Raw genomic sequence first — 288358 nt, forward strand, 5'->3', positions numbered from 1 at the left:
TCGCTCCTGTGACAATGTGAAACTTTCAAAGACAAAAAAAAAAAAAAAAAAAAAACAGGCACAACCATAAAATAACAGTCATGTTTTTTTCCAAGGGGAGAATGAAACCATTTTATTTAGGGGAATGTTAAAACAAAGCCATATACAATTTGTAACAAATACAATTGTTTGTTCCCTAGTCCTGAATAGTTACAGTATATACAAATTCCGTAAGGCACTGGTTCCCCGAAAGAACACAAATGAGTCTTCTTTTGATACAGACAACAAAACCCCTATATATTGCCAACTTTTCTCCAAAAAATACAGCATTGTGGGTTTTTTTTTTTCCCCGTTTTGTTTTACAAGAAGAATCGTAACTGCTAAATGAAAACACTTCTGGTGCCATTTCTTTCATTTCCACGGCTACGTGACTGAGTTTTCTTAGGAGATATAACTACTAAACATGTTCAGGTTCACAAATCTATACTTCTCTCAGTGCCTTTCCACCCATAAACAAACAAAACCAGAACAGACCAACAACATAAGACTCCTAAGATGCGTGGCTCTAGGAACATGGATTTCGGTCATTGTCAAGTACTTGCTCGCTCTACGTGATTACACGCCAATGGAAATCTGTCAAAGAATTCCTCGTAAATAAAATCTCAGCCTGTTTTCTAAGGAGCTTTCTGTTTGGGGAATTCAAAAATTGTCACTAGTGACTTTTGAGCAGTGCTTTCCAGGAGGTCAAAGGCCTGTCTCGTCATACGTAACGTTCATAGCGCTTTGCTTGAAATTTACCAGTCTACACACTTTTATAAATAAATATTATGTTTCATTTAGTACTTTATCGTCCATAATATTTTACTCTCTAATCCACATAATGGAGTTGACCCAGACTCCAAACCGAACATAATATTTATATATACATTTATATTTATATAATATATACACACATAAACTATAAACCTGAACATCTCAGCATACAAAACTTATCTAACAACTAATAACTTAGGATTCCTTTGCAGGGGAGGGGTTAGAAAACATAGTCAAAGTCTTAGTCTTTGAAATAGTCCCAAAAGTAAGCTATCAACTACATTTCCAGGTTCTCATTTCTTTGAGTAAAAGACAAAACATAAAAATCAAACAAAATTCACCTCTGAGCTTCTAGAAATTTTAAAATGATAAGGGGTTATTGGGAAATTACTAGGTAGTCTTTAAGAACAATTTAGTATTATCTAAGTAAAGTGGATTTTGGTAAAATATAGAGAAAAAATCTATTCCTAGTTAAATTCTTGTCTCACTGAGAAACTATAATAGCTAAATGGGTCTTATTAAGTATCGCAGAAATACTTTTAAAATATTCATGGCGAATAAGTCAGGTCAGGGATTAGAAAGCAAGCTACTGCTTTTTTTCCAAAGCAACCAAATAATACAGAAGAAATTTGAATACTATTTTAATTTCCTCTCATTCTTCATTGGAACCAACATCTCCTTAGAAATCTACTTTACTTTTCAATCGTCACCTCCGCATCAAATATTCTGATTCGAAGTTCAAGTATTTACCAAAAAGAAAACACAATTTTAGCTAAGAGGTAAACCCAACCTCACTTAAATTTAGGAAAAACTCAAGAAACACAAACGTGTCTCCATTTAACTGGCATAACTGTTTACTTATGTGTTTGCAGAGGATCTGTTCATAGGCACTGAAGTTTCTCTCCAAGGCTCAGATGATTAAAGTTCTAACCACGTATTACTTCTACGCTATCACAAACAATAGAGTTTGACACAAGAGACAGGAACATTGACATTGCTACTGAGGTTATTTTAACATCAATAAAAGCAGCATTCCCATTACAATTATATTTAGAACCAACTGTCTTACTCTTGAAGAAAAAAACAAAAAGGTTTCAAATTCCAGGATTAAGAACTTCTTCCTTATGGCTTATGTGTCTAGGAAGCATTGGGGAGTAAATGCAAAATAGAGAATGCTGTGTGTCTCCTTAATAATTCTCCCGAACTGTAAGCACAGCTCACACGCACTCATTGCTTTGGGATGTCTTCTGGATGAACAAGGCACCAGCTGCAAGCCTACTCCAGAAGTGAGGAAAGTATTTTCCCATTTTTCAGGCAGCTGTCAAATTTTCAAACATCCTCCATCCTTCAGTCACCCAGTGGTGAAAATGTGCTATAAAACACTGCCCCCTGGAGTATTTTGGAAAGAATGTCTTTTTTTTTTTTTTTTTAGGTCATGGGGAAAGAACTTCCAAATTGTTAACTAACCACGGTAGAATTTTCGAAGCAGCAAAAGAAAACCACAATAAGGAAATGTACACGAATCACAGTGAGAGGCAAGCGTGAGATTTTAAACTTCAATGTATGTCTATTGCTGAGGAATTCCAGCCCTGCCACTGATTTTATCCGTGTTGTTCCAAAGTTAAAACCCTGTAAAACTAAGTGGGTAAAGAGATGTTTTGCACAAGTGCTACAGAAAAGAAAAATTAATAAATAAAACAGTGAACTGAACATCATGAGAATAAAACGAGTCGGCATTCATTCGGTGAGAATTAATCACTGAACATGTACATCCTCTACCCCTATGTATTTTGGAATAATAAACACCCCAGCCACAATAGTTTGTGGCCTCCACTAACTCTCCTCTGCTCTCCCCTATGTAGGTTACATTTATCTATTTTTAAAATAAAGTTTAGTTTAATTAACTTGACGGATGCTTCCTCTCTATCTTTTACCTCTGACACACACAAAAAAAAGAGTAACAAAAAGAAACTATCCTTATCTATGTAAAACAAGGTATATGTACTTTTTTCCCTTGTGCTTCTGAGATTGGCTCCTTTGCATACATAAGAAACAAACCTCTTCCCCTCCCCTTCCGCTCTCCTGTGCTTGTCCACACGTTCCTCTTAGAACGTGAGAGCAAATTTTCTCTATTTTAAAGCACTTTGTAGTCAACGCAACTCGTGGCAATTTTACTGAAGATTGATCCTTCGATTTGAGAGGTCAAAAGCATGCACAGGTCAATTCTCTGCACATGAAAACATCTTTGTGTCTAATGAAAAGGAAGGAATTTTGCCATAAAAAGAAACGTCTAACGTCATCAGAAACACGAAGTGGTTTCTGAGGAACACCCATCGACACTTCGATGAGAGTCACATAAAACCTTCATTTGTTCCATGTTGTCTGAAGCTGCAAAAGGCCACCCGCAGGAGCTCCAAAATGTGGTCCCAGACAGGTGGCATTGTGCCCAGGTGCATTCACATTGCTGGGCTGGCCAGAGTGGTCTGAGGAAGCCGAGGCGTGGGGTGGGGCTGGGGGGCGGTGTCACTAATGAGTTCCAGTCCAACTTCACAGACTGACTTTTGGTTTGCAGAGTGCAACCATGTTTTTACCAAATGGAAAAACACGTATTTCAATTGACCTTCCAGCAGAGCTTCTGGAAGAACTTTTGTGGTTATTATTTAAACTACAATAGTATAAACTTTAAAACCTCCACATTATTTGTTTTATTTTGGCAAAATTAAAGCATCTTTAAAAAAAAAAAAAAAAAAAAAAAGGCAATCCCAAAATACAGGGCTTTCTTAGAAAGCAACATGCACCCTCATCTTGAACAAGTTACCCAAGCGGTTTCTCGCTCCTACGGACAGACACGCATCAGTCTGTGCCTCTGGGAGCGTCTCGGTCTCCGTCCAGGTCGCTCCCTGAGAGGCGAGGGCTGAACCCACTGGGAAGCAGGACCATGTTCAAGGTCAAGGCCTGTACCGCGGATGCTCCTTTCGCTCTGCCCACGCACGGAAGAGTATCTCCTGGCGGTGTGCGGAGACGCGCGCTGGTTCTCTCCCATCAGAGCTTAATGTCCTGCGACTCTGACATCTTGGCCAGTGTCTTCTTCACGCGCAGGGCCGTGAGCCTGGACGCGGGGCTGTGGGCCCAGCACTCCGTCATGAGCTTCCCCATCTGCCTGAGACACTGCGGGTGAGCAAGGGACAGACAGTTGGAGCAACGTCAGAGACACGTAGCATCTTGCACTCAACACGATTTGGCTTTTTAATTTTGGATTCACGGACTTGGAATATCATTTTTTCAAGGTACCCTTAAAACGATGTGGAAATACAAACTGCGTTAAATTTTTTTCATGCAAAATTGGATATCACTAAAGACAGATTGTTACGTCCTCCTCGTCATAGGAGCAAGCAGCTGATCACAGAAGGGTGGCTTTGAAGTCAGTATTAAGCAAATACAAAAATACCCAGGGATTCTGTACTCCACTCCACACTCTGATTGTTTACAACACTTGATAACGTTAAATCTTTGATCTAATTCCATACGACTTGAACAAACATGATCATTCCTAAATCACAGCTGTCTGCTACCATTATAGCATCGCACGGTACCATTTTGGATTAATGCCATATGTACAATATCACTAACACTTTCTGTGTTCTCCCGTGGTGTGTCAATTATTGGTCTTCCTATTGCAAAGCACAGTTTCACTTCGTTAGAAATCCTCAGTGAAGGGACTCCAAGTTACACCGATGCCCAGAACCGCTTTCAAAATACTAAAAAGCTTTCTGCACAGCTTGCTGGAAAAACCTATGTATTATTTAGCATTTCAGTAACTAGACACAAAACCCATGAACCAAAGGTTACTTTTAAATGAATTTTGTACCAAAGAAATAGTTTATCAATAGTATTCTTCCATTTCTTTGTAGTGGCTTTGGTACATGTTTGATAAGAGCCTTTTTTTTTTCCCCCTAGGGGTGCTTCAAACTCATCTAGAATGTTCCAGCCTGCCAGAGAACTCCAGGACCTGGGGAGTTTGAGGGCTGGGAGGGTGGAAGGGGGGACGTGGAGCGGGAGGAGGTGGAGTCCGGAAAGGGAAGTCCTGACCACTCGTTCCCGCCTTTCCAGACGCCTTTCCAGACCTGCGTGTGTTTCACCTCCAGGTCCCAAGAGCCGAGCTGACGGGGCATCTGCTCAGACCACGTCTCACTGTCCTTGTTAACAAAGGACACAGGCGTCTCCACTAGGTCCCTTCCGTGTCCCTTCTGTGCACGGAAAACTCACTTCAGACGCTTAACTTTTGCTCCCGTCAAAACGGGGGACTGCTCTGCGTGGGGTTTGTCACGGAGACAGATCACGATGCTTTAAAAACACCCACAGAGAACTGAGAACCTTTATGAAAATGTCGAGACGTCATAGATCAATGACATAATGTTAATCTGTGTCACAGGCTAAATATTGACCCATCCGATATAGTCTGAAAGTGGCAAAATAGAATCGGAAAAAAGGAAACATCTAATACACTGATCTTCATCTAAATTACTGCAATGAGGAACCATCAGCACAATGAATTCCTATCATGAAGATCCAGAATTTCGGCAACAGGAGAAAAGTCTGGATAGCAGGTAGTCACAGCCGTACGGTTACGTCCAGCCTTACCTCATCGCTGCTCCACCGGTTGGGGAACGAGGGACGTAACTTCTTGATGCTCACGATCTCCCGCATGTCCTCGTACGAGGGGTCGCTGGGCACCAGGTCATGATAGGGAAGCTGATACTCTTCCATGATCCCTAAAAGTATGTTTTTCTTCTTATTATTATTAATTAATAATTTGTTAATTATTATTAATTCTTATTATTTTCCGTGAAGTAAAAATAAAAGTCTCACCAACAAACTGTTCTCAAAGGAAAGTGCTATCGATCTTACAGACAGGTTCAGGAAACAGAAAAAATAACTCTTGAAGAAAATGGACCCCCCGAAGCACTTAATCTAATTTAGAAAAAGATAAACACAAAGCTCCAAGGAAAATAGTATCATAGTATCACAGGCCTTTTTTTTCTCATTTCCAAAAGCTAAGTAAAACGAGCATCTCAAATTTATTCCCCATTTTTATAGAGGCCAAATTAATAAACCAATCTATATTAAATTTCAATGCAAATTTGGAAGATATATTCTGAACTCATAGTGAATAATATGTGACTGTTTCTATTACTGTGGCATGAGATTAGGAATATCATAATAAAATCTGGAAACTGGAACAAAATGTCAGATTTACATTGTTTCTGCTTAATCATAAGAATTAGGTCTGGGTGTGGTGGCTCACACCTATAATCTCCTAGCACTTTGGGAGGCCGAGGCAGGAAGATTGCTTAAGGCCAGGAATTTGAGAGCAGCCTGAGCAAGAGTGAGACCCCCTGTGTCTCTGCAAAAAATATAAAAAATTAGCCAGGCTTAATGGTAGTGCATGCCTGTAGTCACAGCTACTCTGAAGACCGAGGCAGGAGGATCGTTTGAGCCCAGGAATTTGCAGTTGCAGTGAGCTATGATGATGCCACTGCACTCTAGCCCTGGTGACAGAGCGAGACTCTGTCTCCAAAAAAAAAAAAAAAAAGTGTTTTCACACATTAAAAATCTGGAAGCTTATATATACCCCAACACATGAATCATAATTTCTTTTACATTCAATGATTGTTTGATGTTTATTTTCTCCTTTAAATCTTCTGTATTTATCCAAATTTTTGACAAGGAAGACATTACTATTAGAAAAACCACATATTGTTGAAACCAGGGTTAAGAAATACAGACCTATGCCATCTTCATGAAAATGGCACTTGCCACACTAAATTCTATTTCATCTTTCCTAGGACCTCGTTTCTACCTTTTTCCTCTTGTCCTTTAACAACGCAGCTACTGTGTTTCTTTCGAACCTTCTCTGATAAAACTCCGCGGGCACTGACAAGCAGCCTGCCCTCAGAGGACGCCGCTCTGAACAATCGTTGGGGAGCACCCGTACTCCCCACCCTAAATCGCCACTTACAGACGTGTCACTGCTTTTCACCTGCACAAGGCGACACCATCGGGGTGGCAGATTACACACTACGTCGTTAAATCCACTGGGCTTTGCTCTGGCAACACCCGGGGTCCGTGTTATGTGTTTCTGTGCAAACTCAGACCCATATGACCCATTCCACCTCCCCCTGCTGTGACCACAGAGTTTAATTATATGTATTATCTACGTGAATGTTTCCTCCCGTTGTGTTTTCTGTCTACGAGATCATAAAATCACAGGGCTCACAAAGGAGAGACACACGGCTTCGTCTCAGTTCTTCCTCCCTGCTTAATTCTCAAGTCCTGGAAACACCTTGAGCACCAGGACCGTCTCTATTGAGTCCATCTTGTATTTTCCTCTGTGCTGACGCTGTCACTGTTACCCAGATGCACCGGCACGGGGGCAGGTGCACGGGCTACGACAGTCGCAGGCAGAGCCAGTCGCGTATCATTATGAATTGGTCAGATTCTGGCTTTGAACTTTACTCCTTTCTCCTTATCATGCAATCAAGTTTTCAAAACATCCCGTGTTAGCTGGCATTTAATTCTGTGTTTGCAACCTCAGAACTTTCTATCTCCCTTTTCCTTCCAAAGAGGGAAAGATCTAGACCTGGATGAATCTCCTTCACCCAAAAGTGCCTCCACTAGGAAGACCAGCCCCCCAAAATGGCGAACATCTTCACAGAGGAAAGTGCTAGAGAACAGAATTTTGTGTGCTTTGCTTCCTTGGAAAAAGAAAGGAGATCATGTGCGGAGAGCCTGTTACGTAACAAGCATGGAGGTGGGTATTTTATAAAATTCATCTTACTAAATTCTCACGAACACGTTTATGAGACAGCGTCATTCTCCACACTATTCAGATGAGGAAACTGGTCCCAGTGGCCTTTGTAACTCACCCAGGGCCAGTCAGGGGGTGGACTGGGACCCCAGCATCTCTGAGGGACAAGGGGACGCTTCGGCACCTCTAGAGTCCCCATGTGCAAAGTCAGCCCCAGCAAAGCAATTACTACTCTGCTGTTGACAGAAAGCTATCTTATCTTTAAGCTGAAAGTCATTTCTCCTGCATTAGACCCACAGGCCTTCTAATACGGGCTACTTGTAGCCCTATGTACTTTAAATGTTCAGAAAAACATAATTAGAAAAGTAATCTTATACCCTATTATACCTTCAACTTCTTTAGACCTATCTTAATTAAGTGAAAGCACATTATTCAAAAATCTACTCTTTATGAAGCACGAAATCAAGGCACAGACAATTCATTTACATTGTGGTTTCTTCTTCATACTTATGATGGGAGAGTCACCCACTCTCTGGTTACAGAACATTTTCTGCATTTCCTTTCCTTTTGCACAAGAGAGTTGTCTCACTTCAGAGTAACATGTTCTAGCTCAAATTGCTTATAATAGGCCGAGAATTCCCCAGGTGATTAGAAGGCGTGTATCACCCAACATGATCTTTCTACCCAAGTGTGAGCGCTTGGTGATTAATCGTGTCTTCTTTATATTTAAACATGACTCTAAATATGCTATGGCTTTACCGACCAAAATGAAAATTATTAGTAATAGTAGCTGACATGTATTGAGTGTTATTTATGTGCTGGGTAATTCTGATTCTCTTTACGTTCATTAAAACCACACAACTATCTGTGGCATGTACAATAATCTGCTTCATTCTTAGGAGGAGAACACTGACACAGAGGTCAGCAACTTCACTGCGGTGTCACAGATAATAAGTAGCAGGAACAAGAACGAACATTGTACTAGTTAAGCTGCACTTTCAGAATGTGGGACAAGCTCCTGCTCTCAGGAAGATGAGTTCAAACTGGCCGATACGAGAAACAACAGCAGCATCACGTTTTTTAAATTAGCACAACTATATGCAGAGTAAGATATCAGCGTACTTTATACAGAAAAACTTAAGACACAGCTCCTTACCCAAAAGGTATTAGAATTTACTGGAAGATGGATTATGCTGTAATCGAAATAGTCCATACAATAATATTTCTGAATGTTTAAAGATGCCTTCTTATTTATTGTAACCAGTCTTACTAGGGAATCCTTATGTTTCTAGAAGAATTATCACGAACAGTAACAATATGGTGATGCTTTAATTTCCTTTGGATAAAAAGGTATGTTTTCCAATTGCTTTTGAGGAAGTTTTATAGAAGTAAAGAGATAGGGGAGTCACATTTATGTCCTACAGACATCTCGACAGAGGATTGCCACCTCTGCAGAGGAATGCCACCTCTCCAGCAGGGCACTTGAGTTGGGGTGAGCACAGCAGGTAGGTGAGACGAAGCTGGAAGAGGCAGAAAACTGATGGAGCAGCTGCCGGAGAAAAAGCCCAAGAGTGAAATGAGACAACACACAGGACAGAAGAGGGTGATCGTTGAAAAGGCCGGGGAATCTGGCAGTGTGTCCAGAAGAGACTGATCAGCAGTAGGTGGAGAAGAGAGGCAGTCAGATTATTCTATGGTGTCAAATATCCTTTCTTGGGAGGACTGTAACTGCATCAGCAGAAATAAAGGGGAAAAATAAAAGAAAACCTGATTCTGTAGACAATATGATAACTTTGATTTTGATCAAAGAGGAAGGATTCGTAGTAGCTCCAATGGACTTTCAAAGATGTCACTGTTTCTTACCTCCTGACACACATCTCCTGGCGACCTCCCAGAGGATGAGTCCGAAGCTGTACATGTCGGCCATGATGTAGGACTGAAAGTGATTTCTGTTCAAGCTCTCGTCCAGCACTTCCGGGGGCATGTAGCGTTTGGTGCCAACTCGGGTGTTGGGGGGTATGTCGACTTCATTTGTATCACTACGGACAAAGTCAAGCAAAGCACTGTTAGCAGTGAAGAGGACCAACAAGGGACAAATCAAGGTGATTCTTAAACAAAGGTTTAGTGTAAGGTAGAAAAGGAAAACCTTTCAGGAAGGAAAAAAAAAAAAACATTTCCTTGAAATATATTTCTTTCCAAAAGCTATATTCAATGTTCATAGGTAAAAACCCAATGAAGGGCAGTTGGGCGTGGTGGCGCATGCCTCTAATCCCAGCTACTTGGGAGGCTGAGGCAGGAGGATCGCTGGAGCCCAGGAGTTTGAGGCCAGCCTGGGCAAGCTGGCAAGATCCTGTCTCTTAAAAAAAAATATTAAACAAACAAACAAAAAAAAAACAATGAAGATGAGATTCAATCAGAATGAGGCTGTAACATGTAAAACTGCATTACTACTAGATGAAATTTAAATTCTAAACAATTGCTAAATATCTATTAAAATGTCTAAAAAATACCTTCCTTCTCTTCATATTTTTATGGTTTTGCTCTTAAAATGGGCACGCACGCGTGCCAGTTCGGTTTGTTTGAGCAGCATGTTTTAAGCCAGGCGTTGTGAAGCTTTCAGATCTCCAAACAAGCAGAAAAGGGGGTTGGGGGAAAGAGGGGACCAACAAAGACATGCAAGAGTTTTTCTTCGACAGGGAAGGACACATCACAAAGCTATCCACTGTCACCACTGTTGCATGAACAAAAATGGCATTTAGCTTTTTTTTTTTTTTTTTAGAAAAAAAGGAGGAAAGGAATAATGGAATATAATATCTTTAGCTTTTTGAAAATTTCAAACATGGCCCATTTGCTGTGACTTCCTGTAGCCTGGGAGGAAATTAATGACGAGGCGACAGCGACCTGCAGACTGGCACGTGGGAGCCACCGCCGAGGTGCGGTGAGCTGGGCCAGAGTGCCGAGCTCATAAAGTGATTAAATGAGATAAAACATGTAAAATCCCTGCCAGCACAGTACTGGGCACATGTGAGACACTTAGTAAGTACTGTATCTCATCAGAGAGTAAAGGAACTAAGAAAAGCAACAAATCCCGGGTTTGACAACAGAAAAGGCACAGAAGCTCATTATGAAACTGAAGTTTGTGGAAAATCTCGGCTAAATCTTCCTATCTCCTGATTCCCAAAAAAAGTTGCTTTTTTTTTTTTTTTTCCATTACACTCCACTGACTCTCGAGCATTTGTGTGTTATTTCTTCTCAACGTGGAAGATAGATTTGTAATCTCAAATGCCACATTAATCACACTGTGGCATAGATAATCAATGCTAAACTTACCCAAACTCTAGTCGTTTTTGAAAAAAAGGCTCTGGGTTTGAGCTTTTTGCCTCAATCTCCTCGAAAACATAAAACATGTTGTGTCATTTGGGAAAATTTCAAGAGTGGAAGATATCTCTCTGTATATCTCAAAATGGTTTACATTTACTAAAACATAAAGCTTCATTTTAGAACCTTTTAAAGTGTACTTCAACCTAAAACCCTTAGTCTTTTTCAACAGACATGTCATCGGTATAGTCCTTGGGTCCCTCATGGCTTTCTAGCAACAACCAGCCTGTTTTCCTAAATAAAAGTTAAAGTATTGGAAAAAAAAAATGTTAAATTTCTTTAGAAATGGAAAAAAGTAAACAGCTGGTATTCCTTAGCATCTGCAAACCTAGGTCCTAATGTTCTGTGCTCTTTTCTAAAACTGGGAAAACAGGTTAACATGTTAATTCTCAGTGCTTACTAGAATGATATAACAGAAGAATGTCGTTTTGTTTGTACATCTCAACAGTGAATGGCAAGGGAGGAAAGCACGCTGAGAAGAGGCTGAATGGTAAACAGGACAAATACCAGATTTAAAACATGCTGCAAAAGCTCTGCCCCAGCCATGGGGTCATCTCTCTCCTACTCTATCTGCTGACAGCTGGCACGTGAGCATGCAGTAGGCATGCCATTAATGTGTTGCCTAATTCATAATCTTTAATCATTAGAGGAAGACAGTGGCTGCTTCAGGCGAGGAATCCTGGGTTCTGTGCAGAGCAGACAGACATGAGGGTTTGCAGAAGAAGGCTACGGGCCTACACTACATTCCAAAACGTGCATTAGGAAAGGAAAGCGGGAATGGTATTAGGCCCCACTGGAGTGCATTCAGAAAGGCCAAAAATATACTCTGGCCACAGATGATAAAGATTTCAGACAATTCCACTACATTCTTACTCCTAGCTCCTTTATTTGGCTTTGGGAGGTCAGTTAGGCACACTGGAATGTGCGCTGTGGAGACATCTATCAGGGAGTTGAAAGGCCATTGTTACCTAATGACAGCACCAAGATTTGCAACGGCTGGACTGAACGCTCTTTCCCTCCAACACCGCAGAAACGTACAGGCAAGGATTGGGAATGTCCATCAAACGCCAGAAACCAGTTCCTTACAGAGGCCACACACGCTCAGCACCAGCACCTCTCCTCCCCTTCCTCTCCCACCAGAGGTGATTTTCCTAGTAGTATCTGGCTTCCAATTTAAGATTATAAACTCCTTTAAGCCCCGAATATGTGTCATAGTCATTTGGTTATGTCCCTAAAGAGGAGAGCCCCGATCCAGTTCCACTCACAGTGTGTCGTGCACGTGGTAGGCAAAGAATAGACTTTCAATGAAAGCAGGAAAAGGCCAGTTTATGGTAAACTCTCTTACGGACAATTTAAAGAGAAATTTAAAAGCCTCTGTTACATATAGGCCATAAAAATGAGAGTTTACCGATATCTAGAAGGATATACAGAATTTTGTTAAGCAACTTAATTTTGTAAAAGAGCACTGGGGAGGGGAGGGGAGGGGAGTGGTCGGGTGGGGAGGAGGGGGAGGGGAGGGGAGTGGTCGGGTGGGGAGGGGAGGGGAGGGGAGTGGTCGGGTGGGGAGGAGGGGGGAGGGGAGGGGAGGGGAGTGGTCGGGTGGGGAGGGGAGGGGAGGGGAGTGGTCGGGTGGGGAGGAGGGGGGAGGGGAGGGGAGGGGAGTGGTCGGGTGGGGAGGAGGGGGGAGGGGAGGGGAGGGGAGTGGTCGGGTGGGGAGGGGAGGGGAGGGGAGTGGTCGGGTGGGGAGGAGGGGGGAGGGGAGGGGAGGGGAGTGGTCGGGTGGGGAGGAGGGGGAGGGGAGGGGAGTGGTCGGGTGGGGAGGAGGGGGGAGGGGAGGAGGGGGGAGGGGAGGGGAGGGGAGTGGTCGGGTGGGGAGGAGGGGGAGGGGAGGGGAGGGGAGTGGTCGGGTGGGGAGGAGGGGGGAGGGGAGGAGGGGGGAGGGGAGGGGAGGGGAGTGGTCGGGTGGGGAGGAGGGGGAGGGGAGGGGAGGGGAGTGGTCGGGTGGGGAGGAGGGGGGAGGGGAGGGGAGTGGTCGGGTGGGGAGGAGGGGGGAGGGGAGGGGAGGGGAGTGGTCGGGTGGGGAGGAGGGGGGAGGGGAGGGGAGGGGAGTGGTCGGGTGGGGAGGAGGGGGGGGGAGGGGAGGGGAGGGGAGTGGTCGGGTGGGGAGGAGGGGGGAGGGGAGGGGACCGGACCCACTGCTTGATTTAGCCAAGGGCACATTCCCCACTGTCCCATAAACTGGAGTAAGAGTTTCATGAAAGCCACGGGCGGAGCCCACATGGCCACGAGAGGCCCGGGACCAGGGGCGGTAGCTCGAGCAAGGTGTCCCCACCTCACTGAGCCTCCCACACGTGGGTGGTCCTCGGGCTGGGTGGGGCTGAGGCCTCACACACAGGAAGGACAGGGGCAGAGAGGGAGAAGGGAGATAAAAAAGCAACAAAGACGGGAGAAGCCAACATTGCCCGTCTTTAATAATCTAAAAAGCTCTTTAAAAAAAATAAGAACGGTCCTTTAGGGAACGCATGACAGGAGGCAGAGTGGCAGGAAGACGTATGAGGCCGTTGGTTTGCTTGGGGCTTGCAAGTGACGTCTGCAATCAACCGCACGCTGTCTATACTGGACAACGTTAAATCACCTCCTAGAAAGACGATTTTACCCCCCAAAGCAGGGAAGACTCTCAAGAGCCCACAGAAGCAGCAGCCGTGCGCATCTTGCACTCGCTGTAGCGTCCTGCAGGCAGCTGTGCAAATGATTTGCGGACTGGAACTCTGCCTGGTCACATGGGCAGCGAGGAGAGATTTTCCCAGCAATTTTCATCAGGATTCCTTGTTGCTATGACCAAATCCTGAGAAATCTCAGAGTTTCACAGAAACAGAACTTTGGGACTAAAATGTCTTTAACAGAAGGTGGACACGGCTACAGAAACCCCGCCTGGGAGTGTGGACGCTGCCACGAATGGGCTCAGTTCTGTGACTTCCAGGAGTCATTTAGCCACATCGCTTTAGAGACAAACAAACCAGGAAGTATAGGGACCAACAGCAGGGCTGAGAATGGTGACATCAGAAAGACTCAGGACACTCCGCACCCTCTGGGCGAGGCCACCCCGTCTCTTTTGCACTTAGACAACTTAACGATCATTCGTTGGGAGATGTATACAACAGCCTAGTTTTCACTGCTGTACTTTTAAAATTTAATACCTGAGGGCCCTAAGCCAAGATGGATTTTCCCCATAAGGAAATATTTTATTCTGGCACTAAGTGTCACGGGGGTCACCTGATTCTCCAGGGGGAAAGTGCAAAGCTTTCTAAGTCCCTGCACGTCACCTGGCTTCAATCTCTGCTGAGCAGGAAATGCATCAGCACTTACCTCATTCTCAAGACAGTGCATGAAGAAACCAGCACGGGACAAAAAAATCCTACGAGCAGGAACTCTCTAAGGCACAGTCTGCTCCCTCTCTGTGGCTCTTGATTTCCCCGGGAGCCTCCCAGAAATGACTTAAAGGCCTAAGAGACCACTCACCGCTGCACAGAGACCAGGGTCAAGATTAAGTTCTCACAGGAAGCCCACATATCAAGTCTGAGCCTCCAGCGCTGGCTGAGCTGTGACTGCACGTGTAATGACACTGTGAGTGTCTGCTCACATGCACACACACACACACACACACACACACAATATGAAACAGTCAGGAAAAGAGAAGAAACCAAAGAAATATATACAGCAAGGTTGAAAAGTTTGTCTCAAACACTCAGAAGAGCAAACTCTGAAACACAGGAAATAAAAAGCATGAAAAAGACTTCTGAAATTATCAAAAGCAACCTTCAATTAATGGAAGAGGACACTGGGGCCCAGGAGGGTAAATGTCCCCCATGCGTGGCCCTCAGCCACATGAGTCTGCACAGACAGCATCTGAAATAGCAGCTTCATCTTTTTCCACTCCTGATGAACTAGTCAATACCTGCCACATAAACCTCTGAATTAGCCTTAAAGTAGCACCTCTACTCCCTAGGATGTGCATGAAATTTGAGGGGTCAGTCTGTTCCCCTTACATTAAGCAGAACTAAGTTTCATAAATATAACACATACTCACTTTCCTTGTTTAAGGTCTACAAAGAAGATCAGCTCTCGGTTACCTTGCTGTTGCCCACATTTATTGATTCAAAACCATGTCAGAATACCTATGATGGGCAACTCACTATGTCATGGGAAATGAGAAATAAATTCATTAATCGGGCATGGATCCTGTTCATAGGACCCCCAATGACTAGCAGGAAAGATAAGGCAGGTAGCAAAATAATTACAAAATCAGGCAGACAAGGGCCAGGAAATTACAACAGGACCACAGACGATAGTGTCATTATTCTCAGCTGGGGAAGAATACAGTGGCTTAGAGGCAACTCTGAGATGGGATTAAGATATACGGAGAGATAGAGACACTCCAAGCCAGGGACTGTGCGATCAAAAGCAAAGCAACAGCAAGCGGGTGGTCTAGAAGGAGAAAACGCAAGTAGTTCAGTTTTACAAAAGAAAGCGTACAAATTGGATAGTTTGTAGAATATAAAACTAGAAGGGTAGACTTAGTCCAGAATGTGTGGGATTTCAGGAGCCAGAGGTGCTTCATTTCATCCTGTAGTCCACATGGAATCATTTATCCATTATACAAAAATTTTAAGCCACACCTAAGTAACGGGTACTAGGGATGCAAACTTGAACGACACATGTGATCGACTTCCGAGGGTCTTACTCTCTGCTGGGAGTGACAGATAAGTAGTCAATGACCACAGTCCAACAGTGTGAGAAATGTCATGGTAAAGTGTACAGAGTCACATTGGAGGATACAAGAATAGGGAATCATAACAGAAGATTTCTAGAAGGAAGAATCTGTGAAGATCAGTAGGAGTTATCTAGATGGAGAAGGGGATATGGGTATTCAGGTAATGACAAAAGCATGTTAAAAACACCTGACGGTGTAAGAAGTATAAAGTGTTCAGAATAAATCTAGCAAAAGGCTAGGAGCGTGGAGGGAACAGGGCTAAAGAACAGCCCAGGGTCCGTGGTACCAAGGACTCCAACTATATTTTAACCCAAAGCCACAAGAAATTATGAAATTATTATGATGTATAAAAAAGACACTTGCACTCAAATGTTTATAGCAGCTCAATTCACAATCGCAAAGGTGTGGAAACAACCCAAGTGCCCATCAATCTGTGAGTGGATTAATAAAATGTGGTATTTGTATACCATGGAGTACTACTCAGCCATAAAAAAAAAAATGGCGAACTAATACCTTTTGTAACAACCTGGATGGAACTGGAGACCATCCTCCTAGGTGAAGTATCACAAGAATGGAAAAACAAACACCGCATGGACTCGCTATGAAACTGGAACTAAATGATAAGATTCACTGGGTTGCGAAAGCAGAGTACCCTTTGGAACTCTCTGGAGAAATGTAACTGGGGAGGGAAGGGGAAATTTGAAAAGCATTGGGAATTTTTTTGGTAGCAGAGACTTGAAAGGGGGTGTAGGCCAGAAAAAAAGAATTTAGAAGAGAGAGGATTGAACCACTTTTCCTGGCAGGAAGTCCATGTTTCTACCTTTAATCTACAGCCCAAAGCATTTCCTCTTGCTTTGTTTTTGAAGATCAAGAACTTCAATTCGCCACCCTCTAAATGGTGAAGACCCTCGTGTATTTGGGGTCCATTATTAAATCACACCCCAGCTTTTCCTTCTGGCTGAAAATACCGACCCAGTAGTACTTTCTTGTGAGTTTTACTTTCCAAACTTTTAATCATCTCCACGGCTTTTCCTTTGCATCCGTCTCCACATTCTAGAGTCTTCTTTGAAAACATTTCACATGAGGGTCTGACAATTTAATCAAGGCTATGCCTAAATTGAGTTCCTAAAAAAAGGTAGTTACGTGATGATCCCTCTGCAGCAGTGGTTCACAAACTCATTTTGTTTTGTTTTCAAAACAGAGGGACCGTTACTTCTAATTACATCATCTTTGAGATAAAAGGACCCATTCTGATTAAAGTGGGGGTGAGCGAAATAGAGTCCCAACTACGGGACGTGTCCCCTCCCCACTGGGCTGAAGCCACCGATGTAACCCCAAGAACCCCCGGGGTCTGGAAACCACTGTTTTACAACATGCTTTTGTGTCTGTATAGGTGTTATGTTCACTTCTTAAGCTACATGACAACAGTGCTGAATACTAGCTGTATTCTGTGTATTAGTTTCTAACATTTCTCATAAAACACACAAGTCATCTTTCCTGTGCCATATAAAAAGCACTGCCTTGACCCCTACGCAATCTGTAGATTGTTCCGGAAACTCTTCCCTACTTACAAATTGCATGCAGAATTCTGACCACATATTCCCAGATCAACTACCTCCTTTCCATTTAGCTTCGTGACAGCTGCAAATACACCGTGAACAGATTCTAAGCTACAGGTCGCTGATGAGCACAGAAGCCATAGGACTGATCCAAACGTGCTGTGTTAATAAAACGTGCAGTATATCTTTCCCCTCTCCAAAGAAAAGTCTAAATTAATAAAATTCCTCTTCTGCTAAATTTCCTGGAAGCACTGAGCTATGAAATGTACAATCTATAAGAAGTGATAGAAGAATCATAGAAAGCAGACTCATTCTCTTTGCTACCAACCTGATAAATTTGACGGCCAGGCCCAGGTCAGCTATGCAGCAGGTTCCGTTCTTCTTCACCAGGATGTTCTTGCTCTTCAGATCTCGGTGGGCAATGGCCGGTTTGCCTTGAGTGCTGAAGATTTCGGTGTGGAGGTGACACAGGCCGCTGACAGAGGAGTACGCCAACTTCAGCATTGATTTAGTGTCCAGCGTGGTGGACTTCAGATAGTCATACAGGGAACCGTTTTCGTGGTAGTCTGTGATCAGGTACAGCTGGGTCCACGACCCTGTCCCTTTGATATCCGCAGCAATGAAGCCTAAAAGGAGACAAGACAGAAAGGTTTGGTGGTGTTTTCTGAAGACTATTGGGAACAATTCATATTCTCACAAATCACTCTTTCTCATAGGTATCTTTGGTTTAGCATTTTATTTAATTTTCTGATTATGCCTCTGATTGTATTAAATGACTAATGCCAATGAGAGGCAATCAAAAGTGTAGGGGTAGAGAAAGATTAAGAACATGTAACTGAAAACATGCTCCCTTTCTGGCCAGTAGTTGATGTCTAAATTATTTTATGGTATTATAGCTACATAGAAAACACTGTTTACAAAACAGGGTCGTAAGGCCTACACCCCACACTCTTGCTCTCTTTCTACTTGAAGGATTGAGACAGATCCTTTCTAAATTGAGAAAATAAAAAGTAAACCAATGGTCAACATAAACTCTTGATAGCAATATATCCTGCAGATGAAATTCTTATAACTATGCACAACATTGAAACAAAAATACACTCCTTCAAATCCCTAAGAAACCCTAAGAAATTCTGCTATTACATTTGCATTTCCTGTTTCTTAAGAAAAAAAATATCTGAGAGTATTCCCTTTCCAGCCTCCCATTCATTCGCAGAAGTGCCTTAGTCATTCCTCCTGTGAGGTCTCCCAGTGGAAGCCTATGACGTTCTTGGCCCCCGGCCAGGAAGGAAACTTCGACAGGTTTCATACCGGGTCTAGACAGATGAGTTCACGTGCAGATGTGAGCAGAAAGGCGGAGGGAAGCTGGGAGACCCTGAACGTGGCGATGTAGACTCTTACTCACCCAAAATGTTTTCGTGCCGCATCAGCACCGTCTGGTATATTTCTGTCTCTCGGAACCAGCTGGCTTCCTCCGTGGTGAAGAACACTTTCACCGCCACCTTCTCGCCACGCCACCTTCCCATCCAGACCTCCCCGTAGCGACCTTTTCCAATCTGCTTCACCATCTGAATCTGCTTCGCTATAGTCCTCTGGACCTGTCCAACCCCAAAACACACTGTCAGTGTAGTCACAACATGACAGCTTTGTTTCATTTCTTTTTTCCTACAGAGAAGAAACAATCCCTGCATGTAGAATATATTGAGCCTGCACTTTTCTTTATACAGTTATTTGTATTTATTTATGAATTTGTGCTGTGCTCTTTTAAACATATTTGAGATCAATTGCAGATGCTAAATGTTCAAAATACTGCTTCCAAATTGCTAAATATTTTATTCTACCAATTATAACTTTCATACAGAAAAAACCTGAATAGGGTCACGGGAATTGGCAGAATGCTTTCACTTTCGCCACTAAAATGAGATACTAGATGCTTGCAGGGGATTCTTGCCGCCATGAACCTAATCATGTATAAAACACAATAAAACAAAACGGAAACACGTAGTCAGGCACACAAGCAAATAAAAGAAATCTCCAAGCAGGGAGGGAGGAAGAGAGGAAGGAAAGGAGTTGAGACCAAAGCAAAGGACAGTAAGTATTAAGCATCTACAAAAAGCCAGGTTGCTGTCTGAGCAAAGAAAAACACCAACGTTGGGATCCAGAGTCTTTGACCCCTTTAAAATGAGAGGAACTGAGCCCAGGGCTTCAGCATGCAGAGGGGACCATCAGATGGTAGTAAATGTGCGCTAGGTTGGTAGCACACGTTGGCTCCCAAATACAACCCCTCTCTGGATGAAATCATGTGCAGAATACTTTTCATTCTATGACTATGGTGGGCTCACAGTACTCTGAAGGAATTTTTGCCACCATATGACTTGATCATGGATAACATATTTAATGTAAGAAATACACTGTAATGCACTGTCGGCCTCACAAGAAAATAAAGAAAATCTCTAAGAGGTGGGGGTTGGGGGATGGGAGAAAAGGGAACAAAGAAATCAGAGGGAGAAAAGGGGAAGAGTGAGAGAAGATCCCACAGAATAAATTCCTTAAAACAAAAAGACACAGCCAATATAAATGAGAGGCAACAGGAACAACCTAAATAGACTTAACCACTTCAGATACATATTGGAATTTTGGATGTAGACTGTCAAGTAACTACACAGGAAACGTGTAAAGAAACGGAAGATGGAATGGAAAATCAGCAAGAAAAGACTACTGAAAATTACACTTCTGAAGCGGAACAGTTAATTGTTACAATCAAAAATGCAAAATGGAAAGGCCAAACAGTAGATGAGAGAGAAAAGGTAATGAGTTGACAAGAGAAAGTAGCACATTAGGCAGGAAGGTTTTTTTTTTTTTACCAAGCTATAAAAGAACTCTGAAGACACAAAGAGTTTGGTAGAGACAAAGAAAATATGAGTTAAGTGGCATCAAGGTAAAATGTCTGCTTATACATGATCTTCATCCCATCTGCACTTAAAATATTCTTAATATTTTAATATAACCATTGAATTCTGATAGCAATAGTCATAAGACTGAAAGGGCTAAGTATCTATTACAATTTACATACTTTAGAACATATACATAAAGAATCTAGCAGAGAACTCTCATAAGATCTGATCAGAAAACTGGAACGTACTTTTTGTAGAGATATGCTTTACATCAAGTAAAAACTTGAAAGTGTTTCTTTCTGTACTCCTAAGGCCCCTGCAATGACACTGGGCCAAGCCAGACAATCCAGAATGATCTCCCAATCTCATGGCCAGTTGATCAGCAATCTTATTTCCCATTTGCCATGTAACGTAACAGACCCTAGGGATTAGGATATAGACATTTCCAGGGGGCACTTTTCTGCCTGTCACAGATGGCTGTGAACTAGGATGGGTTCTGTTTTTCACAATGGATGACTTTATCAATTACTGAGGCGATGCTATTCAGTGCCAGAATCGTTACAGGCACTAATGTCAGACCGAAAGCTTTTGGGAAAAAGACAGTCATTTTTTTTCCTACGAGGAAAGAGTAAAAGAATTGCTGCTATGCCAGGAAGCCAGTGAAGCCCGATGAAAACAAGCAAGTCCACTCCTTCCTTGAGGAGTCGGGCGTGCTGTGCGAGGTGCCATTCTGCACGCTGCATGCCCATTCCCAAAGGAAGACACAGAAGCGTCAAGAGCACCAAGCAGTTGGGAGCCAAATACACAAGCAGGTAAATTGCTCACTTGAGAGGACGCTGCTCACATTTATTAAAGAAACATTACATTTTCTTTACAGATGTTACAAAGCATTGTTCATGTAAGTCTATGGAATATTTCCTAATATAAACAGTTTTGCATCTGCTGCTTTTCTAATGATGATATATCTCATAATTCAACAACAGGACGGACAGAATTGGCAAGGCTTGACAGAACAGGAACGATTTATTGCAAAGAGCATTACTAGGGAGCAAGATGGCAGAAAAGAAACCTCCAGCGATCATCCCTCCGCACGAACACCAATTTCAACAACTATCCGTGCAAGCAAGCCTTGGTTCTTCACCTTCAGAACAACCAAAAATCAGGTCAGTGATCATACTACCTGGTTTTAACAATATGTAAAAGAAAGAGGCGCTGAGGAGGGCAGAAGAGACAGTCCTGCATTGCCTACGGTGGCACCCCTCCCCCAGCGCCCCCCCAGTGCCTCCACGGCAGGCCAAATGGAGAGAGAGCCTGTGGGCCAGGGGAGGGAGAGTGCAGTGATCGTGAGACCTTGCATTGAAACCCAGGGCCACCCTGGCACGGGGGAACACAGCACAGGGCACTATTCTGCCAGTGCCCAGCGGGGGAGCATTTAGACCAGCTCGGCCAGAGGAAAATCCTCCACCCCAAACTTGAGTCCCGCCTAGCATCACGTGAAAAAAAGCAGGCCGGGAACTGGACTGAATTTGTGAGGCAGTCAGGCAAAAATGGCGGTAGTCCTTGGGCAATTCCTGTGGCTGTGCTGGCTCAGAGCCAGTGGACTTGGGGTACGTGAGACATCAGTGGTGGAGGCCAAGTCAATGGCTGTGTCACCTGCCCCCAACTTCAGGGAGTTCAGCTCAGGGACAGTCTTCTTCCACTTGGGGAAAGGCAAGTGAAAAATCCACAGGACTTTGTTTTGCAACTTGAGTAGCATCTCAGCCACAGTCAAATGAAGTATCAAGCAGACTCCTGAAGGCCCCGAGTCCAGGCCTTAGTTCCTGGATGGCATTTCCGGACCCACCCTGGGCCAGAAAGAGACAGGCTGCCCTGAAGGGAAGGACTCAGTCCTGGCAGGACTCCCCACCTGCTGACTGAAGAGCCCCTGGACTTTGGATAAACATCAGAGGTAGCCAGGCTGCAGTCACCACGGGCTTTGGGTGACACTGGGCTGGTGTCAGGTGTGACCTGGTGCTGGTGGCCATGAGGGAGTGCCCAGGCCACTCCTCTCCCAACCCCATCAGCCCAGCAGGGAGTGAGAGACTCTGCCTGGTAACCCAGGGAATTCTCCTGTGTCCTACCCAAGTCCACCCAGGCGGCACCACCAGGAGTCTCCAAGAGACAGAATTACTAGGCCCTGGGCATCCTCAGTGCTAATACGGCTGCAGTGACCAAGACTCAGATCACAACACTCAATTCCCTTTGACTATCTGGAAAGCCTTCTCAAGAAGGATGGGTTCAAACAAGTTTCAGACTGCAAAGATCAAAATTAATATAATACGTAACTCTTCAATGCCCAGACCTCAACGCATATCCACAAGCATCAAGAACATACAGGAATATATGATCTCACCTAACAAACTAAATAAGGTACCAGTGACCAATTGTGGAATGATGGAGTTGTGTGACCTTTCAGACAAAGAAGTCCAAATATTAATAGCTGTCCTGAAGAAGCTCAATGAACTTCAAGACAACACAGAGAAGGGATTCAGAAGGCTATCAGAGAAATTGAATAAAGAAATCAAAATTCAAAAAATATCAAGCAGAAATTCTGGAGCTGAAGAATTCAACTGACAAACTGAAAAATGCATCAGAGTTTCTTAATGACAGAATTGACCAAACAAAAGAAAGAATTAATGAGCTTAGACAGGCTACTTGAAAATTCAGTCACAAGATAAAAAAGAGTAACTAGAAAATAGCCTCAAAAGGGCAAATCTAAGAGTTATTGGCCTTAAAAAGGAGGTAAAGAGAGACTGGGGTAGAAAGGTTATTCTAAGAAATAACAACAGAGAACTTTCCTAACCCAGAGAAAGGTATCAATATTTAGGTATAAGAAGGTCACCCAACACCAAGTAGATTTAACCCAAACAAGACTACCTCAAGGAATTTAATAATCAAGCTCCCAAAGAAAAGATAAAGAAAAGGTCCTAAGGGAAGCAAGGAAAAAGAAAAAAATAAGATATAAAAGAGCTCCAATACATCTGGCAGCAGACTTCTCAGTGCAAACCATACATGCCAGGAGAGAGTGGCATGGCATATTCAAAGTGCTGAAGGAAAAAAATCTTAACCCTAGAATATTACATCCTGCAAAAATATCCTTCAAACATGAAGGAGAATGGCCGGGCGCGGTGGCTCACGCCTGTAATCCTAGCACTCTGGGAGGCCGAGGCGGGTGGATCGCTCGAGGTCAGGAGTTCAAGACCAGCCTGAGCAAGAGCGAGACCCCGTCTCTACTAAAAATAGAAAGAAATTATATGGCCAACTAAAAATATATAGAGAAAAAATTAGCCGGGCATGGTGGTGCATGTCTGTAGTCCCAGCCACTCGGGAGGCTGAGGCAGTAGGATTGCTTAAGCCCAGGAGTTTGAGGTTGCTGTGAGCTAGGCTGACGCCACGGCACTCACTCTAGCCTGGGCAACAGAGTGAGACTCTGTCTCAAAAAAAAAAAAAAACATGAAGGAGAAGCCAGGCACAGCGGCTCATGCCTGTAATCCTAGCACTTTGGGAGGCTGAGGCAGGAGGATTGCTTGAGGCTAGGAGTTCAAGACCAGCCTGAGCAAGAGCAAGACCCTGTCTCTGCAAAAATATAGAAAAGTCAGCCAGGTGTGGTGGCACGCCTACTCGGGAGACTGAGGCAGGGAACTGCTTTAAACCAAGAGTTTGAGGTTGGTCTGGGCAAGGACTTCTTGAGTAATACACCCAAGGCCCAGGCAACCAAAGCCAGATTGGACAAATGGGATCACATCAAGCTAAAAAGCTTCTGCACAGCAAAAGAAACAATCAACAAAGTGAAGAGAAAACCCACAGAACGGGAAAAAATATTCGCAAACTACCCATCTGACAAAGAATTAATAACTAGAATACATAAGGAGCTCTACAGGAAAAAGTCAAATGATCTGATTAAAACATGGGCAAAGTTTCTGAACAGACATTTCTCAAAAGAAGACATACAAATGGCTACTAGGTATACGAGAAAATGCTCAACATCATTAGACATCAGAGAAATGCAAATCAGTGCTACAATGAGATTTCTCACCACAGTTAAAATGGCTTTTATCAAAAAGACAGGGAATAAAGAATGCTGGCGAAGATGTTGAAAAAGGGGAACTCTCGTACACTGTGGTGGGAATGTAAATTAGCGTAACCACTGTGGAGAACAGTATGGAGGTTCCTCAAAAATTAAAAATAGAATAGTCATATGCCTCGGCAATCCCACTGCTGGGCATATATCTAAAGGAAGGGAAATCAGTATATAGAAAAGATATCTGCATTCCCATGTTTATTGCAGCATATTCACAACAGCCAAGATTTAAAATCAACCTAAGTGGCCATCAGTGGATGAATGGATACAGAAATTGTGGTACATATACACAGTGGAATATTATATAGCCACAGAAAAGAATGAAATCCTGCCATTTGCAACAATGTGGGTGGAACTGGAGAACATTATGTTAAATGAAATAAGCCAAGCACAGAAAGACAAACCTCACATGTTCTCACTCAGACATGGGAGCTAAATATTAAAAACAATTGATCTCACGGAGACAGAGAATGATAATTACCAGAGGCTGGGAAGGGTAGCAGGGAGAGGAAGATAAAATGGGGATGGCTGATGGGTGCACAAATATAGTTAATTAGAATGAACAATATATGATAGCATAACAAAGTGACTATAATCAACAATAAGTTAGGGTATACTTTAAAATAACTAGAAGAGTGGAAATGTAATGTTCCTAACACAAAGAAATGATAAATGCCTGAGCTTATAGCTATCCCAATTACCCTGAATTGATTAATTCACATTGTATGTCTACATCAAAGCATCACACACACCCTATAAATGTATACAACTATTATATACCCATAATAACTAAAAATTTTTAAAAATGGCTGGTACTCACTAGCCCAGAAAAAAATAAGTGTCATTAAATTGTATTCAGAAATTTAAAACAGCCTTGCATTGTATTTTTTATTACAGCATCTAAGAACCTAAAAATATAACTTGAAAATTTTTAAAGCTGTGATTTATTTTAGTTTTTATTTGATTTGGTAAATGTTTCTGGTCTTTCTATACCTGAAAAACTTTCATTCTATATTACATTCTTAGATATCAATTTTTAAAGGTTTGACTGCATAAATAAAATGTCTGTAAGATATAACCACTGTAACTGTAATTCCCATAAGAGAATTATTTCATGCATACTGTGAACAACTATTTAAGTATTTACAAGGAATTATCACTATTCCAAGATTGTCATCTCATCTAGTGATTAGATATTTGATAGTCTCTAAAGTTTAAGTTCATGTTTAGACACTAGAAAACACGTAGCTGTAAAATAATGCTCTGTACTCTCTGCTATATCCCTGAATTAGCGACACACATACACATCCCCCTATGCACAAATATATGAATTAAAATACTTTGCTTAATAAGGCTAAACTAATAATACATATAAGACTTTTCAGAAAAGATTCCTCACTTAAGAAGCTTCAAAGGTATCGAGTACACAAGACAGCCAAAGTCAGAACCAGACCACAAGGATTAGGAAAATCAATCTTAAGATTGATCAATCTTAAGAAAAATATTTCTCATTAATTCTCATATTTCTCAAAAATATAAAAATATTTCTAAGGAATTAATCTTTTCCATCCCAAATCACAATCTTTCTACATGGTCCACAAAAGAATCCAGCACTTCTCTCATTAAAGCAAGCGCCCTGGATTTGCTATACATTCTCTTCAATATTGACAGCGCTGACCCTCAGAAGAAAATTAAACCTCTCCCAAATGGAAAAGCCGGGACTTCACCCTGAAATATAAAACCCTGCAGCTGAAACCCAGCCTTCTTGCTTTGTAGCAGCACTCAGATCCCAGTTGGTTGCAAGACTTTTGCCTTCAAAAGCCAGGCCAAAGTGCAGTAATGCTATCCTGATGGAAACAGAGGGAAGATGGCCCCATGTTTAACGTTTTCTGATCTGCTCTTTATCAGAATGTCTGAGGGTCTGGATTGTAACCATATACTTCCATTAAAAAACAATCACCTTACCCTCAATAAGTCAAAACATTATCAGGAAGCCCTGCATCTGAGATGTGATGTCCAACCCGACTGCACAGAGCTTTCTCCTTGCCCACCGCCCTATCTGCTTCAGTAAAATGACACCCTGTGCTTATTGACATTTCCTTTCAGCACGCATTTCCTTTAAATCCACGGTATGTTCTTCTCATACCAGCAGAGGGAGGCCTGATCCACTTCCTGAGCTTTGCGACTGCTCGATTAAGTCTCGCAGGGATTCTCCGGGAGGAATGTAGGTTTCATCCTGCTCTAACCCGATGCTGTACCGAGGTCTGGTTTCTTGTCTTTTATACCTAAAGAAGGATAGATGAAGCTAATTTAAGAAATGCAATGACAGGGGTAAAACATTGCAGCTGAACCAGTAATCGCAACAGCATTTATTTTAGTGCATAAATACAACACAAGATTAAATGCTTCCTATTTGCTGCCCTTAGTTATGGTTTCCAAAACACGAATCGTTATTATTTTGCTAACCTCTTTTTTAAAAAAATAAACTACATGTTTAGTATCGACCATCTACGATTTTTCTTCTCAATTGCTTTTGATTGTATATATCCAAGCAGGCTACACTCTGTTAGTGTTTCTAAACAGCTCCAATATCCATTCCCTAAAATCTTTTTTAAAGGTCCCTAATTAACGAAAGCTGCAAATTTTTGGTTTACAAAAACATTATAGCTAACTCTCTTACAAGGTAATGTATAAAGCAAAAACAGATAAATAAAATTAAGCTTTACAACTTTGTTAATAACAACTATGTCTTCAATTCGAAATGAATTTATTTGAACCAACTAACCCATTCATCTACAAAGTATCCCAAATGAGTACTCAATTGTTCAAAAGGCAAATGATATAAATAGAAAGGTCCTTGATATTTGTCAAACTAGGAAACAAGTTTTTAGGTGACAAAGTAATTTGTAACTACCATACTTAACTTTAATAACTGAACATGCTTTAGTAACTCATCTATAAATTACACTTAAAATATTTTAATACTAAGAGGAATTTTTAGCTCAGGAAATAAGGAATTAGTTGAGCCACTCTTAGTTCAACATGCCATTTCCTCTGCTTAGAATCCAATCTAAGTAGCAATGAGTCCCTGCATTCTCCAACTACCCTAGTTTCCTTAGGGATGAAATATTTAGCCGGGTAGTTATGATGTCCAAAGCAGAAATGAGATACGTACCTATTTATAACTTTATCAGGAATAAATATTTATCAGCAGCAACAGATATTTTCAGTTAAATATAAGATCTAACTAGGTCAAAGAAAGCTGTGGTGAAAAGCGTCAACAGGAAAAAGTGGTAGAATATTAATATCAGGAAGATACTATAGACTCAAAATTCTCCATTGACATGCTGGAAACTCACCTGAAGTAACAGAATAAAATGATGAGGACCAAGAGCAAACTACAGACGGTCACAGATATAAGCAAAGCCTTGTGGTGTATAGGTCCATCAACAAAATCTGAAATGAAAAAGAAAGAGAGCTGTAACAGGAAGGTTATTTTCACTTAAAAATTAGGAAGCTACTCTTTCCTTGAAGTCCTTCCTAAGCATCCGTGCAAGATGGGAAAGACCCTTTCAACGTGCCAAGTGATCATAAAAAAAGTACATATATACTCAAAATTAAACAAGTTTGACTAGAATGAATCATCACTCATCTAGGCGCTTAGTTCAAAAGCACACATTTCTTCCTTTCTGGAAAGTATAGGCTTGACACAGGATAAAAGAACACGAACACAGGTAAAGGGATACATGCACCTAAAATAGAAGCAGGTAGTTAATCTTTATTCCAGATCCATCTAATGGGTGCACAGGCTCTTTCATGTGATCATGAATTTGAATAAAAAGTGAATCTATAATTCACTGTACATAAAACACAAAATCATCTTAGGATGAGTATAAAAGGACTACTCAAATGTTGCCAAATATAGAATATATGGGTACGCATCACTTTAAACAAAGATGTCCTTCAAAACTACACAGCTTAATTTTTTATAATGGAATCATATTTTAAAAGAATGCATATGTTCCAGCCAAAGAATGTGTTTTTTATAGAACAAATTATTAAACATTATTTGGTTTTAACTCTAGTTCTTGAGAAACCAGATTTACTTAGAGCATGATTTCTCAAACCTGATAATAAATAAGAATGGCTTACCTTTGTACAAATGCATTTTACTGACTTTAACCCCAGAGATTTTTTTCAAAGTATTTTACTTTTTAATAATCATCCCAGGTGATTTTTATGCAGGTGGTCGCTGGGACATATTTTGAGAAACCTGACTTAAAACCAGGTGCACTTATATAGTAACAGAATTAGCACTGTTCTTATCAAGGGTACCATGTACCTTTGAGAGGGTTATTACTGTTATTTAATTTAGTATTGTAATTTATGCATTCAGTTACTATGGACAAGAGGCTTTCCAACTATCTTGTATACCGCTAAATATATGGCCACCTAAATATTTTAGCAAGAGACCTTATCCCACCCAATGTAACTTTTTTCATTCAAAAGTATGGTATGTTCCAAGAAGAAAAATTGAAAAGAACCCACTAACTAAAACAAGATAATCAAAATCACTACCTCCTCACTACTCAGGAAAAATTACTGCTAACAGTTTAGCATATGCCATTGCAGTATAATTTCAATGAATAAAAAAAGTTCATGAGCAAAATATTTCACAAAAAGGCATTATTGTATTGCCTTACAACTAGATTGTTTTCCTTTATAAATTAAATGTGAACATCTTCCACATAAAAAAAAATTTTGTAACATGACTTTTTAGTTGGTTAACTTTTTAAAAATATTACTTATCCTTTTAATTGACCCATGACAATTTTACGTATTTATAGGGTACACGGTGATGTATCGATATATATGATGTATACTGATCAGATCAGAGTATTAAATAATTAGCATAACCATCATCTCAAACATTTACCATTTCTTTGTGTTGGGAACACTCAAGATCCTCCTTCTAGCTCTTTGAAATTATACATTATGGCAACATGATTTTTAAAAACTAGATTGTATTATATGTAGACACATCCTAATTAGAAAGCCATTCACCTGTTGTCATGGATTTAGGAGATTTCAAAGACTCTGCAATCAGACTTCTTGGCTTTAGTATCTAAAATTCTGTAATGATCACTCTTACACATACATCTCTGCACATCAATGATTATTTCCTTAATAAAGATTTCTAGAAGTAGAATTATTAGTTCAAAGGACATATATTTTAAATGTTTCCGCATATACCATCAAATATCCTTCAAAAAGACTGCAACGGTTTCTATTGTACCATCAATGTGAACATGTATTTTAATTATTTTGAAATCATTTCAGCCTTCAAGAAAAACTGTAAGAAAAAAGAACTCTAGTAAGTCCTTCTCCCAGATTTCTCATTGTTAACATTTTATATTTGTTTTATAATTCGCTTGCTCACTCAGCGCTTCTCTTTCTCTCATTCTCTAATATGTATACATGTATACATTTGCAGTTATATTTTTTAATTATTTGTATATCTGTATTATTTTTGGATCATTCAAAGTTGCAGACGTAATGCCCCTAATCCATTTATAAATTCTTCAGAGTACACTCCAAAAACAAGACATTGTCTTACCAAACAGTAATACAATTCCCAAAATCAGGATATTGACATGAACACATCAATTAAAAATAAATCTTACTTTAACATATTTCAGAGAAAGTTTACATTTATATATTACCATATAATATATATTTAGTATTTTAAACTACAAATTCACAAGTACAAATTTCCTGTCCAAATCTCATGATGGTCAATGTCCTGATTTACTCATCAGTCCAAAATATATATGTTTAACAGCTAGTCATGATCCATACACACTACTTGTGAAATACTAATGAAAGCAGTCTACCTCTGAGAAGACTAAACGAAAGACCACTAAGGACAAGAAGTTTCATATTAATAAATTCAGAAATGTTGCCAATGGTCCAGGAAAAAGGAGTTCAGGAACTTGAACTACTATAGTCCATGTCCAAAAAGGCCATTCAGGTCTGGCCATCCCACCCCGAATGCGCCCGATCTCGTCTGCTCTCAAAAAGCCACTGAGGCTTTAACACAAACAAGTCCTACCTAGTTAGCACGTTCACTGTCTGAAACGCGTTGCTTAGTAAATCTGGAATATAACTTCTAAGCTCTTAAAATTAAGCAGGCTAAAATTTTACACCATAAATTGTCTTAGTAAATTTTTTTTCTCCATGCCACTATGCAGAGTTAGCAATAGATCCAAGATGTCACAAGAGCTCCACCAGTGACAGCATGTTCACAGTGCGGTCACATGTGGATCAGGCACACAACTACCACAGCACATACACATGTAAAGACTGCTGCTGGAAACTTCGCTTAAAATGTATTTCCAATTTTATCCATAACAAAAGCCTGATTTTGCAGAAATCCAAAGAGAACACAAGATACTCAAATAAAACTAACCATATAATCACAACATACTCTAAGTACATGAACACAGAATACTTTTCCATTCGAGTGATGTCGAGCTTCACTACTTTTACTGTCCATGTAAATGCAAGACACAGAGTACACCCTGAGCTGCAAGAACACTATATTTATTACTTATTATATTTCTGATGTATGAGAGCAATGAGCCCAGAAGGATCTAAGGGACTCTTTCCTTGCCATCAAGCATTGCATTTATTTAAGGCTTGCGTTACCTTCCCGTTTTGCTTTCCTTTGCCCCAATAACCCTGTCCCCTGCAGCCTCATCTACCGCCTGCTTGTCTTCCCTGGTGCATAGGTGATCCTTATCAATAACCCTTTCGTTTCTGCTGGTCACGCTGGTCACGTTTTCGTCTGCCATTACCCGTGCTCAGAGCATTAACAATGCAAACGACTCAAGTCGCTGCCAGGGTCTAGCAAAGCGAATGTTTCCAGATTCCCATCAGGGAAAGGGCAGAGTCCCCAGCCCTCTGCAGGGTAGCAGGTTCTACCTGGCTGTCCCTGCAGCTGCTCCGGGAAGCAGAAGCAAGGACTCCCCAGGGAAGCCTGGTCACCCCGAGAGACAAGTACGAGTCGCCAGTGGTGTAACAGAACTGCATTCTGTCACTCCTGTCTCCTCTCTAATGACTAAGTGGTTTGCAGCTGTTAAAACGCCAGGACTGTTCTTACAAGGCTGGAAGGTGGTTCACAATTACAATAAGAAATGGGAGGAAAAAATCATACGCCTAGAAAGGATCTTGGAAATAACCACTGATATTCAGCAAACATAGACAGTACACGTTCAACAAAAATACCATACACGTGTACAGGAGGGAAGCCAAAAAAAAAGGGGGGGGGGGCAGCAGCTCTGTGGTATAAGGGCGGGGCTCTCAGACCACAGTCTGCAGTGACTGTTCCTGAACCCCAAAATGATGGGCCCAAAGGGTGAGGTGGCATCTGCAGAGACCTTGCCTAAGGCACAGCCTGGGATCCTCAGGGCACGAAAGCACAAAGCTGTTTCACTCTGTCCTCTACAGACTTAGTCCGCTGTTTTCGTAAGTGCCCATAGTCTCAACCTCCTCTGATGGTACGCCCTTCACCTTCCTCATCCTAACTGGAATCTGGCTCCATCTCGCTCAGGTGTGAGATTTTTTTTCCATCCAGACATGTTGTATCATACGCCTGTATTCTGCAAATGCCTCTCAAATATTACAAAGCAGACCTCTGTGCTTAACTACGGCCTCTGTTGAGGGTCACCGCTACTTACAGACGGTGCAAACTTAGCAAAGGCAGCAAACCCTTCTGTCCTGCATGTTCCGCATATTTATAGTGGAAATCACAATCCTAAGTACCTCATACGGTTCTTGTGAGGCTAAAATTGATTAATTTACGTAATATTTAACACAGTGCTAGGGTAATGTTAGCCATTTTAATTTTTAAATTTCTATCCACTTGGCCTATTCTGCCTTATCCACTTAGCAAACTCCTGTTCATCCTTAAAAAGTCTTGTTCAGGTATCACTTCTATAAAGCAATTGTGACATCCTCCCATCCCAGACATAGCTAGCGATCCACTCTTTTGTGTCCTTAATACACTTTATAATTTAACTCTACTACCGAGATATTCCTGACCAAATAAAATCTTACTTATTTATATGCTTTTCTCTTACACCCTAGTCTACACTTTTGGGAAGAAGAATTGTCTTCATCCATTTCTGTATCCCTAACACCTAGCATGTTTGTTACCTGGCAAAAAACAAACAAACAAACAAACAAACAAAAAAACCTTCCTGTAAGGTTTTGATGTGAGTTATTATGGACCAATCTTTTACAGCTTTCTAGACTAGTAAAGGAAAAATGTTATAAAGTGTTATGAAAGTCATGAAATTCCATTTTATTTTGTTGGAAAGCGTTTCTCTTCTCAAGAAGTAAAATCATTCATGAGGGATCGTTCTCAATCACTTAAATAAGACTTAGGATTTGAAACCCCACAGCAATTACAAATCATTTATTTTATGGTGACAGCAAGGAGGAGGAAGGAACCATAGGGGCTTTTCGTAACAAAAAGTCTCTTGGGATGCAATATTTTTCTTTGTAAAATGAGCAACTCTTACATGCATAAGTTTTGAAATTAAAACGTTTAGACATCTTTCCCATTTTATCAATATATTATATATGATTTGATTAAAAAGTAGTTACTCTAGCATAAATGAAAGGAAATGCCACATAACAAATAATCTTTCATTCACTCTTTTCTAGGGTCTTTATTATCAAAACAAATGTAGCCAAATGATCATTTTTAAGTGAAAACACAACTTCTGAATAACTTTAGGGGTGAGCAGAAAGCTCCATCTCCCTCCCCCACCCTCCCGCAACACACATACTCCAGCAACTCTAGTTTTTTGATCGGAAATGGGGAGAAGTTAAAGTAATAAAAATCCCAAGAGTGAAGCCACGTACAACTATTTTCCCAAGAACTACTTGCACGTGTCTTTAAATGACAGCTTCATTATGTCATCTTGCCTCAGTCCTCCGCTCCTGCACTGGAAAACGGTGCAGGCACATACATTAGGAAAAGAGCTGATAGTTCTAGCTGTCACTCGCACTGTGCCCAAATCCTCTCCAGCCCAGAGCCTGGCTCCCCTTACCTCTGCTCTTCAGCGGCGGCAGCGTAGGGTGCAGGTCCTTGTTACACTCGTCCCTTTCCGTGCAGCACTCGATTGATCTTCTCTGATGCGGAATCGGAGTGTCCTGCAAGTGAAACCACACATCTCTCAGTGGGTGTCCTCCAAAGTTCAAAGCCACATCATCTGTAACTTAAGACACCATCGCTACTGAGAGAACTTATTTAGATTTCCAGTCACTTGACTCAAGCATCTTGAAAGTGTTATTTTCTATCAGGTAACGTCTTTCAAATCACCATGTGTTATCTTATGGCAATTTTTGCATTTCAAAATCACTACTGCATTTATAATAACCAACGTACACTGTGTGAACTGAGGAAGGCAGCTTGTCTTAATGCGAAGATTAGCTAAACTGGATTTTGAGGAAGACGATCTAATGAGACACTAAGCAAGAAGTTAACAGCAAAAATAAAAAGAGTATTAGATTTCAAATTGAAGGGAGAATTGGCCCAATGGCAATTTTCAATCATTTTCACAATTATAGTCATGCATGCTTAAAGATGGGGAAACATTCTGAGAAATTTGTCATTGGGTGACTTCATCATTGTGCGAACATCACTTGGTATACTAACACAAACCTAAAAGGTACAGCCTACTACCCACAATGGCTATATGGTATAGCCTATTGCAGCGAGGCTACAACCTGGACAGCATGTTACTGTATTAAATACTGGATGCAACTGTAACCCAAGGGTAAGGACTTGTGTATCGAAACACAGAAAAGGTACAGTAAAAACATGGTGTTACAATCTTATGGGACCACCATTTGCTGTCATCCTATGTGTGGTCCTTCAAAAACCTAAATGTCATTGTGTACTAGAAACAGAATGGCCAAGAAAAAATTATTTTAACTTGCTTGAAATTTGTTGGAAACCCAGCCGATGAAGGGCTATAGAGTAGAATCCAGTGATCGTCCTTACCCGACACTGAAAATCTGAGCCTTCTAGTCCGAGGCATCCGGAAGTGACCACAGGCATCCCAGAATCATCTTCTTCTATCATCGTGAAACAATATCCGTCAGTGCTGAAGACCAAACAGGCAGAGTGAGAGGGAGAGAGAGGGAGAGAGAGTGTGTGAGTGTGTGTGTGTGTGTGTGTGTGTCTCTCTCTCTCTCTCTCTCTCTCTGGGGAAAAGGAAATGAACGATGAGTATCATTTGTTTCATTGCAAATAAGGAGAAAGTCAACGATCATTATAGGGTACAATCTGTTAAAAGAATCTTAAAACTTTCTTTTATGAAAATGGATTTAATTATCATAAAAACACTTGGTTACATCTCCTTTGTCCATAACTCATGAGAAAGGAGGATTTAAAATTCTCATATAAGGTATATCATTAATTACTATTAATCACCATATATACCAATTACTGAACACTTTGGCCCTTCACAGAGACCACTTTTCCGGACAAATCCAGACAAGCGCCCCTGTGGGCAGTGTAGCCCTACTCTCAGCCTCCATATGAGGAGACGGAGGCTCAGAGAGCTTGAGTAATATCCCAGACGTCACACAGTGAGTGCGAGGGAGAGCAAGGGTTTGAACCCGCGCAGATGAATGCTTATCTTGGTTCCACTTGGTCTGAGATAGTGAAATACGCTTATTTCCTGCTAAGGCGTGAAATCTAAAGACAGGCAGGCATCGGGATCGGCGCAGTAGAGCTGAGGCGATAAAGATTCTGCCCGTTGGCACCTCTGCTCCTGGGCTGGTCTGTCGCATGAAGAGATTAAGCTCTGGCCTAAGCAGTCCAGGCTCGAGTCGGGGGGTGGGATAAGGGCGGGCCACAGAAAGAAAGAGCTCTGTCAACATAGTGGAAAGGAAAGAAACAAAATTTTCAACTTCCGTATGATTTTCTAGACGAAAAATAACTTTCACTTATTCTGAGTCCTTTCATCCTCGTGACAATAATGAGAAGAAAGTAACATTATTTCTATCGTACAGATAAGGAAATTAAAGTTGTGAGAGTGTGATAAACTTACACAAGGTCCAAAACCAGTTAAAAAATCAGGCCTTAAATCAAGGGCCTCTCACTTCATGCCTACATGCTTTCTGCTACCCCCTCCTGGGACCAAAACAAAAAACAAGAACTGTGATATACATATATATAAAACTATTTGTACACAGACATTACCGTCTTCACAAGTCTGGGTGGTGAATCCCAGTAGACTCCCAGTATGAGTCATAAACCACCACCCACCACTGCATGTCTTAAGAAATAAAGCACTAAACTCTACCTCCAGCCTGTTCTCATACACACACATGCCCAGGGTCCAAGACAGACAGGACGCTGCAGTCCTCAAGGGGAATGGGAAGAAAGCTCCGAGGATGGCACTAGCCGTGGTTTGTGGGTTTGTCTATTCTGCCTCAGGGGCAGCAGAATTCTACCACACACTCCCATACACTGGCCCTTTGCGCTTCACCAACAGCTTTAGAATCGTTTGCTTGGTTTGTAAGCCTCGAGTGGTCCCAAATACCTCAGTTTATAAAAACTAGCGCAACAGACTCCAAATACAGTAATGGATAGCTAGGAAGGGCCAGCGATAAATCCATTAGACCAAGGTCAAATGCATGAATATTGTCCTGGAAGAAAGACTGCCTCTGAAAAGTCTTTCTGTTCTTTGAATTCTTTGGGGCTCTTTAACCAATTTACCGAAATTGTTACAAAAACGTAAAGCACATAAACACTGAAGAAATAAATAAAATAGCTGTTTTTGTTTGTTTAGAGACAGCATCACTCTGTAGCCCAGGCTGGAGTGCAGTGGCAGGATCACAGCTCACTTCAATGGTTCTGTGTGTGCAATTTTGAAGAGCCCGACAGTATTCACTCTATTAATTTCAACAACAAACTGGGGCCCATTTAACATTCTCACTCATGATTAATGAGAGGCACAAAAGGAGAACTATTCCTTATTTAAAAATCCATAAGTGAATTTGCAATCACAGCCTCTTACAACTAAATTAGAAGTTCTAATGAGGACCCACTGTTCACTTAAGTGCAATGGTTTGAAATGAACATCTTCTACTGGGGGGAAAAAAAAAAAAGAATCATAAAGTTCAATGTTTAAATGACCAGGCAACAGTGGGAAAAAACTAGATGGCTTATAATGAAGTTCAGCAAGCAAGGGAAGAAGTATAAACAAACCAGAACAACACACACTTTAAATACTCTGAGACCCCGAGCACCCGTCTGAAAACTCACACAACCTTGCTCAGCAAGAGGTTTAAAAGGCCTGGGTTAGTATCATGTGTGAGGCAGTGGAGGAACATGAGACAGGCAGTGAGACAGGGACCCAGTGGCTATCACAGACCACGTCGAGTAAGACGAGCAAGGGTATTTAAGCCAGACTAGATTTCATAAAGAAAACAATACATAAACAAGGATGAGATAACACTTGCTAGGACAGGAAAATAAGAACACTGGCATAGCGAAAGTCACAGAATAAGAGTTACTCAAGGAGACTGCAGCCTTCAAGGCACACGATGATGGTCTGCAGCCCTACGTATAGAATCTGCAGATGGAATCAGACAGATTATGATGCAAAGTGATACCTGAAATGATATTTAGACAACAGACATTAGCTTGAGAGAGAGATGGCAATGGCTTTACCCTTTACTTTGAATGACAGATATAAAAAAGGCCTATTACTGTACTGAGCTATGATGTGTTTGCATCCTCTGACTTGCACGCCACGAGCAATGGAAATGGCACGGATTTTGGAAGCAGATGTATCTGCAACTGACAGAGATCAAGCCAAGAATGACTTTGGCCTTGGCGTTGGTTGGTAGAGTAATGGACGTTACTGATGAAGAGTTTATAGGCCTCTAAGACGTTGCACATGTTCTCTGAATTATCCTGTGACATTTCAGATTCTCTTTTAAGTATGATACACTCTTGATTCTTGGCCTCCTTCTGGAATATTCTCTCCTGGGAGGTGGAAGTGATAATGAACATGAAACCTACCTATGACACTCAGTCTGGCTAAGATCCAGGTAGCGTAAGTCCTCAGGGCAGATGACTTAGACCAGCCCTTATCTAAGGCAGTCATGAGAAAACACACCCTCATCCTTAAAACTGTTTTACCTAGGAGGGCAAGATTTAGCGCAGTATTACTCAAGATGTGTTCCCCTGCTGGTCAGCAAACTATTAATACAGTTTCCAGAAATGGAAACCTGTATAGATATTTGAGAGGATAAATTTATGTCTGTTGAAACTAAATAACAGGCAATAGAAAAACATGCATGTATTTTGCAAAGATTTTTTAATTCATTTTTCTAACAATTTATTTTTATTATTAATACATTTTAGAAAAATATCAGTGGGCAACTTATTGTCGGGAGAAAAGCCATCTTTCAACAAAGATAGCTTGAAAAGTACTGATTTGGAGGGCAAAGAGTAGAGGGTGGGCTGAAAGGCACGGAGGTAGAAAGTCACGGATTTATTCTAGGTCTTAAGACAAAAGGACAAAAGTAGCCCCTGTGATACACACGTGATTGATCTCAGCTCACAGAAAGACTCAACTGGAATCAATACCTTGTTAGCAAAATACATGTGCATTTTACTCAAGAGCAAACATCTGCTCCTTTGAGAACCAGTGTCAGGACTGGCTGCTGGCCAAGAATTCAGGACTTCGGAGTCTGGGTCATAACTGTGCCGTCTTATCATCCTATCTACCGAAAATTGCTTAACCTTTCAGAAGTTCAGCTTTCTCACCTAGAAAATACAGATAATGCTACATTCTCATAGGAATTTTATAATGACTAAAGACAGGTAAAGGTAAACAGGTTAATATTTATAACAGGTCCTATAAATATTAGTTTTCTGTTGACTTCTACAAGGTAACCCATACATGTTGACTGTAATGGTATAGCCATGTTATTTTGTGGGGTACGACTGTTATTGTTACTGTTTTTGTTTTACTTTTGTTTTCTTTTTCTTTGCTATCATAAATCAAATCAAAGACTGGCAACCATGTAATGCACAACCCATTCCAATCTGGCTTCCACCTAGACTACGTTACATTTCTTTAAACTACAGTTATCCGCGTCGAGAAGTCTGATCTCCGTGTTTCAGTTCTCATCCTACTTGGCCAGGAATAGCATCCGACGTAGCTGCCCTCACTAGCTCCCTCTGCAAACTTGGCTTCAGCGACGCCACACTCACTGCTTAACTGCCAACTCTTAGTCGCCCGGGGACACCCTCCTCCTCCTCCTTTACTCAAGCATTAAATGTCTCAAGGCTCAGACGCACTCCGGTAGACCGGATCGTTATTGATTCCAATTCTTCATGCTTTGCCATAGACATGGCTTCGCCTTGACTGTGAGCTTGACTGCATCCCTGGATGTGGTGAGCACCATGTCAGGGGACGTGACAGAAGCAGAAGCTGTAAGAGGCTGCTCCCTCACACTCACACATGGGAGCAGGAACATGTCCTGGGAGCGGCTGGTCCAAAGGAATGCAGACACGTGCGGCAGCCCTGAACTTGAACAGCAGCCTGACGTCCAGCCCGCCCCTCCCAGCACAGCCCCGCACCGCCACAGCCCTCTCGCCAACTCCTGGATGAACGAACACCTGCCTTTAGTTGGGAGCCACTGTGAGCACGAGGTTCTCTGTTCCCCAGCAAACCCCGACTGCTGATCTCACTCTGCATTCTCACCTCAACCTCTCTGAGCTCCAGACCCACATCCCACCGCCCACTCTCCGGTGTCTCCACTTGCCAGTATCAAAAACCTCAACCTCAGCATGTCCCAATTGGAAGCTGGCTCTTTTCCTTTGTCCTCTTTCATTAAAAGGCTGCCCCGCTATGCAGCCGCCTCTCCATCTAGAAACCTGCAAAGCACCTCTTGTGCCCCTCCCGTACCCAAGCCCCCGCCACACACAACTCTACCTCATAGATGTCTCTCAGATACATTCCACTTGCCCCTGCACGGGCACCATCCTCATTCCAGACCATTTTCCTGCATGTGACCTGTTCTTAATGAACCCACCATTCGATTGCTCTGAGCTAACTCCCTTTGTCATCTTCTAACACAGTGAATACTCCGCAGCAAAGACAATTTTTCAGAGAAACAAATCAGATCGTGTCCATCCCCACGCTGCTCCTGCTGAAGCACCCGCTTCACTGGCTTTTCAACACTGTCAGAAATACGACTGCACTTTACAAACAGCCCACCAGGCCCCAGGAGCGCCCGTCTGCAGGCCCGGCCCCCGCCCCCGCCCCCAGGGCTGCCCCTGCCCCGTGCTCCAGGGAAACCGGTCTCCTGTGGACACATCCAGCTTCTCCTACGCAGTTACCCCTGACTGAACACCTCCTCCCAAACCAAATTAGGACACTTCAGCAACTTCAATATGGAAAACAGGACAAAATATTTGAAACTGGGTTATTCAGGGAAAATCCTGAACATACTATCACCAGGACAATAGCTCAAATGACACACACAGATACACTCTGAATACCACACTGAGGGAAAATAGTAAAATACCCCCCTAAATTTGCGTTCTCCTGCTAATCTTCCTTTCTTCAGAAAACTTTTTAGCTTTCCTAACACTTTTTCTCTCTACTGTAATGAGGACGTGTTTCCCAGGAGAAAAGGTCTGAGCTTTGGCATCATTTCACCATGGCACAAGACTCTGATCCCAACTTCGTTCTGGGGACAAAAGTCTAGTTACTAGACCTCTCTGGATCCCAAACTGCGTACGTCTGATGCGAGTAAGCACACCATACGATGCTGTGTTGCTGTGCTTACTAAGTGAGATATACGTTTATGAATACACCCAGCTTTGTTCCCTGCGTCATTCGGTCAGTATGTATTTCTTGTGCTAAATAGACTACGGTCTTGGGATGCACTGGTAAGCTTATAATAGAGGCTGCTTCATGGGAAACTTAGAATTTAAAACAACTCTCAGGAAGAAAGAAAACCATTCAACTCAGTTTTGTGCACCTTCTGGCTAATGAAACCCCACATGGCTGCCCAGATACCCTTCCTGACTCTAAGCCCAACTCCCTATTCAAGTTCATGACCTCTCCTGAGGCTCACTCTGCTGGCATTTCAACTCATGAGAGCCACATCCGCTGGTTAACTTATCCACTTCTGCCTTGGCGCACCCGGCCCCCTTAAGCTATAGCTCTTCATCCACGGTCGTTCTCACCCTAAGGAGCAACAGTAATCAGCAGCTACAGTGGTCAGCAAAATGCATGTGGGCGCATAAAGACGTGTGAGCAAGAAAAAGGCGGAACGGTCCAGATTCAAATGCTATGAAGCATCTAGGAAAACATGATTGCCTACTAAGGAGTTTATTTTCTAGTATTGTGACAATGTCTGTCCTCGTATCCGGGGAATGCACACAAGCTCCGTCACAGTACTGCTTTCCAGAGGCAGTTTGTGAACATTCCCAACAGCTGAGGTGTTCTTTCCAAAATACTAACACCGTCGGCACGGTGAATGGTTAAGACAAAAAAAATCAACAGCCCCAGCTGTTGAACTAATTGTGGGGACCAGGGCTTTAGAAAGAAAATTATTGGGTTTTTGCTCATTGACAAGGAGCCAGGGAGCTGAGCTCTGTGTTTGTGTGCACGCATCCTGTTTGGAAGAAGGAAGAAGAATCTCAGAACACTATATGGGGATAAGACACAATTCGGTATTTCTTTCAAGACAGGCACAGCTCTAAGAGTTAACAGAGTTAGGCAACCTTCTCCAGAATGTGTTCTTTGAAACACTAGCCTACAATGGAGGAATAAAGTAGGATATTTTGTCAAAGCCAGACTTAAATCGTCTACATCACCCACCTGCAAATATTGTTGACCGAGTCTTCTGGACAATGGTGGTGGCATTTACAGCGTAAGATCTTCGGGCGGGGGGCGGGGGCTGTACTCTCACCAGCCTCTTTCTTGGTGCCCACGTTTAATTTTCCTGAACTTCGCAAAAGCATGTTATCAAGAAAGTTCGCTAAAAAGAAGAAAGAGTGAGAGTTAATCATCTGCGGAATAGCCTGACACAGTCTTCGGTCCTAAAGATAATAGGAGATTAAATAAAAAGTGAAGTATTCATGATACTCAAAGATTTCAACAAGAAAACAGGTCTTTTGATCTTTTTGATAAAAATTACACCTTCTACATAGTATATGTCTCAAAGAGAATAAAGAAAGTCCCATAAGCCATTAAGGATGGTATTTGATATTTGTAAATTGTAACAGCTGTATTTGAGCAGAAGGAACTTGAAGAAACACTGTTATATAGATTATTGCTACTATGTATGGTGATACTAGGGGTAACTATTGTTATCACCATTTTTCAGGTAAGAAAATTGACAAAGTTTAAGTGATCCGTATAGTCAATAAATTACAGAGCCAGCATTTAAACCCAGATTGTTTGAGCCCTAAGATCATCTTTCTACCATATCACGGAGTCCCCTTACTTTAGATATATCATGTATTTTTTTAAGAAATCATTGGACATATTTAATCTAAAAAATTAGGATGACAAAAAGTTAGTTAACACCAAGATTTATTTCAAAAGATACGTCTTCCCCATCAGCTTTTACATGCAAAAATGCCTACCTATTATTGCAATGATATGCCTACCATCTTTGATAGAAGACACCATACTAGATATAATCTCTTAGAAAACAGATTTTCTAGGTTCAAAATTAGGCTTCTCTATTTACCAGTTAGTTGTCCTTGGAAAACTTCGTAAATAATCTTGCTGAGCTTCATTTTCTTATCCTTAAAAATGGAGATAATCATAAGCACCTACACCTCACATCGAGAGCTTGGAGTGTTCATACAACATAGAAGGGGCGTGCATCCACTGCTACCTATCATGTTTCGGGGACCGTGCTAAGAGCGCTTATATATGTCATGTTACTACATATAATGTCACCTTGAGCAGTGTTCAATTTAAAATCTCTCTCATAACCCATCCAGCTTGCCTATAATTAAATCGAATTTCAACAAAAATATGATCTACGATAAAGGCTGTTGGGTTAAAAACTTAAATCGTAGATCAGAAATACAATATATGCAATAGATGTATATAGTATGCATGTTGTTCTTTTTCTAACCACAGATGAATGCCTCTAGGCATTGGTTGTATCAGAGAACGACCAGTTTAGGAAAAAAAAAAAAATCTATGATAATTTTCCTGATGTTCTACATACTAAGCTAATTAGTAAAATTCTTATGAAATAATAGTTGAAGGAAAAAGCAATAAAATATGTTAAATCAACATACTGGAATTTTCCCTCTAGTCATTATTAACTCTTAATATTCCATTGGATTTTTCAAATTTATATTAATACAAGATGTGCATCTAAACTTTCTCGAACAGTTCCTTGCGAATTTAGTCTAGAAAGACATGTTGATCATAGCGGGCATGTGCTTCATTTGAGAGCTTTTTATATGCAAATCATACTCCTCCCACAGTGATTCTGATTCTGTATCTCAGGTGAGCCAAGAAAAGTGCATATTCAACATGATCGCGTGTGATTCTGCAACAAAGGATGTGTAGACTCCACTTAGAGAAACCCTGGACACGATTAAGCAAATAATATTTCTTTAATCTAACGACACAATAAATCTCAATGGGCATGTATTATTTCTATACAGTAGTATGCTCATCTTTAAGTTAAACATAGTTCATGTCAGTGCCTTGTCCTGGAAGCCACTTGTTACAAGTTTGTCACATAAGCGTGTCAGCACTGTCTGCTACCCAGACGCAGTGTGTGCAGGGACGCGGCATACCACCGTCTTATGGTGGCTTCTTTCCTTTTAAATCTGCTTTTCATTCTTTCTACCTTTATGAGAGATATCTCAAGGGACAAAATGATAAAAATTGGGTATTTAAAACTTATTATTTCCTGCTTCCTTTAAACCAGATCCTTTCTTTTTATGTTTTAAAACAAAATAATAAAAATGCATTTATTATGTAGCTGTCTACTTAGCAAATACGTATCAGGTGCCCACCCTGCTCCAGGTAGCTGGGTAGCTGGGGTGAACGGAGCAGACACGGAACTCACCATCTGGTGGGAAGAGATGTTAAATGGAACATTTACACCAAAAGGTCTAAAGTAGAAAAGGAAACATCCTCATGTGATTGGAAATAAGATGCCATTTTCTAAGAAATATTTTAAAAGAAGATGCATGATTTCCTCACGTTGTGAATTTATTTAAAGAGTGGTATAAAATTTAGCTACAAGTTTCTTTGCAATATTGCTTATAATGACCTATGTTTATATTATAATAACACAGGATTAGTTGCATCTTTAAAATGAGATTCCCATGTAGCCGTTTATATATATACATACATACACACACATATATTTTAGAGACAGGGTCTTGCTCTGTCACCCAGGCTGAAGTGCAGTGATGCAATCACAGCTCACTGCAACCTTGAACTCCTGGGCTCAAGCAATCCAACCACCTTGGCCTCCCAGTATCGAGGACCACAGGCATGTGCCACCATGCTCAGCTAATTTTTTAAATTTCTGCAGAGATGAGGTCTTGCTATGTTGCCGAGGCTGGTCTCCTACTATTGGGCTGAAGCATCCTCCTGCCTTGGCCTCCTAAAGTGCTGGGATTACAGGTGTAATCCCACTGCACCCAGTCCCAAGTATAATTTTTTTATGAAAAGGGCACATTACAGGGAATTCCAGTATGAAATCCCACTATAGTAAGAGAAAAAATGAACCTACAATATAAAAGAGAGCAAGAGGGGAGACACTAGGAATAGCAATAAAAGCTTGAAAAACAGAAGGACAAGAAGTAACTGATTTACCAAAGCCAAGAAAGCTGATTCCTAAGCCCAATGTGGGGAGAAGACAAGAAGCGAAACAATTTTACCACTCTCTCCTCAAAAGCCTCCCAAAGTGGTATCTCAAGGTGCTTTTAAAAGTGAGGGTGAAGGGGATACTGAAAACAGAAAGAGGCTGAAAATCTATCTTACAACCACAGTCGTTAGAACTGCAGAGAGCCTTTCCCCGTAAGCTAGCAGTATTTCTCCCCATCCCTGCGGAAGACCAGAAGGGTGAATCTAACCCCCATATCACTGAGATGCCTTCCTTATTGTGCTGTTTTACCATCCAGCCAGGGACTGTAGGATGCCAAGTACAAGGAGAGCAGGAGGAGAACCATCTTCAAGGCACATTCAGTGAACATCACAATGGGTGTTGGCTCCCCCAGTCCTCCCTCCCCACACTGCTACCAGCCACCCAGTAGAGGTTTGTCCAAGTTCTCGCTGTTTGTCAAGAAAAAGAATTTCAGGACGCACCATGTAAGCCAAGCAAGGAAAGCCTCGCGTAAAGCGAAAGTACACTCTCCTGGAGGAGACCTGGCAGCTGTCGTGAGAGGAAGCAGTGTTAGGTCTTTTGCAGGCTTACTGATTGACGGGAGGAATATTCTGGCTTTTATTAGGAATTTGGGTAGTGATTCCTAGAACTAGGTTCTCTCCCATTTTCATACTTTATATAGCTGTTTTGGAACTGTCACGGCAACTTCAAAGGTGGAGAAATTTTAAAACCATGATGTAAATGATGCTGCAAATAGTCAGAGTTCACGCAAGGTGGCAGAGACAGCGAATGAGCCCGTCAAAGCTGGTTCTTGCCTGTGGTTGTCAGCCCCTCTCCTTTGCTTCTGCTTGAGAGTTGTTTATTTTAACACCTGCACCTCATCTTCAGCCCTGCCTCTCAGTCTCCTACTCTAACAACATGGCTTTCAGGACTCAATGCAGCTTGGTGTATGCCTTCTTTACTGGTGGCCAGAGCAAGAACAGAGAGCCTAAAGATAGGGATATTATAAGTTTCTCAATGCAATATGATCCTACAGTGAGGCCCCTGGTGACAAGCTCTAATCCTGTGCTCCATTCTTATATGTGAGCCACTAATTTGGGGTCACTACATATCTGAAGAATAGCTCACCCATCCAAAACAAATATATAGAGAAAATCCACTTGGGAGAAACAGATGATATGAAAGGAAACAGAAACTTACAAAATTATTATTAATACTCTCATCTTACAAAAATTACATCAACGAAACAAGAACACGTTGCTATGAAAAGAATAATAAGGAATTTTTAAAATATGATTGCGTAAGTGAAAATCTCAGCAGGTAAACTGAAAGATATGGATTAGGGAATCTCCTATAACAGCACAAAAAACAGAGATGGAAAAATTAAGTAACTTAGAGCATCAACCCAGGCAATTCAACATCTCAATAATATTAGTTCTAGAAAGAAAGACTTGGGAAAATAGAGGGGAGGAAATCATTGAAATAAATCATGCAAATTTCCCATAACTGAAAATCCTGAGTTTCATAGCATAGCATGAACCCATAGCATGGAAGAAAGAACCCAAGCATGGAAGAAGAGACCCACACTAAGGTATGCCACTGTAAAATTTTATAATGCTAGAGACAAAGGAAGACCTTAACTATTTTTTTTTTTGAGACAATGTCTCTGTTGCCTAGGCTACTACAGTGGTGTCATCATAGTGCACTATAACCCCAAACTCCTGGGAACAAGTGATCCTCCTGCCTCAACCTCCCGAGTAGCTGGGACTACAGGCATGCACCACAACACCTGGTTAATATGTGTGTGTATATATATTTTTTGTTTGTTTGTTTTAGTGATTGCTCAAGCTGGTCTTAAACTTCTGGTCTCAAGCAATCCTCCCTCCTCGGCCTCCCAAAGTGTTAGGATTACAGGTGAGAGCTACCACACCTGGCCAGAAATCTTAAATTTTTATATCTATAGAGGCAAAAGTGAGAGAGAGAAAGATAAAAGATATGAGAAAGTAAGTATGGCATTGATCTTTCCTTCAGCAAAATTGAAAACTAGAATACGATAGAATGATGCCTTCAAAATTCTAAGGGAAAAGTATTCCAAATCTAGAAATCAATATCTGGACAAATTATAAATTAAATGTGAGGGTAGGAAAAAAGCATTTTAATATTTTCAAGGTCTCAAAAATTTACCTCCCATCCAGAAAATTACTGGTGGAGACGCTCCATCCAAATGAAAGTATAAACAAGAAAATGGAAGAAATAGGTTCCTGCTAATAGGAGACCCAACTCAAGAGGCAGGTAAAGCACATGCCCAGGATAACAGCAGATGCAGATAATTAGATGAGACCTATGCATTGGACCAAAGGAGCAGCCAGGCCTCACTGAAGACAGGTAAAAAGACTAGAAGACAGATCTCTATGATGTTGTAATTAATAGAATGACTTACGTATTTCAAATTTAAACTGACTGAGAGGTTAGAAATGAATTTGTAATGGGAATATAAGACATTAGGAAACAAATATTTCAACTCCTATATATATAGGAGACAGAAACACGTACATACGTAGTAAGGGTGGGAGTGGTAAAAAACAAAAAAAAACATAAAAAGCAGTAAGTTCTCACCTTCAATAGTGAAAAGTCAAAGGTAATGCCTAAAATGCAATAATGAAGAGGTAGGAGTACAAGAATTTAGAGATACAGAGGAAAACACCAGAAGAAGCATGAAAAGATGGTGGTGCAGAGGGAGAAATTGGGAGGATGCTTTTTAAAAAAAAATGCGCATAGATCTACGGAGCAGCAAATCAGAACAGATCGTAGCTGGAGCTGTTTAAATGCATTTGCAAATTGCTTGTCGCTTCAACACAGGGAAGGAATTAGTCTCGTATCCTGATGTGAAATAAAGCACATCAGTGAACAGTGAAGAACCAGGACATCGAAAAAGAAAATCTAGCCAAGAAGAAAGAATTCTCAGCTAATCGGCATTATGGGATTCACCCCTGGACCAGTGAATGGCCTGGCAGTTTATACTAAATCCACTTGTGGTTTACCATGTTTTTATGTGTTTGCATGCATGTGTACTTAAATCTACATACTCGTTCTAGATTGTTAGTTAACAACCATCTATTTTGTAGTAATTCTGTAGAACATCCTGTGTTAACTACTTAACCACTTCAATTATTAAAGAAAAATATCTGAGTCTGGGAGCTTCAAGCAACCTATATAGTCAAATCCTGGCTCTCAAACACTGGGCAAATCAGATTAAGAATCATCCTTCACGTAAAAATTGTGAAGAATAAATGTTGATTCTAACCTTTCTAAAAACTTAACATTTTTAACTATCCAAATTACCATGATAATAAAATGTAAGCCTTTTGGAAGCCGATCTAAAACTGGTTCTCATTTTTTAGAGGATCACTAGATTTTTAGGGTGCAAATGAACAAGAGAGTCTTTTTCATGAGATATGTTTGTGTGTGTGTTAATGAATCACAACTAAATTATATTTTTATGATTCTCACACATAAGAGGCAGATTTATGGCCAGGGGTGGTGACTCATGCCTATAAGCGTAGCATTTTGGGAGGCTGAGGCGGGAAGATCGCTTGAGGCCAAGAGTTTGAGACCAGACTGAGCAACATAGCGGGACTCCAACTCCACACACACACACACACACACACACACACTTATAAAAATACAAAAATTACCCAGGTGTGCAGGCGTGCACCTGTCCCAGCTAGAAAGAAAGAAAGACAAAAAAGAAAAGAAATAGACTTATAGATTTTTAAACAAATTAATCAAATTTAATGAAATAAGCTAATGATCAGTAAGTAATATTGCGACTTCCACTCAATTACAAAGGTTAAAAAGTTATTTTTCTTGACTATCCTGAATATCTTTTCTTGAATATGTTGCAGTTACATACAAGTTTTCAGCCACATACAAGTATTCTGTGTAATCTCTTCTTGAAGGGAACAGAAGGAGTTATAAAGAGTTTCTTTAAAGTATTTCTTTGGAAACTGGACAAAGATGAGCGGGAAGCCATGTATATACACTATAAAATAACTTGTTCTTAAACAAGTATTTAATCATTTCTTTCCAAAATATTTCTATTTTTTTGCTATATATTCTTGCACATGATTTTTACATGTGGAAAAATGAAACATGACAAAATAAAATGTTAAAAAAAGAATTCATAATTTTACAAATCAAAGGTGCAACATGGCAACAAATAATTTTATTTTTAATACTGATCCATTACCTCTGAAAGTATGTTTTAAATGTGTTTACCTTTAATTACTTTTTTTCTCAGTAACATTCTTATCACTTCAAAAATACCATAAATAAAACATTTTAAATTTGGGATATGAGATTTTCTATACGTCACAGTGAAAAGAACTTGAGAATCCACTATCACATTTAAATGCGTAGAGAAAAATATTTCTAAATAGAGATAATCCAAGTAATATTAAAACTCAATAAATAACGTGCTTAGAAATGGATATGCATCTTCATAATTCTTTGAAAAGTGACATGTAATTATTTTGTGTCCCACAGGGTCTACCAATAATCTGTCCTCCTTTGTTCTTTCTCTTTTCTTTTTTAAACTCTGAGTAACTCTAAACTTAAAAATTGGACTGTCATCGGTGTTCTTCACCATCTACAGCAGAGGGCAGGCAGGAGCAAGAAGAGAAATTAAAATTCCTATCACACAAGTTTGTACTTTAAGTATCTAGGGTAAAAAGGCTACTGGAAGAAGAATTTTAACGTACTGAGCTGGCCAGCAACGACTTTGGGAATGACCCATCCTACCCCTGTTCATATTGTCATGGTAACAAATAATGCAAATCAATGCTCACTTCCTTTTTCAACCAAAACAGCAAAACAGTGGGTAAACTGGTTTTTGTTTGTTTGTTTTTAAGAGTCTAATTTATACAGGAATCAAACTGGAATCAGAGCTTAAAAACTATATTACTTGTTAAGATCTGTTTTAGTGACATCAGAGAGTGAGTTTAAATAGAAAACTAATTTCTATTTTCCCCACTTAAACTTTGAATCATTTAACTCAATTTACTAAGTTTTTCCATTCAAGAGACATGACCTTCACTTTCATCACCTAAGTAACCCTCTTTCACTATACTAAGGTATTTTCACATAAATCAACCACTATGTTGTTTGCAGCAAAACTTAGTGTATTATATATACGTAAATAACACGGAACCAAATAATAAAAATTTGGAATAGGTGCCTTCTGGAAAGTTACAAAATACAAATACAATTTCTATTCAAAAATACCAGAGCGAAGTCTCAGGTAGGAGAAGAGCAGATTTTCTAATACTACCTGTGATGTCACCTACACAGGAATCTTTGTCCTGCAACAGCAGGGAGAGGAGAGACAGAGAAAGGCAGATGCTGGTGGTAAGTTCCCGGGCGTGCTGTGAAGGGGGTGAAACGTCAGGTGACAAAGCAGGTGACTTGACCGGGATGTGGGGTTTTACAGGCAAACTGTTCAAACCCAGCTCAGCTACTTCCCTACTAAGTGGCCTTAGCAAGTGACGAACTTTCCTTACGGAAGAGGAGAGGGACAGGCTCACTGGCTGGAGTGCAGGGATGACACAGTCCACTTGAAACACCTACCGTAGTTCTCTGCACATAATGACAGTCAGTGATGGTCAAATGTTCTTTTCTCTGCTGAGGAAGCTTCCTATAAACCTTGTCTTTCTATTTTTCTAGTTTTTTGTCTTTTCCTATCTTTTTTTTTTCTCTCTTCCTTTTCCCTACTCCTTCATCTCCTATGTTTCTATTTCTCTTCCTTTCCTCCCTCTCTTTCCTATTCCTTTTTCCCCTTCCTGATTCTCTCTTCCTCTTCACCTCAATTCCCCTTTTCTTTTGTTTCATTTCACTTCCTTCTGCTTTCCCTTCCTTTCTAGATTCATCGTCACGAGCAAAAATTCTATAAAAGTACAGAGCTTTCTGGTTTAAGAAACATACTGAAATTTTGTTCAAGGATGACTAACATATTCTTGTTAATGGATTTATTCACGAATAAACCCATTGTGGTAAATGGATTTACTAATAGCAAATAATCATTAAATCCCTCTACGTAACACAGTTCCCCCAGAATACGTGACAGTGCCCTCCATTAAATGACACTCTTGCTGCTAAGACAGAGCAACCAGACGTGGAACACGGTGAGACACATCAACTACATATGGAAACCAAAAAGCGATATAGGCAAACAATGAAACAGATGCCACGATCCCACATGTAATTGTCAACTGTAAGTCCTGGATGCGAGTGCATTGAGAGGATGGATGGCTCTGGGTGGCAGTCACCAACCAGTATGTTCTACAGAAAGTGTAAGTGTCCAAACCAGGGATTTCACCAGTTTTGTCCATTTCAGCTGCTCATAGTTGATACTCATGAGTAGGTTAAGAGAAATACCTTCTCTCTCTAGAACCGAGGGCTTTTATCACAAAATATCTGCACACGTTTGTATTCGCTGGCAATTGTTTCTCTTTTCATTATATTCACATTCATATTACCACGTCCCTCAGCTTATGTGGAATAATCATGTTTTCAACATTTTACATTATAAAAACCCTGCCAAGAGACCCCCAAAACATTTGGATAGAAAGTAAAAGCTTCAATCATGCAAATGTTTTATGTCATGCCAGATTATGAGCTAAGCAAATCATGAAAAGATTAAATATTATATAAAAGCCAAAAGAGAATACATACATGTATTTTTGTTTTGTATGTAACTGATACAGAGTTATGAACCTGAGTAAGAACAATAATTATGATAGCAATTAAATTTCTTTGGACATCACGATTAGTCTCTTTAAAGTTAAAACAACAGGTAGCTTTTCCCTTAGGTTTTATTATGCTTTTGAATTTAACGAACCTCAACCACAATGTTTACATACATTAAAAACCTTTGAAAATTCTCTAAAATATAAGCTGGTTATAATGTTTTAAATAAAATCATCAACGTAAGAAAAAAATGAACTTGACAAGCAAGCAACCATGATGTTTAAAGATATATAACATTAAACTGAAACCATACTCACAAAACAGTTATAATCACAGCTGATAGGAGGATTAAAAAACTTAAATGTCTCTGTATTTTAAAATATTTCATATGTCAGTTCAGGTCCACATTGTCAGAAAAGAAACTGAACCACGGTCTCTTTGACAATGATGTCGAAGAATCAACTAGAACTTGGCAGATTTCCAAGCCAGGAGCTAAGGTTTTATTCAGTGGAGTTTCTTGGTAGGACTCTGCTTCACAGAACTCTGAAGCTAATCGAAGTGGATGTTCAACTTGCCACCACGCCAAAGCTTTGCAAGGCAGTCCACTCCCAAGATAGCCTAATGTGGAAAATCACTCTCAACAGATTCATTTATGGAAAGAAGAGAAGGGACAATGAAGCCAGACAGATCAGAAACCAAATCATCGTGTTCATGCTATTCTTTTTCCCCACAAACCCTGGGAGGCATTTAGAACCCCTCTGTTTCTAATCCTCACTGTATCCTCTAACAGGATAATTGTTAAACGATACCTTAGTTAAGGTGCCTATTGGCCTAAACACAAATATATTGCTGTTTCAAATGTTCAAATATTTCAGGTATGAAAAATGGAATACAAATATACACATTTTTAAACTAAACTTAGAATACACTATTATTAATCATTATAATCCCAATGAGTTTAAAGGTCTATCTCTAGTGAAACAATATGGAATAAAGTTAAACAACAAAATGAATAAAAATAAAATTTTCATATTAGAAAGCCATTCTAGAATTTTGAGAGAAAAACTACAAACCAACGAAAACTGTTTCAAACATGTACTGTTGTCCACATGGCTTTTATCCTCATTTATTGTACTTCACAGAAAAATTTTCTATGATACCAAAAATGATATGAATTACTAAAATATAGTTGCCTTCCCTTCTCCAAGTGTATACCATGCTAAAACAAGTTATAAATTTCTTGGTCAAAAATAAATGACTTAGTAACTATCTTTTCAAAGCATTCATTTGATCTCATACTTAAAGTCATTAAGTTTATACTTTGAAAATAATTCTACATTTTTTAAAACCCATATTTGCAAGAAAGCAACCTTGACTTTCATAATATATGAAATTTAGAATTGTGTGTCATTGATGTAAAAGAATTCATAACATCAAAAACCATCAACAATTAAATTATACCACAAGGATTTACACAGCCACAACCCTTGATTCTAACCATGGCAGTGATAAAAAATAAAAAATATGTAGGGGCAAACACACTCTAATACACACAACACAAAAATTCAAATAATATACGTAAGAACTTAAGTAGTTTAAAAGTAACCTAAATTACACACTGCCAGGACAGTTTAGCTAAACTGTATTTTCTTGCCATGGGATTTTTTGTATATACAACTTTTGAATCCCTTGAATTATTCTACTAGACCCGTTATGTCAAGGAAGACTAAGTTCTAACGTAGTTTTCTTGTGCCAGCACTGGCTTTACTGATCTTGATTTTTTGGAGGAGAAAAACAGCCTCTGTAAGGTATGAAGCTGCTCCCACTACTCACTTTTGATTTCTGTACGCTTGATATATGGTTGCCAGGGTCCCTGGGATGGGAGACACGGGAGGAGGCACAGAATTGCTAGAGGCTTCCACGAGAAAGCCCAGCACCGTAGGCAGCGCTAATCCTGCACCTGTGCTGTGTTATTCAGCAGTTATGAAGTGCAGTCCAGACTGTGGCTGCCTAATGCAGCTCAGCTGTTTTTCTGTCCGCCCTTTGATTACAAGCTGGCGAGAGAGATTATTCTGGGCAGGCGTTGAGCTATGGGCAGGATCCGTGGCAGAGGACAGCGGGAAGAAGGTAAAAGAGAAAAAGAAACCTCAGAAAGAAAGAAGAGAAACAAAGAAAAGAGAAAGAACAAGTCACGGACCACAGCGTATTATGTAACATTTCCAGATGGTTAGAAGCTGTCTCTGATTATAGGCAAGGCAGGAAAATATCTAAAATTCATCATTTAAATATCTAGCAATCTATTTTTATAATACCCTTCTGACATTCATAATGGTATTTCAACTTGCAATGTAAGTGTATCTTAAAATAAGCACAATTTCACCAACTCATCAGCCACGCAAACATTTAGAAATATTTCTCTAAAGAGATTTGCCTTTAACTAAATGTCAAATTCCTTTTAAAATTTGGAACTTTCAAAATGTTGAGAAAACTGAAGATAACATGAGTGCCATTATGTCTATCTTTTTATTAAACTCACCATCCATATCCTTTGACTTGACTTATTAAAAATGTTGATATAAAATTTATATTTGAGACACAATTATCCTATTCATCATATGTGGTTAAACCAGAAAGAAATATTTATTACGGCCAGCTTAAAATTGCTAAGAAGTCCAAATTGATTTAAGAAATATTTATCATATACAGGCTGTAGGCTAAGCACTTTGGGCTTGAGGCAATGAAGAGGAAATGCCACCGGGGCTTATGAACCTTAAAATCTAACTGGCGGAGGTGGCACAGAAGTCACCAATTCTGTTTTTGTCCTTCTGTCATAAAAGGGCAGCTGACTGATCACTCATACCAAACTTCCACTCTATTTCCTCTTATGCTCTATATAATCACAAAACTATCTGTCCTCTAAGTATCTGTGCCACTTTCAACAACCTAAAACCTTATCCAAAAAATAGAAACCCTTTCCTAATAGCAGATGGTTAAAAAAAAAACACAGATCATTTAGATACACAAAAGAGCTGAAATGAGGAAAAATATATCACTTATAAAATGTAACTATAATTTAAATGTATGTATTAATGAATATGTTAAAGGTGTTAAGTTATTTTTGTTTTTGTTGTTTAAATACTAACTACCTGCTAAGCCAAACATTGCATAAAAAATTTTGTTAGAAAAAATATACATATATATAGAGAGGGTATATGTTAAGATCAATAGGGTGGAAAGAAATTCCTGTATATATAAAAACATTCTCTCCCATAAGAATTTGACAAGTTTTATAGTTTTTCCCCTACGTCGAGACGCTAGAGTTAGAGATGATGCTGCATTTTCAGTGCCAAGTAACATTGTGAGACCAATGGACGGAGGCTGATGCTTGGGAGGTGTGCCAAGAGATATCATATCAGTTATTCTCCCAGCTCTTCCCATTAATCCAGTCTGCTCATCCGAAGTAAAATAAGACAGTTGGACTGGGTCCTGGCTATGTGTAAGACTAGACTACATGGAGTTCTGATAATTTAAGACAAAAGAAAAAAATTTTTTTTCTAAAATTATACATCATTGGCCATTAAAATAGTGCTGAAATTCTGAACCACCATCCACGTTGCTTTGATTTGTAGGAGAAAAAGACTGCCAAAGCACGAGCTTGTTGACTTATGGGCAGAAACACTGAGGAAAGATCTGAACTGAAACTATGTTATTATAATAATTGTGTTATCTTACATCTGGGCATGGCGCACAAAGGAACATTCTGGCCCGGCGGTGCTCATGCCGTCCCTCTTTGGATAAACAAATGGCTTCAGTTTCAAAACATGCTCCAAAAGCACTTTTATTTTCTTATTTTTTGGTTGTGTAACACCTAGTACCTCAGCGGTTCAGAATTCGAAAGCCTCCCTATTTATACCTTTACATTTTCTTTCTCTATATTCTTTTATCCAATGGGTATCTCCTCATTTATGCCCATAATGTTCTCAACCACACATTTTATTCTAAAGTCAAAATGTTTCCTTCCTCTTCTTTTAAATAATTATCAACATGGACACTCACAATAAAACACCACCAAAAAAAAAAAAAAAAAGAACAAAAAAAGTTATATCTAATATACTACATGAAAAATAATTACTCCTCACAAACCCTTCAGATATTTCTTTTTTTAAGCCACACAACATAAGACAGCTGTATCTATATGTGTTATGCTGTTCCACTCTGAAATATTTTGATATGCTGGGGATATGATCTTAAATTTCAATATCAGAGTAAGAAGGTAAGAAATATATACTTGCTCATACTCCATTTAAATGACCAAAATGCTCCCAAATAATCATAATACCAAAAGGTGGGCAAAAGACAATGGCTATCTTAAACAGTCACTTCAGTCAGAAAGTTCTGGACACTCACAAAGAATATATGAAATAAAACACAATATTTTACCCAGAATGTATTATTTAATACTTCAGCTATAAAGAAACTGTTCCTTATATGTACCTAGAGCATGCCCTATCCCCTATGTAAATATCAAGCCAATAATCAGAGGTTGCTAACGCTTGGTTAACTACCATGGTCACCAAGCCTGTTGATCCTCCCTAGGAGAGAAGTCTCACGGTTGTCCCTCTCCCCCCAGACCTCCAAAGAAAGAGCATCATGACCTTTCAGAATGAATCATTTATTTATGATAAATGATTAGATCAAATTGAAGTTATTTATTTTGTTTCTGTCTTTCTTGGGAGACAAAAAATATTTCCTTTCATCATTAAAACCATAGCAGCTATTTGGTAGTAATACAAACATGTCCCGGTGGCTCCCACCATTCACTTATCGTCAAGTCAAATAGCCTGAAAAGTATTAAAATTATGCTAATTATTAAGTAAACAGATAATCTACACTAAAACAAATCCCCCAAATAGTTACTTCCTAAAAGTTCTTCATGCCAGCTCTAAGAAGCCAGCACTTTGGGACAGCTTTTATGCATGCTAAATCCATAATAAGGACGTATTTCTCTTCCCATTTCACACCAACAAGGGGCAAAAAAGGCCTTGTCCTATAGGCGCCACCCAAAGCGATGCACCCACCCCCAACTGTGCCAGGCTCTTGCCTCTACAGAGTTCAGTGTCGCCTCCCTAGCAGGAAAGGACAAGCAGAGAGATCATTAGTTATGACACGGAGACTCTAGCTGATAATGCCGACTCACTTCAGGAGCTACTGAACTGTAAACATTGTGCTGAAAGCCATTTATCTGCATTTTAGAATAAACAGCAGAAACTTCTCAATTAAATAGATTGCAAGGAATAAGCTGCTGATGTCAAACCCAGCAGAGCTTAATTCTGAAAAGAAAAATCTGTGAATTTAACAAAAATCAACGTGGGATGCCAGGGATGCCAAAATATACAGATATTCTTCATTTTATTTTATAATATAAATGTAACATATAAATATATAACATATTTTAAAAGGTCAACTTATTTATCAGAGTTATTGCACAGTAGTTTGAAGTTCAAAGTAAATTAACTGAAACTGGACAGACATTTCTCTTAAGTGCCAACATGCATGGTAATAATGATGCTCAGCCTATGTATGTTATCAAGGAAAGCTTTACCTACCACTATGTAAAAGGTAAAGTTAAATTGGGTCAGTTTTCTTTATCACCATATTCCCATTCACAGCTATTAGGAGAGAGAATTTCTAAATGAGTCCCTGCAAGAAAAAAAAAAACCACTGTAGTGCTATTTTACATTTGACTGTCAATACACATACACACACACACACACACACACACACATACACACACACACTATTTCTGGCATGTTAACATGCTTCAAGGAAAACGCCACATAATTAAATATATCATGGAACCTTGGAGGTTTTAGTCCACAATTGATTAGGATATGAGACAAATAAAGGCTCTGATTGCAAGCACCATAGATAGGTGAAACACTCCATTTAGAACTTACTTTTTCTACTTGTCAGAAAACAAATAAAAATCTGCTCTTTTTCCCCACTTCCAAATGTCAGAAGCTTTTCAAAACAGTCTTGAGGTCAGAGGAGAGAACACACAGGTGTGTGCTGTGTCAACTACTGAAACTAACGGGAGGTGGCCTGGAATCTGATCCCTTGACCGACACATTCTTGTGGGCATTACGACTGCTCCCCGAAGGAATATTACACCAAGGCTAATTTTCAAAAACATCCCAAATCTCATTAGCTCTATTCCTTAGCAGTATTGTGCAAAAGCATCTCTGCCAGGAACATCAAACTCACTGCCACCACTTAGCAAACCTTTAATGTTTTCTCCAATATCACCTCTCCTGTTCTGTCTCACTGACGATACAACAGGTTAGACAGCAATAAAATACTCAGTATCAACACGTATCAGTTTCTGTCATATTATGAAAACTGTGACAACCCACAAAAAAATTAAACGTTAGGTTGTCAGTAACAAATACTTCAGAGTAACTGGTTCACATTAACGGCCATCGCTCTTAAGAAACCCATCACATATGTTGGCTGCTGATGTGCCAAGCCTGGCACAGACAGATGGCAGGAGTACTTCCAAATCTGGAATTACCAGTGTTCATGCAAAAAAAAAAAAAAAACAACCAAAAAAACAAACAAACTGTATATTTTTTCAAAACCTCTATTAAACACAGACAACAACATAAACATGACATGTTCTTAATTAAAAATAAATAGTGACAGGAAGGGAATTCTTGCCAATAAATGATTGGGTTTCCAATCAAGATTAGAAAAATTCTGCCTACCAGTGAAATGACCTAATCACCCTAGATGTTTTTTATTATTATTTCAAAATATTATGGGAGTACAAATGTTGAGGTTACATACATTGCCTTTGCACCACACGAGTCAGAGCTACAAGCGTGCCCATCCCCAGAGAGTACACACCGCACCCACTGGGTGTGAATTTATCCATCCCCTCCTCCCCCCTCCCTCCTGCCTGACACCCGATGAATGTTACTTCCATATGCGCACGTAAGTATTGATCAATTAGCACCAACTGGATAGTGAGTACGTGTGGTTAACTCCAGTGAGAATGGTTTTTACCAAGAAGTCCCAATGCAACCAATGTTGGCGTGGATGCGGAGAGACAGGAACACTCCTACACTGCTGGTGGGACTGCAAACTAGCGCAACCTCTATGGAAAATAATATCGCCATAGGTATCTGATATTTCTTATTCATGATCTCAAACAATCACATCAGTTTATACTTTAAAAATTCATTATCAATCATATTAACATTCATTCAAAAGATTCTGTATTTCTCTAACTCTTTCTTTTTTACACACAGTCCACAAGTAACAAATTATTCCCACAAAACCTGTCTCTTCTTGCCAAATGTTCCTGGTATGTTACAAACCTCAAAAACGTCTCACTACTGCACAAACCCTCCAGATAATGATCAAAAATCTAAAACATGTTTTCTCCTTTTGTCTAAGGCGGTCACACAGTGCCTGGATGCCCCTGCCCCAGACACGGCTAGTGCTCAGAGCAGGACGCGCCGCCGTGAGGCTCTTAACTTCCGCTGCAACGTCAAGGGCGGCTGTTAACTTTGTATGTTTCATATCTACACATACCACGTTTTCGCAGCAAGCCCAGAGGCCCTCATGACTAATGTACCACCACGCATGGGGACAGCATGTGGGGGGTGGGTGTCTCTCGAAAACATGCGCCAACTATGCCTTGTGGATCTGAGATCCACTTCTGCCTCCTCCTCCATCTCATCTCCCAACATTTTCTCAAAAACTTCAATATTCGTCAAGACCCAGATGTCTCCTTTCTTCCTCCCACTCCCGCTGAGAAGTCAGGAAACGCCAGGTGTGAAATGTCCCCGTTTGCCTCCCTCTACTAAACTGGGAACTCCTCCTTGTGAGCTGGCCTTCGTCCCCACCTGCCATCTTGGGGGAGCTACGCTGCCAACTGTCTGGGGGTCTCTGGGGTCTCATCTCTTCCCACACGCCGAGAGCACAGCGATGGCCACAGTCCCTCAAACAGAGGACATTCTGTCTTCAGACATTGCTTCCTAGGCCATGATCAAAGAGCAGTTTTCTCAGCCTACATCAACGCAGCTGAAGAAAGGTTTTAGGAATGTGTTGGGTAGAAAAGGCGAGACAACCCTGAAAGGAAAACCTGAGATGCTTATTCATACCTGCGCCTTTACATCAAAACCTAAAACTTATACACAAAACATGTAACCAGGCACCAGCTCCTACAATGGGCCAAGTCACACGTGTAACAGGATAACGAGCCTTCCGACAGGTGTAGGAATCATTTCTAGCCCTAGCTACACTGCTGACTTGGAAACCTCCAGAGTGTCTTGGTTAGGAAACTAGCACAGTGATGACTGACCAAATAAGACTTACGCAGTCAACAGAAGCTCTCGAGACATATTTGCTGAAGGAACAATCAATCAAATGAGGAGAAAAGACTCAGCCAAACGTACCTGTCTCGATTAGGGATTCAGTGCGAGAAAAATGACCCCCGAGTCAACAGCATCGTGGGGTAGGACCACCCAGGGACGCCTTTCCCACGCCACATTCCCTGCATGGGTGACAAAGAGGGTGACCACGGATGCTCCTAAAGAAAGGAATCGAGCACAGAGAAAAAGTCGTGGCCGCTCTGGCTGCTTCAGAATATTCCAAAACACTCTAACATGTTATTCCTTTAACTACCTCCAACTCTACCCTTACCTAATAAAGAAGCTGGGAAAAGGACATTTAATCCCCATTGCCTAAGATCGTAAGTAGTTATGAACAGGAGGAATAAAATTAAATCCAAACATGCCCAGCCACAAACTAGGAAATCATTTATATGTTCTCACATAGACAGGTAGATAGACAGGTAGATCAAATACATGGGAGACAATGTATAGTAAATACACAGGATTCTGAATATATATAAAGAAATACAAAAAATATATAAGGACATATATAAATGTCTGTATAGAGAGATAGATATAAATTATGAATGTGTGTGTGTGTGTGTATATATAAAATATATGTGAACGTTGATGATTTCACCCACATAATTTCAGGCAGACTTTGAGGCTGGCATCCACATTTATATATTTAGCAATATTACACACACATAAAATTATTTACACTGAAAAGTTGGCATTAATAAGTTTACTGAGAAAGGGATTTGAGTGGACTTAAAGGAGACTATATGATATTAGACAAAGAGACAGGACATACAGCCAACAGTGAATAGCAGTTGTGAATTTCCAAAATAAAACATATTAGAATAGTCTGGAAATGACACGCATTTCCCTTGAGCTTACTGTTTACACAAAATATATTTAAATAAAGGTTGTGTTTTATTCTAATATGGCAATATTAACTTAGTGGATTATGTTTTTAATTCTACTTAGTAACAGTAAAAACAGGTAAAAATTACAAAGAAACACAAAAAGACAAACATCACAGATGGGCGAGCCAAAACCTTAATTCCATCCTCCATAAAGTGTCTTTGGGTTACATGTGAAGACTCAGCACACACCGTATAGCAGTGTGTGTTCCTCTCTAAAAACCACCCAGAATAGCGTGTTATCCTGCGATCTTATTAGCCTGCTCTGAGACCTGGACTGTCTGACTCTATCACATGTACTTTCCCATTGCAAGTGTTTCCAGCTTCTTTGGCTTTTTTATTACAGTGTTATCCACCCCCACACACACTCCCTTTTTATTAATGAATAACTTCAGCTAAACTTCTAACTATTGAGTTTCTAAGGCTTGGAAAAAAAAAAAGTCTGAATAGAAGCGACAAACATCAGCCAGTAGCCATAGAAGGTTCTGGTTATTTACTATGTGGTTATTTACCATAATCTTTTTATCCTCCTTATAATTTGTTTTTTGCCTGTTTTTGTTATCGCAGGCATCTGCGTGGGATGGGTAAGGACAGTTCTTGCCAAAGATTGTTAAGTTCTTTCGGTCTGGTCAAGCAAAAAAAAAAAAAAAAAGACAAGAAGGAGGCTAAAAAAGCACAAGAACAATTATGTTAAAAACACTGCCAAGTTCAAAGCGAGTTAGGGGTCACATTGTTATATTTGTGTGCTCTGAATTATCTTATCGATAAAATTAGATTGTAGCAAGATAAATTCTCTAGCCTCTCTTACACTTCAAGCACATGGTGATTCTCTGCACTTTCTACTTTGCTTCTATGTACTCTTTTTTCCAAAACTATAGCATCGAAAGAGAGTACTAGATATTATATTAATAAAACCTAAGAATCCCAGTTCTGCCATTTATTAGTTACGGGACCTCAGGCAAGATCCTAATTTCCTTTGGCCTCACACACTTCATAGCAACAGTACTTACACTTCTTGGAGTTTGGGAGATTAAATGAGATGTAATCGTTTCTCTATCTCCTACTATATGTTTATAAATTTCATTTAACGTAGTCCTCAAAATACCTATGCCACGTAAGTGTTACTATCCTCATTTTACAGATGGGGAGACGAGGTCTGGGAAGATTATTTATCTGAGGGGAAACAAGTGAGCAACAGACAAAGGTGGGATTCAAGTTCTGGCCTCTGTGACTTTTAAGAGCAGTGATTCCTCTAGACAGCAGTTCTCCAATGTTTGTCCTCAGGACCCTTTTACATGATTAGAAAGTACTGAGGACACCAATTTTTTGTATGGATTATAGTTTTCAAATTTTCCCGTGCTAAAAATTAAAATTGAGCACTTTTAAAATCTGTAGAATTTATTTAAAAATAATCATAAACCCATTATAACATGTTCAAAAAGTAGTGGCACTGTTCTACATTTTTGCAAATCTCTTTAGTGTCTCACTGAATAGAAACTGGACATTTACTTCTGCACTCAAGCTGTATCACAGTAATACACCGTTGTGGTTGACAACATATGGCCTCACAGAGACGCGTAGTTGGAAAGGAAGGTATTTTAATAGCTGTCTCACATAATAGTGGTTATTCTCTGATATACACTAAAATCGGACAAGTGGGAGTCTCTTGAAAGTTATTTACAATGTAGGATCTGAAACCCCATCAGTGAAATTTTCATATTCTGAAAAATGAAAACCTACTGCCTAGCTTGTCCTTTGGATGTTTCACCTGTATGAAACAACAGGTACTGGCCACCTGGGAAAAGAAAAAATCGGTCCACTCAGTTACGCAGATCAGTTATGTGGATTCAAGCTTCCCAAAATCTTAATTTTCGCATGAAAGTTTGAGGTTTATCATTCGCAATACATACTGTCCGTCATTTCCCTTGAGGTGGCGGGCTCGCTTCGTTCATTTTTGAGAATATGTCTGCAAATGCCCAAGTCTGAATAACTCTAGTTTGTCTATCAGTCGTTCTGTCTGGTAAGAACTGATTCTTCATAAAATAAGTCTCAAAACGACCATGAACCTTCCGTGTGCTGAAGAATTTTATTATGTATATGTCATATTTTGTCACACAGAATATGAAAGGGACATTTACTCAGAGGTTGAGCTTTAATAAAATTAATCATCTTTACTGCTTCCTTCAGGATATTCTTAAATGAAGCTTCCTTTGATTTGACGGGTTGGTTGGTTTGGTTGTTTGGTTTACACTGTAAGAGCGTATAATTGCATAGCATCTTATACTTTGCAAGATACATGAATATACGCATGCATGCTAAACAGATCCAAAAGTTATGCACACATATATTCTGTAATATAAAGTATTAAGCAGGTTTTACAACTGACCTACATGTAATCATTTACCTTAGCCCTTCCATTGACATATAATCATGAAAACCAAGTTAAATAACTTCACTGAATTCTAATTTCCTATGTGTTACCAGGAAGAGAATGAAGAGAATAGATAGGTAATATGGAAATTCATTTTAAAATGTATGAAGATGGTCTAACAAATTGTATGTAGGAAGCAGCTTGTCAACAAACCCTTCAGTCTACACAAGGACGGCCACCATGTGCTTGCTGTGCTTCAGGCCAGTTAATAACAACGCCTGAAAGAATCCATTAATGAAAGAAAAGGAAAACTACCATTTACTGAGTACCGACCACAGGTGAAACGCTATTCTAAGAGCTTCCCCGTGTTTTCATACGACTCCTACCCAAGCCTGACAAAACAGACACAAGTATTCCCAGTTTCACAAGTGACTGAGGCTCCTATACAAGGTCTGCAGGCTGAGCTAAGATCCTCACTACTCCACATTGCTGCCATAGCCAACTCACTCAATGACAGTGATAATACTATGTCACCAGCAAAAGGTGTGTGTCAATTTGCTTTCTCTTTTCACCAATAGCAAGCGTAGGTTTCTGTAAGTCTTCTGTGTTCCCTTAGCACAAGATACAAGTGATGGGCTGGAGTCTCTCCTTTCTATTCCCTTTGTCCCTGTCCCCAGCCAGTGCCGCTGTAGTGCCCTCTGATCTCCCGCCCACTGCTATGATCTGCTCTTTGCACTGCTGCCTTCTAAAAATACCAACACACATGCGTGTGCTGGACAATCAAAACGCTCAAGCATGATAAAAGTCTCTTAGGAACACATTCGAGGTTCTTCACCAATGGACTCAACCTTTCTTTCCAGCTTCATCTCCTTCCATAGTCCACTCCCTATCCACACCTTATGCCTAGTAGATGCACCATGTTTTTGATACTTCCAGGCCTCTGCTCATGATACTCTTTCAGCCTGCAAGAGCCTCCCTCTTCTCCACCATCTAGTACAGTTCCCCATCAGAAGTATATGCTTCTTTTCTGATGTTTCCATGGAACTTTATCATGTTATACATTTTACTCTACCTTAAATAATAGTTGCACACTATGTAACTGTTCCCCTCTTCTTGCAAGTAGTACAATTTATTTACATGAGTCACCCAATTGATTATTAATTTGAATAATTACCTGTGTGACCTCAAGAAGTTTACTTAACCTCTGTGAACTTCCATTTCCCTATCTGTATAATGAAGGTAATAAAACTTACTCAGATATGTAAAATGCTTAGAAGGGTACCTAGAATAGCACGGCCCACATAAATGTGAACAATGTATATACTATTAGCTGCAGTCTGTAACCAAAGAATTTTATTATTCGATGTTAATTGGCTCACATAGGCATCCGACTCTAATTTTAGCCTCTGCAAAGTTTTGACAAAAGACATTTACGTTTTTAAGCATAAAAAATGTTTTTAAACAAACTAGATTACTTTATAACTTTGCATGGTAGTTTTCCCTCAGCAAATATATCCATGATCATAATGGACTAGAAAGACAGGCTAACCATAGTCTAAGAACAATCTGGAGTGTCATTCTAATCTAGTCGGAATGCTGAAATAAGCTCATCCTTCCAAGCAAGGCACCAATTCATCCTAAAATTTTACTACATATACAGTGAAATGAGGGTTGTAAATCAAAGTAGGACTCTTGGCAAGAGATAAGCTTATTCACTAAACACCGCCATTTCTGCCCACAACTTAGGAACTTTTTTCACTGCCCTCTGAACATTTTACCACTGACACACAAAAAGTTAAGCCTCGCTTTACAGTTACAGGACATTCGTAGTTCAACACCTGGGTCTTCTCTTCTTTCTCTCTTTGCACTAGACAAACTAACAAGTCTGATCCTTCAGCCCTCAATGTCTACATCTAGAAAGAGAATGGGTGTTGCAGCTATGATAGTGGCTGGACCAAACCAAGCTAGGAGACAGAAGCCTTATGATAACATAAACTAAAAAGCAGACTCACCACTACCAGTGTATCTGAGTGCCTATTTGGAAATGTGGAAATAATTATATTCTCTGAAGTCTTTCTACTACAAAATGAGGACTAGATAGGTAAGAATAGTAAAAGCAAATTGAACAACAATCAAAACTTGGTGTAAACACTCAAGTACACAGTAGCCATTAAATGATAAAAGAATTATATTCTAATCTTCCATTAGGGTCATATTACTAATACCATATCATGGACATGTAACATTTGAAAATAAAGTTTCCCTATGACGCATCTAAAACACTTAAGACTAACTCAACAGATTATCAACTGCTTAAAAAATCCTAACTATAGCAAACATTTTCCAATAGAAATTATTTATTAAAAGCAAAGGTTTACTCAGTTACTGTGAAACATATCAAATACCTTGGATATAGACTCTGAGAAGAGCAGATGGTCAAAACAGTAAAAATTCCAGTGGAAACTATGACTAATTATTATTAAATTTATGAGGCTTGTCTTAAAGATAAGGTTTGAGTTAAATAACAGCTACTCAGCACTTTACAAACATAAATTTAATCTTATGACCTATAGTGTGTAAAGGAGGATGGTAAATTACTTAAGAATAAGTGGAATGTTCTTCAGAGGAACACATTTATCAACAGAACTACAAATTTTTGCTTTCCAGATCAATGCTTGCTTCTGCAAATGTTAAGCCTCATGGAAAAAAATATTTGCATGGACGCTTCATTACTTCTTTGCCCATACTTCTATTTCATGTTTACAATAATAGTGAGCAGGCATGTAACTTTTTTAGGCCATTGTCTGATTTCGGGTCCAGGTATTTTCTTTATTTCCATCACCAAATAACATGTTTTACCTAAAGCAGCAGCAAAAGTGGTATAACTGCTCTAGCTTGAAAGTGCTTTGTTTACTTCAATAATTTTTCATTCATAAAAGACTGTGCTTTTGAAAGGCAATGAATATATACTTAGTCATTCCCGTATTTTTTTGCGCCATCACTGGACCAAGAGAGCAGGTGCAGTCCAAGGTAGCTGGAAGTTGCAGGATGGGGCCTTGGGGGTCTTAGAAAGAAAGAATGGAGCAAAATTGAAATGAAGACAGAAACTAAAATGCTACCTATCAGAAGAGAGGATTCTTTAACTATTCCTTTGCACCACTTTAGCAAGGGGAAAACAAAGACCTTTCCAAACGGCTCCAGCAAGAGCCAACAAATGTGAATTGAAAGGAAAGATTTCTCAAGGCAGAGAAAACTAGCGAGCCAGGCACTATTCTAACTAGTTTTTGTGTATTAGCTCAGTTGCTCCTTCCAACAAGCTTGTGGGTCGCATGGTACTATCAATACAGAAACTGAGGCACTGAGAACTTGCTCACCCACCAAGCCAAAAGTCAGTGCAAAATTAAAGTCACCGTATAATAACCGAATTTGTCTATTCTATTCAACTACTACCTAGGGTCATTTTTAAAAGACAGTTCATTTGCAGAGTGTTTCTGACCTGGCAATTCACAGCAAGGAAAGAGAGATCTAAGTTTCTACTTGCCCCCACATCCTGCTTTGTTCTTAAAAGTGTTTTTATCTCTTTTCTTTTTAAAGTGAATTTTAATGAGCTCTTAATTGTCAAAGGACTTCATAAATATTCATTAGACATTAAGAGAAGTTGTGTTTTCTTTCCCTAGAAGTTGAGAGAGAAAACAGGAAGACTCCAAAGTGGAGAAGGCTTGAAGACAGGCTAAGAGGAATTTTAAACATTTGGTTCGATATTCGATGTTTATCTGAATGGCTCCTATCATTAGAACACTTAACTTCTCAGTGTGGAGATGCTCTTATTTTTGCCTTCGTAAGTTCTCCAGAGTTCTGTTGGTGATATTTTCTCTTTTGTCTCTCCTCCTATTTGGAATGATCCAAAACATTTCACCAACTCTTTAGAATGCCTTCTGCACCGCTGAGCAGCAAAACGGTTATGATGCTGGGAGGAAATCATTTTGGTCTAAATCAACAGGACAAGCCCTGCTATTATGAAAGTGCCACAAATCTGTTTCAGAAAAATAAAAGGTTTTCACACCGGATGTGAGTCTTCAAAGAAAGCATTCACCAAAGTGTTGCATTTAACATCAATCCCACATATCGGTCAGAGGATGATATCACACAAACTTCTCTTGACCGAAGCCACAGCCTTGAATAGTTCCTCAGTTGCCAAAAGTGGGGAGATACCCACAAGGTATCATGGCAATACTGGGATTCCCAAGGTCAGCCTAAGAAATGCAAATGGCCTGGCAAGTCAAATATTAACTCACTAAGAACAAAACTCTCCAAAACCCACCACTTCTGATTCATTGCTAAAAAAGGTATCTGCGAAAGAGGGAAAAACAAGTTTTGCTATTTCCCGATGTACACCAATGATTTTCCCCCTTTAGGTCTTAGAAATTTTGTTTCCCCAGCCAAGAAACATAAACAGACAGGTTTCTATAAAGGGGCCGTCATAAAAGATTCTGAATCGTGGAAGTAGAGACCTTGCCATTATCATGCAACCAAAACAAGGGATGTATCAGACAAATTTGCAGAAAATAAGAGACAAATAAAAAATTGAGAAAAATCAGTACATTTATTTAATAGACTCCTACCTTCTATAATTTTAAATATGAGCCAAACTCAAAGTACTTAAATCATTTCAATTTTTTGAATCTTTAATTAAAAATTAATCACCTAATTTTTGTGGGTTTTTTTTTAACTCTAAAATGTCTAGAATCATCCAAACATGCTTTTCATGTTCTTAACATTGTTTCCCCAGTTGCCTTGTATTTCTCACTTAAATTTGAGGGGGACAGGGTGGGGACAGGGTGGAAAGAAAGGGCATGTCTGTAATGACTATTTAATAAGCTACACTTTCTGGGCACATAATTATATCATATGTATAAGGATTCTCATGCTTTTTCAAATAAAAAATAAAATCAAAATTTTATTTACCTACCATGGCCAGAAAACAAGGAAATATTTTACACTACCTGGATTAAGAAACACATGTCACAAAATAGTAGACTGAAAATATGATGCAATAATAGATTAAAACAGCTTGGGCACAAAATGCTGAAAAAAAAGAATTTTTTTTTTTTTTTTTGCAGTCTCCACTTGATAAAGTAGTGATTTTTTTCCCCACAGACTAAGATTTGATTGGTTCATTACTCTATGATTATGCTACCACCTTCCAGATGGATATGTATACTGACATAAACAAAAAAAAAACGGATAAAAATGGATGAAAATCAAAAGGATATAGTTTTCTTAATGGCTGCTTGATAGTTCAAAGTTCGGAGTAAGAAATTCAATGTGAGTCCCATGTGGTTAGCTTCAATATACATGAAAAATGTCAAGAAGAATACAACCACTGAAGACTTGTATTTTTTCCTTATTTTATAAAACTTTATTCTCGTCTCTAGCAAGACCGACAGCTGTCTTCTACTTCTTTCGAATACCCGCAATGTCTGATCCCCTGCTGAATGCACAGAGGTATGCCCAAAAGGCCTACTGATTGAACAAATGTGAATAGATTTAAAAGAGGTTATTGCGATGGCTCATTTTATGTATCAACTTGATGGGAACACTAGGTGCCCAGATATTTGCTCAAACGTTATTCTGAGTGCTTCCGTGAAGGTGTTTTTGCATGAGATTAACACTGAAATTAGCAGACTGGGTAGAGCAGATTGCCCTCCCTAACGTGGGTGGGCCTCACCCAATCAGTTGAAGGCCTGAGTAAAGCAAAAAGCCTGAAACTCCATCAGGTTAGAGGAACTCCTTCTGCCTGACTGCCTCCAAGCGGGGACATGGGTTTTCCTCCCGTCTTTGGACTCAAACTGAAACCTCCCCTCTTCCCAGGTCTCAAGCCTGCCAGAGCCTTCTGACTCGAACTACACCTTTGGATTTCCTGGGTGTCCAGCTTGCCAAATGCACGTCTTGGGACTTGTTAGCCTCCATAATCCTGTGAGCCAATGCCTTATAATAAATATCTTTATACACACATGCACACACGCACACCCCACTTCTGGCTCTGATTCTCTTGTGAACCCTAACACAGTTATTTTAAGTTGACAAAGTTCCATCAAGGTAACCAGGCTTTTTAAAAACAAGTACAAAAAAGTTCTTCTCGTTAAATCGGAACTATCTTGGGCTCTTGGATTAGGGTTCTCACAATTTCTCCCATCTATGAAAGCAAGGATTGTAATTTCCGTGCCAGCAATACGGTTTAGAGTTCACACATGTGTGGAGAATCTATACCCTATGGATAGTAATTCCAGCAAGGCGGTCCGCAATACTTCGGTGCCCCACGGACTCTCCAATGTAAGCTCAGACAGGGAAATCACCAACATCGTCTCAGCAGACTACAAAGTGTGAGTATGAGATTAAACAGCGAGGCTCAAACTCAAGTAATACGTCAAAGATGTCACGCTAAGCTGTGCTCACCAACTAAGAGATGGTCGCTGTTCAGACAGTGCTGTTGTTTTAGTTTCTATAAATTTCCTTGGGCAGTATCTTTCCCATCTCTACCCTCTACTGGCCCAGAAATTTGTATATAGTAATCTCTTCCAACAGTGTTTTCCCCTTGAGAAATTAAGTTGTTTAATAAATTTCGAGGCTGAAGACCGGTTCAACATGCTTGACTCTCCTCTACTAAATAAGGTAATAAACATCACCAGAGGTATGAAAACTATTGGAAAAAACCTAAGCTTCAACATACAAGAAAAATGTATTGGTGAAAAACACAACAATTAACAATTTTATATTACTAAGTATATATATATATACACACACACACACACACACACACACACACCAAATCTCTTACTTGAAACATTTAGACATCTTTCATTGCATGCATTTTGGGTATTTTATTGAAGAACTTACTCCTTTCTGGTGACTAAAGGAAAAAGTTCTTGACATGCTTTCAATAAAAGAAGAGGACTCTGAAAGCAACGTACAGAGCATGAAGCTAGCCAGGACCAGCTAACGGTAAAGTCTTTGTACTCCAGAGGTACTGAGACACTTCACCTTAAGAGACAAATGACTTTTTCCTGTTTTCAAAATCTACCAACAAAAATGAATCAAGGAGATCATTTTTTAATTTTATCTTTCTCAAGGTTTTCTGTTTTTTGAAATAGTCTGGGAAAGAAACAGTGACAACAATTAAGAACTCCTAAGCTCACACGGGAACACATGTGCACCCTGTGGCTAATAACACGGCTTGTCCTTGTTTGGTTTTTATAAGGCCACCAGCCTACTGCAAGGCACCTTCTCTTACTAGGCATTAGCTCACCCTACACAGTGCCGTCTCCTGAGCTCTCGGCCTACACATTCCACTGACTACTGGATCTCAGCCACTTGATACTAGTAAGTCTCGCTAGTACCCCAAGCTCAACATACTCTGCAGTTGCCCTTCCTCCGTCCTGAAGCCTCTCCACCTTCCCCCTTTCCTTTCTCCATCTGCTCTTCGGTTTTCTCTCTGATGAACAGAACCACCATCCACCCACCTGCCAAGGTCAAAAGCCTCAGAGTCTTCTTAGCTGTCTCGCTCTCCCAGATGCGTTATACCTAATCCATCAACAACGTAACCATTGTAACGTTCTGTGTTTTTTGCAATCCTTCCTCATCTTTCCATGGATGCTGTTATAAGATGCTAAATGAGGCCCCTGTCGTTTCTGACCTGGTTGACAGCGCAGCCTCCTGATCTCTGCTGTCTAACCCTGCCTGCCTTTAACCATCTTTACGCTACTGCAAGAGTTACCTTTTCTAAAATATGCCTTCATGTACTTAACAGTTATTTATTGAGCACTTTCCAGGTACCGGGCTCTCTGTACTAGGCTCTATCCTAGGCCCAAGGTCACAGCAGTGGGAAAAAATAGATATAAATTCCAAGCCCTCTGGAGAAAAAGAGACAGTAAACAAAATAACATGAAGGTATATAAATGATGCTAAGTGCTTTGGAGAGAAATAAAGCCAGCAAGCAGATAGTTCTTATTGGGAGTGGTTGTGATTTTAAAGAGGATGGTTAGAATTTCCTCACTGTAAAAGGCATTGCTGAGAAGGGAGAAATGAAGAGAATGAGCTACAAAGAAAAGCAGAAGTATCCTAGACAGAAGGAGAATCAAGTGAGAGTCTCCAGGTTGGAAGCGTTCCAGGTGTTCCTGAGGACTAACAGGTGCCACTTTGTCCCCGCAAGAGGGACAACAGTAGTAGGAGGTGAGGTCGGAGAAGAAACAGGGAGCAGATCCTAGAGGGCCGTGCTGAGAACTTTCCCTCTAGTTTGCTGTGCTAAGAAGAGACGATAGAGAGCGGAAACAGAGGCAGCCAGCCAGTCGGGAGACCATTGCAGTAACTATGACAAGCACTGACTGTGGGGTGGACACGGGTGGTAGTGACGAGTGACGAGAAGGGTCAGATTCGAGACACACGACACATCCTCACTTAACCTCATCCATGGGTCCTTGGAAACTGGGACTTCAGGCTAAACTACATAAGATGAAGCCAATTTTTTTTCCTCATCAACATTACAAAGAAAGGATGTTGAAGGAAACAATGTTATTTGAGGATCTGTTACATGTGGCTTTGCTTAAAGCAGCAGTTTCCCAGAACCTACTGAAGACGTTACGTGAGGACTTAATACATCTAGAAGGTACTATCATAACCTTGGTTTCCCAGGAAAGCGCAGCCTAAGACAACGGCTTGCGTAGACGCAGTTTATTTGGGAATGGCAGCCCAGGACGTTGGAGTGCATGACTGGGGCTGTTAAACAGGGAAGGAAAAAATGGCAGCGTGAGGATGTGGATCCAGCTCAACCCTACTAGGGGTCCTGTGAAATGAGTCTCAGCACATCCAACCCACGCAACAAACGGAGAAGTGATTATCCCCCAGCCCCTACCCCCCAGGGGTCAGTCTGGCTTCATCAGCAGTCGTCTGTCCCTCACTGCAGGTTGTGCGTGAGGACGGAATGGTTCCTGCCCGAGTCCCACGTGCTACATCGAAGAGCGCACACAGGAGGAGCCCAAGAGATGGGACAGTGTCTAATTCCCCCTTCCCAAAGCTGGTCAGTGCCTGCATGGAGCTGGTCGCTGCAGCTGTGACAGCAGTTGAGTAGATCCAAGAGGGTTTTGAAGGGATGCACACAGGTGCCCAACGCAGACAGTGCTGAAATGATTTTCCAGTGGACCATGTGCACTGGAAAAGACCATCTCTCTTATGCGAGAGATGAAAACAGCTAAGGATGATACCCAAGATTTTGTCTTAATCAACTAAAGGATAGAACTGCCATTAACTGATAGGAGACGGTGGTGAGAAACACCATTGGATCTACGCAACCCAGAGGAAAAAGTCCGTGTTTCCTATCCTGGGTCCACACAAACCTTTATCCGTCTCCTGCTTACAATCTCAAATTAGCTGCTCACAACGCCTCACCTCCAACTCTACAGTTACGCTAAACTCTGCAGTTCTCTGGCTGTACCTGGCTCTCTCAGATCTCTCTCGAACTTACTCATTTCCTCTCTTTGCCCAGATAACTTCTTATCAGCCTTTAGTTCTCAACTTGGCTGCTATCTCCAATGCATACCTATCTATTCCCAATGTATTCTTTGTGTTTGTCTTCCTCCCCTCCAGAACTTGACCTCCACCTAGGAATAGTTGCCTTAAATCCACAGAGCGTATCACCACACTGAAAGACCCGCAGTATTCAATAAAAGTTTGATAAATCAAGGGGAAAAAAATGAATGGTTTCTCAAAGTCATTATGTTTATTTTAAAGATGCAATAACACTGTGCCAAACCAACCTTCCATATGAAATATTTCACTTATTTTTATCTCACCTAGTTCTCTGAGATATGAAACGTAATGTCCAAAGTCATATAAGTATTTAGGAGCGAGGCAAATATTAAAATTCAAGTCTTTTCATTCCCATCAGAAAAGGCTACTGCCTCTTCCCAAATAGCCAATTCTTGGACACGATCTAAGCCTAATATGCTCTAGAGTATTTTATAGGATTAGGTAGATTAACAGTAAAAATGCTCTGTGCATTTTAATACCAACTTTCCATTTAAATGTAAAAGTATGACCATTTGGAATTAAACAAAATTATCCTAACTCTGACCAAAATGACTCTCAAGAAGAGGATAACAGAATCGTATTTTGTACGGTCCTCCCCATTGCAGAATTACAGGTAAAAGATCTTTTTCAACGTGTTGTCTATTATCTAAAAGGTGAAATGACATATTTAGCTAATGTAGTTCGTGCAGGGCAGAGACCAGCAAACTTCTCATAGTGCTTTCTTGGCTTCGATCCATTTTCATTCTGATGGAAAATGTGAGCACATTAGTTTTAGATTCAACATAGATTTCTGTCGGGTAAACTCCTTGGCCGACTAGGTTTTCTGAACCTAGTCCTTTTCACTTGGAACAAATGTGTTATTCCAGAAGATGCCAACACATCATGTGTTACTGATATATAACAAGATTAAGAGGAAAAATGAAAACATTTAAAACGCAAAACATACTTGGGAAAAATTACACAATAAAATAACCTGGAGAATGCCCAAAGCCATTTTCTAAAATTATTTGAGTAATACTTTCAGGATTGAAGAGCACACCTAGGTCCTGTTAAATCTGTAAAATGCTTTAAGTTTAGGGAATAAAACGGCACACAAAGCAAAGCACCTATAATTTATAGCAAATAAAAATCACTTGTTTGAAAGTTTCAAAGTTCTATCCAATCATTCAACAACTCTCTCATTAAAAGAAACTACAAACCAATATACCCTTCAGAAATGTACAAATCAAATCAGATCACACGTATTGTAGTTTTTTACTTACCTAGACTAAATTTCCTTTACTAGAAAAATAAGACAGAAAACCCTACTACCTAAATAAGACACTACTTTAATCATTCCATAGCTCTGCTCACAAATATCCCATGAACTTCTCTTGCCTGTGGGATCAAGTTCAAACTTATTCCCCTGGCACTGAAAAACCAACATAATTTGTCCAAGGCTTCTCAAACTTTAGTGCTTATCAGAATCACCTAGAGGGCCTGTTCAAACCCAGATTCCTGGGCTCATGCACTGAGGATTTTGGTTCAGGAGATTTGGGTCGGGGCCCAAGAATTTGCTTTTCCAAAAGGTTCCTATGTAATGTGGTCGCGGGAACCACAATGTGAAAATCACTGTCTAGTCATAATCCGGCTTCTGCGCCCGATCTGCACTCCCCCACGCAAACCTCTGGCTCTGCATGTTTTCTCACTTCTTTGATTTTGCTTAAAACTATTCCAACTGCTCTTGTGTTTACAGGCTCCAGAGTTAGAAGACAGTTCTCTTGTTCTCTGTAGGGTACCTGTATCTCCAACTGTATCTGAGTGCTGATATTCCAACCTACTCAAGTCAGCTTTGCTATCTCTTGTTATTAGTACTCCAGCGTACAAACTTTAAGGTCCTGAGGTCATTCTCGCTCCCCAGTGATGGCCACGGCCCTGAGTGGGAAACGTATAAAACGATATTCTAGGAAAATATGGTCTTGTTATGACTATGATCTCCTCCTATCTAAGACAAACTTGTCAGTGCAGGCAACTGCCCAACCACCGTCTCTGATGATACGAAAGGGATTTGTGTACAAGTGGAAAAGGAACGGCCCCTCGGATTCAGGAATAAGCCTTCCTGGCTATGGGCATGCTCTTTGTCCACCAAGAGAATCTTTTATTGGTGGGGGGGAGAGTCCAGATAAAGGTTCATAGACAAATTAACAGCCTCCAACAAGGCCAGGCTCAGAATTATGAACAGCAGCTGTCCTCAGAAGATATCATTTCTCGTTAACGAAGCAAGCAGGATTGCAGGTGGGCTAGACTGCTAAGTTTTTAGCAAAGGAAGAAGGATCTGTTTGAACTAGGATGAATGGTTAACTGTTTATCACAAAGAATTTTGCTTATAAACAAAATAATAAAATGACAAATAAAATTGCCTTGCTTTATCACTTGTGAAATTCTGGTTTTAGAGATAAAATATTCTTATAATTGAGAACAGAAAAAGCAAACGATGGTCAATGTAGGAGCCCTAACTGAATATTTTATTTGTAGAGAATATTTTCTGGAACCAAGTCTTCAATTTTTAGGGGAAAAGGAAAAACCCATAATGTTTCTAGCCGGAAGGAAGAGGGAGATGTAAGGTACCTAATTTCATTTCTGGTTGTCTCTTCTGTTATCTAAAATTCTATAAATATACAAAACTGGGTAGAGAATGCCAGATTCTCACAACTCATTTAACTTCTCTGAACCTGTTTCCACATTTATACAATGAAGATACTAAAGCACCTATACCTGTGGTCTACCCTAGCACATTATTTTAATTACTATAACTATAGAACCGTAAGTTTTTATACCTAGAAAGGCAAGTGTACGTACCTTGCCCTGTGCTTAAACATCTACAAATGCAAGTATGCACATATTAAAACATAAAAAGAACGCTAACATTTGTATTCTTGGATTTTTAAATTGTAAAATCACAAATTAAAAATATCAGTTACTGTCTGTTAGATTATTAATATTTACTACAACTACAAGAATGCTACTTTTTTTACCCCTAGATCTTTTTGATTATTGTGTAGATAACAAAGTAATGTTTCACCAAAAGCCACGGGAATAACAAAACAATCCAGACTATAAAATAAAACATTATATTATAGAACTTCAGAGGAGGGGGGTAATTTTGCCTGAGTATTTGTAAAATACAAATAGATGATATGACATCTTCAGCAGATCTTTAAAAAGCCCTTAAATAGCAATATATGAATCAAACCAAAGCCAGAGAACAAAAAAACTTGCATTCTCATTCAGCTTTGCAAAATTGAACTCTGGATTCAGTTACTGAAGAAATAAGCAATGGAAAGTTACAAAGATTAGGATATATGCTATAGCAATTTTACCTGCTAAAGACATTTCATCAATTATTCTAAAACACTCTACAGTAACTGCCCAGAACTATAAAATCCAATGTGTAAATCTAGAGGATGCCAGCACAAGTGATATCTGACAGTGGAAAGGAACAATAACCGTGTAATTTTATCATTAAGAAGTAAATCTGGAGGGGTATCACCGCTCACTCTCAAGGTGTAAAGCCTCAGGTCGCATTTCTTGTTTGCAGTCATAGATACTCAGGATACTTTGCAAGTAACCTCTTTAACACTTTAGAAAAGGAAAAAGAGAGAGACGCTCCATTGTTCAGTATGAGATGCAAAATTCTTTGTTAGAACTCAAATGTGTTCCTCAACATTGTACCCTCCTAACCTTAGATGCGGAGGTACTTTGGCTCAGAACAAACTGTGCATAAGTTGCAATTCTGTGACGGCTAGGTTATGACAGTCTATACATGGTTGTATATAGAGAACTTTCTACAAACTAGAATATATTAGAATATTATAATATACAGCATGTCCCGAAAGTCTCCATACAACGGGAAAATTGCGCAATGAATATTTTGTAAATAAAGCTACATTTAGCTACAATTTCCCATTTTCCCTATATATGGTGATTTTGGGAACAAATAGGAAAATCAAAGTGGAAGCTATTAGGAAAATCAAAGCAGAAGTTATCAACTAAGAGCTTTATTAATACACTGCAATTTAGTCTTGGTGGTGGTAGTGTGTATTTTTGTAACCTGTCTCTTAAATAAAATGTTCCCGAAGGCAAAGACCTAGTTTCAGCTTTCTAAACATTCAGCCTGAATAGCAATCCTAACATCCAATTTAAATGTGATTCCTAAAGAACTAGAACTAAAACTCTGGGATCCCAGGTTCTGTTCTGGCTCTAGCACTGATAGTGAGACTTTAAACAACTTTCTGCCTCAATTTCCTCACTTGTAAAAATGAGAAAACCAAAGTAGATCATTAAAATAAACTAGGTCTTCTTCAAATGAGAGTGTAGGTGCCTTTGCTGTATACTTCTGCGAGGTTTGTTTTAGGTTGTGTAGATGTTTGTTTACATAACGGCACTCTACTCTCTGTTGAAGGGAAGTTTCAGCCCCATCATCCCACACACAAACTACTTCCGTTCGGACTTGAAAGGAAATTCCTTTTCAAGGTTCACAGTACATTAGAGACAGCTGCAATGCTGAGCTTCCTCCAGAAACTTTAAAAAGCTGCAGATGTAGCCCGTGCATGACATGGATTATGGAATGAGACAATCTTAAGCATCTGGATTGCCCCTTCTGTTACCTTCTCTTTATTTTATACATTCTGGGGTGTTGCCTGTGTACACTAAGTGGGGTGTGTGTGTGTGCATGTGAGTGTGTGTGTCTAATTTTTTTTTAAATCAAGTCCTTGAAGGAATGGAGGAGTTCTCTAAAACAACACGAGTGCTAACTTTCAAAGATACAGTAGAAAGTGTATTTCCAGTTAATGACATTTTAACAACAGACAATTGCTACCTGTTAACTTCCCAAGAGGCAAATGACACAACACCCACACATTACCTGGGTATGTTTCCATATTGTCCTGGCATTTAAACGCGTTTGTCTGGAAAACTCAATTCTGGACTCAGAATCCATAAAACAGCAACTAAACTGAGGTGGTAAGAATTCTGGCAGAGAACTTTCCCAGCAGAAGCAGAGAAGACAGTTATGACTTGGTTTCTTTCCAGGATGGTCTCAGAACTGCCCAAAGAGCCGCAAAGACGTAAACAATTTTCACTGGGAATAACATATTTAATATAATCGGGGTGCGCACGGGCTTAGGAGTTTCCAAACAGCCATATGGTGCTTTCCAAGGGGGTTCACAGAGCCTAACTCTAAAAAGATTTCCAGGAGCCTAACAGGTGTCTAATGATTATCTGGAGACAGAAATTATTTAATCAAATATATCTGAGGAAGAGATGGGAAATTTGGGATTCCCATTTCGTTTCCCTCTCCTAGAAATCCTTCAGCTAATACTTGGATTCTTCCAAGTAAATGAAGACTTCTTATCCTTTCTTTCTCATTAGGAACACTATTCGAATAGGGCTAGGACAATTGTTTTATTAAACAATAGGTCATGCTGATGTAGTATTTCATGAAAGAATGTCCACACCGGGTGTGCGGGTAAATTACTTTTGAAACAAGTCTTGACAGTCCCTTTCAAATACACGTTAATAAAAACAGTTTCATTTCTTGGTCAGAAAAGGAGGGCTAGAGGTTCTGTCCCTAGGTAAAGAATAAACCGATTAGCTCGAATCCAGTGTGTACACACTCTCTTGGGAGAGCTTACTAAATTGCAGCCTTCTGAGCTTAGCTCCCAAATGTTTGGTTTAACAGATACGGGACGGGGATATTGGGAGTCGTATCCTAAAAATGACCTGCAGTGATTCTGATGTAGGAAATACACAGAACCGCGCTGCAAAACTGCAGACTCCGTGTTCCTCAAATGGATGCATGTTCATCAGACACCACTCAACAGCCATCGCAGCAAGCCTTTGGCCCAAGCTCATCGAACAACTGCATACAACCCTCAAGTCCCACCACTCAGGCAACAAAGAGGCAGAAAAACACCTGATCCTGAACTCAGGTCTCTTCTGCTACACTGCACAAAGCTGCCACAGAGAAAACACATTGGCCAACTGCTCTATTATTGTTGGCAAGCACCGAAATTTGCTCAAAACCCTTACAAATGAAACCCAGCTGCTTAAGCTCAATACCAGATGTCTTCTACAATGTGTGGCTTTGATAGATTAAATTGAGCATAAGAAAGAGATGAAATATATGAAAATCTAATTTGCAAGATGTTTGTCATTAAGTCTATTTAACAAAAAAAAGACAGAGAATTCTATTTTTCATCGTAAGAGGTTAAGTAGGGTAGATTAATAATATTCATAATAGCTACTAAAATGCTTATGCAATGGATAAACTGTCTGGTGTACAGGCATAAAATCCAGTCCAGAAACAATCTCCAGAAATGCCCCATTGAAAGAAATGTCGTATGTTTGTGAAATCACGTGATTTAGCACCAGGCTCCCTTTTTCTTTAGACCCATCCTCCAATTTGAACATGATTCGCTCAAGCCCTAGGAAATTAAGTAGGAAATATTTAGTGGTATTGTCTGATTTCAATAAACTGCAATAGTCCTATGAAAACATATGTATAAGAAACATATGTGTGTGGATATATATAATATGTCTAAGGAAACGTATGAAATAAAAAGGCAATTTGTTTAGCAACAGAAGAGGGCATCTACCCCTCTTCTGTTACCATGTCAGGATGGAACTCGTTGTTGGTAGGTGGTGTTGACATTGTTATTGTTGTTTTCCAGGTCACTGCACAGTTCTCAATAACCTCAGCTAATTCAGAGGCTGAGTTGAAATTTGGAGAAGCCACTCAAATACACCTTCAAAGGGCTGCTACACATTCCCTCGCTCAAATGACCTAATATTTCATTGATAAATACAGCATATTACTCTTACAACATTAAGCTTTTTTAAAAAAAAAATAGCAACTTAAAAAGACTTGTTTCGTAATAGAATTTGAATACTTATTAATATTTGAGCATATTAACTCTAAGCAAGACATCCAGTTGAGATTGAGCCTCATAAAAAAATACATAATCATTCAAATCATACACATCCAAGCAGCAAGTTTTTATTTTTTTCAGATTTTTTTTAAAAAAAAAAAATACTGATTGGAACTATGATTTCATTTTTTTAGATTTGAAAAAAAATTAGTTTTCTTTTAGAGAGAAAACAAAATAAAGGTAAACACTTTAGCAAAGACATCGTTTGGTATTTCTATAAACATAATAACAGGAAGATAACTTTATGCAGAGTTTGCAAAACAAACAAACCTTGGCTCAGATTTTCTGAGGCTGCACAGTGCTGGTCTTGGCATTTTAAAGAGAGAAGAAGGAAGAGAGCAGACAGACGCCAGCAAGAAGAGGGGAGTGTACACAAGGCCCTCAGAGACAGACAAGATGAAGCTCAAGTCCTCATGGCCCTCTGGGTACCAGGAGGCCCGTGTTTCCTTTAGTTTGTTGTTTTGTTTTTTTTTTTTTTAATGTCTCTATTCATCTTCTTTCTCTACTTAAGATTCTGTTCTTTATGACCAACATACCAATAATAATAATAGCAGCTCACACTTGAAGGTAAACAGAAATGGCCAGAAAAAAATTTAATATGCCTTGTTATGTTAAATCTTCTCACCCTTGGATGATATCTCATCAATGCAGTTACCTTATCACAAACTTCAACAATTGATGAAAAAGTGGTGTAAGTCACTGTTCTTTTATACGTAAAACTCCCGTTAAATTTGTGAAGATGCCAATGGGAATACGGGGACCTTACATACAAGACACTGTAAAAAACTATGAACCAAAGACAATTTTTCGGCATGTGCTCACCAAGTTTTTAAACAGTGAATTAGAAATGTACATTAATTTTCCTCCAGACTCCAGAAGAAATCAGAAGCATAGTTTCCGACGTTACAATCCCAGAATCTGATCAAATGAACAATATATACCCCTGGCCTCAAACTCATGTCCTGTTCAAAGATCAAAAATGCAAAATTTCTGAGATGTTCTTTGTGAAACATATACCTTGCAACTACTATTTTAATAAAGGAATGGAACTAACATATAACAATCTGCTAGAACTAAAAAGTCTAAGTCAATACACTAATTGCTTCATATTATTTCTGCCACCATCTTGAAATCTTGGATTTCTACAGCATCTTTTATTTAAAAAGTAAAAAAATAATCACAAACCACCTTTATTTACTGTTAAAATAATTATTTAGGAACTACAGAAATACATTACCATTATTTTTAGGAGTACACATTTCCTAGATACTGAAGTTCAAGTGAGAAATATTATAGTATTTTTTAGGTAATTTTTAAAAACATACAGCTAATAAATGTCACTTATTAGCCAACAGCAATTCCGTATAAACAAAGGAGCGCTGGAAGTATGCATATCGCTATTATGAGAGACAACAGCAGCTATGTTAAACTCTTGGTGGGTTTGTTTGGAGACAGAGTCTTGCTCTGTCACCCAGGCAGGGGCGCAGTGGAATGATCACAGTGATCCTCCCACCTCAGACTCCTGAGTAAGTGGGATCACACAAGCACACACCACCACACCCAGCTAATGTTTTTATTTTTTGTAGAAATGGGATCTCACCAAGTTGCCCAGGCTGGTCTCCAACTCCAGGCCTCAAGCGATCCTCCTGCCTCAGCCTCCCAAAGTGTTGAGATTGCAAATGGGAGCCACTGAGCCCAGCTGTTAAATGTTTTTGGTTGCCAACCTAACCCAAACCCTCTTCTTGAAAAACTGCTCCTGCCCACAGTACCCATTATCGTCTAGCACTCATCTTGGTATAGGGTGACTACACATTCCAGCTGGTTTACGTTTGATTATTCTAAAGGTCAGCAGCCAATCGAATTCTCTCTCCAAAAAATTAAAAATAGAAGACAGCGGAACAATTACAGGTTAACTCTGGAGAGCAAAGCCAAAAAGGTCTTAGAACACCAGGGATGGCAGTCACCAATTTAGGCCACGCGAGAAATAATGTGTCTGTCCAGGGACACAGACTCCTCTGTGTGCCAAGCCTGTGCTACACACTTGGGAAACAGCAGTGAATAAAATGCACAGAGTGTGCTCCTCTGAGCAACCTCAGCTTCCAGCAGGAGAGTGACATGTATGATGACAAATCATGGCGTATACTACAAAGGAAAATAAAACTTACAACGAGGGGATAGAGAAAGGGAATTTCATTTAATTTTAACTCTCCAGGAAAACTTAACTAAATGGCATTTAAGCAAAGGTATGGATAAGTGGAGTAGAAAGGCAGAGAACTTTCCAGGCTGGGGAAACAGCTAGTGAGAAAAGCCTGAGTGAGAAGAAGTCTGGATCTTGTTGTTGTTGTTGCTGTCACTGTTGTTGTTGTTGGACCATGAAAGGCCCACGTGGCTGATGCTCAGTAAGCAGTCAGATGAGCTGCAGAGCCAACGCCAAACTGTGCAGGTCATGTGAAGACCTGGATTTTATCCTCAATGCAAGGAGCATCCACTAAAGAATTTAAAGAGAAAGCAAAGAAGACAGCAGACGCACGCCAGCAAGGAGGCGGCAGTGTACACGAGGCCCCTCAGAGAGAAACAGAGAAGTCGAAGCTCAAGTCCTCGTGGCCTTCTGGGTCGCGGGAGGCCTGGGTTTCCTTTAGTTTTGTTTAGTTTTGTTATGGTTTTTTTTTTTTGTCTCCGTTTCAACTTCTTTCTCTACTTAAGATTCTGTTCTTTATACCCAAAATATCAATAGTAATAATATGATTTCATATGAATAGTTAACTAATTATCAACGGAATGTGAGATGGTACCAAGCAGAGAAATCAAAATCAGTTAATCCAAAAAGCTACAGCTTCTCCAGAGTTAAAAGAAAAATGGAAGAGCTTTGAGTAAGAATTACATTTTTCTGAGCTCACAGTCACAATCATCCTCACGTATTTTAATACTAACATTCCCAAACCAAAAAACATTGATTAAGATAAAGTATTTCATAGATGAACAAAAGTATAATGATCAGACCAAAAAGAGTCCATTTGGACCTAAAATGTAGTATAAGAAAGCTTGACAGAAAATTTAGCAGATGAAGATAATTTTCCTGTAGTTAGTTGTCAATACTTTCTCCTATTGGAGGATTTGCTCAACTTCCTGTAGGAATTCTAAAAATGAAGATGCATTTAAAAAGTGAGAAAAAAACCACATTCATAGGTTTGTTCCTGCCAGTTCTAAATAAATAAAAGATTTAGAGAATGTTATTTCCGATTCATTTGGCTTACAGGGGGAAAAAGAAACTAAGTCGAGTTACTCTGATGTTTCTATTATTATTCTTCCAAAAGCCTTCACGTATTTGTCATTTAAAGATTAGACTTATATATGCATGGATGTTTGTACCTACATAAGATTTACATATTGTTGCTACCATTTTTAAAAGCACATAACTTTCACAAAAAAAGGTGAAACCAAATAATTTGAGTCTGCACTCAGTAGTCACGTCAATGTCTATTACTCAGTCTACTCTGCGGACTCTGAGTTGAGAACTACAGTTCAGCCATTTTCCTTCCAGGTAAATTACCGCAGAGATCAAGTTTCTCCCATCTGTGATGCCCACCACAACTTGCAGTTCCTGCCGATTAATAGCCGGAGATTAATTGTTGGAAATGCCACATAATAGCTGTAGTCGAAAACATTTTAAACACAGAACCACATTTATGCATTTAACAGCTGGGTCGGTCTAACAGTTCAGATTTTCACTGTATTTTGCCATATGGTAACACGGATCATTTTTCACTTAAAATATTACCAAAAAGATGCCCTATAGCAACATTACCCTGCTAATTCTGAAACTATACGTTCACAGCCGTGTTTGTTATCCTCCTGTTATTAGATTCCCTATTTGCTCTAATTTTAATTAAAATATTTTATAACAGGTTTTTTTTAAAAATTTTAATCAGTGCCAACCAGGTCAAACTTAAATATTACAGTAGGAAACCTACAGAAAACAACCTGGCGGTGGAGAAGAAGGATGTAAAATCTCGGGTATACAAAACTCTGGGGCCACAAAGACTGGGATTTGTTTTTGTTCACTGAGCTTTAGGATGTTCTTGTGTCCAAGAGGAGCTGATCCTCCCTTCCTATCACCTCTTTTTCCTGTAACTGTCTCTTTTTTTTGAGACAGAGTCTTGCTCTGTTGCCCGGGCTAGAGTCAGTGCCGTGGCGTCAACCCAGCTCACAGCAACCTCAAATTCCTGGGCTCAAGCGATCCTCCTGCCTCAGCCTCCCGAGTAGCTGGGACTACAGGCATGCGCCACCATGCCCGGCTAATTTTTTCTATATATATATTTTAGCTGTCCATATAATTTCTTTCTAGTTTTAGTAGAGGTGGGGTCTCGCTCTTGCTCAGGCTGGTCTCGAACTCCTGACCTCGAGCGATCCTCCTGCCTCGGCCTCCCAGAGTGCTAGGATTACAGGCGTGAGCCACCGCGCCCGGCCCCTGTAACTGTCTTAATTGATGTAGTATCACTTCTAAGTTAAATGTGGCTGCCCACTTTTATTTTAATCTGATTGCTATAATAACCTATGACCATGATTTTATGGAAAAAGCAAACCTGTAGAAATTTTCACATGTATATTTATTAAACCAGGAACTAAATTCAAATGTCACCTTTTCAAATGCCGGAACATGAGGCCTTATCCATGTCAGGAAGGGCACACTGTTGTCACCAAGTCCTTTAGTTTTTAGGTCTACTGATCTATCATCTTTCTAATGTTACTAAATTCTTTTAGCAGAACTTAAGAGAAAGGCAGTGAAGAAAATGATGCCTTAATACTGTTCACACACTGCACTGCATTCAGTATTTTAATACTGTTTTCACACTGCACAACATGCATTTAATCGCCTGTGATTCCCTACTATGTTTGGAAAATAAAAGCGCAGGGTCGTGTAAGTAGCTCAATTCTAAAAAATAATCCATTTCAAGTAAAAACGAACACTACAGATTTTCACCATCACAGGTCCTATTTTCACTTTTAGGGAGGCAATCTCACATTCCAGGATCTCTAAATACCTTTCTGAAGCAATCACAATGTGCCAATACAAAAAACATGAAAGTTCGAAAACTCTACCAAGATGTACTCTTCCTTCCTTTTTTCTAAGCCTGTATCTCCTTCAAGTAAAACATTTAAGATACAATGTAGGCAGTGACTGGATTTAGACCGATCAATCACCCTACACATACGGGGTTCTTGCTCCTACCCCAGGTAGGAAAAGTTCTCCTTTCCACTTATGGAGACTTTGTACCATTTGGGATGGAATTGCAATATTGTACATATCCCTTCCATATAAACCGTTTAGTTTTCCGTGTACTTAATGAACAAAATATTTTTATTTGCCTGACACCTTCACACTGTCCGAATGTCTCAAGTTGTCATTTTGAAACACATTTACTTTAAATAAGGATGTAAGGTCTCGGGACATTAATATTGGTTTTGTCATTCCCTTAAGGAGTCACGACCACTTCGTTATCTGTGCTTCACTATCTACCTTTTTTGGCGACCACCATTCTCCCTGAAGTAGATGCAGAATTAACGATTGTAAAGCATGTTACAAATTGCCAGGGAATATTTAACTTTGTAGTCAAAGTTGCACACTCTTGGTTAGACTCATATTCCCTGTCTCTAGTACATTCTGTATACATCAGAGCAAAATTATAAATAATGCAAAGCGTATTTTATAAAAAGTTACAGATAGAGAAATTCCTCAAAAAAAAAGTTCATTAGTGACAAAGCTGGGAAAATCAATGGGGATTCAGCATGTCAATCACACTAAGATGAGCTGGTAGAATCTTTACAGTCTTGTCTCAATGTACATTTCCAGCTTGGTTGCCTTTTATTCTTGCATAAATTAATTTTTATTAATAATGAAACTAGTAACAGTAAACCCTCAGGCAGCATTATATGCCAGATACTATTCACAGTGTTCATGCATATTTACTTATTTAGTAATCAAACCTATGGTAAATATAATTATTATCCCTTTTTGACAGTTGAGAAAATTGAGACACCAAGAAGATAACTCATTTGAGTTTACACACCTAGTAAGTGACACAGTTAAGATTCAAACTCAGGCATTCTGAGTCCAGAATTCATACTCTTAACCACTGTAAGATAAATTAAGTGCGCACACACGTACACAGACACACACATATACACACACACACAAGAGCTCTGGACAAGTTTTTTAAAAGGCTCTCTAAACCTGTATGATCGAAAGACGGTGAAGAATGTCTGCGCTCCAACCTCACTGGAAAGATAAAACATTATTTTACGCAACATTAAGTTAAGATACATTCTAAGCCGAACATTTTATGATTCAAAGAGTCCACCTGTAGCATATGGCCTCTTTGCTTTTTATTAGCGTGACTCAATACTGCATTCAGATATTCACATGCTTCAAGGAAAATGCTAAAATAGAATTAAAAAGTATGCTCCAATAAGGAAGTAGTAGTAGCTGGAATAGAGGAATAAGAATTTTACCTCACATCTATCATGCTTTGAGCTTCCAGGAACATTCTTAAGAAGCAGTTTCCCTGTGGTCTTTCTATTCTCTTCTACAAGGTACCAGATTACAACAGTTTCTGGATAATAAACTAGCCAACCAGGTAGATAAACCACTTATCATTCCTTCCTATCAACACACAAAACTCTCTTGAGTTACACTTATTATACCAATGTATACCAGGAATTAAAAGCATTTTTCCACAGAGCCAAGCCACAAAAATATAATATTGTAATAGTGTCACTGAATATTTGACACTATGAAAACCTTAATTCTCTAAGTGCCAATCAAAGGTACAGTTTCTGATATCTAGTCGCCAAATTAATTCTATAAAATGCATTCGCAAATACATAAAGTGGAACTATAAATGCACTTCAATCTCATACATATTCCCTTTATCATCTGGCTTAATTTTATGAAGCCACGATTTGCTTATTTCTAACTTCACAGCTTCCTCACTGCAATCACTACCAAAGCTAGTTATTTCATATTCATTAAGTTACCTTCATATCCGAAAATAATTTACCTGCTGTGAAAATACTCTTTTATTCAAAAACATAAAATAAACTTTAAATATTGCTAAGGAAAATTTTAGTTAACTTAATACAAGAATAATTCTTCTGGACAAGATTATCACAAAGCAACTCCCTGTTCTTAAATGTGGATAAACGCTACATTGACATATTTACAAACTACAATTACCGCCTTTAAAAGATTACAGATTTACTCTGTGTATCCACATAAAAATTCTAATGAACTTCAAAGTTAACTAGCTACCCTACAAAAATCTAACAGTATTCAAATTAAAAGGATCAAAGCACAGTTTGTTAGAATTGTTATTTTCTTAAATTCTTCACATACAGACTGTCATAGTTTGTTGAGAATCAACTTTATACTCGAAGTTACAAACTGGATTGCGTTTCATTCTCCACTGCAAGAGAGAACAGAAACTTTACATCCCTTTAAAAATGATTCCCATCAACTGTCTAGCAAGCTTTGCCCCAGCAGAGAAAGCAGCAGAATCACAGAGCAGTTGGAGGCTGGAGGACAGAACTTTTTAGCCACTGAACTTCCGCCCTGAACTTTCCCTTTTGTGACACAAGCCACGGAAGCAGAGTTGACTCAGCCCCCTGCCAGCGCTGTGGGGTGGGACACTGGTCTTCTTACCCCTCGTGTGCACAGACAGGAGAATGAGCGAGCAAACGTGAAGCTGCCACTTTAGTTCTTCCAGCTAACCCTTTGCAGCGGCAGAGCCGGCAATGTGACCTGCCTGCTCCAGCCTCCTGGTTGTCGCCTTCCCTCCTCTCTCTCGTCCCTCTCTGCCCGGCTGCCACTCTTGTCAGACCTTCCCGCCAGCTGCCAGCAAGCCCCGGACGGGACCATGAGACAAGCCTGTTACAAACTGGTTCTGTCACCACAGCGACTTCAACTGATCACCTCGTGGGGAGGACAACAAAGGACGGTGAGGACCCTGAGCCGGATTGTTTTCTTAAGAAAGGAGTCTGACCCCGCTGCCCACACAGGGGCCGGCAGCACCCAAGTCCCCAGATCTCTCCAAGGGACACAAAGCAGACCACACCTACACCTCGCTGTCATTAAACAGCCTGTCTCTTTTATCAAAGTTTCTTTCTCTGCTAAGAATTGGGAGACGCAGGAAGACAAGAAGTCATTTTTTTTATTTGATCCAATGACAGAGTGCAACACAGTGTCACAGCATAGCGATTTTCTTCCACTACATCAACATTTAAATAAGGAAACAAATGCCTCTGGATCAAGTGCACAGACGTGAAAAAAGGTCGCATGTAAAAGGCATCTCTAATAAATATTGCAAGTTAAAATATTTCAGTTACGAGTATAGTTTTAAGTTTCCTGGACAGAAAAAAAGTGCCATGAACTTAACCAACCTTATGTAAATAAAACCAAGTTAGTTAACTTTTTACATTTTAACTCTTAATTGTTCCTCAATGTAAATCATGAACATTTTTGCGAAGTTTCATTTTCCATGATAATTGAATTTTGTTTTTTAACACTAAAGCCCTTTTTTTTTAAAAAAAAAAAAAAAGTCTTTTGTTTTCTTTTACTCTGAGAACTGTCAATAATAAAAGAACAGCAAGAAATGTCAATGGATTGTATGTTAGAAACTACAATGTTCCCACAGACAGGTACAAACAGAAGTGGTTTATTAAACGTGATCACTTTGCCTAATAAAAGGTTTATGAGTATGTGAGCAGATGTATTCCAATGGTTCTATCTAAGATATCATGATACTATCTGAACCTGCTATTTTAAAAACTATTTTCTTGGAAAAAAATCTCTGCTATCTTGTCACTTTCAGATGCCCCCCTACTCCCCCAGCCGAACCCCCAGACCCCATCCAGCAGCCCCCAGCACTACTCTGCTAGTTGCCATTCAAATCTATTCTCTTAGTGCAGCCCAACAAGTGTTTATTATAATTTTATACACACTACGATCAATCCAACCTCCTCCAATCATACTTTCCTAAGATAAAATTGAACAGAAGTGTAGTAATTTTTAACCATACAGGAAATCTTAGACTACTCTGAACTTGATAAAATTACACATTTTGTAATTCCCAGAAGCCATGCAACTTACTTGTCAGGAAGATGGGAGTTGGGGGTGACGAAAAGGAACTGTCTTTCAGTGTCATTTATCCAGACCCCTCTTAGCTAGAAAGGGAGATGACTGGGGTATAGTAATGTGAATAAGGGTGACCAGGAACAGAGGGGTAACATGTGGGAAAAGGAGACAAAAATCAAGCAATAGAATTTGCTGTTCAAACCTTCTATATCTGGCTCAGAGCCACACTCATGACATGGTTCCACTGCCAGTTTGGAATCCAGCCTTGAGCTCTGGGGCCAGGAGCGAATGGCTGAAATGTGGGACAGCTCCCCTTGCTCACAGCTCCCCAATGTGGGCATCTGGGAATGGTTCAAAGCATAAAGAGAGAATCTTTGGTCTCTCTCCAGAACCCGAGTTCAGTTCAAAATAGTTCCTATCAGTATCCATTTCCAATTTTGAACTATGTGCTAGCTGAAGATGCACTCAAGAAACTTAAAATACCACAAAACAAAGTATGATATCAGAGTAAGTAAAAATATAGAACATTTTAAGATACAGTGTCCCCAAAGGAGTTAACAAATTCTGAGTAGGGGACAGATTAGACTGGGCCAAAGATTGAAGGAAGAGCTAGATGCTGAAAGATGAATTGAACTTACAGAGCAACAGAGGAGTTGGAGAGAAAGGAAATTATATTAGCAAGGCTTACAGGGAGGGATGAATATTTCATTTGTGCAATAACACGAGAAGAAAAATCTTATTGGAACAGACAGCTCCTATTAGTAAGTGACTGGGGAGAAAGCTAGACAGAGTGGAACCAAATCACGTAGGACTCTGAATACATGTTACACCATTTAGAATATATATTACACAAATAACTAAAGGCTTTTCAGCAACCGACTGGCTCGATGAATTAAAAATAAGGTTTAGGACTTCAGCATGTAGGAAGAATCTCTGAACCTCAACTTGCAACTATGTGGGAAGAACTAAAATTAAGCACATGAGAAGAGGTTTCCATGTAGTCAAACTTTTTATCTGTGTCAAACACAGATTTCTTTAATTTAGTAATATTAAAAAAAAAAATCAAGATGTATCCCTATATAATTCCCTCCATTTTACCTTGAATTATTCATATGTGCTGGGTCCCCAAAACAAAAGAGATGTTCTGTAAAACACATAATTAGGTCCCAGATTCCTACGCTCAAAAAAATCTCCTGAAACTCTTGTTATGTACATAAGAAATCTGGTTTGGCAAAACACTCTAGATTTGGGTATGATTTAACCCATTCACCTTAATGTACACCTTCTTATCCATAGTTTACATTTTAATTTCCCAAATCCAGTCTAATCAAGACTCTATCTCTACCAGGTCAAAGATTGGTTTCATAGCAGCTAACCCTTCAGTTCTGATTTCCTAACTATAGAGCCACCTGTAGCTCTCAAGGCTGCCCAGTGGTTTGCTGCTTGCTCTGAAGCTATGACGACTGATTCACTTAACCGCTCCGGTAGATTCCATTTTAATCTAATTAAATATTTATCTCTGAGAAGGGATCCCAGAAAGGAGAACGACAGTGGTTTATATTTGAGGTATTCTCTCCTTCTGCTGAGAACAGCCAACTTCATTCTGCAAATGAATTCATCTGTCCAATGACGCTTCAAAGCAAGCTCTGGGAGAAGATTAAAAGAGGGGTCTCAATTTGAAAATGTATCCCTGACAGGAAGCGCAAGGAAAGGAAAAAGGAGCACTGTGAAGACTGCCAGCAACATGAGGGGGACATGTCATCGCCATATGTCATTTGTAGAATTATTACACAGACCCACATGTTCTAGATTTACGGAGTCCCTGTCGTACAGGACAAAGTTTACTTGTGCTATCCATATAACCCGGGGTAGATTATTTAAACTCTCAGTTCTATAGTTTGCTCATTACCTAACTGCTAAGCTCATTATAGGGACCAAACAAACGAATACGAACTACTCAACAGTGCCCAGAACACAGGAAAACACCAGAAAATGTCAGAAAAATCAGAAAATTTCCTGACAACTCTCACCAATCACTCTCCTGCCTCCCGACATGAAATGCTTAAAAGCTATGCTTACAATTATAATGTTCTTTACATCACAGACAACAGGGTAACATTTGCCAAATTGTTCTTATCACAAATGATATAATCATTAAAACAAGGATACAAAATATATCTCATGTCAAATCAAGCTTTAAAAATTTCAATTTAAAGTCGGGCATGGCTGTAGTCCCACCGTGCACCTGTAGTCCCAGCCACTCAGGAGGCTCAGGTGGGAGGATCACTTGAGCCCAGGAGTTTGAGACCAGCCAGGGCAACGTAGCAAGACTCCACCTCAAAAAAATTCAAACTATACTTGCAAAAGTAAGTATTCATCTGAACCCATTTATTTTTAATTTATTAAATATTCATACATTTGAAGGAGAAATATACTGTCATTTTAAATTGAGACTACCTTGTTACCAATTTCAATGTGTGATTCATTTTCACATAGAAACCGCCCAAATCTCCTGATTTCATTGCATCTGTACAGTTTGTAATATCTCCCAAACATTCACTATTTGCTGGATTTGGAGGAACTGTGTCTAGAGAATAGGAAGTGAGAACATTAAAAGGAGACAGTACCTGCCTGTAGGACAAAGCTTACCATCCAATGGGATAGAGACAAATAGTCACTCAAACAAGGACAATGCAGCACAGTAACTGCCTGCCATGCTGAAGGGACAGGGACAGCACAGTGGGTAAACACAGGCTCCTTCTGCCCGAGGGCGGGGGTTGGACTTGCAGGGGAGAGGCATTTGAACTGGGTCTGCAGAGATCAGCAGGAACTCACTGGTGAGGGGAGGGCAAAGGAGCCCTAAGCAAAGAGGACAGACAGTAAGTGCAGTCCCGACATTTATGAGCAAGAAAACAGTAGTGCTTGCAGGGAACACGAGAAGCTGGATCTGCCTAGAAAGTCAGGGAATTAGGCTGGAAAAGTAGCCTGCGAGAGGTTGGGAAGGGCATTTGCAGCCCATAATTAGTTTTTATCTACATACATAGGAAGCAAAGCCTTCATTTCTGGAGGTATCTCTAGCGATTATTTTCCACTGTGAGAACTGACAGCTATTACTTCTTGCAACTGATCAATCACATTTCAAAGGAAACCGGTAAATTTTTAGAGATAAGATGAAAAATATTTTCCTTTGTGTCTACTAAAAATATAACAATATCCTTATTATCCTTCAAGAAAATAATAAGACGAGTGTTATTTTCTTTATTACATGAAGATTCCTGCTAATACTGTCGAGAATAAAATTTACTTTTCAATTCAACTTCTGTTCAAACACACAGGCACGTGAAAAATAAGTTATTTCCTTCTTCCTATTAAAAGCCATAGCCTTTAAGGTCCCTTACCATTCCGCAGAGTTTTGCACTAAAATATTTTTCAGACCTTGATATGTGTTGTAGGAAAAACAAAAGTGCACCCAGCATTGTATTGGTAAGCAATCTTACTATTGTGATTTTCAACTAAAAAGCTACTCCACCAAGAGGGAAAAAAAAAAAAAAAAAAAAAAAAAAACTTTAACAATAGAGCTCAAGGTACAAAAACTTTTCCCCTGACTTTGCCGTTTATAAAGACCACAACTTCAGCCCGCTTGCCTCCTGCCTCCCAGCTCTCATTTGCAGCATTCCACATCACTGGTCATTAACAACCCAAAGCTCCCTTCTCTGCACAGTGAAAGACCATCACAGTGTTACAAACAAACAATCCCTTCCTCCCTCGAACCAGTGACGCATTATTCTGAGCACGTCTTCGCTCTGCTTTCATTGCTCTGCCAACGTCCCCCGTGAGTGGGAAGGGGGTAAAACAGAGAGAAAAAAAAATATCCCACAAGTTGTCTCCAGCATGTAGGGGATGATTTGTGTTCTTACTTACGGGCTGTGACTGTCACTGCTGATCTGCTTTCAGGCCTGGATTACATGTGATAAGGGCTGACCTTCTTTAAGTATTCACACATTACGCACTCATGGAGAGCAGGCAAGACACGAAAGTCCTTCAGATGTTCTGGACATCAATCAAGTTCACAGCATGGAGCCTGCCAGACTTTTCTTCCATTTACTCGGGGAGAGGAAGGGGGAGTCCAAGACAGACTTAATAAAGTTTAAAGCTGTGCCACAGTATATTTGGGGAGACCATGGTTATTAAAAGGGTGCTGTTTGAAAAAAATTCTCTACAGTTACCACTGGCAACAAAAACAATTCACCCACAAATATAAAGGAGACAACCAGATTTCATTCCAGCTTTAAAATTTCAAAACTTTTATTATAACCTAGGTCTCAGTGGCTTTGGCAGAATGCTCTTTTCTTTTGTGAAGCCATTTTATTAAGGGTGTATTTCAAAAGCTAAAAAATATAACTTTTCTTTTATAACAACCGTACTCAAGGTATCATTTTTGAGGCATTTATAAAAGTCATAGAGGAAATACATCTGTTACAAAATACTCTAAGCGTATCTTAATATAAATTGAATACCAGTCAACAGCATAAACCGTTTTTCACTTAATTCAAATTTTAACTGGCAAGAGCTCCAATATCATGTAGTAGACATGATAGTATCTTCTGACATAGGCTTCAATGTTGGTCTTTTATCACTGCCCCTCCCCACAACGCATTAAAGGGATTTGAATTAGCTTTTAAGAAAGAACAAGTAACCCCCCAACTGTGTTCTCCTAAACCATTGCAACACTATATACTTGGAGCACATAATTTGATCAGCAGCACAAGCAAACCCATCAGAGCAAGATGCTGCATGGAATTTGATGATACAATGATACTTTAAATCCATAAAAATATTTACCTAGAGATTACAGAATTCTTTCTAAAAGCTAATGGCATGCTATAAATACAACAATTATATGCACAGCCTGTGTACAAGAAGACCAGACACAACAAGGTTAACCAAGAATTCATGAGACAACAGAGCAATGGACGTTAGAAGAGTAAGGAAGACAATGAAAGGCAACTTACATATTAAACTACCAAAGAACATTAACTCAGTGAGTTTGCTAAGAAAATTAAAACAACAATAACAAACCCTCCCGATTGCCTTATATGTCCATAATTCCTGCACGGAGGCTTAATTTATTATTTGGTTTCAGTGTTACTGTCCTAAAGGATTATAAAGTCAAACTTGCACCCTAGTAATAGGGAACTAGATGACAAATAAAATGTGATGTCATTCTTTACGTTAATCCATACGGAGTAAACCACCACCTGGTAGATATGATTGTCTCAGGCCAAGAACTGAAACTGAATGGAAGGAAGATGTCTTGGCAGGAGCGAGGGAGCAAAGAACCCAGGGAACACGAATAGGGTTATTTCCAGCTAAAACAAGAACGATGACAACTACGGTGACGACCGCAATGATGTTGAAGATTGTATGATTATGACAGATACCACTCAGCAAGCTTTTAGCATCTGTTAGGCACTACATTAAGCACCTAACATACAGGTTGGGATCAGAAGGGTTTTGGAATTTTCAGATTTGGGAGTTTTTGCATATACATAAAGAGATGGGGGTGGGACCCAAGTGTAAACATGAAATTCATTTATGTTTCATATGCATCTAACAGACATAGCCTGAAGGTAATTTTATATAATTTTTAAAATAACTTTGTGCATAAAACAAAGCTTGTGTACACTGAACCATCGGAAAACAAAGGTATCACTATCTCAGCCGCAAGCTGTGGTTGTTTGGCATCACACATCGTTCTTGACTCAGCAATTATATGCTATCAATAAGCAACCATACTCCTTCACTTATTCATTCGCATGTAAGTATTTAACAGTAACGCAAGACATAGCATTCATACAGTAAAAAAATAATGTGTCAGGTGTGGAATTTTCCACCTGTGGTATCACGTGGGCACTCAAGTCTTGGATTATTGGAGCATTTCAGATTTTGGATTAGAGACACTCAACCTGTATTACCCTCATTTAATCCTCACTGCCTCCCTGAGCGGTAGGTAATGTCATTCCCATTTACAGACGAGAACACTGGACACGCCTAAGCCAAGCGGCCTGGGAACTGGGTACGGGCTGATAGGATCAGACAACACCACTTCACTAGGTAGTGAGCCACGTGCTTTTGTTCTGGAAGAAATATGTAGGGCAGAAAAATTCCATTCAATAGATGGAGGACGCAGAGGCTCTCTGGGAGGCTGGTAAGATTCGTTCAGGAAACATGACTGCCAGAAATTCTGGGCGCTGGAGCACAAGAGGGGTTAAGACATTCCAAATTCCAAACCTGTAGATTGAGAGTAAGGTGACACCGAACATCACCGTGTCATGTAACCGCAGTGCTCTCAGTGGTCAGGGCTTTTGGATCCACTGAGAGGGGCAATTATAATTAGAATCAAAATACAGACATTATCATTAACTTAAAGCAGTGTTTTCAATACATTCCTTTTCACTTCACCAAAAGCCCGTCAGTGCTGGTATTGCCAACTACATTTCGCAAGAGAAGCAACTAAGCAGAGTGCAGCGCCTTGGAATTGAGGAAAGATTCCCTGCACAGCCCTGTGCTTTAGGAGGTACAGTGAGGCAGTACTGTGGGCTGGAAGAGAAGTGAATGAATTGTGCAATCTATTAATAGTCCTTCCCTCAAGAGAAGAGTCTGTGTTTGTTTTAACAAAAGAGGCTGCTTTCTCTATCCCAAAAGAAGAGCTTTCTAGAAGATTTACTTTACCCCACATTCATGGAACTACTTAAGAAACAGTTTTTTGTTTGTTTAAATAACAAAAGACACACACTGCTATTGTGATTGTTAACCCTTTGGCTCCTGGACTGCACAGCGTTAAAACTACACACTATGTAAACCATGAGAACTTAGCTCCCAATCTGACTTACCAGAAGTTCTATTTCAAAGAGATTCTAAGAACATTACCTTCTTTATCAAATTAGTGCCAAATCATCCCTGAGCAGAAAATCAAAATCTCTATTGTCTGTTTGCACCCGTGCTAGGCATTTATACAAAGCTGAACTAAGTTTCCTATCAAAACCAACTTCTTAAAGAGGATGACTATCACTCTTACTTCATCCTAAAATCAACTGTACATGAAATTCATGTAAATCCAACTTGAACTTACATAAAATAAATTGAAAATGATATTTTAAATAGTAGTATTTATAAACAAAAATTACATTTATCATAAAAGGAGTTAAAGTATAGCTCTTATTTCAATCTTTGAAGAGTATATGCTTAAGCTATTTCTCCACACACCATATGCAGACGGCTCCTAGAAAATCTGTTTTCCACTATTTAGAAAATACCTAAATATGAGAATTACATGAGAAGAAGCTTCTTAGAGTAGAACAGAAGATATTAATATAACAGAGTAAAAAATTGTTCTTATTTAGAATATACTAACTTTTCTGTAGAAAGCCTTAACAACGTTATGAAATGTCAGGATATAATTTACACATTTACTAGTAGACTTAGCTCTTCAAAAATTGATGCCAGAAGAAATACAAAGGGTTTCAGGAAGTTAATTTTTTATTTAAGGTGACATTTAAAATCTACGTGCATAGAAAAGTATTTTCAAATAAAAGAAATAATGTCATGATTTTTGGTTCAGATTCATGACATGCTAAACCTTTTCATCTCTTCTCCCAAAGTCGACTGTGTATATGGAAATTTCTTCCTAGTGACAGACAGTTGATACAAAAAGATGCTTGAAAACAAACAGTATCTCATGAACAAGTGAAGGGGTGTGTGTGTGTGTGTATGTGTGTGCATTCCTTTATCTACCTTTACCTGTCCCCAGATAAAAAAATACAGCTGCCTAGTGCCTTAAATTTTTTTCTTTATGACAAGTAGTAGTTCTTGATAATTTCATTAAAACCTTTCTAAGAGATTCCATTCCATGCACGGAGAATTTTCAGATCATTGAGAGTTGGTGTGAATGTTTCATCAACTAGTCTGTGTTTAAAAAAAAAAAAAAGTGAAATGAACCTCATATATCTCGTGTATACAGGCACAGACATTAGTCAATCAGAGAGCATCACAGCACAGGGAAACCAGTCTTTAGTTAAAACCCAAACTTTAAGATGGAGAGACTTCTTTCTCTGCCCTGTCTACAAAGCAAAAGATATTTAATGTACCTGAAATGACAAAAATCAGATGTTTGATTTGTGGAGGTAAAGAGGATGGGCTTTAGTGATCATGGTATCAGATAAAACCAGTGATGTATTTTTGACACAAAAACAATTTTCTACTAGTCCGACGGGAAGATGTCAAATCGCAATACTATTCTTGTCAATCTAAGATTCTGAGTTACATACACATTTCTCTTATCTGATCAGCCTGCTGTGCATTTCTTATTAGGGTCAAGGTCAGGCAGCACTCTGTGTGGCTATTTCTGCTACCGACAAACACCCAGCTGAAAAGTGAAAACTCTAGTCAAGCAGTGAGTTATCCTAAGGACCATGCCAAATGAAACATACAAACTCAACCTTAACCAAAATGAGTAAGGCTTGTATTTATCCAGATGATTTAACGCCCATTAAGACAGGCAGTGTGATTTAAATTGTCGCCATCATTTCCACTCGGAGGTCTCCCAAAAGTTTACAGTGGAAGCACTTCAAAGTCCTCAATACATCTCATTAGCACCTCCACCAAAGGATGTGGAATGAAAAAAGAAAAGCAAAGACATCCAAAAGGAGTAGCTGCTAGTTTAGAAGCACTTGCTTTGAAAATGTTTTCAGTTTTTGATTCAAATGATACATGTATGATGAGAAATTGAAGGTTGAACAAAAGTGTTTACTTCACATGTTAGGAAACAGATATCATTCATGTATTAATTATTCATATATTAATCGTTTACCTTCTGCCTTTTCAATGGAGGATACGGGACTCTGCATTGGTTATATAACATCGTCTCTTCGTGTTGGTTTTCACATTATCACTTTCTGGAAGTGGTTACAAACAGAAATAGCCTGTGGAAATTCAGTTTGAAGTCTTTCTGAATTGTATAAGAAGCTTTAGATTAAGCTCATATGGAGCTACATAAAATATCAGCGGCCTACCAGTCCTGCAGTAGATGCTTATGATGTCCCTGCAGGACCCTTATGGTGGCTGACAAGGTCCTCCCAAACATGGCTTCCAGTCACTACGGTTGGGATCATCTCCTCTTCTCCCTCTTCATCCCGTTCCTCAAAAACACACCAGGCATGCTCCAGCTCAGAGATTTAGATCTCCTGCTTCCTCTGCCTAAAACGCTCTTCTCTTAGATACATAAAAGCTTCCTCCATTATCTCCTTCAAATCTTAGTTCGGTTCTTATCTTCTCAGTGAAATCTACCCTCCGTATCTATCTACCACGACCACCTCCATCCCTAAACCCTCAGTCCCCCCTTACACCACTTTACTTTTTTGGCCCAGAGCACTTAACATCTTCTAACCACCACACAATTGATTTATTTACTATGCTTATTGGTAACTGTCTCCCCTCACCCCCACTAGAATGTAAAACCCCAATGACGTTGACCTTGGTCCATGTTACTCACTCACAGACCCCACCACTGTCAACAGTGTGTATGTGATACATACTCAATGAGTCTTTCTGAAAGTAATTCCTGAGTCCACTCCTGTCTCTCTCTTCCTAAAGCACTTGACCCTTGATGCCATCAATGACTCTCAGCTCAATGACTTTTCCTTGCTAATTCCTACTTGCCCCTCTGGTTTCAACACCAACCATTCCAAGGAATTTCTTCTTTCAAAGGTCAACAAATGAATTTTTCTTCGGCTTTACCCTTTTCATCCCTAAGTGAAGAACGGGCTTCCTTTTTAAACATACTTCTCTTCCTAAGAGGCTTATTTATTTAAAAGTAAATTGGACAAAAACAACGTACTGGGCATTCACTAGACGCTATTCCTTTGGCTTTCATGATGAGGGCGTACTTACCCAAGTTTCTGCCATTTCCAATCTTAAAAATATAGGTAGTCACAATTCTTTCTGATCATCTCGTAACACGTTCCCTCATGATATCAGGGCTTCAGTTAATATCCCTTTGACTATGAAGCTAAATGCTTTTCTCAATGACCACCTCTTATCTTCCACTGCAACTGCACGTCTAAATATTACTATTTCTCCGACATCAGTTCAAATCCGACCTCTCCCAGCTCTAGTGATATTGCCTTTCTTTGTAGCCATGTAGCATTAAGCCCCGTACCCATCCTGTATGTCGGGCGCTTTCTACTTGTTTAAAGCAGAGCTCTAGGAACACAGAAGCTGGACAAAGTGAGATACTTACTTTCTTCATTTCTGCGGCTAGGACAAGAGCACACGCCTAAAATCCTCCAAATCAGATGTGCTCATCCCAGATTTCACAAGAAGCTACTAAGGAAAGACCTCAGGGCGTTCATCCTGGCCAATGGCGGTGGGAGCAGTAGTAGGTACATTTCTTCTCCGAAAGCAGCAGCAGCCCCAGCTCCCGTGGCAACATCCAGATCGAGTGTTGATACTGTGAGCAGCACAAGTTGAGGTGTCTGTGCCAAGCGCTGGTGACAACGATGTCCTTACAGCATAAATTTCGAAGCGAAATGTTAAGTATTGCTCTTGGCCGTGTCTCTTCCAAACCTGGTTCCACATCTTCCTGAAGATTCTATGAACGATTAATAGCAAACATCCTCTTGATAACTTTGTCTTCCGCGTAAATTAATCATGGGTGGTTATCTGTTGCTTGCAACTGAAAAAGCTGACGGCTACATCCAGGAAGATCCAAAGATAATCTCGGCAGAAACAATTGTTTCTTCTTCTCAACTTCCACACCACTTATTTTACCCCACATTATAATTATGCAGTCCTCTTCCCCACCACATTTTATATTTCCTCAGGGTGGGGTGCCTGTCATTCATCCTGGCCCATGCTTTTAACATTTCTCTCCTTGTCTATTTTAGACCTCCTTAAAAAACAAACACAACACTGCGAGAATCTTCCATCTGGCTCAGGGAGCTGCTCTAAGTTCCGCCTTCTGTACTCTTGTGCTGACAGGGTTTCACCACCCTGTTCCCAGAATTACCTCCATGAATATCTTATTTAGAAAGTCTCCAGTGTCTCCCCAATATCTACCTCTTAGGCCATTCCCTCTTTTCCGCGCACTAAAAACCTTTTGTTCCAGCAGTATACACAGAGAATCAACAGGAATGCCAAGACCACTCAAAGGCGAAAGAGCAGTCTTTCAACAGCTGGTCCTGGGAAAACTAGATAGCCCCATGCAGAAGGAGGAACTTGGAACCCCGTCTTACATCATACACAAAACTTGGAATTGGTAACCATCTCATACCATATACAAAAATTAACTCAAAATGCATCAAACACCTAAACCTAACAGTTAAAAATGATAAAAATCTTTAGAATGAAACACAAGAGAAAAGCTTCATGTCACTGCATTTGGCAATGATTTCTTCCATATGATATCAAAAGCACAGGCAGCAGAAGAAAAAAACAAACTGGACTACAGCAAAATTTAAAACTTTTGTGCAAAAGATACAATCAACACAGTAAAAAGGCAACCTTACAATGGTTAAAAAAAAAAAAAAAGTAGGTCATACATTAACCCAGATAATATAAAGAACTCCTACAACTCAACAATGAACAAACAACACAATTAAAAAATGAGCGAAGGACATGAAGAGAAATTTCTCTTAAGAAGATATACAAATTGCCAATAAGTTCATGAAAAGACACTCAACATTGCTAATCGCTGGGGAAATGCAAATCAAAACCACAATGAGATACCACTTCACAGCCAACAGAATGAGTACTATCAAAGACACAAAATTAGGTGTTGGTGAGGATGTGAGAAATTGGAACCCTTGTGCACTGCTGGTGGGAATGTAAAACCGTGGAGGAGCTATAGACAACAGTATAGCAGTTCCTCAAAAAGTTAAGATTGAAAGCGGCATCTCAACAGTCCCAGCTACTTGGGAGGCTGAGGCAAGACTATCAGTTGAGCCCAGGAGTTAGAGGCTATAGTGTGCTATGGTTATGCCTGTGAATAGCCACCGCAATGCAGCCTGGACAACACAGCTAGACCCATCTCTTAAAAAAAAAAAAAATACTGCAATGGCTCCATAATATCCTCTGCATGTTATCCAAGCTCCTCAAATAGAAGCATCTGAGCTGCCCAATTCTCAGATTCCATATCTCATGTTCCAGTCCTAACATCCTATTTCCAGCTGCCAATCCTCTCTAATGTGCTATCTCTTCTTTCAGCTCTCTTCAACTCAGTTCAGCAGAATTTCATTGAATAGGCTCTATACATTGAGCACTGAGAGGGGACAGGATATGCAAATTAATTAATAAAATGTTTCTATCCACAGCAACTTCAAAGTCTAGTGGGGAAAGACTCTCACCTAAAAAGATCAGCCCAGTTATTGTGATGTATACACTTTAGCTTTGACACATAATTACATGTTGATAAGTATGTATATGAATACTTCTACAATTTTACTTGTTAAACTTCTCCTATATTTTCAAAAGTTTTCTAATTGTTCTGCAATGCTTGGGTCACATTTTTAACATCATATTAATATTTTTAACTTTTTACTAATATTCGATCAATATACAGAATTCATGCAACAGACACAGATTTCTGCATCTGTTTACATAGCAACACAGAATTTTGTAAGCACATACCACAAACAATGCATCTTTTAAAATTTTTAACGTTTAAAAATACAGTGAGTTTTCCTGAGAGTAAGAGATGTCAATTTTATAGTAGAACAGGAAACACAGGTATATTTCTTAATAGTCCATTTACCATTTGAAACTAAGGTCAATTTGCTTCTTTTCTGGTTTCATAATTAAAGTTTCTCCTGCCATGTAGAGTAAACACAATTCCAGCCATGAGAGACAAGAATGACCAGTTCAAGTTCAAGGGTTCACTGCACATGAATATCCATAAATACCCCTTGACAATCTCGGCAGTATAATGAACCTCGCAATTACTCAGCGGGCCATCACCACAATACAGGAACATAATGCTTCCAAAGTCAAACAACAAAACATTAAGCAAATAATACCAACCAACTGTTACAGTTCACACAACTTTTGGAAACTAATTAAATTTCAACAGTTCCTCTTAAACCTTTATATATTTGCAGGGAGTTTTGCTTTCTTGAGCTCTGCTTATGGGAAATAATTAATAGAAAAAAGGTGTTGGCATTATATACAATTGGGAGATGCCAATTAGCAAAACCCTCCTTCAAAATGACACCAGTTAATTCCAGCATGAGCCCTCAGGGTGAAACAGCCTCCCTCTTGCACAAATGCTAGTGCCTCATTGTCTTTAGGAATGTCTCCAGTCACCCTATATATAACCTCCTGGGGTAAATGCTTTTGGCCCTGCCTTTCCGTGGCCTCCGCACTGAAGAGATGATCCTCGTTAAGTTAAATCATTTGAATAATGGTGTGCTTTCCTTTACTTTGGTGGCTCTTCCCTTGTGGACAGTTTACCTCTATAAGACTGTGTTTGGCCAAGTTGGAATTATCAAGTAAAAAGCAACATACAGACAAAAGGTCATTATTAGCACCACCAATAAAAGGTGTAGAACATGAAGGAAAATATAGGTGCATAAAAGCAGGCATCTCATCTACCAATATAATGACCTGAGTAAGTCTGGAGATTCAAGTATAGGACTAAAAGTGAAAAGGGATATAAACATTTATATTTCACTTATTTTAACTCATGCTTTTTAATCAATAAACTGAAGGCAGCCTTTGTGCAAAGTACATTGGAATGAATATGGGTAACAAGTAAGTTCAAGATGATCATGTTGGTAAATAGCTATCCTCGGCTATTTTCATCACAAAGCGTCTATTGTTACCCCGGACATCTTCAGAATAGGCTCACCCTTTCTCATCCAGTTCAAAAGGAAAGATGAATAATAATGCAAATTGAGTTTCCCCCTCAGAACCACATACTGAAGAAAAAGCATATAGAATTTGTTAACGAGAAATAGACATCATTTGGTTTTCTCCTCTATGTTTTAATCAGGTAACTTTAGGTAACTGATTTAGCACTTCAGACTCCAAGAAATCAACCTATGAAACAATCCGCCTTTCTAACTTTATCTTTGATTTTTTTTAATAAAGTAAAACACAAAAGAAAAAAATTTAATTGGGAAATACGTTCTTCTTAGTTTGGCAACCAATATTTCTTTTCATCATGTTTTACAAACAAAGCTAGCTGAATTTCTAACGGAGCACTATTTCTTTTTAAATGGGCCTTAGAGAAAGAAGCAATAACCTGTACTATGGCTAACTTGAAATATTTAGTTACGAAAAAATCAGCCTTTCAATTTTTAGAAAATACAGATATATTTTTTTTTTTTAAATTAACTGTAGCATGCCTGATCACATTTTAGAAACATGAGACTTAGGATAATCCTAATTACCATTTGTATCTAAAATAATATGAAAATTGTAGGAAAAACTTTCAATAGTCTCTAAAAATTATACAAATAATAGCATTTGTTTTTCGGGAAAATGGAAATAGTGATAATATTGTGAATATAAAATATGAAATACTGGAAGTAACAAATGGTAAAAAAAAACATGCTTAATGTAGACGGACAGTATGGATCTATGGTAGCAATAATAAAAATTAAACAAATGTTTAATTAACAACTGTATTAATATTTGCTGTCTTCATGTTAAGACTGTATCAAGTCTTTGAAATTCATACCATAAATCTGAACGTGCTTTATTTTGATAAACTATCCTATGGCAAACAGACATTAAAAAACCATTTCAGTGACCTGAGACTTTGATCAAGGTTCTACAACAGCTATTTAAAAAATTACTCCTGTTCCGAATAAAGATGACACTTCTGAAACTCTCTTTCAAATGTAAAGACGAACTCTAAAATTGGTCCCATTTGCCTTCTTCTCTAAGTGATCCTAACCTACTGAAGCAGCAACTTCTGAGAACTTAAACCAAATGAAGATGACTAGGAAACAATTCATGTTCAAACTGCTGAGTCTATCAACGTCCTTCACACTCCCACCTGGTAGCACCATACCCAAAATATATCCCAAATGGAACCACCTGGCACCACCCACTTCTACTGCAAAAACTCCAGCCCAAGTCACCACCACCTGTCCTGCAGACACAATGGTGACAGCCTCCTCATTAGCCTACTGATTCCACCTGTGTCCTGACATACACTGTCCTCCACTCAGCAACCAGAGAGATGACCACGAAGTATAACTCACATGGGACTTCCCTCCTTAACGTCCCCCAGTGACAAACAAAACCACACTCACTACTGTGGCCTACGTGGGTTGGCCTCTGCTTGCTTAGGTGACCTCGTTTCTTATCACTTCCCCCTTTGTCCCAAACACTCCATGAACGCTGCTTTTCTTTCTGTCTGTCCCTGCACGCGTTCCTCTCTCTTACTGTCATTATTTGGGTTTCAGTTACATCATCATCCTAAGTAAAAGAAACCACCACCATTTTTACCTCATTTTATTATTTTCAGAGCATTTATCTCGATCTGGCTTGATAGCCTTTGCTTTTGTGTTTATTGTCTGCCTTCTAATAAGTATCAACACCCTGGGGACAGTACTCACCACAGTGTCCCAAGCACCTATAACTGTGTCTGGCACGATTGATATTTAGGGAATGAATGAAGTAAATTGTGTCATCGATGTTCATATTGGAGACATGTTCACTACAATGTCCCAAGCACCTATAACTATGCCTGCCCCGTACAACTGATATTTAGGGAATGAATGAAGTAAGTTGGATCATCCGTATCCTTATTGTATTTACAATATAACAATAAGCCCTTGTCAACTGTGTTCTGGAGTGTCTTGGACCACAGACTGAGTAACTGTTCAGGTAACCCTCACAGCAGCCGATACAATAGGTTACAGACTAAGGCACCAGGACCTCACTTCCCTCTCCCAATACCATGAGACTTGTTTTCTCTAGCACTGATCTGGGAAGGAGGACACAGGAGAATTCTAGAAAGCGAGGAAACCCCTCAAAGGTTGGCAGATTAAATTTTAACCTGCAATGCATGAAATATCTTCAGTTGTCAAGATCAATCATCTCTCATCACCAGAGAAAGAAAAGAGCTTTCTAAAATCAAGATAAGCTAAAGTTACTTCTTTCTTTAATATATATACAGAATATACAGCGTACAAATGTAGATTCCAATATGTTAGCGACTAGAGTCGTGATTATTCAAGTAGCTTTGGCCCCAGGGGCTAAATTACAGATTCAGCAATTCTGAATTCAACAGTACTATTAAGAAGCAATGTCATCTGGCTGGGTTTGATCATATATTTTTGGTGTGGTCTCATGGAAAAGGCCTTGGACTAAGGGTCATAGGATTCCCAGCTCTACCTCACTTCTGAGTAGATCACTTAATTTGTCTAAGCACCAGTTCTTGCTGTAAAACAGAAATGCCCTTATGCCTCACGATATTGTCACCTGGAGAAAATGATACATGTGAAAACGTGTAACCTGTGTGAAAATCACACCAAATGAAAGTCCTCGCATTAGAACTTGCTGTCCTATATACTTTCTCAGTCATGTGTATAAACTTGCCTCTATTAAAATACATTGGGCGTGAGAGGTCTGTTGTTTCATTTGCGGGCTCATGCTTCAAAGCCAGGGAACCCCAAAATTTATTACACGAATGCACATAAACACATTTTAACAGAAGTTCGGTCTTAAAGGCTTGCCATCCATGCTTCTAGATCTGAACTCAGTTCAAGGGTCTCTGACATCAGAGTTGGAAAGAACATATAAATTTAAAGCATTGCACCATACTGGAAGTTTCGTTGGCAGGCGCGTGTCGTGTAAGAGAAGGCAGAGGTCTCGGAGGAGAGGAGAGAAAGGTATGGAGGAAGGCTTTGAGGGGATGTGTGTTTCAACTGGAACCATGCTGGGTTCTATTTATTTGGAGCCTTACGGGCTTTCCATTGCAAACGGGCAATACCCATTAAGGAAAACAAAGTTAGTGGCGGTAATTTCACTATAAAGAAGATATTCTGTGTTTCTGGAGGGAAAGAAAGCACGTGAAATTTCTCCTCACTTACATTAGAGTATGGTCCTGCTAACAGGGTAGTTTTCATTTACTGTATCTAACCCGAGACAAGATATTACCAAGACATTACTAGTAACAGTCCTTCCTGCAATAGAACAGGTTTGTTCTCTTTTCCTCTATGAGAGGAAAACAGATTTTACATTAAACCTTTCTCATTCATTTAAACTAGCAGGAGTTTCATGGCATATACTATTTCAACATCATTTTAATAAAGTCTCATTTAAAAACTCAATTCCCATAGTCCTTTTCTAAATTCAGATTTCAGAAACTGCATTGGTGCCACAGAAATGGACTCCGTGGGTACATACACTTGTGAACATCACAGAAATGAAAATATTTTCCTGTCTTAGAACATAACATTACAACTCTCAACTGGGCACACCATGTGAACTTTTTAAAAAATATATAAATCCAAATAGCAAAGATCACCTAGAACTTCAATACAATTCCCTTTAATTTCACATAGTTTCAAATATTGAACATCTGCCAAAATTCACAGAAAAAAAATGAGTGTGCCAAATGATTATAAAAGATTTAAATTATCACCTACAAAGAAGCAAACCCTAACAGAATTAGAGAAATGCTGATTGTTGAAGGTCCTTCTTCGATGTGGTCAGAAAACACTTCTGTGTTGGAACACATACCTAGTAACAGGGCACAAAAAGACATTTTCTAACACCTACTACTAAGACTTGTTTCTAAATGGGGAGTTTTCATATTTTCTTTCCAATAAAACAAAGTGGCCCTTTAAACACCATATGGCACTGTGCTCTAAAGAGAAGTTTCATTCGGCATCTATTTTTAGACACAGGTTTCCTTATAAAACACACCACAGTCACCAGTCTGAAGGAGCCTTCACGCTTCTGTGGACAAAGCCTCTTGCCATCTAAGGAGTCCCCTATAGCTCTTCCGGCCACTGTGCCTGTCCTATTTCTTCGCTCCCAAAAAACAAAATAAAGAGATATTGAACTGTGGTTCAAACAAGTTATTTTTCATTTATTTAGCAAGGTATTGTTTGGGAACACATACGTAAGAGAAACTTTTCCCACCGCTCACATAGTAAGTTCCTATTAATTTTTGGCTAAATGATACAACGGTGGGTTCAGAAATATTGTTATACTCTAAAACTTACATATGCCTTATATATTATGTATATATAAAATGTTACACAATTTTAAAAATTTTGCATGGCATTTCTGCCCTATTATATAAGGAAGCCAATGAGAACTGATTTGGTGACTTTTGGTAGACCAATGATAAATACCAAAATGCCCCATAACAGGCATTTAATGTATCCTAATCAGCATTTGTTTAGCGGCATTAATGCTACTGAGAGAAACATGACGAGCAGTTGAAATTTAAAATGTTTATTATGGAATAAAGCTATGGTTTTCATCGCAAATAAACACCTGGTTTAAATTTTATCAAATCAGATGAACCAAAGCCTGAATTTAGCTGCCATGCTAAAAATCCTCTCGAAACACACAGCTACTCCACACCAAGCAAACGATTCAAGAATTCATAAACACAAAGTATACAACAGGACAACCACGGCATTCTTTCCAGGCCAAGCGAGTACTGTACTTTCTTCCATTTTGAATACAGATATAGCAGGAACTGAAAGGAAAAGCCACGAAGAATTGGTAACTGCTATTTCCCATGACATTTCAGACTCCCTCCCAAGTCACTTTTTATTCCTGCGGTACATTTATAATTTGAAAGGGAACGAAAACAATAACAATGAGGAATATGTTGTCAGTGAATCCCACAAAACTCAGTATGTGCATACCCACATATGACTATTTTTTTTTCAATGCATAACATTTTTTGGGAAAGTTTCCAGTGATTATAAGTTCTATATATTGTTTCATCCGTACAAAGCATCATTTGGATAGGGCGGGTTTCTCAGTCCCATCAATATTAACAGTTAATTCTTTTTCATGGGGGCCTGTCCTTGCATTTAGGATATTTAGTAGATGCCAGCAGTACTCACTCCCGGTGGCAAAAATACAAAATGTCTCGTGACATTGCCGAATGTCCCCTGGGGGGAGGGGAAGGGCAAAACTGTTTTTTGGTTGAGAACCACAGATTTAAGGCAATGGATTTTCATTTTAATTGTAAATTTAAACTAAGATAAATCAAGATTGTCTGGCTAGGTACAAATATAATCAAACTTCACTATCATGCATTGTATATAATGTGCGTGTATATATATACATAATGTGAATGTATGTATATAATGTATACAACCATCTACGTTTGTATAAATTTACACTTTTATCTTCAATAACAATTTTAAATTTTATCAAGGTACCCATAGTGGAAGTAGCTATTTCTGATTTTCCAAAAATATCACCCAATTAAAACTTCTCCTTTCACCACTTGAGGAAGATTTGTTTTGGTTTTGGTCTAGCGCAAATGGTTAGGAGTAAGTACAGGAAGTTTGATCTGAAAAATGAACATGGACCAAGTCTTATAAATTGGCCCGAGTGCTATTTCCTATCATAGCTCCTGTTTGTTTACATTGGAGTTCTTATAAATTGGGTGTTATTTCCTTTCCACTAAGTTTCAAGGTATTAACAGCCAAGGAGGTGTTTTTTGACTTCTTCCTCCCTCCTCTTCTCCTGCTTCCCTCAAATAAATAATGCATAGTGTGGCTCATGATTTTAAGATCAGGGTTCCCAAACTTAAAATCTATTAATAGGTTAAATTTATTTTACCTAAACTCACCTTTATACTTGAAAGCATAACAGTCTCTTTAAAATGGAAATGAGCAAAAATATGCATCGTCTAGTAGGTTGCTACTTCCCAACAGGATTATGTATCTAGTCATTTCACGGCTAAACCTTGCAAATTCTTAAGTAAAGCAATTCCATTTACTTTGACTTCCTGCCTAGCCTCTTCCTTCCAGAGAAAACATTATTCTAATATTTTCATCCATTAAGTACTCTTAAAAATCAAAAGTCCCTATTTAAACAAAATTTCTTACCTTCACTCAGAAAAAAAAAATGCACAATTAAAGGAAGTAGATTTCTTTCAATTGTCTGGATTGAGTTATATATATCTTGTCTGATTTTAAAGAAGCACATGTTACCTCTATTAGTGACTTCCATTTGTGTGAATTAGTAAGTACAGTGGTAAAACAAGTGGCTTTGTGTGCAGTATGTATGGAGCAGGGTCTGACAGTTGCAAAACTGTCCTTGACCAGTGAACTTCCAGTGGAAAAAAAAAACTGTTGAAAGTTCATGCACCCCAATTGCACATTCATTATAATTAAACAAGAAGATTACAGACATTGCTGACAAGGATTATCAGAATAGATGGGTGCCACCTGCCCCCTTGCTAGTCCATTAATTAGTATGGGGTCTGAGGTGCCAATTAACAAGCAGCAGCAAAAAAGGATCAGCGAACACAGCTCAAGCTGAACTTGAAGATTAACTCTTCCAGTTCAAGTTCCATCTCTTAACCCTACTAGGCTGATTTGTCTATGCAACCTGAAAGTGAATCCTAGGCCAGTTTCTTTAAAAGTTGTGAAAAACAGTAATTATATATCATTAGGAAGACATTTCAGTTGTATGAAATAATTCAAAAAATAACTGCACAAAAAGTTCATGTAATTCCATGAACAAGTGGTCATTCAGTATTTAACAGGGATGCCAAATACTAAATAATCCAGGTAATCCAGTGACTATAATACTTGCACATTATAAATTACAGATCTGTGGTAGTTAATATTAACTTCAAGAAACAACTAGAGCACTGTGTGCTTAGTAGTAACTAGCACCCCCAAGCTACTAAATAGTACTTTATGGGCCTAAAAGCACAATTTTTAAAAAGTGAGTAAATAACCTCATTATTTGTTTTATGAAGCTATTATTAGTCAGTTTTAAATCTGACCATTCACTCTTTTAAAAAAAATGCTTTCCAAAAACAATATAGGTATTTCCATACATACAATTCCCAACTCAATCCAAAATTCTCTATAGACAGTAATATTATTCTGGATACCTAAAATTATTTCCTTAAAAAAAAAAAGCATAATAAAATGCAAACTGTCAGCAAAATTCAAATGTGACTTTTTTTTAACAGTTACATGTACATAAACAAGCATGTATTCTCTATTATTTGATATTTTATCATTAAAATACTCCAGTTTAACTCATAAAATTTGCTTTACTAAATGTCAACTCATTTAATTGAAAAGATAGTATTCTCTTCAAAATTTAGAGAGGAATTCTACCCTCAGAAGCCTTCTATATTTGTTTAACCATTTCACAACAGTATTTTCCTTTTGATGTTGATGTAAGTGTATCTCTCTCTCTAAAGTCACCACAATATAGAGCAGGTGTTCTCTAACACCACTATTTACAAATCCCGATGAGTAAGATGTAGGCCCTTAGCAACAGAGAAAGAAACAGCCCAAGGCCATTTCCAGATGCAAATTCCCCAGTGGCAATAAGCATGCACTTTGAAAAAAGGAAATAACCTCATGGAGTTACTGAGAGAATTAAACTAGAATGCATGTTTAAAGAGATTTTTTTTTAAGCCCACACTCAAATATTGATGCCCAATACAAAGATTCATCTTCCTAGGAAATACCTCAAGCATTATCTATGACTGGCAACACGCTTAACACCTACCTTTGTGGCACACTGGTCTCTCTCTATTCAACAGATCTGGGAGGAAGCCCAAGAATTTGAATTTTTAAGAAGCATGTTTAGTGATTCTAATACAGGTCCTCTCTGGCTCACACCAATAATGTCCTTGAACAAACAGTGTCCGTCCCTTGAGACCTGCACTTTGGAGGTGCCATTTGGTTGCATGTCCCACCAGCTGCAAGGATCTGTGGAGCCTCTCTGGACCTTACCATTCCTCCTTTCAGATTACAGTCTGCATGCCTGGGACCCTGTAATTCTCTTCCCAAAGAACCACGGTGCACGATCTTGGCTCAAAGGATGACCAAGGGCAATTAGGTGCTGGCCGTGTGAGACAGCGCTTGGACAAGGGAACTGCGGTGTCCATACACATGCAGAACAGTCCTTTGGGGCAGTGACAAGGCAGGCGGAAAGAACAGGGTGGTGGGCCAAGGGCCAGGGTCACATCACCTCTCCTAAGGCAGCAGTAGTCCAGCACAGAATTTGGGCAAATAGGAGAATTCTATACTAGAACTTGGCTTTCCAACTTCAGTTTCATTTGAATAACTTAAAAAAGCAAAGTTGACAGGCAGAGCCACCTGCGTGGCTTGCTAAAGACTGGAAAGAAACCTTGCAGAATCCTCACTTGGGCATCTTACAAGAAATCTGGACAGTGGGGTCAGGGGAAGGGCACGAGGTGGATGAGCAGCTGAGCCCTGGTGGGGATGAAAGAGTCCCCTCTGGTACAAAGAAAGAGAAAATGAGCATTTTTCCCTATGGATTTGTTAAAAGATTGAAAGAAGAGGCTGAAGGCGCAAAACAGGAGCAATTTTTTCCCTACTGTTCTCTGGTCTGACCAATGCTGTTGTATTTCCCCATAATAAATCACAGTCTTTTTTGGAAAATGATAGTCATTTTGAAGTGGCACTACCCACCGTTATTTGGTACAAACTGTACCAATACTTGCTTGACATGTATTTCTTCTATTGTGGGTAGGATGGTGTATTTGCCAGGGAAAGGGGATAAATATATTTTATGGAACAGTATGTTAGCTTCACTTATGACTTTTAAATATTTTGGCATATGGTCTATAGTTCTCCATTTGTACTCTTGCCCTGGACCCAGCAAAAGTGAGGGGCAGATCTGGAAAACACTTTGCAAACGCTTTGCTAAAGCCTTCTGTCTTGTCCTTGCGCTCGCCCTCGCCCTTCTTTTCTCTTACCATCTCTACTACCCACACATAACTGCACACATTCCGAATGCTCCAAAGATATCTACCTCTTCTGTTCCTTCAACGTACCGGAAAAATGATAATCCGGCTCAAATATTAGCCAACCTCTCTCATAGTAACAAATGGCAAAAACGTGAAAACAGATAAAACGCTACATCTCCATAGCTGTAAAGCTGCAAGAAAATCAGTAACGGAAAACAAAATAGTCAACATAGTTATCCTGATTAGGGAAATAAAAAGAAGCGTAACATATGGACCTGACTTTAGAAGAGCTTAAAAAGCAGGAGACAGAATCTACATTTGAGATAACCCCCAATACCTAACATTTAGGTATCTGGAGGATAGAAGAAGGTACACAGTAATTATTTGTTAAACGTATCAATACATGGGAAAGATGAACTGGTGATAATAGTACTGAAACGATACCAATAGGTTAATCAAGATCCCTGGAGACACAGGCACTAACCTAGGCACACAGAGCTGTGCCACCGAACTCCGCAGTCTCAGGACTCCTTTACATTCTTATAAAGTATCAAGGACCTCCAAGAACTTTTGTTTACATCCATGTTTGCGCATGTTTAGTTGAGGTTTATTTTCATTTATGTTTATGTTTTATCTTTGCTTTATTTACTATGTTAGAAATTAAAACTAAGATATTTATAAATTATCTTACTAATTCATTTTAAAGTAATATTAATAAATCTACTGCATGTTACCATATTTTTATGAAAAATCACCATATTGCCCAAATAAAAATAATTTGGTGAGAAGTGTCTGGCTTAACAGACAGGTTCTCAATTCTGCTTTGGTATTCAGTTATGTCACGAAAAGTTGTTTTGGTTAAAGTATATGAGGATAATCCTGGCTCCCACAGATACAGAGCTGGAAAAGGAAGAGATATTTTGATAGTCTTTTCAGATATTGTGAATATTCTCACTTAGTACTACTCCAAAACTCAAGTTTAGTTGGGATATAGAATCTGAACCATATCTATGAAATATCTGTCTTCTATTACATTAAAATCCACTCTACTATCTTATACTTGGAACAGATCTTTCCTCCATGTGCAATTTTGCAACATCATGCATTGATCATTGATCATTTGCAACATATCAGTTGACTGAGTCATGCAGAATTTCCAAATGGTAACACACTTCCTTATGCAATTATAAAAAAAAATAAATCACATCTGGTAGTATCAGGAAAATATCATCAAAAAAGATTTTAAATACTTGGATGCTCTCAAAGTTATGGTGGCAGTCACAAGTTGCTCAAAATTGGACTTTTTACTTGAAACCTCAAATTTTATCACCAGCACAAATACTGTCATTTAGTTGCCTTAAATAACACGCTCACTTCGTTCACTTTGAAGAAAATGTCTACCACACCTCCAAGTCTGAATTGTCCTAGATTGCCTGTCAGTCATGTTTTCAATAAAAAGTGATGTTCTATTAAAAAGGAACTAGTTCAGCACCAATTCCTTGAGTAAAAGCAGTGTCTTTTAGTATGCAGAAGGACAAAGCATATTTCCATTTCATCACATAGAATATTAAAGAGGCACGAGATTTAGTAAAGCTGAAATTTTTACTATTTTAAGAAGGACACGTTTAAATTAAATGTTCATGTTTCCTTTTTTTTTTTTTCCTTCAAGTGTGTGGCAGTGAAGATCGCAATGGTGAACGGTACAGCCTGTTGTCACTGCTCTTCTTTGGTGGTGACGTGTGACAGTTTACCGCCCGTTGCTTTTGAACCACTGGAGCAAATGTCAACACAGTGAAAAAGGCAAATATCATCTTAGGGTTATTATGAAAATAGCTTTGAATTCACAAATGCCCTAAAAGTTTCTTGGGGACCACCCCTCCCAGCATCCCCTTGAGGGCCACTGCTCTGGCTGCCCCCGGTCCCCAGGCTTCACGGGGCCCATGGGGACAAATGGAGACCCCACCCCCACCCCCACTCCCACTCCACCCCACAGCCCTTCGGGATGATTCTGCTTAACGATTATGTTTTTAGCAAAGTGTCTTCCTTAACTAGTAATTAGTGAGAAAAGTCATTGGGAGGTAACAACATTTCAAAAAGGCACCAGTCTTCAATCAGAACCTTCATGGCAAACGAACCCTAGTAGTAAAAATCTATAAATGCAATCTCTTAATTCCTAAGGATCCATCTTATATCTCAAATTCTGAGATTAAAGAGGGACCAAGTTCCCTTTTAGAATTTTGATATTACAATGATAAAATTAGATAAAAGGTCCCAGTATGACCCTACCTTACAGACAACAGAGAATTCAACCGTTCCCAAATCCTATTTCATAGCCATGTTAATGGACTTTCACTCTATATAAACTGCAATACAAACTGCAGAGGAATTCCACCCAATTAATTAATTTGAGTGGAATTAATATTAGTTGGAGTTTAACATAATAAAATTGAAATAGATTCATCAAGTTAAATAGGTGAGGTTTTTCCCCATTGTTTCTTAAATTATGGTAGTTAAACCCCCCAAAAAGATTGTCTTTATTAACTCAATCATTCTTAGTAGCCTTGAATCTACATTTCTTGGGTGGATTCTATCAATTATAAGATAGTCTAGCTTCTGAACTTGGATGTTGATACCTTTGCTGAATCAACAAATATTAATACTAATTGCAGACTTTAGAATTTAGAGAGGAGTTTACAGCTGATTTAGTCACAGAATGGCAAATGTGCTCAGTACTTACATGCTCCATCAACTACTGCAGAATCATTGATTCATTCTTTTAACAATTACTCAGTACTTACAACCTGTCAGACAAGCCTGTAAGCACCAGATACGCAACAACAAACAACACAGAGTCCCTGGCCTAATTTATCACTGTATTTTTTCTGATGACACAGACCTGGCCCCAGAATAATCAAAACACTGTACCAAGAAAACACCACTAATCAAACCTGCCACTTGGATCTAGTTAAACATCTTTATTCTAGGCTTATAAAGTATCTAACACGACGGCAGATGCTATAGGAAACCCTGAAGACAGTAGTTTCCACAAAAATACTGCAATCTAATTAGAGAAAATACATACATACATAAAGCAAATGTATAAATACTATAAAATGCTAATTTTATAATATAACAAGTGCAACAGACATCTAGACTTCAATATAGGTTGATGACTTCAAACAGTATCTTTTTTCTAATTCATCACTTCTTTACCATTGCCGCTTTCTTCGATTTTGTGTATCAGGTTACATTTTCTAATTTTTTAATCATCTTTTTTTTTTTTTTAAATAAAATAGAGACGGGGTCTCACTCTTGCTCAGGCTGGTCTCAAACTCCTGGGCTCAAGCGATCCTCCTGCCTCGGCCTCCCAGAGTGCTGGGATTACAGGCGTGAGCCACCGCACCCGGCCTAATTTTTTGATCATCTTTAATAACACTGTTTGTATCACTCACACACACACACACACACACACACAGCAGTCTCAGGGTCTGTTTTCTCATGCAATGTAGCTTTTTCCAGAGCCCAACAGCTCGCCCGGGGAGGCGTCTCTGCATGGGGTGACCTGTCTCTATGTAAAGCCTATTCATGTGGGCCCTTTAGGACTCGTCCGTACCTGTAAGTCAGCCAAGGAAGCAAATGTCCATGTCGTTCTCTCAAAGGAAAATCAGATTAAAATAATTTTGTCCAAAATAACATCAGCCAGAGGAAATGCATGAGGAACTAGCCTTGCATGGCTCAAACTCAAAAATCAGCTAGAAAAATAATCTTCTACAACTTTTTATAATCAAATTGGACAGAGAGATGGTCACCGTTTGCGGGAAAAATAACTTTTGAAGGTGGGATTTACTAAATCTGTGTCTCTCCTTCGTGCATCTTCCTAATTCACTTTAAAGATTACATGTTTTTTTTCCCCCATTGGAAAAACTAGTTCATTAATGAAAAAGTTGTATAAGTTTTAACATAAGACAAAAAGTTAAAAAAAAAAAAACATAAATCTCCCTTTTAAAACTTTGCTTTCAATACCTTCAAAAGTATAGAGTTTAGTCTCTCAGAAGCTCTCTTACAAATGCTTTCTTCCTTATTTCAGATAGGCACCTGTTTGTACGGGAGACAAGTTTACTAACCCAAACTGTGTTAATTATTAAGAAATTCTTTTCTCAGACATTTTGTTCCTTCTTGCACGTGCTAGTGCATTAGAGCATATTTGCGTAAATACTTATAATTCTGCCTGTGTTATGAAAGTCTGTATTTAAGATACAGTAAATGAAGGACAGATGTTTAAAACATGGGGTCCACAATGAAGCTGTAAATACCACTAGCACAGTAAATTCTGTGATTAAATTGAGTCTGTTTATGCAACCGGGGTATTTACACAGCTGGAAAAGCATCAAAAATAACTGTCTCTATGCCAATATTAATTAAAAATCAATATTAATTAGAAGCAGCATAGGTACATTTATATCAAAGTATATAAAGGCCAGGTTAAGTACTTATGCTTAAGACTACAAATTAATCATCCAAATGTACCAAGAATCAATTTCTCTGGTATTAATAACAGTGTAACTTATTAAAATAATAATTCACAATTTATTCACCTGTGACCTGGCAAAAATCACTTTCTCATTCTGCCTAAAGCACACACCCCTTTCTTCTGACAGACCTAAGGTTCTAGACATGTTTGTACATCCAGACATAGACTTCTTTAGTTGATACCTCAGTTCTCAATTGTCTAAGATATTCAGGGAAATAGTTATTCAAATTTTTTCATGGGAAAAAATTTAACACATTTAAATTTAATGTGTTAAGAAAAACAAAACAGCAAAAAATAATTTTTAAATGGCTCATGAGCTTTAAAGGTTGCATCAGGATTCCATCAAGGACATCTCAGAATGGGGAATCTGCAGATTAAATTCACAACTAAAAGCCGGGTGGCTCATGCCTGTAGTCCTAGCACTCTGGGTGGCCAAGGCAGGAGGAATGCTTGAGATTAGGAGTTTGAGACCAGCCTGAGCAAGAGCAAGACCCCTCCCTGCCCCCCGCCTCTACAAAAAACAGAAAAAATTAGCTAGGCATGGTGGCGCATGCCTGTAGTCCCAGCTACTCAGGAGGCTGAGGCAGGAGGATCGCTTGAGCCCAGGAGTTTGAGGTTGCTGTGAGCCATGATGGTCCACTGCACTCTAGCTGGGGTGACAGAGCAAGACTGTCTCAAAAAATAAAAAATTATAACTAAAGAGCAATGTCCATGTTTCCTACCGGACATTCATAAACCTATGAAATATTTCCATCAGTATCTTAAGTAGAACAAATGTGGCAAAGCAGGCTGGTTAGAACCCATTCTCCATTCTTCTCTTCTTCCTTGGCAACAGAATCCGGATTTTTCAGGGTAGTGATACAGCCCGCTAAAGAATCATGACGCGGCCACTAAAAGCTAGCTCATGAAATGTAGCCAGAGGTGGGACATTTTGAATTGCTGCTACCAAGAAGGCACCTGTCTAGAAGGTGCATGCTCATGATCTGTCCCTCACATCCACCTCTTTTCTGCCACCTAGAAATTAGACATACTAGCTAGAGCGACAGCAGCCACTGTGAACCATGTGTCACTGAAGATGTCAACCACATGCTAGAGAGACTGGGTCCCTGATGTTTGTGGACAGCCACAGAATTCCCGGATTACCTATTTCTGGACTTCTTTACATGAAAGAGGAACAACCTTCTAGTTTATTTTACCATTATTTCCAGCTTCTGTTACTTGCATCCAAATGCAATTTCTACATGACATAACGAATATATCCAGAATATGAAAAATCAAGCAAATATACTATACCACAATCCCTGACGAGGGTAACCCTAACACTTCCTAATACATGAGAGACAATCTGTCAATCCATCTCGATTGTGGACACCAAAACTCACTCTGAAACAGATCTCCCTTAGCTATTACTGAACATTTGAGTGGTTTTCTTATCATAAGATATAAAGTAAAGATACACCATTGTTCTGAATTAAAGGGTAATAGAATTCCTGGTTGCCTAGCAAGGTTCTTCCAATTCCCTGGAGTTTAAAGAGCTGGTCTAAAAGAGAAGCTAAACAAATTTTTATACGAACCAAACAATTTCCAAGAAACAGAGACTTCCAACTCCATTTTCTTTGAAGTTCAACAGTATTGCACTATATATATATATATATATATATATATGTATGTATATATATATATATATTTTTTTTTTTTTTTTTTAAAAAAAAGATCACCAAAACATAAAAAGGAAGGAACAGAGCACCAAAATTATTAGGTCCTAGATGACAGAATTGTTAGGGAGAACTGGTCCCAAAATAGCAGGTAACTGAGAATGAAGTTTGTCCAAACCAGAGGGTACTACAGTACTTCAAGGGACCTATTCCAACAGAAGCAGGAAACATACCAATGCACAATCTCCCACTGGAATGTGTGGAACTGGTTTCCAGGAGGGACACAAAGTGGCAGGTACAGAATCACAGCACTAAGAAAGGCAGTAAGTTTCATTTCGACAGTCTGAGATGACTGTACTTACAGGCAGAAATGTAAAATACCCATCTTTACCCTATAATGGGCCCCTCCTACATTTTCTATCCTGATAAACCATGCCAGCATTCAGCCAATTGGCTAGGCCAGACGACTTGACAATACCTGTCACTATTCCTTCTCTGTGTCCCCCAAATCTGTTTAGTTTATGCTTTTTTAAGTCTTTAAAATTTCCCTGCCTCTGTGTTAAATTCACACCCTCATTTCGTCTCAGTCTGTTGTACTATGCCACCTTTTGGCTAGATTCCCAACTCCAGTTCATCACTGTCCACACTGAGAGAAGGACTCTTCTCACGTGAAAGGTTCTTCTTTACGAATGAGGAAACTGAGGCCCGAGGAGGTTAATTAATCTGTTACAGTTCGTACAGATACTTGGTGGTCGAGGCAGGCTCAGACCTCAGGCCCTCTGACTTCAAAGCCTGCCTTTCAAACCTCTTATCAAACTCTGAAGCCTCAGACAGATCATCAAAGTAGAGAATAAGGGGACCCTGAAAACTGGTGTTAGAACCTGTCACACTCCAGAACGTGTCTTCAATACATTTTCTCAATTCCATAAAGCCAACTTCAACTTACTGTGAGTTTGAGCCAAAGAAACTCTACCTCCTTAAATATACACACATGCATTATAAAAGATAAATAGTCATATGTGAAAGAACATTCACCTTAGAATAAAGGAAAACACAGTTGCCAACAACAGTGTCTAAACACTATGGGTACAACCATGTATTCTTGCATCAAAGAGGGTATTCAGATACATATTAGGTTACATAAGAAAAATCTTACATGATTCATATTTTGCTAAAATAGTCTATATGGCTTTCAAATAGTACACTCAATGACAAACAGAGAAATAATTTTTAAAGTCACATCCTCACTTAATAAAGTCTAGCAAATTGAGCCTGGTTCCACTGTAGCATCAAGGTTTACCACAAACTCAAATTTTACTGGGTAGGTAGCAATTGTTTCAGCAAAACTTTGAGAAAGTCTCTTCATTTATTCTTCCTTAATTTATACAGATATATTGGAATATATTTCATATATTGGAATCTTAAAATGCCTATATATATACTTATAATACATATATGGATATTTAATACTATAGAATTTTTTTCCCAAAAAGGAATTGAAATTGGTTTGTTAGAATTGAGGAAACCTTATAACTAAGAAACCATTTGTAGAGTATGTAGCAGGATAAAGCAAAGAGGAAAGGAAGTATGTGGTTCACATTTTTCTTTTTCCTTCTTTTGGTTTGTTACGTATTTTGACAAAATAAGAACACAAGGTTATTTTAAAAAATTAAGTCGCCTACCAATATACCACTTTTTGAAGAGCAAATCGACTTTTTTCATACCATCCTAAGTTGAAAATCTGTTTGCTCTGGTCTTTTATTACGAAATGTTTCGGTAATGTAAAAACGATAGAGAAAATACTGTATCCAGTTTCCACATTATCCAAATTTGAGTTATTTTATGTAATCTGGATCTCAGTTTCATCACCTATAAAATGGGGATGATAAAATGTCCTCATAGATTTTATTTTAATGAGATTTTAATAGGATTCATGCTCTATGTATTTTTTTTTCCTCTTGCTTTTTTCATTCAACATTATGTTTTGGGAATTCATACAGGCTCATGAATGTAGCTGAGGTTCATTCATTTACCTTATTATGTTAATTCCACTACATACAAATATTCTCTAACTTTTTCATTCTGTTTTCTCTGGAGCTGCTTCCAGATTTGTTTTATATTTTTTGTTTGTGTTTTGTTTTTACATAGAAGGCCACTATAAAAAGAATTCATACTCATTTTCTAAGGCATATGAGAAGAAATTTCTATAGAATATACATCTAAGGGTGGAATTGCTAAGAAAAAAAAAATACTGACATTCAATTTCAATTTACCAATACCATTCCACCAGTTTACATCCCTACTAGCCATATATGAGAATTCCTGTTGCCTCAACATCTGCACCACTTTGGTATTTTCAGACTTTAATATTTTTTACCAACATGCTAGATACGAAATAGTACATCACTGTAGTTTTAATTCACATTTCTGTAATGAGTAATGAAGTTCAGCAAGTTTTCATGTGTTTATTGACCATCTGGATTTTCTCTTTTTGAAATTCCTATTTTTCTTTTGACTGACCACTTTTCTTACTGATTCGTAGGGTCTTCAATATATCCTATATACTAAACCAGTTTTTGGTCTTTCTTATTCTTGTTTAGTATCCTTGGATGAACACAATTTTTTTTTCCACTTTAACGGCGCTGAATTTATTATTTTCTGATGATTGCCTCTGTTTATGTCTTGTGGAATAAATTCTTACCTTGACCTAAAATAATTAAAATGTCCATTTCTAAAATATTTTAAAGTAGTGGCTTTCATGGTTAAATCTTTCTCCCATTCAGAATTTGTTTCTACTATGGAATGAGGTGAGTAGGCACAATGTTCATTTTCCATGTGGAGGGCCAATCTCTGATGGCAGCTTGGATTCTGGGCTCAGCGGGATTCAATGGCAACAAGGATTGGATTGGTTGGCGATGTCTGCCATGGATGCAGGCACTAAAGCTGAGGTCAAAGCACAGCATTACAGATGGGGAGAGAAGGAAAGTGGAAAGGTTAAGGGAAAAGAAAACTAACTTGATAAATTCACTCCATTCAAATTTTTATGACATTTTATGTAGGTCTACATACTCACTCTATCATCACTTTACCCAATACAGGGAGAGGCAGATATTCAGTAGTTTATTTAAATTGGCCTGCTTTCCTTAAAAACTCTTTACCAACACAGCTTAGGAAAATACCACTGCTACCCTATATACTGATTAGAAATTTTTATGTGATAATTCAGTGGTTCTCAAACTAGACTCCCACGTAATCCCATAAGCTCAATACAGGTGTTCTGCCACTATAATCATATTAAATTCTTTTCTCAGTTTTCAGAAACAACTAAATTAAATTTATAAAATTTTCTCAATATGAAATAAGACTCAGAACTTTTTTCTTAAATGACTTGTACCTGCTACTCATTATTTCTACAAGAGTCTGGTATGGGTTAAAATATAATTACATATTTATTTCTTCGCATTTTCACATATTGTAATTAAGATAACCAAGTTTTAAAACTATTCTGGCAAGGTAGAAACACTTGGCTTCTAGCTCTGGAATCTTCCCTCTTACTTCATGTTAATTTTTCCAGCCATAAAATGCATATACCTGCTTCAAAGCACGTGTAAGAACAAGGTGAAAAGAAACACTGGGCATGAAACTGCTTTTAAAATGTAAAACATTTTACAAACAGGAGTTATAATTTATAATAACTTTTAAGTTATACCTTAACAAATGTGAGGCTAGAACAACTGGAAAAATCAACAGGTAATTTCTAAAGCTCATTTTTATTTATGTTTTTATTTCTTCTATACTAAATTCCACAAAAAAACAGATTTGTTAACTAGATAAAAATAGGATTTTACTGTCATTTCTTGCCCCATAAAATTTATAACAGAGTTCCTGAAAAGCAGAAAAAGTCAAAGGCAAAAAGTTAATCCACAGAATACCTTCATACTCAAATAACCTAAACATATCTATTTTTATAATGATGTGATCTAAAAATTCATGCCATCATAGTGTGATATAATAAAAAAGTTCATTAGGGTCTAACTGAAATCACAATCTGTCTAGATTACAGATGAAGATTTGACCTGCTTCTAAAAAACATTCTGGATGATAGCATGAATTTATTTGGAAGAGCATGCTTTCCTAAGTATTTCTATTGTTGCAGGGTTTCTCACAGAAGTGAGAAAATACAAAATAAGGATAATATGCTAAAATAAATAGTGTATTTATTTGATATATAATAATATATCTATATTTATTTTTATTAAAGTTTGTATTATAGTATACTATATTAATTCTATATGATATACATTTATGTTTATGTATATTTATAGTATTAATACATAGAAATAAATAAGATTTATTTCTCCTGTTTTCAAATATCAACAGAGCCTTTTCTTCCTTGTAGGGAATGGAGTTGCTCATCTCTGGTTTGGATATCTGCTACATTTGGAAGGCTTCTGAGCTGCTACGCTACTGCACAAACTTTTAGTCACGTACCGGAGTAAGAAACTTAAATTATCTATTTTAAAAGAAAGCCATATACTACACAGGAAAGTTTTTAAGAGTCAGAAAGACCTCAATTCCAATCCTATCTCCTCTACTTGCCAAGCTGCATCATCTTAAGCATTGCTATTTAACCTCCCTGAATTTCCATTTCCTCATCTTGAAAATAGAGATGATAATAATAACCCTCTCACAAATATCCATGGTATAATGTTGACGAAGTCACCATTAATTATAAAATAGGAGAGTAAATGACTTTGGGGAAATTGTGAAAGCTACTAATTGCAATTTCGTATTTTATGATATCAGTTTGTCTTACTTCTAGACACTTAATGTTTCTGTTAAAATTGGAAAGATTTTCTTCAAATTACACGAAACAGGAGTTTTCTGATAAAATTGGGTAATAGATGGAAGACAGAAGATAAGAAGATAAGAAAGGTTGAGGTTTAAAAAATCAGTAACAACTTAAAAAATCAGCAAAAAGTCAGTAACTGGCTGAGGTACAACTGGTATTTATGAACAAGATTTTTGGAACCCATTCTACTATGTGAAGTATCCCAAGAATGGAAAAATAAGCACCACATGTACTCACCATCAAATTGGTTTCACTGATCATCACCTAAGAGCACATTTAGGAATAACACTGATCGGGAGTCGGGCAGATGTGGGTGGGGGAGGGGATGGGTGTATACAGACATAATGAGTGCGACTCGCACTGTCTGGGGGATGGACATGCTGGAAGGTCTGACTCGGGGCGGGGGGGGGGGGGGGAGGCAAGGGCAATATACGTAACCTAAACTTTTGTACCCCCACAATATGCTGAAATAAGAAAAATAAATTAAAAATAAATTTTAAAAAAAAAGAATCAAAGCAAAACAAAAATCAGAAAAGAAAAGATGGCAGGGGAAGAAAAGGGAGGAGGAAAAGAAGAGGGTAACCAGGAGGGAGAGGGGGAGGGGAGGGAAACAGAGGGGACTGACATCATGCACGGTTCCTGCTTGGGAGGGAGATTGTGGGCCTGCTACCTGGTCCTCCCAACTCAGCCTGTTTGTCCAACTGCCCATCGTGCAGACACGAGCAGCCGTACAGTAAACGAGGCACAGGAGGGCAATGTACACTTGGCCATCTGTGTGTTCTACATCCCTTACGGTATCTCTAAGCCACTATTTGATCTCAGGTACGCTCTAACTGCATCAAGGAATACCACTGGCGATACACACTTAATAAACAGAAACATACGTGTCACAGAAAATATTTTATTAAAAATCTAACCAAAATTCTAAAATTGATTCTCTACCTCTGCAAATCGTATGTAGTCTGGGCTACTAAGAAACTGAAATCATGTTGGTATGAACAGCATGTTTCCTTTCTAATAGAAGGAACATGCAGTGTGGAACAGCTTCAAATTGCCCATAAAACCAGCTCCCCAAGTTATCACACGGTTTCAGCAGATGTATTTTAAATGCACACTGTACTTCCGAAGCTGTACCGAATCTACTTCAGACTGCAACAGCACAAGATAAAAAAAAAAAAAAAAAATCATTCTAAATTGTCTACCAATAATAATTTAAAAGAATTACACATGGAGTATTAATGAATAACTCAAAAGACTATACACATTGTATGTTGGCTCATTTAAAACAAATAAAAAAAATTACACATTCAAAGAACTGTGAATTACTTCAACAGAACGGTGTGTCCTGGGTCACCATGCTTTCTCTCTCTGTCATTGTCAAGTTCGATTTAAGAACAAGCCTCTGACAATAACCACAGAAATAAATTTCAAGGTTAATAATCTAAACTACTACTGAGAATAATGATTCTTTACTGATGAAGTTAAAATTGGTATAGAGAGAAGTAGAAAAGAGAGGGACTCTAAGGTGAATTTTACATTTATAAAAAGCAAATATTTACCGGGGGAATTAATATATGGAATCATGTATTATGTTTTAATTATATACTATGTGGTAATTATAATCTTTATATTAAATCAGGAAACACTAAGTATGATTGAAAAAAGGAAGAATAATATGAATAACCTATTTAGAACTTTTAAGACTGATAATTAATACTGATGCATAATTTTCCAGATAATAATAGAAAAACAACCTGCTTATTAAGTAAAAGGTATAATTACTTTCAAATGTTCCACGCTAGGGCTATAAAACAAAACCCCAATGAAGTGTAGTGTAATTGCTACCAAAGACATACCAATGTATCAACAAAGGGCAGAGTGATCCAAGGGGGGAAAAGTCCTCTATTATTTTTAAGCAAAATCATTTACCTTCAGTTAAAGAGGAAAGCAGAACAAAGTATTTCATGGTGGCCAAATACATAACAAAAAATTAAGACTGTGAACCATATGTTTTTATAAACTTTCACGTGGGGACTCTCCCACACATAAACAAAAACAAACTGTATTTATGAAGTACGTCCTTCTATAGCAGATTAATCTATCTTCTTTCATCATTTCAGGTAACCAATTATGTATGTAAGCACGAAGTCCTAATGACATCAAAATATCCAGAATTCCCTTTCTTGCTTCAAATACCAGAGCTTCATATCAAAGCAACAAGCTTGAGTGTCTTAACTGAGTAGCTTAAAATAGAGATGACAGCAAAAGCTATTGGTTACTTCGACTCATTTCTCCCCTGAATGAAACTCATGGTACAGACACAGGGACCCAGAGGGGACAGTCACTGCCTGCTGACCTGCCAGCTCCCTGTCATTCTTCCTGCCAAGGTCACGAGCAGTGACGTGAGGGAGGAAATGGTGCTGTGTTAAGCATATGAGGAAGAACCGAAAAATATTAAATAAGTTGGCTTGAAGTGAAAAAAAAAAATGATAAGATCAATAGCAGTAGTAAGATCTGAGGAAGTTAACAGAATCTGTAGTTTCTTCCCAACTGATTTAAAGGACAGGACTATTGCTTTCCATTTTGAGATTCTGGTATCTTCAGTGCTAATCCCAAATAAGAAAAGGCTTCACGTATCACCAATTTCATTGATTTGCCCTTGTATTTTGAAAGTGATCATTCCTGAACTCACTTTTTCACAGATGAACCCAAAGCTGGGAAGATTCGTGCCATCTGACCCATATAGGCCCACATCTACTATCACCACTATGACAAAAAGTGTAATTTCTCTCTTTGGCAACACTTCCCTAAAAGATGGAAGATTGAGTTTAACTCATGGCTCTATCACTTATTAGCTATGTGAGGTTGACCATGTTACTTCACATTTTCGTGTCTCAGTTTCTTTACCCTGAAAAAAGCAATAAGAATAAGTCTCCCAAAGGTCTGTTACAAGGATTAACAGAATATACGTATACATGTACACACACCCATGATACATGGTGGCTATTATATTTTGCATAATTTCTCATACAAAATATCTTATTATAGTCTTCCTTAACCTAAGTAATATACACAGCCTCCTGTCTGTAGTAATTTCAAGAATCATGTCAAGTTGAATCTAACACCACCACCCTAACAAGTTCCAATATTTAAATCTCACCTAAAAAGAAACATGAACTTTATCCCACAGACCTAAAATTTTAAAAGCAATATAAACTGAAAGGCACTAAAAAGAGTTAAATGTGTACCACAGGAATATAAAAGTGACTTCACAAAAAAAGTGGAAAAGGGGAAGAATGATTGAATAAAAGTATTAATACTATTGTACTTAATTAATAAATTCTTTCTGGATCACAGCATTAACAGTTAAATAAATTAAACCATATAAACATAGAAAAAATATTTTTCCTATTTCTGGATAGAATAAAAGCTTTCTAAGCTTCAAAGGAGATGGAAAAAATATTGATTAGCTTTAATAATAAAGACATTTTAAAACATAACAACAAAATTAAAAAGTCATCAAAAGCTTGTGAAATCAGTTGTAACTAACAGGTCTTTAAGGAATCAAGATGCTTTGATTTAAAAACCAAAAAACTTCTAAGCCAACAAGTGGAACACAGCCTCTGAAAAAGGAATAGGTATATAAATACATAAATGATAAAGAATAAAATGCTAATAACTAATCATCACCTCTGATTCAAGTTCACCAGTAAGTAAAACATATTAATAAATCACTTTCCTCTATCATATTAGCAGAGATTTAAAAATTATGAATGTCTTTGCAGGCAAGAAATTGAAAAGATGGGCAACACATGTTTAAAGTGAAAAGTATCAATTCAATGGGAAATGTTTGCTAAGGGGTAACGCACTTTTCTCACTGACTGGAGAGGTAGGTTAAGGAGGTCACTTTGATTTTATATAAGGGAAGGGGAAATACAAGGAACAGAAATCACAGGCTGAGGCTGAGAATAACCCTCAGCTATTTGTTCAAAAACTTTCATCTAAGTATACAAGCAATTGTTACCAGGGACCTCAAAATTTCTAAGAATGGAAGAAGCCAAAGAGTCCCAATCTCTTTGGGAGTGGTGAGAAGAACAACAGAGGAGCAAAGATTTACTAGAACATGACATGGACAAGACAAGCTTGTTTCGGCTGGGTGTGGTGGCTCCTGCCTGTAATCTTAGCATTTGGTGGGGAGGCTGAGGCACGAGGATCACGTGAGGACGGCAGTTTGAGACCAGCCTTGGCAACATATCAAGACCCCATTTTTCTAAAATTTTTTTTTTTTTTAAATCAGCCGGGTGTCGTGGTCAGTGCCTGGAGTCCGAGCTACTCAGGAGGGTGAGGTGGGAGGAAGGATCACTTGAGCCCAGGAGTTTGAGGTTGCAGTCAGCTATGATGGTGCCATCATATGTACTTCTGCCTGGGTGACACAGTGAGACCGTGTCTCTTAAAAAAAAAAAAAATGTAAAAGAGAAAGCTTGTTTTGCTTTGTTCCTCACTACGTTTGTTTTTCTTTTAGAGACAGAGTTTCCCTGTCACTCTGGGTAGAGTGCAGTGGCTTCATCACAGCTCACTGCAGCCTCAAACTCCTGGGCTGAAGGGATCCTCCCGCCTCAGCCTCCGGAGGAGCTAGGAGGCACAGATGGCACACACAGATGTGTGCCACCATGCCTGGCTAATTTTTTCTATTTTTAGTAGAGACAGGGTCTTACTCTTGCTCAGGCTGGTCTTGAACTCCTGAGCTCAAGCGATCCTCCCACTTCATCCTCTCAGAGTGCTGGGATTACAGGCGTGAGCCATCATGTCCGGCCCCCTCTATATCTTTAATTATTTATATTAGGTTATGAAGTACAGAATGTCTAATTTCCTTAAGTACTAAGATTGACAGTTGATACCTCTGACATTTCACTTTGACACTTTTTTTTTTATTATTTTAAGGATACATCCTCATTCTTTCAAACACACATTTTGGTTTGTGGTTATCTCTCAAAAATAATTTTTTAGAGCAATTTTTGTGAAACCATTGATAAGTCAAAATTTCGTGTTATTTTTGAATACGAGTTCCATCATGGAACCAATGCAGTGTAGACAGCTCGAAATATCAAGGAAGTGTTTGGGAAGGATGTGGCTAATGAACACACAGTATGTCGATGGTTTGAGAAGTTCCATTCTGGTGATTTTAATCTTGAAAATGAGCCATGTGGGTGACCTGAGACCAAGGTGAATAATGATGAGCTCAAAGCTGTAGTGGAAGTGAATCCATCTCAAGCTACCCGTGAATTAGCGCAAGGTTTGACATTACTACTGCAACAATACTGGACTATTTGAAACAAATGGGCAAGGTAAGAAGCAGGATAGATGGGTTCTGCATGAATTAAATGAGCATCAGAAGAGAAATCGTCTCGCAGCTTGCCTTTCTTTGCTGTCATGACATAAACATGAACCATTTCTATACCATATTCTTACGTGTGATGAAAAATAGAGTCTTTTTGATAATTGCTAATGCTTGCAAATTGCAAGCATTTAGCACAATGGTTAGATAAAGATGAAGTGCTGAAACACGGTCCAAAACTGAATATTCATCAAAAAGAAATCGGATCGTGTCTGTTTGGTGGTCCAGCACTGGTATTATCCACTACAGCTTTGAGAAACTTGGTCAATCAGTTACAGCGGATGTCTACTGCAACTAGTTGGACAAAATGATGAGGATGCTTGTGATTAAGCAGCCGACATTGGTCAATAGAGACAGGCCAATCCTCCTGCAAGACAACGCTTGACCATGTGTCATACAAACAACACTACTCAAATTACAGAAGCTGGACTTGGAAACTCTCTGTCATCCACCGTATTCACCAGAACTTGCACCAACTACCTACCACTTCCTTCTAGGCTTTGCAGCACTTCTTGCAAGGAAAAACACTCAATTCTCAACAAGCTGTGGAAACGCCTTTCGCAATTTCATGGCCACTCGCGCTCCAGACTTCTTCGCTGCTGGCATAAACAAGCTACCATTAAGATGACAAAACTTTGTCCATGGTTTAGGCGCATACTTTGATTAATTGTACTGCTTCTTGTTTGAGAGACAATAAACTACACTTTGGGTTCAAAATCGGACATTTCATATTTAATGACCTAATATTTCTAAAAGAATCCTAGATGAGAGTCAATATAATCTGGAAAAGCATATTTGATTCTTTGATTTTCCTTTAATCAAAGATTTTTTTCCAGCTGTCAATTAGAACAAATCATCATCTTAAAAACAAAGTTATAAAACAAACTATAACCATATATTTCCTATTAGACTACAGATAGTCTACATTCTAATCTTATAATCAAAGCATACTGTCTTTTGCTTCAGGACTATCTGCCATGCTCTATGGAAAGGAGAATGGTTGTGTGACATAAACATGACCATACTGCCAAAGAGAACAGGGAAATTCAGGAGAGCCAGAAAGGATATCTGTCATTGCAAAAAAAAAAAAAAAAAAAAATTTAAGTATCTTTGTAAACGGGAAAGTACTCCATCTCACTCAAGTACAGTAATTATTAGCTTTAACTTTCAGGAATTAAGAAATAATGCTAAATAGTTTAATACAATACAAAACAGAGATATGACAAATTAAACTTTAAGTGCAGTATGCATAATAGAACAATTACAATCAGACAAGAAAAGCCACATTAAAAAAACACTAGCCTTATAATTAATTTTTTTTTCTAATCCAAATCATAACTGGCTACTTTATAAAAGCCAATGTTTGGCAAGTTATGTTACCTGTTTGTGCCACAATTGAAGAAGAGCTTTAACATTCCACTTCCATAATGAAGTTATTCTCCTCCCCCGGGCTCTATGAATTCTACGCCATGTATAGTTATAGGAAACTTGATTGGCAAGGAAAGCTGCTAACAATAACACAGTAAGGCTTGACTGTTCTGGTAAAATCCTTCATGCCTCATTCCAACCACAAAGTTCTTCAAAGCTTTTCTTGTGGTGGTGCTGATGTTTTGCTTACATTTGTTTTTGCTATAATCTTTTAATATCAAAGTAAGCTTGAGTTTCTCTCCCCACTGACTAAGCAGCAACTAGGTTCATTACTATGTCCATGACCAAAGAAACAGCCACCCCTTTGGTGTTATAATATTTATATTATTTGATATGCTTGTGATAGCTATAAAATTTATACCTATAACTCTTTGCTAAGGCATCACCTCCATATACATTTTGCCACAGGATAGTTATGTGGTCAAAATATATCTGAAAAGAAATTACAAACTGAATTATGGTCCATTCCAAGCGAAAAGGCTACCAAATTTTCCTATGAAAATACCAATCTTGTTTTCATTCCTAAAACATACAATTCAAGGTTAAACAAACAAAAGAGTTAGAGTCAATGTCCAGAAGAGGTTTATAAGGTTTAAATAATAGTGGAAACTGCCGGGAGAGTCCACGAAGAAGTAAAACTAATCAAAATAAGAAAAACTGTAAATTACTGTTAAATTAGGCATGAAGCTTTACATTTGTTTCTGGTATATAACGTATTTCATACATAAATAAGCACTTTTATGGACGATGAGTAAATAAAGCATGAAGACAAAATAAATTTTATTTCTATTTAATATCAGAACTGAAAAGAAACAGCTGCGATTTCTCAACTACTTTTTTAAACATTGACTTCCTTCTCTTTCAACATTTCTATTTTGAGAAGCAAATTCTTCTTGGGACTGAAATGGAGTATCACCTTTCAGGTTTGAGAATTTTTAAGCCATGGTTTCCTATTATTTCCTTAAGTCCCTAACGGTCCCTGCAACAGTAAATAAAATTTGAAGATACACCTTTATCAGTAACATAGGGAACAATTCCATTGTGAAATTCTCTAAGATCCATGAGGATGGGCCTGCTGTATCCTGCAGTTCTCCTTCGCCCTTTGTAAAGGTGTGACCTGTTTTTAGATTGATGGGCATCGTTGAATTTACCACAGTAGTTCACCTGGCAGCAGCAAGGAGCTCATTTTTGTTGACAGATTTCATCAAATTAAGTAAGTAAACAACATTTGGGGACTATATATCCTGAATTTTATTTGCTAATCAATATAATTTTGAACTTTTGGTATTCAAATAAGTTTGAGTTCAATAAATATCTACTGACATGGACACACACACACACATACACACACGCACACAAACTACGACTGGTGCTAGAAAATGAAAATAATTTTCTTTTAAAGCAATGTTACTGTCCCCAAAGCATTTACTATCTAATTGAGGGGCTTCTCTTCAATCTTATGAATCAAAGTTTTTAAAATATATTAAAATTAAAAGGCTACAAAGGAAAGTCTGTAAGAGAAATATGATAAAAAATTTTATTTAGTTCAAATTCTGTAACACTTCTTACATGTTCGGTCTTCGGGAAGCATAAAAGAATAAATTTTAAAATCTGGCCACAAATTGCTTACAGTCTCATGTATTAAAAAACAGCACAAAACACTATATTATCAAGCTTTGCAAAGTGCTGGGGAGGGGGGATTCTTTCCACTGAGGCTGGAACCGAAAGACTAGGAAGAGAACTTTCAAGGTAGAGAGGGCAGCATAGATGATTCCAGAAAGAAGCAACACAGTGTGGACTGTTTGGAGAGATACAAGGTATTAAATGTTGTGGGAGCATAAAACAGAGAAAAGGGGAAATACTCTCATGAGTAAGCAACAGAGAGAGTTTTCCCAGAGGGAACGGTTGACGCTGAACATAGTATATCAAAAAAAGATTCATAGTACCTAGAAGCTGGACCTTGATCTATGAGTAACAGAGAGCCAGGGATGGGAGGGTTTCAGCAGGAAAGCGATGTGTTCATCAGGGTGGGACACGGGTCCCTCTGAGGGCAGTGTAGCAGAGGGACTGGTAGGGAAGCAAAAGAGACCAGGGAAGTGAGATCCATCAGGAGGCTAATACTAGTATTTCAAGTTAAATTGACTCATCTTGCTTCAACAGATTATTAACACATAATACAAAAGGTCCTACGTTACTTTCTTACAGTATGCCTGCATATAAAATGTTATTTATAAATATGATAAATAGCCAAGATCAGAATTGACAATACAGCCAAAAATAATATCGAGAAGGTAGTTCAAGTTTTAAGACACACAACTGGCCTTCAACAAAAATACATCTCATTTTAGACATTATCAGCCAGTATCACAATTTTCTATTTCTTCTATGGATTAAAAGGAAAACATTCTTTAGTTTCTCTTTTATTGTAATTATTTGCCCTGTTTTCTGCTCAAAATTTCAACACAGTAAATCAGAAATAAGACATCAGACATAAAACCAATAAAAAAGAGTAAGAAAGCAGTATCACATAAGTATTTATGTAAAATATAATGCAGAAAAAAAATAAAAGATGTTCAAATAAAGTACTGAAATTACAGTCTTGGTCATGAGACATTACCCAAAGGCAGTAACTAAGAAAAATTTATTGATGAACTTAGCCAGTCAGCTTCTTTAAAGTGGGAAACGCCCACCCTCGATCAACCATGGTTGCATTTTCAAAATAAACATATTGTTATCAAAAATCTAACAAACCCACTAATAAACTGGTAAGGCAGAATTTGAAAAAGTATAAAGAAAAAGCTTGATTTGGAGGATAAAACAAGCATGAAATCAATGTTAAGATATACTTCATATTTAGATATCAATTGTATTAGCCGAAACATCTTGCATCATTTCAAAAGTTATATATGCATTCCACAAAAGTGATACTGCACCACAACCGGTCACATTTTAAGACACACAGTTTACACTGAGACCTGTTTCACCTGCTGTTTTGGATCTGGTTCATTCCATTTTAGCATGAGCTGTTTTCTGCATACATATTGGCCCTAACACAAAATCAGTGCCAGGGTATTAGCTTTTCCTAGTATCTCTATTGGCCTGTAGTTTACACTCTGTAGCAACATTAAGTTTATTTTTGTTTTTAACTTAAATACGTAACGTGACCTAAAAATTTTCAAACTCACGCTAATGCTGAAAGTTCCACAGTCTAAGAAATAATCAAAGAAACTTTCAGCATATTAGTAAATTTCACCTAGCTAACGCTGTAGTTCTAGCAAAGGCAAATATTTACTTTCTAATCCGTCTCTAGTAAATATAAGCATAAAAGTATATAAATTTCTCAAGTGTTCCAAATTAGAAAACAATTTCCTTCCATCTCCCTCAGCAGCATCGTTTTGGGTGATCATCTGGGATACCCACAAGAAGAATGAAAAATGAACATTTTACAGGTCTATGAGAAGATCCAAGAGAAACACGTTAAAGTGCTATTATGTGAGGACTGCAAAAAACCAAACCATTACGTAGCAGGCGATGTTCATTCTAGTTTAATGCCCGGTACCGAGTCACAGTTTAAAAGGCACCAACAGCAAGTCACTTGGACAAGCAGGACTTCTCAGTGCTTAAGTCTGTTGCACCTGCCAGTGAGAAGACTGCTGTCACTTGTCATCGCTCCCAGGTCCCCTCTGTTGCCAAAGGTCGTGACTATGTCACTTCACTGCACCATCACGTGGATGGTGGCTTCTTTTTTAAGAAGACCCCAGGCTGGCCATATTCCAGGCTTCCACATGATGACAGTGCCTACTCCGCCTTCACACGTCCATCCCAGTTTCCCCCTAGGTGCCGTGTCTAGACCACTCCCTACTGTCCCCCTAACTGAGGATGATGTTTTCACACTGATATGCAAGAAGAGGCGTCGACCAACTAGAGGATCTGGAGACGGACAGAACGAAGACACAGAGACTTACAGAGAGGACACATCATGGAAGTGGCGTTGGAGAGCTGTCCCCACCACTCGGGAATGCAGGTGGCATTCTCAGCAGCAGCGCACAGGATGGCACTGCCACCCAGAACACTCCGGCCAGCGGCAGCCCCTCCCTCGTAGCGTCCCCACGCCACACAGCCCTCGGCTCACCCAGGCAGGCACCCAGCGGGGCGGTGGCCTTTAGAGGCAAAGCGACACCAAACTGGCCAATGAATTACTCACCTCCTCACTCAGGGCAGGCTTGCTCGCTTAACTTTTTGTTTCCTCTCTTGTCATAGCTCAGCGCCAACTGGTTATGATTCAGCAGAAGTTTGAACCTGAGAGTTAAAAAAGAATTTTTTTTTAAGAAAAAAACAAAAACTGGGACATGAAAGCTCCCTGCGCTGCAATCTGTCTTTCCTCGCCCCTCTGTGGACAGCGTTTCTCTGCCGTTCTCTCTCCCCCTGCAAGGCAGCTACGTAGGGGCCTATAAATATTGACGCTGACACTTGCTCAGGGCTCTCCTTGCTCAGGGCCCAGGTCTGTGTCATTGAACACCGTGGTTAAGACTCCGGCGAAGTCCCCAGCTGCTCAAAGCCGGCGATTGGCTCGCTCCCCGGCAGCCCTGTGCCTGCCTGGAAATACCATTTCGCTGCCAGCTTTACAGATGCTGTGGGCCTTTGCTGAGGCCCGGGTCAGGCACAGAAGGGCGATTATGAGGTTTGTCTGGAGAACTACAGCTTTCCTCAAGCAGGTGGAGAAAGGGGGAGTGGGGAGAGTGGGAGACAAGAAAGGAGATACTGCCTTTGTCTTAGCCCAACAACATAATCTCGAACCCCTTAGAAATGTCAGTCAGTCAATCAAGCTTTATGAAACTGAATTACTACATATTATGAATGACCAAAAGACACAGGACAGCTTTTCCATAATTGTTTTTAATATTGGTTCTCATTGAAGAAGGCTGTAGGGACTGAGTAATTGCTCACAAAGAAATGTTTTTACATAAGTTTGTTTCCCAAACAATAGAAATGCATTGGAAAGTATAATATTAATCAGACAAATTGTGTATTTGATGAAAGAAGCTAAAATATGATCTAAAAATTATAATGACTTAACATAGTATATTAACGTCTACATTTACAATCATGGCAATTTGCATCATTTTACATTTTTTAAATTAAGGAAAAATCTAAGCCATGACACTGCAGTTTACAGTTTGCAGGTGGATGATCAAGGCTGCACTATCTAAATATACCACCTATCAGGCCCACGGTATGAACAATCAGAAAGCAAACCAAGCCCGTATTTTGGATTCTTCTTGACAAGGATAATCGTCTGTTTGCTTTCCTGAAATCTTCTCCCTTGATTAAATCAAGGGTGAAGGACACTTTGGAAATAATCTGGCCACTTTGCTCATTTTACAGATAAGGACAATCAACCCCCAGGCTGGCTGCTCTGTGCCCGTAGTCACGTGGCAACTTGGTGGCCGAGCGACGCCGGCGTCCTCGCCTTACACGCCCAGTGCTGTGCTCCTTCTAGCAGAACGGGGGTTCTCAAACTCCTCTTTAGGCTCATCCTCCTGTCAAAGCTTCCTGAAACCCTTGCTAGTAAATGCAAACACCGCAGCCAGAAAAATAACTAGCATACAACAAGAATAGCCTTTTAGCGTTTCATTGACGGAAAAGAAAATACAGTTAGACACAAAAAGTAACTTTCAAACAACTGAAATCCATCTTTCCTTACTTAACTCAATAATGAATATTTGTCCAATAAATTACCTTACTGCCAGGAAAGGTATTTGGCTGGGTGGCGAATAGAGAAAGATAAACCATAGTTTCTACTCTGAATGGCCCGATAGCCTAACTGCAGGGAAAAAAAGGTTAATTATGAACAATGCGTTGAATACAGTGACGAACCCTAAAGGGGGGGGCACTGAGGGAGCAGGGAAATGAGCATCTGGGCCAGTATGAAGCTGGTATGATGGGTTACTCCTCACTCAGGACTCCTGGATCTTAAAGAATGAGCAGAAGGTAGTGAGGCAAAGAAGGCAAGAATGACATGATCAAGACACAGGCAGGGAAGAGCATGATGTATACATGGAACGTCAAATAGTTCTTTCTTGTTGGAGCACAGGGTATAAGAAAGTAGCTAAAACAACAACAAGGGCTAGCAGGAGGAAGGTGATGAGGGATTTTATAAACCAGGTTAACAAACTTGGGTTTTACAGAGTAGGATAGGCTACCAACCCTTCAACTGTTTTTCTTCAGAGATTCTTAATAAGAATTTTGAAAACTTATATAACCACTTACATTATCAAGTCAACATCTATAATTTTCCAGCTACAGTAAAATATGTACATGCAAAGAATTGAATTTTTACCCTGTTGGAAATATTGACATTTTAAAATAAAACTCATATCAACTATTTTAAATATATTTAATAAACTCTAAATCCATAGTACTTTAATACAACCATTATCTACTTAAATAATACATAAGCACTTCTTTTGACAGCTGAAAATTTTACATTGTATTTTATTTCCCTGACCTTTATTTCTATCTCACGTCCTCATAGAATTTTTATGTAATATATTTTATAATTAAAAGTCTCTATTTGTTCACCCCGTCATACTTTCCTGCAGTAAAAATTTCATGCATGAGTTAATTTGTAATTGTTAAATTTTCTATGATCCAGAACAATGCATCATGGTAACATTTGGGATGGATAAGGGTCTGTTTTTCTTTTGTAAAAGAGAAAAAGCATTGTGAATAAAGTAAAGCACTGCTCTCACTCAGCCAGATCAATGACGAGTTTATGCCCAAGTTGAGAATCCGGACACTGACTCCATTGAAGCTACCGATTCCATTGCTAAGCGAAAGAAACCGGTCTGAAAGGCTATATACCATATGATTCCAAATATAAGACATTCCTGAAAAGGCAACGTGATAGAGACAGTAAAAAGTTCTGTGTCTTCTAGGGGCTTTGTGGGGGGGGGTAGGATAACTGATGAAGCACAGGGGACTTTTAGAGCGTTGAAACTTCTCTGCATGATGCTGTAACGGCAGATACATGACATTGTACATTTGACAAAGCCCACAGAGCCATCCAACACCAAGAGTTAAACCCTAACGTGAACTACAGACTTTAGTTCAGTCTTCCCCTGTCTTCTCGAAGCATATGATCTAGAGGGAATGTTATTATTATTCATCAAGTGATTACTGTCTAACAGAGGCTTCAGAAATATTTCTAACACTAAAAACAACCCTGACAGATGGTTACCCTTTTGGCTTTTGTAAGATAAAGAAAATGAGGCTTGGAGTTAGTTATTAAGTGGCTCGTCTGAAGTCACGTAACTCATAAATTATGGAACTGGGATTCAACCCCAATTTGTCTGACTATAGTATCACGCACTGACTTTGTATCAGTCACTTAAATAAGAAGTAGAGGTTGCCCAGGACAGGCAAAGAAGTGGATTAAGTGGTGTCTTCACAAAGGCAGGAGAAATTGAAAGGCCTTATCCTGAGTTTCTCCCAAGGAACTACTAGGATTTTAATACTGAATATTGAGGAGCAGCAGGAAGACAGGATTGACAAATTAAGCAGTGGATGAAACTAAAGTAACTGAATAAGTAAGTTCTTATTAAGAAGAACTTAATGGTTTTTATCTTCAATTTGACTGAAGGGTAAGGAGCACATGAAGAGTAGATGGTGACTCCTCTTTGGATGAATGGTCTCTGCCAGGGCAGAGGTTACAGAAGGAGGCAGCCTATGTTTGTTGGCCATTAGTCCATCTTCTTTTGAAAAGTTTCTGTTCACTGGGTGTTGGGCAGGTGGGAGGGGGGAGGGGGATGGGTGTATTCACACCTAATGGGTGCGATGCATACTGTCTGGGGGATGGACACGCTTAAAGCTCTGACTCGGGTGGGGCAAAGGCAATATATGAACCTAAACATTTGTACCCCCGTATAATGCTGAAATAAAAAAAATAAATAAATAAAAAAAGGAGGAGGGAGCAACTTTGGGACAGGGAGCTGGGAAGGGAAGATGGGTTTAGTTTTGGCCATGATGAACGTGAGATGCCCGTGCTGTATCAAAGGATGCTCACTGGGTATTTAAATACGCTGGTCTAGGGCCGGGCGCGGTGGCTCACGCCTGTAATCCTAGCACTCTGGGAGGCCGAGGCGGGTGGATTGCTCAAGGTCAGGAGTTCGAGACCAGCCTGAGCAAGAGTGAGACCCCGTCTCTACTAAAAATAGAAAGACATTATATGGACAACTAAAAATCTATATAGAAAAAATTAGCCGGGCATAGTGGCGCATGCCTGTAGTCCCAGCTACTCGGGAGGCTGAGGCAGTAGGATCGCTTAAGCCGAGGAGTCTGAGGTTGCTGTGAGCTAAGCTGATGCCACGGCACTCACTCTGGCCTGGGCAACAAAGTGAGACTCTGTCTCAACAAAAAAAAAATAAATAAATAAATAAATACGCTGGTCTAGAATCCAGGAGACAAGACTGCTCCCACTCAGTCGTCTTCTATTCTTGTTTTCCTGCTTTCAACCTTGTCACCACATAGTCTATTCTCACAGCACAGAAGCCAAAGGAGTCACTTAACAGCATCGCCTAGATCATATTCGTCTTCTAATCAGATCCCGTGCTGCTTCCCTGTTTTACTCAGAGTAAAAGCCGAAGTCCTTATAATGGCCCACAGGACTCTGCTCCCTCCTTGGCTCTGCCAGCGTGCACGAGAGCCCCCCTCATTTTCTCAGCTCCAGCCCACGTGTCCTCCTATTGTTCCTACAATGTGCCCGGCCAGCTTGCCCTTAGCATCCTTTCTACTTGTTCCCACCGTAGTACTTTCTTCCCGCAGAAAGCTGCAGGGCTAGCTTTTCACCTCCTGCAAGTCAGTCTCTGTTCACACGGCACCTTCTCGGCAAAGCCTACCACTATCGTGTCATTTACAATTGCAAACTGCCTCCACTGTTTGATTGTTATTGCTGGTCTCCTCCTAATAGAAGGTGGGTTCATTAACAGCACAGATTTCAACGACAATGAACCTTGCACATGATCGATGCATGATACATGTTGGGTAAACGAATGAACTAGACCTTTGTGAGCCACACGCCAGCACATGTGGTTCCTGCCCGAGTTCTCTCAGTGATAGCATGTATCATGAGAAGGAAACCAAAATTAAAATTTAAATGGTAGCTCAAGGAGGAGAACCCCCCAAAAAGACTGAAAAACAGCCACGAGGTAAATAGGAGGAGAATGAGAAAAGGGGTAAGTGAGGATTTGAGTATAAGAAGGGAATGGTAGGCCGGGTGCGGTGGCTCATGCCTGTAATCCTAGCACTCTGGGAGGCCTAGGCAGGTGGATCGCTCGAGGGCAGGAGTTCGAGACCAGCCTGAACAAGAGCGAGACCCTGTCTCTACTAAAAATAGAAAGAAATCAGCTGGACAACTAAAAATATATAGAAAAAATGAGCCGGGCATGGTGGCGCATGCCTGTAGTCCCAGCTACTCGGGAGGCTGAGGCAGGAGGATTGCTTGAGCCCAGGAGTTTGAGGTTGCTGTGAGCTAGGCTGACGCCATGGCACTCTAGCCCGGGCAACAGAGTGAGACTGTCTCAAAAAAAGGAAAAAAAAGAAGGGAATGGTCCACAGTGTCACGTGCCATGGCAAGGTCAGACGTGACAAGGATTGGAAAGAGCCCATTACGTACAACATGCAGCAAGTGTTACAATACTCAAAACCACCGAAATGTACCATTGAAAAAGGTGAATTTTACAGTAGACAAATTATTTTCCAACCAAGCAGTTATTAAAAAGGAAAGACAGCATTGGTGAGAGGTAAGCAAGAAAAGCGAGACGGGAATAAAATCCCTCTTTCAGCAGGTACGGCCAGGAAGAAAAGACAAGGATGGACGGCGGTAACGCTTTAAAACAAACAGGCAAAACGACACAACTCACTCCAGTGTGGAGTGAAGCGAGCGCCCTCAAGTCAAGCTAACCTGCCCTTGCTTCTTTCTCAAGTTACACTGCGAGTTATATATGTGCCTTCGTTTCCTTGTCAATAGAACAGGTTTACTATTAGTGCCTGTACCATTGGGAATCAAGACTTCATCTTACTTTATTGTCAAATAATTTATTTTGCTGTACGGACCTACCAGCTTTTATCTGTCCATTCATCAGCTCATGGGCATTTGGGTTGGTTTCCACTTTTTGGCTATTCGGAATAATGCTATGAACAATCATGTACACGTTTTTGATTGAAATTGTTTTCATTACTCTTGAGTAAATAATGAGTAAAGCTGCTAAGTAATATGGTAATTTTAAGTTTAACATAGTAAAGAACTTTCAAACCCCAAAATGGCGGCACCATTTCACATCCCCACCCACAAATGCATGAGGATTCTAATTTCTCCGCAGCCTTACAAACACTTGTAATTCTCTTTTCTAAGAGCTATGCTAGTGAATATGAAGTAGAATTTCATTGTGGTTTTAATCTGCATTTTCCTAATGACTAATAATGTTGAGCATTTTTGCATGTACTTATTAGCCATTTGGCTATCTACTCTAGACTTCCAGTATATATAATTTCAGAAAACCTGAGGACTCAATAAAGCCTAAACTATATTTTTGAGGGCTCAACAAACTTGTACTTGGCCCAAACATGGCCACTCACTTGTTAACTGAATAAATGAATAATAAACAAACGAAAGATTAAGGAATGAGAAATATTTGACCAGTATACTGTTTCAGCTTTTAAACTAACTAAATTTGAATTCTTACACAGTTTCAGTAGAAACTTTAGTGAGGACAGGAAGCTTTGGGAAAAAAAAATCAGTTACAAAGAAAATGTGCTAGTCCTCTCTGTTTCATAGTATGATAAATATCTACATTGGTATTTTTAGTTTGGTAATAATAAAATACTCTCTCAGATCAATGTTAGGAAACGGGAATGGTAAACCAGTTACAGTAATGCTTTAATGCAATGCTTCTTTGAAGTTAGAGGTTAAAAAAGAAGCTATATAGTAAATGATTTTAAAATGTGTTGTTGACAAGCTTAATCAGATGTGACTACTGCAAATTTATCTAAGACTATACTCCTCGAGGGCAAATGGGTACAAGCAAAATATCAGTAATCCAAGCTTGTCCTCATTTTTTACCTAAGGGAATAAGTGACTTTCAGGGCCAGTGATGGAGAAGAAAGAAAATTGAGACTACAATGTGCCTAGTTAGAAGTAAACTACAAACTGTTTTTCTCCTTTTTTTTTCCCCCCTTTAGGGGCCTACTATTAGTCATATCATATACAGAGTCACTTACCTCTAACTCTGAGGTTCTTTGTTCTCAAGTAATAAATAATGTGGGCTCCCGGGACCCCACAGGAAAATTATACATAAGTCTACTGCCCTTTATTGCTGCCAGTTTATGGTAAGTACTCACCCATTATTAGTTTGAGAAGGATTGACTACACAATTAATAAATAGGTCATTTGTTCTTTTCCACCGGAACAATGCTGTATGTAAATTGAGAAGAAGGAATATACTAAACAGGGTAAACACAGAGAAGAATGTGTGTCCTTTTTAACTTTTATTTGACATTACACAAAACTAACACCAAACTAAACTAAAACACCTTATCATTTATGAACAGAAATTGTTCTGAAATTCATAGTGCATAGAACACATATAACCAGAACCAATAATAAAGCTCAATTATGTTGAATAAAATAAAGTAACCATATAGTATAAAAAGCATCGGGAACATCAAGTTATTTTTATGTTATAGTTGTTAACGCTTGGACCTATATCAAAACTTCACTAATTTCTCTTCATGTTTAATAATACCTGAGTTTCTAGCTATGTATCAATTTGTTTTTCTTCTAGAGCCACACATGTATTTCTGTAACCTGAAAGACAATCTCAAAAAGTGTTTTTTTAACATCTTATCTATTTGCTATATAATTTCAAGCATTTTCTACTTTTTAAAAAGTCTGCAGTTCTTAAAATCATCATATACTAAAATCACTAACTCATAGTTTTTCTACTATCACTCCAAAATGGAAATTAGATTAGGTATGTCACAACAAGAATCCGGATAAGAACTTTTAATTCTATTAATCTCTGAATCGTTCTAATATCCAGGTGATAAAATCCTTGTCAGACATTTCAAACCAATGTTTTCTTTCATTATAAAGATGTAGCTACACTCTCAATATTTGTTTCTTTTTTTGAATTGATTCATTCTGGGATCTGATCATTCCATACAGATACCCATTATGAGCAATATGTCATTAATGTAATGGAATATTTATTTTTAGAAAACAATGCAGTATGTTTTGTTAGGCAGTGGAAGTGGGATCTCAAGAATAAAAAGGGTCTTCTCCAAGGAAGGAGAGGTGATAGAGGTGGTCATGAAAGCATCCACGCCAGAGGGGTTCATGTCAGCTGCAAGGAGAGAAGTGAAGGTTGGGGAGTCCCTATAACAAGCCCAAGTCATGCATTGCTTACAATGGCAAGAGGGAAATCCCAGCTGGGAAGGAGGCTGCAAAAACCAGCCCATGGTCTCACTGGGGAAGAATGAGTCCTGGACTAGCCAACAATGCCCGTCTACCAAATTCAAGCTAACTTTTTTGCTACTTATTAATCACATGGCAATAGCTCATTAAAATATCACTGAGTGATTAAACCAGGCAGTGAAAATGGGAACGCACATTAAGTCTGATAATTCATAAAAGAAAATAAAACAAAAACAACACCGGTTTGTTTTACTGTTCCATGATAAATGTGCTTTCATATGGAGGACTGAAATTGTAAAAAGCTAAGGAACATCATTATTCATTTTAATACCATACTTTTCTAATCAAAATATATTTCAAAAAAAAAAAAAGAAGAGGCAACAAGAAGAAAACAATAAAGCAAACTAATTTTAAAAGAAATGAATGAAACATCCATTACTCTTGTTTGGATCACATATAAAACGTGGTTATTTCTATTCACTGTCCTGACTGACCAGGGCCTGAAATTTTCTTGAAATGTGATGTCAAAAATAACTAAGGGGTAATTAATGCAAAACAGAAAAGACTGAAAATGAGAAATCTCACTTTTCCTTCTATACTGTGGTAGATCTGAATATTGTCAGGTGCGATGCATTTCCAAGAGTTGATTAAATGAGACTTTGCGATGGACGCGGAAGCAATCTTTTCTGTTTTTGAGAACTTTACTTTCAAGAGACTAATTTGGAGTAGGTGAAAACTGTACAGAAATGCACCGACATTTTTTCCTCCTCTAATTTACTTCGTTCTGGTATTTGGCCTGCACTGAACAAGAACAGAGCTGGAATTAAACTGAGGATAGATGGGTAATAAAAGTAGGAAAGGTAAGAATATTGCTTCTCAGCCTTTTGGCTAAGATCAAGTGAAAAGGTAAGAATAAGCAACACCCTTACACTTTTTCTTCCATGACCCAATAAAGAGATAAAATAATGTTAACAAAGAGCTCACCAATTTAGTAATCAACCTACTTATAATTTTGTTTTTGTTTTAAAAGAAATTTGTATTGAATCATTCCATCAAAATAATTGTTTTGCATAACTACTTGTGTTTGGAAAAGCATACACAAACTTTTAGTCATACCTGATATTCAATTAACAGTAGTAGAGAATATGAAAGAATATTCTCAAAGTATAAGAACCTAAAAAGATCTCCTCAAGGCTAAGTAAGGGATCCAGGTTGGTGGGCTAAAAAACCCTCTCTCATATTGTCTAACTCCTAATGGTTTGTACAAATCTAACAATTCACATTTATATAGCACTTTGTATTTTTAACAAGTGCTCTTGCAAATGTTCTATCATTTGATCATCAGGGCAAACAATGGGAAAGTATCCCTACTTTACATATGAGGCCACTGAAGTTCAAAGCAGGTAAGGCAACAGTTCAAAGTGTCAAAAGTTTTAAAGAAGTATAGATAGAAACTGAATTCAGGTTGTCTCACCTTAAATCCTGGGCCTTTACTACTGTATCTTTCAGTAATGCCATAGGAACATATCTCAGTAGAAATTATTTTCCCGTGGGAAAAGATAATAATTCCTAGGAGACAGAATGAAGTCTTCCAAATTGGAGCGTATGTATTTTTGTTGATAATGGCAACACACACACACACACACACACACACACACACACACAAATACAAAGCTCTCATCTTCATTTCTCCAGTGTTGGTTAGTGACAGTGCCATTACTTAGTCATCCAAGCTAAACATTTGAGTTTCCCACTTCTGCTTTCCCCTCTTTCCAATTAGCTTCTACATACACAAGGTTCCATCTTTGAACTATCTCTGGAGTGTTTCTCCTCCTTTCCTGTCCTCTGATCCTACCAAAATTCAGACTTAGCTTTTATATAACCTTCAAAACTGAAATGATCAATTACAATCCTATGTCCCTGTCACCACTGTCCTTTCTCCTCCATCAATCTTCTATACAGTTACTAAAAAAAAAAAAAAAAAAAAAAAATTTCAATACCTCCTCTTGCTGACAACAGAGGGTTCGGTTCAAACTTCTAAGCATAGAGAACACTGGCTTTCCCGCCATGCTGACCTGGCCCTGCCCTTTCACTTTCGTTTCCCTTTGCCCAAAACACAAGTCCCACACTGCAGTCTCCTACCGCATCTATCATCTGTTCACCGGAAACGCCGTGTGCAGACCTTGCACACTTCTGTGTCTCTCCATAGAATGACCTCCTGTAAACCTTATTTCTATGCAGCAACATTTAAGCCAGTGCAGAACTATATCCAAATACATGGAAATGCAGATTCAAATTACAAGAAAGAAAATTACTTTGCATGCTGTGACCCTGGTACTAAGACTCCTCGTTCTGGTTGCTTGCTGTGTCCTTCTTAGACATGTGACAAACTGCTTGATTTGCGCTGGTAATAGTGTTTCCTCCCAAAAACAGAAGGCAAAAGTACGTACTAGTTCCCAGGCTCACAGCAGCAAAGCTGTCACAACACTGCACACTTCAGTATGACGCCAGGGGACCGGACCAGCATTTCTGTCCGGAGCACCCACTCTTCTTTCTCTACGTTTCATCATCTTTGTGACAGAAAATGAGTCCATAAAAATACATACATTTCAACTGCATGATTGTCCTTTATGAAAGACCTGGACATCTAGCTGTCAGGTATAATCATACATAGTACTGGAGACATTTGGAAGCAGGATACAACCCAATAGAGCAATCCTAAGTAGCATTTAAGTGCTACAATTATGCCAACAGCACCCATGGAACCCACACGGCCTCTACACAGAGAATTTTAAATATTTATGTGCCCAAACACGACTGCATTTTCTTTTGGGTAGAGTAAGAAAGTTCAAAGTGTACTGAACAAAGTTATCGTTGGGTTTACTGGCAATCAATATCAATTAAAAGCTACATTTTAAAATGCATATCAGGTGTTACTGGAAAACGCATCTATTTGAACAGCAGCTATGGAAATAAAGTTTATCAAAAAGGGTAAATAATGTATAACAAGTCCCAAGTGAGTGATGAAAACCTCATTCAGATGACAAGCCACATATCAGTTGGAAGCCAAGACTCAGACTCATAGGCACCAACAATGTTTTCTTAATTTCCTAAGTGTACATAACATCACACCCTTCCCCTCCAATTGGCTTAGCATTCCTTTATTGCTTTATTCTATTAAAAACTATTTCGACTTACTTATTTTCCTGACAAACCCATTTTATAATTTTAATTAGCAGGTCTAATGCTTCTCATGAAATATTTATTTATTTTATGCTTTCATTCAATAAACACTCGCTGAGTACCTGTCAAAGGCCTGGCACTGGAGACAGGATCCCTGCTTCCAGTGAAGGTAAAGGCTGGGAAGAGAGAGAGACTGATGGCTGGAGCACTACAAGGTAATATGGCAATGGCCATGAGACAGACACACGACATAGAAATATAACCTGTCTTGGAGGTTGAGCTCAGGGAAGGCTTCATGGAGGGGGAGGTGATATCTAAGTTCTCAAAAAAAAAAAAAAAAAAAAAAAGGAGAAGTTAACCAGAAAGTATATGAAGATTTCAAATACAGGCCATTTCAGTAAGACCCAAAATACAGCTTTGGCGTGAGAACCTCAAATGGTGGAAACTAGTCCAGACTTAATACAACCACCCTCAAATTTTCAGTTATGGGGCTACCATATTTGTAGGCCTATTTCCTCTCTGCCTATTGACATGACCACTCATTTCATCCTATGTCTTTATTCTAATTTTTAAAATGTGATCCCACTTTTTTCTCAGGAAAAAAAAATTACGTATATTATCATAATTATTTTTCAGTCTGTATTTTTATTCATTTCTTCAAACAATATTTATTGAGCAACTTCTATGCAACAGTCTTAGGTTTTGAGAGTTGGAAATACGATGGTGAACCAGGCAAGCCAGGTTTCTGCCCTCATGGACTTTACCTTCTAGTGGGAAAAAGAAACACTAACGAAGGAATATAATTTCTCCTAGCAAAAAAAAAAAAAAAAAATGCAATAATAAACATAAAACAAAATAATGTGATAACATTTGGGAAACCAAAGCTTTATATAGGGGGGTTGAGAAAAGCTTTGCTTGAAGCAGAGCCCTTGGAGTTGAGGCCTAAATGAAGAGAACAGGCCATATAAAGATCTATGGGAAGAACATTCCAAGCAGAGAGAATTGCTAATGGAAAGTTCCACGGGTAACAACAATCTTTGGTATACAAGTGGCCAAAAAAAAAAAAAAGAACACATGAAGTCAAATAAGTGATTGGTGGCTGCAAGATATGGTTCTTCAACTGTGCTGTACATTAAAATCACCCGGGATGTTTCCCAAACTCCATATCCCAAACCAATAAAATCACAATCATTGGAGGAAGAATCAAGCATCAGTATTCTTTAAAGTTTTCCATATAATTCTGCTATGCAGCCAATGTTGAGAAGCAATGATTTAGACCATGGTAAGGAATTTAAATTTTACTCTAATTATATAAACAGCCACTGGGGGGTAAAAATTTTATCTGAAATTTGTCATGCACCTAATTGTTTCATTTCTATCTACCTTTTTTTTTTTTTTTTTAAAGAGGAATACACCTTGGGATATGTTCCTTTCTAAAGCAAATTCTTTTTAAGAACAACAACAATGAAAGCAATCACTGAAACGCTTCCCTTTAAAAACCCAAATAATTTAGGTAATTTAGGTGAAAATGAGTTTGTTTGGAAATGCCCAATGCAATTAAATCCATTTATGATTCATTACTTTAACATATTCTCCCTGTGCATCCTAGGATACATTGGTTTGCAATTTGTGAAAAACCCTGTATCTGTTAAGAGGAAAAGACACATAAAACATTTGAGATGGTATCTAAATTTACTTATTCTTTTTGATTATTCATAACATTGACCACCAGGATTCCACTAGTGCAGATCGTATGTGTACTTGATTCCATCTGCTGGAAGGCTCATCATTTTGGAGCATGTAATTCTGACTAGAGTTCACCCGCCAGAGCTGTATAATTCAACTAGAGAACGATCTCTAAGAAGAGAGGTTGATGTACTAAAACCGTTGGAACCTGAAAATCACCATTTGTGTTTACATGATGATTTAAACATTTAGATACATTTCTCAGGTACAGTTGGCATTTCTATTGTTCAAATAAACACAGTGGAATCTTTTCTTGGCGTGCACTTAACAGACGCTAAAAGTCTCCTAATAGTAAAGGATTACATTTTCCAGCTCTCAGTATGAATTTAGTTTCTTATCTTTTAACAGCTAAAAATCATCTGTAAACTAAGCAACCTAACTTAAATAGCAAGAAAAGCAGCAGCAATCAAGTACTGGTCACATTCCAGTAAAGCAAACCAACCAGCTAAAAACTGACTTAGCTATCACGTGGTCCTGCAGTCCTAAGAGTTCCTAAAACTTCTATTAGCGTATGAAAATATGCCAACTTCTTGAAGGAACTTAATTCAAAATTCAACCACTCAAACGATAAGCTTATGATATACCTTTATTTACCTACTCAAAACAGTATTTTATCAAACTGCATATATAAGTATTACGCCATCACCAATTTTTCTTTAAAAGAATTACAAGGCAGTAGACAAATTATCTGCACAATCCATTGGTCATGGAACTCACAGAACGTGAGTTAAAGTGAATGACAACTCCTACTCAAACCTTTCTTCGTAAGGCCCTGTGTGAGAAAGCCAGCCAAGGCAACCTATCTCACAAACAGCCTTTGCGTTCTTTCTGTACCTTTATTAAAATCCATAGTATTTGCAACTTATGTTAGGCACCTAACTTCCCTTTTCTAACAGACTATACCCCTTAACTGAAATTATTTGTATGATTGTTGTATACTTTGCAAATTTTTATTTGACAATGATTTCTATTCATTCATTCATTCGTTTTGCAACTCACTTGTTCCAGGTTCAGGGATATGGGTGGCCGGAGCCCAGGCCAGAAGCTCAGGGTGCAAGGCAGGTCCCCACCCTGGACAGGACACCATGCCAACACAGGACACATTCACACACACCCCCGCACTCACTCAGACTGGGACCATTCAGACACACCAGTTCACCTAACACGCGTATCTTTGAGAGGCGGAAGGAAACCCACACAGACATGGGGAGAAGGTGCAAACTCCACACAGACAGTGGCCCCCAAACACCACTAAACAAAAAGACGTTACCTAAGAACCTGCTGTACGTCACAGAGGAACCTACCTGTTGAGGCAAAATTATGCTTATAACATGAAGTAAGGGCCGGGCGCGGTGGCTCACGCCTGTAATCCCAGCACTCTGGGAGGCCGAGGCGGGAGGATCGCTTGAGCTCAGGAGTTCGAGACCAGCCTGAGCAAGAGCGAGACCCCATCTCTACTAAGAATAGAAGGAAATTATCTGGAGAGCTAAAAATATATACAGAAAAAATTAGCTGTGCATGGTGGTGCATGCCTGTAGTCCCAGCTACTTGGGAGGCTGAGGCAGGAGGATCGCTTGAGCCCAGGAGTGTGAGGTTACTGTGAGCTGGGCTGACACCGTGGCACTCTAGCCTGGGCAAGAGAGTGAGACTCTGTCTCAAAAAAAAAAAAAAAAAAAAAAATCATGGAATAAGCAATCTTATACTGGGACATTCCATTATAACCACACTTTGCCTATATTTTAGAAAATCATTCAAACTGTAGTTCATAGTTCACTAAGAAAGACTGCCTTCAATCTTGTGATGACTGAATTTTCCTTCTCAGTAGCCAGGTGGATTGCCACAAAGTGGTTTGCTTTCTTAGGTACCATAATTGCAGTGATTGGTGATGACTTATTCGGGTATTTTCCATTCATTTCACATCACCTTTCATCCTTTCAAGAGAGCTACATGGAACATGGTCCCTTGACAGCCCCGTGAGGATGCATTTGTGTGTCACACAGGTGGCAGTTTCCTGGTCCTTGGCTTTCACAAGCTGCTGCCTGCCCGGCTCTCCTGCAGAGACTAGCCGGACAGTGTTACTGCTGACAGCGAAAGGGAAACCAGAGGAACAAGATGCAGTGAACGGGATCCAGCCTATGCAGACTAAACATCCGAAACGGTCACGAATTTTCCAAAGCACACGTGGCCCACGTATGCAGTGACAGGAGACAGGCCAAGGTGACACGGCCAAGAAGGATGGAGATGCTGGCAGCTGTACGTTCATCGCCTCGAATGAAGTTTTCACTGTCATATTCATGAAGTTGTAACCATACGGTCCTTGGTATTTTAAAAGAGGAGTTTCAAGAATCACTGGGACAATCTGTCAATACTTCTGCGGAGCTAGATTTGGGGAAGAGATGTCGTTTCTCTTCATTTTTAAGGGATATTTTTCCTCTTTTCTTACAAAAACACAGGTTTCCATACCCGGGCCAATTGAAAACTATTACCATTCATAAGTTCTGTGTGTCCGAGAACTTGATATAACTTAAAATGTACCACCCACATTCATAATTTTCACTTTGCTAGGAGAGAAATATCAAATTTAGATTTCCATTAAATGCTGTAACTAGAAATTCGCTGGAAGTTTAAACAGTAAAATTCGAGGATGAAGGCAAGGATGTTAAAGGTTTTTTTGTTTTTTTTACATAAAAGGCTCTATATTTCTATTAACATCTAATGTATCTCTATTAACTTTGGAGTTAACCTGTAAAGACTGAATGCAAAGATGTGTGGCAATTTTTTTTTTTTTTTCCAAAGATAGCCACTATCATCTCTTCCACCTCCAATGTTCTTCTTACAGTATGTCTTTGAGACTCTTCCAGTTGAGAGGTAGAGTCTAAATTCTTTCTCTTTGGATCTGGGAAGCTTATGACTATGGCAAAGATGATATTATATGATTTCCAAGGCCAGGGCAGGAAATTGGATTCAACTCCCCCTTACTCATCAGAATACGTGTTCTCGAAGCCTCTAGCTACCACTTCAGCAGCCTGACTGTCCCGAGAACACGGTGCTGGTAGAAATACCAGACTACCCCATGTGGAGAACCCAGATCAGCCCTGAGACTACAAGTTGAGCCCTGACCAACACCAAAACCCTGGCCCACAGAAACCATGAGAGGCAATAAAATTGTTTTGTTATTTTAAGCCACTAAGTTTTACAGTTGTTTAAAAAAGCAATAGGAAACTCAAACATATTTTGATAGAAGTCACGTGCTATGATTTTAAAACTACTCAAAACATGTAGCGTTGGCCTTGGACCCAGACAGCACACGAAAGCCAGAGGGCAGGCAAGACATTGTTAGTGAGGTCAATGCGCCTCAAGGAGTTTGCCTACAAGGGCTTCGCAGAAATAAGGGTTATATGTTATTGTCTAAGGCAGGGATTCTTGTTATGTATTGGCAAAATAGTTAGTAGTATTACCATTGCCCACAGTGATGTTGAAAATAAAAATGCATCTAATAAACTCCAAGTATCTAGCTAAGGATATTTCCAAGAATACTGAAAGGAGAACCTGGCTTCCTTTTGCTACTTAGGGCAACACAGAGATAGAGATAGATGAGTTAAAAAAAAGAAACTGCTCGATTTCAGCAAAATTTAGAGGAACTATAAAAACAACACAGAATTTTCTGGGTTTGAAAATAAAACCATTTTGCATTCCCCGTCACTCCAGCGAGCAAAACAGCTTCAAAATAAGAAAGAGCCCAAGGGGAAAGATAAAATACTGGGTGTAGACAGAAAGATTTGGTTTACACATAGAGGTAAGGGTTTGACTACAAAAACCCTTCATTAACACCAATATTTATATGGTGCCTCATAGATCCTTTAAGACAGATAAAAGGACTTCTGAAGATTTCGGAGACATTATGTAGCTGACTTTCTCTACTAAACCCCAGGACTACTAAGAACCTTAAGGGTGTCATCCCACCACAGGCTTACATGGGATCTGTGGTAAAGGAGTGATTATCTCAAAACTTCGGGGCAATAGCTTTAGCTACTGGAGATTATAAATTGATACATAAGAAACCCTCAAAGATTTTAAAAGAATTGTACACCAGCTTGAACTGAAAAGAGACAAAGATAATGCAGAACAAAAAGTATCCTTTCGCGGTACATGGACAACGTAGGTAAACTGCAGTTCTGTATCCCCCATAACAGTAAGATGAAATTAAAAAAAAATAAATAAAAATAAAAATAAATAAATGCACCAGGAAAAAAAAAAAAAAAGTAGCCTTTCGATCCCCAAACTTTCATGCAGAGCAAAAAGGCTGAGAAAATGGTCAGCTATGAATACAGGCCATGTTTTGGGGGGAAAAGAACGACAATTCTTTTCCCCAAAAAAGAAAATGGAAACCAGAGCACAATGGGAGGAACCAAGCATCACAGACAGCAATTCCCAGAAAATGGACCGATGACTCTTTAAGCAAATGGCAACATGACCATCTGGATTTCAGAACTGTGATGGAATATACAGACTCTCCTTTTCCCCTTTTTGAACAGGAAGAACTGTAGAATTTTCCCTTGGCTGTCCCACCATTGAATGTTTTGTGTGGAAGGGAGATAACTTATCTCTTTAATTCAAAGGTTTTCAGAAGAACCTCTGCTTCAAAGCTTTTCAGCACTCAAGGAGCCTTATCAGAACTTGGACTTGAATTAGAAGACAAGATATGCTGGACTTCAAGCTAATGCTATGGACTGAGACGTGGCGGTTCTGAGGGCAGGCGTAAGCGTATTTTGCATGTGAGAGCCCTAAGTGGTTGTGGTCAGAGGACGGACTGTGGCGGATTGTATTTTCCAAAGATGACCATAATAGCATCTCCCATCCCCCACATTCTTCTCACAATGCAACCCTGACACTCCTCTCATCAAGTACTGGAGTCTGTATTCCCTTCACCTTAATTTTTGGACCACAGCATACGCGAAGCTGTCTGATTTCAGAGACTGGATAATAAAAGGCAATGCAGCTCTCAGCTTCACTGCAATATAATATTCCCTCCTGAAACACTCAGCTGCTGTACTAGCAGTCTCATTGCCTTGAGGCCGCCATACTATGAGGAAGCCCAAATGAGCCCACGTGGAAAGGCCACATGGCCAGGCCCCGAGCTTATATGAAAAGCAACGCTGAACTAGCCCCCAGCTGCTTCAGCCATTTGCTGTTCCAACTCGTCACTGTCCAACTGCAAATCCACAACAGACCCGGAGTCAGAAGCAAACAGCCAAACCCTATGCAGATCCCTGATGCACAGAAACTGCCAAGGATCATAAAATAGTTGTTATGGTTTAAGCCACTATGGATTGCAATGATTTGTTATACAAATAGAATTCATAAAACAAAAAGCACCCATTAGTGTGTATCTCATTTTGGTTATCTGTGAGGAATGTCACAAAAACTACCAAAAATAGAAATAGATGTTCTGATAAAAGTTTACAAAGAAAGGCAAACCATTTTCTTTTAATGACACTGTCTATAAATATTTAGGCAAAATCATTAACTAAAACCAAAAATAGGTATTGTCATCTCATGGTATTCAAGAAAGGCAAATTAAAATAAAAAGAGTTCAGATTGAGTCACTTAAATTATCCAAGTCTCCAATCAAGGACCTGAATATCTCTGGGACCCTTGAGGATGCTTTTTGGACAGAGTTAATGGTTCTGTGGTTTTTCATGCCCAAGCAATATTGTGCGTCCTGTCTGCAATGCTAGCTGGGGACATAAGCCCTTCCTACTCACCTGACAGAATGCCAAAGCCCACATTCCGAGGAGACCTTGGAGCCTGCAGTAATCTACTATCTTCTACGGAAACTTAAGTAACAATCTGGCAGTTTCCTTCCTGTGAAGTCTCCTGGCTCTATACTGGTGCTATGTGGATCTGTGTGAATCAAACCACAACCAAGAAAACACAATGCAATGAACTCCAAAATATTTGTCCCAAACCCTTTTATAGTTCATTTCTCTTAACTATCATTAGGTAAAAATAATGTGTGTCTACGTATATGTTCGGGAGAATGGGAGGAATCAGGCAATTATTCCCAGTTACATAAATTAACAAGTGCTGAGTGCTTATGATGGTTTCCTGCCTGTGCTAGCTAGCAGATTTGGGGACAATCAGAGGTATAAACCATGAACCCTACCTCTGAAGCAAGTTTTAATGCAGCTAGGGACACAGATCTGATTACGAAAACAGGTCAGGCGCAGTGGCTGACACCTATAATCCTAGCACTCTGGGAGGCCGAAGCGGGTGGATTGTTTGAGCTCAGGAATTCGAGACCAGCCTCAGCAACAGCGAGACCCTGCCTCTACTAAAAATAGAAAGAAATTATCTGGACAGCTAAAAATATATACAGAAAAAATGAGCCAGGCATGGTGGTGCATGCCTGTAGTCCCAGCTACTCGGGAGGCTGAGGCAGGAGGATCGCTTGTGCCCAGGAGTTTGAGGTTGCTGTGAGCTGGGCTGACGCCACGGCACTCTAGCCCGGGCGACAGAGCGAGACTCTGTCTCAAAAATAATAATAATGATTAGGAAAAAAACTATATACATATAAAACAACCAAGTGCTAAACTGTGATATAATCACATGTTAGAACCTTGCTCAGGCTTCACAGATGTGCAAAGGAAAAAGTAAGGGACGCAGCAAGGGTATCATGACAGGAACACAAACAAAGTCTGTAACAGTCAGACAACAAGGAAGTCTTACTCCAGTGATTTGGGGACTGAGTTGGGAAAGAGATGAAGGACACCTGAGGAGACCAAAAAAGGGGAGCCCTGAAAGCTAGTCAAGAGAGGCCAGCGGGAGTCAGTAAAGGCAGATAACATATGATTCAAAATGGAAAAGTGATTGATATTTGGAATGACTGTCCTATAAAAATTCAATGTTAAAAAACTTATAAATAAAATTAAGGATGAATACTAAGTAGGCTATGAATGTCATTTTAGAACTATGAGAAAGTGTTAATGGCCTCAATATATAAAGAGCAAACAGAAATTGGTAAGAAAAACACTAAATCATGGGTAAAATCATACAATACACAGAAGAGAACCGTGATCGTGGAAATAATCTTAACTTCACTGGTGATAAAATAAATAAAACAACAATAAGAGAGTTTCCAGTTAAGTAAATCAGTACAAGTTTTAATTATAGTCAATGCTGGCAAGGATACAGAGAGAAAGTACATTCCCACCCACACTGCTGTTGGAAGTGTGAGTTAGTACAACCAATCTAGAAAGCTATTTGGGTGTATGACTGGAGTCTTTGAAATGTCAATATCTTAAATACTTTTTTCATAGTTATTTAGTTTAGGAATTTATCAAAAGACTCATAAATTCAAAGATTAAATTCATAACTCAGTAAACGAACTCTGCATAGAGAGTAATGATTACCAATTACTATTACGATGCTGATATTGATTTAGCATTCACTATGGACTGACAGGGTTCTATGACAATGCTGTTACCATAGTACTTCTAATATTTAAATACTTCAAGGTCAGATTTATTTTTATTTTATAAATAGAGCAGCTGTATAGTATAAAGTTATAAATCCAGAAAAAGTTATAAGAAGAATTGAAACCTAACTCTGAAGTTTGTGCTTTTGCCACTGTTTTTATGTTCAGTAATATTATATGCATTTATAAGACTATGAAACAGAAGAAATCTAAGTGACTAATGGTGAAATATTATGCAAATATTAAAGTATGTCTTAAAGTAAAATTTAGTAACTTGAGACAAGCTCAACATATAATATTAGAGTATTACAAAATCAAATTACAAAACAAAGAGCAATAAAATATTATGAATCTGTATGCATATATACCCCTAGGAAAAGGAATGGGAAGAAATCAACCAATATCTCAGATAATGGAACTAATGAATATTTTCATTTTTTCCTTTATATAGTCTACATTTTTCTAATGTTTTAAAATGAGCATACATTACCTTTAAAGGTTATCAGAAACTTTTTTAAGAACAAGCAAACAAACAACTTAAAGTTACAACTAGCAAGAGAAGAAACTGAACACAAATTATATATTTTAGGTGGACCTAATTCTTCCCAAAATACATTGTAAAGAAAAGAAATCTTCACGTTACCCATGATTTAACTGATGGTTTTCCTTTATATTATCATTTATTGCAGGAAAAATAAGCAGAATATTAAAGAGTTAAATAAGAACTTTGTATATACTACATTTTGCAGTGATACTGTTTGAATAATTCCTCTAATTCCTTCACTGATTCTGAGGACACATTTATACTAAATGATCATCAATACAAATACACTGCAATGTAATATTAAAGAAAATTAAATGATCTTAAAATCATTTAGGAGGTTCCTCATTCTTTTTAAATGTAATAATATTGTATTAATACTTCTATAACTTTTCTTTATAGTACCTTTTAAGGGAAAAAACTACTTACACTGGTTTAAAATTACCAAATTATATGAGAAATAAACTGTGTCCTAACTTTCAATTTCATGGTTGCAAATTCATTTAAGAAAATTATTTTTTATTACTAACAAAATTTAGTCTTGAAATTTACATGTGAAGATATTAGATGCATTAAAAACTTGAATTGTGTTACTAAACAATCTGAAATATTCTAGTAATATTAAATGTTGAAAGCAGTAAGCCTACAAACAGAAAGAGGAAAATGGTTATCAGATGTCATGTTTTAATTGTCACATGAAACTAGACACTACAGTTAATTGACATAAGTGACAGAGGCTGGGACTGAACTATTTTCCCTTAAAGTGACAAGGAGAAGAATAATCTACCTTAGTAAGATTTATTTTTTAGTAGGGATGAATTCAGTTAATACATATGTTGAGTTCAAACACCAATGGCTCTTTTCCAAGTGATAGATTCTTATGTATTTTTTTTTACTTAAGTCAAATTAAACTCTTCTAAAACACATTCATTCCTAAAGGAAAAACAGCTATTTTTTTTTTTTTTTTTTTTTGTCATATCCCATGGTCCAGTTCTCTCATTTTACAAGTACTGAAACTTGTGAGGTCAGGTGACTGTCCCACCCTGGAAGATACATTCTAGATCCTCACAAACATTTCACAGACCATTCTAATATCTTACCAAACACTGAACAGGCCTCTGGAGGGCATCTCTGGTTTCTCAGAGATGAGAGTACCCCTTCCAGGGCAGGTCACATATAGGAATCGGTATTCAAATCGTTCTAGCCTCTCCGCAAAAGAGCCCCCTAATCCAGAAGTACATGAAGGACAGAACATTCGGCACCTGGCCTTGTTAGTTCTCGAAGTGTGAATCTCTGCACCTGAGCTGGTTTCATTTGAAACACTGCAAACGGACTGGTTTCCATCACCTGCTGTCAGCAGCAGTACCTTGCCTCACTGTTGGATGATAAATCGCTCCCTCCTATTTAATCTGTACCGATAGCAAACCCTCTCCCAAATACTATTTTATTATAGTAATTAAAGTATCTGAATTATATGAAAAAAGACCATCACATTTTTTTAAGGTTTTTCAAGCTCTGTGGTTCAAATGGGAAGAAATTATCCTAGAAATCAAACTTTAATGATTCTCAAAAACTATGAAACTCAAGTAGTTCATCAAATATAAAAGTCATTATTTATATTGCTATACCACCATTTTATGTAGCACTGATGAAAAAAATGCTAGAATTATCATATGATGTTATTAAGACATATTGCAAATTTGGCAATTGTAAAATGTGTTAAGACTGTATTTTAGGAGCAAGTAAATACGGTATTGTTGATTTTAATGAGCTTAAAGGGTTCACAAAAAAATATAATTTAAAGGCCTAAAAAGATAAAATAGTGTTCAGTAGCACAATACAGTGACTATAGTTAACAATTACTAAAAGTAATTTAATAATACATTAATTATTTAAAAATAATTTAATAATACATTTAAAAGTAACTAGAAGAGAAGATTTAGAATGTTCCCAACACAAAGAAATGATCAGTGTTTGAGGCGATAGATATCCCAATTACTCAGACTTGATCACTATACATTGTATGCTTCTATCAAAATACTACATGTGTGTTACAAATATGTACTTTTATGTATCCATAAAAATTAAAATTTTTTTAAGGAAGAAACGAAAAGCTAAAGTAAAATCTTGTAATTGGCATAAATGTGGATACACTGCCAATATATATTCAGTAGGATATCCTAGTACTTTGAGAGAAGATGCTGAATTATTGTCAGATTAAACTACTGAACATTCTAAAACATTTTTAAAAATAAAAACAAAAAAAAAAATCCTGACTTACAAGTAACTAAGTAGCTAATCTCTGTAACTCTGAAGTGTAGTAAATATTGAAACATTTAAAAGTAGAGCAAGCATTTTTAAAAATCAGGGAAGTTTCACGCTCTTTTTACATATAACGAAGCACAGGGCAATCAGAACCATGATGATTAACTCTTCGGCAGATTTTTAAACGTAAGGACACAATTATTTGACAAAGTTGGAATATTTCAGTCTACAAATATTCACTGAGCAAATACTATGTGTTAGACGCTGTTACTAGAAGTAAAGATACAGAGGAGAACGTAGCAGACAAAATTCCCTGCCCAGACAGGGCTCACGTGCTGATGGGGAAGACAAATACGGAACAAGATTCAAAAGTGCAATATACAGTAACCAGTGATAAGTGTTACGGAAAAAAAATAAAGCAGAAAAGGAATATTTCTACCATATTGACTCTGCTATTCCGATAAGAACAAAGACTCTCAATCCTAAAATGCAAACAGGGTATTTTTAAATAATCAGGACTTTGTTGGGATAAAAAATAAAAAACCTTCTAAGGAGCTACAAGTTTTCTGAGAATATTATCTAATGTTAAAATACAGGCAACCGAAAGTTAGCCATTCTATAACAGAAGTTAGGAAAATGGAACCTAATTATAGAGAGTTGCTTTCCAGTAACTGTGGCTGATGTAGACACTCTGTAACAAGAGGGTTACATTTGTAACAGTCCCTACTTTCTGAATGGCTCTGGTGCTGCGCAGCCTTCTCAATTGCAACACCATTAACCATTACCCCAGGAAAGATGCTAACATGTTTCTATTTCTACTTAGCAGAGTTGAAGAATGCATGAAAGGAAAGGATTAAAAAGGGTTGGTCTTGGTCAAAACTGTAAGAGGAAACAATTCCTTAATTCTATGGTTTTATTTTTCTATAAACTTACAGAATATAACACAACTTTTGAGATACTTTGTTATAGATTCCTCTCTCCTTCCTAAATATGAGTATCATATAAAAATAACCCAGACACTTGGTTTTCTTGCTTCTTCTCGTAACCTCCAGAAACAAATAATTGTTCCGTCACAGGTGGACTAATTTCCCTCTAAGGGTCCTCACTTCCTTCATGGATTTCTAGAATCTGCTCCTTAACTCCCCGTATCATCTCTTAGGGAACAGCTAGTTGTGTTCATGAAAATTTTCCAGTATAAACCTACCATAATCAAATACTTGTCAACAATCACAGGTAATCTTAAGCTAGTCATCGAACTTCAGGTTTTCAATTCTTATGTATATTTCAAATGAAAGTTAGTAAAATGCAAAAACTTTTCAGGCATAAAAGTTAAGTCATAAATTCTCTTGAAAACATTTACACTATACAGACATACCCAATCACTGGAAGATGTTCCATATAGCTCAGTATGAAGAGTTCACTACTTAAAGAATATCCACTAAGTAATGGATGACTCATTGAAAAAAAAAAAAAAAGTGACCAAATTAAAAATTTGCATCTTTAATTTATTCTTCACACTTTGAATAAGCAGATTTTTGTCTGTTTTTCTTATGTCAAAAAATTTACACTTCAGTTTTTTCATGGGCACTTACGTACTCTATTTTCTTCTAAAACTGAACTATCACTCACTGCAACTCCTGATGCTGTTAATATTTTTGTTTCTATGATTATATTTTTTATTCTGCTGATAATTTTTCTGAGAAAGGTAATTAAATCTATACATTTAAAACCATTTTAAAATCTAAATATGCATAAGTAGGTTATATGAGAAGAAGTGTCACTTTTACTGAGGTAGGTCTGAAGCTAATTTTAGCTCTAACATGTGTTCTCACGCAATGTAGTCCCAAAACAAGAAAAATTACCAGGGTTGTAAACCAGAAACAACACAGTTCGAGTGATCCAACAAGGTTGGGTTATTGCCACTTAACATGTGGTGAGAAAGATACTGCAACATGGCATACATCAACTGGCATCCCATTTAAAAAGTCAATATTTAAACTAAGGATGTCCAAAGCCAAGACTGTGTTGAGAGATTGGAAATCTTTTTTTCTGTAATGGTATGGTCGCCTGTCCATCCTCTCTAAGTGCTCAGCTGCTAATGCTTTCCCTGTGTGCCAGTGAACTGGCTTTCCCATGCGTCTCCGTCTTTTCCAACTCCACAAATATCTCATTGTTGGATCACAGCGCTGCTGCTTCCAATACTGATGAGAGCTGCTGAGCGCCTTAAGATGTGTTTATCGTATCAGTACTCCCGTGCATATGTGTAAACATGAGAACACATACACACATGTTATTCTTTCAGTCTGAATCAAAATATATTTGCTCTGAAACACATGCCCCAGCAGGAACACTTCTTCACTGTACCACCAGATAAAGTCAGCCCCACAGAGTCGGATCTGAACGGCTCGAACCAAAGTTACTAATTCTTTGGCTCCACGTTTTCTCCAATTTCTTTCAGTGTTTTTAAACTAGCAAAAAATTAGTTTGTAGAACCCCTCCCCCCCCAAAAAAAACACCCCAGCTTATAATTTTGTATCTTCAAGTCAAAATATCTTACATAATCCAGGCCAAAAAATAAATGGATTAGCATGGACTGACTCTGATATAAACTAGTTTTGGGTTTCTGGGTTTTTTTGGTTTGGGCCGTACGAAGCTCACCTAAGATTTCTCCAGTTATGCTCCAGTTACAAGAAATGCCATAAAAAGAGTTCACTTTGGTGGAATGCCTACTATGTTAGCTCAATTAACACTCACAGCAATACACACAGAAATCTAAGACGAGGACCCTGCAATGAAGCAGATAAAACTAATTGAGATGATTAATAAAAGACACAATACAAAGTGTTCTAATAAAATGTATATAACTTTCGGAAGATACATAACACACATATGGCAAGCATGTGCCTTACTATTTTGAAATAATATCAGGATGTTTAAGGTAAGCAAAATGGACAGGGGTTAAGGTCTGCCCAATCTACTTGCTAAAATATATGGTCCTGTATTGGAAAGCTCTGTTTGTCAGGTTCTAGTTCATGTGCTGGTGACAACGAATGTGACAGGTGCAACAAGCAAAGGCATCCAGAAGATTTCGTAGATATGTTAGACTCTGGCCTGGTCCTGAGGGAAATTTAGCTTTAGAATAGGCAGAGGCGAGGGAATACAGCTTGAGTGAGGACCAAGGGCTGGAATATACCTGAAACTTTCAAATATACAGGTTGCCCCAAGTGTCACCCTATACAGGGAAAATGGGAAATTGTAGCTAAACGTACCTTTATTTACAAAATATTCATTACACACTTTTTCCGTTGTATGGAGACCTTGGGGACACCCTGTACTTACACAGCTGGAAAGAAACACTGGTGGCATGTAGGACAAAACTGTCATTTCAAAGATGAGAAAACCACGTCTCCAACTGGTTAAATGGTTTGTCCAAAGTCACACGGCTACAGGCAGGGCTTGATGACACACACTGCTCACCTGTCGTAACAGCCACTGTCATTTCCACTCTAACCGTGGTTTCCCATCTTCAGTGACAAGGCCTTAGGGATTCCATGAAGTTACTTCAGGAGTCCAGCGGGGACTCAGGGAGAGGGGTGTCAAATGTGGCATCTCCGCTGGATCCCTTTTATATATCGATCTTCGGATACGATTTATTTGAAGAAAAAAGGATTGGCTCTTTGTTAAAAACGCACTCTTCGAGGCGTCATTAGTGATCAATCAACATGGTTGAGTTCTGTGCTGTGTGACACAGACATAAACATAGAAGAAAAGAACCTCTGTCCTCAGCAAATTAATTTACTCATTCAACAACCCAGTAGGGAATGTATGTGCCAGGTACTTAGCTCTGCTTTGGGTGAACAAAAAGATGTAGGTCTGGTGTGGGTTTAGGTAGTCGGAAAGGCACTCATCAAACGACACAAAGAGATACACACAACTGTGATGGCAATGAGAGAAGGGTGCAAGGTACAAAGAGAACATATGACCACGAACTTCAGTCTAAGGAGTCACCACCTAGTAGAGATAAAATGACTACGTGGACGACAACTACTACAAAAGGACACACGATGGTGATGAAAAAGGGTCAGCAGGAAAAGGGGGAAAAGCAGCAAATTTTAGACAGAGGCATCCTATGTGCAAAAGGAACAGACCCTGGGTCTGTTCAAGAAACGACAAGCCCTCCTCAAGGACAGAGTACACAGCGGCTGTCTCACAGAGGCAATGGAGTTAGCAAAATATGCAGGGGCCACACCCCACAGGGCCTTGTATCCCGGGCCAGCGAATGGAGATTTAACCCGCACAGCCTGCCAGGGAGAGGACGCGGCCGGGAACAGGAGCGTGACATTATCAGAACATCCCAGAAAACTCACTCGGGAAGCCGAGTGCAAGACACACTGGAATAGGGGAGACCGCGGCAAAGAGGCCCATCAGAAGCTGCTGGGATTTCACAAACAAAGGCTAACTCACACTATGGGTTTGTCTTAGGTTTGCTAGCACATGCTGGCATTTAAAAAGTTAGTTAAATAAACTAATTAATGAACGAATAGGAAATAATGTTGGCATGCTAACGTAGGGCAAGAATACAAAGAATCATACAAGGCAAGCAAAGATTTTACGACTTGATGCTGCAGAAAAGAGAAAGTCACTGGAAGTTTCGGATCACAGAGTGACATGTTGTGAACTCCGTTTAGGAAAGCTTAGCACGTTAGAGTGTATCCGACAGAATAGATAAAGGAAGGACTTACTGAGGATTTCAGGAAGCTTTTATAGCAAGGTATCTAACGTAGTTCAGAAAGGAGGTAAAAATATTTTCCCTGGTAAGGGATCAACATGAATACAGGAAAAAAAGAAGATAAAAGAGACAGATGAAGTTAGTTGACAGACTAGCTCGGGGATCAGCAAGTTTTTCTATAAAGACCAGATCGTTAATGATTTGGGCTCTGCAGGCCATGTGGTCTCCGACAAAGCTACTCAACTCTGCCACTATAGCAGGACAGTTGTCACCGCCAGCCACAGACAGCATGTAAACAAATGCGCGTGGCTGCCTTCCAACAAGACTTTCTGTATCTGTGACAGACAGTGGGCTGGATTTGGCCCATGGACCCTGGTTTACTGACTCCTGGACTAGATATAGCTGGGGTGGGAGGGTGGGTCGGTCACTAGTGAAACAAAACCTGAAATAGCACTGCAAGACAAAAGTTTAGTTCTCTCTCATTCTAAACAAAATCCAAAGGCAACAGGTCTTGCATGGCAATTCCACAGTTGTAATAGACCCAGGATCCGTCTACACCATTATTTCACCATCCCTAACCTGTGACTTCTGGCACTGGGTTCAAGGTATCAGCTTGAGTTCCAGCCATCAAATTAGCATTCCAGCCAGCAGGGAAGACGCGTAGAAAAAGGGCATGGGCCCTCATTTTAAGGACAAATCTGTAACTCACAAAACCTGTCTGCTTGGCTAGCTGTCTCCAGCCCTATAAACGCCAAAGAGGATCACACGTGTTGCAAAGCAAATGGCTCAGCATCCTGAACTTTTGTCATTCATTTTCCCTAAACCAAAAAATGTTTTTCATACACCTCCTGGTCGTTGGCCTGTATAAAATGTCTTATTGGCTGAAAGCTACTCAATAAACTGTTTTCCTTCTGTCTGTAGTAATAAAACTATACAACACTATAAACATTTTCCATGTTTAACTCCAAGATATTTGGTTTGCTGGCTAGGAACAGTAGAGCTTTTGTTTTTAAAATTAAAGCAGACCCTTAGACCTAATTTGCCTCAGAATGCCAAATATTTTCTCTCTTCTGTTATGGTCTAACATCGCTATCACCTATTCCAAACACAAGCGGCTACATAAGAAACCGACCCGTACTGTCTCCGGGTTATCTGTGAAAACGGTTCATTCACATAAGAGCAGGAAAAACAATGTCCAAAGATAAAGATCACTCAAAGAGTCTAGAATCCAGCAGATTTATGCTATGAAATAAAGCCTATGGTTAACAAGTCTTAGTACTATAGCTATAAAGAGGAGATGGTTCACTTAAAACTGGTAATATAGATATATTTCCTTTTGTTCAGATATAATTTGACTTTGTTTAAAAGACAGGATCAAAGCTATCTCAAAGCACAAAGATTCACTAAGTTGTTGGCCCTTCATATTAGCAAAAAGGGATAAAAATTTAGCATCTTTATACAGTCCTAATGAGTCAAAAGAGATTGGTCTTTAGGACCAAACAATAATTCAATGTGTTGACACGCTCTCAGTTTAAACAATATTTCAAAAGCTTTTATGCTTTTACTTCAACACTAAAAACATGCAGTCAATTCAATTAAGATTGAAATCTCTGCAAACTAATTTTTAAATTATCTCCCTCTCTCACCATCGACCTTTTCATTTTTTACTTTTAGGGGATTTCAAAAATAATAAATAATGCGCAAAACTTTCCAAGTTGCAACTAAAGTCATATTCTCGAACTCTAGATTTTATTTCAGATACATCTCAACTCGCATAATACTTTTATTACTTGACATTTTAATCAAAGATCAAAAACTTCACTGGCCCAAGAATTTCCAAAAGCTCTGTGAAGTAAATTAACTTTATGAAATGGAACCCAACGACATATTTTGTCATGAAATTTTATATTACATTTCAAGAAAGAATGCTGTCCTTATGAAGATAGCCAATGCGGCTCAGACAATAATAATGGTAAAAATATTTAAAAGACATGTGAGAAGTAAGAAATATTTTAATAACCCAAAGCAACATTCAACTTTGAGGAGTCTCCGTAAAATGCTTTCTGACTCTCATAGATTCCCAACGAGTCCATCCTAACTGGCCCTGGAAAAGGTCCTTGGACCTTACAATGTTATCAGAGACGGGGCAAAGCAGGGGGACATCACTGGGACACATTGGCTCAGAGTGTTGCACATGTCTTAGGAGACTGCTAAGGCTTCAACCACCCGACCATAATCATAGATCACTAACAAAATCAATTCACATGCTTTGAAGAAGGTATTTATTTTAACTACATGAATGATGTGTGAATGTGTGCTTATTTTTTATATCAAAAATATACAGAAATCTATAAAATAAAAAAAATGTTTATGAACTTCCTAAAATTCTTTTCATGTCACCGTCCAGTTCCGTGATCTTTAATATGAGATCCCCATCGCCAGGAACACAGAGGTGGGACAGACACCTCAGCCTGGCTTTCCAGGGACACTAAAATCTGGTCTCCTTTACCCTACAGGCACCTAACTTCTCAAAACTTCCACAACTGAAGCTCTTTTCCAGCCGGATCGGCCTTCTCGCGTTTCCAACCATACCATGCTCATTCCCAACTCAAGATTTTAGACATGTTCGTAACGCCTAACCTGTAATCATTTTGCTTAAACTTATCCTATCCTCATCGCCCAGTTAAAACCCTCATGGTTTTGCACCCACTCCTGACCACTCCAGCCTGAGCCAAGTCCCCTTATTTCAGAATTCAGACACCTGTGTTACCCACACATTTTGACGTCAGACACTACCAGAGCGTCCTTATAATAAACAACAGACATTTCTGAGTAATAATTAACACTCTGAACCTGATGAGGTTATGGGCTGAATTGTGGTCCCCAAAATTCATATGATGAAGCCCCAAGTATCTCAGAATCTGACTGTATTTGGAAATAGGGCCTTAAAAGATACTTAAGTTAAAATGAGGCTGTCAGGGTAGACCCTAATCCAACGTGACCGGTGTTCGTGTAAGACGACATTTGGACACCCAGGGAGAGAGACACCGAGAGACACCCTCGCAGAGGGACGGCCACGTGCAAGCCCAAGAAAGAGGTCCAGGAGAATCCAACCCCGCCGACCCCTTGACCTTGCATTTCCAGCCTCCAGAACCGCGAGACAATCAATTTCTGTTGTTTCAGCCACCCAGTTTGTGGTATCTTATCACGGTAGCTCTAGCAAACCAATGTACCTGCCATCTGCCAGAACAGTACACGTAAACTGTCTTACTCGCCTTCATGATCTATTCCTCAACACGGCTCCGTGTGGAAGGTGTGCTTGTTATCTGAGAAGGTCGAAGGAAATGAAGTAATTTGCTCAAGGTTGTAAACGTACATGGTAGAGCCTGAGTCTGCTTTCTTCTAAAGATCATCATATTAACCACCATGCTACACAGACCATATGTGAATGATCTAAACAGAAAACTATTATTACCAGTGCTGCTTTTTCAGTAGAATGCTGATGGATGATGGATTGATAACTAAAAACTTTTTTTGTTTTTCTTTTATTCCACATATTTTTCAAAACTTATAGTCAGGTTCCAAAATTAATAATGGCCTACTTAAAAGGGCTGTTTTTGGAAATGCTCGGAGACTGCAGTTTGACACATGGTCCATCTCGGTTCCATCTGTATTGTGCTTCTTGCTTGATACGTAAGTAGGCCAGGAAAGGTGGCTCATGCCTATAATCCCAGCACTTTTAGAGGCCAAGGTGGGAGGATCACTCGAGGCCAGAAGTTCAAGACCAGCCTAGGCAACATAGCAAGACCCTGTCTCTATAAAATATTTTTAAAAATTAGCCAGGTGGTGTAGCATGCGCTTGTAATCACAGCTACTTGGAAGGCTGAGGCAGGAGGATCACTTGAGCCCAGGAGTTTGAAGTTGCAGTGAGCTATGATCATGCCACTACACCCTAGCCCAGGAAACAGAGTGAGACTATCTCAAAAAAAAAAAAAAAAAAATTTTCAAGTTACTGTATTTTACTGATGCAAAATTCTGCATCTTTCCAAAATATTTTAACATCTTTGAAAAAGATACATCTTACAATCAGTTACATTTATCACTACCATAGGCAAATCAGAATGTGTCCTACATCTTAATGAAATACCTTAATTTGCTAACTGAAGTTATACAATACCTCCTAGACTTTAGTTAAAAACGAATGATCACAAGATCATCTATGATGCACCGCTGTGATGAGCTAAAAGAACATCGGAAAGGTAGGCCAAAGAAAGATGTTTCTCACCTAAATTTTCAAGGCAGACCATGGAGAACAAAAGAGCAAAACAAGAAGCAAAAAGAGCAAAAAAAGGCACAAAAAGAGCAAATGACATGGGAAATTCAGCAAGATGACATGGGAAATTCAGCAAGACAAGTACTAGAGCTCATTTTAAACATCCAAAAGTCTTGCAAGAAAAAAAAAAAGACAAAAAGGAAGCACCATAAAGAACTCTTACACACAGTCTCCCACACACACGTCGCACGAGGAAAAAGCCACCAAACAGGAGGCAGACTCTATGTACACAGAGTGTCCATGCAGTGGAAACCAGTCTCTCACTTTATAGTCACACCTCGTATACCGCCGTGGAAGGCCGGCCTCCTAGGTGAGGCATCGAGTTTCACAGCCCTGCTCAAACACGGGATTGTTAACACTAATCCACAGCAAGATCTGTGAATGAAAACAAAGAAAGATAGGTAAATACCTACAAGAAATATGGCCCCAATTAGAGGACTCCCAACACTCACCCTTATTGATTATCTGGTACTTTGGCAAATGAATAAACCAATAAGCATCATCCAGTGCTGTATCAATATGGTAATCCACAATTTAAAAGACTATTTTATCAACTTTTATCATAATAAAGGCTATATTTGTCTTTAGCTACCCCTTAGTTTCTATTTCTATTAGAAACCAAGTGATTTTCTTTGATGTCACAGGGAATACAGCCTAAAGCTCATTAGAGAAAGATGTGGTCACAAACAAATCACACTGAAACTGAGACAGCCTCTTTGAAGAGTAAGAAAAAAAAAAAAAAGGATAGATTATTTTAAATTATTTTTTCCTTTAAACAACATGATAAAAATCAAAGTGTCTTTCCACCAAAGGGCTGCCAAAAAATACAACTGATGGGTTTTGCCAATGAGCCACAATTTATACTACAAAATTTGACAAGAGCACACTAAGTCTATCAAAGTTGTTAAAAAGCCAACTCCGGCCTGTTACTGTCACCCAATCGGCCAGAAATTAAATACAGAACTCCACCACCATAAATATTTTGCAAACTCTATACTCTGTTCTTTTTGTCTCTGGAGATGAACTTCAGCAGTTGTTTTTAATCACACAAATAAGAAACCATTAAAAGTCTGGTGTGCTGACCTAAATTACAAAAGAAGGTTAAAATAAACTATCCCGCATTCCAAAACAGGAAAGCCTTTTATCTTTTGTGTTATTGCTGATAATTATATTATGTCTGTATGCGGAGGGGATTATCATTTATTAAGAAATGAACATGTGAACCTCAAACTCCCTAAAAAACAGTCTTTAAATATAAAAAAATGAAAAATGACAAGGTATGACTGGTTAAAAAAAATATGATGGAATATAATTTCAAAATGTTGGATACTGAGGAATCGTAAAAGCTTTCGTTTTATTGCGAACTTAGGAAATAAGCAAAACCTGTAATCAGGACCATAACTAGTCAGTCAAAGCTGCAGAATTTGTACAGTCAAGATCTGAAATACAGTCAGTCTCAGTCTTTTCCCTCAGCCACAAAATATTAACATACAGCAGAAAGTAAAGGCTGAGAACGTTTTAGAGAGAAAGGAATCAGCACAGCCATGGCATGAAGCGAGCAAGGTTTGTTCTGGGCTCCAAGGGGTAACCCAGCCCGTGGTCTGATCAGGACAATCTTGGTCTGATCGGAAAGAGAACAGTGAGAAAGGATGATGGCGCTCAGCTCATCTCCTCTCTGAACCCCCTTCTCTGGGTGAGAGCAAAAGCCACAGATGTTCCTGAAAAATGCAGTGCGCAAAACACGGTTTCAAAGAGATGAACCTGGCAATAACATAAGGACAAACTGTAAGGAGAAGCGGTTTCCCCTTCTCAAGGAAAAAGAAAAACAAAGAGAAACAAAGAGAAGAACAACTGACAACTCAACAACAGAGAAGTAGCAGGAAAGGACGGAGTCAGAATCCTGTAGAAGTGCTTAAAAAAAAAAAAAAAAAACTGTCTGCCACAGGATCGAATTCATTAATGGATGGAAAAGTATTCTGGAAATAGAAAATTCCTTAAAAATACAAAATGTTCCGCCTAGGATAATGAGAAAGCAAGGAAAATTGAACAGAGGGTGGGATGAGACTATAGTATAGTTTTCTGGCTCACTTGGAATCTATTTTGCACAATGTGGCTTCATTTTTGTATTTGCATTTTACATTTGAAATACTATAAATTCCTGGAATAACATTCGGAAAAAATATGAGAAAGATGAATTACAAAGTAAAATACAATCCACTGTATTTAGTACACTTACATTTGAACTAAATTCCCTTCAAACTGCTAGGAAGAAAGAATCAATGAAGAATATATAACATACAGAAATTTTTTTTTTGGTCTGATCATGAAATGCGTATGTGACATGCTCGTTCATGCTCCTATACAGAGGCTGGAAAATAACATTTGTGAATGTTATTTTCTTTGAGGAAAGTAACATTTATTAAGGCTCAATATTAAGTCAGATAGCTATCTCTGAGATCATTTTACCCTCCATCAAATAGGAATGAATCCATCCATTTACAGATGAGAAAACTGAGTCCTAATTAAGAAATTTATGTAAGAAACCTGGTGAAGGTATAGCCATTTGTAAGCCTCTTGGAGACATGATTCCATATCCAAAACTGTTTTTCTTCCCTCTAAACCACTCTGTCTCCTAAGCTCTAAGTATTAATCCATCCAGTAACAATTACATAAATCCGAGCGAGTGAGTTCACCCTTGTGATCTCCTCCTGGCTCTTATAAAAGGAAATTCACCAAAAGCCCATGGCAAGCTTTGTCTCCATCACCTGCTAGTAAAAGCTGAACTAGCTTCAGATGCCTCTACTTTATTGCAAAAGTATGTTCCATAAAGGGAATCCCAACTAGAATTTTAATAGCCATGAAGAAAGGAATGTAATGGCAAACACCAAAATCAAAGTCTGAATGAGACTTGTTTGTTCCTCCTAAGACTTCTGGAAAAGAAACGCAGCCTATTCCAAATACACACAGCAAGAATCAGAGACAGAAAAAAAAAAAACCCTGCAGAAGTGATATTAAGCAGTCTCTGGCACATTCTTCTGCACTTCATAATAAAACCAAATATTTTTCTTTTAAAAAGTTAATATAATCGTGACTTTTTTAAAAAATTAAAGTTGACTTTAAATGCTAATAACTAAGAGGAATGTGTAAATGAGAAGTAGTGATCATTAACACGTATTTCTTTTCTATCCATTAAAAGGTCCTAAGGTAGCTATTCTTCCTCACCTGATTCAAATAAGCTATTTCAATGATTCCACAGTAGGCAGCGGCTCAATGAGATTAAATTATCTTCTCTGAGGAAGTCAGAGATTTGTGTCTAGCACCTGGTAGACACACGAGTAACATTATGGAATGAATTAAAAGCAGGAATGACTTTTCATGTGCAGACAAATTAGCAATCCAAATCCATCCTCGAAAGGAAAGGCTGGTCTCCTAACTGGCTTCCCCTGTTATTCTTTCTCAGAATATAATTTATTGACCAATTATTTCATGTATGCATTTCAGAAAATAAAGACAGATGCGTGAAATTACCTGTTTGATGTCATATCCTCTTGCCCGCCTCCTGTCACTGCTGTCCGAGGACAGTGCCCAACAACTGTCACTGTCCACCACCCGCTAGAAAGCAGCGCCCAGGCTCTGCAGCAGGGCATGCACAACCCCCCTGCCGTCCCATCTCCCTGTCCCTGCACGAGCCCAGGCAGAGTCTGTGACTTAGCACACCTAGGCTGAAACCTGGACACATGTCACTTACAATCTGAACGAAAAAGAGAAGGGACTCGGGAGATTCTGTTGTGCAGTCTGAGTTTTGGAATTCCCATCTCCAATTCCCAAAGGATGGCGTTTAAGCTCAGAGAGTTGCAGAAGCTGCCCAAGGTTGTACAGTTAAATAAAAAGGATCTCGGATTATATGGACCTTTTGAACTCAGAAAAAAAAAAAAGAACCTGAGCTCCTCAAAGACAGGAACTACAATGCCTCACCCTTCTTCATGCTCCGTGCTGTCTCCTTTTTCTTTGTTTTTAGCATCTACCTAACTGAGGAAGATGAGACACCTCAAAAGCCCTACTTACTCCTTTGGTTTCAGACAGAAATAGTAATTTTATGCTTGACTTTGAAATATTTGGCTCGGAAACCTAAGACTTCCTGTTCATAGACCCGGAGAACTGTGAATGCTACCTTGCTTTCTCTCTAGCTTTTCTTCTATTTTCCTCATTTCAGATTTTCTTCCTGTTTCTCAATATGTTTGATCATCTGGGACCTCTCAGAGTGATTCTGGTGGTATTTACCACCCAGTATGGACAAAGGCACTTCAGAAGCATTTGAACCATAGGCACAAACCTAAACTTAGAAGATGCAAATACTTGGCACGATGGGGAGATACGCTACGGCTAGGAAGAGGCTAAGGGCAGAGGTTTGGAGTCAGGAGGTCCTGGGTGAACATCTTATCGCTAACCAGGCCAGTATGTGTCACTGGAATGTCACTTGTTCCTGTAAGTAAAATGCTTGTCTCACAGGGTTGTGAGAATTAAGTAGTTAGCATATGTGAAGTACTTAACACGTGATGGCAGTCAGTAAATTGTAGCTAGTGGGGGCAGTAGTAAGTAGCAAGTAGCAGCAGTATGATCGGAATCTGTGATCCTTGAAGAAGAAGTAAAGCCTGTCGGGGTGAGTGTGTGTGGCTACACTAAGGCCAGGAATGGCCAGAGCTAGAACAGGGTGGAAGAGGATTCTTTACAAGAACGGAGTGAAACTGCAAGACGGACTGGAGCTGAAGGAGCCGAGACAGGCCAGACGATGCCGAATCACAATGCCATCACTGGCCACTTGTTCAGCAGGTCCCATCACACAAAGGGATGAGACATGATTGCAAAGTCCGAGTTGCTGAGCACACACTTTACTGCAATTAACACATGTGCATCCAACACCTACTCTGTTCCCAATCGCAGGGAGGTACAAGAAATGCTCCAGCCCTCAAGGACCTTACAATCTAAGAGAAAGATAAAATTAATACACATGAACTGAAGTCACTCATTAGCTTAAAGCAGTCGGCATCTGGGAAGAATTGTGACTGTTTTTTAAGACAGGCTATTCCACGCCAAATATTCCTAAATCTTTCACTTTACCCAGTTTCTACCTGCCTTCACTACAAGATAAGCACATGTCAATGACGTGAAGGCAATCTAATGGTTATAGATGAAATTTTCTTGACGAAAAAAAATCACTTGTTCAAGGAGTTCACTGAATGGGTGTGTTTGGAATTTTTTCCAGATTTAGTCTGTATACATTCCATTAACTCTCTCATTTTTGATAGCACTCAATCTACATTTAATCCTAAAAACACAAAGATCATGAACTCGCATCTTTTCTACTGGAGTCAGGTCATCCCCCCGAATTTGCCCTTTTAACTATCATGGCATAAACCATGAATTTTATCTCAAAACACAGCATTTGAAATGGAACAGAATTATGTACCTAATATTGGCTTTTTTGCTTTATTGAACAAATCTAGTGACTGAAGCTAAAAATTATAAAAGTGGAATCATAATTGTTAGGCTATTCTTAGCAATAGGCACCATAGGTTCAATTCTTACCATAGAAAAATCGATTATATATAGCTTATTTCAAATTTGATCCAGTGCCTTCTCTAAGTTGTATTCTAAGACATTTTCCCCAGAACAATCTTTTCCTCTATGATGACTGCATTAGATGTCTCACCCATAAAATCCTCACTTCAAATTAAGTGACACATGAAAACAATGATAAAATTGATAAAAGCTTAGAATTACTATTCCTTAACAAGTTCAAGAGTTGGTATTTTAAAAAGCCACCATTTTCCTTTCATTTTTCATGGAAATCTAAAAAAGAAAGCAAAAAAAAAAAAAAAAAAACATTTCATACTCTTGAATGTTGCCAAACAAGAAGCAACAAATTCCCATTCAAAAAAAAGTAGGGACAATAATCTAAAAGATGGACTCACTACTTTTAACAAGTACCATACATGAATATTTGTGAGATCATTGTTATTCCAAGAGTTTAGGTTTAGAATCAAATAGGGAATTATAAAAAAAAATTCTTCTAAAAATTTTCCTATCGCAGGACTATTGATCTCTCCGCAGAATTTGAAGTATCTCAGGAAAAGCTGTTACTTCAAAGTTATTACTTAGCTATTTTTTCATTAGAGAAAACAGACACATGACGGTATAGGCTTTACACTGCAAATCACAGTATTAATTATTATTCAAGAAAAAAAGTGATGAGATAAACACAGTACGTAAAAATCTTTTCAGGTAAGCCTACAACAGTTAAATAAATTTCTCTATTAAAATGCTTTATTTTTTCTTTATTATTATGCAGAGTAGAAGTAGATATACCTCTTTTCCTCTACCTAAATAATCCATAGATATTGAACAAAGAGATTTTTTCCCCCATTATATTAGATTTGATTATTTCCTTTATGGTAAGAATAAACATTTTTATTTTTTATCTTCAAGGACCCATAATTTTTGTTTTTCTTTTTAAAGGATGAAAGACAGAACATGATGCTGGAAAACCTGGTCAATGTTTCAAAATAAAATTCAATTTAAGATATACCATGTCTACTGACACACATTGCAATGCTGTATTCAATGCTGAACTCTTGTTCAGTGCAACTGGTTCCGTGAAGTTGCACTGAACAAGAGGTAAAGAAAAACCTTTTAGCCAACGTGCTAAATGGCTGCCACCCGTGTGTCCCCCTGTTGTGTTATGAAACGCTCCATGCACAGGGCCCCTTGTCATTACTAGATCTGTCAACAGTTTCACAGCTCGGGAGTTTGGCTTCGTTTGTTAAGAATCGAGCTGCCCCATCACTTGTATAGAACTGAAAAGGTTGTCAGGGTTCATAATGTAAAACGCACAAAAGCGCACAGCTGCTGTTCGTATTCTCAGAGAAGTCTGTTGTAACAGTGACGTCATGGAAAAAGGCTGGGATCTATTACAGGTCCCGGACAGTCGAGCCATTCAATCTCTCCAGTCAATGTAGGTACACAGGTTGCACCGTAAACACTATGGTAGCATTACCATAAGGCAATAAGTTCATTAAAAAAAAAAAAAAAAAATCACTGAGGGCAGGTAATTAGGCCCTCCCTCTAGTTCTGCTTTTATTTTATTTATTTATTTACTTATTTTGAGACAGAGTCTCATTGTGTTGCCCAGGCTAGAGTGCGGTGGTATCATCATAGCTCACTGCAACCTCAAACTTCTGGGCTCAAGCAATCCTCCTGCCTCAGCCTCCCAAGTAGCTGGGACTACACGCTGCACCACCACACCTGGCTAATTTTTTATTATTTTTTTTTTTTTTTTTTTGTAGAGATGGGGATCTCGCTATTGCCCAGGCTGGTCTGGAACTCCTAGGCCTCAAGTGATCCTCCTGCCTCGGCGTCCCAAAACGCTAGGATTACAGGCGTGAGCCACCACATCCAGCCTAGTTCTGCTTTTAGTAGCCTCACTTACCACTGGAACTAGCCAAAAATTACAGTCATGATCATCTCACTGTATGATAAAGCTATTGTGAACCACAGAGCCTTGCAAAAATTACATATAAATCATTCAACCCTTGGATGCAAGACTGTACAAGGTAATGTAAACAAATAATTTCTCTTTATCGTATATATCTACATAGTGAACATGATGAATCAGGTCTTCAAAGAAATGCAAAGCAATAATGCATTATTAATTTTAGCATCTTACACCTATGTATTTAAAAACCGCTACCACTTACGGCACAGAATGTTAAGTAGTTTCATCCTGGGTCAGAAGCAGAGGTCTGCTTTCCTCATTTTATTATTCTAAACGGTTAAATAAAACAAAACGTCCAAGCCATTATCCAAGTGAAGAATTTTTTAAATGACTTGAAACATATAAATATTAAACATTTTCTACTATAGGTTGTATTTCCCTTATCCAAAATGCTTGGGACCGGACGTGTTTCGGATTTTGGAATTTTTCAGATTTGGGAATATTTGCATATACATAATGAAATACCTTGGGGATGGGACCAAAGTCTAAACACAAAATTCATTTGTTTCATGTACACCTTTTACACACAGCCTGCAGGTAATTCTATACAATATTTTTAATAATTTTGTTCACAAAACAGAGTTTCTGTTAAGTATTCAACATGTGGAATTTTTCACTTGTAGCAACATGTCAGCACTGAAAAAGTTTCGGACTTTGGAGCATTTTGGGTTTAGGATTTTCAGATCCTGTATATTCATTTGCAGCATTTTAACTATCTTAAATTCCAAATTAAAGAAAAGAGAAATTTTGAACATCAAATATATACATTTTAACCATTAAAATTATTGGAATGCTCTTGATATAAAATCAGAACAGATTTAGAACACTGAAAAAGGCCTCAATCTGTCACTAATTAGTTGTTTAATCTTGAAACAATTATTTACACCAGCCCATTTCCTTAACTTTGAACTGCAGAGCAACGATGCTCATGAAGTCCCACTTTTCCCCAAGAGTACTTCTCAACCCACATTCATCAGGTATGGGGTGACAGTTAAGCCTTTCTTGCTTGGGGCAGGGCACTGTCCTAAGGACACTACACGTATTAATTCATTTAACCTTCCAACAAACCTATGTAGTGCGTTCTCTTATTATCCTCACTTAGAGCTAAAGACACAGTGGAAGGACAGATACAGTAAGCAGCCTACCCAGTATTGGGCACATGGTGAGTAGAAGAGAAAGACTTCACATCCAAGCCTACCGATTCCAGGGCCAGCTCTTTTCACCACTACACTACACTGCATATACTGCGACAGTCTTAGAATGAAGAGGTCTGGTTGTTTTAATTTTCTACTTAAAGAAAAAGGGCAAAATCTAATAGCGGAAGCTTGAAGACTGAGGATATTGCCGTGCCTTAAGATCATTGCCATGAACAGCACTTCTACAAGACAGCACCACATATAGGTGGAGAAAGTGCTAGATGGCTCCCTAGCTCCTCATCGATTTTATTCTGCCCACAAAATGCAAACGTATTTGCAACATTGCAAAGAAGACCACACTTACCTGCATGAACATCCTCTATCCTATCTCTACCACTCTAAGGCAATGTTTCTTCACATCTATTCGCATTTGGAGTCGTACTATGAGGCCAGAATTAAGTTCAGTCGTGGCATGCCATAAAGTGACAACAATAGTTAAATTTAATATCAGCTATAAGATGACATTTAAACATGGTATCTGTTATACACAACTACAGCTTGAAAATGAGATATTTCAAACATGATTATTTATAGCCGAAGGCAAACCCTACTTATCAGCATGGGAAATGGCTTTGTTTAATTTACTGCCTATTGAGATTTGTTTATTTGGTTGATTAACAATAAGCAAGACAGAATAGTTTAATCTCAGGAGCATGAAAGCTATAAATATCCAGAAGTTCTAAAGTTCGTTTTATTATCTTGACAAAAGTGTGATCGGTTTGTAAAATTTCCTACATGTTCCCAATCAGTCGTTTATGATCACCAACCAGATAATTTTATAGACAGAAAAGACATTACATGCTGTTTACTTCTTCATCAAATGAGTAAAGTACAAGAGATCTTTTCTTCTATTTTAATAGACCACATCGCTCTACAGTTTAATAATTCAAACTTTTGTTGCATCTTCACACAGCTGTGAAAACAAAATTATTCTGACTCCATTCAAATTCTTTCTTGCCACAACATAAATATACATACCAAAATATACGAGATTAAAGGAAAAATCCATTTATCAGTACCAGCGCTTTCTACAAAATAATCTTAGTCCTCCCACTTCTTCCTTCCTTACTATATATATGCAGGTAAACCTCAAATTAGACTCAGTCTCTGTCTTCTGGTCTTTTGCCTGTACCAAAGAACTATGTAACCGGAGAACTCCTTTAACAGTAAGTAGCCACAATACAAGGTAAGTGTGGAAACAGATTCCAAATCATTTGAAATGTTTGGGCACAGCTGGCAGAACACCTGTTGGAAATGGACGAGTGATGTTTGAGACACAAAACAACAAAAGCAAAGGAATGTTCACATAACTTTCACTGCATACTTTTCAGCATCAACAATTTTAAGTTTATTGAAAGAATGGTGAAAAAGCAACAAATTAGAATTAGATTGGATTAGCATTTCATTTTTCTTCTTGAAAACACAGGGCAACCCACTGAAAATAAGCCCAGAAAAATGAATCATTACCAATTCGAAAATCCCACTTATAAGTGAAAAAGTCCTATAAAGAAATGCTAATTTTCTTTCTTTTATTTACCCACACCACCTGCTAACTTTTCATAAATTTTATCTTTTAAATGTCTAAATGTGTTCCGTAAACAAAAATGAGAAATATCTATAAAGAAAATATTAATTTTAACTTTACATTTTCAGTTACTAAATGTTTGCTCACTCAAAGTACGTAACTAGCACTTTTTTTTTTTCTTTCATCACCTATAGGAGAGCCAAGAGGAGGGTTTTACAACTAAAATGTAGAAGACACATGGAGAAAAAAACTAGCTGAATTTCATAGGCTTTTTCACCAAATAGGAAAAATAAAATATGGCTTCGTCATCAAAATTCCCAACATCCAAATGAAGTATCTGACTTTCTTCCTCTGAGAACTCATTTCTAACTCATCAACAAGCATTTACTACATCCTTAGAATGGACCACTACTCTGTACCTCAAAATTCCAAACAACTTTTCTACCAGGGGTTGCAAAAAACAAAAGCAAAGAAATCAGCTAAGAGTCTGTGCCAAAACCCAGTCACTGAAGCATAAAAGCCTTGAAGAGGATTGTGTAAGTGTGCACCAACATTAGGCATGAATTCTGGAGACCAAAAGAGCGAGAAGCACTAGAGCTTGGTCATATATTGAATTCAGCATAAAGGAGAAGAACAAATCCAGTGCAATTAAGGTGGCCTTGGTACATGGCTGGTGACAGGACAAAGGAATATTGAATTGAGTAATAATCTAAGTCTTAATTACCAACCCAACAGTCTCAAATGAACACAGACTATACATATTACACAATTCGGTAAACACTATTTCTTCACGTGTTCGACAACTGTGATAAAGATACAAAAAAAAAAATATCTTTAATGACTTTAAGCTCTGGCAAGACTATAGAAATTTTTATCGCCAGTGACTATGACATGGTGAAAAATCACATAGGCAATACTGAAAAAGCCTCAATTTATAAGAAGTCAAATGAAAAAATAATTACACCCAATATCTAACTGTATTCTAACAATTCTTATCTTGTTATTTTACAAATGTTTGATTCTTACAAAATAGTAATAATACCTAAACACAGTAGAGTTGCTGGCCTAGTTCCTAGACAAAACCAAAAGGAGTGAGCGGCGTCTCAGATTAATTTGTAATGCCATCTGATTCAAAACAAACAACTCAAGTTGAAGTACTGACCACAGTGACTGAAGCACTGCTGGAGTTTGCAAATAATTTCACGAGTGTTGATTTCCTTCAATGGCGGCAAATATGTCCTAACATGGCTGTGGCTTTAAAAATGTGTCAAACCAAAAAAGGACATCTTCCTAGATAATACCTGGAGAAAATTATAATCAAATCATGAAAATCAGAAAATATAATCACTATTCCTAAAAATTGTAAAATAACAAATGAGGTTTTTCGCTGCCTATCATTAAATCATGTTAGTAATGTATCACTTCTACCTGATTGTTTCCATAAAGGATTTAAGAGAAAATAAGAAAGCTACAAGTCGCCGTAAGTTATTTAGTTATCAGTTTGCTTTGGACCTGACTTTAACAAAGTTCATGAATTTTACAAACTTGACAAAATCACTTGATAACATCAGTCTAGGAAAATTTCCAAATATGCAAATACAATGGACCCTCAAGCTGACTTCCAAATTGTAGTCTTTAAGTTTTCATGACAAACTAATAACATCACAGACCACCATACTGTCAAGAACTATTAAACTTATATTGAAGAGTTTAGTTATTACCCTTGCTTTAACTCCCAGTTTTGGGCTACTCCTTAACTCTGGAAGCTGTAAAATTAATTCTAAAACAAAGAAGAAATGTGGGGGAAATTAAATTAGTAGTTGTAGTTTGTTTTTTTTTCTTTTTTTTTTTTTTTTTTTGAGACAGAGTCTCACTTTGTTGCCCAGGCTAGAGTGAGTGCCATGGCGTCAGCCTAGCTCACAGCAACCTCAAACTCCTGGGCTCAAGCGATCCTCCTGCCTCAGCCTCCCGAGTAGCTGGGACTACAGGCATGCACCACCATGCCCGGCTAATTTTTTGTATATATATATTTTAGTTGTCCATATAATTTCTTTCTATTTTTAGTAGAGACGGGGTCTCACTCTTGCTCAGGCTGGTCTCGAACTCCTGACCTCGAGCGATCCACCCGCCTCGGCCTCCCAGAGTGCTAGGATTACAGGCGTGAGCCACCGCGCCCGGCCTGTAGTTTGTTTTTAATCACATATCCTAATTTCCTTAACAATATACCAATTTAAGCGTCTGGTTCCATCATCAGTTTCTTTACAGATTTGTTCAAAGTTGGTGATTACGTTTAGGATGTTAGAGCCCTCAAAACAAATTCCATTTATCAAATGGGAAAAGGGACACAGTGATTCAGAGTTCAGATCATGCAATATGAGTATCTGGGATCTTAGACAAAACTTGCAAATCTCTCTTTGCCCTAGCTTTCGTTCCACACAGGGTTGTTACAGAAATAAGGTATTATGGAAATTATAATGTGCTCTTTAAAAAGACTTGGTAAATGTAAGTTATTATTACAGTTATTTTCTGTGGTGCCTCAGAATCCAAAGCATGTTGAGACCTCTATTGCCCTACCTCTGAAAAGTTATCAATTCAACATGCTCTAACAACAAATTCGAAGGACCAAATAGAAACTTCAAAAACTCTAAGTGATTCTGGACCAAAGTGGAGTACAAGCACTTCTTGCTATTTCTCCTGCTAGTACAGCTAAAACTCCTGGATGTCACATACAAAATACACAAATGAAGACTATGAGAAGTGGAGAGAAGACAACTAGAGACCTCAGGACCCCAGAGGAACAGCAGGGCCATGAGTTCCCTGAATTTTCTTTCTGTCTTATGTATCCCAGACTCAATCAGCACAATGCACCCGGGGAATTAACAGGCAACTCACAAATTTATTGTTGTACATTGTGGCTACAGATTTCAGAATTGTAGACTGACTGAATTACTCACTCAGTTTGTGAACCTTCTGCACATGCTCACAGTTCTTCCTTTTTAACTTCCCAGGAAGATGGTTCTGCTTCCACCATCCAGCCATACTCAGTTCAGTTTAAAACCCTTCCTCACTGTTCTCCTGAATCCTAATGAATCTGGATTTTTGTTTGTTTTCATTTCTGGCTGTCTCTTCATTTTCTCCAGGAAGCTAAGTTCTAGCCAGAGCATCTCTGAGCTCAGTAACTATTGTTCACAACTACTGTCTAGAACTCAGCCAGAGAGAGGTCTTCCCTTACTGTCACTATAAGATTCTTCCGTCAACCATTCCACTTCTGATTTGCCCTTTGCATTTGGAACATCATTATTTAGTCCAGTTTTCACTGTATATGGATTAATCTCTTTCCAGCACACACCCAGTATCCACCTCAACTTTCATTCCATGCTCTGCTCTCCCCAATTTAATTTTGGCATGTTATGAATTAAAATGATCAACATTTACTTTTACAGTAAACCTACATAAAATATCTAAAATTTACTGAAAATCAGATGGGCAAAACAGGCACAGCAGGACTCATCAACCCCACAGCCACAATTCTGCTCATGCCTCAGACCACAGTGCCTCTTCCAATCTCAGCTCCCTCCCTGCCCCATCTAAACTCTTACCTAGTTTATGAAGTCCCTCTGACAACTTAAACTTGATAACTACCCTTCCCCACCCACAGTGTGTAAATATGCATATATGTATGTGTGTATAAACATATATATATATATATATAAACTTTCAAATACAAATAATTCATTTGTATACTATGACATATCTTGTGGTCCCTACTTATCGCATGTATTTAAGTCTTGCACATCAAATAAAATCACAACCTTACTGAGAAAAGGAACTAAATCATATTCTTATAATTTTTCTTTGACTATAGACAGCATGGTGCTAAACACACAGAGCAAGGATCAGTTTACTCATTCGACACATGACAATTAAATCCCTACCCAGTTAGTGCCCAGAGGGCTGGGGATTAAGCGAAAAACAGAAGGCAGTGTCTGTCCATAAAGGGTTTATCGAGCACGGTGAGAGAGCCCTGCAGATGTTTAATGGTGTACTGAGAATTAATATGGGAGATGTATTCAAGGCATTACGGTAGGACCGAGACCTTGAATGAAGGAACCATGAAGGATAAAATTTGTCAAGTAAACAAGAGAAGAGGCAGGAATGGCATTCAAGAAAGAGGGAACAGCAAGAGCAAAGAAACATAATCATGAATGGCTAAGCAAACAGAAATACTCGGGAACTATAAAAAAGGCTGCAAGCATAGGTACAGAAAGGGTAGTGACAAGTGACAAAGCCAGACGGCAGATAAGGACTTGAAGTTGGAGGGCCCCGTATGCCACGAGACACATTCCCCCAATCCTACAGGCACCGGGGTCCCCATAGGGAGAGTGACAGGATCAGCTATACATGCTGCAGATGAAATGGTGGGCAGTTCCGGAAGGTGGAAAAATGGACCGACGTTAAGAAACTATTTTAGAGTCTGAGAAACGATGAGGATCTGAGCTAAGGGACGCAGGGAACGGAATCACGATAATTTAAAGCATTAAGCGTGGATGAAAACAAACTGAATGAGAAGAAAAGAGAGCTAAGCAAAGGTCTCCGAGCACAGCAGCAGTGAACATGGATCTTTACTCAGAGTCAAATCCATTCTTAGTTTGGAAATAAGTGAAATATTTTTTCTCTTTCACAGTGTAGTTCTCAATGTATAAACAGGAAGAAACAGGTCACGATTAATAGTTTAAACCCTAAACGGGAAACCCTTCCTCTATCTACTGATCTTGGAATGTCTTTCAAACACGAAGTGTCCAGAGATAACAGGATTCCATCTCTTCACCCCCAAAACACCTGTCAAAGTAAAGAGGCTGTAAACATACTTGCTCATGAGGCTTTCTTTTGAAAATGGGTACAAAAGATTCACCTGAAGGCAGGAAATGAAGTCCATAGTCACCACTGTTTGGCCTCGATGCCATTTGCCTTGTTCCCTCCTTCTTGTCCCCATCCCCCACCCCCCACCCCCCACCCCCCGAACTCAAATCGCTGCTTTTACACCTTAACTGACTGCCACATGACCCGGTCAGACATACGGCGAATTGCCTCAGTATAACCTGACCCACAGAATCACTTTATGATTTTCCCTAAACATCAAGGACTTGTTACAATTTCTAGGAGGAGTCGCATGGTGGCGAATCTGACTGATGCAGAATACCAACCCGATCAACGTGCTGCCGATGTCGGTGGTGTGAAATGCTCCAACAACAGCACTCTCTTCCCACTTGGTGATGTACGCAGGGCACAGCCACTTCAGGTGTATCTGCTCCCTTGACCACTTTGGAAACTCTAAAATAAAAAAAAAAAAATAAGTAACTGTAGGGGAAAAATCTAACGTGAGGCTCATGTTACATTTTAACAACAACAACAAAAATGCACACAAAACCTAAACCTTTCTCTCCAGTACTAGAGGTAACGTAACTTCAGAAAAGTAAAAAGCATCTTTCCCTTAAATCATATGCCCATATTTATTTATGCTGTACATTCCACTAACATTCTCGGAGCAGCTATGTCCTCGGCATTATACTGAGAAGTATATAAAATCTTGTCTATTCCTTCAGATACAGTGACTGCCAATAACTCAATGATATCAGCATCTACCCAAAGGCCACCACCTCACTGCTTAGATCTTGGCTCTATGATTGCCACCCTGCCCTAAATACTTTGGCTAATACAGTGTCTAACACACACACACGTCACTCTCTATCCTTTTACTCTGTTTCATTTCTTGCAGTCACCCCTGTCTTACGGTATTACTCTGTGTTTACTTCGTGTGTGACTTCCACTATTGACACGCAAGCCCCAGCTGAGCTGGGCAACACCAGTCTTGTTCACCCCTCCATCGACAGTGCCTAGAACAGTGTCCAGAAGGTGCTCAACACACACTTCGTGGTCAAACAAATGCTTCCAAATCCACAAGCTACCAAAATCTTAAAACTTTGCTCTAAATAAAATCCTAACAGAGAAGAGTTTATTTGGTACCTCTATGAGTTTAAAAGATCCAGAGAGATACATATCCTATAAATTGGCAGCCTAATATGAATAGATTGATTCAATGTAGTTTCTAGCCAGTTCCATGAATTCTGAGGCAGTCCAGTGTTACAGCGCCCTTGAAGCATATTTAAACTGTCTCTAAAATGAAGACACGAGAAAAGAAGTATAAGGGGAAACAAAATTAATCTTCCTGCTGAAAGAAATATGAATTCCATAGTTGGAAATTCATAATGCAAACCGATTTCAAAGTGTCATTCAAGCTTCAAGTTCATATTTATTTCTAAGAGTTACTGTGGTTGTCAGGAAAACATACTGTATTAGAATAGATAACACAGAAACTGCAATATTGCATATAATTGGGCTCCTCTGGAGGTCAGCAGTGTATTCATATTCGGATCAAATAATATGAGGGTTTTGTTTGGTGCTACTATAAAATGTAAGAGAAGAAAACTGAAATGAAAAGGCACAATCTTACAGTATCAAATTTTCAAAAACATGATAGGATAAAGTTCCACTTTCAAAACCTATTTTCTAAAGAACCAGTATGAACTGCATGTTGATATATAAAGAACACAAAAGTTGCATTTTCTCTACTTTGGATCCCAGTCTCGATTCCGTAAGTATAGCCCATTGTATGTAATTCCCAGGCCAGGGGTGCAGTAGACAAATTAATTAGTCTATTAAGTCTCAGTCGTATCCTGGCACTGATGTTTAGGTTAGCACCTCCAGCAACAAGTTTCTAGCGCTTAACTGTGCTGCCATTTGTTCCTACGAGGAATTAGGAATGAAGGGAAAAAGAAAACATGGCTGGGAAAAGTTCCCACTGACCTCAAGGCAGAAACATGCACGTGAGTCAGGGTAGATTGGTGTATACATAAAAAGCAGAAAAACTCCAGTTGATTAGTTCTTGCTATTTTAAGTGATTAGGGGAAAAATAAATGGCTTCATATCTAAGGGAAATTTAAACAGCATTTAACACTCAACAAAATCAACCTAAGAAAGATGATAATTTGCTATGACTTAGCACTAAAGAGAAACTCGTGATTTCATATGACGAATCTCTGAATTATTCCATGGGAAGATTAAACACTTGACGAAATATTTGTGGATGCTATGAATGACTGAAATGAACCAAATCATAGATTTGAAAACACAGACACACGTGCACGCAGACAGACACAGAGACAGAGAGACACTATCAGTTATCTTTCACTTTATAGCAATTAGCTGCTGCAGACGTATCTAAAAGAACCACGTACCATTCAGAGTTCAAAATTCAGTAAAAGCAAAGTTTGCTGATTATCATAGAACACAACAGAATACCTACAGACTGCACAAGAATTTTCTTTTCTCTTAAATTTTTTTCTTTTCTTTTGTTCAATGAGGTCATGGTACAGTGAAATGTTTTTACAGCATCACTGACCCAGAAGTGTGCAAGGGATTAAGCTCGAAAAGCTGTTTTACACTTAAGAATTGGGTGTTGAGATTGCCTTAGGAATCTTTGAGACCAGTAATGAGAAATGAACGAGATAAATAACAACTCAGTTGACAATGACACTATCTGTCATAACAGGTATCTGTTACATCTTGGGCAATAACACGGCTAGAACCCTGAGGGCACCTTCACTAAAATAATACTGAACTCTACACCATTTAAGATCCACCCAGCGTGCTGGATTACTGAAAAAGCAATTATAGTAACTACGTTTTACATTTTCTCCTGAATATCCTATTGTTTGGGCTCCATAAAATCTTAAATTCGTCTAATTTTCCCCAAACTCGGGGCTATTAAGTTAGGGATTATTAAAAAGTAGTTGTATTTCTTAGAATTTTTCTTCGGGAAATAATCAGACATACTGAAATAGAAAAGAATTAGAAGGGTCAAAAGATAATGATTTAATATTATTTGTAAAAGCAAAAACGTGAAGCAATGGAAATGTTCAACAATAAGGAAATAGTTATATAAATTATGTTCTAACAAAATATCAAGAAGTCGTTAGGTGCCATGCTTTCAAAGAAAACTTTAATAGAATATAAAACCCCTATATTATGGCAGGCACACAATGAAGAATTGTTCAATGAATGAAATAAAAATGCAGTTTACAGCTATATGCATAGCTTCATTCCAATTTTAATATGCATCTTACATAAAAATGTATGATATGCATCTTTTCTATATAATATGCACATTCACAAAAACAAAAAAAGTCACCCAAGTGTTCACAGTGGTTATATCTTTGGGTCGGAGAATGAAGCACAACTCTTACTATGAACACATACTGCTCTTATGACGAGAAATGAAGCTACTGCAGCTACCGTGAAAGTTTGAGCCAAGTGAGGTTGTCATGATTGAAGATAATGCTCCTTCTAGAAGCATCCACAGATTCACGGGTAAGTCAGACCCTTCTGAGTGACAGCCTCATGGAACACTTGCTAAGACCCCCAGCCCTGAGGCCAGCGACTCTTGAAAATCTCCAATATTATCTTTCCACCAGGTATAATTAATCCCTCTTCTTAAATTACTGTTGCTTATGAATATGTATATTAACATATAGTCTACTTATCTGTGAGATGTGTTGTAAAAATGCCAGGATTTCTTTATCTACGGCTCTGGAATTTTTCCTCTGAGGCCAAAAAAAAAAAAAGGGGAGGGAGTATGTGTGTGTATATATTTGACAAACTCATTTATTTATGACAAACTGCCCTAAACCTGTTCCACATATGGCCGTGGATATTTTTACAAGCTCTGCTGAAGAGAATCCCATCCTTCAAATTGACAGTTATGGTTTCTCCAAAAAATGTCATTTTGAACGTTTTTTTAAATAGCATTTTGAATCAACACTGCCAACTTCTTAAAAAGCGTTTCAAATGATGGAGTTACTCCCTAGATTTAAAAAAAAAAAAAAAAAAAAAGAATAGTTACCTCTCCTTCTTAAGATGTAAATTACTTCTTGGGCAAAGTCCCCTGCAGTCTCTCTGTTGTAGACACTTTTCTGTTCTATCACCTATGTCACCTGTAAATATCCCCACACATAGCTTTCCTTCTATCACCGTGAAATCAAAGCAAATGGCATTCCTGTGCGCTCTATTTGTGTGGTTACCATGGTAGTTACTTGCATTTTGCATTGGGACAGCCCTATTTGGGGCAAGGGAGAGAAGGGACCAAAAGAACCAAAGAGAAAGTTAGGGCAATGGTCAGCACCTTTAAATATTTACTTTGCATTTGGAACCACCTTTGGCCAAAATCTATAAAACCCTGACCTGACTCTTCAGCGTCCCGGCATGGAAGTCCTTAGTCCTGTGACGTGAACACCATGATGCTGGCAAAGTCGTCAACCGTTCCTCTTGCTCTCAAGAAGCATTTACACTCTGCTTCTCACCGTCCCCCAAATTTCCACCTGACACTCCCCCCAAAACCGAGTCAGGCCCTGGGTCACAGGTGCCACGGACCAGACAGTGCAAACACCATGTGGTGACTCAACGTCTCTGATGGAAAACAGATGAGACAGGACACTCTGCTTGTCTAGCACTCTTAAACACACAGCCCTCCTCCCCCGTCTCTGAGGATGTCACCGTGGGTGACAGGTGACAAGAGTAGTTAGTGAAAGAAATACTATACACTATTTTCACGGGTTTTCTCAATTGTCAACAAGGTAGTTTCCTTGAACACGTGCATCAAGCAAACCAATGGTTTTCAAAGTACTTTCTCCCAAAATGATATTTTAAAAAAAAAGAAGAAAAACAAAACAAAAACTCTACTAGGTAACACACAACAGTGGCTGATCGGACTGAAGAGTGAAAGATTCTAGATCTGCAAAGCCTCCCCGACAGCTGCCCACCTACTCCTCAGCCCCTGCACAAAGCTCCATAGAGACCCCCGAAATTCTATGGCCCTGAGGGACAGGATTTGAAAACCAATTAAAGAGATCCCGTCCTTGCAATCCCACAGTTCATGCACGTAGTGTTGACTATCCCGGTCATGCAAAAGTCCACGACGTGTGTGTGACATTTGCAACTTTAACAGTCGGAAGGAGTCACTAATTTTTTTCCAACAATATTTTGCTCCATTATGAGAAAAATTATGTCACAGTAACATTTTAAAATACGGAGGTGCATCAAAGTAACAGGTCCAAGTTCTTAAAATGCATATGTCCCCCTAAATTATTTTAAAAAGAGAAAAACTATGTTTTTTAATAATTACTAGTAGCTTTAAGAGTATTAGTTACAAAGCATAAAGTCAGAGGCCAGAATCATGCAAAACCCTACTAGGTAACAGAAATTGCGGTGCTAGTCACAGAAAGGACAAGAAAAATCAGCAATGGTCCCCCTGCCTCTTAGCCGGCCAAAGAGATGTCCAGAAATTTAATATATCCTGCCTCATTTTTTTTTTTTTTTTTGGAGTCCTCATAAAACTGACAAAACAGACTGGGTAAAGTTTTGAAGAGTCAATAAAAAGTACTCTGAATATTTTAAGTGTCACAATAAGGCCTCCTTTTAAAGAAACATGGTTGTACACCATGAAAATGAAATATATAGACATTTTCATGGTGTACACCCATGAAAGAGACAGTCCCTTGAGATATTAGCATTGAATCACTTCCTACTTGAAAACATGAGTTTTAATAGCTCATACCACACTATACTGTAATCGTATTTTGATGTTTTTTTTTTTTAATTATTTTTAATTGTAACATGTACAACTTCTCAGTAAGCAGTGGTTCTTCAGGAATAGGGGCCGGGCACGGTGGCTCACGCCTGCAATCCTAGCACTCTGGGAGGCCGAGGCGGGCGGATCGTTTGAGCTCAGGAGTTCGAGACCAGCCTGAGCAAGAGTGAGACCCCATCTCTACTGAAAAAAATGGAAAGAAATTAGCTGGACAACTAAAAGTATGTACAGAAAAAATTAGCCGGGCATGGTGGCGTATGCCTGTAGTCCCAGCTACTCGGGAGGCTGAGGCAGGAGGATCGCTTGAGCCCAGGAGTTTGAGGTTGCTGTGAGCTAGGCTGACACCACGGCACTCTAACCCGGGTGACAGAGTGAGACTCTGTCTCAAAAAAAAAGTGGGATGTAGGGTTTATTGATCTTAGTCTGGTTACTCATTAATTCATTCAACATACCTATTGTATACCAATTAGTCCTATGCTAAATACTTACCAGTGATTAATATATATGGAAAAAATGTCACAGCCCCTATCCATTAATACTAAAAGTATAGTGAAGAATAAGAAAACAAATTACTGCAATGCAGTGTCTTAGAGTTCAACCAACGTGCCACAGGAGCACAAGGAAGTGACAGAGAGCTCACCTGGAATAGATGGAAACAGAGCAAATCCGCGCTGCACTGGAAGCTTCAGCCAGACTCTGCAGACCACAGGGGGCAATCACAGAATGTGTGACGAAATGTACAATCAGAAGATTCAAGCACCACCACACATCCAAGAGTCTCATGCGTTATACTGAAGATTTTTCCCTTTATTCCGAGTAACCACTCAAGAATGAGCTTTGGAAACATCACTCTATTGAAAACAGAGACTAGAAGGAGCAAAACTGGTTGGAAGGAGACAAATGAAGAGACAGTTACAGTAACTCGGGTGACAAATTATGGGAGTCCTGAAGATCCTGGATTTAGAATAGAGAACAGTGGACATTCCTGACAAGTATTCAGGCGACAGAACTGGCAGGACTTAAAAGCTGAGGACACAGAGAGCAGTTGCGGAATCATGGACAATTCCCAGGTTTCTGGTTTTGGCAGCAGGGAGAGCAATGGTGAAGTTTACTAAGTAGGGAACACAAGAGGAGAAGCCAATCTGGTGGGAGAAGGGAAGACGAGTTTGGAATGTATTCAGCGTGAAGCTTCGGCTTACATTCCAAATGGAGATGTGCAGAAATCACAGGACACAAAGATCCAGTGCATGAGAGAAAGACCTGCTCTGGGATACAAGATACGAGCAACATCGGCATCTAGTGCTGGTGAATGAAGTCATGAACGTGCACAGAACGAGAGGGCCCAGAGAAGAAAGTTCACACCGAGCTACAAGCACCAACAGCTCCAAAAAGGGAGGCCGAGGAAGTGGAGAAACCCGCAGAGACAAGGAAGCGGCAACACACGGGAGCAGAAGCGGGTCAGGAGGGTGCAGACAACAGAGTTTTGAGAAGGGAACTCTCGAATGTCAAATGATCCTGAGATACAGCAAAAGGACTTAAAGGAGGCCTTCAGATTTTGCAAATAAAAAAGGAATTCATGACCTTTGCAAAAAGTTTTAGCAGAGATGATAACAGAAGTGATACAGAAGTTATGAGGACAAATACGATGTGAGAACATGGAGAAAGTAGTTTAGCGTATCTCTTGGCACGTATGGAATGTTCCAACTGATTCTAACTTACTTTCTCCACTGCAGGTCACCCTGTTTAAGTTTTTAAGATATGCCACAGTCCCCCCCAAAGCAATCCCGAACAAATGTTTAATAATGGCTTTGACTACAATTCAAGTCTCAATGGAAACTGAGAGAAGATGCTCTGGGACGGTTACTGGATTAAAGCATTTAGGAATCTCTTAAACCATTATCTTTACCAGGTTTCACGTTCCACAATTTAAGGAAGCTCGAATTGCTGGGAGGTACTGGCTTTGCTTGGTTTTAAGTGCATGTGTTATGAAAACTAGCCATAGCGTTGTGTCACAAATCATTTTATTTGTTCTTTTAAATGAATCTTATGGGAATAGTAAAATCATTTTTTTCCTATCTAAAACATTTGGAAAATATGTCTTACATATAAAACTCATAAAATGAAATTTAACATCACAGTAGATTATACCACAGATTTTGTATGGCGTGACTCAGTAAAGTTATCCCGATTCATTGTTCAGTTCATTTTATTATTAAATATGAATTGCAGTACAGGATATATTTATTATGAGTTCACCTCTCCCTGCATCGCCCATTAAACATTTCAATGAGGTACAGATAGGAGCTTTTAAGAATTAAGAATTGGATGTTATCATGTGTAGAGAACACTGGTATATGAGAGTGGTTAAAAAGACCTAAATAGGTGAAACATCTGATACAAACCAAAGAGCAAAAGTAAGGAGCATATTTTACACATCTTCCTAAACAGGTTGTAACAACTCAGGCAAAAAGCCAGCAGTGCCAGCCATCTGTTCATTTACGTTAACATCTAGCCAAACAGTATTTTTCTCTTATCTTACTACAGGACTTCTAGAAAAAAAAAAAACTCAGACCTTTCACCTCATTTGCATGACAAGCCAGGAGGTGGACCCATGCAATGTCATCTCAAGATAATCAGTCAGAAATTAGAGTGAGATCTCAACTCTTTGAACTATTTTTAGTTTATCAAGATTCAACTGTAACTGGTTTGCCTTCATGTGCAATAATACCGGTTTCTGCATACAACTCTATCTCTAAGAAATGTCTTAAAAAACTTTACATACCCATGAGAAAGATTTGCAGATACTAATATTAAAACACACACACACACACACACACACACACACAGATTTAAACATGAGATGAGACTTTTGCCTACTGGAGCAATGGGGAATAAAGTACCTTTAAAGTCCATTTTACCCAAACCCTACATTTTCTCTCCATTAACAGCTCCTTCTTCTGACTTCCCAATTTCTGTTCACAAAAATAACCAACATTGCAGAGGTATTCAGCCTAAACTCTGGAGTTCTCATCCTGCGTATCCAATCAGCTGCCAAATGCAATGGGTGCCACACACTCAATGTGCCAGGCATCAGTCTCTTTCTTTCCATTCCCTCCGCCATGATGCAGTTAGGCCCTGTGCTGTCCCGACCTGTGCAATTTCTGAACACCTCCCAGTTCCCACTAAGCACAGTCCCAGCCGCTCTCCATGAAGCCCAGTTCCAAGTTACTGCTGTTCACCCTTGAGTGGTTTTCCCCCATGTGGCAAGCCAGGTGGCACTGCCAGGCAGGGGAGAACGGCGTGGCATTTAAGACCCATTATGTGGTGGTTTTCTTCATGCACAACTATTCCAGGCTTGCTATTCAGGAACTTCACTTCTCCGCCATTCCTCCGTTTCCGAGCTCCCTAACTGGACTAATAATGCTATTTCTGCCTATCTCCTCTCTCAAAAAGTCGACTTGATGCTTCAATAATCATCTCAAACATCAATTCCTCTGTGATTTTATTTTTCCCCACCCTGCCCTTTTAGGAGCCCTCACAGGATGCCTGTGTCTTGTATCGTTTCTATGTTATGTCTCAAATATTGTTTATCTTTGCTTTTGCCGTTAGTAATTCACTGGCTCCACAAGGAGAGGAAATAGGCCACAGCTATTCCTCATCTAGAGGAGCCTAATGACCACATTACAGTAACACTGTCAGTATTTGCTAAATTTAATTGAAAATATTAATATGTTGGTGCAAAGAGTGGAGCCAAATCAATCCATCAGTGACCCACAAAGAATGAAGAAACTGGTCTGTCCACAAGAGCTTTTACTATTCCTTTCTTGTGCACCAAGCCTGGGACTTGCACTAGTTGTATCCAGATCATCTGAGTTCACCAGCTGTTGTCAGGGAAACTTAAGAATGTAACATGAACAGATTACGCACAAAGAACTTTCAAACAAAGAAAGTAAATATTAGGTCAATTTTGAGAAAGGAAATATCTCTTAAAAAGTGACTCCTATTATTCTGCCAAAGGAAAAAAAATACCCTCTTATGAAGTTTCAAAATAAAATGAGATGTTTTAAATGACACATCTGTTTTCTCAATGTTATCTACTAGATTTTCACCTATGAACAACATTCAAAGGTATTATTTTTAACTGTTTTTTTAACCCGCAAAAAAAGCAAAGGTAGCCATTTACACACACACACACACACACACACACACCCTTATAAATCATTATAACACTACAAGATTCAATGAAAACAGTCACAGCTTTAAAAAATGCAACCTAATGTATAGCCAAATAACTCATGAAACTCAGCATGCATTGCTGACTTTGGACATGATCACCAAATTTAACAAGGTGTTCTTGAAAGAAATAAAATAAGACAGGTCCCCGGAGCATCCACTCAAAATGGCAGATGCATCTGAACTCCAGGGCAAACTCCTCCAGGCTAATATTGTGGTTGGCCTTAAATTAAAATTGTAAAATTTAAACATCTTTAATTTAAATAATACTTCAGAATGAAGGAAAAACACTTTGCAAAAATCTGGCTATCAAGCGTAACAGAAAAATGAGAGCCACAGTAGGCCTAAACACGATCATATAATATTTATTTATGGATAAGACCAAGAAGAGTATGATACAAAATTTGCAAAACCTGTGAAACATCTATTCGGAAGAAAAAGCACTAAATATCCTGCCATCTGGAGGAGCACACCTATTTTTCGTAAAGAGTATTTCCCAGTCATTCATCACTGAGTCACATATATCAAAGCTGTCATTTCCAAAGAAGGGAAAGGCAGGCGGGAAGGAGAGAAAAGAAATTTGTGCCTTGCAGGTAATCTTTGCTGCATGAAATTGAATTGCTGCAAATCACCATTCACTGAATTCTCAAAAAGCCCTGGTTGCTGACTATCGCCACCCGGCACAAACCAATACAAGTTATTTTCCACAAACACCCCCACCACCATTACCGCTCATTCAGCTTTAAAAATGTACTTGGTTCTTTGCCTCATCTTTTTGAATAGGTGGTCAAAGTCCTAATAAATATCCAACTTTTCATTATAATCTCCCCAGTACCATGTGCAGATTTCAAAGCACTTCTGTGCTTTCCTTTACAAGGGAATCTGTCATGGACTCAAGAATTTTTAGGGCATCTGTTCTGAGCTGTTTTTCTAACAGTGGGTGAAAGACTCGGGCTGATCTATGAAAAGCTATTTGCAAATAGTTAATTGTTACTGACAACATTTAGCATACGGCTGGCTAAGGTTAGGAAGCCAGTATGAGATTATGAAAAACAACAGTAAAATGCACTGACTTGCATCAAGACAGACTGCTTTTCTTTAGCATCATTAATTTTTCCCTATAATTGTATATATTGTTTCAGAATCATAAATTAATGGGAAAATGACTGTTCTTCATCATTCCTATGTCCATATCTTGCAAAACTTGTATCTTTAAAAATTGTATTTCTGGGGCGAAAAAAAGAGCAATAGTCATTGATTGAGAAGTTGACCAAAATGATATGACATACACGCTGTTGATGTGGGAGGAATCCACATTTCTAATAACGTGCTGGAGTCTGGGTGGCAGCAGGGTAGGTTTTTCTGGAAGAGGGAGGTGGACCAATTTCTCATCTAACAAACTTCCAGTTCTTAGAAGCAGAGGGGAAAAGCATGATCCAACAGTATTTTGTATAGCAGAGTAGAAACTCTTCATTTAATAGTTGAGGAAATTAAGGTCTAAACAGGCAGAAGATCTTACTTCTAGGAAAGTCAACTAAATTAGGAAAGTCCAGGCAAAAATGCCAAAGGCTTTGATGTAGCGAAATTCATTCGGTGGCCATGAATTATTCAAATTAATTCAAACGTAAAGGAGATTTATGGGCTCACATAACTGAAGAGTTAAACAGCATGAACTTCAGGTAAGGCTTGATTCAATGGTTCAATGAAAGAACCAAGGACCCAGTTCCTTTGCATTTTTCCATTATACCCCTCCAGCTCATAATTGCAACACAGCAGTGGCCAATAATTCCTGAGGCTAAATACTCCCCTTGTTCACATTCAGCAAGCAAGAAAGAGCATTGGTTTCACAAAATGCTCAACCCAAGTTCTGTAATTCACTTTGTAAATTGGCTTGGGTCACATACCCACCCCTTGCATACATCACTATACCCAAACGCATGAAATACACCGATTGTCTTGACCTAAGCTGCATGCAGGAGGTGAAGGCAGCTTTCCTGAAAATTCCTGGATACTCAGAAGGAAACCACGGACTGTAGCGTAGGAGACAAGTGGCAGGTGGATGATGGGGATGCAGCCAAAACAGTCCGCCCCACCAAGCAATTCTGGGACACATTCTGATGCTGTATCTGAGACTCGTCCCTGCCCTTTTTCATAGTCCTTGTTTTGAGAAGTGATGGTTGAATAAATAAGAATGTATTTACTGTCAAAAGAACAAAATCCCCCCAGCATCTCTCCCTATTCGTAGGAGATTCGTAAGAACCGAATAGGTTCTTACACCTTCTCCATCTGCTCCAAATTTTATAATGTCGAGAAAGGAAAATACAGTACAAAAAATGTAATCAATACTGTTTTTCTCCAATTTAAGAGTAAGTTTTGCCTAGAAACATAAGGGCAAAAAAATCACTTGTACAAGGAAATAGTTGAGCTGATAGAATGGTTTCAGTAATTCTTAAGTTGCAACTTTATGTTGCTTGTCCTAGAAAAAGTAAAGAAAAATAACTACAGTTGCTAAGCAGGAGTGACACAGATGTATCAAGTAAATGTTTTAAATGCCTAAGGGCAGGGAGGGGAAAAAGGCATTCTCAGAAGGGCCAGAGGTTTCTTCCAAAAATGAAAGAGAACATTACGGTCCCCCAAGCAGTACAGGCTGGTAAAGATGTAACATCCTTAAACTGGATCCCACAATAATTGAAAGCAACCCAGTGCCAAGGGCAGCCTCTCAAGTGTAGTTCAGCCATCATGTTATTTAGCTCCAACTGTACATTACCCTATGGCCTCGTCCCATCCAAGTATGAGCCAGACCTTTCATAAGATCACCAAGAAATCTAGAGCCCAAATTACCTCTGAGCTGAAAGATCATCTAATCAGGCACATCTCAAACTGTACCCAGGAGTAAGAGCAAACAGGGCACAGAAGGTTTTATAATCACTCCCTGTTCCTACTATTCCGTCTTCAACCAGAACACCTCTGATTTTATCTACTCTACAAAAAACAGCTACTGGAAATAAATTCATTTGAATAAAAAGCTCTGCGGGTGAAAAAAATAGTTGATCTGACCTCATTATTATTTAATCTGAGAAACTTAAGTCCAAGAAGGTTCAATCATTTATTGGGTGGAAATGGCAGAACTTGAACCCAGGACACTGGAATTCGTCCAGCAATCATCGTACCTCTGATGTTAATATTACCCAGGGTACTCTCTGTAAACCAGATAGCAGTCACCAACAAGTGAATCAGAGTATCTAAAGAGGCCCTTCAATTTCAACACTTCCTTTCATAGACATGAAATTTCAGAGTATATAAGCCTGCGGCATGCAAATCCCAATTCTTTTTGCTCACTTGCTCTGTGTCTATGGGATAGGTACTGAACTGCCTTAGAACTCAGTTTTCTCATCTGCAAATAGGAATAACATTACACTACTTTTAAAGTACTAAAAGAAATAAAAATATATGAAGTGTATCCAGAACTAAGAAAATATTAAATATGTGTTAGTTGATAATATTAACTGGAATTAACTCAGAATACTATTATATATTCTATTCCTGAAGCTGCAGGAATAGAATATATAATAGTTTTTGTTTTCATTTGAAAACTTCATTATGTCCATTAAAAATGTACAGGACAGTCAATGGAACAATTATAAAGCAAAATCTCTAGTGAAGAAAAAAAGCTGCATAAAAATGAATGAATTATATACAATGATACGCTGCATGGCTGCTGAATTTGAGAGACCCACAGTAGAAAGTGGCTGATGAAATGGCATCTCTGACGTGAATTCCACTGCGATTTGTGAACCCAAGGCAGCACAGAGTTGTCCCAAGCACTCTGTCTAATTTGGCCCCGCAAAACTCAAAATAAAGGGAAAATTTTAATACAACCTAGAGAAGAAATGTTGACAGTCATTAAAAGACTGGGAGTTTGAATAACAAATGATCGATTTAAGTTTACAGATGCTGTAAAGGTAGCTTAACATTTATCTTTAACAAAAAGTATTAAGGTCAGTTTTATAGATCATACTATTAAATCAAGATAGACATATCAAGGGGCCACCCGAGATAAAATCTGGCTTTAAGGCGTAAATTTCCACACAGTAAGTAATAGCATGCCAGCTAACATTACTTTATATATGATAGATAATTCTAATATATGTTATAACTGAGATGAAAATTTCTTGAAGTCACAGTGACCAAGAACCATCGAGGATTCCTTTCTGCTTTGGATTTTGCAATCTTACAACCAACTTTGAAGAACAAAACTCATAGTTCTATCAATAAACACATTATTAACAGACTATTGAAATTACTTTCTGGAGTGTGCAAAATCATACTAATTTTTCACAGTATCATGTTTTATTTGTGGTTTGCCTTCTACATTACACATTGCTATTGTATTTACAACAGAACGGCCTATAGGTATATTACACACACACGCCTCCTCTGCAAGAAATATCCACATGTTATACACACATGTAAGAAACATGCTAACAAAATGAGAGTTATATTTATCATGAGGACTTGCTAATCCAAGATTATTTATTTGAAATATTAGAATCTTTTTAAAAAATGATTATATTTCGGTCACTACAAAAGAACTCCATTTTTCTCCTCCATCAACTTCCAAAAAGATATTTCAAAATTCATAAAAGTATCAATGTATCATTTAGCTGTAATGCCACAACCCTACAAGGAGACAGGTTGTACGTATCTTCCTATAGGTTACAGTATTACTATTCGAGGCCTACTGAAGTATGGTTCTAATAACTCTGCCCACATTTCAGCATGAACCAAGCTAACAGCACTCTCTGAGGTCATATAATACTTCAAAAATTTCCTGTTTCAGTCTCAAGAGGAAAGATAGGTTCAAAATGCCAAGTAGATTCCTTGAGGCTGAGAAAACCAATGTCAAGGCCTGGTGAAGGACTAGGAGTTTCAATTCTACCACTACAATTCTTTTTTACAGTTTAGAAAAGTTATTTCCCAAAGGGTCGGTACATGCAATGTCATGGTTAATAGGGATGAATACACTTCCTAAACCTTCTTAGAAGAAGACAGATAATTAAGCACATAACTGTGAACACGTTATTCCAGGACTAAATGTTTGCAGATAACCATGATGAGCTATGTCTCCTTGAAAGAACACACAAAAATAGTTATTTATATATATATATGTATTTTTTTTTTTTTTACCACTTGGAAAACAATAATTTACCAGTGCCAAACCTTGAAGTGAGCACTCACATTAATGATGGAGCTATTTGTGATTTGAATTTCTCCCAAAACTGTAATGAAGTGAGTCCTCTCCGAAGTAGGGGTCACTGTTTAAAATCAGTCTGCATTTGGCATGTTTTGTGGTTCTGCTTATGCTCCTTGGCAACAACACCACCGCTGACCAGAGTTGTTTTTAGTGCTCGCTCTTGGTGTGTTTGACAACTCCTCGCTCCCACAGTCCTTTAACGCAGGGCTTCCCCAGGCAGGGACGCAGATCCCACACTGAGCCCATAAAACAATTAGTGGGAGGCCTTGGCATTGCACTCAAAGACCTTTATGGAACGCCAGTGCGGCTGGCTGTGTGAAATCTGACGTGTGGGGAGCCCCCATAAAACTCTTTAATGGAAACTGGGGGCTTCTTCTGGAAAAGGTTGAGACACCGGGCACTGGCTGTGTATTTCATATAGTTCGTTAACAAGAGACAATAAGCATTTCAATAAAAAATAATCAGAAAGCAATAAAAACCTTAAAGACGCTCGGTGCTATTTTACGTTTGCAAAAGAAGTTGAAATAACTGCTCTTTGTCAAGAGAGGTTTCTTTGTGTATAGACAAGGTTGTCTTGTTTGTAGTTCACATTTAAAAGAATGCCGTACATCAGAGAAAGCGCCAATTCACATCCCTTTTCCTCTTTCTTTCAACGCCCACCGTATCTGTTTTTAAACCTCTTATAAAAACTGTGTTGGAAGAACCAATCTCTTGGAAATGATGAACTCAGGACAGTGAAAACATGCAAAAACACACTTTTTCCACTAGGGGCACCATAATCCAACACAGAGTTTCAAAGGAGAGTTGTTAATATTCACCAACAAGTGAAAAGCTATTACTTTCAAAGAATAAAGAATATGATAGGAAAATGACGGCACTGTCCCTACTTTTATTCACCAGCTGTTTCCAGAGGAGAATAAAATGACTCAGAGAATCTCCTAATTCATTGTCTGGTAGTCACATTTTTAGACAACGTTGAAATAACTTACTTTTTCTTGGTAGTCCCTCACTCCCGTATCAAGGGCTGGACGCCTGGATCGGAGAGTTTACCCACAATACAGAAAGGGCTCAGCCTATGAAAGAAAGGAAGGCCCTGACATGCAAGAAGGAAGGGACATGAGAAGGAAAGACAGATGAAGGCAAGATGGAATTTAAGTGACCTCCCAAAACCCTACTACTTGGCCTGAATCTTTGCGGGGCATGGGGGAGGCAGCAGCTGATGAGCTGTCTCTAGATGTCTCTGTCAAAACATCCATTTTTTTTTTAATGTATTAGAATTGCATAGAAGATACCAAGTTGTATTTCAAGTAGCAAGTATAAGTATTTGCTTCTGTTAGGTGTGCGTACAAAAGCATCCATGCTGGACTATATTTTTAAATGTATTTCTTATTATATTTCCTAGTCATATAAGTTTGAAAACAATTTCCCCAGAAGGCGGCCAACTATCAGTTCAAATCTGTATCTAACAGGACAAGGAAATATTAATGCAGCTTGGGAGAAGGTGGTTACAGTTAGATAGACCTAAGGCAGCGCGCATCTGGGCGCCCAGGACTTGGGCATGGTTTAAAAGGGATTCAGAACATCTGTGGGTTCCACTGAGAGGTGTTGCCATGCTGGGAGCTGGTGGGGTGGCAGATGCCTACGATACGTTATTTGAGGTCTTCAAAACTAAAGGTAAACAGCTGGGATCATGGGCTTCAGTACTGCATGCCTACACCATGCCTGAGAAGACCAAAAAGAACCAGTCACTCCTCAGCAGACGTGTCTAAACTTAGATAGAATCAGGGTCCCAAAAGCCAAAGAACCCACAATGATGGAGAGAACACTGAATAGACCTAGACCCACTGCCAAAGGAGAAGTTCCCGTGGACAGTCATAGTACAAAGGGATATAAGAAGGTTAATAGAACACAAAAGATTAATTATTTACAACAAAGAGAATTAGCTAACGAAAAGTGGCTTAATCCAGAAGAGGCTAAAATAGTTTTTACTGGCAAGATTGTATTTTTAATAGCTGGAAACTCAGCAGAGTGAGCTCATGAGGAAGTTTAAATCCATTGAAGATGGAAGTTGCATTTCTCTGTGAATAATAATGAATAAAACTACTCTCTTGCTACATCTGTCATTTAAAATGAGGCTACCTACGAAAATAAAGAAAATTTCTTACTACTGCCCTATGATTTATGCATATTTGTGCAATTTCAATAGAATTGCCTCAAGACTTAAGTCTGAGCAAAATCAGAGAATAAGATCTGTTATTCCAGAATAATTTCACTGAAAAAAACCGTTTTGTCATTATTTGTGGAATTGTTGGTAAATGATCAAATGTGATTGTGCATATAAACAAGTAGCAACTATGAAGTACTAGAAATAACCAAATAAATCGTATCTGAAAATAGGTATTTTCATTTTGTATCACTGCTTTGTACTACTATCTTCATTATGTTAAATGTGTCTTGATTTCAAAAATATTTTTCAAAGACAGGGAAGATGATGTAACACTCATCAAGGTAGACAATTATATTCAAATTATGTTAAAAACTATTTTAGAATATTTTACAATTTGGCCCAAACTGGAAAGGTCAATTTCTGTGTGCTGTTATGTAACCATGGAAGGAGGGGTGAGAACTGGTTCAGAGAGTGATTCAAAACAGTTTTGATAACTATCTATTTCCCTACAGGTATTAAAACTTCAATGGCTTTTTCAGAACAAGATTCAAATAACTCATGTTCTTTCCAGATTGTGGTTTTAGTTAATTATAAAAAGGAAGAAAAAAACTGTAAGGGCAGCTAGAAAGTCAATGGTAATGACAGATGGGTGATCAAATACTCAGTTTTAATGATTTCAAAGCATGGACAGGTCATTTAATCTACAATAATACTTTCAAAGCTGCAAGGATAAAATTCAAGGCATTTTATTACTGGTACCCGCCAAGTAATGAGGAGATCATATAGATTTCTTAAATAATGGGGGAAATCACCTTTAATCATTTTCAATGACCTTCCACAACAAACTTTCAAATTTTGAATGACGAAAACTTTCCCAAGACAGACTGTGTGATCATTAGCTTTATCATGCACCATAATAAATGAGTTTCATACGATGTATTACTACTTAACTATACATTAGGAAGTACATATTAACATCTTACAATTATGATAGGAAATAAGAGTTTTCTAATGCCTTTTTAGTCAAAACGGGCTTAAATATGTTTTCATTATAATTAATCTCTATGACCTCATCCTCATGACCACTTATTCTACTTTATTGGGGTCACCCATTCCCATGATCAGATCCTGAATATCATCACCACCGTCAAATGTTTCAGCCCAAAATTCACTTATTCGAGCATCTGAAGGAAACCACCACTTTCTCTCCCCCCAGCCTACTCATTCAACTGTATCCCATGACTGAGACCATTCCTTGACTCCATCGGAACTTCAAGTTCACTGATCCCGCGACTCTCGGAATCTGGACTTCTCCTTCCTCTGCGAGCTCACTCTCCGTGAAGCACCAGAGTCCCTCGCTCAGCCCTGAGTCCCCCAACCAGCTCAATTACTGCTCTAAGTGAGCCGCATGTCCTTGCCCACAGCTTCGATTACCGAGTGTGTATGTCCCATCCAAACCTGTCCTCTGTCTCAGGCCTGTGTGTTCCAACCCAGTATCACAAAATCCAACTCATGTGTTTCCCCCGCAAGCCTGTTCCCATTTCAGCGGCTTCGTCTCAGGGAACGGGCCTCATCTCTTCAGTTCACACGAAATCAAGAAGTCACCTTTGAGGCCACCTCGCTCTACTCCATTTTGTAAAACAACCGCCAGATCCTATCCATTTTATACCCTATTTAGCCTTTAAATCTGTGCCCTTCTCTTCATCTCTATCACCCAAACTTAAGCTTTTTAATCACCTGCCTGTATTGGTCAAATAAACCTCCACAGGTGCTCAAATCATTTTACGTACACCCTCCTTCCTATCACTCGTCAGACTTGAAATTTCACATTTTAGTGTGATTATCTGAATATCTTTTTCATTGTCCTGCACTGTCCAATAAGATGGCCATTAGCCACATGTAGCTATATAAATTAACTAAAATTGAAGAAAATGAGAATTCGATTCCTTAGCTGCACTAACCACATTTCAAGAGCCAATAGCCACATGTGGTTAGTGGCTACCATATTGAGCAACACAGATACACATACGTTTCCATCATCACATTCAATTGAATGATTCTGCACCAACACATAAACTCCACGAGAGCAGGGATTGTATCATTTTGTACCCATCACCTACCAACTGGCATTTGTCGCAGAGTCGAAAACATAGTAGGCTACACACACAGAACTTAAATTAGTGAGATTGAGCATAAAGACAATGGAACAATGACCAGAAATCACTTCCTAAACTCCATATGGTTGGCACATCTATCTACCATTCCCTAACAGAGCCTCTTAAGAAAGCAGAGCATAGCTTACGTGCTTAAATGACTACGAGGACTGAAAACTTGTGGTTCAAATTGTCACACTAAGCATCTTGTGTACTGCAGTCGTTCCAGTCCTTGCAAGGGTTAACAAAGGAAGTGACTGTCTCAAAATCAAAAAATTATCAGTAGTGGCACAAATTCTGAATCTCATTCCGAGAGTTTTTGTTGTGATTGTTGCTGTTCATCGTAAGACCCATCACCCCCACTCAGATAAGTTAATAATGTAAATCTCACAGCATCTGTTGCTGAAATGGAGATAAAAAGCAGAAAGTACACTTAATCTCACTTATGAGCCACATAATGCATAGCTGTTGCCTAACTGAAAATTATTTCCTAATGGACTCGTCACTAGAACTAAAATTACATTCAAATAAAAAAATTACATCAAATCTTCATCAATCCATCCAAGGACTGTATCACCTCTCCCGAAAGCAATATAATTTTTAAAATGTAATTATTAAATAAAAGTGATTTTTTTTCCCCCAGAATCCTAAACATTTTTTAAGGAAAATGGACTTTGAAAATTGGTAGGAAAAGAAAAAAGCAGCACACCATGACTGGTAGAAAATAGAAGAAAATCACAATGATGTACATGGAAACACCGAATCCAAATTTAACACATTTAATTCTGCCCAAGACTTGCCCTCCCTGAATTTTCTGATCCATATCTGCACAGGAAGAGATGTGGCCAGTTTTAATAATGCTTGAAAGAGTTCAAGAGAGAAAATTGTCCTAAGAGCACAATCGGAAGCATGTGTGAGGTTTCTCAAGGATCTACTATTCCCAAACTCCCTCACTTCCCCTGGAGATTCTAATACACCCTGGTCGCAGAGGCAGCGAATTGCCCACCAAAGGTTTGCGGTCACCCTGCACAGAGCTGAGCTGCTGCTGGGATGCAGTGGTCCAGTGGGGACATTTCCTATCCTCCTCCTCCTTGAGATGGGGCCTTGAGTTTGATTCCTACCAAAGGCACATGACAGAGATTATGCATGTCACTCCCGGACTTAGGTAGATAAACAGCAGCTGGGCCCTCTCCATCCTCTCTTTTCCTGTATGCCACTTGGCTGACAGCACCTGGTGCAACTTTGGAAGCTGGAAGCTCAAGAAAGCGCAACATCTATCAGCCTGAATCTCTGAGCCACGACATGCCCACTTCCTTCCCACCCAATCTCCACCTACCACCGATGCCCTCTTATCAGTCCAAAACTTCCACTTTGGGCTTCAGTGAGAAATAAACAAACAGTTTGTTAATCCACTCAGATTTGGAGATACATCTGTTATGGGAACTAGACTGACTTTAGCAAACATCCCCCCAGTTGGGCACAGCCCCATACCGCTGCCCACGATCAAGAGTTATTGCCATGGAGAGCTGGGGTTACTAATGCAAGTACATTATATCCCTTCAGATGTCCTGAAGCAGAAGATTTTAAAAGCTATGATTGTAATATTATCTAATGCTTTTCAAATATTTAATTTTGTGGTATCATTTATCAGGGCTTAATCTACATTCACTTGTGCAGATGTTCATTCATTGGATATAATATTATCTCTTCATATGATATGGCAAGTATTATGATGAGGTCACTCAAATTTCCTAAATTTCCACCAACTAAACCGAAGACCACAGCTACTAGAAGAGTCCTGAAAACAGAAAAACCATGCACTGTAAATTCGGGCAAACCAGGTTTCTTGCAGATCTTACATACACCGTATTTTATGATGTTATCGTACCTGAGATCTGGCTGGCTTTCTCCTCGATTCCGAGCATCCAACAACTTCCTTTAGCTCAGGTGAAACCTCCTCTTGGCAAACTTCTCCCCAGCCTCATTTCTAGATAAAGTCAATCGTTGCTATCCCTTCCCCTTTTCACACTACATTTTAATTTAATGGTTCATACATCAATTCCCTCTTCCAGATTCACTGAGCAAAAGGTCGAGTCTCATTCATCTCATTCATCTCTGTACCCCCAAAGTCTGGCACTAAACCGGTATGATCTACACTCTAAATAAACTATAAATGAATGAATCAGTAATATTCTCAGCTTGTCCCACCCTACAAAGAGAATAGTTTGCTTTGCATACATTAGTATATATTAAATATCAATAAAAAGGTCAATAGGGTAAAAATCAGGGTACAGTATATACAGTTGACATAAGTACTGAGTCAATTTAATACATCTTTTTTATCAATCAGAATTTTGTTTTAATTTCAGAATATTACGGGGGTCCCAATGTTTTGTTTACATAGTTTGCTTCTGTAGTGCTTGAGCAAAAGTTGTAAGTGCGTCCATCACCCAGATAGAGTACACTGTACCCAACAGAAATTGTACCAATCAGTAAGAACTGTTAAACTGAATTACCTGAAATTTTTAATACTGTAGTTTAATTTCACAGGATAGTAGAAATAAGCAATTGCATCTGAAAAACACACATTTACAAATTATATGGAATATCCAAACTTACGTATGTAGCTTATGCATTACTTGGCCGGATTGAATCTTGCTTTCCGCAACTGTTCTCCACTAGCAGGAAAGAACTCAGAAGACTTCAATTTACTTCACTGAATACCTCTGGAGTCCCTAAGTGCTGAGCACTACTAGCACCTGAGATATTTGGTGTATTTTTTTTCCCTTTGAGAGAAAAAAATATTGCAGGGAATAATATAAAATGAAGCATACTTTGAAGCAAAATACCATCTAATGGTCACAGAGGAAAATGAGAGTTTGTTCCCTTATCTCAGCGTCCCTCAGCTGCAATAAATCTGCCTTAGTGTTGCGAGGCACACAATCTGAGAGTAATCCCAGAATCTTCGGTGTGAAGATGTCACCTAGAGCTCCAGCACTAGACCCGAGAGAAGATGTTAAACCTTCTTTAGAATGCTTTTGAAAGGCCCTTAAAAATTACAGGAAAGCTTTGAGTACGGTTTCCTATGAGAGTGTTAGCAAATAAAAATGCCACGTTGGGACCCGGCTCAGAAATTCTTTGTCTGAGCTACAGAATCAATTTAAAGGGAAATATGAAAATTCATTAATGTTCCAGGGATCCCATGTAACCGCAGGTGCCTGGGAGCATGACAGGTCCCACGACCTCCAACTGTTCAGCTGCGCAGTTTTCCGAGTGGGTTGGTCCAGAACTGAGCAGATACAAAGAGAGGGTATCCGCCCTGCCAGAGTGTACCTCTTGTGACTCCTCACAGACAATGACAGCAAGAAGGAGAAATAACTAAATATTATGTGCAATCAGGAAGAGAAAGGAGAGATGAATTGGGAGAAAGGTTTCAGGAAAGCATCTTCACAGGCCTATTAAGCAAAAAGACCACAACAGCAATCACCACTAACATGTGCCACCCTGTGCTAAGTCCTGCTCTGTGCACCTCACGCATGTGAAATCTTTTCGTCCTTACCCCAGTTGCATGAGGCGGCATCATCATTATCCCCACTTTAGACATGAGGAAGCTGCAGCACAGAGTGAGCAAGCACCCAAGGCCACACACCCATAAGCAGCAGAGTCTGTTTCTAGATCTCAAGCTCTAGCTCCACACCACCGCTGCCTTTTCCTGTTGGCTATTTGGCAATGATTAGCCCAGAGGGTAGGATGAGTCAGTATCCCTCCAAAGTTCATGTCCACCCAGAACCCTGGAAACAGTGTTCTTCATGTATTATATTCCCATGCATGCATGGGTTAGAACGGGCCCTAAATGGAATGATCGGTGTCCTTGTCAGAAGAGGAGAGGACACGGTGTGACACACACAGAGAGGGCGGTCATGCAGAGACAGAGGCAGAGACTGGAGTGATGCAGCTACACACCCAAGAATCGCAAGGACTGCCAGGAGCCACCAGAAGCTACGAGAAGGCAAGAAAGGATCCTTCTTTGCACCTTCAGAGGCAGCAAGGCCCTGCCAACACCCTGACATCAGACTTCTGGCCTCTAGAACTGTGAGAAAATTAATTTCTGTGGTTTTAAGCCACCCAATTTGCGGTACTTTCTTATAGCAGTCCTGGGACAGTGATATAGAGAGTAAGGTCATCAAGGGTAGGTAAGAATTATGAACATCGAAGAATTAATAAAGCAAATGATATAGGTTTTTCATAATTTTTTTAAGGAGATAAAGCTACCTTAAGAGGAATGTATTCCTGAGCCACCACTGGATTTGATGCAAAGTCCTGTCTCCGGCTGCAGATATCTGTCAGTCTTACCCTTGACTCATGGCTGAGCTTCTAAAATTCATTGCTACCTATGATAAAGGGACGGAAGCTAAATACATAAACTGGGGGCTCATCGATATACAGGTGGTAGAGGTCGTTAAGAAAGGGCGCTATTTCAGAAAATGGTGTTGAAAAATGAAGAGAAATTGGTCTGAATAAAGCCTTAGAAGGTTCTACCACTAAGAGACTTAAAAAGCAAGCAAAAGAGACTGAGGAGCTGAGAGTGGGAAGATAACCAGGAGGGAAGAGCATCAGGGAGACCATGAGATACTAAGTTTTCAGAAGGAGAGATTCAAATAACGCTTGTTGAATGAATGAATAAGGGACCAAAAAGCCAACTTCAAATGTGGTACATAAAATATCAGACACATACACTAAGTAGTGTGTTAAATTTACCCTGAACAAAATTCTGAAATTCTGATATACTGTCAAACATTCTATTCAGTCTACAAAGGGCAATTCTTTTGGAAAACATCTTATCTCCTGTTAACGAGTAACAGCTAAAATTTCCTCTTTTTATTTGGAATGGACCCTCCCCAAGACCTTTTACCTTACGAAGACCTCAGACACATTCATTCCATTAATTCTACCACAAGGCAGAAAAACTAGTGCTACCATGAGGCACTGGGAATACAGAGGTTTCCAGACTAGTGTACAAGTCACCATCCCTTAACTGAATGAACAGGATAATAAGACACATACAAGCCATAACAAGCAACAAGAAGATCTTTACACATTATGACACACAGATGATAACAATATGCTAAGGATTCTAGAGGGCTATGGAATTGGCCTTCAATTCCACCTAGAGGTTCTGGAAAGAGCTTCACCGAGACAGATGACATTGCCTGATTCACATCTTAATAGATGGGCTACTGAGGAAAAGTGAGAACAGAGAGGAGAGGAGCTTTGCAGAGAAACCCAAGCACATGCACAGGTAAATTACCTTGTTGGCGGCCTGAGTACTGAATCCTGATTGCTCCTAACACATAACAGGCATCCAAATAGATTTTTCCTGAGTTAGTGAATTAATGACAAAGGAATAATTTTGTTTCCTGTTAATATTGCATGATTTCCTTTCACCTGCCACTCTGGGTCAGAAACCATAAAAGATGCCTTTCTCTCATTTTAAAACAGGAGTCTGGCCAATAACATATTTCCAGGGTTTAAGGTATAGCCATTGGTCTAGTCAAGGGAGTGTCAGAATATACTTATTCCAAAATGCGCTTAATCCAACTACCACCTGCAAAGCAGTACATCTAGGAGGAAGCTCAGATGTGCATTCTGAAAAAAATCTTCTGGTATGATTGATTCAATCAATATCGCACACCCCAGAGTGAGCGATCTGAAGCGGAGGACTGTGGTGTCAACATTATGCCGAGAGATACTCAAAGGTGACGGCTGGGACACATTCGGACCTATCTACCTGCAGATAGTTGGAAAAATCCCGACAGATGATAATCCAAGAGTTGCTCAGCAAAAACCCATAAATTGATTAAATTATAACAGGCACAATACAAATGATCTTATTTGTTTTAGGAAGCAAAAAATGTGCACTAAAAATTGAAATTAAAGGATACGTAATTGCCCTCAAGTGTTTACTTCAACATTAATCCATCAGGCCAGGGAGGTATCAAATGAAAAGAAGCGTCTTTCTTGGATGAATAGTCAGGAGCTACTAGGAAGTCACAACATGTCTTTGCTTTAGGGCTGTTGCCCCTCACGTCTGAATATTTGTGTGATTTTTGCCCACATAAGACACAAATGTCTTGTCCGAGTTGCACCAGTATTCAGATGGGGTTTTTGACAAAACAAAAATAACAGTATCAAGCAAAATTAAGAGGAAAAAAAGAGGTTTTAATTATAATTCAGTCTCCACAGGCATTTTTTCAAAGCATTTACCCATTTGGATTCTCACATCAGCTAGACTTGACTATAAACCGATTATCCAAATATCTAGAGAAAGAAAATATCAACATAAGGAGTGCTTTAGCTTTAGCAGCCAGGAAAAAGCAGAGTCACTGGAGATAATGTGAATTACATCCAAACACTATTCAGAGGAGAAAAATCTTGGCAGGGCAGAAACTAAGAGTTTCCTTGTCAAGAACAAACCTTAGCTAGGAAATACTTCTCTAAAATAACCAGAATTACTTTGTTCATCTTATTATCCATTAAGTATTCCTTTGTACCTTGATACTTTCCTAAAGGGAAATCATTTTCTATTACTAGTAAAAAAAGAAAAAAAAAGAAAGAGAATGAAAAGTAAACCAAAAAAGAACTCCGTTATTTAAACTGTAAAATATATCACTGTTTTTTTGTTGGTTTTTTTTGAGACAGAGTCTCACTCTGTTGCCCGGGCTGGAGTGCCATGGCATCAGCCTAGCTCACAGCAACCTCAAACTCCTGGGCTCAAGCGATCCTCCTACCTCAGCCTCCCGAGTAGCTGGGACTACAGGCATGTGCCACCAAGCCCGGCTAATTTTTTCTATATATATTTTTAGTCGTCCATATAATTTCTTTCTATTTTTAGTAGAGAGGGAGGTCTCACTCTTGCTCAGGCTGGTCTCGAACTCTTGAGCTCAAATGATCCGCCTGCCTCGACCTCCCAGAGTGCTAGGATTACAGGCGTGAGCCACCGCGCCCAGCCATCACTGTTCTCTTAAATGCAAAGAAAATCAGAGCGAAAGAGAGAGAACACACGAGTGCCCGCACCACTGCCCTGCCCACACAAGCCCAGCTGTGACACAGTCTGCCTTCAGGGAGCCACAGTGGCCAGAGGCAGGCATTCCACGCAGGGAGGCCGAGCATCACACAGCACAGCTTCCAGGCCATGAAAAGGAACGCAGAACGTGTGACACAATCACAATGACCACTTTCTGGGCATGGGTACAATATACAACGAAGTTAATTAAAGGAGGACAAGCTGAAGGAAGGGTATGTAAATGTTAAGATCTGATTAGTCAAAAGAGATAAGATTTTCATAAAATCCAAATCAACAGAAAATAGAGATTAGTTGGTTTTTCACTGATTATGCTACAAAAACAATATTTTTAGTTATTAGGTGTTTTTAAACTATAAGCTTATTATCAGAAAATCAGAGTTTTCTAACTAATTACTCTGTTAACAGCTGACTTCATTGTAAAGGCAATACCAAATTATAATAAAGTCTATACATTCTAAGTAAAATTTTAATTGAAAAATTTGCCACATCTGTCTAAAGAAGTCCAGTGAAAAAATGAAACATAATTTGCTCTTCTTTGAATAAAGAATGAGAAAAGTCATTTAAATTAACACATGGTATTAAGTCAGGTGAGAAATTTATGACTCTCTAATAATCATGATCATCTTAAACTAAAGGAAAAATTTCCCCATCTTTGGTCAATGTCTGAAGGAATTCACAAATAGAACACATGACTGAAATAGAGAAATCTATTTTAAAATAATTTATCCAAAATAATTCTCATGGTGTCTGCCAAAAATAGGAATTAAAGATTCCAAGACTTTTAAAGATCGGAGTTATTAAAAATAGAGTACTTAAAATTTAGGGTAGACTGTTTCAAATAAAATATTGCTTTTATTTTCCTGTAGCATTTGAAGTATACAAATAGAATTTTGAGGGATGAAGAAGAAAAACAAATAATAGAGGAATGTAATACTCCTAAGCTTGCTTTTCTCAACATTTACTATGTTGTATAATAAGCAAGCCAATGCTAAAAAGTTAGTAGATGCAAAACCAACCTTTTCCATACTGAAGTTTTTCATCATCTATTTTAAAAACTCAGAGAACTTACCTCCAACCCCTGATGCCAGATAAAATTATGTTTTGCATTATTATCACATCTTTCATAATAGAATGAGCAAAAGAATGCTTCACAACTGAATAAAGTTTTATCATCTTTGATTTCTCTTACTAGTAATTCACAAGTCATTCAGGGTAGCTGAATTAAAACCAGCACCAATAGCTACTGCAAAGGCAATGCAGTAATATTTACCAATAACTTAAGCAAGGAATGAGAAATGTGAGCTAATTCAATATTCCGAATTCTTGCATGCGCACTGTCTGGGGAATGGACACGTTTGAAGCTTTGACTCAGGGGGATGGGGGGGCATAGGCAATATATATAACCTGAACTTTTGTACCCCCATATTAAGCTGAAATTAAAAAAAAATATATATATATATATATATATATATATATAAAATGTTTACCACTGCTTAGAATGATACACTAACATTAACATTTAATCTGAGGGAGCAAAGTGCCTGAAAGGTATTAATAATTCAAAGTCGCTATTATAGGAACTAATTATTATTACAGAACTGTACATCTAATAATATGGCCACATATACTGAACTGTTCTCATGCACTGGAATGCATTTTTAAAGCAAATCCTTTCTGTCAGACTGCTATCTATGAGCTGATGGATGACAATTACTTAAACTATAAAGAACCATGTAAAGTATTACTGTATAGAATACATACTTGAAATTTTTAAGTTTCCTTAATATAAGGATTCCATATTCTAAGACATAAATGGCATGTTACTGTCTATTAAAATTTAGGTTCACAAAATAAAAGACAAATGTGTACATATTTATTCACTTCATGAAGCGTATTAGTTTGCTACGGCTGCTTTAACAAATATCCTATCATGGGGTGGCTTAGGAACAGAAATGGATTTTCTCGCAATTCTGGAGGCTCAACTCTGGGAGGAAGGTGTCAGCAGGCTGCTTCCTTCTGAGGCCCCTCTCTGGCTTGCAGATGGCCGTCTTGGCCCTCCGTCCTCATGTGGTCTTCCCTCTGCACTGTGTCTTAATCTCCTCTTCTTACAGGGACACTAGTCTTATTGGATTAAGGTCCACCCCAATGACCTCATTTTAAATTAATTACCTCATTAAACACCCTACCTCCAAATAGAGTCACATTCTCAGATACCAACGAGTAAGGCTTCACCATATGAACTGGGACGGACACAATTCGGCCCTTAAGTAGGCAGCTGCTGTATAAAATTTGTAACTGAATTCCATTCAAAATACTGGGCCCAGGCATATTTTAAACGATTGTGGTTCTTTTTTTAAAAGTCAGCAATAGTCTACAGCCATACCACCCTGAAGGCACCTGATCTCGTCTGATTGTGGTTCTTTTTTCTAAAAGTGAGCAATATACAACCTTATAGGATTATAATTTTTTTTTTTTTTTTTTTTTTTAAGACACAGGGTCTTGCTCTGTTGCCTAGGCTGGAGTACAGTGGCGCAATCATAGCTCTCTACAGCCTCAAACTCCTGGGTTCAAGCACCGGTCCTCCCACCTGAGCCTCCTGAGTAGCTGGAACTACAGGTGTGCACTACTGCACTGGGCTATTTTAAAAAATTTTTTGTAGAGACAGAGTCTATGTTGCCCAGGCTGGTCTCAAATTCCTAGCCTCAGGTGATCCTCCCACCTTGGCCTCCCAAAGTGCTGGGATTACAGGCGTGAGCCACCGTGCCCAGTCAGGAATATAAACTTCTAGGGAAATAATTCGACCTCCTTATTTTTTCAAAAAGACTTTATAAATTTATGTGAATTTATGGGATACAAGTGTAATTTCATTACATGCATAAATTGTGTAATGGTTAAGTCAGGGCTTTTGAGACAGTTTGTACGGTTACAACTACATGAAACATGGTAATAAAATATAGCAGCAACAAGAACAAAAGCAAACACAGAAATCAGAAACCGTAAGATGCTATAGAGATATAGGTATAAAAATTCATTCTGGCCGGGCGCGGTGGCTCACGCCTGTAATCCTAGCACTCTGGGAGATGGAGGCGAGCGGATTGTTTGAGCTCAGGAGTTCGAGACCAGCCTGAGCAAGAGCGAGACCCCGTCTCTACTAAAAATACAAAGAAACTATATGGACAGCTAAAAAATATATATAGAAAAAATTAGCCGGGCATGGTGGTGCATGCCTGTAGTCCCACCTACTCGGGAGGCTGAGGCAGGAGGATCGCTTGAGCCCAGGAGTTTGAGTTTGCAGCGAGCTATGATTGTGTGACTGCACTCTAGCCTGTGCAACAGGGTGAGACTCTGTCTAAAAAGGAAAAAAAAATGTATTCAAAGAGATATAAAAGTTCCAACAAATTTATTAATCTATAATGCAAAGATTAAAAGATTCTACTTTTTTGCAGATAGAACAGACATTTCAAGTTATTTAATAGCTCAAACAGAAAAGTTCATAAGTATTTACTAAGTATTAACATTTTTCCCTTTGGGCTTCAGTATCTTTATTTTTTGTCAGAAATAGAATGTTACAGATAACAGCTGAAATACTACCACCAAGTACCACCATCCTCCTTTCCCACTCTCTCCCTCTCCACAGATAACTAATTTTCAGAATATTTCCATTTAGATTTTTTTGTATTAACATCTACAAATGTCTAGACATAACAGATACTATTGTGTTTTGTGGGTCAAAGTTTTACATCAATAGCATTATATTATAGGAATCCTTCTGTAGCTTGTTTTTTCCTTCAGTTTGTGTGTTTTAAATATATTCCCACTGGTACAGGTAGAGATATAATTCATTCCCTCCAACAGCTGTATTTACAGCATAAACAAACTTCAGTTTGTTATTCATTCCTCAACAGAGAGATAGTAGATGTTTCCTTTAAACACACACACACATGTGCAGTTTGCGGAGGCCTCTGAACCATTCTATTGTCGAAATGAAGCAGAGTACACAGTCCATGTGTTCACGTATACTCTGCTTCATACATGAACATACGCAAGTGGTGCAGGGAACACCCTGGTGCGCGTGTCTCGCGCACATGATAAGGCGGCTCCTCCGAGGCAGCCATGTCGCCATGGAAGTGCTGGGTCCGAGAGTACACACGTTTTCTACTTTACCAGGAACTGTCAAATTGCTTTCCAAACTAAAAAAAAATAATTCCTCTTTTGCCATATGCAAGCCAATCTTGGGGATATCAGGTATTAATTATTTTTGCCAGTTTGATGGGTTTAAAGTGGTCTTTTGTTGCTGTTTTAGTTTCTACTTCCTACATTATAGATAATCTTTTGAGTTGGCTGAGTCTCCAACGTCAGGGAAGTGAACAGTTGGTCAAGAACACAGGGAGGAATCTCTCAGTCGCGGTACGTACACTCGAAAGCTTCAGGTTATTTCTTCTCCGTACGCTCCCATCTCATCTACCTGCCAGCAGCCGTGAACTGCCATCTGGTCTCTCCGCCCCTCCCAGGATCGGAAAACAAACGTCTAGTGGCATATTAGGCCCTCCTGCCCCACGGTGACTGAGATCTAAGAATAGTCTCTTAGAAGATTTGACGTTATGTTGCAGAATATAAACAAAATCTTCACAAAACAATGCATATCCTTACAGAATATCTTCTATTTTATTTTAACCTATGTAACTGCTAGTTGAGACCCATCACACTGATGTCATGATCCAGCTAATGGGCTACAACAGCTAGTTTGAAAACCATTAAGTCTCTTCTACACCCAATGTGCCTAGGAAGGAGAGAACAGTCCTCTGAGTTTCAGTCTCTGAGCTGAGGACCCCCCTACCCACCACCTGACTGGCCCTCTGCCCAGGGGGTTCCAGGCCCCCAGTCCATCAGTGTTAAAGGACCTTAGTCTACTTTCTGTAAGGATGTGCAAAGGACAGGATCATGGGAGGTCTGACACTCTTGAGGCATATTTTTAAGGGCTATTTTAACTACTGCTTTGCTGTGTGTTAAACTGTCATCAAAGTTCCAGACGTGGACAAGGAGCGTATCTTGAATACCCTTAGAAGCATACCTTATTCTGTAAGTTATCTGAGTTCCCAAGATTTGCCATAACCAAGTAACAAAATTGTTTTCATACCCTTAACAAAGTAATCAAAAACTTACTAGTTGGTATTCTTACTATTCAAACAATACAGACAGCTTCTCTGCTGTTCCAACTATTGCCTCAAATGGCACAGACATACGAACTCTTGAACAAAAATAATCAGGTTTAGGATACTGGGCTTATTTTAAACTGCTTTTGTTAACTTTTCTGAAAACTCTGCCCTTGTTTTAACACGCTTCCATCCTACTATCATACTTAGCTGAAACTAAGCACTGAAAATATCTGAAGTCATCATATTTGTATATACATATGAAAACTTATAAATTACACCTTTACAATTTTGCATTTATAAATACAAGACTTAACATTATGATTAACGTGTTAAAGGTTCTTAAAACTTATTACTGCTATGCTATTTTTTGCTGGCTATTTTATCCTTTATTTCCATTTTTACTGGATGCAATATAAAAATACACCATCCAGCCAATTGACGTCTTAAATTCCAGTTATACACAAAGCCGGTACTGAAGTAGATTTGGGGACCCGGTGCATTACACTGTGGTGTCTTTCTAAAAGTGTGCATGCACTCAGCATGGAATGTTATGATTGGATAAGTTACAGGTTTCCAAATTTAAAAAAAAAAAAAAAAAAAAAACCAACACTGTTTTCATTCCCATCTTGTTTATGCAAAGGTTCTAAAGATTAGAACTGGCAGGTTATTTTCTAACCCTTGCCTTTTCTCCCACCTTCTCTGAGCTCCCCTCATGCTGGGAGTCTAGAAGTGACAACCTGCTATTTTCTAGAACCGTACAGTAGTAATTTGAATAGCAAACTCTGCACCTGGTATAGATTGTCAGAAATATATACCTGAAACTATAACTGTACCATGTGTGGGTGAACAGGCAAACTTACTTGACATCAAGGGTATTTACAGGGAGAAAACACGCTCAATTTAATTCCAGTACAGACATCACCATTTCAAAAGGCAAAGTTTTAATATCATGCTTAACTTTGACAGTGACTATCATAAATTTCCTCAATTTTTCATGAATCTGAATTAGGAAATTTCACACTTCTAATGAAAAATTTCCTAAACACCAATTATAAAACAACATGCAACTCTTCTTGTGTCGTATCGCAATAAATATAAAGACACCACATTTAACAGGTCACATAATATTCAACTACTTCATTTCTCAATATTATCAGTTATTTTGCTCTAAACAATATATAAGATTTAAGGAAAAATCCAAAGTATTATTCAAAGTACTTTAACTCATCTCTGTAACAAACAATTATAGTGGCTTCAACGGTGGCCCCCGAAGTCTCAGATCCTGATTCCTGGAACCTGTAAATGTCACCTTATTTGGAAAAAGGGTCTTTGCAGATGTGATTAGATTAAGGAGTTGGGGGGCGGGGGATTACCCCGGATTATGAAGGTGGGACCTAAATGCCATCACAAGTGTCCTCCCGGGAGGCAGGGAGAATGAAACCGCACACACAGAAAAGGAACAGGTAGCATGAGCAGGGAGGCAGAGGTTGGAATGACACAGTCTGCGAGTCACAGAATGTCAGCGGCCACCACCGGCCGCAGGCGGCAAGGAACCGGCTCTTTCCTAGGACGTCCAAGGCGAGCACGACCCTGCTGACACCTTCGTTCCAACTCTGGGATGCTGATTTCACACTTCTGCCTTCCAGAACTTTAAGAACAAATTTCAGCTGTTTTAATCCACTAGTTTTGTGGTCATTTGTGGCAGAAGACTCAAGAAACTAATAACTCTAATTGCTATTATCTCAGGATAACATACTCAATTTTCAAATTAAATTATTTTGGGAGGAAGGTACACTCAACCACTGGAGAACTATGAATGATCCCAGTTAAGTGTGCTGGGAAGTCTGAGAAGTGTTTTTGCAAGAAATAGGCTGAGAAAAATGAAGAGTGTTTAATGCGTGAAAGCCAAGAGAACACCTAGGCCAAGGAGTACATTTACACGACATTAAAAACCTTTCAGAAAATAATTTGTCAGTAATTATCAAGAGCATTAAAGTACTCCTGCCCTTTGATTCGGTAATTCTGCTGCTAAAAATCAATACTAATTATACATATCAAAATCAGATCAAATTTTATGAACGAAGATGTTCCTCGTGATACTTATCCATAATATAAAAAACTAGAGACTCTCTTGAACACCCAAGTGTAGCAGAAGAGGTAAGTAAACCACAGTGTGTTTCCTTGCCCGATCAACATCCATCAAAAGTAATGTTAACTTTGGACTAAAAAAAACCCAAAACCTTTAAAGTATTACATGTAAAAAGCAACATACAAAAGAGTATGTTATTGCCTTTAATTCTTATTTAAAATGCATAAAAAAAAGGCGAGAGAGAAATACGCAGGATTATAGCTAACTTCTTTCTTTCAATCTTTTAACAGTTTTACTAAAAACAAAAGATACTTGGGGAGCAGGGGAGGCAGTTGGCAGGTACAAATGCTCCAGTTTTCTGGGTGATTGGAAGACCTAAGAAAAATCCCTAACCAGCCAAAATTTCCACATGCCTTCAAACATATCACAGTATCTACAATGTGTTTGCACAAGCATGGGTCATGCGGGAATAGATAGTGCTATCGCTTATTTACACTGGGAGCACCCAAGGCACAAGAAGTTTTGGAGTCCACTCAGGGTCACCCTATGCAAGCAGGAAGAGCTAGGACAAAAGCCACGGCGTGTCATTCCAGCCTGGGGCTTAATCCCCCTCTCCACGGTGACGGTGCAGCAGCAGAGCCGGGCTTAACCATGGAGAGTGGGCAGCTCTTCTTATCGGAAAGCTTCAGAAAAACAAGGTCAAGGTCTCAAACCCACTTTGACTGGCTGCCATTTAAGTATGCAAAGCCAATCAGGCAAAATGTCTCAGCCTTCCTTATAATCCTCTCAGACTCATGAATAAGCCAAAGTATAAGTAAATCAGACTTTTATAAATATTGCCTACTATATATGGAATAATCATAAATACTCAAGAGATATTCAACCTTACAAATCAGTACCCTCTATTCATTTTACTTATTTTTGATTCAGGATATAATTTGTATTAATTTATTAATCCAAGCCTCTCCTTACAATAAGGTCTAAGTTTTGGCACTTAATCATGTTATAAAACATTCTAATATTCTAAGAGTCATTAATTTTCTGAAAATGCTTTCTTATAGCTGTAATTCCACTTTTAGGGACAAATGAAAAAAATAACTCTCATAAAACTTTAGAAACTTAAAATAACCTAAAATATGCAAAAAATATCATAATTATTACACAGTGGGTTTTTTTTTTTTTTTACCCCCAAAATCTTTATATTTTCATTTTGGATTATAGAACCAATTCATAGCATTTTATATTTGTAAATATACTCTAGGTAGCTCCATCTTGTTTAAGCAGTTTTGGGCTTGAGAAGTTCCTAGCATTAAAATACAATCATAGAAATGATATAATTCATTGGTGAAAAAAAGAATTATGGTCAAATTAGAGCCAATTTTCAACCTTCAGATTTGGAGACAGCAAAATCAGGGAATCAAAAAATCAATCACGTAAAATCAACTATGGAATGTTAATAAAAATCTTCATTCCCAAACTTTTTCTACACTGGAACAGATGTTTTGATCATCAAGCCTTCAGTACAGAAAGACTGTACTTGTGGGCTATGTATATGTGCATAGACATATATATCATTCAACTGAGAAGTTACATCAACTTCAACAAAGCAACAAGGGGGATAATCATTTCTTTTCAAACCCCTAAAGAAAGATATTATTCATTTTTACCCTTTGAGTTTGTATTAGCAAAGATATATTTTTTTATAAATCCCCAAAGAGCTTTTAACCAGTACTACGTCACTGAATGAAAAAATAAATCTCTAGAAGTAGAAAGTTTTACTGCTGTCCTTGCTAAAAGATTGCTAGTTACATCTAAAAAGTCATACTGGTAAAAGTGATTACAAAAACCATATTAAAAATAGAGTCGTGTCACTAAGACAATTCAATTCAAATGCCAACAGAAACTCTCTACAGATAGCCACAGATAGGTTAATTTCCCGTCATGATTTGTGTGTTTGTATCACATTTTAGCATTAAATAATGCATATACTGTGATCACTTCTGCCTTTTTAGAATGCTGACAAGATGATTTCCAATAACTAAATGCAAAAGAAACCAAGAATTTAGAAAAAAATCCAATTGCTTTATTTAATAATTGCTTGTTATATAGGGCATATTTTTGATACCCTTCGAAAAAGACAACTGTCACGTACCTCATCAACACCAAAGTATTTCCTAACGATTATTTTGAAGTACCATAATTTGAAATTTAATTAATGGACTGCCTCTAAGATACAAAAATCAAAATAATTTGCTTTGATCCAACCGCCTGATGCAACTCCTAAAAGACCACATAAATTATCAACAGAACTGAGGTACAGCAGGCTAAGACTTCCTCCTGAACTGATTTGTTAGAATAGGTGTGTTTAAAATCTCCGTATTTTTGTTAAAAGAAAACAGAGACAAAACCTTCCAATTTTCTCATAGATGATAAATCAAAGAAAAATTGAAGACAGCTACATAAACAGTTCCGTGACTCACATCTGTCGTGTCTGACACCAAGATGTCTGATGTGGAGCATTTAGCCTGCTCACCTCTTTGCTGCCATCTTTGAATAAACATGTCTTAAAGCACCATTAATCTAAGCAATGAGGGACATTTTTCTTTTAAGAGCAAACACATTTTCAACTCTGGACTAGCTATACAACTGTAAAACCAAGCAGAAAAAAGAATTCTGTGATGCTTATTTACATTAAAAGTTGAACCTGACACTTACCAAGTCTCCCGAATGAGAAGGTGCATTCAAGAACTTAAGGGACGTCAATATTAACTCTTTTCTTTTCTACTGTTATTCTTCTGTATCATGGTACCTGTGGATTAACTTTCCTGCCTAATACTCAGAAAACCCAGAGAAGGAAATGACTAGTTTCATCATATATTTAAAACATTTTTAAATGCCAATAGTGATCAAAGAAACTTCCTTTATTCACACAACCATTTGAAGAAGTATGCTAAAATGTCAACAAAAAATAACTAAGCATAAACAGCAGCATCTCTCAGTAGTCAATGCACAAGATCACCAAGCTTGAAGAAATATGGTAAGTTTATTTTCCCCAAATAATTCAAAATTAATCAAAAGTCAAATTAACAACTCCCTATTAAAAAAATGATCCAAAGATATGTCAAGGAAAATACATAATCTAGTTCGACAAATATCTTTTAAACTGTTCTACTGCAGGGCACTATACAAGAGTATTCTCAAAAGGAAATCCTTAGAGAGTCAATCCTTTAAAATAAAAGAAGAAAAAAATGTCAACCAAGATCAGGTATCACAACATCGCCCTGAAACTATATGGAAACTTCTATGTAAATGGTAATTAGGGCTCTCCCCTCCTCTCTCCCCTCCCCCCTTCCCCTTGCCCCACCTTTTCCCCACCTTATAAAGGCCATAATGGCTATGTTTGTTGAGGGAAAATAGGTGGGGAAAGAAGGTATAAATGCTTACTGTTTAAGAAAAGCTGGTCTGTGCCAATACATTGGACAAACTGTTCAAGAACAGTTGATCTATGTGAAAATGTAACCCCTGAAATGTTGCCAAGGTCACGGAGACCCACGGTGATCTGCCACACACAATGAGTGCCATTGGTCTATCTGTAAAGAGAACTGGGGTGGTGGGTTATTTTTACATTATGCATCTCATTGGAAAATAACTGGGAAAAGAAAATGCAGATTGGGTGTGCTTTTCCGGCATTTCATTTCACTATCCTTCTTGTGGGGTTACTAAAATATTAGCAGCGCCCCGCTTATGAGCTAGATATATAGGATCCCTTTCAAGGTGGGAGTTAGCAGCAGTGTTTTTAAGTGAAATAGGAGAGCAACATTACAATTTCCAAATTCAATTTCAATAACTACATTAACATGACAAGGTTCTCAAGAACTGCCAGAAAAAACACAAGTGAACTGTTTACCTTGAGTAGCACACTTCGCCGTGGGACCCAAATTCTGCACCACGGCCCACTTCGCGTTTTTATCCCTTTCTAACTCTGCCCCACCGCAGTAGGTTCTCCCACCATCCCTGCCTTTCTTCCAGGGTAATACCTTCCTTTTACATTTTGCCTTCTACTGGTGACTCTCAGAACACCACTTTACAGGCATGGAAAGGCACCAGGAAATTCTGCCCGAAGTCATGTAAGAAAGACTCCAGCTATAGGACCAGTAAACCCAGTTCCTGAGTGCCGGAAAGAAACCATTCTCACTGATAAGAGCCAATTTCAGTCTGTTTATATGAGAAAGACTCAGCTGTTCTTTATTAGCATCATACTGAAATGTAGCTCCCCAATTTGTGAGATAAAAAAAGAACAAGAAAAGTCCTATTTTCTCGAAGACTATAGGCAAGTATTTCTTCTTAGGGAGCCCACACACAACACGGTGAAGAGGCCACTTCACGCAGATTTCCTACTCAAACATTTAGAAGTCACTGGGGTGAAGCCTCATTAAGCAAGATTGAAATGGTCCATTATTGCAGACAGAGAGAACCTTTCCGGGTATCGACTATAAACACTAAGTGCAAAGTCTAGAGCCAGAGGACAATGTGAAACTTGCAAGTTTTCCTCTTCCAGAAGGTAAAAACATTATTTCAGCCAGTATGACTCATTATTTTTCATTTTTAATACTTGCATGTTTTAGATTCATTTGTATTAGGGAAAAAAAAAGATTTTACTTTAAGCATGTGCCACATGGTTATATTTTCCTGTTGCTAATATAAATGAGCAACACTTTACCAAGAAAGAAATTAAAATTGTTCCTATATTCATGTATGACACTTGAAATATATTATACTCCATAGTGCTACATTATCTGCTCCTGTAATCTTCATCAAAACCTTGCAGGACTGATAGTTCCACTTTACAGATGAAGAAACTGAGGCTCAGAATGTAAAATGACTCACACCGAACTGCAAAGGTCGTTATCCCACACTTCCTTAAGAAACAACGGTACACTCATATTCCATTGACAAAATGCACCAAAACACACAAAATCTGACTCAGAAACTTACCTAATAATTTTCATAAGACTTCCAACAAGCTACCTTTAGTAATTCACCTATTCAAAAGTTGACAGATACATGGAACCCGAGGAAAGAATCTGGGATATTTCTCCCACTACCCCTAAACAAATCCTTTTTGGTCTTTCAAGATCCAGTTCAAGAATCACGTCTTCTCTACAGTTTCCTTACTCTCTGCACCGACAGAATTACTTCTTTACTGGGTTAGAGAATTTATTTAACCACTAATTACGATCAGAAATAGACTTCTTTTTGTCCTCAGCTCCCACTACCGTACCTGGTACATGTTCAATAAATCCTTGTGTTCAACAAGTGCTTGTTAAGAGTATACATGTAGAAAGAAAACAGTTCAACTAGAATAAAATCTCATCTCATATAATTGTAAACACAAGTTAAACCTTGTATTAAAGTGTCTTACACTTTAACATGTATGTGAATCACGTGGGGATCTTATTAAAATGCAGACTCAGACTCAGTCGGTCTGGGGTGGGATATGAGCTTCTGTGTCCCAGTTAAGCTCTCAGGTGATGACACTGCTCTTGGTGCCCAGACCAACCATCCTTTGGGTAGCAAGAACATAACCTACTAGGCTAAGGCGTACCAGACTTGGTGCCTTCTTTAAAAAGCCATATGGTCCTCTTGGAGGTTAACGTCCTGGCACCAAACCTGAAACTTATTAAACTTAATACCTAAGAGCAATTATGTGTTTATGTGAATTTCCCTAAATGAGACACAAGCTTTTTTGAAAAGGACCATTCTTAGTGATGTTTGTATTAATATATTCCGTCCCACGAGGCAGGACAGCACTTTATGTGTAGGAAGGACTCCACGCATTATTAAAGTAAATAAACTGTTAAGTACTTGAGGGTAAAAGCTATCACTGGTTTGTCTATTTCTTTGTCTTAAGCCATGAGATGGTGCTTCAAACAAAGGACAGTCTCAGTTAATAAATGCTGGATGAATGAATCAACAGGTAAAACATTCTTTCTTTGTAAATCATCAGGTTCTTCGCATCCTGACCAATGCCAATTTGTAGCATTTGATCCAATTTCTAATTGATCTGATAATCTCTAGATATCAATCAATTTGCAATGTTGTAGGGGGTCATATAAGTGACCTCTTTGCTATTCTAATTTTGAATGTTACTTTTCTTTTTTCCAAATGCTACATAACAGTTTCATTCCAACATTTCCTTTTTGTTGTGCCAGAACTGAAATTTGTGGCTGCTATTGTTTTGTTTTAAGCTCCGGATTACTGCCACTTCAAACACCCCTAGTACCAAAGTGATCAGTGTTAACCATATGATGGCGGCTACTACAATAATTTCCACTTACGTTTTAAGTATCTTAGCATTACTGAACTGGGACGATATGAATAAAGCTTTACATTTATTTCCTAAATGTACCTTTTTAACAGGCTGTTAGACTCCAAGAGTATGTAACTGCAGAAAATGTTTTTCATAATATTCAAAAGAGGATGTGATTGTTTCATTGAACCAAGCTTTACTGCTTTGGCTGTACACATTTCAGTGATAAGGTATAAGTGGTGTGTACAGGAGGAAGGTGCTAAAAGTCATGTTACCAAACAAGTTATTGCATGTACAGTCTAACAAGCAAGTATTAAGCACCTATTACACACAATGCATACATTAGGGTGTTCTGAGGAATACAAAGATGAATATCTCCAACAAAGTTCTGACAAAATTCAGACAACAAAATTGCACCAAAACAATAGACAAGGATAAGAACTGTTTTTCAATTTTATTACATTGAAACTAAATTTTAAAATGAATTAATTAAGTTTAAGACCAGCACATACCGGTCTTAAAAAATGCAGTATTTGTCTTCTCCTTTAAGCACTTTTGCTGTGGACGGAACTGTGTCCTAACCAAATTCGTATGTTGAAGCCCTAACCCACAGCGTGATGATACCAGGAGATGGAGTCTTTGGGAGGTAAGTAAGTTTACATGAGGTCATGGGGACGGGACCCTCATGATGGGATTAGTGCCCCTAAAGGAAGGGACACCAGAGAGCACGCTCTGTCTCCTTCCGCCACGTGAGGACACAGCAAAAGGTGCAAGTCTGCCAGCCAGGAAGAGTGGCCTCACCAGAACCCGACCATACTGGCACCCTGATTTTGAACTTTCAGCTTCTAGAACTATGAAAAAAATTCATTTCTGTTATTTAAGTCTATAGTATTTTGTTATGGCAGCCCAAGATGACTAACACACCTTCTCTCATTGTCTTTTATACTTCTATATAAGAATGCTAAGTCGTAATCATGCTCATATATTAATAATTTAAACTGCCATAAATGTGTTTGGTTATGATATAGTAAGAGATTTAGAAGTGGAGTTAGTAAATACATGTTCAGTCTTCAATTGCCAATTGTTCAAAAAAGTGCAGAGAGAGAGAACCCTACATTTATTTTAACTAGCAACTCAGAAATAAGCTTGGGGTGGGGGGTTACCTCATTAGCAATAAGCGCAGACATGCAGACATTCCCTTACACAAAACCTCTTTCAGCAGCGTCAGAAAGAGAATGCTTTTCGCATGTGTCACTTCTCAGGTCCAAGCCTCTAGCACGCTTCTTGTTATATGCAATTAGCTCCGTGCCAAGACTTGGTACATTTCATAATAAATCCCTTGACCGCATTAACTGTAGGCTTGGCAAAGTTGGAAAAGCTCTATTCACGAGGGCAGAAAACAAGCCACAGGACTCACCCCACAGCAAAACGCACTTGCTAGATGCCAACACGCTACAAATTTGGACAGCCTGCCATGCCACCCCCCTTCATCCTCCCCCTCCTTGCGGGGGAGGGGGGGGCAGAGAAATACAACCTGCCATGCCACGGTGATTAAAGACTACACGAGGATGAAAAAAGTTACAGACAAACTTGGTTTGTTTACTTCTTCCTCCTCCTCCTAAATCTTATTACTAGCTTGTTGCCTTGACCTAACCCTCCAAACCACCCACCCCACAGAAACCTAAAGTCACTTCATAGATGAGATCCAGAGTTTACCCTCATTTAAACAGTAACCATCTGTTGCTTGCAGGAAAACTGCGGCCGCTTCTCAGGTTTCCCATCTTGCAGCAGGGAGGCCGTGGTACGTTATGGCTGTTCTGCATGGGAGCGTTCCCTGCAGGACAGCAGGACAAAAGGGAGGGGGGCTCGGAACTCACCAGCTCTTCCTCTGTTCATATCAGAACAAAGAATAAAACCTTTTATTTGCTGTCGATGACCACTTTTTGTGAAGGAATCAGAACCATAGCACTGCAGAGGGACTATTGCGTGAGCTTTCGAGTTGCACAAACCTGTTTCAATCTTAACTGGTTTTCATTTTGCTCATTAGAGCCCCCATTGCTTCATCTGGGAAATAGGGATGGTACAGAGTTGTCATAGGGTTTAGAAACGTTTGGCTCGGAAAATGCCTACCATATACAAGATGCTCATTTAATTCTATCATAATTCTAATTATGATATTACTATTGAGAAAGAAACATTTTCATCACAGGCAAATTATAATAAAAATATACGAAGGCAAAAAACAAGACATCATTAATAAAATTCCATTAAGTTCTCTTTGCATAATACATTTGCAACATCACCTTTGTACTATGTATAATAACAATTCATTAGAAGGAACTCTCTCTGGGGTTCCCACAAGAGACTCCTGGTTCTGACACACTAAAAGGACTTTACTACAAATTTCTTTCTGGTTCTCTGAGGCTCCAACATACATTTAAAATAAGAAAAATAAGATTCCTAAAACCTGTATTTTATTTTTCAAAAAAAAAAAGTCTATTGAAATTTAGTATTATGTACTACAAAATTTAAGGGTTTTAATACTGGTAAATGTCTCCATTTTCAGTATAAGAAACAATGATTTCCTTAACAGAGATATTGTTTCCTTGGTGATATAGCATTATGATATATCATGATTTATGAGAGATGTATCATTAATAGCTTTTCTTATAATAAAATCGAATACAATAATTACTCTCATGTAAATAACCCTGTAACAGAATATTTGAAATTGGGACTAGCCTAGAAAATTTAGGTCAAAAATTGACATTCAACCTTCTTCTGCCTTAATTTCAGCTTCATCACTTACTAGCTTTGGACCAAGTTACTATTTAGTCTCTCTGTGGGTGCTTTAGTTTCTTTACCTATAACATGATTAATAACAGCAACAACCTCATGTAATTGTGAAAAAATTAAATAATGTTTACAAGGTGCTTAGAACAGTGCCTGGTACACAGTAAGCACTTAGTATCATTATCATCATTGTTATTATTCGTGCTATTATGAACAATCGCATAGTCTTTTAATACCACCTATTGCTATTGCTTACACACTAAAGGTATTTTTCTATTTTTCTCTTTTCTTTTCCCGTCCCCTCTGACTTTTCAGTTGCAATATGTCATCTCTACCTTTGTTTTAGTCTTATACACATACTTATGTATTTTTAAATATTCACCATCAGTCCTTTTACTGAAGTTTTCCCAGTCGTATTTGGCTGGACACAGTTCATACTCAAACAGATTCATCCAGAAGAGCTGATGGATACAAAATTCTCTAAGCTCTACTGAAGGATAGTTTGGGTATAAAACTCTTGGTTCACACTTGTCTTTCATTGAGAATAATGATAACAACTATAATTAAAACTCCCCATTGTTGCGTTGCTTTGAATGTCGGTGTTGAAACTCTGATGCTAATCTAATTATTTTGCCTTTATAGATGACTTGCTCTTTTTGCCTGTTAGCTCTGAGGATGTTATCATCATCTTGGAAACAGGCTCAATCTCGAAGTTGATTGTTTGGGGTTAATTTTCCCACGTAAGCTCTTTTAATATGCAGAGATTCAGGGGTTTTTCTATTTCTGAAAAGTTTTCTTGGATTATGGATTCGATATTAGTTGTGTGCATTATTGTTTTTCTTCTTCAGAGAGTCAAAGCAATTCAAATACTATTACTTCTTTGCCTGTCTTCCTTTCCATTACTTTCTGTAAGACCCATTTTGCGTCTTCGTGTTATTTATATTCTCCTGGTAGTTTTCCCATCTTTTTTTGATGCCTCTTATTAATTTTTATTTGAGCCTATTCTCTCTTGGGTGCCTTGTAATTTTCATTATGGAGAAAAAAATCAGTACTGTCCAAAGCCTCACAAATTTACTCAGGGTTGAGACACTGCCTTACCAGTAAGAATCTTTTCTTTCACTTATAAACTACTCCAGGATATCTCAGCCTATTTTACAAAGATTATTTCTAGGGCTGGAGGGGATTTTACCCATCGCCTGAAGCAAAATCAATAGACTTGTTTTATGGTTAAAGAAAAGAAGGCCTAGAGAGCTTAAAACACTTGCCCAAACGTAGACCTTAAACTCAGCTCCCCTTGTTCAAGAATTGCTAATAGAAGCCAATTCAACCTTTAAATTTATCGAAATTTTGTTTTTTTCCGCAAGGAATCAAAGAATAGCATATTAAAAAGCAACGAAATACACAGTATTAAAGCAATAAAGAGCCAGTTCCCTCTACACTCCTGAAACAAATGTAAGTCATGCAGCATTCCTGAAAGCAATTTCACAGTATGTTTAAAGAACCTTTAGCAATGCTCTCATTCCTTGACCGAGTCCTATCCACTGTCAGGAATACATACGAGAGACATGATCTGAAATAATACTATATAAGATGGTGGAGTCATTAAAATTGGTTTTTTTTTTTAGAAGACCATTCAGCAATATAGACAATATGATTCCAGTTTATATACACATACACACAAAGACAGACAATTAAATATATTTCTAGACAACATAGCAAATAAAATTCAATATATTTTGACAGTTGGTATCTCTGAAAAAATATATATGAATTTCTGTTGCTACTTTTCTTGGTCTCACTGTTTTACGAATGTAGTTAAACATTTAATTTATAGGCTGAGCCATTCCCATTGTTCTGGCCTAACTTCACACAAAGCCAGACACTATGTTAGAAGTCTTACGTATGTATCATAGAGGGTAGTGGGGCTGTAGGATCTAGATTAATCCTGTAGTCTAAATTAATCCTAAATTTTATTCCTAAGGAAAGGAATCTATAGGCACCCTCTCCCTCTGCAGGACCTAGTCCACAAGCTGAGGCTTTCCCTGCATTTCTTTTTCTTTTGCGACAGAGTCTCGCTCTGCTGCCCAGGCTCGAGTGCCATGGCATCAGTCTAGCTCACAGCAACCTCAAACTCCTGGGCTCAAGCGATCCTCCTGCCTCAGTCTCCCGAGTAGTTGCGACTATAGGCACGCGCCACAATGCCCGGCTGATTTTTTCTATTTTCAGTAGAGATGAGGTCTCACTGTTGCTCAGGCTGGTCTCTAAGTCCTGAGCTCAAGGGATCCCCCTTCCTTGGCCCCCAGAGTGCTAGGATTACAGGCGTGAGCCACCAAACTGCACGGGGCCTCCTGCTTTTCTGATTTACTCCAGTTCATGACTAGCAGGAAATCCCAACCCTGAAGCAAGTCCCTGACTGCTGCTCTGACACCACCCCAAGTCCTGATAAAAGGCCCCTCCCCTTTGGGATTGAAGTCTGATTCCATCAACAGCTGGAAGCATGATTCAAAAATGAAAGTTCTTGATGCCCTGCCCCAGACCCCAGATGCTAACCTTTGGAAATAGACAGAGACAAATAGATCAAAACCTATTATTTCTGGCTTATTCCCCAACCATTTCTTCTCATAAAGAAAATTCCATGATTCTGGCACCTGTGTCAATGTGGGTTTTTAAGCACAGTGGCATTATGTAGTGGCCCGGCTGAAATTTACCATGTTTAAAATTTAACCTCAAAACACTTAACCCAGGGAAAACATTATATTGTATTTGTAGTCCCGAAAAGAGTAAAAATACTACTTCTAAATTACATTGTTTCTGCATTCTTAATTAAAATCGTGCTACTATCTTTTAATATGGTCACTTTCAAGCAATGAAATATTTTATAAATATGCAAAAATAACTTTCTGAAAACTTTACTAAGTATATTTATAATGATTTAAAGTATAAAAATTTTGATAGAGTTCACTGGAGTAAATTAAAGGCAAATACATTACGAAGTGTAACCTTTGTTTTTCTTATGTTTGCTCATGTGTTATTAGAAAAGATATAAGAAAAACAAAGTACATCTTCCCATCATCATTATGAACCAGTTCACCCTGCAAAGCTCAAACAAAACAAGTGTCAATCAACTCTTTCGTATCACCTTTTCTTGCTGGAAATGAACTGGCTCAATCTCACTGAAGCACCTGGAAAAAAAAAATTCTTATTCTCTTTTCAGGTGGTTGCATTAAGATTTCACTTATTCTCTAATTACCAAAAACAAATTAAGCAGTTTCTCTAAATTGATTTATAAATTCTGACATCCAGATCCCTAAGGGCTGTCAATTCACATTCACTGTCCTTTCTCCGTCTCATGTTGAAAAGGTGTTTGTTCACCTTAGACGTAGTTGGTTGTCAACTGAGAAAATTTCGCTCTGAAACCTTTTAGAGACTTCTCATTTCCTCCCTCTAATCCAGCTAGGATTTAGGTAGTGGCCAACAGGTGGATGGTGCTACCATTGGTAACAGAAAGAGCAAAAATACGGGAGCATGCTTTCCGTAGAATCTATTTTTTGTAGAAAACTATAAAAATAGAGCAATGAAACAATTACTGGTGTCTAAGAGCCTTTAAATAGAAACATAGCATGGAACAAGTTTGAAAATAACACAGCCCAGGCTGGGCACAGTGGCTCACACCTGCAATCCTAGCACTCTGGGAGGCAAAGAAGCAGGAGGATCCCTTGAGCTCCAGCGTTACAGACCAACCTGAGCAAGAGCGAGACCTCATCTCTACTGAAAATAGAAAAAAATCAGCCGGGCATAGTGGCATGCACCTGTAGTTCCAGCTACTCGGGAGGCTGAGGGAGGAGAATCACTTGAGCCCAGGAGTTTGAGGTTGAAGTGAGCTGTGATGATGCCACTGTGCCACTCCAGCCAGGGTGACAGAGAAAGACTCTGTCAGGAAGGGAAGGAGAGGGAGGAAGGGGAAGGAGAGGGAAGAAGAGTAGGAGAGGGAAGAAGGGTAGGAAAGGGAGAAAGAAGAGGAAGGGGAGGGAGGAATGGAGGGAGGGAGAAAGAAAGGAAGGAAAGAAAAAAAGAAAAGAAAGGAAAGAAAGACAAGAAAGAAAAAAAGAACAGAACAGATCCCTTGTGCACAGGTTTTCACACCTCCTTGGTCTCTCCTAAATTCTCCCATCAGAAGATTTTCTTAGCAACATTTCCTGCCTCTATGACCAGTCATGTTGTGAAAGTGAACTTCACTGTAACATTTTTAATTCATACCCCTAAATATTTCATTTTTAAGGAAATATGCAGTGATTTCCTCTCATAGAACTTACCATTAATGTTATAATATTTACTAAACATGCCAAGAAATAAGAAATAATGAAACAAATAATTTCCAGACCATTTTAAAGAAGAAAACTAGAAAATGTGATCAATTACTAAGCAAAAGGTGATAATTACATTATGCTTTATTTGATGTTATTTTCACCTTTCGTTACAATAATTTAAATCTTAAAACACACAGACAGAACTATAGAGATTAAATCGGAGGAGAGCCATTGCATTGGCATTTTCACAGAAATTATTTTTATGTATTTGTTACTAAAAACAAAGTAGGTGGTCAAAAATCAAAAGGTATTTGTGAAGTATAGAATTTTACATAAAAGTAGGATTTGGTCAAGAATGTGGGTTTGTAGCTGAATCTGTGAGTTAGTATGTAACAATAAAGGGTCTGCTAATAGGGTCATTGCTTAAATGGTATTGTAGGTTCTCAGTATAGTACAGCAGTACAGATCAGGAGGTTTCAATTTAATTCCAGCTTTATCAGTACTGTCTGTATAATCTTGGGCAAGTTTCTTAATCTTGCAATGCTTCAGTTTTATCATCTATAAAATGGGAATAGTAACAAAACAGTTCTCATGGACTCGTGAAGAATAAAAAGAATACGTGTAAAGCATTCGTAACAGTGCCTGAACACTGTAGCGCACTATAAAAAATAACTACATAGGGTCAAAGTGGTTAGAAAAGTCTCCAAGCGAACATTCACCAATGCACATGGCGATCTGCTAAGAGCTGCGGCCTCTGAAGTCCACACCACCTGCCTCACATTTGCCTCTAAATTCAGTGAGGCCAACTAGAACTATCAGCATGCAAAGTATAATGGATTGGATTTGCCCGAAAATAGCCTAATTTTGTAATTGAGTTTGTATGAACTTGAAAAATGTTATCAGGATGGTATCAGCAGTACTGGGGAAAAGGTTATTACCAAGTGTGTCAATGTTTGAGGAACCTACTCAGTGTGTAAACCAACATTTCCAAGGAAAGGCCCAAGTTACTTTCTCATTGTATGACCAATCTACATCCCCTTTGTCAGGTTGATTTATACCAGTTACCTTATCTGCTGTGTTTTTACTGATTACAAAAGGAACAATTGTACATTTACTGATAATTAAAGGAACAATTCCATTCATTGTATAAAATATATTATTTTTCTGTTGACTTCAGCAAATCACAAAGTCAAAATGTCAAAAAGCAATAATGATGCCTACCCAAACATCCCAAACTCTTTAATAATTACTGTGACCTTACCCTTATCAGCAAGGCATAAAATGACCTTTCCTTCCTTTCACATCTAAGAAAAAGTAGGTTGAAATTCACCCTATCAACAAAGAGAAAAAAAAAAGTTGCTATTCAATCTACTGGCTTGAGAAAAGTTTGGATTGTCATTACCAGTGCAAATGCAGAATCAATGGTAATACAGAACTGAATTGAAAAAAAGGACAGTCTTGCTACAGCATCTTAAAGTTCCAACTTTTGAGCTCCTAGCTTATAAATAAGAGAAAATATAATATTCCATATAATTACAGACACTATGTGACGTTTCTCTGATATCTTTCCAAAAAGAAGCAAATACTAACTAAGTAGACTTACAGTTTTTAAATGTTATTCAATGCAAGGAGTTTTACTTAAATAAAATGATAGCCACAGACTTTCTGAGTAAATATATAAACTATATTTTCATCTTGAACAGTTTGCTAACCAAATTTACTAAAAAACAGAAAGCAAAAAAAAAATCGTATTTCCATAGCCCTTTGTTAGCATTTGTATCACCAATATGCTATTCTACTAAAATGTATCAACTACAATTAGATCTTAATTAGGTATAAAATATGATTTTCTGTATTTTCATAGTCTCCAAGATTTCCACATTTTTGAAAACAAACAAAAAGGGCACAGGATAAAGGAGAAAAGAAGTATAGCTGTGTGGTCAAATTAAGGTAAAAAATAAGACTATAAAAATACTTTTCATTCTAAAAATAGAATTACTCTATATATGATCCAGCAATTCCACTTCTGGGTATGTAACCAAAAGAACTGAAAGCAAGATCTTGAAGAGACATTTGTCCACTCATATTCATAACAGTATTATTCACAATAGCCAAAAAATGGAACCAACCCAAATGCCCATCAATGGAAGAATGGATAAACAAAATGTATACACATACACATACATACACACACACACACACACACACACACACACAAAAGGAGTATTATTTAGCCTTAAAAAAGAAAGAAATCCTGTCACATGCTGCAACATGGGTGAACCCTAAGGATATCATGCTAAGTGAAACAAGCCAGGCACAGAAAGACAAATGCTGTATGATTCTACTTACATGAGATATCCAAAGCAAACTCACAGAAACAGAAAGCAGAATGGTGATTTCCAAGGACAGGGGAGACAGGGAAATGGAAAGTTGTGGTTTAATGGATACAGATTGTCAGGTCTGCAGGATGAAAAACTCTTGAGATACATTGCACAACAACGTGAATATACTTAACACTACCAAACTGTACAGTTAAAAATGATTAAGATAGTCAATTTTATTTTATGTATTTTCTATCACAATTTTTTAAATAAGGCATAGGTAGTAGGTAACATACAAGAGGTTACAAAGTGAGAATTCATAGCCTTGAAGTATCAATAAGATTTAGAAAAGCAAAACAGAGGTGAAAAGTCCAGGTAGAAGATTCTATCTGCAAAAAGTCATTTGGAGGAAAAAAGTAAAAATTCAGGCAAACATGCAACTAATAGAAGAGGGGCCCTGATAAAACCAGAAAGGCAGGCTGAGGGTCATTTGTGAAGGTGGTCAGTACTCAAGTGACAGTCTCTGAAGTGATGGAACAAGTACAGCTCTGACCAGATGTACCAGAAAGGTGGGAGGAAGTCGTCAAAAACACCTGCTACAAATGTGCTCAAGGCTGACCCAGGAATTCTGGCTTAAGGCGGAAGAAAAATTCAGATAGAGTATTTCTAGATAGTCCAGGCATATGTGAGGTTCGCCTGGGAGACCCTATAGGCATCCTGATCAGTTTCCCATAAATGAAGACATATGCTAGAAAACCTTTCCAATGCTGTATGAACTTACGCTACCTTTTTAAATGGATCAAATTGAAATTTCTTTACGCTAAACTTCTCAGGAGCAGATACTGTCTCTTACAGCCTTCATATCTAAAATTCAGTTTGACGCTCAGAGAAAGCATTGTGTAAGTAACTGGGGAACAGATGATCACCTTTTATTGTTGAACGTTTACATGGGGCTGTGCTAAACACTTGAAGTTGTTAATTTAAAAAAATCTTAAATATCACAGAAAAGCCAGTGATCATGACTGACTGATTCATCAATGACTAAGTCATGAATTCATACTATTGATAAATACTAATTCCCCACCTGAAAAGGAAGGTTTAAAAGTTCACATACTTCTACTTTAATCAGAAGATAGAATTTCAAAATTTACATTTCCAACAAATAACTTGTAACCATCCCTAAATACATGCTATCGGTAGGGACCTTTTATACTATGCTGCTCTTGGGTTTAAAAAATAATTTTGAAAAATATTTTTTATGCTTTTGAGGGTATTGGAAACTACACTTTAGACCTGAGAGCGCTGTCTATAAATATTTACATTTTGTTTTATTGAAATGATCATTTTTTTTTTCTGAATTCTCAAATCATATTCTAGAACTTTGGCTTCAAAGCAACTAGAAGCTAATGAAAGATTTAAAAAGAGTCCCTGTGAGGTCACAGGGGCCGCCAGCGGGCCAGTAAGAGAAAGCAGACCTCACCTCCTGGATGTCAATTACCCAGCCCCTGGGCACTCGCTCACAGAGCACCACAGCTTAAAATCATTACAAAGATAGCATTAAGACAATTAAACAAATTACTTGGCATCAAGAGCACTTAAAATCTATTCCTAACCTGAATAAAAGGTACCAGAGGACAACCTCCGAAATTGAGGTAAATTACAGAAAAGTGTTACAACATGAGTAAGCATTCGTTTGTTTTTCCTCTTGCAATTTAATATTTTTCAAGCATTCTAGAATCAGACCTTGGGGTATTTCAGCAATGCATACAAACTAAGAAAGGCTTTAAAGTATTTCAGAAATGCAAAAACATTCAGAACAGCTTGTGTATATAGGTAGTAAACTAAGTTGTTTCAAATTTTTTTGACTATTCAGTATCCTTACTGAAGCAATCAACCTCTTTTTTTTTTTTAATATGTATTTACCTTGTATTATTTTTTTAAATAATGGAATGCTAAAAATCCCATTCTCTAGCATGAAGTTATAAGCGAGTAATATAATTAATTATAAAATTCTGAAGTCCAGAAAATTCTAAAAGATTCTGAGGTCAAATTATTGCTTTTTCTTTTCTCAACAAAAATTCATGGAGTATGGCCAGGGCAAGGGCGGGGGGATGTAGGGAAATATAGATTTCTTCCCTCTTAGGAGAGGTTTTTAAAAAAATAACATGTGAGTACTCATAAATCAAGAAACATGACATTGACAAAATATTAACAATCTGGAAGGTGTAAAATATTTATATATAAAATTATAAAATACATGTATTCTTAAAATAGCAGAAGGGATTAGTAACAGTTCCAAGTTCCAATTTTTTTTTTTTTTTTTTACCATAGCAAGACTAACAGCTTACTTTACAAAGGATGTACACATTAGCTTATTTAATCCTCACAATAAGCGCACAGTACTTTCCATGTAACAGAATGCAGAGCAGCGAGGAGACAGGTCTTGGAATCAGATGGTCCTTAGGTGCAAATTCTAGCTTTATGTTTACTGGCTGTGTGAACCTGGGCAAGCTGCTTAACTTCTGTAAACCTTGGTCTCCCCATCTGTAAAATGGGGATAATGTCTACCTCCAATTTACTATAAGGATTAAATAAGATAATGCACACGAAGCATTTAACATAATACATCTCAAAAAAAAAAATCATCATTCACAGGTAACTGTCTGAAACTAATAGTAGGCAATAGCATGTACCTGAGAACTCAAGTTATTCAGCGCCTTGTCTAAGGCTATTTCCACTGCTTCATAATTGTTCTTAAGAGTCTACCACAAGACACCTTCCAGTGCTGACATGAGAAATCCCGAAGTCTGAGTCAAGCTAACCTTTTTTGTATCATTTTACTCCAGAGTGACATCAGAATCCAATGCAAGACCTTCAATAATGCTAGAGCAATTATCAATCCACTGTGCTAGCAGAGGATAATTTTTCCCAAAGACTATCAAATTCACAGATAATGCAAAGCCTCGTTGTAACCAAAACTTCTAGGTTAACTCTAACATACTCAAGAAAAGTTGAATTAAATGACAGAACACTCAATCATTTCTTGTTCCTTCCCATTCTCCATTCAATAAGGTATAATGAAATGAGCAAAGGGACTGAGGAAAATAAAAGCTAAGGATGCTGTTAATCCAAAACTTACACTGGTAACTTCGAGTTGACAGATTGTATTATAGCAGTAATTCCATAACCATCACATAGCAAATATAGCATAACCAAGTAAAGATGTTCTCTACCCCAAGTGGTAAAACTGTAGCTTTTTTTCCCCCCCAATAAAATGTTTCAAAAAATCTTGGCAGGAAACAGAAAGGGAAGTCAATTCACTGAAAGCTACCCCAGCAAGACACTCAACAGACACAGTGATTAAGAACCAGTGTGTGACTACGATGGCCCCAAGAGCCAAGAACCTAGTCTGCAAGACTGCATTCCAAGTTCAGTGGAAGAAAATCACAAAAACAAGCCCAAATATGGCACTAAGCTCACACTGCAAGAACCCATGTAACAGGGATTTTTATCCAAAAGTTGAAAAGCAAAATTTCATTACGACTGATCAGAGTTTACAAAAATAGAATTTCAAAAGGCCGTTTAGGACAACCAGATAAATTTCTTTTCTTTAAAGCCTCAAATTTTTTGTAACTTCTGGAATATAACTTCATAAACCTATAGACTACATAGATTTTCAACCCTATTACCCACAAAGCTTGCTAAATATCCCTTGAAAGTACTGCTAATAATTTATCCAATCTAAAAGGAACTTACTATGCTGTACACAACAAATTCTGACCAGACCTCAAAGGGGCAAGTATTGCCTCTGTTCCTTGTAACAGTTCAGCTTCGCATCTTTACAAAAAGATAAAAGTCAAGCATACGTGAAACATGAGCTATTTTATGGAAACTAAGTTTTAAAACAAAGGCTTACATGATCTCAGGGAAAAAAAACCAAATTAGATTATTATTAATTATGAAAAATATACATACTTAGAAATAGTCACATTTGATAACACATAGGAGTATTTGAAACTCAAGCAGGTCTTTTGAACCCGTGTAACATAGATAATACATACCTCTAATTCAGTCAAACCTAAAAGGAGAAGAAAAAGAAATACTATTTGGTAAAAGTAGAGCCCATCTGCAAAGCTGAATAGTGAAGATACATGCTATCCGAATGGCATAAATTTAGACAAAGTAGCTCAGATTAAAGAGCTGGCCATATATACTTAAAAGTCTACATTTGATCATTTAAGAAAGGCCTCAAAGGAAAAAGAAAAGGGTACTTCAGCATGTGATCTGGAAGAAATTTTAGCATCACAGGAAAAAAATCTGACTTTCTTCTTGTACTTAGTAATATAAAGGAAAAAATTTTGGGGGAAAAAAGTATAATATTGTTTTCATGCAATATATGAATAATGATTCTAGATTTGAAAAGAAAAGCTCATGGAGGTTTAATCTTTTACCTTATGGAAAGAGTAAAATGAAATTCACAAATTATCTAGTAAGTAAAAACACAAACTATCATTCCTCCTTTAAAGAAATGTGTGTGTGTATTTAAGGTAGTAAAAAATTAATTTAGACACATCGCAGTTTTTTTTTTATTTTATAAAAGAGATTTTAGAGAAATTTAAGATACAGCTTTTGGTTTTTTAGCCCTGTCTTCAGAGTGCTTTACATTTAATTTTTTAATGATGACTCTCTGGAGACACATACTGCATGCAAATAAGGAGTGTTACATAAGAAACCAGAAGTTACTGAAGAAATTAAAGCAAAGCATTCAATTCTTCATGCCATAGTCCACCAAACTGAGAATCCTCGAGGTGAAATATATAAGTGATTAACTCAACAAAAATACTTATCCTTCTATGAAATACCTTTGATTAGTAAGTTAAGCTATTTAACTTACTAATCAATGGTATTGAGACATTTATTTTCATGTTCTAAGGATATTTTTACTGTGCTTTTCATGACATCAAACGTTGACTTTTGCCTTCCCTCTGCCTAGGACGGCTTTTCCCTTGGGTCCAACTGTCAAAGTCCTGCTCACACTTCCACACCGGAAACAAAGGACCCTTCCTGGCTCCTTCTAAGGAAATGTGATTTTAGTCAGTGTTCCCACACCCTGCCCCAATGACAGTGGGGAGCCCCCGTTTTTAATAAATAAAGAAGTAAACTTTGATTATAATATGCAGCTAAATTTAATCTTCAATAATACAATAAACTTAAACCATAAACATTTATTGAGCAAATGTGTCAAATCACATTTTGAAGGTTACAAAAAGCTATGTTCTCCTAAGGGTTCGATGACCAGAATTTTCAATTTGCTCCAGGAAAAAAAAACAACATGCATCCCAGGGAAACTCTAAAAAGTTTTCTTTAGGTTAAATAACATGGAAAAAAGGAAGAAAAGAAAAACATCAAAACAAAGACAGCCAAAGCTAGAGAGGCAGGGAGGGAGACTAAGAAAGGCTTTTGCAGGTGAAAATTGTGATGTCATTGAACTAGGCCTTAAGACGTAGGAATAGAGAGAGAAAGAACTCAGAATGAAGATACTGCATGCAGCAAAAATTAGCAATCTAGCCCTAGATTTCTGGTTTAAGCATCTGTGTATCTGGTGATATCACTCAGAGGGATGTCACTCACAGGTAATAATGTAAAAGGACTCAGCTTTATGAGATTGATAATGAGCTTGAAATTGGACGTACTGACTCTCAAGTGTCCATGCAACAAGTGAAAATACTTAAGCCTTTTAATAAGGGTCAAGACTTAAGGCGGGAGACCTCTAACGTGTATCTTTTCAAGGCATGCTTGTGCACGGGATGTCTACCCACAGAAAAATAAAGCATGCTAGAGGAAGAGACAAAGAGGTTTCTCGAAACCTTATAGAATACAAATATTTAAGAGGCAAGCAGAAGGGTCAGTAAGAGAGCCTAGAGAATGGGAAGTCATCTAAAGAAGCAGAGGAGAAGATAAGGGAAAAACGTCATTCATTTAACTAATATTTATTTTGTGCTCAATATGGGGACCCAGTGGGTACAGGGGAAATGACAGGGCTGGAAAGGAGTGTCCACGGATCTGACAAATCAGTGCTCATCACTGACGTGGGGAAAGCATCTCCAGCTACAGACTACACGAAATAAACAACGAGTGGGTGGTAAGAAACCCAGATGGCTTTTTTTTTTTTTCCAAAGGGAGTGTTAGAGCAGCAGTTAGAAGTTAACGTTGGGCCAGGGAAGGGTTCTGCTAAGGGAAAAGATGTTAAAGAGTTCGCAGAGAAGAAAAACAGAAAGCAGGAAAAAGAGAAGAGACAGAATAAGACTGAATAAGAGTATTGTTTCAGGGTAAAGGCGGGAAGATCCTTGTACTTTGAGAGGAGGAAAGGCAGTATGATTGTGTCAGAATGAATATAAGTGGCTGTTGGGATGAGACAGAAACTGCTGGATGTCTCTGCTGCCCTGTATTTCCTCAGTCCGAGAAGAGAAATGGTCATCCTTTGAAAGGGACAGGGATATGTTGATGCAGAGAGCTTGAGAGGGCTGGTGACATATCCCCTATCAGGCATGGGAGAGGGAGCAGATGGGACAAACAAACAGATGCTTTGTTCAGCAACAATCAATGCCCAGAAGATTAAGACCCTGAATTTACAGTGACGTCAATACATGAAGTTGTCAATTCATGTGTTCCCCTTGCTTGCAAAGGTTTATACATAAGCATACACCTCACAACGTGTACTAGTTTTTTCCGAGCCGGTACTCAGAGTAAGTAGTATCTTTTGAAATCATGTTATGCATTTGCAAACTCCTAACACGAATCAGAAAAAAAACCACTTAACATACTTGATAAGACCATTACCCTACTCCACCACCACTTCCAAAAATGTTATGTCATTTAACGCACGTTGTTGCTCTTCCCTGTTAGCAAACGAATAACTGACAAAGATGGGGCTTCCATTCTAGAGGCGTTGGACTTTATACCTCGAGGCAATGGGAGCTGAGTTCCTACTTTAAGTAGGAAATTGCATGAACAGATTTGTGTTCAGAACTATGTACTATTTTCTTGCATTTATTTTAATAAAGGAAAATGACTAAATCTACATTTTCTGAATTAATCTAGAATATATCCATAAACTTGAAAATTACTAAAATCCTATAAATTATTGCACTGAAGTATGTCATATGTAAATAATAAAACAAATCCCCATTAACCACCACCAAGCTAGTAAAATTTTTTTTTTTTTCATGTACAATGCAAAAAATACACACAGCCGCCGCTCAACCATTCCCCTGGGTTCTGCATCCGTGGATCAACCAACCAAAGACTGAAAATCTGGGAGAAAACATGGAAGGTTTCATCTGCACATGTATAGACTTTTTTTTCTTGTCATTATTCCTTAAAGAATACTGTATAACCATTTACACAGCATTTACATTATATTGGGTATTACAAGTTTTTGCCTTAAGCTTGTACCCCTTTTGTCAAATGCAATGACCTAATATAACCAAGTCAAATCCCTAATGTATCGTCAAGAAATTCTAAGAAATGATCATCTTACATACAATTGGTCTTTTAATAAATCTTTGGCCCTTATCAAAAGATCCATTTGTAAGAGAAATACAAAACAAAACCATATGGCTCAGAGACAGCAGCCAACAAACATCTCCTTCATATGGAATTCAGGATATCCTAATACCCAAAATGACTTCACAATCCTCCCTCTACCCTACTTCTGCCTCTTTAAAAAACCTTCCAAACAACACTACCTTGATGTTGATTTTTTAATAATTGGAGTTCTGGGGGAGGGTTTTCCTGGTATTTACCCTGACACGCCCCCCCCAACCACCATTACTCCCCACCTCCGATGAAGATGTGAAACAGGAGAGGTTAAAGTCCATTCTGAGGTTCTGCCACAAACAGAGAGTCTTCTGAAGACTGAATCCCAGTAATTACACTGGTGGTTGCTCAAGCCACAGATCACTGTTTCTTTGCATTATATATTTCTTAATTTTTGCTCACTCAAAATGGTGATTCCTAGGAACATAACCCGGTAGACCATTTTTTTGTTTACTTTTCTTTTGTTTTATAAATACCAATAGGATATCAACTAAAACATATAATAGTTAAAGGAACAATTTAAATGTTCATTATGTTTTTGTTTTTTTTTTTTTTTTTGAGACAGAGTGTTGCTCTGTCACCCGATCTAGGTGTCAGCTTAGCTCACAGCAACCTCAAACTCCTGGGCTCAAGTGATCCTCCTGCTTCAGCCTCCCAAGTAGCTGGGACTACAGGTGCTCACTACCACACCCGGCTAATTTTTTCTATTTTAGTGGACACAGTGGTCTCACTCTTGCTCAGGCTGGTCTCGAACTCCTGACCTCAAGCAATCCTCTCACCTCAGCCTCCCAGAATGCTAGGAGTACAGGCATGAGCCACCGTGCCCAGCCATGTATTTTTGAATCTATCTTCCATTACCTTTAACTTCATTTCCAGAGACTACCCATGTACTGAATGCTGATCTGCCGGACACCCACACACTACTGTTTGGTCATTTAATGAAGTATAACTTCCAATGGGCAAATATAAAATATCTACCAGCATTAGAAGATGTTGTGTGACTATTTAGGTATGGCTCCAGGCAGGCACCATGGGAGCAACTCCGAGATGTGTAGATGAATCAAAAGATATCCGCCTCTCTCATCTGTATAATTAACACTATTTCTGAAATAAGTTTGAGTCTGGTTCCCATCACAAACGATTCCAGTAAATAAAACACAGCCACATTGTCGCCTAGAACTTAAGAAAAATCGTATCATAAAAAAATGTTATCCACAAGAAAAGTCCATTTTAAAATATGTCAAAATGAAACATTAGGGGAAAATACACAACCTAAATTAAGAAACCAAATAGCAACTGCAAACTAAATACAGAGGGCGACTTTCTTCACCTTTCACTTTGAACAGCCTGAAATCGCAGAGAGAGTTTAGCAGAGAAGAAAATCTTGGTACCATTATTCACTGTTTCGTGCCACCAGGAACAATGCTCACCGTCCCACTTCACTTCCCGTGGTGACAACTCGGGCCGGTATCAAGAGCCATACAGGGCACGATGAACTATATAGAAGCACTATTTCTATTAACTACACAAACTTTCTAAACTAAAATCTTTCCTTAAAAAAAGGTTTCCAAAATTTATATCGAAATTTGGAATCTCCCAAGTCATTGTGTTCTTTTTTTAAAGACTTTTCAGTCCGATGGCATGAACAGATTCGTCAGCCAGGTCTGCCCAACCTCCAAAGCTGGTGTCAGCAGACAGGTACCATGTGGCACACAGTGAGCGCTATGTAATGTTGACTGCTATTACCGTTTCCACTGAAATGTACAGTTGCCTCACAACTAAAGTTTAATCAGCAGTAAATACCAATTATCCACCACCTGGATAAAATTCAGCTTGAGAATGATCCTATTTTATTCCAACAAAGATCAGGGAATACACAATGTGAAACTGTCTCTCATTGTTTCTATTCCATTAATCAAATGCACAGCTGCAATTGTAAACAGCATAAATCTATTCTGACCTATACCATCTCATTGCTACATTTCTCTTTTGGAAAACGCATTAGCAATAAACGTAATTTCATAATGCTATGTGTTTATTGGGTAACTTCTTTTTTCTCAGTTCTGTGATAAAGAATGTTCAGGAGTATCATAAAGCATGATTTCTGTGCCTACATTCAAAAAGTTTGTAATCTCATTTGGTAATATGTGTTTTATGTTATCAAGGACCATGTCTTTACTTTGATGGTAAGAAAAGGGCAGGAAAGGGTGCTTGACCTGGACCGTCACAGATAGTTAGAATTTAAGTACCTGGAGCAGAGTACAGGGTACTCGGGGAACTTGCAGAGTATGGGTGGAATACACCCAGGGAAGAGTCCACCCTTGACCAAAGAGAAACACAAACATGTTGGGTCAGAAAATACTCTTGGCTGAAACAAGTAATACCAAGTTCTAATCAAGTTTCAAAAATCAGACAATGGAATTTACATATGCACCATACATTGTTCTAAGCACTTTACATGTATTATCACATGTAATCCTCACAACAGCTCTGAGGTAAATGATATTATTATCCCAATTTTGCACATTAGGAAACTGGGACATAGCGGAATTAAATAACTTACCCTGGATCACCCAGCTAGTAAGTAGCAAAACTGTGATTTGAATCCACATTACCGGAAGCATTCTTCATCATTACACTATGCTACCTACAATGCTTAAGACACAGACACAGAACACACACACACATGTGAAGGACTACAGCATGGAGCAGAATGAAACGCAGTGGAATGGGATAGTGTAAAACATACATACAAAAGCTGACCTGCAGCCGAAATGCCTAGAACAAGAGCCATGTCTGCCAAGCTTCAGAGCCGGTTTTCACGTTGTAAACAGTATTTACTGTGCTCTAATCTCAATGCTTATTGATAGGGAGAAGAGAAAACTCCTACAAAAATTTAAAAAATATATATATACATATGTATTTATAAGTAGCAATCTTTTTTTTTTTTTTAAAGGAATATGCCTGGCTACAGAAGCTGATACATACAAAGAAAGTTTAATAAGAGGATGTAAATTGAATTCCTCTCAGTTTTTTTATTCATTTTCTTGATGGATATTTAAGGAAACCCATTATATGAAAATTGCTTTTCTAGATGTAGGAAATAAAAATTAAATAAGAAATAGCCCTTGTCATCAAGAGCTGCCCCTTGTTAGATTATGTGTATCTGAATCTGTGGCATCTGCTATTTTGAAAACAGTATTTATTCAACATCTTAATGTTTCTGGATCTCCAAATGCTTCTATTAATAAACAAACGATTGTGCTCTTCAAGTTGGTAGCATTTAGCATCTAATTTTCAGACCTTCATTTCCTCCCTACCTAAAAGGGGACCATAGGTTTTTCCATTAGTAAAAATATGGATACAAAATAAATAGCGTCATTCATTTGTTAAATTCTTTCAACCTTCCATTTGTCCTGTTGTCTGCAACACTTCCACTCAGGTTAGGGCAGTGTGAAGGAATCATCTTTGAAGGGAGAATGAGGGCAGAAAAACTTGCTTGTCTTACTCCATTGATGGAGTCTCACTGAAAAGGCTGAACTGCAAATAAAATAACCAAGTTTTAATTAGTCGCAGATGAAAATCCCCAAAATGACACTGATCGCAATGCAAATCAGTAACTGAGTTCCTGAAGACCCAGGAAGAGGAAGATTTTTCATTGGACAAAATGAAAACATTTTACTTTTGAAATCTTAACTATGCCACCCTTTAGTCATTTGTATTCAAAATTAAGTCTGAGCCAAAATAACTGAAAAATATTTTATTTGTTATTTTCATGGATTTCTCAAATATCAGGTACTGAAGTTACTACTGCATATTAACTTTTTTTTTAAAAACCTTGTCACTAACTTCTCTTGTTTTAAGGTTCATCATCTTTATGCCACCTGGTTTGAGCTTTGGCTGCAAAACTGTCACACTACAGTGATCAAAGTGTTCAACAAATCAAGAATGCAGGAGTTAACCATATGGAAATTTAGTGTGTTCTATCTTTGTTCTCAAAATAAATATGCACAAAAAGATCTTCTGAAATAACGTCTTAACCAGTAAATTAACATGGGGGGGATGTTATTTTATCCTTGTACATAGTATATAAAATAAGACTGGTTTGGTGACTCTTCAACATTAAGTATCCCTCATGGGAAGAGTATTAATGTTGTGTATTACAGTCTTCAGTTTAAATCACAAAAAATTAACTTGGGTAATTGTAAGATGTAAAGCTAGGTTGCTGTGGTTTTTTACAGAATTATTAACTAGAACATGCATTTCTTTCAACCACACTTTACAACTTACAGGGAATACTACCCATCCTAACATAAAGGGAGCCTCTTGAAGCTTAGTTCTCTCATTTCCCAAATTAAGTTGCTCTAAAGATTCTAAGGGGGCCACACAGTTCAAATTTTTAAGAACAACAAAGATCTAAATTACTTCCACGATAGACAAATGGCCAACAAATATATTTTTCAAATGCTCAACATCACTCATCGTCAGGGAAATGCAAATTAAAAGCACTATGAGATATCACCTTATTCCTGTCAGAATGGCCATTGTCAAAAGTCAAAGAACAACAGATGATGGCATGGATGCAGATAGGAACGCTTATACACTGCTCATAGGACTGTAGGTTAGTGCAGCCTCTATGGAAAACGGTATGGAAATTCCCCAAAGAAGTAGACAGAGACTTGCCATTCAATCCAGCAATCCCACTGCTGGGTATCTACCCAAAGGCAAAGTCATTTTATCAAGACACATGCACTCAAACGTTTATCCCAGCACAATTTACAACTGCAAAGATGTGGAATCAACCTAAGTGCCCATCAATTCATGAGTAGATAAAGAAAATGAGGTATATACACACACATAAACACACACACACACACACACAACGGAGTACTACTCAGCTATAAAAAGCAATGAAATAATGTCTTTTGCAGCAGCTTGGAAGGAAATGGAAACCATTATCTTCAGTATCTCAGGAAACGAAAAACAAGCACCACATGTACTGTGTAACTGGGAGCTAAGCAATGGGCCCACACGGGCACAAAGAGATGTAAAGGACATTGGAAAACAAGGGGAGAGGGTGGGAGGTGATGAGGGGTAAAATCTTACCTATCAGGTAAATGAATACTTTTCTGGTGATGAGCACACTAAAAGCCCTGACTTAAGCCTTACACAAGGTACCCATGTAACAAAAACATTTGTACTCTCTTAATATTTTGAAATAAAATCACTTCCAGATCTGCCTCTGATAATCCAAAATTCTTGCGTTAATGAAATAACACGATTACGGCAATAGTAAACTATGTTGACATACTTATCTATTAACATAGCTGCAAAAAGAAAGGAGGTCACCTCTAAAGCAAGAGAAAACAGAACGATAACATGAACAAAAATTCTTTTGGTCTTAATCTCACCTGTGAATAATTAGAATTTAAGTTGATTTAGAGGGGTGGGGAAAGACTGAGGAGATAGGATTACCCCGTCTTCCACTTGAGGATGTATTAAAATGAAGTGTTGTCCGGGCTGGAGTGCAGTGGCACAATCATAGCTTTTATTAAAATAGGGTTTTTTCCTCTCCTTGAAGCTCTCTGCTGCAATTTCATAGATATTGTATTTTCTACTTTCTGCTATGCTAAACTGTTTTGTAACTCTTCTTCTAGTTATTACAGTTCCAAAAATGTGTTGTTTTTTTTTCTTGCATCTTTAGGGTGATAAGCCTTTGCCCTGGAATACGGTATTTTTTAATAGGTCCCAAACTATTGCCTCTTCCTATAATGGTGATGGTGGTTCACCATCCACAGAAGGTTTGGCCTGGCTCGTTATACCCCTCAATAATTTTAGAAATCCCTTTTCAATACTGCTGCAGAAATGCAGATAGATACGAAGAGACAGAAGCTCAATTTCTCAAAGACTGTGAGGTGTTAATTCAAAGCTTGTCTTCTGGACTGCAAAGGAACCACCTTCTTGCTAATCTGCAAAAGGAGCACTTGAAGATTAAAATGCCGACCATACGCTTCTCTGTCCCGATCTCAGGCCTTTTTACCTAGGAAGGCCTCTTCCTTTCTAGGAGGCAGCAGTCAGCCCTCTCTCAGCCCTGCAGGTTCCTGCTTTCTCTGACATACCGCTGCTGCATGGATGCAGACAGACATAAAGAGAGAATGGAAGCACATGGAACAGGCGGTCAGGAGGCGGCGTAAGTGATGGTAACACTATAGCTGCCTCAAAGCAGCACCACCCTTGCAGCAGATAGAGGGCTGACCTGTTTTCTAGATGTTTAAACATCATGGGTCTCTGAGCAAGCAGCAGACGTTACAAAAAAAAAAAAAAAATCCTACATTTCCTACTATGGACTATAGCTGGATTATCTGTTTCATGAGACAATGTTTATTCCAGTCCAGTTCCTTAGAGGTAAAAGAAGTGCAAAATTTCTAGCAATTGAGCACCAGTCTTTTGTTCCCCGTAACTGTGTGTTTGGGTTTTTGGTGTGTGTGTGTGTTTTTCCCCCTGGGTCTTCATTGGTCTTTTAGCAGAAAATTGGAAAAGGCTGTATAAGCAGCTGCACCCAAATGCTTTTTTTTTTTTTTTAAGTTTTATTTTATTTTCATTTCACCGATAATAATGGTATATATTTACGGGACACAATGTGATGCTTTGATCCATGTATGCAGAATTGGGCCTCTTTACATTTTAAATATAAGATCTGATTATGTCACTGTCAAATACAAGAACACACTTGATCTATTCGTGTAACTTTATTTATTTTAAATAAATTTATTAATGCTGAAAAGAACAACACACAGGAGACTAGAAGGCGCTGTTTATCTAGAAGTCACAGATACCACCAGTGGCAGCAACGCACACTCCTTTGCTTCAGTGGCCACTGGCGCCAGAAGAACTGAAAAGAAGCCTTTCCCATTAGTTGAGGTTGAAGGTGATTAACGGAAAATAAGCACTACCCTCTGTCTTCTGGGTTTTATTATTCATATAGTCTTTGTTAAGTCCCTGGCAGTGTTTTTGTATTTTCGAGCATTCTAGACCACACAGGCAGACTAAGCTCACTTGCTTATCACTGAGGAGCATCATGATGTTTGCAAGTTTAAAGTACTCAGCCCCCACCCTGAGTCTCTTAAGTAGTAAGAGCAAGTAGAATTTCTGTGCATAACTCACTTTTATATCCCACACGTCCAGCTGACTCAAAAGAAAGGAAAGTGGGAAGATAAGTAAGAGGAATTACAGATAAATATGCTCTTAAAAAAGAGATGGGAAGAGTTTTTCTGAAGGTCTGTGCCAGACATTTTAATGACAACGCCCCTCTGAAAAGATTCATTAGAACACCACTGCACTTAGAGGAATTGCTGTACAATCAGAGAAGCCCAAGTTTAAATTCTGGCTCTAGTATTTAATAGCGTGTGACCTTGAGCAACATAATTAACTTGCCTATCTGATTTCTCTTTTGTCAAATGAAGATATTAATAATGCTTGCTTCATCAGCTGGTTATCAGACTTAAAAATGAGAGATAAAGTAAGTAACATAGTAACTGTTACATAAAGCGCTCTGTAAATGTTTGCTATTATCCTCCCCCACGTATTTTAAAGCAAAACACTCAATCTCAACATGAACTGGTTTTCCACTCAAAGATGAAAGGATCTCTTTGGTAATCACCCACAATGGTGTGTTTGTGATTGATAATTTGTTTACAAATTTATTTTTAAACCTATATTATTAGAATCTGTACCATCCAATACATGTTAGGCATATTCTAAGATAAAGGAATGTTAATCCTTTGTTCTTATCAGTTATATTTTGGTTTAAGATAAGAAAACCTAAATAGACTACAGAGGAGGGGCAATAAAACTACTGATGTTTTAGATTAGAAAACAGACCCTAAATCTAAAAGCTTAGCCTACTAGAGCCAAGGTTCTCAATGGGATCACCTAAAGGTGGCCTTTTGGAAAATAAATCATCACATTTTTGGCTTGCACAATTACTAGGGAGCAGTACTTGCTTTTCATGGGCTAAGAATAGGCTTGCTATGTTTACAGCAGTACATGAGAGAGTCCCACACGAAGAATTTTCATGGGTCCCTCATGACTTCTGAATGAATGGCTGGAGACTCCTGAGGGTGAAAAATATGTTTATAATTATCCGAGTCTAGAATCTTACTGCACTTTACATATAAACATGTAGCATTTATCAAAGATTTTAAATATACATTGTGTTTTCCAAGAAGGCAACAACTACGTAAATCAAAGGGTTTGTTTTGTTCTGAGCCTTGTCACTTTATCAAAACTTGCACCCACAACCTCAGTATCTCTTGCTTCAGCAGTCACTGATACAACAAAACTTTCTTAGCCTGCATTTGTAGCTGTGGTCTCCACACTGATGCTACATATAAGTCCAAGAATTTAATTACTTCATTATTTCTAGTATGGTCACATCCACACTTGAAATTCATATTATTTTTGAAAATGGACTTCTTAAATGTTTTTACAAAAAATAAATCATTTTCTCATAATTTCTCCTTTTTATTAGGGTAGGATTATAGTACAGCATCCTGTCAATTTTTTTTTATCATTTCAGGATATTAAAGGACTGCTATTCAACAGACGAGGCATTTTAGGGTTTGAAGGAATAGAGAACTATCAGGAGTAGAAAACTTCCTAGGAGTCCCCAAATACATGAAGGAAGCCCAGAGGAAATGAAAGTAACTCAAACAGTTACTTTTCTTCGACTACAGATTGAACAGGAAAGAAAAAGTTTAATTTGAAGGAAAGAGAATTCAGGTTAAGCATTTTGAACACCATCCTGAAGGAAAAGGCTGTGAACCACTAGAGTGACTGAGACATTTCTGATCCACATTTTCTAAACCACGTAAGAATGAGATACGTAAATTTTTCTTTAAAATTAAACCAGACTGTAAATTGGAACAATTATATAATTATTGATTTAATGTTTGTTTTTAAATTTGAAGACAGTGAATCCATACAGAATTCAGCCTTCAGTAACAGCTTTAGCACTTTTGCAATGATTTGGAGAAATTGGGGGTGAAATATGTCCAGAGAGTGTCTGGGGTGTGATGGTGGCACACGCTGCTAGTCTAACCATGACCTGACCTCCCCTCCCCTCCTCCTCGCTCCCAAAAAGAAAAAAAGGAAACAAAAATAACACCAGCTCTGAAAACAGCAAAGATTATCTCTTATCCAAGTACAAGTCGCTTTATTTATGAATTCAGAATCTCACATTCGTTGCATTAAGGATAATAATGTAATGATGCATACAAGCCTCCATGCACATTCTCACCACAGAAATACAAAACTGTTTGCATCTTTCATCAAAAATTTTAATGTGGGATAAAAAGGAGTTCCAACTTTGATATTCACTACAAAGTAAAATGCAGTTAAGTAGTTTGTGTTCTTGGCTTTACAACTAACTGAATACAGTAATTCAATAAACAAAAATCTCTGGAGGTAACAGTCTCACGTATCTGAGAGTTCTATAGGTCAAGCTTCAAACTGGCATGAGTCTTCCTCCAAGAAACTATTTATTTTGCTCCAAGAACTTCATGCTACGAAAAGGTTGGTAAACAAATTGCCTTTTTAAAATAATAAACAAGATTTGCTTATTTTTAATTAATCAAAGACATAGTAAGTCAGTACTTTCGACCAGGATAATATAGTTAGTGATACCAATGTGGGTTTGCAGGTCCCTAGTAGTCTGAAAACTCCAGACTGGGGACCACAAACCCACAATATGTGAGGCTCTAAAAACATAAAATATGGCTATTAGGAGCAAACCAAGTTTTCACAAACAGACTTTCAATTTTAAACCACCTAATATTTCTTTGTCTAAATCCTAGCATTTTTCTTGTAGCTAGAATTCCACACATGGTCTCCATATCCCCAAAGAAATGTCCTTTCCAGATGAGTTCCTAAGAACAGAACTATGTTTCTTCGAAGTCAGCAAGCTATTTATGAAAACTACAGTAGCCCCCAAGGGAAGATCAATTGGCAAGTATAAAATTACTTTTATACAGTGCAGTAGTTTCTTTGCCTTTTTTAAGGAGGAGAAATAAGACAATGATGATCAAAAGATAAGGTACATGCAATGTGATAATTTCAATGTGGGTGTTTGCCATTATAAGAAGAAAATGCTACTGATTAATTTTCATGACCCTGTAAAATATACACATCCCCTACTGAACTGGCAAGTACATAAATGTAGGAAAGCCAATGGTGTATTTTCATTACCATGACTACCATTTGGAACTAGAAAAAGCAACACCTTAACTGTAAAAATATCTTATTTTTGGTAATATTACAATATAGCGTATCAATTTACATAAGTTCTTTGATATAAATTTGATCTAATAAATGATGTATGTTAAATATTTGCTAACATTTCTATCATTGCTTAAAATTAGACACAAAGTAATGTCCATATGTGTGTATACATTTTTTCCTATATATACAGTTTAACTGAATAACTTTTCTTCCAAATATTCACTGAAATCATAGATTATATTCAAAATGCTGTTCACCTGACATGGCGTGGACACACCCAATAAGAATGGGTCTTGGCCATAGAAAACCAAGACAGCTGTACCAATGTGTCGCTATTGAACACTCTACCTCCCTACACTTCATCCACCTAAAATAACCAGACTCAGTTTGCAAGAAATACTCATTGCACTGAAAACAAATAGATAAGAAGGGGAAATGTGTTCAAATGTAGCACAAGTTACCTGAATAATCCCTATTTTCACCATCTGTTTCCAGTCTATGTGACCACTGCTCCTTGGGGACTTACATTCATACAACACACATTCATTGATAACATCCTATGAGCCTACACTGTGCCTGGCACTGAGGATAAGGAGACGTACAGGACATGTTCACAGAGTTTACAGACAGGTTTGTAACCCGGTGGGAGAGAACAAATGTTTGTGTATATGCATGCATGTGATTCCTTATTTTATTTGAAAAGTGCTTACTATGTGCCAAACACTAAATCTAACAGGTTTATAATGATCTCTGTTGACTTGCTTATGTTTGCATACATATAAAAATTCAAGTGACTCTTCGATAATTAAAAAATACAAAATAAATATTACAAGATAAAATATGATTAATAGCTACATAAATTAGAGGATGTGTTTAAAGAATATCAGTTACTGGATTATAAGGAAAATAATCTAGAAAATTATGATAGAATAAAAGTAATTCCGTATCAAAGATAAAAGACATGTTCTACTACTTCCCCAAACAGTAAATACGTCCCATAAAACTGTTCTACTGTCACTGAATGCTGTCCTTTTAATCTAAGATACATTGTATCTACATTAAACTACTGCAAAATTTAAATCAGAACTGTATTTTTAAACTTGTCACTTGTAGAGGTTAACCATATTTTTCAATTGTACAATCCAGCAAGTCATCAATCATTCAAAATTATCTTCTTTATCAGACTTTCACGGAAACCAACGAACTGATTTGACAGAGTCAATTTCAATTTTTCTTATCAAAGTTACTTAAATTTGGAAATCTGGTATGTCCCTCTGTGAGGATGTCCTTTCATGGACCAACTGATGAAATTTACATACTCTACTAGTTTACCAATGGGGCTTCCATGATCCTAACTAATCGTCACAAGCATCTTCCCTTCACCAGCAGGAAGACATTTATAACATTCTCTAATTTAGACAAAAACTTGTGAATTCTCACTGGAAGTGGAAGCATCCATTTATTTATCTAATAAACATTTACTGAGCACCTTCTACAAGCAGTAAACATTTAAAAAGCACACACCAGTCATTGCACTGGCCATATCCAAACAAGTAAGGCTATTTACACTGTCCTCGTGAGAAATGGAAGATAGAATAAATGCACGCGTATTCCAAGAAGGAAGAAAAAGAACTCATGGAGAGAGAGAGAGATTTAAGATATAAGCCTAATCTAAAATATTTGTTTGGAGTAGGTTTCAAAGAAAATGGGGTGGGCAGGGGGAGGCGGCTGGCCCACAGGTAGCGAGATCAGCCTTGGACAGGACAGGTACACCCAGAGGCACCTCTGAGGCAGGGGCTGTTGACATGAGGACCACAGATGGCCAACAGATTCATACATAGGATAAAAGATAGATTTTGGATGGGGAAAATATTTTCATATTCTATGAACCTCTAATTGAAATTTAGCATTTCTTTTATGAATATAGGCAACAAATCACACTACTGTTCTCAATACCCATGACCTTGTCACCGATGGAAGTAACATGCACTTTCCTATCGTATCTCAGCTGTTACAGATATCTTCACATATTGTGTACATTACTAAATACTTTGAAATTAAGGTAGTCACGCGACCTGTCACTAGAGCTTATTGTTTCACACACAATAAAGACATGTCCATTATTAAATCACAATTGTTTTTTGTATTTTGAAAATTGTATTTCATTCATTGGTTTCCTTTGTAATACTATGAATTTTTTTCGTTGAATAATTACCTTAAGGCGGCAGTCCCTAGGCTTTTCTAGACTGCAAGAGGGATCTATTGCACAAAAAAGGAAGAGCCCCTGCTCTGAGGCAGGAGGGAAAAGATTGAAAAAATAAAGGCAGGAAGGATTATGCTGTCATCTCCCTTCACTGTCTCAACTTTTTAGTCAAAGTCCGCTGCACACAAGAGCCCTGTGTCCGTGGTGCCGTGTGACACTGAAGGAACAGCCGCAGCAAGAACTGAGAGGAAGAGAAAGCAGCCAGACATGGGTCCTCCAAGTGCTGCAGGTTTTGACTGAGGGTTGAAACAAATGGAGAGAGAACACCACGTATGTGAGGACAGGCAACGGCTGTTCTAAAAATCCACTGACCACTAGCCTTTCGCTTCTAAGAGTGCTTTCTCCCCCAGCCCTTCCTCACTTCTGGTTCCCACACCCTTCAGTGTCTGCCTAGGACAGCTCACAGAAACTACAATCACACACACACTCCAAAAGATCCCCTCCTATTTTATCATGCCCCACCAAACCGAAGCACCAACCAGCTTCTGGGCCCAGACCTCTCTCTGCCCTTCCTCCTAACGGTATAAACAGGCTGAGCACCTAGCTAAGACCATCATTTCTCCAAGCCCCTTTTTTGTACTAGATGTCACCTCCTCTGGCCAAGTCAGGCACAGCACTACAGCAGCTCCCCCTCTCTCGTATCTCTCCACTGGATCATACCCACCCACGCTGTATTCAGTTGCATTTTAAAAAAGCAAAATCAAAACCAAAAAATTCTCTTGACCTCCTTTCCCACTCCAGCTGCCACTCATCTCCCAGCTCCCTTCTTCCTCGAGAAAACCGTCCACATTTCCCATACTTCCTTCCCCCATTCCTGCCCTCTACTGAAACCGAGCCAACCGGTCCCTCCCTCAACACTCCAGCCTGCTTCTGTCCAGGTCACCAGCTGATCCTCCTTGTGGCTGAACTGAAAACAGGATTTAAGTGAGGTTATCGACTCCTTCTCCTTGAAACACTTTCATCACACGGCTGCCAGAACACACGCACAGATTTCCCTCCTCCCTCACCTTTTCCCACTCTCTTTTGCTGGTCCCCCCTCTTCTTCCCAACTTCCAAACCTTCGAGGGCTCTGGGCTCGGTCTTCATACTGTTCTTCTGTCTACATTCACTGAATGGTCTTGTCCAGTCTACTGGATTTAGGTAAAACCTATGTGCTAACGAAGGTCAAGTTTTTATCTCCAGCCAAGCTCCTCCCTCAACATTCTCATTAACAGACATCTCAGTGCCTCTAGAAATGAACTCCTGGTTTCACCCATGTGTTCACCTCTCAGTCCCCCTCACCCCATAAACGGGAACTCCGTCCCTTCCTCTGTAAATATCCTTGGAGTTGTTCTTGTCGCCTCCCTCTCATGCATCCCCAACATCCAACTGAAATCCCTTTTGTTCATCCTTTAAAATACATCCTGAATCTTACCTGTTCTCATCAGCTCCACCCCTGGCACCCTGGCCCACCTGGGATTCCTTCCGCAGCCTCTAGCAGGTCTCTCTCCTCCCACCCTTTGTCCTAACGTTCCTCTCCATGCAGCAGCCAGAATGCTCTTTCGAAAGCCAATGACAATTCACGTTACTCATCTGATTAATACATTCCAATGACTTGCCATATTACTAAAGATAAACAGTGAAGTCCTTAAGACCGCCTGTAAGACCCAAACAAGATCTAGTTGCCTGTGACCCCTTTGAACGCCCCCCTTACTGCCACCTCTTGGCTCCCTCCATCCCGGCATGCTGCCTCCTTGCTGGTCTCCAAGCACCTCAGTCACCTGGCTGCCCTTGGTCATCTGCACCTGTTCATTTCACCAGGACGGTCTTCCCCCAATATGAAATGAACTGTGCCTCACTCCTGAGACATGGACATCATTGCCATGATTAATTCTTTACAATAACCTTTTCCCCCTTTTTGTACTTCCTGTGAAAGAAAAGTGTCCCAGTTGGGCACCTGGGGAATGAATCATGGAGAACTATTATATATAGCACTTCAATGGATTTTAATTCCCCTCCTAAAAATGGCTGTCATAAATTCAAGGAAAGAGGGTAACTGAAGTTTAGCTTCCATTTTCTTCTATTCCTAACAGAACCCTGACATGACAGCAGGCTAGAATTGTATGTATTTACCAATATTTCAACTATATTAAACCAGATATTTTTCATGCTTATTTCCACTACAATTTTCAAGTTCCTTTTTAACATACTTGAAAAGGTAACAAAAATTAACACCGATTCCAAGGGAGGAAATAATTCTTCCAAATTCCTTCCCAATATAGCCTGATCCTCCATTAAGTTAAAATAACACTTGCTGATTCAGTATTTCTTCTAAAAGGATACATGTAAATAGACTAGATACTAATATTTTTGCTTATACCTGGACAGAATTTTAATTAAAACTGGTTTTGCAAAGTTTAAACACAAGATATAAATCAGAGGTAGGAAGTTTAGGTTGTAATTGAAGCAAATAGGAGTCCCTCTAAGTTGTGAAAGTAAATTTTCTTAAAGTAAGAATTTTCTTGATTATTGTCAGTCTCACTTTTTCTAACCTAAACCATGGATTTTGAACTGCCTTAAAATTAACAACTGTCTGATCCTGAGCTGAAATTATTTTTAAAACTATAAATTTACTCTTTAAAAATTCTACCCAATTTTTTACTCTTTATATAATTAAATCCTGTATGAAATATGTCATCTGTCATATATTGTTTTACAAAAGCCTAATCATCAACATTCTGTGATGACTTTTCCTCATTCTTTAGTGTTAACATTCTATTTTGTACTCTTCTTAGCTGGTAACTACAGAAAAATATTTCAAGAAGCTGAACCAGAATAACCAGCCCAATTACTGATCTAATCATTCCTCCTCTTTCCTCTCCGGACTTTCCTTGAAGAAGGACCCAGGTGAAAACACATGGCTTTTAGGTTCTGGCCCACTATTAACCTCTCAGTCACATTCATTAGTCTTATCAATTTACACTCCTGATTAGTGAAAAACAGGACTGAGAATTTGTCCAGTCATCGATATGAAATTTATTAGAAATGCAAAGCCACTACTTCTTTCTTTCTGCAGCCAGTCTTTCTTCCCCAGAGCAAACTCTTGCATAAAATTACACTGCCTGTGCCCTAGGCTGTGTGTGAAACCGAGAGAGAGAGAGAGAGAGAGAGAGAGAGAGAGAACAGCAGGGAGGGAGACACCTGGCCAGTGTCCTGTCTCCAGTCTTGTGCATGGAGCTGCACTACACAGCACGCCATCCGTCTGGCACGGAGATGGGTGAGGTGCGGGGGACTGACTTGGCTCCTCCCACAGTTTCTCCCAGATAATGTCATCTTGAGCTGAGAAGGTGACCAGAGCTAAGTCATCCACTTGCAGGATTTCTGGACACTCAGGTCAACAGACAACCAGCTCCAATCCTAAAGCCCCATTGTGTAACTCTTCCTTTGAGCCACTCTGAATACTACCAATTAATTCATTTTGTCTCAGATTAGTTTTTGCTCCTTCTACCTATAACAGAGGGGACTGGAGTCGGGGTCAGGGTCAGGGGAAGGGAGCAGGAAAGAGCAAACCAAATGGAACGACAGTCAAAGCAGACGATCCCTACTGAAAACAAAGGATTCACAAGAGAAAAGTTATGTTGTGGGGTTTTTGGTTTGTTTTGTTTTGATTTTTTTTTTTAATATTTTTTGGTGATGCGAACAGTTATGGTCTGTTCTTTTAGCCCATTTCAAGTATACACTACATTATTATCAACTATGGTCACCATGCTGTACATCAGATCTCTAGAACTTATTCATCTTATAAAGTTTGTGCCATATGACCAACATCTGCCCATTTTCCCTACACTCCAACCCCTTTTTTTATCCAAATTTGACTTATATCGTGTTTACAGTGAACATTTCTTCAGAGTTTCTGGTTTAGGGGTGCAGCCCCCGGTCATCCTGCACTACTCCTACAAAACTAGGGGTGTGTTATGGGACTGCCTGGAGCGCGAGGTGAGTAACCAAAATAAAGGAGGGAAAGCCGGACCGCATCTCCATGGGGAAAGAGGAAATGATTCTCAGGGCTTTTTCACCCCATTGTTGCATACCTAAACCAAAGTGAAATTCATTTACCACACTACTTTTGAATAGAGCCGTTGGTGTTTCCAAAAACATCTTTCAAAGTTGCAAATTTCGTTTGTCATTGACTGGACTACATCCATAAAATAACCACCAAAAAGATAAATCTCGAAACTCAATATGCTGATTAGTTCAAATAAACTTCTCCAAAAAGGCAGCATATGATGGCCAACCTAACAACGTGGATAATAGAAGCCCAGCGCTATTATGTTATCGCTGAAGAATGGAACCATTACCATTCATTTGAAGTTAGACACCTGAAAGGAACCTGGGCAGAGGAAACACATCACAGGCCCGGTGAAGCGTGACTTCAAAAGGTACAGCACAGATGTGAGCTTCTGGGAAACAGCCTGCTCCCAGGGCAGAGCCAAAACATAGGGTTGCTTGTTCGCTTTCGAGCTAGGGAAGTCGCTTTGACGATAAACTTCCATAGATTTACCAGGTAAAGGCTTACTTCTTAGCAACAGAATAATGAGGAATCAACACAGTGTGTAGTTAAGATCATGGAACCCAGGGTCAGGCTGCCTAGTCTCCAGGTTTGACTATTTAATCAGCTTTGTAATTTGAGACAAGTTATTTCATCATGTTGAATCTTGATATTTTTTTCAGGGCTAATATAAGTATTAAATGTGATTATATGTTTTAAACATGAAAACAGTGCCTGACAGATAGTATGTCCTATTCTTCCTTGAAAACAATTGAGAGTTTTTATTTATGATGCCCGTTTCATAAAATCTGGGTATCAGAGTAAATGGCTAACTCTATTGCCCAAAAAATATACATATGTACAGCGTATATGTAAGATGAAAATATTAAATTTAAGAAGTATTGAACAGTACTGGGAGGCATTTTTATTAATGAATATAAATTGATTTTTTTCTCTTGCTATGTTTCATCCTGTAATTAACTCAGAGGAGACCTGGGGTTAAGAGTTCAATTCTAGTTTTTAAATTGTCCTGCAGCACAATTACGGCTGCTAACGCCATTCTCAGACTAAATTTAATCACCTTGGGTACTGTAAGACTCTGGCAAAGTTACCTCTCATGGTTTTATTTTTAATTTTTTGCATATTAAATAAGGCACGATGATAAAGGGTTTTTAAAAGTGCTTGCACACAGTAAACGGCAAAAAATATTACCTATGCTTTCAGGCCAAAAAAAAAAAATCAAAATAAAAATTTAAAAATATTTTCAAATGATCACACATGGCTGTTTTCACTAATATATAACAAGCTCCTAAAAAGACCAAAGCTCCTAACAAAGTGAGACCAAAAAGCTCCTAGAAGAAGATCAAAGACTAACAATTCACAAGAAAGTCAATCAATATGAACAAATATTTTACCCCCAAAATCTAACATGAGCGGTTTTTTAGTAAATGGAAAGATGTTGAATCTCTCTCACGATAAGAGAAATGCAAAGTAAAACGTCAACAGGACGGTATTTTTTTCTTTACAAGCTTTGCAAACCTGTAAGAGTTTGATGACATTCACTGGTAAGTGTATAGGGTGTAAGGAAACAGGTACGCTCACCTCCGTGCGTGGGCATGGGACTGGGTACGGGCTCTGTGGCACACACTCAGCACTCTCTGTGCCTTGCAAACATTCCTACAGATCTACGCACACTGGCACGCAAACAGCAAATGACTGGGAAAACCAAACACATCCCATTATACCCACACACAGTTCTGTAGCATTTAAGAGAATGATGCAGCTTTATATACATTAAGATGGAATGACTGACAAGATATATTGTTAAGTGAAAGAAAGATACAGAACTGTGGATAGCTACTCTAATTGGTGTTTAAAAGCATGAATTCTATAAATACAGACTATCTCTGGATGGATAACAAGAATCTGGTCACAGTAATTGTCTCTGAGAAACACATCTGAGTGGAGGAGGAGGAAAGAGCTCACTTTTGGAGTTTTTGAGTTTTGCACCATATGCCTATAAAATCTATTTACCCAGTGAATTAAGTTATTCATTTTTTAAACACTAGGTTTTTAAATACCTTTTACTCTGCTGCAAAGAGCCCGTAACAAAGCATTTCTCCATGCTGAAGGACCACACGTAGGTGAGTTACTATTAAAATAATATCCTTCCACTTGTCCAGCACTCATGTCTTTTAAGTAGTTCACTAGGGAAAACATCCCCTGTAGCAAGATCAGAATGTGCACCAAGAAATATTACTGAAAACTATTTCATTTACAGATATTTTCATCACTACCTGACTAGCTACCATCAACAGAAATCACGATGCGTCCTAAGTGACCGATCATCTCATTTCTGAATAAATGTTACCATGGTCTTAGGAAACAGAACTTTTAGACAGTAGCATTTTATAAATCATATACTTAGTAAGTATCTTCAATATCAACTAGAATCTAAAAATATATTGTCGCATCTTTCAAGCCACATCTGCTTATCACCAAAGAGACTGTTGATGACAGTGTAAAATGTTTTGCCAACTGATACAACTTATTGCAATCCTGAACACTTGTTAACTTACTACGGGGTCATTCGATTTTTAAAAGGCGTTCCTTTAAGAAAATTTCAGACAAAATGTTAGCATGTACAGGCGAGTGACTTTGTAGTTGAAGATTCGTGTGCACGTTGCTGCTGCTGAAAAAAAAGTCAACGAATCTATTTTACATTTTAAAAATTGCTGCAAAGCCAGGTGCAGTGGCCCATGCCTATAATCCCAGCTACTCGGAGGCTGAGGCAGGAGGACCAAGTACCTAAGCCCAGGAGTTCAAGTTTAGCCCACGCAACACAGTGAGGCCACATCCTCTTTAAAAAATTAACAATATATAAATAAAAATAAATACATTTAAAATTGCCGTAAAGACCACCCAGGCAGTTTTGTGGAAAATATAAATACTTCACAGAAAGATCTCTACAAATATCTACACAAGCAAAGATAACTCAGACAACCAGTGAAAAGGGCCAAGAAACCACATGAGCTAATGACTGTCAAATGCCTCAAAGTGAAAAGACAAGACTATTCCCTATCTTTGAAGGATATTTTCAAAATTTAAAAAAAAAAAAAGTACAAACAGCACAGTATTCAGATTCCTCTGAGTTTAGTGACAGTCTCACTCTTAAGAGCTGCTGAGTTCAATCAGTGGGAAAAATGTTTCTTATTAAATTTATTAATATTATGATTTACAGATTTCTTATTAAAATACTGAAGTAGGCACTGCCATTTCCCTATGAGAGCAAAATATGGAAGAGCTGCTACTGTTGGGAGTCGGTGATGCTGAACTTTCTGTACTAGGTAATCAGTGATCCAGAAAGTATAAAACACTCCCATCCTGGCAAACCATTTTATTAGTTTCAGTTCACAAGGTACTACACTAAATTCATTTTCTTAACCTCCTTGTGAAACAGAAATTTAACGTCTTTGAATGGATTTAACATCGGTGAGTAGGAGGCTTCCCACAAAAATCTTAACGAGTTTAGAAGGAAATAAAAGCATTCCTTGACTTTTCAAACGAAAGAGAAGATGAAGGGGGGAGAGAAAAAAGAAAGGTTTTCAAGTGTGCAAAGATGGAGAAGGGAAGAAAAAGAAAGGAAAAAATCATACGAAGGGTAGGGAAGAAAATGGGACAAGTGTAAGAAAGAAAAGGGACAGGAGAAAAGTAAGCAAGACAAGCGTATCATGAAAGTGCAACCTAATAAAACGGAACTGTCCCCCCAACAAATCTGTGCTTGTACAGCTCAGGCAGGAGCCTTGGGTCCAACCTGTCCTGATTCCCAATGACTTCCTGCAGGTTAACAGCCTCAGGGCGATCACCTGCAGACGCCAGGCAGAACTGTGCCTTTCACAGCCCTGGAGCAGCCTGGGAAAACTGCTCAAGCTGCAATATGTAAACCCCCAGGGCATGATGGGAAATGCAACGCTCATACTGTGATTAGCATAATTCAAGCACAATAATACTTCTAATCGGTTTAGCACAGCTTATACATATTTTAAAAATACAATTAATCAACAAAACCAAACATGACACTCTGTTTGGGTAGTTCTCAAGTATACCTATGTACAGTCAAGCATTTACCTTCTCCAGTTTCAAGAACAACAAAACATGTCTAATCTCATGTATTAGGATTATCTGGTACCTGTACTTGTAATACTCGAATACGCATAATACCCAAGTGTGCACAGGGAAATTCATTCATTCATAATTCACTCACTCCCTCATACTCACCAAATATTTATTCTGTGCCTACTATGTGCTAAGGACAGTTCTGGGTCAGTAATATGCTCTGGTGTGGAAAAACAACAAATAACTCAGTGGTATCATTATACGATTAATATTCTGTAAGGAACAAAGCCACTACCAGGAGGACAGCATTTAGTCTGGGGGACAGTGCCAAGAGCTGGTGGGAATATCAGGAAAGGGGAGGCCAAGGATGCAACTTTTGAGCTCAAATCTGAAGCACAAGAGAACAAGGGAGAATGAGGATGACCGCATTTCGGGAGACCTAATAACAAACAGTTAAGAAGAGATAGTAAAATCATCTAAAGATGGAAAGGACCTAAAATAGCTTAGGAAAAAATAAAGTGTACAGCACAAGCAGTGGCCAGAGACTGGGGTTGTTTTATGGACTTTGTTAAAGATATTATTCTTTAGCCCAAGAATAATGAAAGGCTACTAAAAGGCAAATGAAACATGATTAATATTAATATTTATTGACCAGCTACCATGTGCCTGGGACTATTCTAGGCACTTTGTATTATTTAACATTTTAATCCTCACAACAGCCCTATGAAGTAGGTATTATTTCTGTCTGCATTTTAAAGATGAGGAAAGTGAAATGCATACGAAAGGTAAATGACTTGCTCAGTTTAAGTGCAGAGCGGGCTCTGACCCAAGCGGTGTGACTTTAGCACGTATGTTCCTAACTAGTACACTATACCACCCTTCTACCTTAGACCAACCCGATTAAACAAGTCAATCAGCTGCTCCACGGTACAAATAAACCTCTTTGTGTCAACCTTTAGAGGCTTGGTTAACTTCAGTAATAATAGCGTCTAGAGTAGGTAATATACAGTCATGTGTCCCTTAACGACAGAGATACTTTCTGAGGAATGCATCGTTAGGTGATTTCATCACGTGAACACAGAGTGTACTCACACAAACCTAGATGGTATAGCCTGCTACACACCTGGGCTATGTGGTATATATCGCCTATTGCTCCCAGGCTACACACCTGTACAGCATGTGACTGTGGAGAATACTCTAGGCAATTTAACATGATACTAAGTATTTGTGTACCTGAACATACCTAAACACAGAAAAGGTACAGTAAAAAATATGGTATAGAAGATGAAAAACAGTACAGCCATATAGGACTAGAAGTTGCTCTGGATCAGTCAGTGAGTGGTGAGTGAATGTGAAGGCCTAGGACGTTACTGTACACCACTGCAGACTTTATAAACACTGTATGGTTAGGCTACGTTAAACTTATTTTACAATTTTTCTTTCTTCAACAATTAACTTTAGCATACTGTAATTTTTCTACATTATAAGCTTGTTCATTTTTTAACTTTTTAATTCTTTTGGCATAACACTTAGCTTAACATACATTGTACAGCTGAACAAAAGTATTTTCTTTATATCCTTATTCTATAAGCCTTCTTCGGTTCTAAATTTTTTTTTTTTTTTTTTTTTTGCTTTCTACATTTTCTTGTTAAAAACTAGGACACACAAACACACATTAGCCTGGGCCTACACAGGATCAGGATAACCAAATCACTATCTTCCACCTCTACATCTTGTCCCACTGGAAGGTCACCAGAGGCAGTAAAAGGCATGGAGCTGTCATCTCCTATGATAACAATACCTTCTTCTAGAAACTTCTCGAAGGACCTGCCTGATGCTGTTTTATAGTTAACCTTTATTTAATAAGTAGAAGGCATATACTCTAAAACAATAAAAAGTATAGTATAGCGAATACATAAACCAGTAACATAGTCATTTATTATCAAGTATGATACTTTACATAACTACATAAGCTACACTTCTACATTCCTTTTAGTACAGTAGGGTTGTTTAGACCAGCATCACCATGAACCTGTGAATAACGAGTTACACTATTAGGTTACGATGGCCGTGACATCACTAGGCAATAGGAATTTTTCAGCTACCTTCTTGTGAGACCAGTCATATATGCGGCCGGTCACTGTCGACTGAAATGTTATGTGGCACACAGTTGTATTTCCAGTGGTACAGCCAAAAAAATTAAAACACATTTATTTTATGTATTTTATTAACATTCACCTCTACTATTTCAAACATTATGGCAGCATCTAGAGGTAGATTTTCCCAAAACTTTCCCAAAGGCAATCCCACTAGTAACAATACCTGAAAGAGTTTAAAAGGGAAGAGGGAGGAAGAGTCTAAAACTATAAACTACACAGAATCAAATTCCATCTATGATGCTGATGAATGAAAACTAGTGACTCAAAAATACTGTAAATATTGAAATTTTAAAATTAGGAATACTTTTATTGACAAAATATAAATGGCAGCTTATTTATCTAATGGAATTATACATAACACATACAAAACAAATACTGAAGCACATAAATGTAAACACACACGGAGCGAATTCTATAATCACCATTAACACAAACTTTTCTGGAAGTTTTAAGTCAAAAATATCCTAATATTAAGAATATTTCCAATATTATCTTTAATTCAGAATTTTCCCTTTTGAAGTTACCCAAATAATTTATTATTTGCTTCTAGGGAAATTCACTATAACAAATAAACGTCAGAGTTATTTATTTAATATAAACATTACTTCTTATCATGACTTAAATACATTACTTATCAGAACTGGCTTGAACAACTCCACATTACACACTTAATTTTTATTAAGTTTCATCTCCAATTTTTTCTTAAATTCAGGATCATCAGGATGTTTACTTTTTCTCAAACTTCCTCCAAAAGACAGATGCACACTGAATGTTATTCTCCATGATGAGCTGCGTACTGCTCAAAGGGACGCTTCTGAACTAACTACTGTTTTTTCCTTCTCAAATTTAAAAATGTGTTAGCATATTCCTGCATTATTTCCCAAGCCAATCACTGTGCAATAATAAACTGCATCTATCACATCATGGTATTTTATTCTACATTTCCTCTGAGAAACTGCCGTCAACCCAAGGTCTGGATCACGTGCACTCCTCCTCCCTCAGCACCCTGGGCGTCCTTACCAAAGCACTTCATCTATAGCAGATGCGTGTTTCCTGCCTCTGTCTTCCTGTGCACTGTAAGCTCTGTGACGCAGCACTGTGCTCCCTGTATTTACCAGTCTGCTCCTAGCATTGTACCTGCCAAGCCCCTGCTAAGCACCCAATAAACAATTGTCGAAAGAATTTCCTAACAACAGCATCGCAAGGAAATTGTAACCTATTGGAATAAATTGAGAGGAAGCTTAAAGGAAAGGATAAAAAGTAAACCTCCTTGTGAAACTTAAAATCCTCAGGAATTCTGCTTTGTAATCCATCAACTACAAGTCTGCACTTCTGTAACTTACACAAGTGTAAATGTGAAGTACAGCCAGGGTGTGGTATGTAAGATCAGATACATAATCTAAAGCTAATCCAACTCCACTTTTGCTAAATCCTGAATCATAAACTTTCGACACCTTTTCTATTCCACCACACCTCTTCTTCTTGGCAAGAATGTATATTTACTTTTTTTTTTTTTCCTTTGGTGATTTCTCATACACACACACACACACACACACACACACCAGCATAAAAACTTGAGATCTAGGTATCACTACTCAGAATTGAATGGCTTCCTTTTAAAAGAATACGTAATTTAGAATACATTTTAAGAATACATTATTTTCCAAACTGTGTTCCAGAAAAGCCTAGCGTAGTGGTTCTTACATGCATCAGAATCACCTGGAAGACTTGTTAAAACACAGACTGCTTGGGCTCCATCTTCAAAGATTCCAATTCAGTAGGTTTGGGGGAGGGCCCAGGTGATGGTGATGCCCACAGACCCCAACTCTGAGGACTAGTACCCTATTGTGCTGTTAATAGATGTTCTGCCATCGAAAAAAAAATCCATTCTCAAATACTTTGGAAAATGCTGCATGTTCTGTCTGCCCTCTTAAAATTTCAATATAGACATTAGCATATTAAAAGCTCTGAAAGTTCTGCAGTAAATTAACATGTTTTACATTGTTTATCAAACAAAATTATTTGACTTTGGAATCCTTTAATCAAAGAGCAATAATTAACATCTTAACATGCTCTGTGGAATACATTGTGGAAAAATCCACATTGGACTCTTTAAAACTGTTTTTCTTAAAATGTATTTCAGCAGAAAATAATTTGGTTCCTGGATATAATCCAACTTCTTACCACGTATGATTCCTATCCAAATAAAATAACAGCATCTCAACTTCAGATTCAGGCACTGTTCATACAAACACGTACATCATTGCAATGCTGATTTTTGTAGCTCTGAGTGTGAAGTAAATATCAACATCACACAATGCTTTAGTCATTAATCTCATTAATTAGAAATTATGCATAACTTAACACCATTTTGAACTTGGGTTACCGAAAGCCACAGATTCACCTTTATTTGTTCTCATTGAAGAATAAAATGCTCAAGGCAATGGAATGAAATACCTTAAGTATGTTCAGGTCAAAACATTTTCTCACACATGATCTTATCTCGTGTTTACAAGCACCTTGTGTGAAGCTGATATGGCAGGCATTTCTCTCTGTGTTCGCACGAGTTGGTTAACCGAGAAAGGGAGCAGCAAAGTGAGTCACCAACTCATGGAACTAGGTGATGACATGTCTTTTGACTCACATTCCAGTCATCTCTCCATTATACTCATCCTGCACATTTTATCTACCAACTCTTCTCCTTCTCCTCCTTTTTACCCACAAAAATTACATGTGAAAACAAATGCATGTGGAAAAATCTTTCACGTCATAGTACAGAGACATACTTTCTAAGACCGCTCTATTAGAAACTGGCTGCTGTTGGCTTCCATAAGAATAGAAGAACGAACTGCTAGAGCAAGAAAAAGAAAGAAAAAAATTAATTCTGAACAAAGGCATCCGTGAATATTTAATAGAATTTAAAGAAGTGAGCTCTCCAAGTAGAGAGATTTTTGCCTATTCAAATGCCTAACCCAGTACCTGGCACACTACAGATATTCCACATGTACCTGTTGAATTCGTAAAGCAAGGACTGAGAGGCAGTGATTTTCAAACAGCACAAAAACATAAATAATATGTTTGAAAACCAGGGTTTAGTCTCTTACATACACTTTATTTTTAAAGGATTATTTAGATTTACAAAGGGCAATACAGACCTTATATAACATAATCATACTGGCTAATGTCAAAGACAAAGGAACTACCACTTAAAACTCCTACCTTGCAAAGAGAGGTGGCTTTTGCTGCTCAAGTCTCAACTAACTCAACCAGAGAAACACAGAGGGGCATTAGGAATGAGGAAAAGAGAACACCTAATTACATAAAATGCCGTTTTAAAAACAGTATTCCTTTAATGTGCCAAAGTAGATTATACTGCATATTAGAAAAATCACTTCCTTAAAAACATATAGATTTTTTTTAGAATTCAGTATTTTTCGTTTATTTTTATAATTATATAATTTGAAAGTAGTATCACTGCTGCAATTTTTAATCACATAAATTTTAATTAAAGAATTTACATCTGTTTGGCAAAGTCACTGTATTTTAATTTCTACATTTTATTAGCAAAATTGTTTCTCTTGGAAATGTAAGATTTTTTCACTGAAATCTATATGGCTAATATAAAACTATTGATTTCAGTTTCAACAACTCAATATTCTGAGTACATATTTACCTTTCCTTTTGAGTAAGCAGAATAAAATTTTTCTTAAATTACTAATAACAGACTTCTTCAGGGTGGCGATTATGCATCTGTTTCCATTTTTTATTATTGTACAGAACGTTCCAGATGTTCCTCTTCCATTGGTGTAGCATGCATACATTTACATTTACTAGGTTCTCTTTACCTTAGAAATGGTAACAGTCATTAAGCAGAAAAAGAAAAAAATCTTTTAATAGGAATCTCAATGATTCTGTACTTTATGTAAGAAAATCTAAAATCTGCAAAAATAAATTCCCCTCAGAAAATGGCTTCAACAAATGAGAGCAAGGACATAGCAGAAAAGCTCAGTGCAGCAGAGAACAAAGTGAACAGGAAGTGAATCTGGAAGCAGTCTGGCCCCAAGAGAGCTTTTATGCATGTTGAAAGAAGACCCCGTGTTGCAGGTGTGCAAACGACTACTCTGGACAGAGGAATGACATCTGCAATATCCCTTCAACCCTTACTGAACCTTAACATTCTTCCCAAGCCATCCACTCTCCCTCCAACAGCCTGCAGCCAGGAGTCTCACGTAAGATCTCTAGTTGGTCCATATTTAAGGAACTAATGCTTCATTTATGCTTCACAGTGTTACCTTTGAAAATCTAAGTTCTACACTGAGTACCATCCTGTCAACTCATCTCTTGTCTAGCCATTATAAAAAAAAGTAAGGAAATAAAATAAAAATATGAATTCATTTTTTTCATGAAATTATTTAAAAAAATTTTTTCCCCACAAATGAACTTTTAGATCCTGTTCCACGAACCAATGGCATGGAATAAAAGTAATATCCTTAAATGCAAAAAAAAGAAAAAAAAAAAAGGAAGCCTACAGTAAAAAAGAAATGTTATCATATGCCTGGCTCCAAAGTTTAGAAAACCAGAAAAAAAATGACCTTTGTTGTGGTATTTTTAAATTCTCTACAAATGTAATGCACATTTCTGAAATTTGTTTTCATTTTCTTATAAAACTATTTTCATTCATGGGCAATGTGACCCATGTTGTTTCCATACTCTGCAAAGCATTTTGGTATTTGTACATGGGCAGTATAGAGTTACCTATTACAGTAGCCACTCTGATTTACTCTCCCACATCTATTTCAACTCATATGGTAAATCTAAGCCAGTCATTGTCATTCATTTCTTTTGCCAGTGATAGTTTAGGAAAATCAAAGTAGCTCATTTCTTACCAATGAGAAGGCAAGTGTGCTGCAAGACTTCTGAAAAAGGTTTCTTACACCTTTAAAAAAATGGTACTCTTCTTATATCTGAAGGTGCTATCTGGTGCTAACAGCCAGCCAAGGATGAGGTCAACAGAAGAATGTCAGGGACTAGGAATGAACCTCCTCTCCCAAAAACACAAACTGGAGTCTGCAATGCTATTATTGAGCCTCTACTATGTATCAATCACCTCTGGCACCCAAACTACCTAGACAACCATTTAAGAGAGATTATAAACGTCTTTCTTATTCAAGTCAGTTTGAATTGGAATTCTCTATTTGTATCCAAAATCATTCTCCCTAATACACGAAGGAAATAAAACGTGCATTTAAATTAGTTAATAGAAGGGAAAAATGGGACTAGAGGCAGCCTACCAGCATCCACGGCTCCTAGGGAAAGAAGTGAAGGGTGCACGCAGCCGCCTACACACAGATCGCTCGTCCCCGAAGCAGCATTGTGAAGTCACAGAGAAGCAACGTGGGACACTCAATGTGGAAGAAAATGTGACACAGTGATACATACAGCAAGATCACAGAACTAGCCAGGAACAGTAGGAGAATCGAGCGTGCCCTGAACTGCAAGAGGGCTCCCACCACCCCACAGACCTCCTACCTGCTCGGACCAGGACATGCCCAGAGTCTGTGCAGAGCCCATCGCAATAGACAACAGGCACTGTGGGGATCTGGCGACAGCTAACACCACCCTGAACTCTCGGGTGCATCGCACTGGTCTACAACTGGCTGGGGAGGAAGTGAACTGACTTGTGGCTTCCCTGAGCCATAACCTAGAACTTGAGGCCAGGCACTTCACCCCTAGAACGCAGCAGGACCTGAGCACCTCTGCACATCTGACCTGGCATCTGTGGGACTCTTGTGCCTGAAAAGCAACCTGCTGCTTGCTCGACCCCGAATCTGCCCTCCAGGCCACAGCGGCCTCCTGCCTGCTTGGCCCTGACCCCACCCTCCAGGTCAGACCAGCCTGCCATCTGCACAGGCCCACTTTTTGGCTCAGAGGTTCTGCCTGCAGCTCCTCCCCAGGCCCATGTCTGAGGCTCCGCCCCATTGCCTCCAGCTCCTGCCAGGCCTGAGACAACATCCTCAAGTCTCCAGCGCTGCACCTGGACCCCAAGACCCCACCCCAGAGCCTCCACCACCAAAGCAGGGCTGAAAGAGCTGCTCCAAAGTCCAACACCGCACCAGGGACCCCCAGCCTCAAGCCAGCAGCACACTATGACTGGCTTTGAGCAAACACCCATAACCAGGGAACCCACAATAACCTTATTCCAGCTGCTGCAGTTACCTCTATGGGGAGACCCTGGGTAGAGCAATCCCCCACAACACCAGCCTCAGTGACCAGAGTCCTGTCCAGCTCCCAACTTGAACATCCTACAACTACCTGGAGAGCCCCCAGCAAGGAACAGGAGTCCTGCAAACCTATTGACCCTGAATGGATAAAAGAGGTATCAGATGAGAAGAAACCAGCAAAAGAATCCTGGCAACATGAAAAATCCAAACAGATCGATACCCCCAAGAGATCACAATGGAGCTACAGCAGGGAACTCCAAGGAAATTGTTGAAATGACATAATGGAATTCAGAATATGGATGGCAAATGGGGTGAATGGAATGGAAGAGAAAGTTGAAAAACAACTCAAAGAAGCCCAAAAAATATCTCAGGAAATTAATGAAGAAGTCACTAAAGAGCTTGATAAAATTAGGAAGGATATAATAGAACTTAAAGAAATGAAAGAGTCATCCGGGGATTTTCAAAACACAGCAGAAAGTTTCAGCAACAGATTAAATCAAGGACAAGAACGAACCTCAGAGCATGAAGACAAGGCTCTCGAGCTAACCCAATCATTTAAAGAGGCAGAGAAAAAAACAAGGACAGAGCAATCATTCAGAGAGATACTGAACTATGCAAAGCAAAAAAAAAAAAAAAAAAAAAACCTCATGCATTACAGGTATCCCTGAGGGAAAAGAAGAAAGTGCTAAAAGCATGGAAAATCTATTTGAGGAAATTATGGTGGAAAACGTCCCCAGTATCACCAGAGATCCAGATACAAGACGGTCAAACTTGGGAAGATTTATAGCAAACAGGACATCTCCAAGACACATAGTACACAACCTGGCCAAAGTCAAACTGAAAGAGAAAATTCTGCAACCAGCTAGGCATAAGCAACAACACCTACAAGGGAAAACCCATCAGGATAACAGCAGATTTCTCAGCGGAAACCTTACCGGCCAGAAGGGAGTTGGGCCTCCATCTTTAATCTTATCTTAAACAAAACTACCAGCCTAGAATTTTGTCTTCTGCAAGACTAAGTTTCACATTTGATGGAGAAATTAAAGTCTTTTCCAGACAAGCAAACACGGAGGGAATTCGCCAAGTCCAGACCTGCCCTGCAGGAAGTACTAAGACCTAACAATACATGGATCATCACAATAGCCACCCCCACTATAAAAAATCACAAAAACTAAAGGTCAGAACCCAGTCACCACAATGGCTCCAGAGGTAAAACAGAGCAATAAAGTTCTACTCAACAGGAAGAACAGTAATCCACCCTACATATCAATTATTTCAGTAAATGTGAATGGCTTCAACTCCCCACTCAAGAGACATAGGCTGGATGAACGGATTAAAAAAAAAAAAAATACAAGCCAAGTATCTGCTGTCTCCAGGAAACACATCAAACTCACAAGGACTCATTCAGACTCAAGGTGAAGGGATGGAAAACAATATTCCATTCAAATGTAAACCAAAAGAAAGCTGGTGTAGCAGTTCTCATACCAAATAACAGACTTCAAATCAACAAAAGAAAGACAAAGATCATCATTATAGAATGGTAAAGGCAAAAACTCAATGAGACGACATAACAATACTAAATATTTATGCACCTAACATAAGTGCACCCATGCTCGTAAAGCAAATCCTACTAGATCTAAACAAAATGATAAACAACAGCACCATGATAGCTGGGGACTTGAACATCCCCCTGGCAGAACAGGACAGATCCTCCAAACAGAAAATAAACAATGGACTGAAACAGAACTCTAGAACAAATGGGCCTAACAGACATTTATAGAACATTCTACTCCAAAATTACATTCCTCTCATCAACTAATGGGACATTCTCTAAGATTGACCATATGCTTGGACACAAAACATGTCTTAACAAATTTAAAAAAATAGAAATTATACCATACGTCTTCTTAGACCAAGATGGAATAAAAGCAGAAAACAACTCCAACAGAAACACTCATCTCTATACAAAGTCATGGAAACTAAACAGCCTACTTCTGAATGACAGTTGGGTCAAGGAGGAAATTAAGATGGAAATCAAAAGGTTCTTTGAACTAAACGATAAAGGAAACACAAGGTATCAAAATCTGTAGGATACAGCAAAAGCAGTCCTGAAAGGAAAATTCATAGCTTTGAATACCCATATCCCAAAACACAGAAAGATCACAAATCAACAATCTAATGAACTATCTCCAGAAACTGGAAAAGGAAGAGCAAATCAATCCCAAACCTGGCAGAAGAAAGAAAATAACCAAGATAAGAGCAGAATTAAATGAAATCTATAAAAAAAAAATTGCACAGATTAATGAAACTAAAAGATGGTTCTTTGAAAAGATACACAAAAATGGCACTTCTCCCACTAGATTAACCAGAAGCAGAAAAGAAAGGACTCTAATAAGCTCAATCAGGAATGAAAAAGGAGAAATCACAACTGATACCATGGAAATACAAAATATCATCTCTGAATACTATAAAAACATCTATGTACATAAACTTCAAAACTTGGAGGAAATGGACAAATTCTTAAAAACCCATAGCCTCCCTAGGCTCAATCAGGAAAAAATAGAATTCCTGAACAGACCAATAGCAATTACCAAACTTGAAGCAGCAATAAAAAATCTTCCAACAAAAAAAAAGTCCCAGGCCAGATGGTTTTACACTGAATTTTACCAGACCTACAAAGAAGAATTGGTGCCTATCCTACAGAAATTATTCTGTAACACCAAGAAGGAAGGAATCCTCCCGAACACATTTTACAAAGCCAACATCACCTTGATATCAAAGCCAGGAAAGGACTCAACAAAAAAGAAAACTACAGACCAATATCCCTTAAGAATATAGATGCAAAAATTCTCAATAAAATCCTAGCCAACCAAATTCAGCTGCACATCAAAAAAATAATCCACCACAACCAAGTGGGCTTCATCCCAGAGATGCAAGGATGGTTCAACATAATGCAAATCTGTAAGTGTAATTCACCACATAAATAGAAGAAAAAACGAAGACCATATGATCCTCTCAATAGACGCAGAAAAAGCATTTGAAAAAACTGAGCACCCTTTTATGGTAAGAACACTTATAACGAAATAGGCACAGATGGCATTTATCTCAAAATTATAAAAGCCATATATGACAAACTCACAGCCAACATCATACTGAATGGGGAAAAACTGAAAGCGTTCCTGCTTAGAACTAGAACCAGACAAAGTTGCACACTATCACCACTTCTATTCAACATAGTGACAGAAGTCCTAGCCAGAACAATCCGACAAGAAAAGGAAATCCAGGGTATCCAAATGGGGAAAGAAGAGGTCAAACTTGATAGTCATTCTTTGCTGTCAATATGATCTCATACCTAGAAAACCCCAAAGATTCTGCCAAGAGACTACTGGAATTGATAAACAAATTAAGTTTCAGGTTACAAAATCCATGTACACCAATCAGTAGCATTCATATATGCCAACAAGAGTCAAGCCAAGAATCAAATCAAACAGTCAATACCTTTCACAACAGCAACAATGAAAATAAAATACCTAGGAATGAATATATTTAACTCAGGAGGTGAAATACCTCTACAGGAAGAACTACGAAACACTGAGGAAGGAAACAGCAGAGGACGTAAACAGATGGAAAAACATATCATGCTCATGGATCAGCAGAATCAACATTGATAAAATGTCTATACTACCCAATGTTATCTACAGATTCAATGCAATCCCCATTAAAATATCAACATTTTTTCACAGATCTAGAAAAAATAATTCTATGCTTTGTAAGGAACCAGAAAAGACCCTGTATAGCCAAAGCAACTGTAAGCAAAAAGAACAAATCAGGAGGCATGAACTTACCAGACTTCAAGCTATACTACAAAGCTATAGTAAGCACAAGAACAGACAAATAGACCAATGGATCACAACAGAGAACCCAGATATAAAACCATCCTCATACAGCAATCTAATCTTTGACAAAGCAGACAAAAACATACATAGGGGAAAATAATCTCTATGCAGTAAATGGTGCTGGGAAAATTGCATAGCCACGTGTAGAAGACTGAAACAGGATCTGCACTTCTCATTGCACACAATAATCAACTCTTGATGGGTAACACACTTAAACCTAAGGCAAAAAATTGTAAGAATTCTAGAAGAAAATGTTTCAAAAACTCTCATAGATATTGCCCTAGTAAGATTTATGAAGAAGACCTCAGAAGAAATCACAGCAACAAGAAAAATATATAAATGGGACCTGATCAACTGAAAAAGCTTCTGCACAGCCAAGGAATCAATAGAGTGAATAAACAAACCTACAGAATGGGACAAAGTATTTGCATGCTATATATCCGATAAAGGGGTGATAACCAGAACCTACAAAGAACTCAAGCAATTTAGCAAGAAAAAAATCAAACAATCCCATTAACAACCCCATTAAAAATTGAGCAAAAGACATGAACAGCAATTTTTCAAAAGAAGATAGACTATTGGCCAAAAAAACAAACATATGAAAAAATGCTCAACATCTCTAATAATCAGGGAAATGCAAATCAAAACTACAATGAGATATCACCTACTCCAGTCGCAACAGCTTTTATCAAAAAGTCCCAAACAAATGCTGGCGTGGATACAGAGAGATAGGAATACTCATATACTGTTGGTAAGACTGCAAACTAGTACAACCTCTACGGTAAATTGTATGGAAATATCTCAAAGAACTAAATTGTTTGATTGATTCAGCAATTGATTTTTTGATTCAGCAATCCCAGTACTGGATATTTACCCAAAGGAAAAAAAGACATTTTATGAAGAAGACACCTGCACTCGAATATTTATAGCAGCACAATTCACAATTACAAAGATGTGGAAACAACCCAAGTGCCCATCAATACACAAGTGGATTAACAGAACGTGGTATATGTATACCATGGAGTACTACTCAGCTATTAAAAAAAAAATGGTGAACTAACACCTCTTATATTAACCTGGATAGAACTGGCTACCATTCTTCTAAGTGAAATATCATAAGAATGGAAAAACCACCACCACATGTACTCACCATTAAATTGGAACTAATAGATCAACACTTATGTGCACATATGAAAATAACACTCATGGGAATTTAAGCCCCCCAGCAGGGCAATACGTAAATTCCCACCCAATAGGTACAATGTACACTATCTGGCTGATGGGCACACTTATAACTGTGACTCAAACAGTAAAAAAGCAATTTATGTATCCAAACATTTCTACCCCCAAAATATTCTGAAATGAAATTTAAATAAATAAATAAGTTAATAAACTGATTCCGGGACTCCATTCATACCATAAATTTCAATAACTAAAATTTCATAGAAAAATGAACCTGGACAATAATTTGTACAGCACATATAACTTTACTACCTTTTTATTTTATGAAATAAAAATTTACTTAATGTAAAATTGTTTTTACTCAAAAATATATCACCAGATTTCCCCCCACTGACTTCCCCCTTTTAAAAGTTTTTGTGAATCAAACATTTAAATAAGGTTCTTCTTTGACTTCTTTCGCAAGTAAATGTTTTCATTCTCTCAGATAAAGTTTCTAAATGCCATATTGACAGTAAAAAAAAAACAGTTCTGATTTTATGATTTGTTTATTCCAAAGAGATTTTTTAGAAAATAACCAAGATGTTTAAAAACATCAGTTCAAAGATACTTGCTCTCTTTACATGTTCACAGTCTGGTAAAGAAATCAGACACTGAACAATCACTGTATTGCACAGTGTTATTATAATCAACATAGTAAGTGTTACCACATAACTGTGTACCAGCACAAAGAAGTGAGTCTCTGATTAACTGTGGAATTCATGGGGAAGGTTTCCTCAGCTTCCTCTTGAATAGATGCATGGGAAAGTGTTGGCATCAGGCTAATTAGAATTATGTGGAAAGTTAATACATTAAAATTCAGACAAAAATGGTTAAACCTTTACACCTTTGAATTAATAGCTCAATGAAACATTTAATTTTACTTCACTATAATTCTGAAAGAAATTGAGACACCAAATGAGGCATTAAACTGTAAAAAGTAAAAGGAATACTAAGATACACTATTCTTCCATCTGTAGACTGCTCAGATAGGCACATCTAACCTTTTCTTTATTCCATATCTCAGGCAGAAAACAGCCCTGGGAAATAAATGTCAGGTCAATACTCTGCCATATATTAATAGCAAGATCGAGCTGTGTGTGGAGTAAAGGGCTCAGTATGGAATTACAGTTCTCTTTATTTATCCTTCATAAACTGTGACCACTGGTTTCCTTCTCCTCTGCTAGCTGTCTCTCAGGATCAGTTTCCAGTTACTGGTTCCCCCAAGTACAGGCAAAGCTCCCCAAAACACAGACCCCAAAACCAACTCTGCCCCCAGCCTTCCCCCACAGTTCACGCACGTTCACCCACAGAGTCTGGGAGCCCACCAGGAGAGAAGCATGAAAGCCAAGGGAACCAAAGCCCCTTTTCCATTAAGTCTCCCATGGACCCCTCAACAGCAAAAAGGACCACTTCACTTTGCCGGGATCACTCCAGCTTTAACTAAAATTCTGGAAAGTAGTTCTGTCTCAGAATTCTTTAATTCTTCTTTTGCTTTTGGTGAGGCTAATTTACACCCCGAGCTGAGAGAAGAGGGCACCTTAACCTTAACCTCAGTAACAAATGATATCAAAATATTTCAACTAAGCCATTACAAGAGTCTCTGGTTCACAGGGAAGCTTATACTGTGGCATAAACAGTGGCTGCCTGTGGCAACACGTGCCAAATGTTGACACCAAAAGTTCACTGGAAAAACATTTCTTTTTCTTTTTTTTGACATCAATACTTTTTAACCAGGAGTCAAAAATATACTTCTATCTGAAGCACACATTTTAGGAGTATCATTTCCCATTCAAATAAAATCATCACTCAAAAGCTAAGCTGACAGGAAAGTCACCAAAGCCTTGTGGAAAAACACTGAGTACTGCACTAAAGCAGCCCTGGTACCCGTCACACTGGCTCAACAGATATGGGGTCATCTTGCTGCTCAGGGGACTAAAGAAGGGCAAAGTGGTCCCCCCAGGTGCCTAGCTTGGAGCGTACTTGTGGAATGCACACAAACCAGTCACCTAGGTACTGAGCCTATGACGCTGACATGTGAATAAGCCCTACAGACTCACCTCGAGCCAAACCCATTCCAACCCGCTGGTATCACTGATGGGGGTGCCCACACGAAAGTAAGATACTGCCCTCCCCCCAGCCCAGGGAACTAGGGTCAAATCTCGTCTCATCTGAGAACAGGGACGAGAGGTGGCCAGCCATCTCCTGTTCTCTCTCACGTTCCTTCCTCTCTTCTTCTACCCAGTCCATCTTCCCCCTTGCTTTTTTCTCTATTTTCCAATTTCCACGTTTCCTTTCTATTTATCAATTTACCCATCTCTCCGACCATAGTTAAATATGTCCAATGTGTTGGGAAGCTCTGGACTGTAAAGAGAAAGTGATCTCTGCTTTCTAGGAGTTTATGGTCCAACTAAAAAAAAATCAGATATAAGTGCTATGATGTGAACATCTGTCCCCTCCAAAAGCCATGTTCAAATTTGACCGCCATGGCCGGTGGTGTTAGGAGGTAGGACTTAGGGGAGATGACTGGGCCATGTGGTCTCCACCCTCATGGGTGGAATTAACACCATTATAAAAGGGCGAGTTCAACCCCCTTTTATCTCTTTGCCCTTCCCACCACCTTCCACCTTGTGATGACACAGCAAGAAAGCCCTCACCAGATGCCAGCACGTTGATCTTGGACTTCTCAGCCTCCAGAACTGTGAGCCAATAAATTTCTGTTCATTACAATTTACCCAGTCTCAGGCATTCTGTTACCGCAGAGCAAAGCACAGAAAAACGATAAGCAATCCCTGCACAATAAAGTAAGTGCTACCACAGAGCCATATACCATCACAGAGTGTCTCATTAACTGGGGAAGGGGGAGGAAAAGGAGTTGGAAGACTCACTTACCCATGACTTCATAGATGCACAAGACATGAATTTACCAAAACCAATACTAATTTTTAAAAAACTAGCTATGTGCACATGGTATCATCCAGGCTTCAATAAGGCATTCATAAACTGTATCCTTATTACACGTATAACTAAATCTGTACAATTTAGCACTTGTATCTCATTCATTCCAATATCCACATCGCCCACTACAATGCCTAGAAAATAGCAGGTATTCAGGAAATGTTTTATTGAACTGAATTCAATAGTTTCTCTGTACTGCTGCACTGCTGTTTTACTGAATTCTTACTCATCTTGATTATTTTAAGATCCTTAGAGACTGGAACCACCGCCAACATTATCTTAAGCCAAATCTTAACTCTTTTGTATGAACTCTGGGAATAGAGTTTAGGTTTCAGTTAAAAAAAATTCAACAACATTTATATGATATACAAATCATATATACACACTAGCAAAATTCTAGGTAAAATTATTTTCTGAGAAATCTTTGCCAATAATGTTAAATCTTTTTTGTTAGTATTAAACTTCAAAACAACTAAGTAAAACTTACCTCTTAAGCGCTTACTAATGCTTACTAGTTACAGAATACATGTTTTCAATTAGTAGGTTGCAACACCTTTGGGCTTTATTTTTGCCACCATTTTCTGTAGCAGTAAATTTAATTTCAGAAGAAAGTAGCTATAGATTATGGAACCAAGTATAGCTGCGTAACACATAAATAAGTCTCAGCCAGCTTTAAAGCATATTAAAGAGAGTTGTGAAATATATGTGTAAACATGAAATTCTGAAGTGTTAATCCAGTGACACTTAAGTACTGGTTCCAGTTTATAAACAGATTCTTTTAAAAGCTTCTAGGCAAAATCTGAGGAATAGCAATGGCGCGCCCTGTCACAGCTGGTAAGAGTTAAAGCCCACTGAGCTCTAATGATCTCTCTTAGAATCCATTATTCCAATTATTGTGAATACCATATTTTTGAAAACTCTAATTTTAGCAACATACGTTATTTGGTCGAAGTCAGTGCTAAAAGTAGAATGAATCATGTCTTTCTAACCAGTTTAAAACCTGTATGTCTTTTAATTCATGAAGTTTTTGAGTAGAAATCAGATCAGGTATCTATGTGATTTTGTTAACACCTGTAAGAAATGAAAATATTATCAACATTTCCGATTTCATTATTTTTATTTTACAACCTGAGTCAAGAATCCTACGTATAATTACTCTTTGAGAATAAGCTGATATCCTTCTTACAAGTTCTGATCTCTTTTAAGTTCTCAGGAAAAGCCTTCTGTTGTTGCAAATCATTACCATAAAAACATGTTTTCACCATAAAGCATTACGTAATTTAAAACACGTTTTCCTGGAACACTCTGCAGAGTCCTGGGAACAAAACACGAACCAAGCACACTCCCTGCCCTCGAGGAGTTTACAATCCCACTGGGAAGACAGACGAGCAATCAGATTACGTCTATTGGTAAATTGCTCAGCAATCTTGAGCTACGTAACACTTGCCAAGGAAACAAATTTTTTTTTTTTTTTCGTGGATGGCTTTTATGCCAATGGTTTTTAAACTCATTTAACAACAGTTGACTTTTTTGGTGAAGATAAGCCGTGAAGTTCGGAATCAAAGCACGTAAATTAAGATTTCTGTTCCACAAGGTCAAGGTCTGGCTCCCTAGGAAAATTCCTGTTTCCTTTTCACAGGTGTATAATGAGGGTCTCAGTGGGCTTAACTGTGTGAGGTGCAGGAATAAGACGCTGAACATGATGCACTCCCAGGCTTCAAGCATCTCACAGTTACGCAGTGACGACTGATAATAAATCCAGGCAAATTCAGTTCATTCAGCTACTCACTAGCCATGCAGCAAACCGGACAGGGGTAAGGAGGGTGAGAAAGCTCGGGATGACAGGCTGTCTTAGGAACTGTTCATTTTGGCAGGAAAGCTCTGCTCTAACTACAACTGCATAAAAATGTTCTCAAGCCAACATTTTTTAAAAAAATTTCATTAGGTGAATTTTGTTCCACCATGAAGGTACTACCGACTGTGTCCAGTATGGGGTGAGCTGCTTGTTCAAAGGTTCGTTTCTTACCATCAAGCAGACACTTACATAATTCTCACAAAATCCCTGTCAGCATGTACTTGAACATCTCAAGAGTGTCCAGATTAAAAGGTCACAGCCAATGCTATATTTGTGAAGGACTGAAGAAGGGTCTCGAATGGAGGTCCTCGGGGAGAAGGGAGAAGAACTTGTTTACACACACACAGAGTAAGCAGCTGTTTAAGTGGTGTGACTAGAGGGGGTGATGACAGGACCCTGGGCTAAAAATACTTCCCCTGGCTGGGCCACAGCGCCTGGTATTCCCACACAGCTCCTGCCTTGGAGCTCGCGTCAAAACTCCTGCCAAAATGCAGCTGGTATCATGAAGGACACTAGCTTAGCTTTCTAAACTGGCATGCAACCAGTAATATTTTAGCTCGAATTAGTTGAGTTCATTAGCTGCTTGCACGGTGTAACAGGGCTCTGAGAAAATGAAATGGCACAAAGGGAAGTTGTAAGGGTGAATAAGGATTAATAAAATCCAAAAAAATTGAATTTTCCCACTTTAGGCAAAAAGATATACTAGGAGCTGTTACTCTGAGATGACTGAGAAAGCTCTAAATATAAAATTGCATACGCTGACAAAGCTAAATCAACAAGAGAAAATTAAACTGGCTTGAGAAAGTCTAGAAAATCGTCATGGGATTCTTTTCTATAAATATCCATTTATTCATCTCCTCTCCCCCCTCCAAAAAAAAAAATCAGTCTGAATTAATAAAATACTTCTTGAAGATATTATATATTTTCAATTATGCACAATTGTTAAGAAATTATATGGGATGAGAATATTGTTAGGTTTGTCCACTCTTTCAAATATAGCTTAGTGGTAGAATATTTGCTAACATACAAGATCTTGATTAAAATTCAGGAGCATTATTAAAATAAAATCCTTAGAATTTCTACTAGACTATATGCACTGCAAGAGTAAGATTTCCATCTGTTCTGTTCAGTGCTTTAATCTCAGCATGTAGAACAGTCCCTGGTACATAGTAGGTGCTCAAATAAAAGGCAGTATACCATGAAAGCTAAAAGCTGAGACTATACCAACAAGGTCCAGCTCTGCCTCATACTAGGTGTGTAACCCTGAGCAAGATATTTAGCCTCTGTGTATCTCAGTTTCTTACTATTTAAAACAAGGATGATAATAGTACCTGTCCTATATGGTTGTCATGAAAATTAAATGAGTTAGATACATAAGGTCCTTAGAAGAGGCCCCAGCATAAGAGTAGCAGTGTATAAATACTCAACATTATAATTATTTGTTGAATAAATGAGAATTCCTAGAAGACTAAACTAAAATAATAAAGGTATAACTAAAAGCACAAGACAAAGATACTGTAATGAATTGACCACAGGGATATGTATGAAGGAGTCCCAACAAACTAACAAAAAGAGAATACAAAGAACAGCACTGCTTTTATTACAGAAAAAAATAATCCAGAGTACTGGTCCTCAAACCTAGGTTAACAACAAAACCGGCCGGGCGCGGTGGCTCACGCCTGTAATCCTAGCACTCTGGGAGGCCGAGGCGGGTGGATCGCTCGAGGTCAGGAGTTCGAGACCAGCCTGAGCAAGAGTGAGACCCCGTCTCTACTAAAAATAGAAAGAAATTATATGGACAACTAAAATATATATATACAAAAAATTAGCCGGGCATGGTGGCGCACGTCTGTAGTCCCAGCTATTCGGGAGGCTGAGGCAGTAGGATCGCTTAAGCCCAGGAGTTTGAGGTTGCTGTGAGCTAGGCTGACGCCACGGCACTCACTCTAGCCCGGGCAACAGAGTGAGACTCTGTCTCAAAAAAAAAAAAAAAACAACAAAACCACCTCCAGAGCTTTTAAAAAAATGAATGTCTGGACCCTACATTTCAGAGTTTCTGACTTAATTGATTTAATTTTTAAAGTTCCCCAGGTGATCCTACCGCGAAGCAACAGTTAAAAACCACCTACCCAGAGAGACGGTTTCTCATTTCTTCCCCCCCCACCCCAGTATGTGGGAAGCGTACAGAACACTCCATCAGAACAAGAAACTCCACGAAAGGAGTGGGAAGAGGGGAAGGGTGGTGCTATCAGGAAACTTCTCTTTCTCTGCGTATGCTGGTACCTTCCCTTAGGGGATCCATCTCCCCCACCACACCCCGACTCTGGAGCACAGGGCAGCTTCTCTCTCCCAACCTCACAACTCTGGAAGCACGGGAAATTTTAAATGTATTTAGCAACCAATTTGACACCAGCAACAGAAATATGGCTAATTCTCAGTCCTGCCTACAAGGGAGGTAGTAGGAAAATTCCCATTTTGCAGACCAGGAAGAGAACTGAGGCCCTGAAGCTACTATGCCAAAGGCCACACACCAAGAAAACCCGCAAAGCCAGAATTTGGACCAATCAAAGAATAAAAATTGCTTGGTAGAAACGGTTTTAAAATAAAATTTAAAAAAATAAAAAGTGGAAATTTCTGAAACTATGAAAGAAAAACGACATAAAGTATTCTTTCAAAGTTTAGTGCCTGAAAACAAATTTTCTGAGGATTTGGGGGTACAATCTTTTAAGAACTAAACTGTCATCTTCTACACCAGCCAAGAATTCTCAGAAGACTTTACAAGTATGAAATTACTATCTGTCTTAGTCTGTTTGTGCTGCTGTAACAAAATACACGAGACTGGGCAATTTATAAACAACAGACATTTATTTCTCACCGTTCTGGAGGCTGGGAAGACTAAGATCAAGGCGCTGGCAGGGTCTGTGTCAGGTGAGGGATGCTCTCTGCCTCAAGACGGTACCTTATAGCTGTCTCTTCTGGAGGAGAGAAACACTGTCCTCACATGGCAGAGGAGCAGAAGAGAGGGCACCCACTCTCCCAATTCCTTTTATAAGGGCCCTAATGCCATCCACAAGGGCCTTGCCCTCATGAGTTAGTTCCTATCACTTACTACTATCACACTGTCAATTAAGATTCAACAGATGAATTTTCAGGGACGCATTCAGATTTCAGATTATAGCACTATCTTTACACAGACACACAGGCAAGTAAATTCCTTGCAACTTTCTTTTCCAAATAAAGACTTTAAGAACTGGATGAGACTGGACCATTTTGTTTTCCTTGACAGAAGTGCCTTCTAAGTTACATTACTGTGATTTTGGTAAAATTTACTTTTTAGAGGATAAAATGATTACAAACAATGCAACAGCTATAGTTTTTCATTAAGCAGCATTTTGTATCTTTTTGTATTTATTTCCGTAGAAAAATAACCTTAGCTATTGAAAAAAAATGCCAAAATGAAGAATAACGGTCAACAATTTAGAGATATTAATTTAGATCCATACTTCACATTTTACACCAAATTCCAAACAGAATGAAGAGTTACATTAAAACAGTTCCCATTATGTAAATACCAGCATAAAACAGAACTATTTATCAGACAGATGAAAAAGGATTGTAATGAATCATACACTTTTTAAACAAAATATAAAAGAAAGGGAAAAAAAAACAGGAAAAGTACACAAAGGCACAACAACAGATAAAATGTTAACGTATGTACTATACTCTATGAAAAATGCATTAATTGTTTATAATATGTGCCAAGAACTCTGACCTGATAGTTCATACAAAGGAAATAAAAGTGTAAACAACCATCAGAACGGTTTGGCATAATTGATCATGCTACTAGCCAAAAGTGCAGAAAGAAACAAATTGGCTATCATAATTATAAATTATAAAATATCAGACACTGTGCTATTTTTATACGTATCATGTTATTTATTCCTTACAATAACCGCAGTCTGCAGGCTATAGCATTATTCACACTTTACAGCCAGGAAACTCCAAACGCTTAGAGGAGGTAAGTAACTTTCCCAAGCTCGCACATCTAGCCAAGTGCAACTCTGGAATCTGAACCCAGTCACCCTAATTCCAGCACCCATGTTCTTTACCACAATATCCCCTCAGATTAGAAAAATAAAAAATATTACCAATACCACTCAAATTAGCAAAATAAAAATCATGACCAATATTGACTATGTATCATTAACAGGAAGGTATATTGCACAGTATTGAAACCAATTTGGTAAATGTTTCCACAGAGCAAGAAGCACCTATTCCTTTTCCTAGTAATACCAATTTTAGGAATTTAACCTCAAGAACTAAGTGAAAATAAAGGAGAGTTATTTGCTGGAAACTATGCATATTTCACAATAGTATATAACAGCACTGTTTATAACAGTACAAATATCCATCAACAGAGACATGACAGAGTAATTTTTGTTACCTTAAAATGTGTAACTATTATGACCATATTGCAACACGGAAAAATGACAAAAAGATACACTAAATATGCAAGTGAACTGGTCTGTCTGAAAGAGACTAGGAAAGAAATGAAAACACCTCATTAACTGGAGGCGGTAGAGTTCAAATGCAGAACTTTCTGCATTTTTCAAATTTAATTTCCCATTAATGCTGCTATTTTGTGTGGTAAATACATTCTGTGCAAAAAATACAGTTAAGAGTACAATAATATATGGATAGTACAATAATTTATACAAAGTTCCCAGTATGTGTTTTGACACATAGTAAACATTTAATGGCAGATAATAATACATTATCTAACATTTATGCACTAGTTTACTACGTGCCCAGAACTGTTCTAAGCACTTTCTATGCATTGACTTGTTTAATTCTCACAACAATCCCATACTTGCATTATCTCTAGTTTACTAAGAGGGAAAATGAGGCCTAAGAATGGGAAGTCATTTGCCTAAGTTCAGCCTGCTAATAAACTGCAGAGCCAGGACAAGTTCCACAGTCCACAGTCTTTAACAATTAAGCAACTCTGCTCTTTGGCACTCACTCTGCTACCCTGTCCAAAACTTACTACTGAAAAGCAGAAGGAGGATAAGTAAACAACTAGCAAGCATCATGTTTATGCATGGCAGTAACATGCCGTGCATTTAGGAAAACCTACTTTCTGAACCTCAAATTAAGGATCAACCATTTTTTTTAAGTACTCCTTTGCCAAGTTCTGAATTTATAAAGATGAGCATCTGTTCAAAAATAATTTTGAGATAATATGAGTGAAACAGAAAATGGCCAAAGAGAAATACATGTTTACAAAAACAATCTGTTTTTTTCTTGTCATTATGCCACATCTTTATTGGTACTAAAATGTTATCTTTTTAAGTATTTGATTTTGAATGGATGGTATCTGAGTTATTTGCCAACAGTTTTAGGTTAACTCTCCTTCTTCCCCAAATATAATCACAACATACTCACACTTCTACCTAGAGCTTCAGAATTGTATGTGTCAAGTGCCTATGTGGCATTTTCACCTGCGTGTCTCATAGACAGACCAACTTACGAAGCCCAGAACTAAACTCCTCACCTTTCCACCCTACATTCTGACTTTCCCCATCCTGACACTGCTAGGTCCATCTTCTGGTTGTACAGACCAAAACCTTGGTGTCATCCTTGACTCCTCTCTCACGCCACATATCCAACTGGTCAGCACACACAGTCTGAACTTGACCACTTGTCACCACCTCCACCACTATCACTTGTTGGAAGCCACCATGTTCTCTCTTAACCAGACTACTGAGGCAGCCTTTTCACTGCCCCCCCCCCCCACCTTGGACCACCACGATCTACTCTCAGCATAGCAGCCAGAGCTGTTCAAGATTAGATGATGTCAGGTCTCTACTCAAAACTCTCCATCCTCTTTAAACAGAGAAAATGCCAAGATCCTGACAGTAGCCTACAAGACTCCACTGATTTGCCCTCCGTCTCCCTCTCACACCCCATCATCTCCTTCCACGATCCCCCGTGTCACACTCTTCCAGCCACGCTGCCGTCCCTACTGTTCCTCACACGTGTCAGGCCAGGCAGGCTTCCACCTCAACCTTGGCATTTGCTGCTCCTCCACTTGGGGATCTGTCCCTAGGAACCCACGTAGCTGGTTTCCTCCGTAGCTTCAGGTCTCTCCTCATATGTTATTTTCTCTGAACGACCCTCCCTGTTACCATCCATAAAACAGCAGATCCTCAACCTTTGCCTGTCCCTCACCTTGCTTTATTTTTCTCCATAGCTCTTATCACCACCTGCCACTGTATACATATTTTCTTGTTTGTGTGATATATTGTCCATCTTCCTTAATAGAATATAAACTCCAAGCAGGCAGCAGTCTTATAATTTGTCTTCATGACCTGCACCATTTCTGAGCCTATTTATGTGCTCTATAAATATGTTTAATTAATCAACCAATTAGTTAATAAAATTAGGACAATGGTTAAAATCCCTGTGTGAGATGAAGCCAGGAAAGAGAGTAAAACATCAAACATTTTCTGCTGTCACAGTAAGAAAACAATAAAGGTCATCTTAATTCTCTTGTGCATTTTTAACTTTTATACGACTTTCTGGATTTGTGACATAATGTAGTCTATAAACTGTATTTAAAGTAAGTTTATTAATGTTTGGGTCTAATATGCTACTCAAGTGTACATACTGTTATTTTTTTTCAATTTCTCACAACAAACTAAGACACCAATTTCAAAAAGCAACTAATAAAGTTTTAGCAATTCTACCTGTGAACTGTCCTTCCTATCCATTCGGTGCTCCCTCTCCCAGTGACTGTGCTCATCCTCTTTCCTCTGCCCCTGGTCTTTTCAACACCAACACATCACTTCCAGAGCCAACAGGGTTTTCTTTCTAAAATGCAGATATAATCTGATTATCTCATTGCCCAAATCAAAACCTTCCATAGCTTCCAGTGCTCACAGAAAAAACCAAAAAAGTCCTCAGTATGGTGTGTAAAGCCAGTCCAACCAATTGGGACAGGTGCGCATTCCACAGCGCCTCCTAAGTCCCCAAATTTCCAGCTTTTCAGAATTCCAGGATCTCAATCATGCCAGATGCTCCCAAAGCTTTCACAACTTTGCTCACGCTGTTCTTTGCCTTGAATACTCCAACCCATTGCACTCCAGGCAAATACCTATTGGTTTTCCAAAGCTGAGGGGGCATGTTGTCATCTGTGAAAACATTACAAAGTTTCTGAGGAGACTCAGAGACTACTCTCTTCCTCCTTCACTGCTTCCTCTGTAATCGCATGGACTGTGTGTCAGAGTCCATAGGTCAAGAGCTTCTCTCCCCTGACTAAATTCCGGAGGATTAAGGACTAAGTGAATTCATCACATGACACACAGTTGATGCTCAATAAACGCTTGTTTAATGAATGAGAATATAAAACAGCATCCTCTGGCAAGCAGACCACATAACCTGGAAGAGAAAAAAAAGGCCTGAAATGTCCTCTAGATATTGTTTCTATAATTTCTACAACATAAACTTTTGAACTATAAAAGTTAAATATTTTCAGGTCTTCAAACCGTATGCGGACTTTATGAGGACCCCCTTACATCTCAAAACCTATAAATTCTATGAAAAAATAAATTTCCACATCTCTGAATATGGTAAAATTGTGTTTATATGGAAACACTGGCACCGTGTTTCAGGAGAAAACTTTTGTTGGCACTCATTCACAGGGAGCAATAAATCATTTCCTTCTGCCAATGAATGTTATTGTGGGTGGGCCTTTTCTACAGAGAAAATATTTGGATTTAAAGGTTCCCTCCCTGGCATTTGAGAAAGTTGTCATAATCAAGGTAGCGAAGCTTAGCAGTTCTTAAACTTAGAATTTAAACTTAGGAATATTGCACTGAAGTGTTTGGTATAAGCATGATTTTTTAAAGGGCCATCAATTCTCTTAATAATCGGCCTAGATAAGAGTATAATAATTAATTGAAGTCATTTTATTCACAAATGAAAAGAAATAGTGATTTAAGGAGCCTGAGTTGCAGCTGATTATCTATAGTCTAGCACACAGCAATACCATGTTCTAAGTCCTTTGCAGCGAGGTGAGGACCGATGGCCGAGTTCTAGCCAAAGGCATGTGGGCAAATATATGGGAAACACCTCCAGGCCTGGCCCAATTCTCCTGCTCTGATGTGCAATTTTCCTGCTCTTTCTTTGCTTTCAGTGGGTTTAGTGCACATAAGCACCATGGAAGCCACACAAGAAAGATGGCGGAACCATAAAACGAAATTACTAATCAGAGAACCATCTGTTGGTTAGAAGACCTATTTTGGACTTATATGAGTAAGAAATTAACTTCTATTTAGTATTTCTTCTAATGATTGAGCACTACACATTGAGATATCCTTGTTATATAACCTGATAGCCTTATTATCATGACTAAATATACTGAGTCTGAAGATTAATATTTGAGAACACAGATTCATTACTTTTTATTATGCTACCTCTAACCTTTATTATGCTATATTTTTCTCAGTTTTATTTTCATATGACTGACAGAAGTTTCCTTATAACCAGTAAATCTTCTACTCAATCTTCCTAACACTATGCTATGCACTATATATACACACATATATATGTGACTAACACAGATACGTGATCCCTGCTTTAAAGAATTCCAGACCAATCGAAATCAGCATCAATTAACTGGCTACAATGTGCCTGACACTGAGACAGCCACTCAAAACACAGGGGTGAAAGAGACACAATGCACCCCAATAGGATTTCCTACTTGGCTTATTTCTTCTCTGGCTTCGTGCATTATCAACAGCTTAAAGAAACACCATTTAGGTTATGTCTTTATAACAGAAGAGACTTAAATGATAGGTACGAAATAAATCTTAGGTATTTTGAGAATAGACTTTTTAATTTAATTTGGCTCTACATGCCATATAAAGTACACATCAAACTTGCATTTGCTTTGTCTGTGTGATGAAACGTTTCACGTAGGCTTACATGCCTATCTTGCTGTATCCCTGACCTCCTGACAGTAACACAACACAATTTACTCCAAGGTCCCAGTCACACACCAAACCTACACCTTCTCCCCTATGCTGATTTTTTTAATAGAGAAACTGACCAGATGCTCTTCCAAGAGACAGAAACAAAAATTACCTATTCAACTATTGATAGGATTTGGTTAGACACGTATTTATGGTTTTCTAAGTTGCATGATTTTCCAATTTCCACATATTGCTTAGTATTCTGAGTATATCAAGTTAATATGGCACTCATCAAAGACAGTACATGGCCAACAAGTGCTGAACAAACTGTAGCAAGTCTCTAACACCAACTAGCAAAAATACTCTGATTGGCTTGTAAGAAAATAATGCCAACTTGTAGAACACTAAGGGAACACGCCACAAAAGCTGGATTTCTTGAGAAGGGACAGACAGCAACAGCCTGCTTTATTCTCTCTCCTTACTCCCTAACAGTCTCATTTTAAAGCACATAAGACAGAAAAGGACTGTGCCATTTGGATCTTAGTCAATTGCCAATCTCTTTAGGGTCAAAAAAGCTATAAATTCATCTACTGTATTCTGGGTTTAGACAACTGCAAACAACCAAGAGGTGGCATTGACCTGCACCTTTTCTAAGAACTCAGACTCCACAATGAAATCCTGAGTCCCTCGCTCACCTCAGGGTAAATGCCTGGCTCTACTCTTGCCTCAAATCTTGGACAATGGCAGAGACCAGATAAATATTTCACTCTCTGCAAAAACTACTTTTCTAGACGGTAGAAAGCTATGGAAAGCTGAATGGTATCCTTGAATCCTGACAGTTCTTGGCCACCGTTTCTGAAGAGTAAAACGGATGTGTTTTAGAAAGACAAGGATAAAACTACTCATATAAAATATCATTTCTCTTTTTCTAGAAGGTGGCAGGAAGGAGCTATACCGTGTACACAAAAGAGAGAGAGAAATAAGTAAATGGTAAAAAAGCACTAAATGAGAACAGGTCATACTAAAGGAAACAGCTGTACAAGGTACCTATTATTTGCACCTTCTGATGTACAGTCACAGTGTGATCCTCCAAAACTGGAAAGCGGTGTCATCTGAAGCTTATACGTTATAAAGAACTGATGGGCCGTGCGTTTCACAGAGTAACTGCAGCCTCATTTCTAAGTGAACTTGTTTTCATTTTGTTGTGGCTATGCAATTTTGTTTGAATATAAGAAATAACAGAGCGTTCTAAGTATAGCATAGTTTGGTAATTTAAAATGTTTTAAAATTATGATATAAAAAAAGGTGAAACAAGAGATTAAGTGACAATTTCATGTAATGTTCTACCTACATACAAATTGTCAAGCAACAAGTATCTATTATGTTCCCCTCGTGTGCCCATAACACAGGGCCATTCTAAAAATTTGATTTAAATATCATAAAAAGTAAAAACCAAAAACATGTCAGGGGTCAAACACATTTATAAAGCTTTGACCTAACAATAATCGAAGAAATGCAAAAATTTTTAAATTTTATTTTAAAAGTTAGCATATCGGCCGGGCGCGGTGGCTCACGCCTGTAATCCTAGCACTCTGGGAGGCCGAGGCGGGTGGATTGCTCAAGGTCAGGAGTTCGAGACCAGCCTGAGCGAGACCCCGTCTCTACTAAAAATAGAAAGACATTATATGGACACCTAAAAATCTATATAGAAAAAATTAGCCGGGCATAGTGGCGCATGTCTGTAGTCCCAGCTACTCGGGAGGCTGAGGCAGTAGGATCGCTTAAGCCCAGGAGTTTGAGGTTGCTGTGAGCTAAGCTGACGCCACGGCACTCACTCTAGCCTGGGCAACAAAGTGAGACTCTGTCTCAACAAAAAAAAAAAAAAAAAAAAGTTAGCATATGAGTAAAAATTTTGGGAAATATAAGAAAGGTCAATGGTGAAATAAAACAGGAACTCTTATAAAACTACCAGTGTTGACAAAAATAAGCACAATCTTTTCATACAGCAGGTTCGAAAGT

At 38.6% G+C, this 288358-nt stretch overlaps 1 protein-coding gene across 1 annotated transcript; it reads right to left on the reverse strand.

Moving 5' to 3' along the window:
* Positions 1-3834: 3834 nt before the first annotated feature.
* On the reverse strand, positions 3835-181444 carry BMPR1B (bone morphogenetic protein receptor type 1B). The gene is made up of 11 exons (XM_069485493.1): positions 181410-181444; positions 41257-41416; positions 34398-34500; positions 33442-33544; positions 27682-27778; positions 26469-26607; positions 18714-18906; positions 17637-17934; positions 9464-9639; positions 5434-5564; positions 3835-3960 (listed from the first exon to the last, which is right to left on the reverse strand). The coding sequence occupies exons 2-11, from the start codon at positions 41397-41399 to the stop codon at positions 3835-3837; spliced, it is 1509 nt and encodes a 502-aa protein (XP_069341594.1). The 5' UTR covers positions 41400-41416; positions 181410-181444.
* Positions 181445-288358: the final 106914 nt, after the last annotated feature.

The sequence above is a fragment of the Eulemur rufifrons genome, chromosome 13, assembly GCF_041146395.1.
Source record: "Eulemur rufifrons isolate Redbay chromosome 13, OSU_ERuf_1, whole genome shotgun sequence".
NCBI lineage: Eukaryota > Metazoa > Chordata > Mammalia > Primates > Lemuridae > Eulemur > Eulemur rufifrons.

Coding starts and splice junctions, on each gene's coding strand:
- BMPR1B (XM_069485493.1), bottom strand. CDS start 41,399: ATGCTTTTGCGAAGTTCAGGAAAATTAAACGTGGGCACCAAGAAAGAG. Junction 34,501..41,256: donor TCGGTCAACAATATTTGCAG/GTGGGTGATGTA, acceptor TTTGGTCTTCAG/CACTGACGGATATTGTTTCA. Junction 27,779..33,441: donor GCCGCCGCTGAAGAGCAGAG/GTAAGGGGAGCC, acceptor TTTTCATTTCAG/ATTTTGTTGATGGACCTATA.